General features: G+C 38.3%; 1 protein-coding gene, 1 long non-coding RNA gene and 1 pseudogene across 10 annotated transcripts; 2 read left to right on the top strand and 1 right to left on the bottom strand.

Moving 5' to 3' along the window:
• The first annotated feature begins 23,442 nt into the window (after positions 1 to 23,442).
• On the top strand, positions 23,443 to 46,217 carry LOC112448481 (uncharacterized). 3 transcript variants are annotated; one of them, XR_009496214.1, is made up of 7 exons: positions 23,443 to 28,479; positions 29,827 to 29,967; positions 33,902 to 34,049; positions 34,534 to 34,693; positions 35,174 to 36,704; positions 38,895 to 39,066; positions 45,385 to 46,217. It is a non-coding gene; the product is annotated as an uncharacterized lncRNA (long non-coding RNA). The 3 variants fall into 3 exon arrangements; XR_009496213.1 differs by having other exon boundaries at positions 23,446 to 26,832; positions 29,827 to 29,963; positions 45,385 to 46,216; XR_003036857.2 differs by having other exon boundaries at positions 23,448 to 26,832; positions 45,385 to 46,216.
• DMXL2 (Dmx like 2) lies at positions 33,204 to 200,064 on the bottom strand. 7 transcript variants are annotated; one of them, XM_024998035.2, is made up of 44 exons: positions 199,197 to 200,060; positions 160,433 to 160,558; positions 157,899 to 157,970; positions 154,550 to 154,628; positions 153,601 to 153,736; positions 152,903 to 152,969; positions 116,846 to 117,024; positions 114,954 to 115,137; positions 112,054 to 112,228; positions 107,547 to 107,786; positions 106,548 to 106,819; positions 105,012 to 105,708; positions 104,554 to 104,675; positions 98,815 to 98,904; positions 96,244 to 96,361; positions 92,490 to 92,609; positions 90,066 to 90,293; positions 86,275 to 87,951; positions 82,949 to 83,059; positions 79,229 to 79,398; positions 76,471 to 76,568; positions 75,879 to 76,044; positions 73,512 to 73,776; positions 67,321 to 68,402; positions 66,728 to 66,919; positions 63,076 to 63,152; positions 61,453 to 61,580; positions 58,963 to 59,211; positions 55,039 to 55,217; positions 50,447 to 50,577; positions 49,898 to 49,983; positions 49,282 to 49,483; positions 48,155 to 48,272; positions 44,576 to 44,638; positions 43,697 to 43,783; positions 43,492 to 43,613; positions 42,182 to 42,320; positions 41,453 to 41,513; positions 41,191 to 41,318; positions 39,453 to 39,530; positions 38,028 to 38,119; positions 36,999 to 37,051; positions 35,339 to 35,556; positions 33,204 to 34,661 (listed from the first exon to the last, which is right to left on the bottom strand). In XM_024998035.2, exons 1-44 carry the CDS (start codon positions 199,281 to 199,283, stop codon positions 34,452 to 34,454), a joined length of 9,174 nt encoding a protein of 3,057 aa, XP_024853803.1. In that variant the 5' UTR covers positions 199,284 to 200,060; the 3' UTR covers positions 33,204 to 34,451. The 7 variants fall into 7 exon arrangements, 6 of the variants coding, with proteins under 6 accessions (XP_024853803.1, XP_024853806.1, XP_024853804.1 ...); XM_059890857.1 differs by lacking the exon at positions 33,204 to 34,661 and adding an exon at positions 36,328 to 36,394 and having other exon boundaries at positions 35,468 to 35,556; positions 199,197 to 200,062; XM_024998038.2 differs by lacking the exon at positions 66,728 to 66,919.
• Positions 200,065 to 218,228: 18,164 nt separating this feature from the next.
• LOC782641 (dynein light chain 1, cytoplasmic-like) lies at positions 218,229 to 218,593 on the top strand (annotated as a pseudogene).
• The last annotated feature ends 21,956 nt before the right edge of the window (positions 218,594 to 240,549 follow it).

Genomic DNA, 240,549 nt, shown 5'->3' with positions numbered 1-240,549 from the left:
AGTGTCACATTTTTATACACTACTCTTTATTTCATGGGCTTGTATCAATGCTGTGAATGCAAGGCTGGGATATAGAACCAGAGGCCTGTTAAAACTTTTGAAACCTTGTGTGGAATTGATGATGGTGACAGAATGAGCGAGGAAAGGAAAGAGCCTGTGCAGAGATTTGGTGGTGCATAATGGATATTTTGTAACTTGTGTTACAAAAAAGACACAAGATGTGTCTCTCAGTCCTGTGGCTTTGGTAAGAGAGTGTGCTGAGAGCAGTGATAGCAAATAACATACAAATGTTTTTTGCATTCAAAGGACATCTGCATCTGTTGGAAGACTTTTAGTTTTGTTCTTAGTTAACCTACGTTAGCTGAATGTGTTAAGTGAAACGGTGTTTGTCAACTACTGTGAATGCTGTATGGTGTGTGTTCTCTTCTGTCACAGATCTGTAAGTGTGGTAATGTGAACTGAAGCTGAGGGGCTGAGAACATGTACTGAGCCTATGGTGTGCCTTGCAGGAGTACTTGGAAGCAGAGTTCACTAGTGACTCACGGTGTCTGCAAGTAAGTTCAGATGTCTGTTGCTTACCCATAAGAATGCTGCGTGCTGCAGCTCTCTCTCCTGTGCTTGGATGCTTTTTTACAAGAGTTGTCAATGTTGGAAATTCTTAAATAACACTGATTTAAGTAATAATGTGTATTTGGTTTGCAGCCCTGAATGCAAAGAATTCAAAGCAGATAATTCTCCTTTTTTGACCCTTTTGAGATGAAATTTTCATGAAGTTTCTTGGCAATAGTTTATTTTGCTTCAAATAAACTTATTTGAAAAGTTGTCTGAAGTCAAATGGATTTATCACTTGTCATACATAGACAGCTGATACACAGATTCAACTGCTATTTGTTCTTGCATTGCCCCAAATGAAAAGTTTTTGTTTTGCTTTTTCAAATCTAGTTTTTAATGTCTAGGTGACTGCAGCTAAAATGGTAAGCAGTACCCTCTAGCTTTTTCTTAGTGCCTCTGTGCATATGGGTGCTGTTCTATTTGCATGGTCTATATAAACCTCCTTTGAGAAATCATGACTTCTAAAAATATTATTTGAAGGAGTGGGCAAAACAATGTTAATTATTTTAAAATGCTTCATAGCAAAACTTGTCAATTGAAATGCAAGGAATATCAGCACCTTTCTAGTTGGGGATTAATTGCAATAAGGATAAAGTAGAAGAAACCACAAATTATCTTTTGCCTGAAATCTGTCAAGAAGCCTGATAGCTTTAAGAACTAGCAAAGTGGGTTGTCTATCTGTGGAAGTGTTAAGCGAAATGGTCTTTGTCTTCCAAAAGTGAGGAAATAGAGTAATATTGATAAAGGTGTAAACGTGTTAGTTAGTTGCTCAGTTGTGTCTGACTCTTTGCAACCCTGTGGGCTATAGCCTGCCAGGCTCCTCTGTCCATGGAATTCTCCAGGCAAGAATACTGGAGTGGATTGCCATTCCCTTCTCCACGGGATCTTCCCAACCCAGGGATCCAACACAGGCCTCCTGCATTGCAGGCAGATTCCTTTACTGTCTGAGCCAATGGAAAAGTGAACACTATTGATAAAATAGCTTACAAAACTCAGACACTCGAGATGCATTGTTAAGTATGTAACAAGTATGTATTGCTTCTCTATTGTACTTAAATTGTAACTAACTTCTGTGAGAGTCCAGCTCCTTTTCTAATGGAAGAATGACAGTTTTTGTGTTGATAATTTACTTAATGCCCTTATCTAATTAGATTATGATAAATTTGTCATTTTACAAGTTACTTGTTAAAATTTTATAAATGAAGCCATCCTTCAGACTTATGGTCACCACATCGTTTTATTCAGTTTCCTCAGTAAAAGGATTTTGCCTTGATTTAATTTTTTTCTGCATCTAAACTGCATGATTTCCAAACCTTGTACTACGTGATTTTTACATTTTAGCACTTGCACTATTATCCAGCAGAAGTAACATGGTAACACTTAAAATGATATTCAGGGACCTCCAAAGACTAAACAGACAAACCTTCCAAGAGCTCAGGGTAAGTTAACTTTGTCAAGGTCATGGTTTTAATCCCTTATTAACACTTGTGTAAATCTGGTTACCAGTCTTAGAACGATTTGAATGTTGAGAACAACCATCTATTAGCATGTTTATGGTATGACAAAGCTATGGGTAGTTAATTATACATTACAAAAAAATTGTTTTGAAGTTTAAGTAAACTATTTGGCAAAGATTTGTTTTTAAAGTGTATTTGGTTATCTAAACGCATTCATTCCAAAACTTTTTTCTGAACCAGTTGAATAAAAATTTTTGTTGCCACCACAAAAAAAAAAAAAAAAAAAAAAGGCCTAGGATCCCTCCATTCTTTCTAGCTCCTTTGATCCTTCCAGTACAGTAGAAAGGCTAAAGGCACAGCTACATGACAGAGGTTTCCTGTCTTAATTGGTTAGTTTCATTCCTAAGAGTCTGGAGATGAAATAAATACCAGCAACCTGCTTCATTTGGCGGAAGAGGTAGCCATCTTTCTGTTTGATTTCTCTCTTTCTCTTTACCCTGCCCCTCTTCTGCTCTAGATGTACTCTGGCTAATGCAAACATAGGCCCTCCATCTTCCCTTTGGTTCCTAATAGAAGTACAGAGTCCAAACTCAGTCTCTAGGCCACACAGTCGCCAGGCCAACAAATCTGAGCAAGGTGTGGAGGCGTGGAATACGACTTTAGTAGGAAAGCTGGCTGACTGAGAAGATGGCAGACTAGTGTCTCAAAATACCCATTTATCAGGGTCAGGATGCCAGGCTCTCTTGTAGAACAGAGATGGAGGTGGGGGGCAGTGAGGAAATAAAGTAAAAAGGCAGAATGCAGAAGGAGAGGCAGTGAAGAAGCAAAGTAAAAAGGGGCAATCAGACTTGCAAAACAGCTCCAGGAACTGCCAATTTCTGAAAGGAATGTGTTAATCTCTTCTCTCCTGTAGGTAATCACAGATGTGCAGGGTCAGACTATCTCCCTATGAGCTGAGCAAAGACAATTTAGTCCAGCAGTCAGGCAGAAGGGCTGGGTTTTCTGAGGCACTGCATTCTATATGGTTATAATTACAACAGCACCAAAAAGCAAGTCAAAAACATTTCCAACATGGAATCAGAATTGGATCTTCTCTGCAACTTTAGTATGGAATATCATGTCCGTCCTTTTACTTTTAATCTGTGAGTAGGAAGATACCCTGGAAAAGGAAAGGACAACCTGCTCCAGTATTCTTGCCTGGAAAATTCCATTCACAGAGGATGCTGGTGTGCTACAGTCCATGGGGTTGCCAAAGAGCTGGACATGGGAGCATGTGTACTCAGTACAGGATATCATACTGAAATCTTTTTTTGTAGGCAGAATGTATTTAAGTTGTGGTTTCCCCCCAGTCTACTACTCCCTCTGAATTGAGGTACTTAAACAGGGACTAGTAAACTATAGCCTGGCAGACAGCCTGTTTTTGTAAATAATAATTTATTGAAACATAACCACATCCATTTCTTTGTTTTGACTGCGGCTACTTTTATGCTACAGCAAAACAGTTATGTCGTTGCAGCAAAGACTTCATAACTGGCAAAGTTTTCTTAAACTAGCTCTTTAAGAAAAGGTTTGCTGATCTTTGGTTTACACCATTTACATCTAATGGGAGAAGGCAATGGCAACCCACTCCAGTACTCTTGCCTGGAAAATCCCATGGGCGCAGTCCATGGGGTCGCTGAGGGTCGGACATGACTGAGCGACTTCACTTTCACTTTTCACTTTCCTGCATTGGAGAAGGAAATGGCAACCCACTCCAGTGTTCTTGCCTGGAGAATCCCAGGGACGGTGGAGCCTGGTGGGCTGCTTGCTGTCTATGGGGTTGCACAGAGTCAGACATGACTGAAGCGACTTCGCAGCAGCAGCAGCATTGATCAACAAGGCTGGTTTACATCTACCTTCTTGCTGTTGTCTAATGTGTCCTTTCTTCCCCTTTTCTCACTTGCTGCTGTCTTATGGACAAGTGAAAACTTTTTATAGCTTCACCTTATTTCCTTTATTCACTTAGTAGTTATTAGTTCTTTTTGTGTTATTTTACTTTAGTTTATACTGTGTATCTTTATCACAGTCTACCTTCAACAATACACTATTTTATACTCAATGTAAGAACTTTCACAACATATTTTCATTCCCCTTTCCTGGCCTTTTTGATATTGTTGTCATGTATTTCACCAGGACATATGTTATAAAACCAGAAATGTTTGTATTGTATTATTTTTGTTGAAGCAAGGTGATTCTCTTTTAAAGAGAGCTAAACAGTGAGGTAAACGTTTTATATAATTTCCCAGTGTCGTTTTCACTACTGGCGCTCTTCTCTGTCTGTGTAGAACCAGACCTCCTGTGGTACCATTTTCTTTTGGCTTCATGGACTGACTTCCTTTACTTTACTTTCACATTTCTTTTATATGGATCTACTGGTAACAAATTCTTTGACCTTTTGCATAGTTCAGTTCAGTTGCTCAGTCGTGTCCAACTCTTTTCGACCCCATGAATGGCAGCACGCCAGGCCTCTCTGTCCATTATCAACTCCCGGAGTTCACCCAAACTCATGTCCATGGAGTCGGTGATGCCATCCAGCCATCTCATCCTCTGTCGTCCCCTTCTCCTCCTGCCCCCAATCCCTCCCAGCATCAGAGTCTTTTCCAATGAGTCAACTCTTCGCATGAGGTGGCCAAAGTACTGGAGTTTCAGCCTTAGCATCATTCCTTCCAATGAACACCCAGGGCTGATCTCCTTTAGAATGGACGGGGTGGATCTCCCTGCAGTCCAAGGGACTCTCAAGAGTCTTCTCCAACACCACAGTTCAAAAGCATCCATTCTTCAGCACTCAGCTTTCTTCACAGTCCAACTCTCACATCCATACATGACCACTGGAAAAACCATAGCCTTGACTAGACGGACTTCATTTCATGTTTAGGGACAGCTGGCAATCAGTTCTTTGTTGGTTGGATTTTTTCCCTCCAATTTTATGGAGATATAATTGGTTATATAACCTTAGTTTTAGGTGTTGTCTACTTAAATGGTCACAACCTAAAGGTTGAGAGTAAAGTTTTATTTGGTGGGAATTTTTAGAACTCAAGCCCAGGAGACAGCATCTCAAGTGACCCTGAGAGAACTGTTCCAAGGAGGAAGGGGGAGGAGTCAGGTTATATAGGAGTTTGCAACAAAGGGCAGGTAGTCTGAACATCAAAATATTATTGTTAATTAAGGAAAACAGTATATCTCAAGTTAAGAAATTTAGCATTGTTCTGTGTATGGGAATCAAGATTGCCGGGAGAAATATCAATAACCTCAGATATGCAGATGACACCACCCTTATGGCAGAAAGCAAAGAACTAAAGAGCCACTTGATGAAAGTGAAAGAGGAGAGTGAAAAAGTTGGCTTAAAACTCAACATTCAGAAAACTAAGATCATGGCATCCAGTCCCATCACTTCATGGGAAATAGATAGGGAAGCAATGGAACAGTGACAGACTATTTTTTTGGGGCTCCTAAATCATTGAAGATGGTGACTGTGTTGTAGCCACTCATTCTGGGAAACAAACTCACTCAGAAGGACAACGCAGATAGTGGAGTGCAGTTTATTACACTGGCAGGCCCCAGGCAGAGTCTCCTCTTAGCCAAGGACCCCAATCAGTTTTTGTGAAAACCTTACATACCCTAAGTGTACATGCCCAAACCCACCTCCCCAAATTCTCTGAAACTAGTCTGAACAAAGGAAATGAAAGATACAATCAAAGTTAACCCATGATTCGTATGCCTTAGGCCTAGGTAGTTAACAGTGGAAACAATTTTCAGTAGGCCTGTGGTGATACCCCAATAAGCATAATAGAATTTATGACTCTGTGTGGTTACACAGATAATTAGGGTATTCTTTTAGGTGATGGAGAATCTAGGTATGAGCCCTGGGGCTCTTCCATCTGGGGGGTCTAGTTTTCCAGTTGGTATGTTCTTTCCATAGACACTGGGCATATAGCTCAAAGTCCACAGTCCGGGCCAAGATGGAGTCCTGCTTTCAAGATGGAGCCTGTTCGTCTGTTTCGTCCATCAACTGCAGCCATGAAATTAAAAGACACTCACTCCATGAAAGAAAAGTTATGACCAACCTAGACAGCATACTAAAAAGCAGAGACATTACTTTGCCAACAAAGGTCCGTCTAGTCAAAGCTATGGTTTTTCCAGTAGTGATGTATGAATGTGAATGTTGGACTATAAAGAAAGCTGAGCACTGAAGAATTGATGCTTTTGAACTGTGGTGTTGGAGAAGACTCTTGAGAGTCCCTGGGACTGCAAGGAGATCCAACCAGTCCATCCTAAAGGAGATCAGTCCTGAATATTCATTGGAAGGACTGATACTGAAGCTGAAACTCCAATACTTTGGCCACCTGATGCAAAGACCCTGATGCTGGGAAAGATTGAAGGTGGGAGGAGAAGGGGATGACAGAGGATGAGATGGTTGGATGGCATCATCAACTCGATGGACATGAGTTTAAGTAAACCCCGGGAGTTCGTGGTGAACAGGGACACCTGGCGTGCTGCAGTCCATGGGGTCGCAAAGAGTCGGACACGACTGAGCAACTGAACTGATAATAGAAACAGCAACTCAAAGCAGTCAAAGAAACAGTTACAACATGGAGTCAGAATTAGCAACATTAGTATAATATATCTTCTCTGCAACATTAGCATACCTTTTTCTATCCTTTTACTTTTAATCTGTATGTATCATATTAAAATTTTTTTGTAGGCAGCATATACTTAGATCATGCTTCTCCCCTCATCTCCTTCTGCTTCTGAATTGAAGCACTGAAAAAAGGGAGGAGTAAACTATGGCCTGATAGATGGCCTATTTTTGTAAATATTATTTTACTGGAACATAGTCACATCCATTTCTTTATGTATTGACTGTGACTGCTTTTGTTTTACAAGAGAATTATGTAGTTGCAATGGAGACTTCAACTCTTCAGCTCTAGGCATACCTATAGCCTTTTTCTGAGCCTCCGCTTCAGAACGTCCACCACTTCACCATCCCACCCGTCTAGGTCATCCCACAGCACTGAGCTGAGTTCCCTGTGCTATACAGCTGCTTCCTGTTAGCTACCTATTTTACACGTTTAGGTGTGCATATGTCAGTGCTACTATCACAATTCGTGCCACACCCTCCTTCCCCTGCTGTGTCCACAAACCTGTTCTCTATGTCCATATCTCTTTTTATGCTCTGTATTAGGTTCATTGTTGTTGTTGAGTTGCTAAGTCATGTCCGACTCTTGGCATCCCCATGGACTGCAGCAAGCCAAGCTTCCTCATCCTTCACTATCTCCTGGAATTTGCTCAAACTCATGTCCATTGAGTCAGTGATGACATCCAAACATCTCATCCTCTGCTGTCCCCCTCTCCTCCTGCCTTCAATCTTTCCCAGCATCAGGGTCTTTATCAATGAGTCAGCCCTTCACATCAGTTGGTCAAAGTATTGAAGCTTCAGCATCAGTCCTTCCAATGACTATTCAAGGTTGATTTCCTTTAGGATTGACTGGTTTGATCTCCATGCTGTCCAAGGGACTCTCAAGAGTCTTCTCCAACACCACAGTTCAAAAGCATCAATTCTTTTGTACTCAGCCTTCTTTATGATCCATATCTCATACCTGTACATTACTACTGAAAAAAACCATAGCTTTGACTAGATGGACCTTTGTCAGTAAAGTGTTGTCCCTGTTTTTTAATACACTGTCTAGGTTTGTCTTAGCTTTTCTTCCAAGGAGCAAGTGTCTTTTAGTTTCATGGCTGCAGTCACCATCTGCAGTGATTTTGGAGCCCAGGAAAATAAAATCTGTCACTGTTTGCATTGTTTCTCCATCTATTTACCATGAAGTGATGGGACCCAATGACATGATCTTGAGTTTTTTGAATATGGAGTTTTCAGCCAGCTTTTTAACTCTCCTCTTTCACCTTCATCAAAAGGCTCTTTAGTTCCTCTTTGCTTTCTGCCAGTAGGGTGGTATCGGCTGCATATCTGAGGTGGTTATTTCTCCCAGCAATCTTGATTCCAGCTTGTGCTTCATCCAGCCTGACATTTCGAATTATGTACCATGCATATAAAGCAAGGTGACAGTTTATAGCCTTGACGTACACCTTTCCCAGTTTTGAACCACTCCATTGTTCTGTGTCTATTTCTAACTGTTGCTTCTTGACCCGCATACAGATTTCTCAGGAGGCAGGTAAGGTAGTCTGGTATTCTCATCTCTTGAAGAATTTTCCACAGTTTGTTGTGATTCACATAGTCATAGGGTTTAACATAGTGAATGAAGCAGTAGATGTATTTGTAGAATTCCCTTGCCTTTTCTATAATCCAATGGATGTTGTCAATGTAATCTCTGGTTCCTCTGCCTTTTCTAAATCCAGCTTGTACATCTGGAATTTCTCAGTTCACATACTGCTGAAGCCTGGCTTGAAGGATTTTGAGTATTACCTTGCTAGCATATGAAATGAGCACAAGTTCATTAGGTTCATTAGTATCATTTTTCTAGATTCCATATACATGTATTAATGTATAATATTTAGTTTTCTCTTTCTGTCTTACTTCACTCTGTAAGACAGACCTAGGTTCATCCACCTCACTACACTAATTTTCATCCTTTTTTATGCTGAACAATATTTCACTGTATGTATATGTTTATGTATATGTATGTATGTACATATATGTGCTGTGCTGTACACAGCCACAGTTGTGGCTGTTTGTGACCCCATGGACTGTAGCCCACCAGGCTCCTCTGTCCATGGGGATTCTCCAGGCAAGAATACTGGAGTGTGTTGCTATGTCCTCCTCCAGGGGATCATCCCAACCCAGGGATCGAACCCAGGTCTCCTACATTGCAGGCTGATTATTTGCCATCTGAGTCACCAGGAAGGCCCAAGAATACTCAAATGGGCAGCCTATCCCTTCTCCAGGGGATCTTCCTCCAGGAATCAAACTGGGGTCTCCTGCATCGCAGGCAGATTCTTTACCAGCTGAGTCACCAGGGAAACCCATATATATAAATACATAAAATATGTCACACCTTCTTTATTCAGGCATCCATCAGTGGTGGATTCCATGTGCTGGATATTGTAATTTGTGATGCTCTGAGCAATGGGTATATGTGTCTTTCTGAATGATGATTTTCTCTGATATATGACCAGAAGTGGGGTTTCATGGTCATATGGTAGTTTATTCCCACTTTTTAAGGAAATCTCACTCCTGTTCTCCATAGTGGCTGTATCTATTTACATTCCCAAGAGTGTGAGAGGATTCTTTATTCTCTACACCCTTTCCAGCGTTTATTGCTTGTAGCCTTTTTGATGAAACTCATTCAAACTCTGTCTGGTATGAGCTGATATCTCATTGTGGTTTTGATACGGATTTCTCTAACAACTGGACATCTTTGGTGGTTCAGCGTAAAACAAATCCACCTGCAATGCAGGACAAGTGGGACGATCTCTGGGAGGGGAAGATCTCATGGAGTTGGAAATGGCAACTCGATGCTGTATTCTTGCCTGGAAAATTCCCCAGACCTAGGGCTTGGTGTACTACAGTCCATGGGGTCGCAAAGAGTCAGACACGACTGAGCACACACAGAACACACCAACTCTTCTGTCCTGTAGCCATTCATAGTTAGGCAGGATCCGTTATCTCCCTATGAGCTGAACAAGGCACTTTGGTCCAAAAGTCAGGGAGAGGGCCTGGGTTTACTAAGGCAGGACTTTATGAATGATTATAGTAGCAACAGCAACACAAATCAAGTTAAAGAAACAGTTCATACATGGAATCAATCGGTTCTTCTCTGCAACTTTAGCATGGTATATCTTTTTCCATCCTTTTAATCCGTGGTTATCATATTAAAATGTTTTTGGTGGGCAGCCTATACTTAGGTCATGCTTTTCCCCCAATCTACTTCAGCCTCTGAATTGAGATGTTGAAACAATGGACTAGTAAACTATGGCTTGTTTTGAAAATATTTTATTAGAATACAGCCAACTACTGCACAATTGTACTCATCTCACATGCTAGTAAAGTAATGCTTAAAATTCTCCAAGCCAGGCTTCAGCAATATATGAACCACGAACTTCCAGATGTTCAAGCTGGTTTTAGAAAAGGCAGAGGAACCAGAGATCAAATTGCCAACATCCGCTGGATCATTGAAAAATCAAGAGAGTTCCAGAAAAGCATCTATTTCTGATTTATTGACTATGCCAAAGCCTTTGATTATGTGGATCACAATAAACTGTGGAAAATTCTGAAAGAGATGGGAATACCAGACCACCTAACCTACCTCCTGAGAAATATGTATGCAGGTCAGGAAGCAACAGTTAGAACTGAACATGGAACAACAGACTGGTTCCAAATAGGAAAAGGAGTATGTCAAGGCTGTATATTGTCACCCTACTTATTTATATGCAGAGTACATCATGAGAAACACTGGGCTGGAAGAAGCACAAGCTAGAATCAAGATTGCCGGGAGAAATATCAATAACCTCAGATATGCAGATGACACCATCCTTATAGCAGAAAGTGAAGAACTAAAGAGCCTCTTGATGAAAGTGAAAGAGGAGAGTGAAAAAGTTGGCTTAAAGCTTAACATTCAGAAAACTAAGATCATGGCATCCAGTCCCATCACTTCATGGGAAATAGATGTGGAACACTGGCTGACTTTATTTTTGGGGGCTCCAAAATCACTGCAGATGGTGAGTGCAGCCATGAAATTAGAAGACTCTTACTCCTTAGAAGGAAAGTTATGACCGACCTAGACAGAATATTAAAAAGAATAGACAATACTTTGCCAACAAAGGTCCATCTAGTCAAAGCTATGGTTTTTCCAGTGGTCATGTATGGATGTGAGAGTTGGACTATAAAGAAAGCTGAGCACCGAAGAATTGATGCTTTTGAACTGAGGTGTTGGAGAAGACTCTTAAGAGTCCCTTGGACTGCAAGGAAATCCAACCAGTCCATCCTAAAGGAGAGCAGTCCTGGGTGTTCATTGGAAGGACTTATGCTGAAGCTGAAACTCCAATACTTTGGCCATCTGATGTGAAGAGCTGACTCATTTGAAAAGACTCTGACACTGGGAAAGATTGAGGGCAGGAGGAGAAGGGGACAACAGAGGGTGAGATGGTTGGATGGCATCACCGACTCAATGGACATGGGTTTGGGTGGACTCCAGGAGTTGGTGATGGACAGGGAGACCTGGCATGCTGCGGTTCATGGGGTCACAAAGAGTCGGACACAACTGAGCAACTGAACTGAACTCCATTTCTTGTGTTGACCCCAACTGCTTTTGTGAGGCGACTACAGAGTTATGTAGTTGTCACAGAGACTTCGTAACTTGCGAAGGGAAACTGGATACCATGTGGTCCTTTAAGAAAAGGTTTGCTGAGCTTTGATTTACACTATTTACATCTAAAGTAACGATGAATAGGGAAAGGGAAAGGGAAGTTGCTCAGTCGTGTCCGACTCTTCGCGACCCCATGGACTGCAGCCTACCAGGCTCCTCCGTCCATGGGGTTTTCCAGGCAAGAGTACTGGAGTGGGGTGTCGTTGCCTTCTCCATGTGTATATATCTGCTGCTGCTAAGTCACTTCAGTCGTGTCCGACTCTGTGCGACCCCATAGACGGCAGCCCACGAAGCTCCCCCGTCCCTGGGATTCTCCAGGCAAGAACACTGGAGTGGGTTGCCATTTCCTTCTCCAATGCATGAAAGTGAAAAGTGAAAGAGAAGTCACTCAGTCGTGTCCGATTCTTAGCAACCCCATGGACTACAGCCCACCAGGCCCTCCATCCATGGGATTTTCCAGGCAAGAGTACTGGAGTGGGGTGCCATTGCCTTTTCCGATGTGTATATATAGCCCCAGGTAATTCTAATTTCAGAACTACTAGTATAGAAAATATTAATAAGATTCTTTTCAACTCTAAGATACTGAGACTTTAACATAATGAGTGTCGTTGGGTATCAAGACAATCTCTATGGAAAGGAGACCTATGGAAAACATACCAATTTCTTGGTCATGTTTCATTAATAATTTTGTTTCTATAAAGCATTTTACAGTAGTTTTGAATATGGTTGGTTTAAATCTACTGTCTTGCTCTTGTCTCATGTGTTCTCTTTTTCTTTCTCTTATGCTGCTGTCTTGGATGAGTGAAAAGTCTTATAACTTCACCTTATTTCCTTTCTTGGTTTAGTGGTTATATCTTCTTTTTTTTAAATTTTACTTTAGTTGATAATGTGTATCTTTGGAGCTTCCCTGGTGCCTCAGATGATAAAGAATTTACCTTTACCTCAGTCTACCTTCAAGCAATACATCGTTTTATACACAGTGTAAGAGCACTGACAACACACTTTCATTCTCCTCTCTCGGCCTTTTTAATATTGTTCTCATATATTTCACCAGTACATATGTTATAAAACCAGAAATGTTTGTTTTATTCTGCTTTTAAGCAATCTGATTGTATTTTAAAGAGAGGTAAATAGCAAAGTAAAAATATTTATATAATTACCAATAATCTTACAATGGACTTCCCTGGTGGCTCAGAGGTGACTAGTGCTGTTCACTCTTTTTGTAGATCCAGGCCTCCATGTGGTACCATTGCCTTTGGGCATCAAGGACTGACTTCCTTTACCTTCCTTTCACATTTCTTCTGTTTGGATCTGCAGGTGACACATTGTTTGACCTTTTGTATATTTAAGACTCCATGTCATGTATAGGCAGATATGGCAATCAGTTGTTTATTGGTTGCATTTTTTTTTACTCCAGTAGTATTGAGGTATACTTGGTATATTAGTTATAGGTATGGTCAACTTAAAAAATAATCTCAGTCTAAAAGTTGAAAGTACTGCTTTATATGGCAGGATTTTTTAGGACTTTGTGCCAAGGAGACAGCATCTCAAATGACCCTGAGAGAATTGCTCCAAGGAGGTGAGGGGAGGAATCAGGTTATGTAGAAGCTTGCAACAAAGGGCAGGTAGTCTGAACATCAAAATATTATTGTCAATTAAGGAAAACCAGATATCTCAAGTTATTAAATTTAGCACTCTTTTATGTGTGGGGGAAAAATGCAAGAGTGTAGGCTCACTGAAATCATTCCTTTCATATGCATCTCAGCTATCTGGGGCTTCTTTCCTGTCTTTTTCACATCCCCCACAAGCTCAGCAAGGCTCACTCTGGGGAGTGGCTGATGGCTGCTGGAGAGCAGATATTGATCTTCCTGGGTGCCCTCTGGGCTCAGAAATTCACATTTGGAGGCCTGGAATCACTGATGATTCTGACATCCAGTTTATTGATATGGTAGAAAATACTCCATTTCTCTGTGTAGAACATAGTGATTATATATATATATACACATATATACACACACACACACATACATATTATATATACAATATGTAATGTAAAACAATTATTAGAATAAGTTTGGTTAATATTCATCACCTCAAGGTCTCCACTAGCAACCACCAATCAGTTCTATGCTTTTTTTTTTTTAATTTTAATATAGTATAGTTCCTTCACAGGTGTCCTGGCTGGCTCAGTGGTAAAGAATCCACCTGCCAATGCAGGTGATGCAAGTTCAATCCCTATTTTGGGAAGATGCCATGGAGGAGGAAATGGCACCCCAGTCATTTACTTACCAGGAGAATCCCATGGAGAGAGAAGGCTGGCAAGCTGCAGCCCATGCTGTCACAAAAGAGTTGGATATAACTTAGCAACTAAACAGTTGCTTTATGATATATGTTTCTACTGTACAGAAAGTGAATCAACTATACGTTTACATATATCCCCTCTTCTTGGATAGCCTTCCAATTTAGGTTATCCTAGAGCATTCAGTAGAGTTCCCTGAGCTATACAGTAAGTTCTCATTAGTGATGTATCTTAGACATAGAATCAATAGTGTATATATGTCAATAAACATCTCCCAATTCTTCACGCCACAGCTTTTGCCCTTGATATACATAGGTTTGTTCTCTCTGTTGTTTCTAGGTCTGTTTTGCAAATAAGTTCATCTATACCACGTTTCTGGAGTCCACATATATGTGTTAATATACAATATTTGCTTTTCTGTCTCTGAAACACTGAATTCTGTATGACTGTCTCTGGGTCTATCCATGTCTCTGCAAATGGCACAATTTCTTTCCTTTTCATGACTGAGTAAAAATCCATTGTATGTATGAAACATGGTTTCTTTATCCATTCCTCAGGTAATAGGACATTTATGGAGCTCCTATATCCTGGCTATTGTACATAGTGCTTCAGTGAATATTGTAGTGGTGTATCTTTTACAATCATAGTTTTTGATGGGTTATATGTCCAGGTATGGGATTGCTTGATCATATGGTAGTTTTATTCCTAGTTTCTTAAGGAATGTCCATCCTGTTCATCATAGTGGCTGTATCCATTTGCATTCCCAAGAATGTAGAATGGTTCTATTTTTTACACATCTTCTTCAGCATTTATTGTTTGTAGCCTTTTTGATGACACCCATTCTGGCTGATGTGAGATGATACCTTATTATGGTTTTGGTTTGCATTTCTCTAATAAGTGGACTCCACTGGTGGCTCAGTGGTAAAGAAGCTGCCGGGAATGCAGATGTGGGTTCAATCCCTGGGTGGGCAGGTCCCCTGGATTTGGTCCTTTACCAACTGCAGTATTCTTGCCTAGAATATTACATGGACAGAGAAGCCTGGTGTGCTAGGGTCCATGGGGTCATGAAGAGTGAGACAGGATGGAGCGACTGAGCACACACAACACACACAATCTCTCCTTTCCTGCCGCCATTCATAGGTAGGCAGGGTCTGATTATGTCCTTGTGAGCTGAACAAGGGCACTTTTGTCCAACAGTCAGGCAGAGGGACTGTGTTTACTGAGACAGGGCTTTATATAAGATCATAATAAAAACAACCACTCAAGTCAAAGAAACAGTCCAAAATGGAGTCAGAACTGGTTCTTCTTTGCAAAATTAGCAAGGTACATCTTTTCTATACTTTTCCTTTTAACTGTGGCCGTCACATTAAAATATTTTTTGTAGGCAGCATATATTGAGATCATGCTTTCCTCCCAATCTACTTCTACCTCTGAATTGATGTACTGAAACAGGGACTTTAAAAAAATATTTTATTGGAACATAGCTATATCCATTTCATTATGTATTGATTGCGGCTTATTTTGTGCTACCACAAAAGAATTATATAGTTCCAACAGAGACTTCATAACTTGCAAAGGGAAACTATTTACCTTCTGGCTCTGTACAAAAGGTTTGTTGATCTTTGGTTTACACCATTTATATGTAATGTAATGATGTATATGATTGTTTTACATCTACTGTCTTGCTATTGTCTCATATGTCCTTGGTTCTCCTTTTCTCTTTTGCTGCTATCTTTTGGACAAGTGAAAACATTTTTATAACTTCATCATTTCCTTTTGTGGCTTCGTAGTTATAAGTCCTAGTGGTGGTGTTTTAGTTTATACTGTGTATCTTTATCACAGTCTCCCTATGCCAAAGCCTTTGACTGTGTGGATCACAATAAACTATGGAAAATTCTGAAGATGGGAATACCAGACCACCTGACCTGCCTCTTGAGAAAACTATATGCAGGTCATGAAGCAACAGTTAGAACTGGACATGGAACAACAGACTGATTCCAAATAGGAAAAGGAGTACGTCAAGGCTGCATATTGTCACCCTGTTTATTTAACTTATATGCAGAGTACATCATGAGAAATGCTGGGCTGGAGGAAGCACAAGCTGGAATCAAGATTGCTGGGAGAAATATCAATAACCTCAGATATGCAGATGACACCACCCTTATGGCAGAAAGTGAAGAAGAACTAAAAAGCCTCTTGATGAAAGTGAAAGAGGAGAGTGAAAAAGTTGGCTTAAAGCTCAACATTCAGAAAACGAAGATCCCATAACTTCATGGCAAATAGGTGGAGAAACAGTGGAAACAGTGTCAGACTTTATTTTGGGGGACTCCAAAATCACTGCAGATGGTGAGTGCAGCCATGAAATTAAAAGACGCTTACTCCTTGGAAGGAAAGTTATGACCAAACTAGATAGCATATTCAAAAGCAGAGACATTACTTTGCCAACAAAAGTTCGTCTAGTCAAGGCTATGGTTTTTCCAGTAGTCATGTATGGATGTGAGAGTTGGACTATAAAGAAAGCTGAGTGCAAAAGAATTGATGCTTTTGAAGTGTGGTGTTGGAGAAGACTCTTGAGAGTCCCTTGGACTGCAAGGAGATCCAACCAGTCCATCCTAAAGGAGATCAGTCCTGGGTGTTCAATGGAAGGACTGATGTTGAAGCTGAAACTCTAATACTGGCCACCTGATGGCGAAGAGCTGACTCATTTGAAAAGACCCTGATGCTGGGAAAGATTGAGGGCAGGAGGAGAAGGGGACCACAGAGAATGAGATGGTTGGATGGCATCACCAACTCGATGGACATGAGTTTGAGTGAATTCTGGCAGTTGGTGATGGACAGGGAGGCCTGGCGTGCTGCTGTTCATGGGGTCACAAAGAGTCGGACACGACTGAGCGACTGAACTGAACTGATACTGTGTATCTTTATCACAGTCTCCTTTCAACAATACACCATTTTAAACGAAGTGTGAGAACTTTGACAACATACTTTCATTCCCTTCTCCTGGCTTTTTTTTATATTGTTGTTATGTATTTCATCAGTTCATGTGTTATAGGAACATGAATGTTTTATATTATTTTTGTTTCAAGCCATCTGATTGTCTTTTAAAGAGATGCAAGTAGAAAGGTAAAAGTCTTTATATAATTTGTAGTTACCACTACTGGTGTTCTTCCCTCTTTTGTGCAGATGCAGACCTCCATGAGGTACCATTTTATTTTGGCCTCAAGGACTGGTTTCCTTTACATTCCTTTCACGTTTCTTTCATATGGATGTGCAGGTGACAAATCATTTGATTATTTGCATATCTAAGACTTCATTTTAGTTTAGGGAGAGCAGGTAGTCAGTTGTTTGGTTGTCTTTTTTTCCTCCAGTACTATGGAGATATAATTGGCTTGTAACATTAGTTTTAGGTGTTGTCGACCTAAAAAGTAGTCACAACCTAAAAGTTAAGAAGAATGGTTTATTTGGTATGAAGTTTTAGGACTGCAAGCCTGGGACACAGCATCTCAAGTGACTTTAAGAGAACTGTTCCAAGAAGGCAAGGGGTGGAGTGAGGTGATATAGAAGTTTGCAGTAAAGGGCAGGTAGTTTGAACATCAAAATATTATTATTAATTAAGGAAAACCAGATATCTCAAGAAATACAGCACTTTTCTATGTATGAGAAGATGCCAGAGTCTGGGCTTGCTGAAATCATTCCTTTCATACACATCTCAGCTATCAGGGACCACTATCCTGCCTTTTCCACATCACCCCCAAGCTCCTCAAGGCTCACCCTGGGGAGTGGCTGGTAGCTGCCGTATAGCAGGTATTGTTCTTCATGGGCACCCTCTGAGCTCAGAAATTCACATTTGTACAGCTGGAATTACTGATGATTGTGACATCCGGTTTACTGATATGACAGCAAATACTCCATTTCTCAGTGTACAACATAGTGATTATATATATATATATATAAAAATATACACATATATATGTATATATAGTATGTAATAGATAATAATGATCACAGTAAGTTTAGTTAACATCCATCACCTGACATAGTTTTAAAAAGTTAAGGCCTATTCTCAGAGCAGCTTACAAATATGTAACTCAGCATTAAAAACTATACTCAGCATGCTGTACATGACATCCCCAGGAAAGTTATACACCACCTTTTTCTATTTCCCCCACCACCAAGGGCCTCCTCTAGCAAATGCCAAGCAGTTGTCTGTAATCTATGAGTTTGGGTTTTTTTTTTTTTTTATTGTTTATTGTGTATAGTTGGTTTACAATGCTTTAGTTTCTGGTGTACAGAAAGTGAATCAGCTCTATGTTTACATATATCCCCTCTTCTTTGGATTTCCTTCCAATTTAGGTCATCATAGAGCATTGAGTATAGTTCCCTGAGCTATACAGTAGATTCTTACTAGTTATCTATCTTAGATATAGATTCAATAGTGTACATTTGTCAGTCCAAATTACCCGATTCTTCCCAAAACTCTTTTAACCTTGATGTCCATAGGTATATTCTATCCCTCCAGGTCTGCTTTGCAAATAAGTTCCTCTATACCACGTTTCTAGCTTCCACATATATTTGTTTACCATATTTGTTTTTCTCTTTCTGACTTACTGAACTCTCTGTGACCGACTGTCTTCTAGGTTCCTCCACCTTACACACTGACAATTTCATTCCTTTTCATGGCTGAATAATATCCATTGTATATATATGAAAAGTGAAAAGTGTTACTCGCTCAGTTATGTCCAACTTTTACAACCCCATGGACTGTAGACCATGAGGCTCCTCTATCCATGGAGTTCTTCTGGCAAGATATGGGACTGGATACTATTCCTATCTCCAATGGATCTTCCCAACCCAGGGATTGAACCTTGGTCTACTGCATTGCAGGTGGATTCTTTGCCATATGAACCTTGAGGAAGACCCTGTGTATATATATCACAACTTATTTGTGGAGGCAGATGTTGATGGACCTTCAGTTGTATCCATGCCATGGCTATTGTAATTTGTACTGCTGTGAACACTGCAATACATGTGTCTCTTTGGATAATGTTTTCCTCTGGATATATGTCCAGAAATGGAACTGCATGGTTTCATGGTAGTTTTATTCCTAGTTTCTTAAGGAATCTGTATACTATTCCCGGTAGTAGCTATATAAATTTACATTTCCACCAAGAGCATATGAGGGTTCACTTTTTGCCACATGCTCACCATCATTTGTTGTTTGTAGCTTTTTTGATGATAGCCATTCTGACTTTTGTGAGATGATACCTCGTGCTTTTGATTTGGGTTTCTCTAACAATTGGATGGAGAAGGCAATGGTAACCCACTCCAGTACTCTTGCCTGGAAAATCCCATGGATGGAGGAGCCTGGTGGGCTACAGTCCATGGGGTTGCTAAGAGTCGGACATGACTGAGCGACTTCACTTTCACTTTTCACTTTCATGCATTGGAGAAGGAAATGGCAACCCACTCCAGTGTTCTTGACTGGAGAATCCCAGGGACAGGGGAGCCTGGTGGGCTGCCATCTATGGGGTCGCACAGAGTCGGACACGACCTGAAGCGACTTAGCAGCAGCAGCAGCAGCAGCAATTGGATTGCCCTGGAGCCTCAGCAATATAGAATCTGCCTGCAATGCAGAAGTTGTGGGCTCAATCCCTGGGTAGAGAAGATCTCCTGGAGAAGGGGATGGCTGCCCACTCTAGTATTCTTGCCTGGAAAATTCCCCAGACAGAGGAGCCTGTGTGCTAGAGTCCTCTGGGTGGCTAAGAGTCAGACATAACAGAGCACACACAGCACTAACAATCTTTTCTTTCCTGAAACTATGCTTAGGTTGGCATGGTCAGATTATCTTCCTGTGACTGAAAAAGGGCACTTTGGTCCAACAGTCAGGCAGAGGGACTGGGTTTACTGAAGCAGGGCTTTATGTATGATTATAACAACAGCAACTAAAACCACTCAAAGAAACAATTCCATCATGGAGTTAGAATTGGCTCTTCTCTACAATGTTAGCCTGGTACACTTTTTTAAAATTCTTTTAATCTATGCATACTGTTAAAACACATTTTTTAGGCAGCATATATTTAGGTCATGCTTTTTCCCCCAGTCTACCTCTGCCTCTGAATTGAGGTGTTGCGACAGGAGCTATGACTTTGTTGACTATGGCCATATGTAAACTGTGGCCTGGTCAATGGCTTGTTTTTGAAAATAATATTTTATTAGAATATAGCCACATCCATTTCTTTTTTGACTGTGGCTGCTTTTGTGCAACAACAGAGTCATGGAGTTGCAACAGATACTTGGTAACTTGCAAAGGGAAACTATTCATCATCTGGCCCTGTAAGAAAAGGTTTGCTGAACTTTGGTTCACACCATTTACATCTAATGCAAAGATGGATATGGTTGGTTTAAATCTGTCCTGCTCTTGTCTCATGTGTCCTTTGCTCCTTTTTTCCTCTTTTGCTGCTGTCTTTTGAATGAGTGAAAGTTTTTTTTTTTATAACTTCACCTTATTTCCTTTCTCTGCTTAGTAGTCATAACTTTTTTTTTATTTTTTAACTTTACAATATTGTATTGGTTTTGTCATATATCAACATGAATCCACCATATAATGTGCATGTTTGTCACAGTCCACTTTCAATCAATACACCATTTATACACAGTGTAAAACATGGACAGAATACTTTCATTCTTCTCTCGTGCGCTTTTTAATATTTTTGTCATGTATTTCATAAGTACATGTTTTATAAACCAAAATATTTGTATTATTTTGCTTCAAGCAATCTGATTATCTATTGAAGATAGGCAAATAATGAAGTAAAAAACTTTACATAATTAACAATAGTTTTGCCATTACTGATGCGGTTTACTCTTTGCTGTAGATCCAGACCTCCATGTGGCACCATTTACTTTTGGCTTCAAGGACTGACTTCCTTTACATTCCTTTCACATTTCTTCTGTTTGGATCTGTAGGTGACCTATTGTTTAACCTTTTGTATATTTAAGATTTCATTTACTGTTTAGGCATATTTGGTAATCAGTTGTTTCTTGGTTGGATTTTTTTACTCCAGTAGTATTGAGGTATAATTGGCACATTAGTTTTAGGTGTTGTTGACTTGAAAAATAGTCACAACCTAAAAGTTGAGAGGAAGTTTTATTTGGTGGGAATTTTTAGGACTTCAAGCCCAGGAGACACCATCTCAAATGACCCTGAGGAAACTCCAAGGAGGCGGGTGAAGAGTCAGATTATATAGAAGTTTGCAACAAAGGGCAGGTAGTCTGAACATCAAAATATTATTGTTAATTATGGAACACCAAATATCTCAAGTTAAGGAATTTTACACATTTCTATGTATGGGAAGATGCAAGAGTCTGGGCTCACTGAAATCATTCCTGTCATATGCATCTCTGCTATCAGAAGCCACTATCCTGACTTTTTCTTTCCCCCGCCCAAGCTCCTCAAGGCTCACCCTGGGGAGTGGCTGATGGCTGCTGAATAGCAGATATTTTTCTTCCTGGGTGCCCTCTGGGCTCAGAAGTTCACATTAGATGGGCTGGAATCACTGCTGACTGTGATCCTGATTTATTGATATGGCAGGAAATTCTCCATTTCTTAGTGTACAACATAGTGATTTTATATATGTATATACATATATATATATGTATGTACATATGTAATTCAAAATGATCATCATAATAAGTTTAGTTAAGATACATCACCTGCCATAGTTAAAAAAAATAGTAAAAATGTTAAGACCTACGCTCAGAGCAGCTTACAAATATGTAATACAGTGTTACAATCTATACTCAACATGCTGTACATCATATCACCAGGACTTATTGTATGACTGGAAGTTTGTACCTTTTCACTACCTTTTCCTAATTTTCCCACCAAGAGACTCCTCTAACAACCACCAATCAGTTCTGTGTATCTCTGAGTTTGGCATTTTTATTTAAAAAAATTTTAATGGTGTATAGTTGCTTTACCATGTTCAATTTTCTGCTGTACAGAAAATGCATCAGCTTTCTGCTTGGATATCCTTCCAATTTAGGTCATCATGGAGCAATGAGTGGAGTTTCCTGAGCTATACAGTAGGTTCTCATTAGTTATCTATCTTAGACATAGACTCAATAGTATAAATTGTCAATCCAAATCTAATTCTTCCCAATGTCCTTTTTAACCTTGATGTCTGTAGGGTTTGTTCTGTTTCTTTAGATCTGCTTTGCAAGTAAGTTCATTATACCACGTTTCTAGGTTCCACACATGTTAATATACAATATTTCTTTTTCTCTTTCTGCCTTAACTCTGTATGACTGTCCCCAGGTCCATCCACATCTCTGCATATAGCACACTTCATTCTCTTTTTATGACTAATACTCCAGTGTATATGTACCATGATTTCTTTAGCTGGTCCTCACTGATGGACATTTGTGTTGCTTCTATACCCTGGTTAAAGTAAACAGTGCTTCAGTGCACATTACAGAGGATGTGGCTTTTTCAGCGATAGATTTTGTCAGGTATATGCCCAGGTGCAGCATTGCTTGGGCTTGTGGTAGTTCTAGTCCTAGTTTTTTAAGGAATCTCCATACTGTTCTCCATAGTGGCTGTATCAATTTATGTTCCTACCAAAAGCGTAGGACAGTTCCCTTCTCTCCACACTCTGTCCAGAACTTGGTGGTGGTACAGATAATATTTAATTTTTTTAGTTGGTGTATAATTGATTTCTGGTGTACAACAATGTGAATCAGCATTCCCGCCATCTGAGCCTCCCTCTCACCATCTCCACCATCCCACCTGTCTAAGTCATCACCCAGAACTGAGCGGAGTTCCCTGTGCTCCATAGCTGCTGCCTACAAGCTGCTGCTGCTGCTGAGTCACTCAGTCGTGTCCGACTCTGTGCGACCCCATAGACGGCAGCCCACCAGGCTCCTCCGTCCATAGGATTTTCCAGGCAAGAGTACTGGAGTGGGGTGCCATTGCCTTCTCCGTCCTACAAGCTATCTATTTTTATACAAGTAAGTGTGTGTATATCAATGCTACTCTCTCCATTCATGCCACCCTCTCCTTCCCCCACTGCCTGTCTTTTCCTGCCCTGCCTGAAAATAGATTCAGAAGTATATATCTCTCTCTTCTAGAGCCCATATATATGAATTAATACCTGTTTTTCTGACTTACTTCACTCTGCATGACATACTCTGAGATTCATCCACCTCATACACTAACTCAGTTTCATTTCTTTTCATGGCTGAGTAATACTCCATTGTGTGTATATGTATCACAACTTGTTTATCAAGGCAGATGTCAATGGACATCTTGGCTGCATCCATGTCATGGCTATTGTAAATTGTGCTGCTGTGAACTTTGGGGCAAATGTGTCCTTTACAATGATGGGTTTTCCTGGATATATGGCCAGAAATGGATTGCTTGGTCATATATTAGTTTTATTCCTAGTTTTTAAAGGAATTTCCATACTGTTCTCCATAGTAGCTGTATAAATTTACATAGCCACAAAGAATGTAGAAGATTCACTTTTATCTACACCCTCTCTATCATTTATTGTTAGTAGCCTTTTTGATAACTGACATTCTGAGGCTGGTGTGAGAGGATACCTCACTGGGGTTTTGATTTATGTTTCTCTAATCAATGGATTGCTCTGGACCTTCAGCAGCACAGAATCCACCTGCCATGCAGATGTTGGTTCAGTCCTTGGGTAGGGAAGATCCCCTGGACAAAGGGATGAGTACCCGCTCCAGTATTCTTGCCTGGAAAATTCCGCAGACAGAGGAGCCTGGTGCACTATAATCCACCAGGTGACAAAGCGTCAAACAGTTTTGAGCAGACACAGCACCAATAATCTTTCTTTCCTGCAGCCATTAACAGGTAGGGGGTCAAATTATCTGCCTGTGAACTGAACAAAGGCACATTAATCCAACATTCAGGCTGAGGGGTCGGTTTACTGAGGCAGGGCTTTATGTATGATTATAACAACAGCAACCAAAACAAGTCAAAGAAACAGTCCCAACATGGAGTCAGAATTGGTTCTTCTCTGCAACATTAGTATGGTATATCTATGTGTTTCTATTCTTTTACTTCTAATCTGTGGGTATCGTACTGAAATCTTTTTTGTAGACAGCATGTATAGATCATGCTATTTCCCCATATTTACTTCTGTCGTGTATTTACTTACTTCTGCCCCATATTTACTTCTGAATTGAGGTACTTAAGAGACTAATAAACTATGGCCTGGTAGATGGCCTGTTTTTGAAAATACTATTTTATTGGAACATAGCCACATCCATTCCTTTATGGCTGTGGCTGCACTTGTGCTACAACAGAGTCATGTCGTTGCAACAAAGACTTCATGACTTGCAGCAAGAAACTGTCTGCCTTTCGGCCCCTCAAGTTTACACCACCTATATCTAATGTAATGATCAATGTGTTTTGTTCACATCTACTGTCCTTCTGTTGTCTCATGTGTCCTTTGAACCCTTTTTTCCCGTGTGCTGCTATCTTTTGGAGGAGTGAAAACTTTTATGTAATTTCACCTTATGTTCTTTCTAGGTTAGCAGTTATAAGTCCCTTCTGTGTTCTTTCACTTTATTTAACTGTGTATCTTTATCACAGTCTCCCTCAGCAATATACCATTTTATATGCAGTATTTGACAACATACTTTCATTCTCCTCTCCTGGCCTCTTTGACATTGGTGTCATGTATTTCACCAGTACATATGTTATAAAACCAGAAATGTTTGTATTATTTTTGCTTCAGGGAATCTGATTGTCTTTTAAACAGAGGTAAATAGTGAAGTCAAAGTCTTTAATTTCCCGACATACTTACCTGTGTTCTTAAGTCTTTTGTGAAGGTCCAGACCTCCGTGTAGTACCATTTTCTTTTGGCTTGACGGACTGACTCCTTTATATTCCCTTCGCATTTCTTCTATATGGATGTGCAGTTGACAAATTGACCATTTTCATATTTGAGACTTCATTTCATGTTTAGGGGGAGCAGGCAATCAATTTGTTGGTTGGATTTTTTCTCCAGTTTTATGGACATGTAATATCACGTTAATTTTAATCCATGCAACAGTGATTTTATACATATTTTATGTATATATATAATGTGAAATGATCACAGTAAGTTTACTTAATATCCAACATCTGACATAGCTAAAAAAGAAATCTGTGATGAGAACTTCCAAGACCTAGTCTCTTATCAGCTTACAAATCAGCAATACAGTATTTTCATCTATATTATCTATACTCAGCATGCTGTAACTTAAATACTCAAGACTTAATCTATAACTGAAAGTTTGTTCCTTATAATCACTTTCTTCTTTTTCCCCTACTACCAACAACCTCCCCTTACAACCACCAACCAGTTCTCTGTCTATGAGTTTGAGGGGCTTTATTTTATTTTACTTTTTGTTTTTTATTAGTTTTTAATGGAGTATAGTTGCTTTACAATGTTTGCTTCTTCTGTAGAGAAACTGAATCAGCCATATGAGTACACACATACACCTAATTGGTCTGTATGTGTAAGTGAAGTGAAGTGAAATCGCTCAGTCGTGTCCGACTCTTTGTGATCCCACGGACTGTAGCCTACTAGCCTCCTCCCTCCATGGGATTATCCAGGCAAGAGTACTGGAGTGGGGTGCCATTTCCTTCTCCAGGGGATCTTCCCGACCCAGGGATCGAACCCGGGTCTCCTGCATTCCAGGCAGGCGCTTTAACCTCTGAGCCACCAAACATATACACATATGGACCAAACATATACACATATACACTTAACTGATCACATGGATCACAACCTTGTCTAACTCAATGAAACTATGATCATGCTGTGTAGGGCCAACCAAGACATATGGGTCATGATGGAGAGTTTAGACAAAATGTGGTCCACTGGAGAAGGGAATGGCAAACTACTTCAGCATTCTTGCCATGAGAACCCCATGAATGGCACAAAAAGGCAAGAAGATATGACACTGAAAGATGAGCTCCCCGGTTTGGTAGGTGCCCAATATGCTACTGGAGAAGAGTGGAGAAATAGCTACAGAAGGAATAGACAGGCTTTTGTGATTACAAGTGCAGTGCATGTTGGGGTCCCTGTGTTTTCTTGAATGATAGATTTTTCGGAATCTAGAGCAAGGTGTAGAAATGTCAGCTCCTTGACTGACCTCCCTTGACAGTGTTTGGGCAGGTATTTGGAGGCTGTCCTTTCTTCTGGGCACCGACCGTGTATATTCCCAGGGGTAGGTAGCAGGGTTCCTTTCCTCCAGGCAGTCTCCCAGTTACTGTTTGTAGCCCTGTGAGAATGATAACTAGACCAGTGGGATTTGATTTCTTGTCATCCTTCTAATGGACATGCCTGCAGTCATTAGGAATGCAGAAGCATTTTGGTTTCTTATTGAGGTTTAGGTTTTCTGGTTTTGATTTTTCCTTCAAAGGTGTGAAGATAATATAGCTGTAGCAACTGACTTCCTGAAGTTCCATCTTGGCCAAAATTTACTTCTGCAATACCCGTCCCGGGACAAGTCCTAAGGGCAGCCATTATGGTTAACAGCTTCCCATGCCCTGTGGACTCTAGGTGCCCCGAAGCCCTGGCTGTCCGGTTGTACTGACAGGACATGTCCACAAGTGGGCAGCATTTTTCCACATCCACCTTGGGTTCCTAGTGCAACCGGAGCCTTAGGGAATGTCAGGTTCCTGGGCTGCACCTTCCAGTGCAATGTGTCTGAGCAAACACCTAGGGGCTTGAGTCCCACAGCTTCCTCTCCTTAAAGCTATACTCTCCCGCATTTTAACTAATCCCAACAGGTCCAGAGCGCCCAGATCTAGACACCAAAGTGCCTAGGAAGCTGCACTCTCAGGAAGGAAGCTTGAGCTGGGAACCTTAGCACCAGGAGAGGGTGGAGGTCAGTTGACAATTGCTCCCAAGATCCTCCAGGCCTTGATTTCACTCCAGACTCCGGTCCCAGACAGAGCCGAGCAGGCACTAGAGGTTGAAAAGGGGTCTCAGGAAGGGCACCCTGCCAGGCTGTCTCGACCTCACCCTGTCCCAACCTGGGACACAAGCTTGAGTAGACTCCTGGTATAGGAGAAACGTCAAATAAAGTAGGTTCAAGGGGATACAGTTGGAATTGCTTTTCTTTCTTTTCCTTTGACATCATGCCCATGTTGTATAGTCGATTGGTTGTTCTGTGCTTGTTGTCAGTGTACAGACCTCTGATACAGGTATGATGATAACTATAGGCTGTATCTATGTTTCTGGGTTTTTTTTGTCACAGAGCTTCTTGCAGAAGGTCATGCCCCCTGCTGAGCATAAGGTCCTTGTGGATTATCTATGTCTGACCCAGTTTTCAGTGTATATGAGGAAGCAAAGAGACTACCTCTGTGGATTACCTTTAGAGACTGCCATTTCTGTGGTCGGGTCAGAGGTAGAAACTTCTGTGTGTATGTGAAAAACAAAAGAAAGAAGAAAGTAAAAGCTGGTAATTCTGGTGGATTATCTATGATGGATACCGAGTCCTCTATTTCTGCTAGCCTGGACCCCCTAATTCATCCCTACCCCCTTCACTTCTGGATTTGTCTTTTTTTTTTTTTTTCTGGTTCCCTTGGTACGAGATAGAACTTTCTCAGGGTCTCTCTTTGGGGTATAAATTTGATCCTTCGTTTATTTTTCTTCAGTCCAGAGGGGGACATCATGGGCCCTGTGGTCTTCCTCTGTCTGGCTGAGTCTCTGGAGCATAGGATCCTTCAATTTCCATCCCTGTGGCTTCCAGGGGAATAACATCCCCATCTCTCAGTGGGGTTTTCTCTGGCCAAGTAATAGTCCGTCCCTTATAGGCGGCACATCTTGTTGAAGCTCTAACGTATCGGTGGGGATTTTGCTGTTTCTCTGTCTTGGTTCCTGTGAATATTACTGCAGTGCTCGTGGATGTGCACGTCTCTTTCTGAATGATAGGTTTCTAGGGGTTTACGCCCAGGGCTGGGAATGTCAGCGCCTAGGCTTAGTCTCTCTTGAGAACTTTTTGGCAGGCATTCGAAGACTGTCCATTTTTCTGGGAGTTGCCAGTCCTTCACACCGACAGTGTCGGGGGCTCCCTTTGCTCCAGCCCCTCTCCCGCATTTAGTGCCTGTAGCCTTGTGACGACACCTAACTTGCCTGGTGGATTTGATGTCTCCTTGTCCCTTTGATTGGTATTCCTTCAGGAATCAGGGATCTTGAGTCTTTTTGCCCTAAGTGTGGTATTATGTGATTTTTGTTGTTCCTTCCAGTGTGTGTTGGAAAATATACCTGTGAGGTTGGCCACCTGAAAGTCCAAGGTGTTTGGAATATATCTCTGCAATACCTGCCACAGGACAGGTCCTAAGAACAGTGGTTATCGTTCACAACTCCCTAAGCCTTGTGACTTACGGGTGCCCTAAGCAAGTGTGGTGCCATTATACTTACAGGTAGTGTCCACAAGGTTACAGCACGATTCCTGCCCACCTCAGGTTCCTGGGTCAAACAGAGCCTTAGCCAAAGCTAGATTCCTAGGTTTGAATTTGAGTGGAATATGCCCGAGGCAAACTTCTCAGTCTTGTTCTCTCTGTGACTTCCCCCAGTGCTTTACATGCCAGACCACCAGACTAATCAGATCCCTGGCCTCATCAAAGGGGCTGGACATGGAAGCCTAGTGTGCTGCAGTTCATGGGGTCAAAAAGAGCTGGACACAACTGCGTGACTGACAGACATACAACACATCCTGTCCTATACAGGTAGCCTGAGGCAGTTTTCCTTTAGGGACTGGATAAGAGTCTCTCACAAGCTTATTTCCTCTTGCTCTTTGTGTTAGCCTGCATACTCTTAACTCCCTTAACTTGGGGGGGGGGGGTGTGTGTGTGGGTGTGTGTGTGTAGCTTAAGTTGAAGAATCCACCATGAAGTCCAAAGACATATCTAGTATCAGTAATATGCCTACCATATGTTTCTCAGAGAGTCCATGGGAATCTGTGAGAAGTATTTAAATATCTGTAGAGAAACCCAGGTGTTGCGAGAGGGCATCAGAGGGCAGACACACTGAAACCATCATCACAGAAAACTAGTCAATCTGATCACACAGACCACAGCCTTCTCTAACTCAGTGAAACTAAGCTATGCCATGTGGGGCTACCCAAGACGGGCGGGTCATGGTGGAGAGGTCTGACAGAATGTGGTCCACTGGAGAAAGGAATGGCAAACCATTTCAGTATTTTTGCCTTGAGAACCCCATGAACAGTATGAAAAGGCAAAATGATAGGATACTGAAAGAGGAACTCCCCAGGTCGGTAGGTGCCCAATATGCTACTGGAGATCAGTGGAGAAATAACTTCAGAAAGAATGAAGGGATGGAGCCAAAGCAAAAACAATACCCAGCTGTGGATGTGACTGGTGATAGAAGCAAGGTCCGATGCTGTAAAGAGCACTACTGCATAGGAACCTGGAATGTTAGGTCCATGAATCTAAAGGAGATCAGTCCTGGGTGTTCATTGGAAGGACTAATGCTAAAGCTGAAACTCCAATACTTTGGCCACCTCATGTGAAGAGCTGAGTCATTGGAAAAGACTCTGATGCTGGGAGGGATTGGGGGCAGGAGAAGAAGGGGACGACAGAGGATGAGATGGCTGGATGGCATCACCGACTTGATGGACACAAATTTGAGTAAGCTCCGGGAGTTGGTGATGGACAGGGAGGCCTGGCGTGCTGCGATTCATGGGGTCACAAGGAGTCGGACATGACTGAGCAACTGAACTGAACTGAGGGCAATATTTACAAAACAGTGTAGGGCTGTGTGGGTTTGAACTGAGGAGTGAAACTCATTTGAATTCTTACATTGCAGAGTTTGAGTCTCAACTGTCTTACCTATAAAACAGGGATTCTGAAATCTATTTATCACTAACAATAGAAACAATGCCTCATGGGTTTGTTTTGGGGGTTTTAGCATTGATGTTTTCACTGCTATGGCCTGAGTTCAATCCCTGGCCACGGAACTAAAATCCCACCAGCCACGTGGTACAGAGAAAAAAGAAAAAAAAAAAAAAGAAAGAAACAAGGAAAAGAATTACACTGGATTTTTTTGTCTTTCAGACCAGCAAAAACTGTGGAAATCTCACTAACAGGTCTGCCTTGCAAGAAATGGTTAAAGTTCTTCAAGAGATAGAAAATTATATGGATCAGAAACTGATATCTGCATAAAGAATGGAAAAGAAATAGAAGAAATAAATGTAGGTAAGATCATATTTTTTTTACTCACAACTGATTTCCATATGTAACTGTTAAAGGTAATAACAGAGACAATGTACTAAGATGATGGAAAATGGAAGTGAATGACAGCAACGTTACAGAAGCGGCAGAGAGGAACTGGGAACAGTATAGTATACCTGCACTATCTATGAAGCAGTATAATGTTACCTGAAAGTAACTTAAGTCTGTGGCAAATGTATAAGAAAAATTTTAGAGCAGCCACTTACACTCCTTTTACAGAAGTATAATAGATTTAATAAGAGAAGATAAAGTTGAATCATATTAAATGCTCAACTAACACCAGAGAAGGCAGAAAAGATTTTTTTAAAGTGCAACAAAGAGAAAACAGTTATAGCTGTATTAATATTTACCATGTTCTTATCAATAATCACTTTAAATGTAAATGATCTAAATATACCAGTAAAAGACAGTCAGGATTAAAAAAAAAAAACCGCAACAAAACCCAAGACCCAACACCTACTTTAAAGACACAGATTAAAAGTAAAGAAATGGAAAAAGGTAAACTATGCTAACATGAATCAAAAGAAAACTAAAATAGCTATGTTAATTTCAGACAAAATAGATTTCAGAACAAGTAAAATACATTCACTTTTTTAGATTCTTTTCCCATATAGGCCATTAGAGTATTGAGTAGAGTTCTCTGTACTATACAGTTGGTCCTTATGTTTTATATATGCTGCTAAGTCGCTTCAGTCGTATCCAACTCTATGCAACCCCACAGACGGCAGCCCACCAGGCTCCCCTGTCCCTGGGATTCTCCAGGCAAGAACACTGGAGTGGGCTGCCATTTCTTTCTCCAATGCATGCAAGTGAAAGTGAAGTCACCCCGTCGTGTCCGACTCTTAGCGACCCCATGGACTGCAGCCCACCAGGCTCCTCTGTCCATGCGATTTTCTAGGCAAGAGTATTGGAGTGGGGTGCCATTGTCTTCTCTGATATTTTATATATAGTATTGTGTATATGTCAGTCCCAATCTTCCAACTTATCCCTACCTTCCCTTACCCCCCTGGTAACCATAAGTTGGTTTACTATATCTGTAACTCTACTTCTGTTGTGTTAAATAAGTTCACTTGTATCCTTTTTTAGATTCCTCATGAAAACAATATCATATGCTATTTATCTTTCTCTGATTTCATTCAGTGTAACAATCTCTCGGTCCATCCATGTTGCTGCAAATGCATTTTGGTTTTTTTTTGCTTATGGCTGCATAATATTCTGTTGTGTGTACATGTGTGTGTGTGTAATATATATATAACACACACCACATCTTCTTTAGCCATCTTTTGATGAACATTTAGGTTGCCTCCAAGTTCTGGCTGTTGTGAAACAGTGCTGTAATGTACACTGGTATGTATGTACCTTTTTGAGTTATAGTCTTCTCTGGATATATGCCCAGGAGTAGTATCACTTCATGAACATCAGAATGGCCATCATCAAAAATCAACAAACAATAAGCGCTGGAGAGGCTGTGGAGAAACGGGAACCCTCCTACACTGTTGGGCTGGAATGTAAATTCCAGCAGCCATTATGGAAAACAGTATGGAGGTTCCTCAAAAACAAACTAAAACTAGATTTAGCATATATGATCCTGCAATCCCACTCCTGGGCATATATCCAGAAAAGATGAAAACTCTAATTTGAAAATACATGCACCCAGTGTTCATAGCAGCACTGTTTACAACAGCTGAATGGATAAAGAAGATATGTGTGTGTGTGTGTGTGTGTGTGTGTATATATATATATATATATATATATATAATGGAATACTATGCAGCTATTAAAAAGAATGAAATGCTGCCATTTGCAGTAATATGGATCAGTTCAGTTCAGTCACTCAGTCATGTCCGACTCTGCAACCCCATGAAGTGCAGCATGCCAGGCCCCCCTGTCCATCACCAGCTCCCAGAGTTCATTTGCAGTAATATGGATGAAAGTGAAAGTGAAGTCGCTTAGTCATGTCCGACTCTGCGACCCCATGGACTGTAGCCCACCAGACTCCTCCATCCATGGGATTCTCCAGGCAAGAGTACTGGAGTGGGTTGCCATTTCCTTCTCCAGGGGATCTTCCTGACCCAGGGATCAAACCCAGGTCTCCTGCATTGCAGGCAGACGCTTTAACCTCTGAGCCACCAGGGAAGCCCGTAGACCTCCAGATTTTCATACTAAGTAAACCTTCAGAGAAAGACAAATGATATCATTTATATGTGGAATCTATAAAAAAAAATACAAATGAACTTATTTACAAAACAGAAACAGACTTACAGACATAGAAAACAAACTTGGTTACCAAAGGGGAAAGGTGGTATGGGGGATAAATCAGGAGTATGGGATTAACAGATACACACCACTATATATAAAATAGATAAACAAGGATTTACTGTATAGCACAGAGAACTGCATTCAATATAATGGAAAAGAACTGGAAAAATATATATAACTGAATCACTTTGTTACATACCTAACAGTATTGTAAATCATCTACAATTTTGAAAAATTCTATTATCTTAGACTGATCAAATCACCAGGTACTATTTTAGTATAATACATACAGTGATGGAGAGAATGCAACACATAGAAGTTACTGTATGCAGAACTGAGGTAAGTGTATGTGCATGCTCAGTCATGTCCGGCTCTTTTGTGACCCCATGAACTGCCGCCTGCCAAACTCCTTTGTCCCTAGGATTTTCCAGGCAAGAATACTGGAGCAGGTTGCCATTTCCTCCTCCAGGGGATCTTCCTGACCCATGGATCACACACTTGTCTCCTGCGTTGCAGGCAGATTCTTTACCTGCTTAGCCACTGGGGAAAGCCCCAGTAAGTGTATGTGTATGCTTATCATTTTTGTCGCATTTGTGTTCCTAAGTATTTAGGCATCCTCCCTTTTCTTCACCAGTCCACATGAGCACCATCCCCAGCTTAGCTCCTTCACCAGTGTGGACACCAAAATGCACTCTAACTTCGATCAACAAGAAGATAAAGTAATGTTAGTTCTTACCCTACTGAATCCCAACATTGCGTGCCTTCTGTCTGGTCACCTCTGTATCCCGTTTCCTAAAATGGCTTCTCATATAGAAGGCACTCATAAATATTTGTAAATGAATGAACTGCCCAATATCTTAAGAATTTTCCAATAGTTAAGTTTTATTAAAGTTAAAATGATCTCAACTGTTATTATCAAAGAATGCCACACCAAACTGAGATAAAACTCTAACAAATAACATTTATTTTTCTTTTACATATGTATTTCACAGCCTAAATACCACACTGCCCTCAGAGAAAGGTGCTTTGATGCCATTATATTTTACTATTTACTGCACAGGCATTAAACATTCTCATTAACATGATGAGACAATTTGCTGGTAAACATTTAAACACACAGACACTGGTTTCAATATTTCAAGAACATATTTTTGGTCATAACCAAGAAGTACATCAAAATATGACAACATTGGCTAATATTTTTCAAGCAAATAATATTTAACTCTGCATAGTTTATACAATAGGCTGTGATAATAAATAATATCACCAATCTCATCAACTATTAATTGGCCACAAAAAGCCTAACATTCATTTTAATTATAATATGAAATGTTCTACTGGTGTAGTTTCAACATAGCCTTCAAATGTTGTGAGTGTTTAACCTTAAATAGTGAAAAGAAAAAGTACTAAACTGGACTAAAAAAAGAAATATTAACTTGGTATGGTTTGGTTAACTACAAAAATGTCATGTCCAACTATTACATTCCTAACATGAAGGCAAATATTTAAATAGAAAAACTAGCAGTCCAAAAAATGTGAATGTGCAAACTGTGAGGAAAACATTGCATTTAAATTTGCACTCATTTGCAAATTACAGTACTAGCTCAGTATAAACACTAACAGGAAAAATATTCAGCAGGAAAAGAATGGGAACCACCTCTCACAGCAGAGAACAAGTCACTGCACGGGGCTCCAAAGCTTAGAGTGTTTCTGGTGACCTGGAGCTTCTAACTCCTTATGACTGTTCTTCATTCAACAAAGGAGACTGCAGGCATGCTACAATCGTGGTAAGAATAGGAAGAAAAACCTGAAACAGCAACATTTTCTTCCTAGATTTGGTATAAACGTCCTTCTCATTATTATAACTTAGTTACAGGCTAACTTCTAACCTTGATTGTTTTCTGAGTCAGGTTTGCTAAATGCTGTAAAGAATAGCTACCCTTCATACAATACTAGGTTTTGCTTTATTTAAATATTGTCAGCATGATAAAGGTTACATGCACAGTCATTCTACCAGCCCACATAGGCACAACGCGGCCTAACACTCACCTTTGATCAGATTCTACACAGAGATTCTCTGTATTGTTTTCAGTGGGTAAACAACTGCTTGGAAAGCAGAAATGCCTAACAATTTCTGCAGGGTGTTTTTAACTGAAGTGTTTATAAAAATAAAGCCCCAACCTTTAAGCCTACAGAATGTCAAGAATTCTATGAGGGATGTTAAAAGCACTGGGCAAAACCCTGGTTTTCAATGTCCCGTCTGCCCCACAGGAGAAGATCCGGTTGCCCTGGGTGATGTTGATCTGCATGACTCCAGCCCCCAGGTTCCTGAATATGGACTGTTTAGCGTGTTCATTTTTAAATGAATGAATTAGGCCATGGCCTGTCAATCTCCAAACCTAGTTTAGAGGAAACCGTGAAAACAAAAACTGTAAGTCTTTTAAGAAAGAGATGAGAAACTTTCAAAAACAAGGCCTTCACTTGTGTTCTCCCAGCCCAAATGACCTCTTTAAAGCCCAACCTTCCCCTTAACTACCTCTTTCCCAACAGCTTATTTAATTAGAAATAACACCACTCACAGGGCCATTTACTATCTTTACAGTTCCCTGTACCTTCTTTCAAATTCCTTTTTTTCACATCCTCTTGTTTCATATTAACCATATATAACCCCATCTCTAGTTCAATTAAGTACATTCCTCACATACTAAGCTTTGGCCCTGGGGCAGTATAAAAGAACAGTACTGCCTCACTTATCTGGAAACCCCAACTGTGCAAAATAGAGTCAGGGACTGGAGACAGAGGTGGGGAGAGGGGAGGAGGTCCCCAGAAACTCCATGCGTTAATTAAACACATAGAGTTCTTTAAAGCTTTTTATGACCTGAGAGTATACTGAGTTCATCTGGTTTTCTAGGTCCTAACAAGAACCACACGGAAAGAAGGAAGGAAGGAAGCAAGAGACAGACGGTGTTCGCACAAAGAGGGTGGTTAGTTTTTTGCTTTGGTTCCCCTTCCCAATCAGCCTTGACAGAAGATAAACATAATAGCACATTTGCACATCTCTCATATAATGACTCACCTTGATGTTACCTTCTGCTGAACCTGTAGTAAAATATTCCTCACAGGGGTCGAGAGCCAGTGCCTTAATAGCAGAGTCATGCGCCTGGAATGTGTGCATGAGCTGTCTCTGCCTGATGTCAAAAATGCAGATATATCCTTTCCTGCCTCCAGATATGAGGAGTTGCTGTTTTGGTGCATACTGAAGCACCGTGGCACCATGATCGTGGCATGTGAAACCTGGAGAGAAACATCAAGAGCCTTTCCCAAACCATGTCTACTTTGGTACTGCTGGTAATTTTTAAATACACATTTCAGTAATACAGAAATTACTGTCACAGTTTCCCTTCTAAATTTCTATAATCATGATCAAAGTAAAAAGATTGCAAGCGCTGACAGAAAAAAAACTTCTTATTCATAACCTTAGTATGAAAACACACATATACACAGGAAATTTAAGCCCTAACTAAGCTATACTGTCTCCTAAGAATGCAGAAGCCAAAATGCAGAGGAGAACAAGCTTCTCAGTGATACTCGATGTCTTTACTAACACCCACCAATGACAACAAGTATTTACCCTTTCACAGTCCCTGTCTATACATAAAGCCTTATCAAAAACTGTCTAGAGACAGAAAACCATATTTAATATCCTGTGATAAACCATAATGGAAAAGAATGTATGTACAACTGAATCTCTTTGTTATATAGCAGAAATTAACATTGTAAATCAACTATACTTCAAAAACACTGTAAATCAACTATTCTTCCTAATGAAGTAATTAAAACTACACTAGTGTGAAAACTGCCAGCTACAAATTAAGAAGCTATCCTTCCTGGGACTCTCTGCATTCTAATATGATTAAAGCCTTAATATTAATTTAAAAGATGTTAATAATTATTCACCAAAACAATTTTTTCAATCAAAATTGAAAATTACATCTCTCAAATAATACCTCTTCATCATAAAAGAAATCTTTAAGTCCACCTAGCTTTGTTTAACTCAAAACTTACTAGAGCTTTGAGCATTTTTGGTGGTATCGTGTGGAAAACTGATCTTTAGGATGGCAATCTGGAAACGCTGTCACAAAAGGAATAATGTTCAATTGGCATTGTTCATATTTCTAATTCATCATAAGGTTGACTTTCATTTTATGGTTAGGTTTAATTCTTTAAAATATGATCTCATTTCTGCTGAGCTCAATAAATACTTTGCCACTAACTCCTTCAGCAGCCTTGACTCTGGAACCATATGGACTGAAGCCCACAGGCTCCTCTGTCCGTGGGATCCCACAGGCAAGAATACTGGAGTGGATTGCCATGACCTCCTTCAGGGGACCTTCCCAACCCAGGCATCGCACTCTTGTCTCCTGTGACTGCTGCACTGGCAGGTGGGTCCTTTACCACTAGCACCAACTGGGAAGACTTGATAGTAGCACCACTCCCCATACCATATATTCTGAAGGGAATACAACACAAAGATTACTCGAGCCTAGCTGGATGTCTGAGACCATACATATTTACCTCAGCAAGCCAGCCAGCATTCCAATTAACTTTTAGAATTTTATTCATTCTATACATTTCTCCATTTTTAACCCATGAACAAACTGTACACACTGAATTTACTAGTTAAAACCAGGAAAGCACTCTTTCACAGCATAATGAAAATCGAAGAGTTGACTCACCATGAATGAGGCTGTTTCCAGGTGTTATCAATGTGTCCCAGAGGCATACATTTCTAATAAAAATACATCATAGACAAGTTGTTCTAAATCATCACTGGGATTTACATCAAATATTTTTACTTATTGAGTCTTACGGTTTTTTGGTTCACTTACATTTATAAAGCAGTGATTCTCAACTAGGACGAGGGTAGTAGAGGTTAGGACTGAGGATATATCACTTCTAAGAGTCTATCCTTTTCAAACTACAGTGTTCTGTGTCTCACATGGGTCCCACCTGACTCGTCCCCATCTCATCTCCTGGCCCTCTCTCTTTTCCATTATTACTCCAGGGAAAATGAGACATTATTTCCTGAGTAGAAGAGATGCTTCTCTATCCCTGGGCATCAACACCACAGGGAAATGAGAGGTATCATTCATGGGCACATGCTGTCAATGAAAACAATCGAAGGCAAAGAAAACGTTGAGAATGCTGCTAAGTCGCTTCAGTCGTGTCCGACTCTGTGCTAGAGTCTCAAAAATCTACCAGTATTTAACACCGGTTAAAAAAAAATTCCACATACTTATTAGTAGATTACATTGGGAGTAATTTTTGCCTCTTTCTGATAAGGAAAACTGCTTAAAAGAATTTGTAACAGTTTTTGTATTTCTGAGGTTGTAAAACCTGACTAAATATAGAAATCCATACTTTCTGGAGAAGGTAACGGCACCCCACTCCAGTACCTCTTGCTTGGAAAATGCCATGGACGGAGGAGCCTGTTAGGCTGCAATCCATGGGGTCGCTAAGAGTCGGACATGACTGAGCAACTTCACTTTCACTTCTCACTTTCATGCATTGGAGAAGGACATGGCAGCCCACTCCAGTGTTCTTGCCTGGAGAATCCCAGGGACGGGGGAGCCTGGTGGGCTGCCGTCTATGGGGTCGCACAGAGTCGGAAACGACTGAAGTGACTTAGCATAGCATACTTTCTAGCAAGAGTGCCTTTCTGCCTAAAATAGGCTTATTTCTGGTTTGCATCTTTGTCAACCCACCTATTATCATTGGAGTGTCCAGATGTGGCAACTAGACTTGAAGAGGTAACAAATGCAAAGTCACTTGTGGCTTTACTGTGGCACTGCCAGCTCTGTGGGAACGAAGTGCAGCTGCTGTTATCTCAGAACCCAGTAAGATGTGGTACAGCACACACACACACACACACACACACACAGCTCTGCTAATCATTTACTACATGCAAAAGCTGTAGACAGTTTTTAAAATCCAGAATAAAGAGTAAATGATAGGATTTGCTGTCATCTGCACATTATTTGGCTAATATCAAACTTAAAGAAGTTGGTAAAAACATGGAATTAAAGGTGACTTTTTTAGATTATGTAACAAAGGGATAAAACAAGTACATGAATTTAAGCAAGAAATTTAATTATATTAAGGGTCCAGGCAATTTTAGTGCTTATCTCAAATACATTTAATAAGCTTTAATAATATTAAATCATAACAAACAGCCACCACCCAAAGAGGAACAACTCCTACATGCCCATCTAGTCTTAGACCTGAAGGACTCAAGTCAAACTGTAACCTTAATATAGATACCTAGCTTCCTTACCACCTCTGTGGGCCCTGCCTTCACTCCAGGTAAAGAGCAATAATAAAAAACAAAGTCAAAAGTAGTCCTGCAAAATAATCCACAGGTTTAAGGTTGCCCAAGACTGCCTGAGGATGTTCCAGAGCTGTTCCAGGATGTTCCAGTAAGTAGCAAACCACTTACTGAGACAGACATGACTCTCCTTTTTGTGTCAGGTGTGGAAGAACAGAAACTTGGAGGTGAGGAGTCAGGAGGAGGAGCAGGGTATTTAAAATAAAATAGACATTTTTCTGTTTGAAATTATTTTGGTATATTACAGAAATGACAAAGGCCAGAGGGTAGATTGAAGGTCACTTCCACTTCCATAAAGACTTTATGACACAGTCTATAATGTATTAATTTAAGAGAAACATCTCCAGACATGCTCATCTGCATCATCAAATGACTGAAACGGGATTTGGATTAATGGATGAAGTCACTTTTAAAATCTAGTAAGTAATATTCTGGAGCAAACTGGCATGCATGGAACTGTCTGGTTCTTATTATAGTACCTAAAATGAATCACTATAAAATTCTATCATTAAGAAGTTAGAGATTTCAAAATGGATAAAAGTATAATAGAAATGTGTCTTAAATAGTACTACACACAGGGAAGGTCCCTAAAAATTTTCAAATACAATGGTTTTCACAGCTTGAAGGATGACCAAAGTCTTTGGTTATTTTGACCTAGAATGAGGGCAATGGGTGGCTGGGCTGTGGTTCCTGCAGAGCGGTCCCTTTCCCAAAAGATCTACCAGTAGGATCTGCTGTCTGAAACAAACACTTCACAAACAAGGCAGCCTCTGCATGTACCCCGGGAATACTGAGTGATACTTACAACGTAAGGTTTAGGATTTGATGCAGTTTGGTTTACTTGCCAGATACTCAGAAAACCCTCTCCATCCGCAACACCACACTGTAAGAATAGTGTAAATATTAAATACAGCTTCTGAGTAGCCATGTCAAAGGTAAAATCACTTATCAAAAGGAGAGTCACTCAGTCCTACTTTACCAACATCCTGCCTGCACGTACATTCCTGCTGCTGTAGTTCTCAGTTCAGTCGCTAGTTGTGTCCGACTCTTTGTGACCCTATGAATCGCAGCACGCCAGGCCTGTCCATCATCAACTCCCGGAGTTGACCCAAACTCATGTCCATTGAGTAGATGATGCCATCCAGCCATCTCATCCTCTGTCGTCCCCTTCTCCTCCTGCCCCCAATCCCTCCCAGCATCAGGGTCTTTTCCAATGAGTGAACTCTCTGCATGAGGTGGCCAAAGTACTGGAGTTTCATCTTTAGCATCATTCCTTCCAAAGAAATCCCAGGGCTGATCTCCTTCAGAATGGACTGACTGGATCTCCTTGCAGTCCAAGGGACTCTCAAGAGTCTTCTCCAACACCACAGTTCAAAAGCATCAATTCTTTAGCGCTCAGCCTTCTTCACAGTCCAACTCTCACATCCATACATGACCACTAGAAAAACCACAGCCTTGACTAGACGGACCTTTGTTGGCAAAGTAATGTCTCTGCTTTTTAATATGCTATCTAGGTTGGTCTCAGGAAACCCCAAGTACTGAAAATATCCTGCCACCTTTTAAAGGCTTTTCCATGCCTATTTCACTGCTTTACTCCAAATTTCTACAGTATAATTTAGGGGAAAAAAAAAAACTGGTTTCTCTCAGGTGCCTGACTTCACACAGGGGTACCATCAACACATGCAACAGAAACAGAATTCTTTACAATCACAGAATATTTAGTGTATCTGTAAGTGGATGATTAATTGATCCACACAAAATTCTGTGGATTTATGCTCTTATTGAGAGCCAAAGGGCTATATAAACAGACACCAAACTGCCTCAGTTCAGTCGCTCATTTGTATCCAACCCTTTGTGACTCCATGGACTACAGCACGCCAGGCTTCCCTGTCCATTACCAACTTCCAGACCTTGCTCAAGCTCATGTCTATCGAGTCGGTGATGCCATCCATCTTATCCTCTGTCATCCCCTTCTCCTACCTTCAGTCTTTCCCAGGATCAGGGTCTTTTCAAATGAGTCAATTCTTAGCATCAGGTGGCCAAAGTATTGGAGTTTCAGCATCAGTCCTTCCAATGAATATTCAGGACTCATTTCCTTTAGGCTGGACTGGCTGGATCTCTTTGCAGTCCAAAAGACACTCAAGAGTCTTCTCCAACACCACAGTTTAAAAGCATCAATTCTTCGGCATTCAGCTTTTTTTATAGTCCAACTCTCACATCTATATATGACTACTGGAAAAACCATAGCTTTGACTAGACAGACCTTTGTCAGCAAAGTGATGTCTCTGCTTTTTAATATGGTGTGTAGGTTGGTCACAGCTTTTCTTCCAAGGAGCAAGTGTCTTTTACTTTAATGGCTGCTGCCAACATCTGAAGTGATTTTGGAGCCCCCCCCCCAAAAATAAATCTCTCACTGTTTCCATTCCAAACTGCCTGCTAAGCTTAGATCTATAGTGACTGAATTTGTTTTTAGATGTAGCTTTACTAGCCATTTATTCACAAATATTTTCAGATGAATTTAGTAGTAACCCCCTAGAACTAACCTTGTTTCCCTGTGAATTAAAATATAATCTGGTGACTCTTGCATTGCCGGCTTGGCGGAAACAGATAAGCTGCTGAGGTCGTGTCCACTCAAACATTCGTACACTGCCATCCTGAGCACCCGTAAGATCTGAGACACAAGAGGAAAAGCAAAAACTTAAGATATAATGCTTAGGAAAGGGTTCCAATATTTCCAATTCTATAAGCCAGCTTCAAAATGACAGCGGCCACTCACAGTTCTTTGACAATGAATAAAACACTTACAGTACTGATGGACTGGGTGTGACGTCATTCTTTTAACATTATGGAGATTTCTTTTCATAAGCTTTAAAAGAAGATGAAAATGAATTTATATTGTGGCATCACACAAGAGATAGGAAGGATATGCTTCAGGCCACGTCTAATTCTATAATTCTAATAACATTTATTCTCTCACACTGGATTATTACTTAAATAAACCCTGTTGTGGATTTTCTGACCCCCTAAATACGTGACACTTGTCTGAACAGGCTGGGGAAGCACAGTCACTTGATGGCTTGGCCCTGGTCTGTGTGGACTGTGAGGACACCGAGCGGCTTCATCTAGGGATAAAGGGAACTCTCCTCCAAGTGCCCGTCCCTGAGGACAATCAGAACTATCTCCAGAGTCTTCAGAGCAGAACATGAGAATGGGACCCCTTAACTACCATGATTAACAATAATGTCATTGGTGCACTTTTCAAACACAGAGTAGACAAGAATTCTTTCCTTCTCTGTTTACCACCATGTGCCTCTCAGTTTGCTCATTTATAAAATGAAAATCACCTAGGTTGTTACGAGAAAAAAACAAGCATGCACCTGTCACATATTCACAGCACGCTAGCGAGCGTCACTGTGGTTACTACTGCTGGCCAGGGCTCAGCTCTGCAGCCCACCGTTCTTCTGTCAAAGTGACTTACACCTATTTTCGAGCGAGTCCATATGCAGAAACCATACCTAATAGTAAATGACATACCACACCAGCTCCAGTGCTAGTCTGTCCACTGCCCAGCCATGGCAGAGAGGAAGACGGATGCACCTGACTTGCTGAATAGGAGGCTGCAGTGGGTTGATAAAGAGTTGTAGTGGAACCACGATAATCAATATCATCTGAACTGTGGAAAACATTCGTGTGTTACTGTCAAAGTTCCATTTTTCAACACAAATTCCAATTACAGACCTTTTTATCTACCCAAAGGACAGTCTTTATTTTAAAAAAATAAAATGAATAAATATCCATGAGGAAAACTTAGGTACAAGTCCCAATCATCGCCAGTTTTAGTACTGGTTAACTTTTTGCATTTAGGCAAAATGTAAGTTAAATGTTTGGGGGAATTTTGTTGTTGTACAAATTAGAGCAAATGTTTGTTTTGAAGTATTTAACACAGATTGGCTTTTTATCCTGTATAGAAAAAGATTGTATGTTCTCTTCAAGTACAGATACCCATTTATAAAATTCATACATTTTGAAGAAATCAGAGTTAAAAGTTTTCCTAGAGTGAGGTATTAGTTATCACATTAAAATGTTAATTTTTAATTGTTATATAACACAGTTCCATCTACCCTGAAGTATGACTGCAACTTAGTTATATTCTATACTAACAAGCGAGAACCAGAACAGTGGAAGAGGCTATCCTGGCACCATTCCCAGTACATAAAATTTCCAAGAGTCTGGAGAAAAGAAGAGGGAGGGCAAACGTGGAGGAGACACCCCAAAATAGGAAAGTGTTCCTGCACTCTTGGTGCAGTGTCCAGAGTTTTACTGAAAAGTAAGGCTGTCTACATTTTTATCTTAAAAAAAAAAAAAAGGTATGCTTATAAGGAGATATGCAAGAAGAAACACTGAAAATTAGTAAATATGACTCAGTCTACTTAATATATTTGTGTATTCTGCTTTTTACAGTAATTATGCAAATCAGGTAAATTTATTTATCACTGTGTAAATTTCTGACATTTCTTTGGAGTTAAATGTCAGTAATTAGCATTAGGCTTTGAGGATTATTCTGACTCAAACCCTAGGAGTAGCTCAGGGTCTAATGGAAGAAGTAGGAGTACTTTGTATACTGAAGTAAAGGAGAGCCTTTATTGGCAGCTAAACCAATTATGTTTGTCTCCTTCCCAAATGAAGGGAGAGAGACACAAATAGTTTTCGAGACAATTCAAATCACAAGCATAACCATTTAATAGACTCTTTGAAGAAAGCTATATTTAAAATTGACTACTATACCCCATGCAAAATGTTTTTGGTGTTAAATAAAATAAATTGACTATATAAGATAAGCAAACCTTTTGGATTCTCTGTCATATTCTTCTCCAATCCATATGTATGATTGACAGGCCAGTAGAGAAGTAATATCAAGTTCTTGTACATCATGTGTTGAAGCCAAAACAATTTCATTACAGTTCGCCTATAAAGCAAAGGCAGAGTCAATAACTGAGCAATTTCACTAAATCAAAGTACTACATTCTTCATAATAACTGAAGCATTTACCTTATTAATGGAAAATGCCATGATCATATCTGACTCTTTATGAATGATTTTTGCCTTTCCACCTGGATAGCCCAGATCTGCTTCAACCTACAAGACACATGTCAGCAGTTTTAGTTGTCACAGCACAGCTTTATAAAGATATACATATGTCCCACAAAACTTAAAAGGACAAGAAGAAAATGTAGCAGCAGCAAGAAAGAAGGTACCAGTAATTTTAGTGTGTTGGTAATTAAATGTGGAACTAGCTTTGATTCTCTGATGCCCTGTAATCACCCCAATTACAAAATTTCCATTTGATTACAGGATATTGAGTAACTGTCACAAAAGATTAGCTAACATAATTTTCATTAGTGTTTATAATGGAAAATGTGTCTCTTGTCTCTTCCCAAAGTGCACAAAGACATAGCAGCAAGAATGTGAGAGAAAAAGACACAGAAAGACGATGGAGTCATGTAAGAAATGATATATTTTTAAATAAGGGTGATGAGATAGGAGTAAGAAGTTGGAGAGAAGAACAGTTATAAAGGAATGAAGGAGATGGATGAGAGGAAAGTGTTATGCTTAGAGTCAAAGGTGACAGGAAGGAAACAAGAGGCAGAAGCAAGGAGGAGGAAGCATAAAACAATCACGCTTTAGAATAGATTTTGAAAAGGGACAGAAGTGAAGACGGGACAGGAAGCAACAAGGAGAAGAACCAACTGCAAGAGAGCTCAAGCCTGACACAGTGGAGCATCTCCTACCCTGTGCCACTGAGGTTGTGGGAGCAGTGAGCACTCTGACTAGTTAGCCAGCTGGGCAGATCATGGTTAGTATCAGAGATGAGGGGTTAGCTCCTTGAACTTTAAAGAATGAGCTAAATTTGAGAGCATGGAATACTACCTTGATGTGGCAATCTTCTGCTACGCAGTTTTGTTTGACCTGCTTCACATGTTCTTCTATAGACTTAAACAACACCACATCGTCACAAATGCAAAACACACGCATGAAATGGAATTATAAAAAAAAAAAAAGAAAATCTTCAAATTGAAATGGACGCTCCATCACTTAAAGATGGTAAAAATGAATTTACAAGCACAACATTAAGAATTAAACTGAGTAAAATGTGATATCAGATAAAACACAACACAAAACAGGCAAAATTTATGTATTATACATTTAAAAGCAATTTGAAAATAAAAATTCATTAAATTCATTATTTGTATGTCAGTTATATAACTTGGAAGTTCTAACTGTAAACTCAAAAAAACCCAAAATTTTGAAAAATAAAACCTATTTATACAAGCAGATGCATTCTCTACTATAGAGATTCCTATCCTTATAGGGGTTTATTTCAAGTAAAAAATGAAAATTTTTTTTTTCTAAACACAGATTAAAAGTACTGATAATTATTTCATTCTTACTCAGAAGGAATATATCCATGAAGAGAGATCCAAGGATTAAAATTCACATCAACCATTTACTACACATAATCTTAGGATTTTTCTCCTTACAAGTACATGTTTGATGAGCTGAGGCTTGGGAAAGGAATCACACAAATAACTTTGCTCCTGGTTGATGACAGGACCATTAGGGATGCCTACAATCAGAAGTGGTATTTCTGCTCTGCTGTGGAAACCGCTGAAGGTTTCATCACAGCAACATATTCCTCCTAATACCAAAACTTCCTGAAGTGCCTGCTTCTCTTTCAGCCAACATGCCCAACGCCCCACGCCTTCTGTGACTGCCCGAGGGCTGCTGCAGCTGACGCTGAAGGAATGGGACCATGTGTGCAGAGGGTGACTCAGCAGAAGCCAACTGCTGAAGACCCTATCCACCTTTAATCAAGAGGCTAAGCTTCCCACACTTACCGATTTCACAAAGACTTGCTCTGTAGAGTAGTCTCTAACATACTCAGTGAGTAAACATATCTTCTAGTGATTCTAAAATTTCAGCATTTCTCAGAATTTTATTTTTATTAAGTGATTTTTAAAAAATTAGCCAAAATTTTAGCATTCTTAGGATTATTTTGCCAATTTTGGTAATTAATTCACTAGATTTACCAAACCTATAGACCACCAATATCCTATTTAATAATCTAAAAAGATAAACCACTCTTATTATATGGGTAGTTTTAATAAATTTTGCATATTTCTGAACTAAATTACCAATTTTATTTCGTCCTAACAGCCTTAACATTGTTTTTATAATGTTTTTTCATAAATGAAAACCATTTTTTCAGCAGATCTGTGCTAGTCAACACAATAGCCACTAACCACATGTGGCTGTTTAAACAAAATTAAAAATTCAGTTCCTCAATCACACTAGCTGTATTTCAACTCAATAACCACATGTGGCTCAATAACCACATGTGGCTGATGACTACTATACTGTACAGAACAGATACACATTTCCATCGTCACAGAAAGTTCTACTGGACAGTACTGAACAAGACACTGGGCTTCCCAGGTGGAGCAGTGATAAAGAACCACTTGCCAATGCAGTAGACACACGAAATGGGAGTTCAGTCCAGGGTTGGGAAGACCCCCTGAAGGAGGAAATGGCAACCTACTCCAGTATTCTTGCCTGGGAAATTCCATGGACAGGGGAGCCTGGTGGGCTTTATTCCATGGAGTCAGAGAGTCAGACACAACTGAGCGACTGAACACAAAGCACGAACAAGATATTGATTTCATTCAACAATTTAAATTCAAAGGTACAAAAGGGTACATGATAAAAATTCTTCCGTGTAAACCCCCAGCAATGTACTTCCCATCCTGGAGCCAACGAACACTTACATAAGCAGCATTTTAAGAAACGTTCAATTTATGTCTGTCCCACATCCCTGTACCTGGAGAGCCTCTTCTGGTAGAAAAACAGAAAAGTACATACAGCTTGGGCTCCTGATTCCAAGAGCACAGAGATGGAGGGACATAGAGAAGTGGAGGTAAGGGGCAGAATCAGGGAAACTTTTGTTAAGAATGAGGGAAACCAGAAAGGAAACAGCAGATCCTGAATCGCAAGACAAGTACTGAGGGTCTGATCAACCCTGACCCTGGCTTCCCACAGCACTCTGAGGCTCTGATGATTCAACAAAACAAAACTGTCAGAAACCTTATGAACAACTAAAGCATACTTTCAAGAAATCAGTCAATAATTTGAAGAACTAACACTCAGAAAATTGATCCTTCAATAAACTGGCTTGAACTGGCTTTCTGTGAATAACAGAGCTCTAATTAAAATTGCAATATCTTTTAAATCTATTTCTTAGACTTTCTATATCTTACTTTATGGGATTTGGACTCAGTATCACTATAGAAAATGCAGTAAACAACAGATTAAATGAGAGGAAATGAATATAGCTCTGGGGTTCCCTCAACAAAACCCTACATCAATAATTTCCATACCATTGGAGTCTTTCGTTATTAAAAAAAGCTTATAAGATACAAAAGAATCCCTATACTTCATTCCTCCAGTTCCTCACTTAAGTACATAATTTTTAAATCCACAGAAAAAATAAATGACTGTTGACCAGAACTGACCACAATGGCCATCCAAGTGAGTGAATGACTAGTGAAAAGAGTGAGTCTAGTTCTGCTGCCGTAGGCACGGGGAACATGTGAGAGGCAGTTCTACTTTCTACCTTGGGAAACTGAACCACATAGACTGTCCCTCTTGGTGTGAAATATAATTCATTTTTCTTTTCTCACTGTTTTTGTTTGCCAAATCTTTAATCACATCTTACACTCAGAACACTCTTCAAACTGCTCATTAGCTCATTAAATAGCCAAATGGACTGAAATGCTTATATAAACCATCTGTGTACCCTTCATTTTATAATGAGATCATTTTAAGGTCGAAAGTGCCACTCTCTCAAATTCATGGTTCTTCTTGAACTCTGTATGGCATTACATTCCTAACTTATATTTAGCTTAAAAATCACCATGCAGTGTAGAATCTCTGCCTCACTTTTTAAAAGTAATCTCCTTCATCTCACATTTGTTATTTCTGTAGTTTAATCTCTCTCACAAAATTATCTTGAATTTGTTGCTTCTACAGTTTATCCTGTTCATTTCTAAATGCTAAGTAAATAAAGGGTTATGCTGCATTTTCAATTAAATAGTATTTGGAGAATCATAACATAGAGTATACTCATTTATATATTAAATTCCCTAAGCCATCCCTCACAATGTTTGTTACATGTAAAAATCCCAATGGCAAATATTATAAAGGACATACCAACTTTCATTTGATTATACCGGATTTATCTAAGGACCTATGTTGTTTCATTGTTATGAAATAAAAATTGTAAGTTTTTATCTTAAAAAAATTCTCTCAAGTTTGGTACAATGTTACCTATAATGTATGAAAGATAATGAGTTCAAACCAAAAGTAAATTTCAAATAAATCAAAAACTAGAGTCATTAGAAATGTTAAAGAAAACTAAATGAAAATTATGAGAGAATTTTTTTCCCAAAATACCTCACTCTGCTTTCTTTTCTTAGTGAAAATATATCTCATGAATGTCTCTTGAAGTACTTCTTGTTTAACAAGAAAATGCCAAAGTCGTTTGACTGGAAGTGCAGAAGAATCCCGGGATCTAGTTTAAAAAAAAAAAAAAAAAAGCATCACACTATTTTAGTATAGAAAATGTTTCATTATTTGCAGATAATTTTTTAAAACCTCCATTACTTCAAAGAAAATATAGCATTAACCGCAACAAAATTTAATGTTTCACTTTGAATTTTTAGTTCTATAAATCATTCCTTCATCTGGCAATTAATTCTCTAATTACTGATTCTCCAAATGGACAAGCTGAGCTGAGAGTCAAATGAATTTCTTTTTATTCTCTTTTTAAATTATCCTTTAGATTGGATCTGCTGGTTATAGCATATCATCAATAAATATAAAGTCCCACATTTAATTTTTAACAGCCTAACAAACTAAAAAGCCTTGATCTTTCAAGTTTATGAGCAATACTCTACATCATGGCCAGCTGCCTCAAAAAACAGGATGCTGCTTATCAAAAGGGGCTTCCCAGGTAGAATTATCAATAAAGAACCCATCTGCCAAAAGACAAGAAATAAGAGGCTTGATCCCTGAAGGAAGGGATGGCAACCCATTCCAGTATTCTTGCCTGCAGAATCCCATGGACAAAGGATCCTAGTGGGCTATAGTCAATGGGCTAGTAAAGAGTCGGACATGACTGAAGTGACTTAAGCACACAGCACACAGATGAACAGATAGAAGATCAAAACATCAATTAAAAAACCTTACTGTGTTTAGCATTAAATTACAGACAAAAGGTCAGTAGCATCTTATTTGCATATGTAGACTGTTATCCCAAAGCATTTAAGACTTCTTAAAATGATGACAAAAATAAAGGTTTCTTCCTGATTATAAAATTGTCTATTGAAGTATAGGTAATAGGGGAAAAATAATTTTCTATCCAGAATTCAGATATTTTCTTTGGCATATACTGCTAGAAACGGGATTGCAAATTCAAAGTCATGCATGGTTTAAAGGCTACTGGCATGATATTGTGCCAAACTGTCTTCCAGAAAGGTTAAGCCAAGCTACTCTTATTAGCATTATAAGAGAATTCTTACTTGAATGGAGTATTCTCAGGTTCTAGCATTGCTTTATTTCGAAGACTAGCTGGTCCAGCTCCAACTGAAAGGTCAGTTGGATATGTGTTGATATAGTTGGGGGGAGGACCTTCAAAATGATCCATTTTCTCTTGTAAGATCTGCTCCCAATTCTCCAAGTTTTTAATCACAGCAATACCCAATGGTGATGTTACAGGCAACTCTAAAATGTAACAGGATATACTTTACTTTGATTAAAGATGTCGACCATCCCCACATATTTACAAAATCCAAGTTGTTAGAGCCAAACCGTCTGAAAATAGAAATAAATCTGAAACTGTTAATCTAACATCATTTGGATTATTAATGCTTTGAACAAAAGACCAGCTTTCTAATATGAGCTGAGAAAATGTTCCACTTCTACAGGCTGGTTTCCTGCTTTTTCTTCCAACCTTCCAGGTAGTCAGTAATTCTTGCCATGTGAACTAAAAACCACACACTGGAACCTAAGATAAACAAGACACCTCATAACATCTCCAATGCAGTTTTTTTTTTTTTTTTTTTTAGTTCTTTTATATGGATCTTGTAACAAGAAACTTGGTAATTATTAGCATTAATTTCCAAATTCCAAACTTACCAGAAAATTCCAATCCAGCAATGGGAAAGAAATTCCTGACATTGTGAAGTGCAAGCTTAACCATTGTCAAATGTAGAAGAGCCCAGCTGTTCAAATAGGATTAAAAAAATTCTGCTTAATTGAAAAATAAAATCATGAGAACATAGTACTGTGTCAATTGTTTGGCCCAATCTCCCACCCAGAAAATAAGCTGTTTTTTCCTAACCATTTACTACTAAAAAAAAAATAGTACTTTTGCAGTCTCTGAAAATAAAAGATATGCAACAATGGAAAGGGTTTTATTATACAGCCACATGGAATCTAACAGCATATCAATAAATTATGTAATTTTTTCCTCACTAAAAATATTTTTGCCAGCTATTCTTCGAAACAAGATGTGAAATACTATACTATCTAGCAATTTACCTCGAAAGTAAAGAATTCCTAACCTGAAAATATGTCAGTTCTTATACAAATTCATGATATAATAGTAATGTTGCTTAAAACCAGTAATATCAGGAATTTTTACAAAAGAAAAGGCAGAAAGAAAAAGAAGAAAGCCTCATTTACCTATAGGAGTTAGGGTCTTGGTGCTCCTGTATCTGTATATCTGAAAAAAAAGCATCGTCTTCTTCTTCATCACTATGAATGCTTTCATCAGAATCATATATAACTCCACTATCAGACAAAGGGAGAAATGGCTGCAATAAAATGTGAAGTTATATTTGAATGTATAATTGGGTTATTTTTATCCTAATAATGAACATTTAAAGTGGTGTCAATCTAAATTAAAATTTTCTTTTGAAAATTATACTAGACCTGGGAAAGTCAAGAAACCAAGTTAAAACTCTCAGATTCAATAATAGCTACATACAACACAAATATTTTTTAAATTAATAGTCTTTTTCTTATATATCAGCAACAACTAGTTCAAAAACTCTGAAGAAAAAAACGTAATTAAGAAACATAATACCAAAGGGAAAAACTTTATGACAACTGTGATACCTACTGGTGAAGGAAATTACAAATCCCTTTAAAATCTAAATAAGGAGACTGGAGCATTAAAAATAATGATTCTTTATGTGTTTTAGGTAATTGCAATAAAAATTTCCATAGGGATTTCTTTTCCTTTTTTGAAACTTGATAATGACTGTAAAGTTCACAGGGAATAAAAAAATAGGTAAGATTAGCTGAGAAATCTGTCTAAAGTGAAAGATAAGGTTTCTTAGTGAATATTAAAATCAGTAATTAAAACAAGTGCAGTCTAGCAATTGATCGATGGAAAAATATAGTCCAAGAAGAGTATATAAATAAGACATTAATGTATGTATGACAAAGGTAACATCTTAAGGTGTTGGGAGGGAAGGAAAGACAAAACTGCTTGTAAGAGTGGGAAGAGAGGATAAGGAGGGCACCAAAGTCTGATTCTCACTTCACTCTAGATGAACAGGAGAGTTAAAAGTTAAAAAGAATGAGGAGGAGGAGGAAGAGGGAACAAAGGGAGAGGAGACGATAACAAAAGCAAATATTTATTAGTGGGAAGAACTTTGCTTAAAAACAACGTAACATCATTTTATAAAAATAAGTCACGTCAGTCGTGTCCGACTCTGCGCGACCCCATAGACGGCACCCAACACGTTCCTCCGTCCCTGGGATTCTCCAAGCAAGAATACTGGAGTGGGTTGCTATTTCCTTCTCCAAAAGTATGGATAGACATGACTAAATAAACTTCCTAAAACTTCTGTATGTTAAAAACACAAATAAAATTAAAATAAACTGGAAAAAGTATCACAAGTAAGATAAATTGCTAATATGCTTAATAAATAGTTCATTAAAAGTAAGAAAAATATTACAGTTCTAATAGATAATTTGGTTAAGAACATGAACAGTCAGTTCCTCAAAGTAGAAAACCTAATGGCTGTAGATTCATTAACATTTTTATATCACTATAACAGGAAATAAAAATTTAATCAAATTAACAAAAACAAAAAAGGAATACTTAACGAGAGTAAAGTCATATGTGTGCTAACTATTCTCAGAGTATAAATCAGTAATCTGGAGATATATATCAAAAGCCTTTGACCCAGTACTTCTTAATTACATAATCAGAATGTGAATAGGCTTTGCAAAACAGATTATTAATCTCAGATTATTTATAAAAATGAAAAAATAAATATAGCAAAAAGCTAATAGGAAAATGGCTATGTAAACTATAACATACTCATCAAAATGAATAGTTATTTCACATGATTCACATTTTGAGATAGATTCTTAATACCTAATTTTTGATAATTTTTAAAAATTCAACATTTGATCAGCTAAGTCAAAATGTGATCCTTTAAAAGGACACACTGTCTGTGCAGCAACAGCTCCAAAGTATTTTGGGGCAGTTTGATACCTTTTATATCTGAAGCAGCCTCACCAGAAAAGAGAAAACCTAAAATTGACAACGGAGAAGGCAATGGCACCCCACTCCAGTACTCTTGCCTAGAAAATCCCATGGACGGAGGAGCCTGGTGGGCTGCAGTCCATGGGGTCGATACAAGTCAGACATGACTGAGCAACTTCACTTCCATTCTTCACTTTCATACACTGGAGAAGGAAATGGCAACCCACTCCAGAATTCTTGCCTGGAGAATCCCAGGGATGGGGGAGCCTAGTGGGCTGCCGTCTATGGGGTCGCACAGAGTCAGACACGACTGAAGTGACTTAGCAGTAGCAGCAAAATTGACAAAGTAGTATTTTTAAGACTTCAAAATGATAAATGATTTTAACAAACAAAATTTGCCTCAAACTAATAAACTTAAAATCTGTAGGGCAAATAAAAATGCCCCCTTCCTTTTGAACCTCCTTCCCACCCGCCACCACATCCCACCCCTCTAGGTTATCACAGAGCATCAGTTTGAGCTCCCTGCACCATACAGCAAATTCCTACTGGCTATCTATTTTACATATGGTAATATGTTTCAATACTACTCTCTCCATTCATTCTACCCTCTTCTTCACTCACTGCATCCACAAGCCCATTCTCTATGTCTCCATCGATGCCCTGCAAATAGGTTCATCAGTAACATTTTTCTAGATTCCATATACACACATTAATACAAGATATTTTTCTCTTTCTGACCTACTTCATACTGTAAAATAGGCTCTAGGTCCATCCACCTCACTAGATCTGACTTGTATGTGTTTTTTATGACTAAGTAATATTCCATTGTGTATATGTACCACGACTTTTTTATCCATTCATCTGTCGATGGATACCTAGGTTGCTTCTGTGTCCTGGCTATCGGTGAACACTGGGGTACATGTATCTTTTTCAATTATGGTTTTCTCAGGGTATATGCCCAGTATGGGACTGTTGGGTCATATGGCAGTTTTATTCCTAGTTTCTTAAGGGATATTGTTTCTCTATAGTGGCTATACCAATTGACATTCCCACTAAGAGTGTAGGAGGGTCCCCTTTTCTCCACACCCTCTCCAGTGCTCATTGTTTGTAGACTTTCTGATGATAGCCATTCAGACTGGTGTGAGATGATACATCACTGGAGTTTTGATTTGCATTATAAAATTTCCAGCAGATCCTTGCTTCAAGCCCTTGACATTTGAAATAGTTGGATACTTGATGAGGAAATTTAACTTGCTTCCAGCATTATAAAAATCTCAGCTTTATAAAATGTATCTATTCATGGAGGTACTTTCTCTAATTTGGGATCAAAATATAAAATGTTTACATAGGATAACTGCAGTGGATTAAAATATTCAATACATAAAACATGTTGAAATCCATAATAACAAAAGTCACTTGCTTCCTCTGAAGGATGCTAGAGAATCAACTCATCACTCTGAAAACTGATACAAAAAGCAAAGAATATAGCATTTATCCTGTATTTCTCTTTCAAAATGCACTTCAGGTTAACCAAATAGGATGAATAAGGAAATATTTCAGCAAATAAATAAAACTCCCCAAATTTATGATAATGGATTCAGGCAAAGATCATCAATTAACATCCCAAAAAAGAATGTTTCCTGGTGGAAATACACAAAACCACCTATGAAGTAATCCTGTACTCCCTTTTCCCTACCTAATCATGGTGGAATGTGATAATGTCTCTAAATTTAACTCTCACTTTACAGAAAAACAGAAAATCAGAGGAATATGGTCAAAAGACCAAACACAGGGATGCCATCAGCAAGCCACTGAAAAATTTTAAATGACAAATTTTGGGGCAAAAAAGGGGCAGGGGTAAATTTAACAAAGTGAGTTGGAGGTAGAACCTACAGATTAAGAGAGACTTAAGACATATCAACCAACTGTAATATATGAATCATTCTGGATCCTGATTTAACAAACCAACTGTTCAAAAACATTTAAGGTATAATGGGGGAAAATGTGAACACTCTTTGGATACTTGATAGTAAAGAACCGTGTGTGAGTGTGTGTGCATGTAAATTTGAGTGTGTGTTTGTGTGTCTATGTGAGAGAGAGAGAGAATGCTCGTGTGTTACTGATTCAAAACCCTTCTTTTTAAAAAATACATAATGAAATATTTATGAATGAAATTTCATGTTTGGATTTGCTCCCAAACAATCTTGGGAGTAGGAAGAATTATAATGCAACAGAGGTAAAGAAGGAAACCTATCAATAGAATGTGAAGTGCTCAAAACACCAAGTGCAGAAAAGCACACACCCAGCACTGTACAAAATGGGACTGTGTAGGATCTAGTCACCATGAGAATCTGATCCCCAGAGAAGTTCCTTCTGCTTTGGAGAAATAGATATGTCATGGGCCCCACGAAACCCATGGTCTGATGAAACTCTGAAATATCCGTCCACCTTCTCCTGCTCTAATTTCATGCTAACCAAAGTAACTACTGACAATCGGAAGGGATGCTAGATGGTAGATACAAGTATTCCAGTCCCTAGAAAAGGACGATGCTGATTATGTTAGTAAACTGAGTTCTGGTTTATACCTAAGTCCCATATGATTTTAATTTGTCTCAACCATATCAAGTGTCTGATCATTTCTGAATGATTATTCAGCTTCTGGAGTTGAGAGATGAAATGTCTGAACTATGGTGATTGAACCCAGAAGCTGCCCCATCATTCCTATGTGATGCAAACAGACACACATAAAGCATGTGTTCCTTAGGCCCCTTACCTTTGCAACAAAATAATCCCACATACTAAGTTCAGGAGGAATAAACTTTTCTTTGTAAGATGGTCTTTCTGCAGGCACAGGTGGTGGGGTAGTGTCCTTTACAGGTCTTCCAGGGACCAGCATTCGCATGTTAAACCTCCTACGGTGTTTATCTATGTCTTCAGAAGGAACAGGAGGTGCTGAATTTAAAGACAGGAAAAAAAAATCCCATTCTTATTTTCCATTATTAATTCAAAGAGTTAACCTTTCTTTTCAGCCTTGAAAAGAACATTCTTGCCATGTTTTTAGTTTCCACTAAATTACTTGTATCTGTGCTTGTGAACTTTTCTAGTCACTGCATCAGTTTTCCAGCAATCATGACAGAGATGTAGATGAGGATAGATTATAAAGGATTAACTTGCAATGAAGCAGCCTATGTGCCATTAATATACAGAACAAGGATTCAAGCAATTCTATATACAATGTATCAAATAAATGATGTAGATTCAACAAGTAGTAAACAGAGCACATGAGGGATTATTTCTGGCTATGCTGTTCAAGAAAGAGTCACTGAATGTATATGTAGGATATAAAGCATGCCTTAAAAGAAAAGCAGAGGCTCAACGTGAAAAGAGGAAGTTGACACCAGAAACAAATGATCAATGGCTTGGCTAAATGAGGAATAATTTTCTTTTGCTAGACAGGTGGTCAGGGAGGGGAGTAACAGGGATACTCTGGAGCATGGACTAGCTTGTGGATAGAAAGCTAGGAACTCATCCTGTGGGCCATTCTCATGAAGGCATCTTGAATGAGGCACGTGATGAGGTGAAGTCTGCACGATCAATGAGGACGGAACGGCCTGAACTAGCACAGTGGGTGGTAAAGACCGAAAGGCAGGTTTAGATGTGAGAAATACATAAAAGGAATATCAAAAGGATTCAGGACTAATTGGATATGAGATAGCCAGGAAGAAGTCAGCCTGGTCCTCTCCTGAGGCTCCCTGTCACAGAAAATTTATCTCAAGTTCTCTTTGATGAACATGACTAGGCTACACCACTTTTATCTTTTTTTAATTGAGGTGGAATTTACATGAAATTAACCATTTTACAATGTACAGTTCAGTGGCATTTAGTACATTCATACTGTTATGCAACCAACATCCCTATCCAGTTGCAAAGCATTCTCACCACACCAAATGAAAACTCCACACTAATCAATCACTCCCCATTCCTTTCTCCCCCTAGCCCATGGCAACCAATATGCTTTCTGTCTCTATGGATTTACCTATTCTGAATATTTCATATAAATGGAAGCAGGCACTGTGTGACCTTTTGTGTCTGGCTTCTTAAACTGAGCATCATATTTTTAAGGTTCATGCTGGTTATAGCATGTGTTAATAGTCACTCTTTTTTATGCTGAATTACGTTCCACTGTACTTATATACCACATTTTGCTTATCCATTCACTCTTGATGGTAACCCACAACTATCTTTTGGGAGAAGACTTTTTTTAATTTTTACAACGTTGTGTTGGTTTCAGCCACAGAACAATGCATATCAGCCATAATTATACATACATCCCTCGCTCCCTCGCCTCCCTCTCCTCCCCCTAGCCCAGCCCTCCAGGTCATCACAGAGCACCAGAGTGGGCTCCCTGTACTACCCAGCAACTTCTCACCAGCTATCCATCTTACACCTGACAGTGTGCGTATGTTGGTGTTACTTTCTCCATTTGTTCCACTCTCCCCCTCCCCCACTGTGTCCACAAGTCCATTCTCTACATCTGCATCTCCATTCCTTCCCTGGAAACAGGCTCATCAATAGCATTTTTCTAGATTCCATACATATGTGTTAATATACTATATTTGTTTTTCTCTTTCTGACTTACTTCACTATGTATAATAGGCTCTAGGTTCATCCACCTCACTAGAACTGATTCAAATTTGTTCTTCACAATTATCTTTTAAGTGGGCTATTCCCACAGCCTCCCACATGGGCTCCCTACTTTTATTCTTTCACACAGACTATTTTCCACCCAGCAATTAGAGTGGGTCTTTTAAACATCTAAATCAGATTACATCACTCTTCTGCTTAAAATCTTCCAGTAGTTTCCTATCTTCCTTTAGAATAACAGTGATAATAAATGACCCATGAAGCCCTAAGGGACCTTGCCCCCAGTTACTTATCTCATCTCTGACCATACTCCCTGGCTCAGGATAGCCATCTGGCCAGCACAACAGTTCTTGGAAAAAGTCAAGTTAGTCCAACCTCATGACTTTTGCACTCACTTCCCCATCTGCCTGAAATGCTCTGGCCCCAGGTATCTGGACAATCTGATCCCTGACTTCCTTAGGACTCTGATCAAATGTCATCTATTCAGAAATGTGTCTTTTGACCACCCTAACTAAACTCTTCCCACCCCCTTTTCCCTCATCATTCTCTGTCTACTCACTCTGCTATATTTTTATTGTAGTTCTGACCATACCTGAAATACTATGATTTGTTAATTGTGTGTTTACCTGTACTAGGTGTAAGCTTCACGAAAAGTATGGGGTTTGTCTGTTTTGTTCACCATACCCCAAAAGCCTGGCATATGGCAGGTGTACGTGAATGTAAACATGAATATGTCCTCAGAAGGTTAAGCATGATGATTTGATGAGTGAATTACCATGAAACAATAATAGAAAACTCAGGAAGAGAAAAGAAGTGATTTGGGAGGAAAACTTTTCAATTTACAGTGGATTACAACTGGAAAGGAAGATGGAGATGAGTCATCCATATGTAACAGGAGTGGAGACAATGGGAGTCAGTAAGATCATCTCCCTTACTTTGATTTACATGGGAACTTATTCATTTGATTCGATCTTGGGCACCAAGGACACAGGTTAGAACCTGTACCTTTAGCTAGTGGCTCTCTGAGCCACTATCTCATCATCTGTAACATGAGCATTTCTATGGATGAATTAAGACAGGCAATTTCTGTGTTACAGCACCAAGGTGGAAAACGTTCCCATGGCATCAGTCTATACCTTACCATCCTACCATCTTAAAAAGTGGACTAAAAATATATTCTCATCCCTAAGAAAAAAAAAAAAAAAAGAGCACAGAAAATGGAATTCAAAGACCATGTGCATGATTGGAAGAGCCTGAGTATGACCATGAACTTAATCTGAAGCCAACTACTGGTATACTCTGTAAGAACTATGAGGATTTATCTAAATCTTCTCTACTTAAAAACTTTTTTTTAAAACTTTTAAAAAATAAGTGTGATATCTTAAAATAAAAGCTGAGAAAAGAATGTGGGTTGCAAAAAAAATAATTCTCAATTAATATTTCTACCTTTTAAACAAACACATTGCTAAAGAAAGTTCTAAAGAATATTGACTAGGATACAGATTAGCTTACTATTCCATAGTTAAGAAATCTTTAACTTTCCATGCTATGTTACAGATAACACCCTTAATGCTTTTACTTATTTCAATCAACAAACCTTGAGTGTTTTTCTTATGTATGCCTATATATCATGGCAATGAGTTCGGACCTAACTCAACTTTGTGCATTACGGAAAGTCCAAAAATTTTAGCCCAGTTATTTATGATAATGACCAAAACTTATTAATAAAGCTTTTATAAACTCAAAATCACCATGATAAACTATAAAAAAATAAAAACTATCCTTTTCCACGACCTCATTCCTCAACACTATTTCCTCACTTAACTTTACCTTTCCTTTTTTCTTTTTTATTCTTTTCAAATTTATCAAAAAATGTTACACTGAAACTGTACTCTTTATTCTAATATGAGATTATTTATTATTCTAAGACTGATTATACATTAAACATCACTGATTTTCAAAACAAAAATTCTTAAAACATTAAAAAAACTTTAATTTTCATATAAGAAACTATTTATACTTATATACATTATTGTTATCAAATTTATCTTACCTGAAATATTTTCAGATTGTCTTTGAGGCTTCACAACAAGTTTCACACCTCCTCCAAAAACAGCAGCCCACATTCGGTTGTTTAATGGGTGGGCTGCAAGTCGAAACAATTCATTGGAGGAATTTGTGGCAAGAGCATGTATCAATAAACTCAAGTACACAGCGACAACAGCTTCACACAACAAAATATTCAATTTTGGCTGGTCTTCATCTTGGGCTGAACTCAAGAGATTAATAAGTGAACTCACACCTGTAAGGGTATATAATATTAAAAGAAGTCTATCAGCATAAAGCTCCAGAAGGGAAACAAATCCAAATCTGCAACTGAACCACAATTATGTATCTATATTATACTATATATATAGTATCAATATACACACATGGAGATATATATATAGATAGATAGACAGATACACATATAATTCCACAGTTTTCCTCCACTTATGCATGCATACTCAGTTGCTTCAGTCGTGTCCAACTCTGCAACCCTATGGACTGTAACCCACCAGGTTCCTTTGTCGATGGGATTTACCAGGCAAGAATATTGGAGTGGGCTCCCATTTCCTTCTCCAGGGGATCTTCCCAACTCAGGGATTGAACCCAGATCTCTTACATCTCCTGCAAAGCAGGAGATTCTGGGTTCAACTGCAGAGCCAGGAAGATCCCCTGGAGAAGGAAATGGCAAACCACTTGAGTGGTCTTGTCTGGAAAAATCCCATGGACAGAGGAGACTGGAGGGCTATAGTCCACGGGGTCATAAGAGTTGGACACGACTTAGTGACTAAATCACCATCCATAGTTTGAACAACAAAATAAATGATAGAAATTGTTTATAACCTACAGACTAAAACAGGAATCCATTCATCCACAATGAAATAATAAATGAGTGAATAAACAAAAAGAAGAGAAAGCTCTTCCTTATATCACAATTTCAACTAATACGTAGAAAGAAGCATAGAATTAGAAAATCACCACTGAGTAATCTCCACAGTTATATTTGATTTAGGCAGGAGTCATCACTGAACATTATAATTAGCAGGTAAAAGTATGACATTTTACACAATCCTCAAACACTCTCTTCAAAAGATACTTATGAATTGCAAAAGAGAATAATTTTACAAAGGAGAAATCTGGCAGAAACTACCACACAAAGTGGTCAAAGTTAATGGCACCAGTGCTGGGACCAAAGTGGCATCATGTGCCTCTTGCTATTTTGCTCTGAGAAGGGTACAATCTCTCTTCATAATCTGAATCTAATATTAACATCAGAAAAACCGAAACATAAGAACATTCTAAAAAATAATTGGCTAGTACTCCTTGAAAGTGTCAAAGTCATGAGAGACAAAGAAAGGAGGACTGCATATTAGAGGAGATTCGTGAGACAATACAACTAAGAATACAACATGGAAGACTTCAGTGAGATGATTGGTGAAACTGTCAAAAAAAAAAAAAAAACCCTACAGGTTAGACAACAGTACTGTATGTATCAATATTAAGATGCTGAATTTCCTAACACATCCTAAATTTTGGTAACAATGTTATATTTAATAAGAGAATGCCTATTTTTAGGAAAGATAAACTGATATGTGTAAAGGGGCATCATTTCTACAATTTATCCTCAAGTATTTCAGAAAAAAAGTATATATATATATATCCACACAGACAAACAATAAGTGAGGGAGAGAGGAGGAATGAATGATAAGGCAAGTATGGTAAAATGTCTACGTTGGGAAATTTGGGTGAAGATTATACAAAAATTCTTTGTACCATTTTTGAAACTTTTACAAGTTTGAAATTCAATAAAAAGTCAAAACAACAATGTTTGGAGAAACATGTATAAAAGAATTTTAAATATACACTCTGAGTCTGTCACTTCCTCCATTGCCCCTCTTTACAAAGATCATTAACATGTAATCATAGACATAGATTAACAGTAGAAATTTATAAAACTACAGTAAAAATTAAATGACATGGCAAATGAGGAAAGGATGATGAGAGCAGAGGTTTGAAATAACTGATACTGAGAGTGAGAAAGAGCTAACCAGAGGGAAAGGACTGGCAGACACCATGACATATGTGTCACAGGACCGTCACTCCTGTCCTAAATATACCAACATCCTGAGAATAACTGTATTCTGATACATCAGTGAAAAAACCTGTGTGATACTGGCTCTCTAAGACTCTAACTCAGGATATCTAAGGATAAGAAACACAATTGTGCTCACCCTTGGGAAGATGTTAAACCTTGCTTTTTTTATGCTGGTCAGCACAGCTGGTTTTTGAAGCCTTAACTTTCTGAATCTTCAGACAACATTACAATACTTAAGAATTCCTAATCCATGGCAGAAAATATCATCAAAAACAAACAAACAAAAAGTGATTCACCAAATCCACAAACAACAACATTCAGGGAACCAGTTAGTAGTTTTGTAAAAAGGAGTTTCCAAATAGAAAATTTAAACAAATATAAAAACAGCACTGGAGTTCTCACCAGGCCATTGAGCAGGAGAAGAATTTGGTGTTGCATGTTCTTCAATGCTTTCTGTCCTTAGTCTTCGACGATCACTTAAAAGAAGCCCTTGATAAGCCATTCCTGTAAACTGGTTTCCTTCTGTTTGACTGCCAAACCAAACAAAATTCTGTTATTTATTATCCATAGAGGTAATAAGCAAGTATACCTTAAACACACTTTTTAGATAACTGTAGCAAAAACAAAACTCTTAAAACTGAATTCAATGTTCCAATAATAACTTATTTCAGAAAGTTTTTTAAATTAGTTACAAATATTTATTGATAGTTTTTTACAAGAAAATACCAAATGTTCTATTTGGGCAGATGACATTTAGTCTTTAAAACCTTTCCCAAATGCCGCTTAAAACTTAAAAATCTTTTCCATATTCACTTATTTGTATTTTAAAAGTCTGCTGTAAGGAGATTACTGTTGGTACCAGGAATATCAGAAGTTTCAGCAACTATGTTGTTGCATTCTTAGTCCTGCCAAGTTGTGCAAGCCCAATTCTGAATTAAAAGGTCAACTAAAATCTGCAGGAAACTATTTTAGAAAAACCTAAAGTCAAACATGCCCAAATATTTACTTTCCTCATCTTTATGGAGTAGGGGAAATACAAAAGAAAATAAATCTGACTTCTCAGAGAGTCAATCACAGCCTAAGAACTAGAAAAGATATATTTAAACAAAATGTATTTGGATTCTCATCTGGCACCATTTGAAGCAGTGACTGATATCAAACAAATTGTCTTTGATCATTAAGGTGATCACTGTCAACTAAATAAACTCTTTCTTATTTACACTTCCAAGTTTTGAGAGTTCACTTAGACATGGCCTTACTAGGCCAACATCAGAGTTAGGCCATTTTGAGAGAGTTAACTCCTTATGCAATAACAGTCTTCCCACAAGAGGCTGCTGAATTTATAAGAAAAAAAAAAATCTAGATACATGTTTAATATATTTAATGTGATTCTATTTATAGTACAAATTTTCATTTATTAACATAATTCATTTAAGTCTAGGTCATCTTTCTGACTGATTCAATTTCTTACTACTTATATTGCCCCGGTCATTAAAATATAAAGTATACACTGATGAAGGCAATTAGACATTTAACAAAATTTCAAACCATTACATCTATTGATATCACTTTTAAAGACTGATACTGAAATAGGTAAGTAAAATTGATTTTAATAATTCAATGCTAGGAATGTACTTTATCATTTTTCAAAAGTTTTCCCTCTTTCAACTGAAAAGCAAACAAACAGGAACTAATCTAATGCCAAAGGAATAGCTCTTAACGGAGAAAAAAATTAGAAAACTTCATATTATAAATTACTTTGGATAATGGATACTTCTTTTCTTGAAAACAAAAAGAAGATGGTGATGATAATTTTCCTTTACCATCTGTCATTTTCTACTTGTCTCTGTTGTTACTAGGTGATTGCTAAACTAAACAATTATTTTCTAATTCTCATAAAGTACACACGGTGGTCATATTCCAGGATTTTTCAGTCCCTTGGAAGCAGAACCTTAATATAACTGTGGTACAGTTTAATGTTTTTGCTGTATAAATACTATTTGGGTGATTTTTTTTTTTTTTTACCTGTAGCTATGACTGTCACATAATGCTTGGTAAATTGATGCAGAAAGTGATGCTGCTAATGAATGAAGTGTGTGCACCTAAAACCAAAACAGCCACAATTACATTTTGTACTGATATTTCTACAAACAGTAGTAGGTTAAAGATCAGAAAATATCCAAGAAACTAGCAATATCATAAATAAGACTAGATCCTACATGAGACTACTAACTCTGCCTTAAAGCTTCTAAAACAACACTCACCTAATTTAATATGCATTCTTACAACAAAGTTAACTGATTTATACACATATTTATCAAATATTCATTACTGTGAGCCTGCCGTTTTGCAGGCCTTGAGTAAAGTGTCAACGTTCACATTGCTGGGACTGTCCTAGCCTGCTAATGAATAGCTTAAATAGTAATACTCAAAAAAAAGAGAACCAAAATTAGCAGACAATTTTCAGAGCTTTTATTTAAACTTGCCTTATTAAATTCCCCTTGATGAAACTGAAGAACTGATCTTATCAGTAAGAATGAATTAAATGTTTAGAAAATGTATCAATCACTGTGTGAAATGGTTAATTTTCCAGAAAGCAAGACATCCATCCACTTAGAAGTAATGCAGTCTGAAAATTTTAAATTTTGATAGTTTAAAAAATTATCAATATAATATCAAAACCTACAATGCCATGCTGAATCAACACTTGATTCCTACAATCTTAAAATCTGAAGGGATCTTAGAAATAGTTTCATACTTTTTCAAAGCTTATCCAAATTTCCTGGAACTAGAAATGTTAACTTAGATTACATTAAATGCCAACGTAATTATAAGCACTGAATGAATTTTCTACTTTTCCATATTCACCTATCAAATAATTTAAGTAATCTCAACAGGGGCTTCCCCAGGTAGTACTAGTGGTAAAGATCATGCCTAACAATGCAGGAGATGCAAGAGACATGGGTTTGATCCCCGGGTCAGGAAGATCCCCTGAAGAGCATGGCAACCCCCTCCAGTGTTCTTATGTGCAAAATCCCATGGACAGAGGAGCCTGATGGGCTCCAGTCCACAGAGTCGCAAAGAGGTGGACACACCTGAAGCGACTCAGCATGCAAGCAATAGGATGACATGACCAGTTAATCTTGGGTTCTTCAGAAGCACACACTACCAGAGACTGAATGCGCATTTCATACAAAAAAATTTTTAAGTAAAAATGCTGGGGAACTGAAATGACATCAGCCACTGGAACTGGAAAAAGCACAGGACAAATACACTTAGGCTAGTACAGAGGAAGTTTGATCAACTCTCCAGATCCTGCCATCCTCCCTAGGGTTTCTTAGCATCTACCTGCTTTTACGTTTTCAGCATAGGATACAGTTTTAATTTGGGGTAGTTAATTCTGTATATTGTCACCCTGATTATTTACTTATATGCACAGTACATCATGAGAAATGCTGGGCTGGATGAAGTACAAGCTGAAATCAAGATTGCTGGGAGAAATATCAATAACCTCAGATATGCAGATGACACCACCCTTATGGCAGATAGTGAAGAAGAACTAAAGAGCCTCTTGATGAAAGTCAGAGAGGAGAGTGAAAAAGTTGGCTTAAAGTTCAACATTCAGAAAACTAAAATCATGGCATCCGGTCCCATAACTTCATGACAAGTAGGTAGGGAAACAGTGGAAACAGTGTCAGACTTTATTTTTGGGGGCTCCAAAATCACTGCAGATGGTGATTGCAGCTATGAAATAAAAAGACACTTACTCCTTGGAAGGAAAGTTATGACCAACCTAGACAGCATATTAAAAACCAGAGACATTACTTTGCCAACAAAGGTCCATCTAGTTAAGGCTATGGTTTTTCCAGTAGTCATGTATGGATGCGAAAGTTGGACTATGAAGAAAGCTGAGCACCAAAGTATTGATGCTTTTGAAGTGTGGTGTTAGATAAGACTCTGGAGAGTCCCTTGGACAGCAAGGAGATCCAACCAGTCCATCCTAAAGGAGATCAGTCCTGAGTGTTCAATGGAAGGACTGATGTTGAAGCTGAAACTCCAAAACTGTGGCCACCTGATGTGAAGAGCTGACTCATTTGAAAAGACCCTGATGCTGGGAAAGATTGAAGGCAGGAGGCAAAGGGGACGACAGAGGATGAGATGGTTGGATGGCATCACCGACTCCATGGAGGTGAGTTTGAGTTAACTCTGGGAGTTCGTGATAGACAGGGAGGCCTTGTATGCTGTCGTCCATGGGGTCACAAAGAGTCGGACACAACTGAGCGACTGAACTGAATTCTGTCCATATTCTCATTACCCTGAATTACTGCACAGTTTCCAACAAAACAAAATCCTCAGGCAGATACCAATGAGAGTACTTTCACTGGGACTACTTCTAATCAATCATGGTTTTCCCCAAGATACTTCCTGAACTTACATTTTCATAATATCTCAGCATGTAAGGAACAGTTATAAATATTTCTACATAATGATTCATTTAAACAAGATGGGGATCTAAAGGAATGTGTGTTAAGAATACTGCATAGAAAATGAATTAATTTTTCCAAAAAAGTATCTGCCTGTCTTAAAGGAAGACAGTAACTTTTCCACAAGTAAGAAGAAGCTATTATATTAGATTCAGGTGTACAGCATAGTGGTTCAATATTTTTATAGATAATTCTAAAATAATGGCTATATTTTCCTGTGCTATCAACCTAGATAGCATATTGAAAAGCAGAGACATTACTTTGCCAACAAAGGTTCATCTAGTCAAGGCTATGGTTCTTCCTGTGGTCATGTATGGATGTGAGAGTTGGACTGTGAAGAAGGCTGAGCGCCGAAGAATTGATGCTTTTGAACTGTGGTGTTAGAGAAGACTCTTGAGAGTCCCTTGGACTGCAAGGAGATCCAACCAAGTCCATTCTGAAGGAGATCAGCCCTGGGATTTCTTTGGAAGGAATGATGCTGAAGCTGAAACTCCAGTACTTTGGCCACCTCATGCGAAGAGTTGATTCATTGGAAAAGACCCTGATGCTGGGAGGGATTGGGGGCAAGAGGAGAAAGGGATGACAAAGGATGAGATTGCTGGATGGCATCACTGACTCGATGGACATGAGTCTCAGTGAACTCCGGGAGTTGGTGATCAGGGAGGCCTGGCGTGCTGCGATTCATGGGGTCGCAAGGAGTCGGACACGACTGAGTGACTGATCTGATCTGATCTGATCTGATATCTTTGTTGCTTAATTATTTTATACTAAGTATTTTACACTTAGTTGTTTATATCTCTTAACTCCCTACCCCTAATGTGCCCCCATACACATATGCCCACTTTGTTAACCACTGTTTGTTTTCTATGTCTGTGAGTCCATTTCTATTTTGTTACATACAGTCATTTGTTTTAGTTTTTTGATTCCACACATAAGTGATAACATACAGTATTTGTCTTTCTATCTGACTTATTTTACTTAGCATAATATTCCATCCAGTGTGGCAAATGGCAGAATTTCAAGAATGTTTACTTTCAACTTACATTCATTGGACAGTCTTGAACTGATCGGACTCAGAAGGCAGCAAATAAGAATACTTTAAATATTTCTTCCAAGTTCAAACTGGAAGAGTAGTATAACTTATTTACCTTCTCAGTGTGTACAGTATCAAATGATCATAAACTTTACATTACCTTCACATCTTCAATACTGGGATGAGGTGGTGTTTTCATCTGAACAATAGTATAGAGTATATCATGGATGTGATTATTTAAGTACAATACAGGATTAGCTATGACTGTTTTTGTTGAAGCAATACTTGCTGAAAGCAGAGGTAGAGTGGTAGGCAGTGGCAGTGGCGACTGGAGCTGCTTCACTGTAGTTTCCTGTGAGTGACAGTGGGTTATTTTTTCCAAAGTGGTTAAAATGAAGGAGAAAAAAAAGCAATTAAGTTATATGATAAAAATACTGGCAGTAAACATTTGAGTAAAAGCAGTATGTTAATGTACTTGCTCATTCCACAAAAACTGGTGTATCAGGTACTATGCGAGATGCAGAAGGTATAGAGATGAGTTTGACAAAGCTGTGCTCTCAAGCTTTTAGCCTACTTCTATTTATCAAAACTTTTGTCTAAAAATATGTATGCACAGTGTAAATATCTGCTTCTATGAATAGAGGAGCTGATCATGTTAAAATTAACTGGTAAAAAGAGCTTTAAAACTATAAATGAAAGAGTTACTGAAATTATTAAAATAACCAAGATTGAGAACAAATGTAAGGTTGATACCTGCTGTGATTCTTGTAGCAAGAATTTGAGCTCCATTCGTACTGAGGCCAGACCACCACCTTGGGCTCCGTGGAGGCTACAGTAACTAAGAAACACTCGAAGGAGGTCTTGGTTCTTGTGCAGCCATGACTTCCGTCTTTCCGCGTGCTCTCGTTTAGCCTGGAGTCTCCGCCTTTCTATCTGGTGCCGCTCATAGGAGCCAATATCCGGTTTATCCACCTTCTCTTCCTGATCTAGAAGATCACTCTCTCCTTTGGAATACATTTTACTGGCATATTCTTTAATAACCGATTCATGATTACATATTTCATGCAAGGCAGCAATTTCCTTTTCAAGCCAGTTGTAGAGCTGAAATCTGAGTTTTCCTCCATCTACTTCATAACCGGTAGCCAATGTTCTTAGTTCAGTCATAAGGATCTTTAAACAAGCTCTGAATTTTAGTTGTTCAGCAATCACATCAACTTCAGTATCACCTTCAAGATGATCCTCTTCCTGAGGGGTCAATAACACGTTAGGGTCTGGAGTTTTCTGATCTTCTTGTCTATCTTTTTTCCCGATATCTGTACTTTTCATTACTAAACCAACAGCATCTTCTTCCTCTTCTTCTAAGGCACTATCATGCTCTTCACCCCAATCAAGAGTAAGGGGTTCCTCTTCTATCCTTACCACTGGCTGACTCCAGTCAATCTGTGATGAAGTGACATTTGACCAATCAGTGCCAAAACTTCTATCACTGTCGCTCAGAGTTTTTGATTCTGAAGGTACACCATCCATCTTTTTAGAAATGAAATCACGCTGATCTTTTTTTGAGGGTAAGGCAGACACTTTGGTAACTTTTGGAATTTTGGAGAGTACCTCCAAGGCTAAAACAGGGCATCCAACTTTAAAATGAGCATTTGCTGTAGTAAAGAATAATTTTCTTTCTATGAGGTTAATTTTATCAACAAAGTTCTTCTCAGTTTTGAGACCTACAGTTGCCAAAGTTCCTTCAGGGGAGACAAGGTTTCTTCGAATAAGCAAAGGATGAGTTCGAAGGTAGTTGTAGAAACTAAACACCACTGGGTTACAAGACTTGATGATAACTATAGAAATCAAACAGAGACAATTGCAAGGTATGATGTTAATTTGTAATTATATTACAAAAGAATAAAGTGTGTCAGCATTTCCTCAAAATAAAGGAAACTTAATTATTAACCCAGGACTAGTTGAACTATGGTACATCCACACAATATAGCTGAAATTAAAATTTCCCTGTGATATCCAGAATATATTAAGTGAAAGTATATATAGTAAGCCATCTTTTATTTAAAAAATTAGAAAAATTAAAAACACATCTACACACACACACACACATTTTTTAATAGAAAAAAAATACACAATTTTTTTTCAACTGGTCCCCTAAAAAGGGAGGGTAAAACAGGGTAGAAAGATGAGGAAAGATGATAGATTCTTCTAAAAATACCTTCATTTTATTTCAAAACCACTTAACGTTTTATATAATTCTAAAAGGAAATTTACTTTTTAAAAATTTACAATCAAAGCAAAATTACACAAATGATTGTTTGCATCAAGCTGGTACCATAATCATAAGACAGGAACTAAAAAGTGACTTAAAAATAAGTAATATGACTGACCATCCTGAGTCATATATACCATCAAAACAAAAAACTGAAAAAAAAAAAAAAAAGCTTAAGCTGTTCTCAGTAACCATGCTGTTGTAAAAATATCTGCATCATTACTCTGAAACTATTTTATATATATATATATATATATATATATTATATAAAACAGCAAATAATTATGTTAATGTCATAAGAATCCAAGCTTTTCATGATACACATTTTTGAAATATCAGAACTCTATATCTGAAATTAGAAATGTCAGTGTGAACACATGTACCTCAGGGTGGAAAATTTTTACTAGCTTCATTCATTGAAATAACCTAGGAACAATGGCCACGCCTGCAGCAATGGGGATCCCTGTGTTCAGGCTGTGGTGTCTAAATATCACTCCCAACAAAAAGGAACCAGGATTCTTTGGAGGATTGGTCATTTCCAGGTCTTGGGCAGGACATGTATAATATGAGCCTGAAACATCTTACCATACCAGAAAGCAAAGAAACTATCAAAGAAAAATGTCAAATGCAAGGACTTAAAGAGGCTCTGATAATCTGAGCATCCATAATAATAACCTGCAATGGATTAAAACACAACTCTATCTTAATCTGTGAATTCAAAATAACCTTAAAAAATGAAAGCTAATTGGTCACCTTTCTAGGATGCTAGAGAACCAAGCTATTATTTTGAAAACTAGTAAATAAGAATCAAACATTTATATTCCTTTTACTATGTATACAACTGGAATTGAGTAATCAAGTCATTGCCAAGGGAGACTGTACTCTAGAGAAGCATTCCAGCTCAAAAATGATAAAATGACAAATTTAGAATATTGTCATTTTACAAAAACTAATGTAGATGGCAGTCACTGATAGCTGTTAATTCCACAAAAAGCAAAATAAGCTGACATTATGAGTTCCCTGAGGGTTTCCCTGTTGGCTCAGATGGTAAAGAATCTGCCTGCAATGCAGGAGACCCAGGTTCAATCATTTGGATGGCAGGATCCCCTGGAGAATGGAATGGCAACCCACTCCAGTATTTTTGCCTGGAGAATTTCATGGAGCACGCCATGGAAGCATGCCAGAGGAGCCTGGCGTGCTACAGCCCATGGGGTCACAAAGAGTTGGACACAGCTGAGCAACTAACATTTTCAAATGAGTTCCCTGGTGGAAGTGCTCTACCCATCTATTAAATATTTCTGCCAAAAAAACTACTAAAATCCTCTAAAATCTTACTTACCAATTTATAGGAAATACAGAGAAACAGAGGGGGAAAAAAAAACATTAAATGAAACAACAAGAATACAACCAGCAAAATCTAAAACTCAGGAAACTACAGGACAGACAATCTGACTTCTTTAACAAATAAATTCGGGGGTGAGGCATGCTGCAGTAACTAAATATGGATGAAAACTGACATAAGAGGCACCTCAACCAATCACATGATACAGGCCTCACCTGGATCTTGGGTCAAACAAATCAACTGTATAAGATTTTATAAGACAACCAGGGAAATCTGAACACTGAGGATTTGATTACTCACAAAACTGTGTTATGTGTTATAACTGATATGTGCTATGTTTTTAGAGTCTTTATTTTTTAGAGATGCATGTTTTAATATTTACAGATGAAATGATCTGTTGGGTTTGCTTCAAAATATATCTATACAGTAAGTTCCCTAAATACAAACCTTCACACTGCAAACTTTCAAAGATGTGAACAGGCATTTGCATGTCTAATATAAATTAGTTCACATGTTTGGTGCACTTTTCAAGATACATATAATTAAAAATGTTTTATTATTTTTTGTGTTTGTTTATGTATTATTTGTGTGAAAAATATTATAAATCTATTACAGTGCAGTATTAATACAGCTGATTGTGTTAGATGGGTATAACTCTTTATGTATACATTAAAATTTCCCCAATAACAACCTCTTAAAAGTTAACCTGGAAAATATTAAGAAATAAATAGAATCTGTAAAAATGTGTACCTTTTATTAAAATTTATTAAATTTATTATTTAAAATTTATTAAAATTACTTGGGCAGCTCAGATATTTTTCTTCTAAAGGTTTTATTTCCTTTGCTTTAATTTTTTTTTTAATATTTACAGTTGTCCCCCTCTTGCCTGCAGTTTTGCTTCCCACGGTTTCAGTTACCAGAGGTCAACTGAGGTTTAAAAATATTAAATGGAAAATTTCAGAAGCACACAATTCATAAGTTTTCAATTGCGAGTTGTTCTGAGAAGTAAGATGAAATCTCGCACCATCCTGCTCCATCCTCTCCAGGACAGGAATCATCATCCTTTGTCCAAAGTGTTCCACCCACTAGTCACTTAGTAGCCACTGCGATTATCAGATCCACTATCAGGGCATCAGAGTGCTTGTGTTCAAGTCCCCCTCATTTTATTTAATAACAAAGAGCCCCATATGCAACAGTAGTTATGCTGGCAGTTCATCTATGCCAAAGAGAAGATGCAAGTGCTTCCTTTATATGAAAATTTGAAAGTTCTCTATTTAACAAGAAAAGCAAAAAATTCATAAGCCAAGGGTACTATTATCTATGGTCAGAAAAAATCTTCTATCCACAAAATTGTGAAGAACGAAAAAGAAATTCATGTCAGTTTTCCTGTCACACCTAAAACTGCAGATGTTATGGGCACAGTGCATGATAAGTGCTTTGTTAAGATGGAAAAGGCATTAAAATTGTACGATAAGATTCTGAGTGAGAAAACCCACATTCCCATCTTTCATTACAGTATATTGTTGTTATAATTGTTCTCTTTTATCATTAGTCACTGCTGTTAATCCCTTACTGTGCCTAATTTATAAATTAAACTTTATCTCATATATATATGAAAAAACATAGTTTATATAGGATGTGGTACTATCCACCGTTTCAGAAATCCACTAGGGGTCCTAGAACATAATCCCTGTGGATAAGAGGGGACTACTGTATTAAATTATTACACTTCTTTTTTGTAAAGAATAAAATAAAAAATGAGCCTGAATCTCTTTATTCATTTAAGCTCTTTAAGTATTTAAAAATAACACATAAAATTATAACTAATGAAAGTACAAAATGAAAAGTAAAAGCTTGTATCTCTCCCTCCTATTCCTAAACGGTAACCAGTGCCAATTTAGTTTATGATTTGTTCCAGAAAACAAAAAAGAGAGAGGGAGCGGGAAACCAGACAGCATGTGTGTGCACACAGTACGTGTATGTGTGCCATATGCACATAAATACAGGGACCATATTGGTTTTTTTCTTTGTTTTTTTCGAAATGAGAAATTTAATACATTTGTTGAAATTAACACTAAAGTACAAGTCTAAACAACACAAGATATGGAAGGAAAATGATGTCTCTTCTATTTATTTAATTGGAGGCTAATCACTTTACAGTATTGTAGTGGGTTTTGCCATACATTGACATGAATCAGCCATGGGTGTACATGTGTTCCCCATCCTGAACCCCACTCCCACCTCCCTCCCCATCCCATCTCTCAGGGTCGTCCCAATGCACCAGCCCTGAGCACCCTGTCTCATGCATCGAACCTGGACTGACGATCTGTTTCACATATGACAGTATACATGTTTCGATACTATTCTCTCAAATCATCCCACCCTCACCTTCTCCCACAGAGGCCAGCAGACTGTTCTATACATCTGTGACTCTTTTGCTGTCTCGCATATAGGGTCATCGTTACCATCTTTCTAAATTCCATGGAATATTACTCAGCCATTAAAAAGAATACATTTGAATCAGTTCTAATGAGGTGGATGAAACTGGAGCCTATTATACAGAGTGAAGTAAGTTAGAAAGAAAAACACCAATTCAGGACCATATTGTTCTATACCTTACTTTTTTCACTGAATACAACATACATTAACACATCACTCTACCTCACTTACCTCACTTTTAATAGCATACTGTTTCTACAGTATGGATACATTATAATTAATTTAACTATTCTATTATTGAATACTTAAAATGTTCCATTTTATGATTACTGCAAACAATGCTAATAGATACCTTCCAAATGCTTCTAGGAAAATAAATTATTTGGGATAACTAAGAGAAAGTTCATCACACAAGAATAAAGTTTTTGTAGGCCCATACATCATACCAACTATGTGTAACAACCAAAATATACACTTTTTTAGAAAACTGGCTATTATACATGGAAAGAGCTATGCAATGTGGGAATATTCTGTATGCTTCACTTTAATATATATGAAATTAGAATAGTATGGTAATCTTATATACCTTGATATATAGCTATGAGAGTAAAAACATGTGTGAAATCTTCTTAGTACTACTAAAATTATGATAACAAAATGCCAGATTCAATTACAGGTAGTAAGTGACTGAACTTCTAGCCACATAAAAAATTTTGACGCTGATTTCTCAAAGCTGAAAAGTAAGTCTGGCAACGAAGAGGGCAGGGGTTGGGGTGGGGTGGGGCGGTGTGTGTGTGTGTGTGTGTGTGTGTGTGTGTATTATCTAAGTATATGTTATCTATTCAGAAACGGCCTTTTAAAAAAAGAGAAAGAGAAACACATAAAATGTCCTACCTTGATGTTCATCATCCTCCTTTGGTGTCTGTTCTAATAACGTGTCCAATGCTCTGGTGTAATCTTTCATTACCCAGTAAGCAAGACTACGGAGGAAAGGATCAGGATGTAATCTTTCACAATCGAATCCTGAGCCATCCTTTTGGCAACCCAAAATCTTCTGATTTAGGATGGACAGATAAGTGGAAGAAGTCTCAAAATCAGATTCATATAAACGGGCAATTACCATGGCTAGCTGGATATCTTCCATTTTTTCAAGACATACCTATAAATTTAAATATTAATAAATATTTATTTAATGATAATTATTTAGAGATATGAAATATCCCACTGAACTCCTGAAATTATCCACTATTTATATTATCAGAGTAGAGGAAAGAGGTCCAGAGGTTGAGAGAGTGATTAAGAAATAGCAAGAAATTTAAGAAACTAGAACTTAGTTTGCCGGGAGAAATATCAATAACCTCAGATATGCAAATGATACCACCCATATGGCAGAAAGTGAAGAGGAACTAAAAAGCCTCTTGATGAAAATGAAAGAGGAGAGTGAAAAAGTTGGCTTAAAGCTCAACATTCAGAAAACTAAGAACACAGCATCTGGTCCCATCACTTCATGGGAAATAGATGGGGAAATAGACGGCAAAACAATAGAAACAGTGTCAGACTTTATTTTTCGGGGCTCCAAAATCACTGCAGATGGCGACTGCAGCCATGAAATTAAAAGACGCTTACTCCTTGGAAGGAAAGTTATGAGCAACCTAGATAGCATATTGAAAAGCAGAGACATTATTTTGCCAACAAAGGTCCATCTAGTCAAGGCTACGGTTTTTCCAGTGGTCATGTATGGATGTGAGAGTTGGACTGTAAAGAAAGCTGAGCACTGAAGAATTGATGCTTTTGAACTGTGGTGTTGGAGAAGACTCTTGAGAATCCCTTGGACTGCAAGGAGATCCAACCAGTCCATCCTAAAGGAGATCAGTCCTGGGTGTTCATTGGAAGGACTGATGCTGAGGCTGAAACTCCAAAACTTTGGCCACCTCATGCAAAAAGTTGACTCATTGGAAAAGACCCTGATGCTGGGAGGGATTGGGGGCAGGAGGAGAAGGGGACGACAGAGGATGAGATGGCTGGATGGCATCACCGACCCAACAGATATGAGTTTGAGTAAACTCTGGGAGTTGTTGATGGACAGAGAGGCCTGGCATGCTGCTATTCATGGGGTTGCAAAGAGTCGGACATGACTGAGCTACTGAACTGAGAACTCAGTAGCTTCCAATCTAGAAAGTTCATTTATAAAATAAGCATAAAAGAAGGTATATCAGTACCATCTTAGACTTGGATTAATTTAAACAAGGTTCATTTTTAAATTAAATAACACCTGTGATATAATCAGTTCCTCTTAATTGCTAAATATATTCCCATATAAAAACACAATTATTACTATTTTAAAAGAATCTTCTATTTACATAGCAAGTAGCTTAAGAAATAAAGCTACATACGCTATTCTTACTCTCTCTTGAGTTTGTATTCTAAAGTAACTACTCATCTGAGAATCTGAGGTCCTTCAGGCAATATGAGCATCTCAATCAATATTTCTCTTCTTGCCTGAGTATTTTCTAGGCTAAACTTCCCATCTGAAAATTATAAATATTTGTTATTTTAAAAAGTTACACACCTTAAGATAATTTTGAAAACAGGACTAATTCTATACAGAGTACTTTCACTTTGCTGGATATTTTCCATGATGTATTATTTCCAATTACATTTTTCCTTCACCTGTTTGGATTATTCATTATAACTGATATCCTAAGAAGACTATCTCATAAATAGAAATATCTGTAATTACTCTCTTAATCAGCTATCAAGATTCTATATCCAAAAATGCAAAGTTTTATCTCTTCCCACTCACCTTCCAGTATCTAAGATGACTACATTACAAAACAGTATAAACTGTGATCTCAGTTCCTTAGCTATGAATTTCATTTAGAAGAAAAAGAACTTAAAATATCTGCCTGTCTATACCAAGTAAGGGGACTCTGACCTGTGCACACTTTCAATAGTTTAGAATCACAAGATGGCCAGGAAGAAGATATTCATAAACCACTTCTTCTATATATTTATAATTGAAATGCATATACTTACCTTGAAATGCAGTATTCTCTATATAAAATGTCCCATTTATGCTTCTCACTTGCATCTGTTTATAATTCCATTGTCACAGTGCCGCTATTTAAGTTAGTTACCTCTGTGTTTATTCTCTACCCTCTATCCTTATAAACACATGACCAAACATTACAATCTACTCTATGACCTTCCAAGGTTTTCAAGCTCTTACAGGTATTTCATAGCACATTTTCTCAGACATACCTCAATGGCATCTTTCAATGAACCAGCTAGCAAGAAAAAAGCAGCAGATTGTTCAAAGCGTTGTTTTCCAAGCAAAGAGAAAGCATTTTTCAAAGCAGCTTTACGCCATCTATCTTCATTAAAGTTGTGGCTGAAAAATGTTGTCATTTTTTCATCATGCTGTGACCTTGGTACCAGAGCACAAACAAGTGGTTAAACCAAATTTCAAATATTTAATCCTGTACAGAATATATGAAAATAGACAATGAAAATCTCAAACAGCCAGCTAAAAGAAGAACAACAACTTTAGTGAGATGTATTTGTTATCAAGCTTTGCTTCATTTCTTCTAACAAGGAGAAAATTCAAAATACGTACACGTAAGTAGGAAGCAAGAGCACTCTACTTTCCCAACTGTTTTCATCAACTTATTTTTTAACAATATCCCACTCTTTAGTTAAGCTCAAATAATACGGTGCTTATTTTTCTTAAATAAAGAAACCAAGGCACAAATAAGGAAACTGATTTATCCAAGTACTTTCAAAAGTGTTACATCTTCAATTCACAGCACAATCTTCATTCCATTAAATCATTTTAAGTGTTGAAGCAATTTACCTAAACAGACCCCACACAACTGCTTTCTTCTTCATTGAAAGGTAGAATAATGCAGCATCCAAGGCATCATTGTTACGCTGAAAAGCAGCTTTGGCAACCTAAATGGTCAATAAAAAACTGAATTAACTATTTGATATAAGAATCACAACAATTAATGTTTCCCTACTACTTCCATGGTTGACAGAAACTATGACGATGGGAAGAAATGACTCTCTTCCACAGTCTCCAGTAGCTCATAACACATGCCCCTAGAGACAACCCTTGGCATACCTATAATTACAACAAAAACAGTAACAGCAGCTAGTATTTACTGACTACTTACCATGTACCAGGCACCTTTCATTTGTCTTACTGAATCACCATGATCCAAGAAGTACTATTACTATCCCCATTTTACACAAAGCAACTGAGACACAGAGAGGTTAACTGAATTACTTGAGGTCACACAGTAAACAAGGGGTGCAAAAGGTATTAGAAACCAGACAGTGACAAAACCAACACAGGAAACAATAAAGAAGGCAGAATATTTGATAGACATGATTTATTCTTTTTGGCCGTGTTGCTCAGCTTGCCAGATCTTAGTTTTGTGTCCAGGGATTGAACCTGGGCCTCCAGAAGTAGAAGCACAGAGTCCTAACCACTGGACCACCAGAGAATTCCTGGTGAGACCTTTTCTTAAAAATTAAGCATATTAAATTCCTTAATGTTTTGTTAAAGTTAAAATGTTGACTTCTATGGTATATAAATATATGTGATTTTACAATATTGATAGACATCTACGAACAAATATCAATTATACTCACACACACATTTAAAAAACTACAGGCAAAAATAAATGTTCTTTTCTTTTTTTAAACAAACATAACTTGGTATTTTTCAATCAAATTTGACAGTTCTGAAGGACTGACACATGCTTTCTGGCATGTAATTAAAATGTAGATGGTCGAAGCTCTGTTATTTTGAACGGCCTTCAAATTTTAGTTCTTAGAAATTTCACAAGAAAAAAGTCTTAATGAATACCTAATTCCCCATGTACCACAACAGACAACCAACCCCCCTTTGAGCCATATGGCCAAACTTGCTAAATTATACAGAACCAATGAACTCAATGTAAATTTAAAAATTATTAACCCAGTAACATTATTGTACATATTGTACATTGTACATGTATGTACATGTATGTACAATTGTACATACATACATACTGTTTTGAACACAGTACCATGCAGACCATATACTTCTCAAACATACCAAGCTAACATCTGCATAAAACTAAGTTGAGAAGCGAAATGATATGTTTTTTCAGCTAACATTGCCTGATGGCAGAGTAGAACACTACCAAGGCATGGGAGAGACAGGGGAAGGTACCTAAAAGTCACATCACAAAAATGCTTTACTTTCAATGCTTTTATTTCTCCTCCCCCTTTTTAAGCATTTTCTCTGCCTTCAATTATTTTAGTACTTCAATATTTAATAATTTTTATAAGAATTTTTATTCATCTTCAGTTAATGATTTATAACATACATTTCAAGAGAAAAAAATCTTACATATCCTTTTGATTGAATTTTAAGAGATAAATGACTTGTGGAAATTAATTATATGTATTGTAAGAAATACTCAATTTATAATGACAAGACACATTGTTGATAAAAAACTAAAGAGACTTTGTAGGCAACATCTGAACATTTCAGAGAAAATAGGATCTCCTCTTTTTTCTTTGCTTAGGGATATGGAAAAAATTTAATGGGGACTTCTCTGGTTGTCCAGTGGTTAGGATTCGCCACTTTCACTGCCAAGGACACAGGTTCAATCCCTGGTCTGGGAATTAACTACCCCAAACCATACAGTGCGGCCAAACAAAAAAACAAAAAAAAATTTCTGAGAGTGGAAGTGAGGGATGTGTGTTTCAAATAAGTTTGCCAGGTGATTCTTCAGACACTAAAATTTGAGAACTACTACTTTAGAGGAGTAAATTCCTCTTGAAAGAAATGAATTCATACTCCACAAATGTATCATGAATTGTACTTCTGAGAATTTCAGTGGACTGTTTACCCAAACTCTCTGAGTCATAGTTCTATCAGGTGGAAAATCAAGATAGGAACATGCAGCCAATGAGAAGATAACATGAAATATTTTATGAAAAGCAACTAGAACCAAGCCTGGATGCTCAGTCATGGTTAGTTTCTGCCAACACTGAAATAATTTTCAGCTTCTACTAAAAATTTTTTAACATTTTTTTTCTACTAGAAAACTGATTTCAAAAACCCATCTTGAAATTTATAGCATGTTTCATTTGCTGCCATAGATATCTTCCTCAAGTGCCACAAATCAAAACTTTTTGAATGGTATTTTAAATGTACAAAGGAAGTTTGTTATGTATTAACCTAGCCATGCAGAGAATCTGTTTTATAAAAACAATGTTTTTTCTATCTAATGTATATAACTGACATACAGTTTGTATTTTCCTCAATTGGGACACATCTCAACTGATAGCAGAATATACTATATTCCGTAAGTATTATATACTTAGTATATATGGCATAAGTATTATATACTTAGTATATATGGTAAAAGATAACTGATATACTGAATGGAGAGTTTATAAAGGTCAAGATTCAGAAATGTCCAAAAATTTTTATTTAAGAAATTCTCAAGATCTCAAGATGTACAGATGAATCCCTCACCACAGGTTTTCTGAAGATATCTTTTATGCTCTAAGAAAATACTTAACTCTAAAATGCAATGACATACACTTACCTTTTCAATGCATCTTCGAAGAGTGTTGATATTCCTGACCCACCAACCTATTCCCATAGCTCTCAATTCAGACCACTGAGGGTCCCCTCTCTGAATTGCTGGAATCATATTAATCAGCTCCTCCTCAGCCTCAGAATGAAAAGCCCAGGCAAAATGGCAAGTAGATACACCTAAATTAAAAAGACAAAATAATAAGCATCAGAACTCTATCAAAACAAACAAAAGTAATTTTCTACATACTCATGTAATTCCTCCTAGAGAGAATTTTCAAGCAGAAAAAAAAAGTATGAAAGGATTTCTTCATTCAAACTTTTATAGTGTAAGTATCTAAATAGAAGATCATTGACAGGAAACATAAAACCAAATTCTTTTTCTCAAATATATTTGCTGGAAGAATGGAAACATTAAAAGCTAATCACTAGAAAGAAAGATATTTGAATACTGAGCCATTCATACGTTTTCACACATACCAAACCAATCAAGAATAAAAGGTCTGGTCAAGCCTATGTGCTCCATGAACATGTAGGTCCCATTTCACAGTGCCACCTGCTTGCAGACCATATCCATCACTATTGGACACTGAAAACTGCCCCATTCATCCCTCTGGTCAAGAAGCTATACGTATTACCTGAAAGCAAACTCTCACCTTAATGACAGCCCCAAGGAAGAACTGTTAGGAGGCACGTTCCTCTGTCTTTGGTGTCTCCTTTAAAAAGAGAGTTTAAAGCTGCCTAATTACTGATGGTATACAGCAAATACTTTTTTTGCCCTGATTAAAAAAAAAAAAAACTGACAGGGATCTAGGCTGTATTAGAGGCAACAAAATGGATTTAGTGACACCCTCTATGAGTCTGTCAACAGCTGAATGACTGGTTTTACTCCACTTGGAGCAGGTGAAAGAGAAACATGACAGAAGTGAACCACGGAGAGATGTGAGACAGTGAGAATGCTCCCGGGAAGAACCCTGAGGATCCCAGGAGAGAAGCCAGACAGTCAAGTCAGCCATCTGCAAGAATCCCTTTGGAAACAAAGAAATGCCTGACACCAATGACAGTCTGATAGTCACATTACAACACAGGACTCTCAACACATTTCTCATTGCTACCATCTCTATACAACTGTGTTTGAAATCGTATCACAGAATCAATGCAAATTAACTGTCACTATAAATGTAGAGGAAAATGAACAAAACTTAGAAACATCAATTTGTATTTTGTCATACCCTAAAATGCAGATTAATTCTCTATTTAAATCTGTCCGGGGCTTTCCTCACAGCTCACTTGGTAAAGAATCTGCCTACAATGCAGGAGACCTGGGTTTGATTTCTGGGTCAGGAAGATTCCCTGGAGAAGGAAATGGCAACCCACTCCAGGAGTCTTGCCTAGAGAATCCCATGGACAGAGGAGCCTAGCAGGCTACAGTCCATGGGGTCACAAGCATTGGACACAACTTAGCAACAAAACCACCACCACCACCAAATCTGTCTGGTTTAAGAAATAGTCAGTGTATGAAATAACTATAAAAAAATTGACACTTCTTTAGAAATTGCTATTATAGGCCAATGCAAAATGCATACTTTTGCTGACACAAACATTTTAATATAAAATAACAATATAAAATATACCCTATACCCTTAAATAAATTTCATTGATTAAATTTTTGGTATAACTAAAAGGAAACCAAAATACACAACAAGCATGTCAGAGGAATTTGGTTCAAAAATAAGATTAAGAGAGCAGTGACTCTATTTGGAAACCTAACTATTAGAAGTGAAAAAAGGTATTAAGAAGAAAAAACCAGGCACACCAACAGGCACTTATTTTTATTTGTCTACCAACATCAGGCTATTCTTTGCAATATATCTTTGTTCTTCTTAGCTTGTCTACTAGCTACTTAGACCCTGATGCTGGGAAAGATTAAGGGCAGGAGGAGAAGGGAGGGACAGAGGATGAGATGGTTGGATGGCATCACCAACTCAATGGACCTGAGTTTGAGCAAACTCTGGGAGATAGTGAAGGATGGGGAAGCCTGGTGTGCTGCAGTTCATGGGGTCACAAGAGTCAAACACAACTTAGCGACTGAACAACAACTAGCTATTTAAGTTTTTCCCTGAAAACTGTTACCAGACCATCACCGACAATACCAGTCACTTTTCTCATCTCCAATGTTTTAACTGTACTAAAGGGAAAATGGAATTTGACAAAGCTTTAGGAATTTGAGGTGTTTTAAGTCTCCTTAGGCAATGTACATAATTGTCATTAAGTGATTCAGTACCATCTGATCATCATTTAAAACTAAAATTTAAAATATTAAAACTAAAATTTGAGATACCATTTTTTAACCTATTCCAAATGGCATTGCTACTGCTAAGTCGCTTCAGTCGTGTCCAACTCTGAGCGACCCCATAGATGGCAACCTACCAGGCTCCCCCATCCCTGGGATTTTCCAGGCAAGAACACTGGAGTGGGTTGCCATTTCCTTCTCCAATGCATGAAAGTGAAAAATCAAAGTGAAGTCGCTCAGTCATGTCCGACCCTCAGAGACCCCATGGACCGCAGCCTTCCAGGCTCCTCCATCCATGGGATTTTCCAGGCAAGAGTACTGGAGTGGGATGCCATTGCCTTCTCCGATTCCAAATGGCATAGATTGTTCTAAATGATAATATCAAGTATTGCAATGAGTTGAGTTTTGGCATCATTAACATTGGTTCTGGGAATTTAAGTTAGCACAGTCTTTCTGAAAGTAGCAATACTTCTAAGTGTTAAGAATTTTCAAACCCTTTGATTCAGTAGTTTCACCCCCAGAAAACTAATATGAGGAAGTAATTAGATATATATGAATATTTATATGTAAAGTTGTAAGGTCATTCAGTAGCATGATAATTCAAGTAAGAAAAAAAGCAAAATTTGTATTTTTAGAAAAAAATTAAGGATAGATGAATTATAGTTTAAAAACATGATAGACTATTAGACAGCTGTTAGAATCATATTTTCAAAAAAGCATTTATTGACGGTAAAGGGTAAGTACTATGGGTAAGAATAATGAACTATAAAGCCTGACATTCTAGGTCCTACAATACTAAAACATATTTTATGGGGCTGTATCCAAGATGCTGGTTTCAAAAGGGACACAGCCCACTACACTGGAATTCTAATTCAAACTCTAACAACCTGTGTCTTGCCAGGTCACTTTAAACTCTACAGTTTTGATTTTTTAATCTCTAAGTTAGGGGGCTGATATAAGTCTATATATCTCACATCAGCATATGTGGCAGTGTGCTGGAAGTATGCAAATCTACTGGGTTATTATGTGGCAGATATTCCTGAAACATTAGCTTTAGTTGTGAGTAAATAACTTATAATGCTTATATTAAAGTAAACACAAATAACAATGCATAGGGCAAAATTTTTAAAGCAAGGGTATCAGATATCATAGAAATTCAGGACCACTTTAGGTTATAACACCAGACTACCCAGTTTACTCCTAAAGTACTATGACTTTTGATGACTGAAGTCTGAGAAACTGAGCCAGATGAGCAAAAGTCACAGAGTACAGCCGAAAAATAACACAGGTAAAGGGTAAGTGGGTACCCTGTGACAGGAAGATCTTAAGGCTGGTGATGGGTATGCATGTGATGACTTATCTAACGTTTATACACAACAGTGAATACACCAACCACTTCAATATGAAATAAAAGTTGCACAAAGGTTCAAACAATACCTTGATGAAGTAGCTGTACTCGGTATAAAGGAGGCAGCGATGTCAAAAGGCAAGTGTGCAAGCGCATCGCCAATAAGTACCGTAAACCACACTCATCCAATGTGTCTCTTCCTTTAAAGACAATATAAATTTAAGGAAAAAGGAATGCAACAGGTCATAAACCAATGGAACGTTAGAAAATAAACATTAAATAATAATTTACAAAAAATACATATGAGTGTATTCCTTTCTGAATACTTCAATATCTTTATCAATGCATATAGCTTCTCAATAAGTACATGTATATAATAAAATGGTCAAAAGAAAAAATTTGAGAAAAATGTAAGCACCTATCAGTACAGGTAATAATAGTACTTAGAGCTACTCATAATAAAAGAAAAGGAAAGAAATTTTGAAATCCAATAAAAAGTAATAGGTATAATTTTAAAAAATATTCCCTATGAGAATTTTTCCTATTTTAAAAACTAGGAATTACATAGTAAACTTATTTATTATATAATTAAACAGGTTAATATTTTCTAGATTGGTTAGCTCAAATGAAATACAGTACTATCCATATTTGAAATTTGACTCCTCAGGCTAGTGTTACCAAGTTAAGGTTGAACTCCAATTCTGATCTCACAAATTTGCTCTTAGTCAAAAGTTGAGCAGAGGTATGAAAGCATGATAAGTTAACTCAAAATTATAGCCACTGTTGGATAAAAGCAACAGAAAAATACTAACAGCACCTAGCCCAGTAACTGCCACTTAGGAAGTACTCAAGAGTATTGAATCAAATATTTTATTGAAGAAAATAAAACATTTTAAACTGTCAAAGTTCCAGCTCTACTTCCCATCAGCTGTATTTGTTCATACACTCATTCATGTATCCATTCAACAAATTAAGCATCTGCTACATCGGAGGCACAGTTTAGGTACTGCAGATTGGGCAGGAATAAGGCAAGGTCCCTACTTCCAGGGTGCTTACATCTTAGGAGACAGGGAGAAACAACAAAGAAGTAATGTGTCTAGTGGAAAATTAATGCTACAGAGAGAAATAAAGCCGGACTAGGAGAAAAGGGAGTGCTGGAGTAAGAGGGTTCTATTTTATATTATGCAACCAGGGAAGAACTTTCCACCAAGATGACATTTCAGCACAAATCTGAGGTGGTTAGGGAGTGAAGGGTGCCTAAATCTGGAAGACAAGTATTCTGTGCAGGGCAAACAGTATGTACAAAGATGTTGAGATGACTGTGCCTGGTGTGTTTGTGGGACAGCAGGGAAGCCAATGCAGTAGAGTGATGTGAAGACAGATCACCTGGAGCCTTGTAGACCACTGAAGGATTTGGCTTTTTTCTAAAGTGAGATGGGAAGCCACCAGTGTTTACTGAGCAGAGGTGAGATTTAAGGTGATTTTGTTTTAGAACAATCACTAGTTCCCATGTGAGGGACAGACTGAGGTAACAGGAATGAACCAGTTTTAGGAGCCTTTGTCAATAATTAGGCAAGATGTGACAGTGACTTGGACCAGAGTGGTAACAGGAGAGGTGATGAGAAATGTCTGGAGTCTCCACACAGTAGAACTAACAGCATATGACAATGGACTAGATTGGGGCGTGAGAGAAAGCTGAGTCCGGAATACCTCTAGGTTGTCTCATCTGAACAATGGAGGGATTCACTTGCTTCGAATCCATCATCTGAGATAAGTAACTATTTAATCTCTGAGCTTCAGTTTCCCACCTGTGAAATGGAGACATTCATTCCTGCCTCATCTACCTCATGAAAGTCTATGATAGGAGGAACAATTTTTATACTGCCTACTTAAGGATACCTCATGCGAAGAGCTGACTCATTAGAAAAGACTCTGATGCTAGGAGGGATTGGGGGCAGGAGGAAAAGGGGACGACGAGGATGAGATGGCTGGATGGCATCACTGACTAGATGGACATGAGTTTGAGTGAACTCCAGGAGTTGGTGATGGACAGGGAGGCCTGGTGTGCTGCAATTCATGGGGTCGCAAAGAGTCAGACACAACTGAGCAACTTGAACTGAACTGAAGGATACAGTTTTATGTCCGAAAATTTAAACTATTTTTCACAGATTGTGACATAGCTATTTTCTTAATATCCCAGAGTAAAATCTCTAATATATACTAATAAATATTAAGTTTGCAACAAAGGCTTAAGGCTCTTCTGGGAAGAATCCTGCTCTACTGCATACAACCTCATAATGATTCAAAAAAGTTTTAATTACTAGAGTTATAAAATAAGTCATAGGCAAAATCCTCTAAAAGTCACTAGTTATTTTAATCTACAAAAAACTTTGGAGACACATTACAAGGGCATAAGTCTATATGAAGAGAGATATTCCAGGTAGCTTTGAGGAACAGACTTTTTTCCTCAGACTTGTAAATCTTGTGAAATAATTAAAAGAGTACAGGCTTGGAGGCAATGATTTATCCACATCTGAATCCCAGTTCTGCCATTTACTATCTATGAGATTTTATATGTTCCTGAATCTCTCAGTGTCTTCCTCTAAAAAAAATCAAGTATAATAATGGCTACCTACTAGCAGATTGTTGTGATAATTAAATATGATAAAGTACATGAAGCTCCTGGCACATAGCAATTGTTCACTCCTCCACAGTATTTACTGAATGAATGATCAATCATTTTCGGTATCCTTTGCTAATGTCATCATTTAGAATCAACACCATTACCTTCAACTATCTGCATAAAAAAGAATGGAATCTAGTTTCAGGAGGTAGTCAAAATTTTTCTGGTTACAGAATGAATTAAGCAAGACACGCGTTACATTAAAATGTATGAAAACCTCTTTCTCAAGACTTTTTGGAGAAAATTAGGTGGTTATAAAAGAAATTATTTGTACCTAGAAATGTGAAGATGAACAAGTTGTGTTCATCAGGGGAGTTGTGGGGGGGGTAGCTCCTTACAAACCTGGTGGTTCAATAGTAAAATTAACAAATGGGCCATTTTTATCACTAAAAGCAAAATAAAAATAAACCATTTTTATTTTTAAACAGAATCAATCTGTTAAAAAAAAAAAAGATTGTATATCCAAAATTATATAAGAGTTTCAGGATAAAAACTCAGGTGAGGATACACACAGATATTACAAATACATAAAGTTATGTGCACAAGTCAGAGTCTACCCCAATTGTCTTCTCTTTCACAACTGATATTACCTAATAGTAACTGTCAACTAGAGAGAACATTTCCCTGTAAGGTTTAAAGAAATGCAATTTAATACATGAGTCATTATATAAATAACACAGACAGTTAGTTCTATTGACAATAACTTTCTAAATTTTTAGTGAGAGTATTTACCTGAGTAACTCTTATCTCTGTTCTCATCAAGCTCAGTACTGGTGGTAGCCACCGTGTCAGCCAAAGCTACAAGGAACATCTGCTCCAAACGAGTAAGGCCTGGTAGACTTGAGTGCATGAGATGACTAGAAAGTACCCTAGCATGTTCTTGGCCAAAGTAAGCTGGTCCATATTGAGAAAGATTTATTACTTTTGATTTGTTGTCTCTCTTTTCTGGCTCTAAGTCGATATCATCCGTTGTTATATCCTGGATTTGGAACAGCTCTGAGTACTGGTCCTCTGGTTGACTTTCTGCATGATCTTCACAGCTCTGTGGCACTTTGGTACTTTCTTCTGAAACTCTGTAGGTTGTATCTTGATCAGCAGCAAGCAATGCATACAAGGGTAGTGGAGGAATAGAATCTATCTCGGTATAATCCCGAGTACCATCTTTGCCTATGGTGACTGTATCCTTTGCTGTACTGCCACTTACACTAATGGTTCGAGAGAGGTGTCGCTTAGTGCCTTCTCCAGCATCAGCATCTCTAACTATTGCAACTTCTCCTGCAATGCATTTTACTAAATGAGAGAGAATAGCTTTGGCCCTGCGAACTTTCCCTAAATCCATCAATTCCAACAGCTGGGTGGGATGATACTGTGGGAGAGTAGGGGAAAGGACATGCGCAGCTTCAAATAAGCCACCATCTTGAACTACAGTTGGTGAACAAAAAACATCATCAGCAATAGCTGTTCCTTCAGCAATACTTTTTCTTGACAACATACTAGATTTAAAGGCAGAATGATCTTGTATTGCTGTCTCTTCTGCCTCAAAACTATCAGTGTGAACGTCTCCAAATCTGACAGCGTGCTTCCACTGCGCATATACATGCATTTCACAATCCATTCCTACCACCAAGATCCCATCTCTTACCCAAGAGAGAGAGACAGGCAATGAAGGTGTACCATCAACAGAGGACACTAAGTCTATAGATCTAAGAAGAACCCATCGTGACCTAACTCCTTGCTTGATACTTCCACCTAGTGGTAAAGTAATGACAGCTACTCCATCCTTACTATTGGTTTGCTCAGTCACAATTCCTGAAAGCCGCCCATACATGAAGATATTAGCACCAACCCCCACTGTGAGAATGTGGGAACCATCTTCTTTTGATACCCAGTCCAAATGTACTAAATGTTTGATATTCGGAATAAGGTATCTATCCTTGCTCAAAAGTTCATCTGATTTGCTGTACACAAAGAGATTACTGTCAACACTGACCCTTGAATCAAGTACACTCCCAACTTTGACCAAATCATCAAGATGAATTGTTTGTTCTAAAACCCATTCTGACCCTCCTGTAGATTCACATTCGAATATGCAAACATGCATGGAAAATTCTTTTGAAACAAAACCATTGTGGTGGATCGGCTGTTTGTAAGCCACTGCAAGGCGACCCGTGTATGAACAGCTAACAGCAACTGGTCTTCCCACGATGCTCACTGTACTGCTATTATCTTCTCCTTCATCATTCATCAAGGGCCATCTTCTCCAATGATAGGTTTCCTTCTCATCACTTTTACACTGTAGGTTGGTTTCCATACAACATTTCCAGAAGCGTACTTTATTGTCAGAACAAGTTGTAACGACTAAATAAGGTGCAAGGCACACTGGATAAATTGAAGAGGAACTCAAATGGCCTTAAAAAAGAAAAAGTAGGTCATCATAATAAGAGAATCACAAAATAATACGTTAATACTCAAAGTCTAGAATGTGATTAATTCAAATCCACTATGAGCTTGTTCAGAATAACTCTGTAGTCCCTTACTAAATCAAATATTTCATTAAAATAAAACTCAAAATCAATCAAACAAGTCAAAGTTTAATCAATCAATAAACCTGTTATCTGCTATAAATTACATCTTTACCACACACACTTCACTGGAATTTCATGCTGTATCTTTTATCACTTTCATCATAAATACATTAACAGTCATTAGAATTTGCCCTTCAAATTCCTCTAACTGGCCCTCAAATAATCCAGACACTAGATCTACTCCACCACAAAATGCTTTCAGTCAACCAGACAGACATTAGATCTCACCTTTTTCACAGGTTTAATTCATGCTCTCCTAACAATGAACTAGAACCATTTATTCCTGATGGCCAAAAGATTAACACTTCCCATTTATTGTCAACTATAACATGAGGGGTAACAGTGATTAAGATTGGTTGATCTTAATCTTAAGATTGATCAGAAAGCCTGGATTCAAGTTCCAGTCTATCAACGCCTTCCTAACAGTAGGAAAGCCACTTAAACATTTGAGTCTGTTCTACCTATCTAATGGGGATTATGTTACTACTTCCCTTGGAGTGTTACTGTCCAGTAAGATGTTTTAAAGCATTTTATAAATTCCCTGCAAAATAGAATTTATCATTATTAATTCTAATAAACTTATTTGCATATATCATAAGCTTTCCAAATACTTTGAAAGTTTCAAAAGCTAGGGATGAGTAAGAGAATCTCATACTCAAAATCATTCACCAGTAACTGGAATAGTCTTGAAACTCTGATTTTGATTCTTCAAAAACACTATTCTAGGAACTCCTCAATCACAAATTCCGCAAGTGACAGATCATTTTAAACTCAGATGTCAGTCCTGTTCTCCAAACTATTTTATCCACCTTGCTAAAGTCAGTATCACTTTAAGCAAACCAAACTATAAACTTGTATCCTATATTTTCCCCCCAAACTATCTGCCAACTCCTGTTCAAACATACTTTATAATAACACAATGTGGATGAAAAGCCTTAATTTTTTTTTAAAAAAAAGCTTCAATAATTCACATATGAACATATATGTTCTTTGCAATTTTGCTATCACAGTATTCCTATTTATAGGGGGCTTCCCTGGTAGCTCAGATGGTAAGGAATCTGCCTTCAAAGCAGGAGACATGGGTTTGATCCCAGGGTCAGGAAGATCCCCTGAAGAAGGGAATGAACGGCTACCCACTCCAGTATTCTTGCCTGGAGAATTCCCTGGAAACCACAGTGCAGGCAAGAAACCCTGCATTAAAACATCCACACCATAGTCTGACAAGCTGATTGTATTTATTTTATATTTATCACAGGAAATAATTTCTAATATATACATGTTTCTAAAAAGATGCATCATTAGTAGAAAACAAATCTTTCTTTTTAATTTTTTATTTTATACTGCAGTGGTGGCTCAGACAGTACAGAATCTGCCTGCAATGCAGGAGATGTGGGTTTGATCCCTGGGTCAGGAAGACCTCTGGAGAAGGAAATGCTTACCCAATCTAGTATTCTTGCCTGGGGAATTCCATGGACAGAGAAGCCTGGTGGGCTACAGTCTACGGGGTCACAAAGAGTCAGACATGACTGAGAGACTAACACTTTCTTTCACTTTTCATAGCTAGGTAACAATGTTGTGATAGTTTCAGGTGGATAGCAAAGGGGCTCAGCCATATATATATCTGTATCCATTCTCCCCCAAACTCCCCTCCCATACAGGCTGCCACATAACATTGAGCAGAGTTCCCTGTGCTATACAGAAGGACCTTATTGGTTATCCATTTTAAATACAGCAGTGTGTACATGTCCAGCCCACACCCCCTAACTATCCCTTCCTCCATCCTCCCCCCACTAGTAATCATAAGCTCATTTTCTAAGTCTGTGAGTCTGTTAGAAAACAAAACTTTTAGTGTCAAATTTACACCTGTTTCAGAAGAGACATCCATCTTATGCACTGAAGACTGCTCTGAGCTACAAGTGTCCAGTTTTAACATCTTACCTGCTGACGGTGTTGCTCTTATTACTTCAACTCCTACTGGGAGATCAAGAGGTTGGCTATATACCAATCTAGAACTCAGAATCAGTTTACTAGCAGTTTGAAGGTTGGCAATTGATGAGGAATGTGACATGGGGCTCATGCTAGGAGAGGTTTCTGGAGAAGAGTCTACATGCTTCTGTCCAGGGACTGAAAGTAGACTCTCTGATGAAACACCTTCTGAAGTTTTAGCTTTGAAAACAAATTATGAAATAGATTACTATCATCACTGTGTACATGAACTAGAACAATACTTTGTTATAATATAAGAAATATAGTTTCTTCAAAGTGTTCTGGAGACAAGATCAATTTTAAAATTTTCCTTGAGAGAATTTTCTTAAACTATTTCACCCTTTCTTAGCATCATCAATTACATCACAGGGATACTGTCAGTGAAGAAGCACAACATGTAAGATACAGGGAAAAAAAACTTATGTTCCCTAGTTTCACTGTTTTCAACCTTGAAAACACATCAAAAACTTGAGGAAGCTTTAATATGAAGATTCTCAGGCCTAAACATAGAAACACTGACTCAGTTGTTCTGGGGTAGATTCCAGAAATCTGCATTAATAAGCAGCCGAGGTGTTTCTGAAAGAGATAGGTCATAAATCAAATTAACGAATAACAAGGTACTGACTCACTCAAGAGATGCAGAAATTTAAACTTGGAAAGCTTAATGATTTTCCTAAGCTCCTATAATTAGCTAGTGGCAAAGAAGACACTAAAATACCCGCCTATCAACTATCAAATGCTGAAACAATAAACACGATTTCAAGAACATAGGAAACTTCAGACAAACTTCAGACAGTACTAGTTGAATGGCTTTGTAAGCACAGTGATCTTGATCTTTGTTTAAAAAGTTTTCAGCTTTCACATTTAGGTGAAGTGAAAAATCTCTAAGCAGATTTAGTTATTTGTGCTTCTGCGACATGTATGAGATACTCTGCAACATTTATTTATTATATTTGTATGTTCATCTCACCCTCTGTCCCCATCTGGTAGGTTAAGAATTCTCTTCCTTGAAGGTATTATATAAGTGAAATAAGTCAGATGGAAAAACACAAATATCATATGGTTTCACTCATATGTGGAATATTTTTAAGTAATAAATGAACAAATAAAGACTAACACAGAAACAGAGAAAAGATTGGTAGTCACCAAAGGGGAAAGAGGATGTGTGTGTGGGGTGGTGGGGAGTGAAACGGGTAAAGGGAGTCAACTCTATGGTGACAGATGGAAACGAGACTTTTGGTGATGAGCAAACTGTAGTGTATATAGAAGTCAAATTAACTATTGTAGACATGAAACTTATATAATGCTATCAACCAATGTTACCTCAATTTAAAAAAAAAGAAATAAAATTATCTTCCTGACAAGATTTTAGATCCCTCTACTCCTGCATTTCTGTGAAACAACACATTATGCCAAGAATTAACTCCAAAGGCTTTGAAAAGATTTGGGGATTCCTCCTACCACAAGAGGATTAGGCTCAACCAGGCATGGGTAAAGGTTCTACTGCATCATTTGACTTTTTCAATGCCAGTTCAGGGCCCAGTTAGAACTGCTATTTACATAGTTACATGATGATGTTGATTACCAAGGGAACAAAAAACATACACACTAGTATTTTTCTGTAATGTTTAGTATGTATAAAATCATTAAAATTATATAATCATCAATTTTCAAAACTCTCAAAAATTTTGGATTAACCAATTTAAGGCAGATTCAGTTTGATAAGGCTAACCATGCAATTATTCATTTAAATTCTCTCTCAGGAAGTCAAAGTTTGTTTTAAAAAGAAAGATTCATAATCAATTTCTGTACTTCATATTACACATCTTCTGGTTTGAAAAAACATCAATATGAACATGAATGGCAAAAGTGTGGCTGAAATTTTTTTTTAATCACTGCTGCATTTCCTAATATTCCACAAAATCAGTTCCACCCTTTTGAACTTCAGAATCACATTTTTCTAAATAGAAAATCTGCTTCTTTTAGATATGTTATAGCAAATATGCACAGCATCAGATGACAGTGTGTATTAACCAACAAAAAATTATAATATTAATTTCACAGGCAAAACTGACTTATAGAGACATGGTATCTAGAACAGAGTCATAACAGACCTTTAGTACATACTAATTAAAAATCAATCAAATTTATTAATTTAATATGTCTCACTGAACCCATTTGGTTTGTTTTTAGATTAACCTGTTTCAAATTAGCAATTTATGGCCCTATAATTAAAAGTTTGGCATATACATACTTCAACTCAGCAATTCAATTTACAGTTCACTGGATCATCATTTTAACCAACCTAAAGCATGTCCAGTAAAAATGAATTTATCTCACATTATCTCTACATAAAATTGTTATATAATTACTTACCTAAACATGCCTGTATGGATTTAAGATGAAGGTGCCACATGTGGAGAATAGAGCAATTATTGCTGTCCTTTTCAATTACTACTAGAAAGAACTTTTCTGAAAATGGTGGTGGCCGATATCCTATTGTTAAAGGAAAAGAAATATTTAAGTTAACATGTTTCTATAGGCAACCCACTCCAGTACCCTTGCCTGGAAAATCTCATGGACAGAGGAGCCTGGTAGGCTACAGTCCATGGGGCCACAAAGAGTCGGAGACGACTGAGTGACTTCACACGTTCACATGTTTCTATAGGGTTAAGAGAAAGACATTTGTTTAAACAAAATCTCTTGGTATGTATAGAAACTGGAAGGAAAAGGAAGAAAAGATGTTTATAAAGTTTTATATCTTTTGTGCTGAAAGTTAAGTGGCTATCAAAGACTAATGGGGCTATGTCATTAAGTACAAAAGCCAACATGAATGGATGCCTACTGATCAAAGATGGGACCATCTGAGCAACAAAGAATAAAAATGAACACAATTTATTAAAACACATTCATAAAAATACCAAAAATGAGAGGGCACTTAACAATAAATGAGGAAAGGAAGGACAAGAAGGACCGAAAGGAAGAAATGAAAGGGAGAGAGAGAGAGAAAGCAAAGCAAGAGAGGGAGAAAAGCCCAGGAGCAAGTCAGCCTCACTGGATGCCCCTGGAAGTAAGTGGGGCACCAACTCCTTAAATGGAAAACTGGAAATTAAATGCAAAGAATGAAGTAAACATATATTCTGCTTTTTCTATATGTAAGATAGCATTAAAAAAAAATTAACAGTCATGGATGGAGGGTTGATCGTGGTGGTACCGAAGAGACTTTTTAGAAATTTTACATTTTATGAAAAGATTATTTGTGAACATAGTTTTTCCTGTTGACAATTACATTTTTCATATAGGATAATGAGATCTACAAAGGACAGCAAAAACTTTCTTTAAAAATGTAAACCTGTACATTATATGAAGTTATGGGCGTGAGACTTTTGAAAACTGTAAAGCACCACAGAATTTAAAGAATATTTCATTCAATGAAAAGAAAGAATAGAAAAAAATGAAAACTCATAATGGCAACTCATTGGGAAGGAGCACTGCTAAAACGCAAATTGTGGCCTCTGAATACCATGCTCCATGGGAAGGAACAATTTGGGGGCGGGGGGTGACTCCATTCTTGCAAAGGCTATTTACAAGAGAAGGCTGGTATATCTTGCTGTGCCTGAAAGAAAGCAAATTATCAAAACTAATAGGGTTGTGTCAAAAGGACTCAGGACCAATTCAAAGTATCTTTACCAGTCTAATATAGGACAATGTGAACATTAAAATTATGATTGTACTCACTGAAATATGTTAAGTATATAAAAATTAATGATTGATATATCTTTGTATGCATATTATTCAATAAAGAGTTTTTCTAAAATGGGTTCATAATGACACACAAAGTAAAAAGAAAGACAACAACATTCATCCATAACCACCAGCAGGAACCTGGGAACAAACTCCTTTGAAATCAATTAAAGAGAAAGAACTCAGCACTTACTCTGACTTTTCTAAAAAGAACTCTATTTCAAGACAGCCAAAAAGCTCTCGTGGATAAGGAAAAGCTTTTCCTTACAAATGCTTTCCAGCTAATAAATAAATGAGAATTAATAAAACTAGAAAATCATACTTGAACAATCCTTAATGAAATAATTGACTGAAAAGCAACAATATCAGTGGAAGAAACCATGAGATAATAGATTGCTGGCATATTTTACACTGGCGCCACCAGGTGAATTTTCTGAATCCTAGCATCACTAAAAATGAGACATCCTAACATTCTGTTCTTTCTTATGTCCTTCTGTGATGGACATAAGAGCTCATTTGCACTTCATAGGAAAAATTTTAAATGACATCCACAAGTAACTGGTCAGAAAAACTGCTATAAAATAACTTTCTCTAAAACAAATTAGTGGCATGATAAGAGTATAAAGGGGGATTGCTTTAGCTTAAAAGACTCCTAGAAATGAAACATTATGTGTGGACTCTATATGGATATGGATCCAAACAAATTAAGAACCAACAATGCTGGGCTTCCCTGGTGGCTCGGTGGTAAAGAATCTGTCTGCCAATGCAAGAGACACGGGTTTCATCCCTGATCTGGGAAGAACCCACATGCCATGGGGCAACTAAGCCTATGCACCACAACTACTGAGCCGGTGCTCTAGAGCCCGGGAACTGTAACCACTGAGCCCGTGAGCTGCAGCTACTAAAGCCTGTGCTCCGCAACAAGATCGGCCACCACAATGAGAAGCCCGTGTACCACTAGAGAACAGCCCCCACTTGCCACAACTAGAGAAAAGCCCACGCAGCAACAAAGGCCTAGCACAGCCAAAAACAAAACACTTAACAGTGTATACCATGCAGCAGGGTAAGGGAAGAGGAGAAGCACACATGTCAAGTCCCTTAAGAAAACAGCTAGAAAATCAAGAATATTGAGGGAACTACAAAAACTAAAGGAGACATATATATGCCTATGGCTGATTCATGCTGATGTTTGAGAAGATGTTTGAGCTAGCCTCAAAGAGTACAGGAACTCACTCTGATTTTCCACTAAAGGAAATCAAATTAACCATACAAATTCAGTAGAAATGTCTTCCTTAAAAGTCTGTACATAATTCTGTGATAAAAGCTATACTCATGACCTTCTAATACTTACAAGCTATAACCAGATAAAATATCTGGAAACTCTTTGAAAATTAAAAACTATTCATCACAGAAAATGAATTCTTAAAAGTAGGACATATCTTTCCTGTCTTCAAACAGAAAGTATTCTACTCAGTATGTTCTATTTTCAAATTTCACTTTCAAATAGAACATGAAAGTTCTATAATTACAAAGTTGTAACCTCTAAAAGGAATATTTTAAGCTAAATAATAAAAGTTTAAACTAAACAGCATATGGTTTACATTTTTACATTTTATTTTTAATTGGAGGTTAATTTCTTTACAATATTGTGATGGTGTTTGCCATACATCAACATGAATCAGCCATAGATATACATATGTCCCCTCCCTCTCAAACCTCCCTCCCCATCCTACCCCTGAATGGCCTTAAGAGAACTACTTTCTCTCAAGAAGAAAGTAATACAACCCTTCAGAAAGGAAATCTATGAGACAGTACCTTTAATGCTCAGAGTATCTGAGTTTCCTGGTATATATACCATACAACATAGTATCTTCCTTCTACAGTCATCAATAATCTTTAGTATACTTATACTACAATTAATTGGCTTCCTTAAGATACCACAGGGATACCTACTACCAATCAAAATAATTTAACTGTAGTGTTGAACAATCAAGGTTAAATTTTTAAACAATTAAACTAGATTCCATAAATAACATTTATTGGCAAAAGGCTATGTCACCAGTGAAAGTATCTTTCAAAATATAATTTTTAGGGAGGTTGGGGGAGAATGGGTACACGTATATGTATGGCTGAGTCCCTCTGCTGTCCACCTGAAACTATCACAACATTATTAATCAGTTACATCCCAAAAAGTTTAATTAAAAAATAAATATATCCAATTTTTACCCACATATGTTCTTTACCCAGAAAAAAACATAATCACAGAACTGGTGTATTTGTCAAAAATCATGAGACTGATGACTTGTGATAAAAGATCTACACTCAGTGAAAGTTTAGAGTTTTTTTAAGATTAAGGTATCAAACTCAAGACTATTTTTAAAAATACCTTGGGATGGTTGAAAAAATATTTCTGTTTCCTTTTTTTCCATATCTTCCTTATGTGGTTTATATCCTCTAATGAAGTCTTCTTGAAACACATGAAGCAACTGTGTATTTGAGCCACACTACAAATATGAAAAAAAGTAAAGTTTTATCTTTGCAATTCCATATCTTACACTACCTCTCCAAGAACCCTAATGTAGAAATAAATCCAACAATTTCTATTCTTTATAGAATAACAAAATATAGTGGGAAAAACAAGAGAAAAAAATCATTAGATAAATTACTTTCAAATATTCTATAGTCAATAGCAGAACTGTGAAACTAATAAAAACAAATCAACAGGTTTGCATCTCGGAAAAAAAATACTGCAAAAAAAAATTAAAAAAAAAAAAAAAAACAGGTTTCAAGACCAGATGGAGAAGGCCATGCAGACCATATTAAGCACACTACTGCAGGTTCCTTTTTCTTATTCCACTTGAGAACCAGAAAAAGAAAACCCAGAAAATTCCACAAAGTACTTCCAAAAAATCTGTCTAGTAGGAATTATGAAGGATCCCATAACAGCCAGTGGGAATGACACATCTGTGAAAAAATGTATCTACATTTAAGTAAGGAGGATTTCTAAAAGAATGGATGAAACATCATAATCAGCTGATGTTACATAATCATGTGGGACCACACAGAGAAGAAGAGTACAGATGATCACAAACAGCTACTTAGAATCACAAAAGTGAACTGAAATTCAAAGAAAGGCTAAATCCAAACACAAACTTATTGTGGAAGTAAGTCAAGACAATTAATTAGACAGCTGTCCCATGGATTTCAAGGAAGAGAAGCAACTGTGATAATCCTGGCACGCAATGGATGGGCTACAATCTTAGGGTATAAAGCAAATCAGCCTCCTTTCATAGTAGAAGGAAATTAAAGGACTATTGATCAGATTGACCAACAAATTTTTAATGAAAATTATAAAGTATTTTTATGTCTCTCTATATAGAAAAACTAAAAAAAAATCCCTTCACAGTCAAAGTATAAACAGTCATCTCCTCCAAGGAAGAAGAATGTTGCTGTTGTTGTGTAGTCGCTAAGTTGTATCCAACCTTCTGCAACCCCATGGACTGTACTCTGCCAGGCGCCTCTGTCCATGAGTAAGTAGGTTGCCATTTCCTTCTCCAGGGGATCTTCCCAATCCAGGGACTGACTAGAAGGCAGCTTCTTTACTACTGAGCCACCAGGGCTGCCCAAATGTGAGAAAAGGGAAGGGTGACACCTTTATGTATACAGAAATAATACAGCACACTGGAAACAAATGTAGAATGAGTTTTAAAGTTTGTAATTTATAAGCGTAAGTCATTTGTCAGTGCTTGGCAGTTTACCAGCCCTTGTGATAAAGATAGCCACAAATGGAAAGGGAAAAAAAATCTTCAATAAGAATGAAGTAAAAATCGAAATGCTAAGTGAAAAAGGTCTGTAATAATATACCAGAGTGAAGAGTAGAGAAGGGGGTACGCTGGGGAAATGAATTTTAACAGCCAGTTCACTAAAAATTAAGACATTCACGGGAATGAAGCTAATACACTCTTCTCCCATATCCCTATGGAGTAAAAAAAGGAAATTATAGGTTAAGGGTTTCCTGAAATTAGTAACTTGAGTCTGGCAGCCACATTTCTGTTGCCAAGAGCTGATGTGATCATTTCTCTACAGTGGTGGAAATTTTGCCTGACATAATGTGCAAGGGACTATGAAAAAATAATGACCTAATTATGTATTTGTTTTTAAATATGGTCAGCTCTTTCTTCATTTCCTTGTTTGAAAATTGTTGGCAACTTCCTCAACAAAGTAACCTTTTTTCATATCTGGAATGAATATACTACTCTATCCCCTTCAGTCCATAAACATGACCCTGCCCTGAAGAAACAAATATCCTGAGGGCTATGATGGGGTTTACAAACTCCCCATAGACAAAAGCATTCTCCTTCTTTCCTAAGTCAACTAGGGAAGAACAGCGCCCACATCAAAGATCTATGATTAGAGAATAAATGTATGCTTTGATCCTACTTCTATCTTCATTTTAATGGATCTCATAAAAAATATATAATACTCAGCCTAACAAGCCAAACACTCCAAAGGCATCTACTGAGCTGAAGTAAGTAACAATAAAAAGAGAAAAACCACAAACTGAGCCTCTGTGCAGCTGGACTGTACATAAAGCATTGTAAATTTTGACTACAGAAATCAAAAGAAGTTGGGTATATTTAGTATCAAACAACAGAATTATTCTCTGAATGAAATACAGTTGACCTCTGAACAACATGTAAGAATGACATACGTCCACTTCGGTGGAATTTTTTCAATAGTAAATATTACAGTACTACATGATCTGCAGCTAGTTGGATATACAGATGCAGAACTGAGGACGTGGAGAGCCGACTGTTAAGTTATAAGTGAATTTTCTATAGTGAGAAGGGTCAGTGCCTCTAATTCCCACATTCGAGGTTCAACTGTGTATCATACACCCGTAAAGCACTCTGGGATAAAGCAAGTTAATATCACCAATTCACAAACACGTTTTTACTTGGTTGGTTATTGCATCAAGTTCAATAATACAGCCAGGTCGAGCAGTTGACTGTTGGCTCACAATATTAAACACTTCTCCAATAAGTTTCTGTTAAAAAAAGAAAGAAAGAGAAGGTTCATAGTCAACAATATATGAATCTACTGTCAGTATGACACAGCATCTTGGATATTTAAGGCTCTTCTAAATATTCACTGATTTACAATGGCAATTCACAAATTCAAAGAAATATTTCAACTTTTTATACTCACTCTCATATTTAAAATTAAATAAGCAGAAAAACCTACAGTGATTACATAAAGTAAAAATGAAAGTGAAGTCACCCAGTCATGTCCGACTCTTTGCGACCCCATGGACTGTAGCCTACCAGGTTCCTCCATCCATGGGATTCTCCAGGCAAGAGTACTGGAGTGGGTTGCCGTTTCCTTCTCCAGGAGATCTTCCCAACCCAAGGATCGAACCCAGATCTCCCACATTGCAGGCAGACGCTTTACCATCTGAGCCACCATTACACAAGCAGTATACAATTTCAAGACATCTAGTTCTTTGAACATGTCTTTATTTAGCAACCTTAATGGTCCAACACAGACCTGGCTGAGGACATGACCCTGTGCCTATGTGGATGGCTGCAGATCTACAATGCTATTTAAAAGTACAATCTTGCTAGGGCTTGTACTTGCCCTCAACAATAGGGGCAAATGATGAGAAGAAGTGGGACTCTGTGACTTGGGATGGAGATGTGTAAACAGAGGAAGTCTAACTCTGGATCCCCAAACCACAAAATCTTTCTGCTAAAAAATAAAATAAATAAATAAAACGCAGTCTTCCTTCTTTCTCCTTCCAAGCAGCCCTCTCTTGCACAGAAACCTTTCAGTAACTTCACCTGAAGCAATTACTTCTCATGGAGATGCCCATTCTCCTCAGTACTACCTCCACTCTTACTGCCTTCAGAACACTCAGAGTAGTAAGATCCCAGCTTAGCCCAGGGTGTAAGTACAAGGTTAGCTATGGGAAAGTAGCAATATACACTGCAATTGTAGGATCTTTCCAATTTATATCAGCAGAACTCCAGAGGGCATGCATGGGAACAGATTCTAGGGTTATCAGACAAAAACAAAATAAGTGCTTGGGAAGGGATGAATTTATTGTTATGGGTACATTCACCCAAGATTCAGGATTTTAAATGTTAGTTAAGACACCTGGAAGTGCTGCCAACAGTCTGCTGGGTTTGTCCATTTGAAAGCTGGACTCAACTGTGACCTACAATTAGTGAGGTTAGAACACCGGAATTTCTCTAACACACCATGAATCTTTGCTCCTTAAAAGTGTGGTCACTGGAGCAGCAGCTTTTTACAAATGCAGTCTCTTAGACTCCAAAGCTAATACATGTTTATTTTAATAAGCTCTCCAGATGATTCACGGGCATGCTGAAGTTTAAGAAGTACTGTTGCAGATCAATGGTTCTCAGCCTTGAACTACGGTTCAACTATGAACAACGGTTCTCAGCACACTGAATAATCTCTGGTGCTTAGGTCCCACTTGTAGATACTGACTTATTGGTTCTTGGGTACAATCTGACCATCAGGCATTTTACAAGCTCTTCAGCTGCATCCAACATATAGCCATGGTTGAGATCCCCTTGCAGGAATATCTATCTGCCAGCACTATAACGAACAAACATACTGAATGCCTTGTTCAACACTACAGGATCCCACTCAATGTCACCTTCAATTTTAAGGGGTCATCAAAAGCTCAAAAATCAAGATAAATAAATTCTTAATGCAATATTTTTAAATAAAAATTAATACAGTAAATAATAATGAATAAAAAGTAGCAAATGTTTTAATACAGGATCCAACAGTGTCTTGATGAACCATATTGGAGCCTAAGACAAAAGTAAAATTACACAGACATGTTTTCATACTTTTTTTTAAGGTTAATTTTTTTCAGAACATTAAAGTGGTTGAAAAACATTAAAAAATGAAAGGTAGTATATTGAAACTCACAAAATCATTTTAAATTTATTTTTACCAAAAATAATTTAACTTCAGCTTACCAAAACTTCTTTTTGCAACATTGTGACTGGATTTTTTTTTTAAGTTCCCAAGTCCACTTTTAGTATGGGTAAGACTACACTAAGCAAAATTTGTGAATTGGTTCTAGAAAATCCAAATACAATGCTGACTTTATATTACAAATTACTGACACTGCATGTCACTTAAAACTATTTCAGATGAAATTTCTATAAGACTTAAATTATCAAAATATTTAAAAACCAAGTCAGTGGCTGGTTTTCGTAAAAAAGATTATCCACATAACATTATTTTTCTCCAGTGAGCAATTCAAAATCTAAAGCATTTCAGTTAATTTTTCATATCTTCATTTTGAACATGAAATTAGTGTGCTGTAGTAGTCAGAATAATGGCCCCAAAAGATGCCTACATTCTAATTCTTAGGACTTAAGAATATGTTACTTTACATGGAAAAAAAAAAAAAAGTACATATAGAGAAAATTAGATAAGTAGATTTTTTTCACAACGTTGGAATGTGTTCTTTTTGTTTTTTAATTTTGCCTGCAGCACTCAGGGGTTCCTCTTGTTGCAGAGCACAGCCTCTAGAGTGTGGGGTTTTGGTAGCTGTGGCACACCAGCTTAGTTGCCCCAGGGCACATGGGATCTTCCTAGACCAGGGATTGAACCCATGTCCCCTGAATTGGCAGGTGGATTCTTAACCACTGGAACACCAGGGAAGTCCTGTCTCTAGAGTCTTCTGTTCAAGAATTTAGCTTATGAAAGTAGAAAGGGTCAAAAATTTTCTACAGTGAATAAATATTACATTTTAACTTTAAAAAAATTAAAATGGAAGGTTTAAGAAAAAAGTACATTTGTAACCACACTGGAGCAGAAGACCAAGATAAATTTTAAAATTCCAAGAACGTATTCATCTGCTCTAAATGAAATTTCTATTTTCTTGGAAAAATAATGCCCAGGTTATTGATACATTTTGCCAATGAGAAGAATGAACCATAGAGTATATTCTCAGAAATTATGGGGATTGCCACAGCCAAAAGACAAGAAGCAGACAAATGTTATAATTTTCAAAAAGGAAAAGAGCATACTTCTGTAAGCTGGAATAAAGAGTCTGATGTCTATTTAGTCCATTTTAGTCATCAAAAGACATCAGGGTACACACAATCTACTATACATTAAAACTATCTCATACAAATCTGACTTCCTTTTTTGACTACAAGAGATTTGGCAGACAGGGTGCATTTTATTTGCATGACAAGCTGACTCATGCAAATACTTGGGACAAGCTGAAGAAATATTCTAGACAATAAAAAATGGAGAAAGATTTCAAATGTATACTGCTAGGTCCTTTCTTCAGCCCAGTACATTTAACATTTCTGTAATAAAATTCAGAAATTACATCTGAATTTCGTCTAATTGACTTAGATGAAAACGCAGAACAACATTCATCGAACAGGCTGATGATGTAAGTCATACGGAAGTAACACAAATAACGGAATCTGGATTCAAAAAGATGCTAAACACCTCTACTACTGAGTGAAACGCAATAGGGAAGTAAGTCTATATTTGAGTCCCAAATTCAAATGCACAAATATAAGATGGCTTGCTGGCAAAAAAAAAAAAAAAGACTGACATTTAATTGAAAGCTCAATATGAGTTAATTACATACAAAGAATGTGGCATGACTGACAAGACATAATCTACTGAGAGAGGGCATAATACCGTTATATTCTAGAGATCCTACAATTTCCAGTGTATAAACAAACCAAAAGTTGCTCAGAACAGTAACCAGGGTCAAATACAAAGCAGTTAGATAAATTTATGGGCAGAGGAGCAGCAGGTCTGGCTTGAGGGAACAAATTTGGGGATTACAAGACAGGTGTCTGAGGTGATCTCTCATGTAAGAAATGTTGTTGTTTAGTCACTCAGTCATGCCCAACTCTTTTGAGATCCCATGGACTGTAGCCCACCAGGCTCCTCTGTCCGTGGGATTTCCCAGGCAGGAATACTGGAGTGGGTTGTCATTTCCTTCTCCAGGGGATCTTCTTGATCAAGGGATTGACCCCATGTCTCCTGCACTGGCAGGCGGATTCTTTCCCACTGAGCCACCTGAGAAGCCCATAAGAAACATTAGACTTATTCTAAATGAAACTACAGCTAACAAGTAGATTTTAAGGGTTACAAATTTAATTTCAATATAACTGTGATGGTAATTCAAAGACTGAATGTGCTGCATTTAGAGTGGAGTTTTCCTCCTCAGAAGTCGGGAGACAAGCTGGCAGGAATATGGTAGAGAGAAACAAAGCATCAGACAGCTAGTTAGACTAGGGGAACTTCAAATCTTCCACCTACATAATTTTAAGATGCTACTTTTCTAGACTTTCTCTATGTCAACCTTGTGACTCCAATCCAATTATCACTGTTTTTGGAACAAGACTTACTTAAACATGTACTTTCCTATATCCACTTTCAGGCCATCCTCTCACTCAACAAAGACTAAGGATCTATCTTTCTATATCAAAAATGAACTCAAATACTGTCCGTAATAAAAACTTCTATGGCTACCCTAATCTGATCTCTCTCACCTCTTGAATTATGAAATGCTGCTGCTGCTGCTAAGTCGCTTCAGTCGTGTCCGACTCTATGCGACCACATAGACAGCAGCCCACGGGGCTCCCCCATCCCTGGGATTCTCCAGGCAAGAACACTGGAGTGGGTTGCCATTTCCTTCTCCAATGCATGAAAGTGAAAAGTCAAAGTGAAGTCGCTCAGTCGTGTCCGACTCTTCGCGACCCCGTGGACTGCAGCCTACCAGGCTCTTCCATCCATGGGATTTTCCAGGCAAGAGTACTGGAGTGGGGTGCCATCGCCTTCTCCGAATTATGAAATAGTGTTTGCCAATTCATTATATATCACCTTCAGACACTTCTTCTGTCTTAAACTGTTATTTAAAATTTTAATAATTTATCTCCTAAACTAAATTTAAATCTCCTTAAAGGCAGATACTATAGTCCCTATACATCTAGGAACACATGACAGGCATTCAAAAACAGTCACTGATTTTCAATATTTGGAGCATTTTTATTAGAACAGTTATTTTATAAAAAGCCATGTTTTCATAGCTAAATGGAAAATCCACCATTCAAATCTGAGTATTAACTAACATACATGACTTCCAGCTGAAATACAGAACGAGTGGAATGAGATACTGCCACCCACTGATAACATATTCTAACCACAGGACTTTTTAAAATAATGACTCAAGCTAAGAAAAGTTCAAATTTTCCCAACCTAAACATAAAGCTTGGTGAAGCTCTCTTAAAACCTTTCTTGAACAAAGAAAAATTAACGGAACCAAATGAGAGAGTGAAAAATGTCAAGAAAAAAATTTATTTTAGGAAAAAAATTCATATTTATTTCTTTAAATGTAAAATTGATGTGTGCTGTATAAACTGTAATTTTTTTTCTGGACTACAGGGATTCTAGTTCCTCGATCAGGGATTGAATCTGGGCCACAGCAGTGAAGGCATCATTAGATGGTAATTTTGCCTCATTTACCTTGAAACACAAATTAAGGAAAAACAAACTAGTTACAGAGAGCCCAGAACAGATGGTTACTCCCTGAACACCTACTAACAAATGAAAGTCCTAGACAAAAGAGAATGGCTTCTTAGCTTAGATATATTAATAAAGATTAGGAAATACTTACTGAAGATTCTGGATCTGACAGTTCATCCAATAATTTCCTTGCATCTACTACAGCTTGGTAGAGTCTCAGATTTTTGCCATCAGAAGCAACAAAGCAAGCACTAGCAGAATTGCAATACGTGCCTGAGAAAGTAAACACTCTGCATTATAATATATATTTTTATTAATGACTGAAGTACAAGAAAAAAAATTCCATACTTCTCTTTTTAGGTATAACCGTGGTCCAGAATCACAATGAAATGGATACAATTAATAAATATAAAATTATCAACAAAAAATTCAATAGAAAATAGGTTATGAGAGTGAAAAAATTAAAAACAAACTTTTAGAAACTCTAAAGTCAGATACCTACATTTGAATACTTATTAAAAGCCCCCAATAATAATAAATATAAATTACTTTGTATATAAATAACAGTTTTAAAGATTTATTAATTTTACTATTAAAATGAACACTTACCAAGACAGTAACTGGGAATAAGAGTTGGAAGCCAAGCAACATTAGAGAAGGCTGAAGTATGTAAAGAGTTAATTCGTGCCAACTCTGACACTCCTCCAGTGTATGACAAGGGTCCTATTGGGTCCACACGCCACAGAATAAGTTCACTGTAGATGGCATTCGGGTCATGAAATGTACGCGTTGCTGCATTTCTGAGAGGTTGTTTCAAGGAACCCTTTATGTGTCTTACAGGATCTATCAATCTACTTAATTTACTGTCTGAGGCCCACTGAAAATCTGATTCAGGAGTCAACAGAGCATTATGATGAGATGATGTCAATAATAACGGTAAAACGGAGTGACATGCCAGATCATTGAGGTGAAATCGATGACCACAATATCTAAATTTGTGAGATACAGTTAGAACAGTGGTAAAGGCAGACTTATCAGCAAACGTGACTGCCCACTGATTGAGAGAGCCATCTATGTGTTTAGAGACCATCATTACTGTGGGGGCTAAAATGTTCATATTTGTACTGTGTGATCCAGAGTGCGTCAGTGATCCATGAGGACTGCATTCAGCCAGCATGTCTTGGTGTAAGGGAGTGTGGTGAGAATCTTTCACAGCATTTATACAGGCATACATCATGATATTTTTACTAAGAGAGCTTGCATCACCAGATGGAAATGCAACAGGAATCCGAGAAGAAAAAGAAACCTGAAAAACACAATTATTATGACTCAGTGTAAGTAGTTTGCCTCCTCTCAAAGTCTTCTAAAAATACTTTAATTTTCAAAATGTCAAACCTCAGCTTCCTAGCAAAAAAATCACTTTCAACTTCATTATGTTCTAATCCTTGTCCTCTATTTATATAATACCATCTCTATTCATAGCCTATGAGAAGAGTGAAGAAATAGTTGCAGGTGTCTTGCCTGTACATCTAAATGACTACAACTACAAATCTAAACAAATATTGTTCAGAAAGGTAACAGATAAAGATAGCTAGATTTAATGAATAAAACTGGAGTAGTGGGGGGACTCATCCTGAGTCACATTTTTAGGATAATTTCTTGAGTGTTAAATCATTTCAGTCGTGTCTGACTCTGCACCCTATGGACAGCAGCCCTCCAGGCTCCTCTGTCCATGGGATTCTCCAGTCAAGAATACTGGAGTGGGTTGCCATCCCTTCCTCCAGGGGATCTGCCCACCCAGTGATTGAACCCACATTTCTTATGTCTCCTGCATTGGCTACCTGGGAAGCCTCCTAGGGTAATTTCTTAAGTTTATTCAAAATACTGTTAATTCCTAGGGAAAAAAACCTAATATACACATTTTCAGACGTTCACTATAGCATTTCATAGTTAAATTTATTTTACTTGAATTAATTACGTTTGTAAAATTGGCTATTATTGATCCCCTTTGGGAGCAAGTTATTCTCTTCTCAGTTGCTTATCAAAAATAAAATGGTTAAATATTTCCGAAAAACTGCTAAATCTGAATGGCATCTGTTTCACTTTTTTAAGAAATGTAAAAACTGCTTCATCAGTAAAATATACCTTGACTTGTCTAAATATTCCAGGATTATATTCATCCAAATACTTTACATGCCACACTAGGAAGGTACCGTCTACTGGGTGTATGGTAAAAAGCATGTCAGGATTCTTATTCCATTCAGCTAGCAGCATTTCGATCTTCCGATCAAGCAGGACCGTAGGCAGTGGCATTGATATAATAGGCCGTGCATAGGTTCTGGGACTTCCCTCTCTTTCCGCATCTTCATGTTCTGATGATCCTGTACCTGCTTCAGATTCTCTATCTAGGGATAATTCTAAGTCAGAAAATAAATTCATCAGTACATAGTAATAATACTATAAAAATTCACTTACATACTCAGTCAGTTTAATCGCTCAGTCATGTCCAACTCTTTGCAAACCCATTGACTATACACTACCAGGCTCCTCCTTTCATGGAATTTTCCAGGCAAGAGTACTGGAGTGGGTTGCCATTTCCTTCTCCAGAGGATATTCCCAACCCAGGGATTGAACCCAGGTCTCCCACATTGCAGGCAGAGGCTTTACCCTCTGAGCCACCAAGGAAGCCTATTTACATACTAGACAATCAATGAACAGCATACTATCTTTAGCGATCATGAATCCCTTTCCCAATTTATGGCCAGGGGAAAAAGAACAAGGAAGGAAATTATTTTCTGGTCTGAACTGAAATTTACTACATTTCTTAGTTTTAGATAAATCAAAATTTCATTCACACTATCACATTATCTTTATCATTTCTATTATTAGCAAAACCTGTCCCCCGCCACCCCCGCCCCCGCCAAAAAACAATGCTTGCAAAGTAATACATTATTCAAAGCAATACATTATAAGAGACCAAAGTTAGATGGTAGATGGTCCATATTAGATGGTCAGAAAAGACCTGTGGAATGAATGGAAAAGTGAAAAAGAAGGAGAGGAATAAGGAAAGATTACAAACCAAAAGTGGCTTCATAAAAAGCTGTCAGCCTGAAAAAAAGAAAAACCTGAATACAGGATACTCACCATGATCTAGTTTCATATGTAAACCCCTCTCTCTTTCCTCCTGTGAACGTTCCTCATCTTCTTTATTGCCTTCATCACTTTCATGATCTACCTGCCTTTCAGAAAGTTTTCTTAATTGCTGCATAAATATTTCAGTAGATGATGTAAAATGAAATTCTTTGTTGTTTAACCAATGAACTACAAAGCCCCCATTTCCATCATCAATGTTAAATACAGTGCCAACAAAGACATTTGGAATATCTGTGGAATCAAAAAAGATAAAATTTCTGTATCAATTCTTAACATCTTTTAAAATACTACATGTGCTTAGAAAGACTAATTCCATTACACAAAATATGTGCTAAACAAAAAGTAAATATAACTCTAGCAGGATTTGAAATTTTAATTAAATTTAATGGTAAATGAATTAATGGCATAGACTTACATGGAATTAATCATTTAAAAGCCAAACACACCAAATGCACAGACTTTTATCGAATCCTGGTTTGAGGACAAGGGAACAGAAAGATACAACAGAAAAGAAACTCTGAAAGACATTTTTGAGATGACTGAAATTTAACTATGATGATTAGAGACCATGGAATTATTTCTAATTTTCTTAGGTACAATAATGATATTGTGATTATGTGAGAGAATTTCCTTATTCTTAGACACTTGCTAAATTATGTAAGGGTGATGTGCTATGATGTGTTATTTTGAAAACATTAAAAAAAAAATTTCATTCACACACCCCCACATATACATATACATATGTGTGTATACACAAAGAGAATAAAGCAATTGGGAAAATGTTAGCAACTGTTGAATCAAAGTGGGTGAAATCAGTGTTCACTGTACTATTCTTCTGACTTTGTTGACTGTTTTAAACTTTCCTTAAAAGTTGAGGCAAATAATGCTAAGAAAGAACGCAGGAAGGCAAACAAACTTCTAAGTATAGCAGATTTTGTCCACGTGGGCTAACTGAAATGCATGCTATAGATCAGTTCATGCAAAATAGTATAATTCAAAAACAACAACAACCATCTCCTTAATCCCGAATCAAATTATAAAGAACCCACTCAATAGAAAGAAAAAAGACTGTCCTCTGCAAAAGAAGTGAGAATCTAAAGATGAAATAAGTAATATATTCTAGAAGTGTTTTATTTATAAATATCAATGTTAAATAAAGCTCCAAAGTGTTCTTTTATTCTACTTCCTGGGTTACAAGCCTGGTTTTCTAACAGAAATTAAACAAATCAAATAAAATAAGAAATGTAAATTAACAATCCTGTAAAACAGTACATTCCCTACATACCTATGTACTAGGTAAAAATCCAAATCTCAACCCAAATCTTATCATGGACAAATATTCTGACTGTAAGACATCCTAAAAGATAACTGAGAGATAACTGTCTTGAGACATTTTTTTGAAGAGTGATTATTCTAAATTAGTGTGATTTAAAGAGAAATAAAAAATGCATTTAAAAAAAGAATCTAGATGTTAATAGGAACTATAACATTAGAATATAGTCTTTTTATCAGAAGACACATTTTGAAATATTTAGGTAATGCTCTAAAATATTTAGGGGATGAAGGAAAATGTCAGTGACTACTTTCAAATGGCTCGGCCAAAGATAATGGAGAAGGGAGAAAAGGTACACACACACACACACACACACACACACACAGAGAATAAAAGCAAACCTGGTGAAAGGTTAATGACTGAATTTGGGTAAAGAGCACATGGGTATTCACTATATTATGCTTTCAACTTTACTCTAAGGTTGAGAGGTTTTCCTTAAAAAAAAAAAAAAAAGGCGGACAAGTCCTGCAATATAAAATTATTTGTATTTAACAATTAGGTCAACCTAAATATATTTTTTTACAAACAGTACCTATAAACACAATGTTAACTATTTGTACAAAGGAATTTTTAAAATAATGTGTAGATAAGTTAGGGTGAAGATGGTTAAAACTGGCTAAATGGTGAAAGTTAAAAAAAATGCTAGAAGACAAGGCCTAATGGCCACAAGAACACATCTAGTACTTAGACTCAAATGATGTAACAGAATGCCTATCCACAAGGAATGATCCTGTGACCCTATTTCATTTGATTAGAATAGTACATACAGGTAAAAGTCAAAACTTTCTAACACAGTATCTGCATACTATCACTGATTGTTTTTTGTTTGAAGTTTTCATCATAGTCAATAACTCAAGATAAGGTTCTTTTACAAAGGTTGAAAATCTATAAAAATCTAAAACCACCACCATTATGAAAACAAGTGGTGTTATAAATCTTAGAATACAATTAAGATGTTAGGTCAGAAAAGATAATCTATTTAAAAAAAAACATTTAATCAAGTAGCACAGCAAACTTCTATTACTCAATAGAAGTATAATGCAAACCACAAATACAAGGCCAATACATAATTTTTATTTTAGTAGCCACATTATACGAAGACGGCAATGGCACCCCACTCCAGTACTCTTGCCGGGAAAATCCTATGGATGGAGGAGCCTGGTAGGCCTCAGTCCATGGGGTCGCTAAGAGTCAGACATGACCGAGCGACTTCACCTTCACTTTTCACTTTCATGCATTGGAGAAGGAAATGGCAACCCACTCCAGTGTCCTTGCCTGGAGAATCCCAGGGACAGGGGAGCCCGATGGGCTGCCATCTATGGGGTCACACAGAGTCAGACACGACTGAAGAGACTTAGCAGCAACAGCAGCCACATTATAGAAACAGGTAAACTTAATTTTAATAATATATTTTATCTGACCCAATATATGTAAAATATTATCATTTCAACATGTAATCAATATTAAATAAAATTATTAATAAGAGATCTTACATTATTTCATTGTTTTCTAAAGTCTTAAGAATCCAGTGTGTATTTTAGAGCATATCTCAGTTTGGACTATCCGAATTGCAATTGCTCAAACAGCTACATGTGGTTCATGGCCACCATACTGAACAACACACACCTATAACCACTATTATTTAATACAATGGGGGTAAGCATCTAAAGGTCACTTTTTCACAACTCCATCTGCTGAGTATCATCTTTTATAAATAAATATTTAAAAATAAAATCCTCTATCTTTACCCTGAAGCAACAGACTGCCATTTCAATAAAACATAACTATGTTTAATTGCTAAATCATGTCTGACTCTTTTGCAACCCCATGGACTGTAGCCTACCATGCTCCCCTGATCATAGATTTCCCAGGCAAGAATACTGGAATGGGTTGCCATTTTCTTCTCCAGGGGTCTTCCCAATCCAGGGATTGAACCAGCATCTCCTACATTGGCTGCTGCTGCTGCTAAGTCGCTTCAGTCGTGTCCGACTCTGTGCAACCCCAGAGAGGGAAGCCCACCAGGCTCCCCCATCCCTGGGATTCTCCAGGCAAGAACACTGGAGTGGGTTGCCATTTCCTTCTCCAATGCGTGAAAGTGAAAAGTGAAATTGAAGTCACTCAGTCGTGTCCGACTCAGTAACCTCATGGACTGCAGCCCACCAGGCTCCTCCGTCCATGGGATTTTCCAGACAAGAGTACTGGAGTGGGGTGCCACTGCCTTCTCCACCAGCATTGGCAGGTGGACTCTTTAACAATGAACCACCAGGGAAGCCCCATAACCACATGTGTGCATGCTCAGTCATGTCTGACTCTTTGTGAGTCCATGGCTGTAGCCTGCCAGGCTCCTCTGTCCATGGAATTTTCCAGGCAAGAATACTGGAGTGGCTTGCCGTTTTCTCCTCCAGGGAATCTTCCCGACCCAGGGATTGAACCCGCATCTCCTGCATCTCCTGTACTGGCAGGTGGATTCTTTACTCACTGCACCATCTGGGAAGCCCAGATAAATCCCTCCTATAACTTTGTACAAATATAGTTCTTCAAGCAATATAATATGAAACTCCTAGGCCTTATCACATGTTTTTCATGCAGAAAGAAAACAATGACTTAAACAGAAGTTTTAAATATGCTCTTGCCAACAGTGAACCTGCCTGAAAATACTTCTCAACTACAGGGGAAGAAAAAAGCAAAAATAAAATATAAAGCTTAGAAGAAAAACTATCTCGAATGCAGGACAAGAAAGTGTATGAGCGTATAAAACAAGATATGCTGAAATATAAAGGAAACTATACAAAAATAAAGTTATAAAGAAGAGTTGAGAAGAGAGAATAATGGTGAAAATATAGAAGGAAGGAAGGAATATCACACTAATTAACCAAGCCGCCACTTCTGTTCATCCCCAGGTTCAACTAAACCTCTAATTTACTTAGAAACTTTGCTATATTCTAGACAAACTAAGGTGTTCAAAAATACTTATCCGAAATTATTCCCTGAGAATTACAGTCTCAATTTAAGAAATGGCATCTTATATTTCTATTCTAATTAAGAAGTATTTTAAAAGGAAACATGGAGTATTAATACAAAATTAAAAACAGATTATAAAAGTAGTCCTACTTTTCAATTTATCTAATTTCAGCAGATAGTAAGTAAAACTTTACTATCCTTTACCTGTGGCGGGGTTGATGCTTGCTGCAATGTGAAAATGACACAGTGCATTTGCGTGGTGGGAAATATGTCTTTGAACTTCATGTGTTGTCGTCTGGTCAGGCTTTAATTCAGTGTGAGTTACAAGAACAGAAGATCTCCTTTGTCCTTTTCTTAAATTTTTCAAATGGTGTATTGTCTAAAACAGAAAAATAATTACTAAATCTAAGTCTGGGAAGTCTAACTAATGCTGATCAAAGTACTTTTGATAATTAAGGATCTTACAATTTTCCTTTCTATAAAACCTATCTTATAGGAAAATTAAACTACAACAGAACAACTCTGAATATATTCTCCATTGGCCTTGCATATTTTATAGTTGAAGGTAGCAGTTGCTCAAAAACACTTATTATCTACAGAAACTGCTATAAAGATTAGGAATCCAAAGTCTAGTTTTTTGGGAATATCCCAGTACTGAGATGAAATTTACTAGTCATATGAGTGTTTAAAAAAAATTCCAAATCTTCCTACCAGAAAGAATATTCCTCCTGAAAATTCTCACTGTTCTCTAGGCAAGAGTATCAGAGTGGGTTGTGATTTCCTTCTCCAGGTGATCTTCCTGACCCAGGGATCAAACCCAGGTCTCCTGCATTGCAGTCAGATTCTTTACCTTCTGAGCCACCAGGGCAGACCCAAGGACTACATAGCCAGCTAAATAATCATATATAACCTCTATTATAAAGACAAAAAGAGGGTACAAAAATACAGAATAACAACGGGAAACCTTAACTTAGCAGAAAAGACCTCATGAAAGTGATGACCTGTGGAATTTGCTTAAATTGTGATAGGTATCTATGATAAAAATTCTGTACTGACATACCCCATCATCTGAACTATTCTGATATGCTGCTGCTGCTGCTGAGTCGCTTCAGTCATGTCCGACTCTGTGCGACCCCATAGACAGCAGCCCATCAGGCTCCCCCGTCCCTGGGATTCGCCAGGCAAGAACACTGAAGTGGGTTGCCATTTCCTTCTCCAATGCATGAAAGTGAAAAGTCAAAGTGAAGCCGCTTAGTCGTGTTCGACTCTTAGCGACCCCATGGACTGCAGCCCACCAGGCTCCCCGATCCATGGGGTTTTCCAGGCAAGAGTACTGGAGTGGGGTGCCATTGCCCATGGGGCCATGTCAACTCTTGGCACCATCTTTTCTCCACATCATAACTCCACCTCATGGCACTTTCTTGTTGTGTCACACAACCACCCCCAAAACCGTGCCTAATAATATTTAATAATATACCATTCTTTTCATTTATTCCTCACATTGTTAAACAAAATGTAGCATCCTCTCAGTTATTTCTGTATTAAGGTAAAATATCTGCACCTTCCTTTCAATTCCACAGCTCTTGTCACTTTTCGTGTGAAAAACAGTATCAGTTCTATGGTGTGTCCTCTGTCTCTGGTCTCCCTGTTTATTTCTTTGATTATACCTATCAAATTATTTTCACTCATTGACATTTATCATTATTTTAAATTAGATTGGCAAGGCCAGTTATTTTCTCCTAGAAACAAAAGGTATAATTTAAGTATATATAGAATTATATATACCTCACAGTTAGGAGTTTTGTAGGAAAGGGTGTTGGAAAGCAAAATAGCTTGTAAGTCAAGTAATCAGGCTTTTTCTATTAAAAACAATTTTAATACTACTATTGAACATTTTATTAAAAGTGTAAAACTGTCAAATCACTGTTTACATATTACATTTTTGCTTTTACTGTATGTGGCAGTAATTAAGTTTAACTAATACTTGAAAAGCAATATATTAGGTAACATGCAGGATACAAAAATATCTAAAAGTCCTTAAGCCTCCAAATGCGTATATATAATTTAAAGATAAAATGTTACACAAGTATATATAAATTATTGTAAACATCTAGTAAGTAAAATACTTTTCCCTACTAAATTGCAATCAATATCAAAACATACTATAACTCTGTTCTGACTTCTTTTAATTTAATTTATGATTTAAATGTTGAATAAAATGTATAAATAGTGCCTAATCACAGTATCAGAGCAGGACTACTTTATATAAAAATTTAAAGGACCACATCCTTAAACCTATCAAACCCCCAAAATACTTCTGCCTGCTGAAAATCCAAAAACCATTTTGGCTATGCAACCATTAAAGTGTTCATGTAAATATGCAATGTAAAAGTATAATTAGTATTGTAGAGAGATGTTTATAACACATTAGTATAAAAAGCAAGTTATAAAACATTACTACAATCTCAATCTTATAAATAAAGAAAAAAATGCACAAACACACATACTGGAAGAGTTGGATTACAAACTCCACATTTTTTTTTCTTCTCCTAATCTAATTTTAGAATAAGCATAAGTAATATGTTTATCTCATTTTATTCCCTAATCATAATGGGCACAATAGTTCACACTATATTATAAAAATTTAATTTCTTAGAAAGTACTTTTATAGTGTATTTAAAAATTAGAATAATTATTTCACTTTCAAAATAGTAAACCATGAAAATTATGCAATTATGTAAGTTCACTTAATATCTTAACACTTTTATTCTTATTCACAGTCATTTTTAACTTTATTTTTTAAGTCACTTTTAGTTAGTAAAATTCAATCCTCACGAAACAAAAGCAAAATATTTCTGTTTATATTTTAAAGGTTATTGTGGTATTTTATTTTTTTATCTTTTGGCTATGCCATGCAAGTTGCAAGATCTTATTTCCCTGACCAGGGACTGAACCTGGGCTCTGGTAGAGAAAGCACCTAGTCCTAACTACTGGACCACGAGGGAATTCCCCACAAAATATATTTTTAATTACAACCAATTCCAAGGACTTTTACATGACACATTATCTTCAAGATTCATTTACTGTTTTATATAACATAGTACCTCAAGAGCATGCTGTATTCTGTCTTTGTGTTTTCCAGCATGAGTAAGGTTGCTAGAAACGCTGGAAGTGGTAGTTTCACAAATCTGCTCACCCAAAAGACAGTCTTCTGGAAGTAAGGTTTCTGCCCAGAGCCGGCAGACACCATCATGGCAGGAAGTTAATAACACATTACATACAGAACCTCTAATGATAAAGAGAAATAAACAGAAGTTACTATGAATACCAATGCCATCAAAAATTAAAGGCTATTCATACTTAGTTCCTCATGCTTAAAGATGACATTAGTACAAAACTAACAGTATATCTATCTGCAGTTATTTTTCCAATAATGATAATGGATTTCTACTGACTACTTCACACTCTCACCAACACTCATTTATTACCTGCTCAGACCTGCAAGGTGGCAGGCTGGACTCAGGATGCAATCTGTTACCATGAAATAAGAACAACCTAACTGTGCTCGACACTCACCTTAATAAATTAAACTTAAACTCTGAATAGCTAAACTAAATGACAGTATAGTATGTGTCCAACTGTTTTAGAAGTTACACTGTGTGGAGAAAAAGTATCAATCAAAGAGCTTGAAATCACACACAGTACTGCTGAACACCATAAAAACTAGGAAGTGGGGGTGACAAAGGAAACAAATAAATTAATGCCAGATTATATACATGTGCTGCTTGAAAACAAGGCTCTGGAGGATTAGTATCTCCTAAACAAAACAAACAAAACAGCAAAAGGAAACCTACATTTCTGTCACTACAAATTATAGAATGACCATAACAAAAGATCATTAATTATAATTAAACTATGTGGTTGATCACAGTAGTCGCCTTATCCTTCTTATAATCTAAACAGTTACAAATAGAGAAACAAATGTATTAATAAAACTGTAAGAAGACTATAATTTCAAACTATAAATCAATTTCCATTAAGTTAAGCAAAAATGTCACAGTATCAAGCAGCTGAAGTGACTTAACCTCTCATCATGAAAAAAAAAAAAGCACAAAAACTTTTCCTGTTAAAAAAATGCTTACACAGAATCTGACTCAGTCAAAGGTAAAGTGTTCTGCAAATGTTTTCCATAGGTGCAGATAACTTAAGCAGATTAAGTTAGAATAGCCTTTTATTTAGATTCCAAAGCTGTATACATTTCCCATGTTATCATTTACTGAGCCCCACACTGAGTGTGCTAGATTTCCCATCAAGGGCAAATGGTGCTCAGATATACTTAGCAGATGAAATAACCCTTCCTCAAGAAGGAATACAGATTTCTAAGCAAGCATTTTTAGAACTTACATATAATACAAAAATCATTTGTTTAGGCTATTTTATAGCTTGCTTAATCTTTCAAATGCTTTTAAAAGATGCTGTAACAATGAGAATAATTTGATAAGTTTCTGTTGCTAGCCTTAAGAAAAAGTTGGGACACTTTATTCACTGTATGCGGTTATACTTTACCAGCATGTGGATTACTAACAGTTTATTACCATGTTTTATTCTTCCTTAATGTGTGCTTTTCCGTTACCTGCAAACGTTTGCTTCTTAGAATCTATTGCTGCTGCTAATACTGACAATACTAGCTAACGCTGCCTGGGCACACACAGTGTGCAAAGGCCTGTGTAAGCATTCACACGCACTCACGTAGTTCAGTATCACACAACGCTCTGAGGTAGGTACTACTGCTCCCCTTATCTACGAGGGCAAAGAGTGCTTAAGAAATTTAGTCAAAAGCTCACAAACCTGGTAACAACAGCAGAATCTGAATTCAGGCAGTTGACACCCAGAACCTATGCTCTTAACTGTCACCATATCAAAAGAACTTTTGTTTTCATTATTTTTATAAACATATAAGTATACAAAATGAAGTTATATGACACACTCGTCTAACCTGGGCATATACTTGCTAGTTTTACGCCATGAAAAACCTGTTACAGCTCGTGGATGTGCCAAATACACAAAGGAAAACTGAGTAGACGCCTGTCTCCTTTTCACTTCATGATGATCCTGAGGTATAATTGAAGACTTCCAACCAGTCATAGGATACCACACTTTCAGAAGACAATCATCCTGTAAAAATATATAGGCCAACAGAAAATTAATTTGTACACACACAATTCAAAATTTAAGTGGTTTGAACAGAAGCTTTACAAATTAACCTATATATAAAAAATACATATAAAGTTTATATATATAGTATAGAACTAAATCTATTAATAAAATGCTTATTACTCTAAATGATACCATTCATGAAGGATAAATGGACCATGTGTTCATTATCAATATTCTCTACACAAAGGTGGTTTTCAAATAGAGATTGAAGCCAAACTCCCCACTTCAATACACCAGGGTCCTCCCTGTAAAGACAAGACTCAAAAGACTCTGAAACCAGATGATAGCTTGGATAAGAAAGAAACCATGTTATCTGGCACTATTATCCTTTTCTCCTTTCTGGAATTCTGAAAGGATGAGTCAAACCTTTTTTTAAAAATTGCTTCTTATTCTAAGTCAGGATGCAGCAAACTTTTCCTGTAAAGGGCCAAGTAAGTTTTGTGGACCACACAGCCTCTGACACAGATTTTTCTTGGTTTTGTGTTTGTTTGTTTGTTTTTTTCTTATAACCCTTTAAAAATGTAAAATCCATTCTTGGCTCATGGGCCATAGTGTGTTCTTATGATGAGAAGACATTTAGGCAGTTTTTGGGAACCACCTTTATGCCCACTTAAGATATTTAAAGGTATACCAATAGGCACTGACAATCATTTTACTTAGCTCTAAGAATTTTGTTACAAGGCCTAAACAATTTTATCTTATTTAACAGGAACTATCTCTTTTATAGTGCTTCATCCTCAATGGTGAAAAGTTTATGAAGGAAAATAATAAAATAACATTTATGGAAAAAAAATCTCAATCTCTAAGAAACAATGAAATTATGTGTTTCTGGAAAGTGTGTATAGGTGCAAATATTTTCATCTGAACTGGACAAACACTTCTGCCTCTTCTCTATCTTAGTATTCATTCTCAATCTATACTACATAATGTATGTTTCTACTGAGGGCTCATTTATTCAGATATCTGATTTACACAACAGATCTCTTTAAGTACTTACTCTGAGACAAAGCGCTTAACCATGCACTAGTTGCTTTCCTCCAAGTACCTTCTTCACCTAGCATCGTTTTCACCTTCCCAAATTTACTGCACAGTCTATGTCAGTAGTTTCAGATTTTGTACCATAAAAACCCTTAATGTACCTGAGAGCCCCTAAGGAGTCAAAAGGAAAGTCAGAGAGCCTCCACAACCAAGGCAATCTAGCCCCTTCTCCCATTCCCACTAGCTTCCCCCTAGTGAAGCGGCCTCAACACTTTTACATATTACTATCTAAAACTCTAAAACCACAAATAATTAAACTAGAAATCAGTATTAGAGAAAATCCTCAAGTATTTATAAACTAATCAAAAACACTTCTAAATTACAAGAGAAAATTTTATATATGTTGAACTGAAGGAAAATAAAAACAAAACATCAAACTTGGGGGGTTGTAGCTACATGAGTGTTTAGAAAGAAATGTACAGCTTTAGATGCTATACATCAAGAAAGAAGAAAGGTCACAAATCAATGGTTTAAGCTTCAACCTGAAGCATCAAGTAAAAGAAGAGCAAAGAGAACTCACATTAAAGAGATAAGAGGAAGAATAAAAACCAATGAAATAAAATACGAAAAAAACCCAAGAAATCAATTCATCCAAAAGCTATTTTGAAAAGATCAATAAAATTTATGATCTAGAGTGATCAAAAATATTTAGAGAGAAAATACAAATTACTGTTATCAAGAATGAAAGATACGACATTATTACAGATCCCATAAACAACAAAGGAACTGGGGAATATCATGAACAATTTTATCCCAATCAATGCAATGATGAATGTTAAATCCCTTAAAAGATAATTTCAAAACAACTGACAAAGGAGGAAACAGAAAACCTGAATAGCTCTACATCTATTAAAGATGATGAATTCACAATTTGAAATTTTCTCACCAAAGGACAAAACAAAACCCTAAAACTGGAACTAAAATACTAGCCTAGATGGCTTTACTGATGAATTTTACCAAACATTTAAGGAAGAAATAGCACCAATCCTTCACAAACTGTTTCAGAAAATTAAGGAAAAAATGATCTCATTGTATAAGGGCATTATTATTAGCCAGACACCAAAACCAAAGACATAAAAAAACTATACATGAATATGTTTCATAAACAAAGATGCAAACACCTTTAAACTTAATCCAGTAGTATGTTAAAAAACAAGTTTTGACCAAGTGGAGTTTATCCCAGCAAAGACAAATGGGTTTAACATTGGAAAAATCAGTAACTGCATTTCATCACATTATTGATAACAGAATGAAAAAGAAAACCTACATAATTATCTCACTATACGCAGAAAAAGCACTTAACAAGAGTAAACACTAATTCATGGAGGAAAAATAACACTCTCAACACAGAGAAATAAGAAAAATAAAAGGGAATATACATCACATGATCAAGTTGAGTGACTCTATGATAAACCTTCAACTTATATATAGTGGTAAAAGACAATGCTTTTCCTATAAAACTGGGAGCAATACAAAAACATCTTTTCTCATTGTTTCTATTCAACAAATGGTACTAGATGTCCTAGTACTTGCGATATATTAGGTAAGGGAAAAAAATAAAAGGCATACAGATTAGAAAGGAAGAAGTAAAACTGTCTTTATTCACAAAATCCTAAGAAAACTACCCAAAAAGGCTGCTAGAACTGATAAGCAAGGTCATGAGATTAAGGCTCAAAATTAAAAAATCAACTCTATTTCTGTATGTTACCAATAATTACAAATGCAATTTTTGTAAATACGTTTTACATTAGAAAGATAAATTGTTTACACTGAAAATGATGACATGCTGCTCAGAGAAAGAAAACCTAAATAAAAAGAGAAGTACACCCCATTTGTAGATAAGAAGACCAACTACTACTAATGTACAATTCTTCTCAAGTTGACCTGTAGAGATATAATGTAAACACCATCAAAATCACAGCAGGGTTTTTTTTTTTTTTTGGTAGAAACTGACAAAATCTGTAAGGAAATCAAAGGACTGACACCACCAAAAATATTTGAAAAGAAAAAAGTCAGAGGAGTAACAGACTTCAAAACAGAACATATGGTTGCTGAAAGGGAAGAGACAGTTAGGGAGTTTGGGATGGTCATGTACACACTGCTATATTTAAAATGGATAACCAACAAGGCCCTACTGTATAGCACCCAGAACTCTACTCAGTGTTGTATGACTGCCTGGAAGGGAGGGCCATTTTGGGGGGAATGGATACACGTATTATGTATTGCTAGTTCCCTTCACTTTCACCTGAAACTATCACAACATTCTTAGTCAACTATCAGTTCAGTCGCTCAGTCGTGTCCGACTCTTTGAGACCCCATGAACCACAGCACGCCAGCCTCCCTATCCATCACTAACTGCTGGAGTCTGCACAAACCCATGTCCATTGAGTGAGTGATGCCATCTAAACATCTCATCCTCTGTTGTCCCCTTCTCCTCCTACCCTCAATCTTTCCCAGCATCAGGGTCTTTTCAAATAAGTCAGCTCTTCGCATCAGGTGGCCAAAATATTGGAGTTTCAACTTCAACATCAGTCCTTCCAATGAACACCCAAGACTGATTTCCTTTAGGATGGACTGGCTGGATCTCCTTGCAGTCCAAGGGACTCTCAAGAGTCTTCTTCAACACCACAGTTCAAAAGCATCAATTCTTCGGTGCTCACCTTTCTTTATAGTCCAACTCTCACATCCACACATGACCACAGGAAAAACCATAGCCTTCACTAGATGGACCTTTGTTGGCAAAGTAATGTCTCTGCTTTTTAATATGCTGTCTAGGTTGGTCATAACTTTCCTTCCAAGGAGTAAGCGTCTTTTGATTTCATGGCTGCACTCACCATCTGCAGTGATTTTGGAGCCCAGAAAAATAAAGTCAGCCACTGTTTTCACTGTTTCCCCATCTAGTGGCCATGAAGTGATGGGACCAGATGCCATTATCTTAGTTTTCTGAATGTTGAGCTTTAAGCCAACTTTTTCACTCTCTTCTTTCACTTTCATCAAGAGATTCTTTAGTTCTTCTTCACTTTCTGCCATAAGGATAGTGTCATCTGCATATCTGAGGTTATTGATATTTCTCCCGGCAATCTAGATTCCAGCTTATGTTTCTTCCAGCCCAGCATTTCTCATGATGTACTCTGCATATAAGTTAAATAAACAGGGTGACAATATATAGCCTTGATGTACTCCTTTTCCTATTTGGAACCAGTCTGTTGTTCCATGTCCAGTTCTAACTGTTGCTTCCTGACCTGCATACAGGTTTCTCAAGAGGCAGATCAGGTGGTGTGGTATTCCCATCTCTTTCAGAATTTTCCACAGTTGATTGTGATCCACACAGTCAAAGGCTTTGGCACAATCAATAAAGCAGAAATCGATGTTTTTTCTGGAACTCTCTTGCTTTTTCCATGATCCAGCGGATGTTGGCAATTTGATCTCTGGTTCCTCTGCCTTTTCTAAAACCAGCTTGAACATCTGGAAGTTCACAGTTCACATATTGCTGAAGCCTGGCTTAAGAGAATTTTGACCATTACTTTACTAACATGTGAGATGAGTGCATGCAATTGTGCAGTAATTTGAGCATTCTTTGGCATTGCCTTTCTTTGGGATTGGAATGAAAACTGACCTTTTCCAGTCCTGTGGCCACTGCTGAGTTTTCCAAATTTGCTGGCATATTGAGTGCAGCACTTTCACAGCATCATCTTTCAGGATTTGAAATAGCTCAACTGGAATTCCATCACCTGCACTAGCTTTGTTCATAGTGATGCTTCCTAAGGCCCACTTGACTTCACATTCTAGGATGTCTGGCTCTAGGTGAGTGTCAGTGATCACACCATCATGATTATCTGGGTCTTGAAGATCTTTTCTGTACAGTTCTGTATATTCTTGCCACCTCATTCTTAATATCTTCTGCTTCTGTTAGGTCCATACCATTTCCATCCTTTATTGAGCCCATTTTTGCATGAAATGTTCCCTTGGTATCTCTAATTTTCTTGAAGAGATATCTAGCCTTTCCCATTCTATTGTTTTCCTCTATTTCTTTGCATTGATCACTGAGGAAGCCTTTCTTATCTCTCCTTGCTATTCTTTGGAACTCTGCATTCAAATGGGTATATCTTTCCTTTTCTCCTTTGCTTTTCACTTCTCTTCTTTTCACAGCTATTTTTAAGGCCTCCTCAGATAGCCATTTTGCTTTTTTGCATTTCTTTTTCTTGGGGATGGTCTTGATCCTTGTCTCCTGTACAGTGTCATGAACCTCACTCAGTCCATAGTTCATCAGGCACATCAGATCTAGTCCCTAATATCTATTTCTCACTTCCACTGTATAGTCATAAGGGATTTGATTTAGGTCATACCTGAATGGTCTAGTGGTTTTCCCCACTTTCTTCAATTTAAGTCTGAATTTGGCAATAAGGAGTTCATAATCGACTATACTCCAATACAAAGTAAAAAGTTAAAAAAAAAAAAAGAATAGCTGAGGAGTATATATGTTCATAGAAGTACTTTATTTAATAAATATAATTCCCAAAGGGGAAAAAAAAGAGGAGTCATACTACTCGATTTCAAATTAACTATAAAGTCACTATAATCAAGACACATATCATTAGCATAAAAGCATATATATACACACACACACACACATAAATGTGTATGTTAACTTATATATGGAACAAAATAAAGAAGCCAAGAACAGATCCACATATGTATGGAAAATTGATTTTCAACAAAGCTGTTTAGGAAATTCAATGGAGAATGGATTCCCTTTTCAAAATGTAACTGGGATTATCTTGATATCCCTTTGGGAAAAAACTGACTTCAAATCAAATGCAAAAAAAAAAAAATCCCAAAATGTAAAAATCAAAACTCTAAGGGTTTCTGGTTCAAGATGGTGGAGAAGGATATACACTCATCTCCTCTTGCGAGAGCACCAAAACAGTAACTAGCTGTTGAACAATGATCGACAAGAGGACACTGGAACCCACCAAAAAAAAGATACCCGATGTCCAAAGACAAAGAAGCCACAGCAGATGGTCGGAGGAGCACAATGATGATAAAGTCAAATCCCATATCTGACAAGTGTGTGACACACAGACTAAAGTAAAAGTAAAGTAAATGTCGCTCAGTCGTGTCCGACTCTTTGCAACCCCATGCACTGTAGCCTACCAGGTTCCTCCATCCATGGGATTTTCCAGGCAAGAATACTGGAGTGGGTTGCAATTTAGACTGGATAACAATAATACCAAAGTTCTCACACTGTTGTGAAGGCTCTGAACCCAACATCAGGCTTCCCAGCCTAGGGATCTGACAAAGGGACTGGAATCCCCAGGGAATCTGGTGTTGAGGGCCAGTAGGATTTGATTACAGGACTTATAAAGAACTGGGGAAACAAGAGACTCCAGCCTGGAAGGGCATAAGCAAAATTTTGCACACACCAAGACCCAGGGGAGAGAAGCAGTGACCCCCACAGGAGACTGAACCAAAACTATGTGCTAGTGTTGGAGGGTCTCCTGTGGAGGCATGGGTCAGCAGCGGCTCACCACAAGGACAGGGGCACTGGAAGGTTTCCCTTGGCACAAACCCTTTTGAAGTTCACCGTTAACCCAACCATAGAGCCCACAGACCCACAGCTTGGTTGAAAGTGAAAGTGAAGTCGCTCAGTCGTGTCCTTTGCGACTCTTTGCGACCCCGTGGACTGTAACCTTTGCAACCCCATAGACTGTAACCTACCAGGCTCCTCCATCCATGGGATTCTCCAGGCAAGAATACTGGAGTGGGTTACCATTTCCTTCTCCAGGGGATCTTCCCGACCCAGGGATTGAACCCGTGTCTCCCGCCTTGCAGGCTTTAACCTCTGAGCCACCAGGGAAGCCCAGGCCAAACAACTACAGGGAGGAGTGCAACTCCACCCATCAGCAGATAATTGGATTAAAGCTTTACTGAGCAAGGCCCTGCCCACCAGAGCAAGATCCAGTTTTTCCCATGCCACTCCCACCCATCAAGATGCTTACACAAGCCTCAGCCTCATCCATCAGAGGGAAGACAGAAACCATATAGGTTTCTCAAGAGGCAGGTCAGGTGGTCTGGTATTCTCATCTCTTTCAGAATTTTCCACAGTTGATTGTGATCCACACAGTCAAAGGCTTTGGCATAGTCAATAAAGTAGAAATAGATGTTTTTCTGGAACTCTCTTGTTTTTTCAATGATCCAGCGGATGTTGGCAATTTGATCTCTGGTTCCTCTGCCTTTTCTAAAACCACCTTGAACATCTGGAAATTCACGGTTCACATATTGCTGAAGCCTGGCTTGGTGAATTTTGAGCATTACTTTACTAGCATGTGAGGTGAGTGCAATTGTGCGGTAGTTTCAGCATTCTTTGGCATTGCCTTTCTTTGGGATTGGAATGAAAACTGACCTTTTCCAGTCCTGTGGCCACTGCTGAGTTTTTAATTCCCTTAAATGTAAATGGATTAAATGCACCAACCAAAAGACATAGACTGGCTGGGAGACGAAAACACGTGCATATATGCACTTTCACTTACCACAACACTCTACTTGACACCCCCCCAAAATTGTATGTAATTATTTTATATTGTTAAGTTAATCGTGTTCCCATTATGAATTGCAATTGTAATTATTTTATTTTTGTCTGGCTATTGACTGTGCGAACTGATAAACACCTTTTACTATTGTGATGATGTAACTACTCCACACTTAATATCACTGACTCATTTGGTCAACAGGAAAATAAGAACTCTATATAACCAAAACTAGGATCTAATAAGAAAGGCTGTAATCACTTTTAAAAATCCAGATTCATATGATAATTATTTTGAAATTTTTTGAAAAATACAAATACTCAGACATTGCTTTTTTTCTCCAGAGCTCCAGATGTTTCTAATGAACAGTCATGTTTAAAAACAAGTGGACTATATGATGATCATTTATTTTTATCTAGTATATTACTTTTTCTATTTCATATTCATTGCTCCCATTTCATTTAGTTTATGTTCCCCAATTCCTCCATCTCTTTTTTTTGCTGTTCTTTTTCAAGGCTTTAACAACTGTAGTAAAACTTTTGTATACATATATATATATAAATATGTACAATATATATTAGAAAACTTATCAATTTTTGCCTAAAAAAAAATTATGACATTTTGATTCCACTTGACTTAGTATGAATAGAATGCTATATTTCTAATAAAAAATTAGATATGCAACAAGCAACAAAGGTTTACTATATAACATAGGGAACTATAGTAAATATCTTATAATAACCTATGATAGAAAATAATTTGAAAAATAATATACATGTATTTGTATAACTGAATCACTTTGCTGTGCACTTGGAACAGTGTTAAGTCAACTATACTTCAATAAAATATACGTATATATACATATTTTTTTAAACTGTAAAACTTCTAAGAGAAAACATAGTAAAAATCTTTGTGATTTCAGGATAAACAAAAATTTTTTTTTTAATGACAAAGAATTTTTCTAATCTAGGCCATAAAAAGCACAAACCAATATTTTAAAAATTATTGGATTTCTTCAAAATCCAACACATCAAAAGATCATGGTATATGGTCCCACCACTTCATGGCAAATAGATGGAGAAAAAATGGAAACAGTGACAGGCTTTATTTTCTTGGATTCCAAAATCACTGTGGATGGTGACTGCAGCCATGAAATTAAAAGATGCTTGCTCCTTAGAAGAAAAGCAAGACAAACCTAGATAGCGTATTAAAAAGCAAAGATATTATTTTGCCTGCAAAGATCTGTACAGTCAAACTTATGGTTTTTCCAGTAGTCATGCACAAATATGACAGCAGGACAATTAAAAAACAGCTGAGTGCCAAAGAATTGATGCCTTCGAACTGTGGTGCTGGAGAAGATTCTTGAGAGTCCCTTGGACAGCAAGGAGATCAAACCAGTCAATCCCAAAGGAAATCTACCCTGAATATTCACTGGAAGGACTCATGCTGAAGCTGAAGCTCCAATACTTTGACCACATAATGAGAAGAGCTGACTCACTAGAAAAGACCCTGATGCAGAGATAGATCAAAGGCAGGAGGAGAAGGGGACGACAGAAGACAAACTTGTTGGATGGCACAACCAACTCAATGGACATGAGTTTGAGCAAACTCCAGGAGATGGTGAAGGACAGGGAAGTCTGGCAAGCTGCAGTCCATGCGATCACAAAGACTTGGACACAACTGAGTAACTGAACAACATACATCAAAAGACACCATTTAAAAAAAATTAAAAAGCAAGTCATAATCTGGGAGGAAATATCTACATTTATCTTTCTTTTTTCAAATTTTTTAAAATTCATTTATTTTAATTGGAGGTTAATTACTTTACTATATTGTAGTGGCTTTTGCCATACACTTACATGAATCAGCCATGGGTGTACATGTGTTCCCCATCCTGAACCCCCCTCCCACCTTCCTCCCCATCCCATCCCTCAGGGTCAACCCAGTGCACCAGCCCTGAGCACCCTGTCTCATGCATCAAACCTGGACTGGCAATCTATTTCACATAGGATAATATACATGCTTCAATGCTATTCTCTCAAATCATCCCACCCTTACCTTCTCCCACAGAGTCCAAAAGTCTGTTCTTTACCTCTGTGTCTCTTTTGCTACCTCGCATATAGGGTCATCGTTACCATCTTTCTAAATTCCATATGTAGGCGTTAATATACTGTATTGGGTGTTTTTTCTTTCTGACTTACTTCGCTCTGTAAAATAGGCTCGAGTTTCATCCACCTCATTAGAACTGATTCTAATGCATTCTTTTTAATAGCTGAGTAATATTCCATTGTGTATATGTACCACTGCTTTCTTATCCATTTGTCTGCTGATGGACATCTAGGTTGCTTCCATGTCCTGGCTGTTGTAAACAGTGCTGCAATGAACATTGGGGTACACGTGTCTCTTTCAATTCTGGTTTCCTCGGTGTGTATGCCCAGCAGTGGGATTGCTGGGTCGTATGGCAGTTCTATTTCCATTTTTTTTAAGGAATCTCCACACTGTTCTACATAGTGGCTATATTAGTTTGCATCCCCACTAACAGTGTAACAGGGTCCCTTTTCTCCTCAACCTCTCCAGCATTTATTGTTTGTAGACTTTTTGATAGCAGCCATTCTGACTGGTGTGAGATGGTACCTCACTGTGGTTTTGATTTGCATTTCTCTGATAATGAGTGATGTTGAGCATCTTTTCATGTGTTTATTAGCCATTTGTATGTCTTCTTTGGAGAAATGTCTGTTTAGTTCTTTGGCCCACTTTTTGATTGGGTCCCTTATTTTTCTGGAATTGAGCTGCAGGAGTTGCTTATTTTTGAGATTAATTGCCAGTCGCTTCATTTGCTATTATTTTCTTCCATTCTTAAGGCTGTCTTTTCACCTTGCTTATAGTTTCCTTCATTGTGCAAAAGTTTTTTCAGTTTAATTAGGTCCCATTTGTTTATTTTTGCTTTTATTTCCATTACTCTGGGAGGTGGGTCATAGAGGATCCTGTTGTGATTTATGTCAGAGAGTGTTTTGCCTATGTTTTCCTCTAGGAGTTTTATAGTTTCTGGTCTTATATTTACATCTTTAATCCACTTTGAGCTTATTTTTGTGTATGGTGTTAAAAAGTGCTCTAGTTTCATTCTTTTACAAGTGGTTGACCAGCACCACTGTTAAAGAGATTGTCTTTTTCTCCATTCTCCATTTGCCTCCTTTGTCAAAGATAGGGTGCCCATATGTGTGTGGATTTATCTCTGGGCTTTCTATTTTGTTCCACTGATCTATATTTCTGTCTTTGTGCCAGTACCATACTGTCCTGATGACTGTAGCTTTGTAGTGTAGTCTGAAGTCAGACAGGTTGATTCCTCCAGTTCCTCTTCTTTCTTAAGATTGCTTTGGCTATTCAAGGGTTTTTGTATTTCCATATAAATTGTGAAATTATTTGTTCTAGTTCTGTGAAAAATACCATTGGTAGCTTGATAGGGATTGCATTGAATCTATAGATTGCTTTGGGTAGTATACTCATTTTCACTGTATTGATTCTTCCAATCCATGAACATGGTATATTTCTCCATCTATTTGTGTCATCTTTGATTCCTTTCATCAGCGTTTTATAGTTTTCTACATATAGGTCTTTTGTTTCTTTAGGTAGCTTTATTCCTAAGTATTTTATTCTTTTCGTTACAATGGTAAATGGAATTGTTTCCTTAATTTCTCTTTCTGCTTTCTCATTTTTAGTGTATATGAATGCAAGGGATTTCTGTGTGTTGATTTTATATCCTGCAACTTTATTCATTGATTAGCTCTAGTAATTTTCTGGTGGAGTCTTTAGGGTTTTCTATGTAAAGGATCACGTCATCTGCAAACAGTTAGAATTTTACTTCTTTTCCAATCTGGATTCCTTTTCTTTCTTTTTCTTATCTGATTGCTGTGGCTAAAATTTTCAAAACTATGTTAAATAGTAGTGGTGAGAGTGGGCATCTTTGTCTTGTTCCTGACTTTAGGGGAAATGCTTTCAATTTTTCACCACTGAGGATAATGTTTACTGTGGGTTTATTATATATATGGCTTTTATTATGTTGAGGTATGTTCCTTCTATGCCTGCTGTCTGGAAGGTTTTTATCATAAATGGACACTGAATTTTGTCAAAGGCTTTCTCTGCAACTATTGAGATAATCATACGGTTTTTATCTTTCAATTTGTTAATGTGGTATATCACATTGATTGATTTACAAATGGTGAAGAATCCTTGCATCCCTGGGATAAAGCCCACTTGGTCATGATGTATGATCTTTTTAATATGTTGTTGGATTCTTTTTGCTAGAATTTTGTTAAGCATTTTTGCATCTATGTTCATCAGTGATACTGGCCTGTAGTTTTCTTTTTCTGTGGCATCTTTGTCTGGTTTTCATATTAGGATGATGGTGGCCTCATAGAATGAGTTTGGAAGTTTACCTTCCTCTGCAATTTTCTGGAAAAGTCTGAGTAGGATAGGTGTTAGCTCTTCTCTAAATTTTTGGTAGAATTCAGCTGTGAAGCCATCTGGTCCTGGGCTTTTGTTTGTTGGAAGATTTTTGATTACAGTTTTGATTTCCATGTTTGTGATGGGTCTGTTAAGATTTTCTATTTCTTCCTGATTCAGTTTTGGAAAGTTATACTTTTCTAAGAATTTGTCCATTTCTTCCAAGTTGCCAATTTTATTGGCATATACTTGCTAATTGTAGTCTCTTCTGATCCTTTGTATTTCTGTTTTATCTGTTGTGATTTCTCCATTTTCATTTCTGATTTTGTTGATTTGATTCTTCTCCCTTTTTTTCTTGATGAGTGTGGCAAATGGTTTATCTTCTCAAAAACCCAGCTTTTAGGTTTGTTGATTTTTGCTATGGTCTCCTTTGTTTCTTTTGCATTTATTTTTAAGATTTCTTTCCTTCTACTATCCCTGGGGTTCTTCTTCTTTTTCTAGTTGCTTTAGGTGTAGAGTTAGGTTATTTGATTTTTCTCCTGTTTCTTGAGGTAAGCTTGTATTGCTATGAACCTTCCCCATAGCACTGCTTTTACTGAATCCCATAGGTTTTGGGTTGTTGTTTTCATTTTCATTCATTTCTATGCATATTTTGATTTTTTTTAATTTCTTGTGATTTGTTGGTTATTTCGAAGTGTGCTATGTAGTCTCCATATGTTTGTATTTTTAATAGTTTTTTTTTCCTGTAGTTGACATCTAATCTTACCACATTGTGATCAGAAAAGATGCTTGAGATGATTTCAATTTTTTAACTTTTGAATTTACCAAGGCTAAATTTATGGCCCAAGATGTGATCTATCCCGGAGAAGTTTCTGTGTGCACTTGAGAAAAAGGTGAAATTCATTGTTTTAGGGTGAAATGTTCTATAGATATCAATTAGGCCTAACTGGTCCTTTGTATCATTTAAAGTTCATGTCTCCTTGCTAATTTTCTGTTTAGTTGATCTATCCGTCAGTGTGAATGGAGTATTAAAGTCTCCCACTACTATGGTGTTACTGTTAATTTCCCCTTTCATACCTGTTAGCATTTGCCTTACATATTGCGGTGCTCATATGTTGGGTGCATATATAATTGTTATTTCTTCTTCTTGGATTGATCCTTTGATCATTATATAGTGTCCTTCTTTGTCTCTTTTCACGGCCTTTATTTCAAAGTCTATTTTATCTGATGTGAGTATTGCTACTCCTGCTTTCTTTTGGTCTCCATTTGCATGAAATATCTTTTTCCAGCCCTTTACTTTCAGTCTGTATGTGTCCCTTGTTTTGAAGCAGGTCTCTTGCAGATGGCATATATAGGGGTCTTGTTTTTGTAACCTTTCAGCCAGTCTTTGTCTTTTGGTTGGGGCATTCAACCCATTTACATTTAAGGTAATTATTGATAAGTATGATCCCATTGCCATTTACTTTGTTGTTTTGGGTTCGAGTTTATAAACCTTTTCTGTGTTTCCTGTCTAGAGAAGATCCTTTAGCATTTGTTGAAGAGCTGGTTTGGTGGTCCTGAATTCTCTCAGCTTTTGCTTGTCTGTAAAGCTTTTGATTTCTCCTTCATATTTGAATGAGATCCTCGATGGGGACTATAATCTGGGTTGTAGGTTTTTCTCTTTCATCACTTAAATATGTCCTGCCATTCCCTTCTGGCCTGAAGAGTTTCTATTGAAAGATCAGCCGTTATCCTTATGGAAATCCCCTTGTGTGTTATTTGTTGTTTTTCCCTTGCTGCTTTTAATATTTGTTCTTTGTGTTTGATCTTTATTAATTTGAATAATATGCATCTTGGGGTGTTTCGTCTTGGGTTTATCCTGTTTGGGACTCTATGGGTTTCTTGGGCTTGGGTAGCTATTTCCTTCCCCAATTTTGGGAAGTTTTCAACTATTATCTCAAGAATTTTCTCATGGCCTTTCTTTTTGTCTTCTTCTTCTAGGACTCCTATGATTTGAATGTTGGGGTGTTTAACATTGTACAGAGGTCTCTGAGGTTGTCTTCATTTAATTCTTTTTTCTTTTTTCCTGTCTGCTTCATTTATTTCCACCATTCTATCTTCCACCTCACTTATCCTATCTTCTGCCTCTGTTATTCTACTGTTGGTTCCCTCCAGAGTGCTTTTGATCTCAGTTATTGCATTATCCATTATTGATTGACTCATTTTTATTTCTTCTAAGTCCTTGTTAAACTTTTCTTGCATCTTCTCAGTCCTTGTTTCCAGACTATTTATCTGTAACTCCATTTTGTTTTCAAGATTTTGGATCATTTTTATTATCATTATTCTGAATTCTTTTTCAGATAGACTCCCTATCTCTTCCTCTTTTGTTTGGTTTGGTAGACATTTATCATGCTCCTTTACCTGATGAATATTTATCTGCCTTTTCATCTTGTTTAGATTGCTGTGTTTGGGGTGCCCTTTCTGTAGGCTGGAAGTTTGTGGTTCCTCTTTATTGTGGAGGTTCCTCCCTATGGGTGGGACTGGACAAGTGGCTTGTCAAGGTTTCCTGGTTATAGAAGCTTGCATGGGTGTTCTGATGGGTGGAGCTGGATCTCTTCTCACTGGAGTGCAGTGAAGTGTCCAGTAGTGAGTTTTGAGGTGTCTATGGGTTTGGTGTGACTTTTGGCTGCCTGTATTTTAATGCTCAGGGTTATGTCCCTGTGTTGTTGGAGAATTAGCTTGGTACGTCTTGCTCTGAAACCTGCTGGCTCTTGGGTGGAGCTTGGTTTCAGTGTAGGTATGGAGGCTCTTGGATGAGCTCTTGTTGATTAATGTTTCCTGGAGTCAGGAGTTTTCTGGTATTCTCAAGTTTTGGATTTGAGCCTCCTGCTTCTGGTTTGCAATCTTATTCTTACAGTAGCCTCAAGACCTCTCCATCCATACAGCACTGATGATAAAACATCTAGGTTAATGGTGGAAAGATTCTCCACAGTGAGGGACACCCAGAGAGGTTGAGTTACATGGAGAAGAGAAGAGGGAGGAGGGAGTTAGAGGTGACGAGGAGGAGAAGAGGAGGAATCAAAAGGGGAGAGAGCAAGCTAGCCAGTAATCAATTCCCTATTTGCTCTCCACAGTCTGGAACACTCAGAGAGGTTCATGGAGTTACACAGAGAAGAGAAGGGGGAGGAAGGCGATAGAGATGACCTGGGGGATCACAAGGGGAGTCAAAAGTAAAGAGACCAATCTAGCCAGTAACCAGTTCCCTACTGTTCTCCACAGCCCAGAACACCCAAAGAGATTCAAAGAGTTAAGTAGAGAAGAGAAGGGGGAGGGAGGAGATAGAGGTGACCTGGGGGAGAAAAAGGAGAGTCAAAAGGGGAGAAAACAATCAAGCCAGTAATTACACTCCTAAGTAAAAGTGGGTAACTGAAGATTGGATTCCTAAAGGTACAAAATTGATAACAAATACCAAAAAGCAAAGATTAAAAATCCAGAGTAGAGATTAGACTTTCAAAAATACAATATTAAAAAAAATTGCAAAAATTATAAAATACATATATATGAAATTTGCTTTAAAATATGGTCTTTTTTTGGCAAGGTAATAGTAGGTTTTAAAAATTAAAATTAAAGGAGTAAAAAAGAACTTTAAAAATTTTTTTTAATTTTAAATTAAAAAATGATAATAGTGAAATATACAGGGATTTCTCTGAAGCTTCTGAGAGCAGTGTGGGGTCAGTTCAGTTTCAGATAGTTTCTTGTTCCAGCTTATACTTCTTCTTAAGGTCTACAGGCCCCTTCCAATGTAATCAGTGCTAACTACACGATTTTAATCTGTTGCATCTGTCACTTCCAAAGCAGTTCCCTCTTCTTTGTTTAATTTGGCTTCTTCTGTTTGCAAGTCTCTTCCGCGTCTAGTCAAGGCTATGATTTTTCCAGTGGTCATGTATGGATGTGAAAGTTGGACTGTGAAGAAGGCTGAGCACTGAAGAATTGATGCTTTTGAACTGTGGTGTTGGAGAAGACTCTTGAGAGTCCCTTGGACTGCAAGGAAATCCAATCACTCCATCCTAAAGGAGATCAGTCCTGGGTGTTCATTGGTAGGACTGATGTTGAAGCTGAAACTCCAATACTTTGGCCACCTGATGGCGAAGAGCTGACTCATTTGAAAAGACCCTGATGCTGGGAAAGATTGAGGGCAGGAGGAGAAGGGGACAACAGAGGATGAGATGGCTGGATGGCATCACTGACTCGATGGACGTGAGTCTGAGTGAACTCTGGGAGCTGGTGATGGACAGGGAGGCCTGGCGTGCTGCGATTCGTGGGGTCACAAAGAGTCGGACACAACTGAGCGACTGAACTGAACTGAACTCAATGTCTAATTTCCACCCTGACACAAGGGAGCAAAGGTGGTCATTTATTTAGGCTCACTTGTTCAGTTGTGCTGTGGGGAGGGAGGAACACTGAGAACAAACATCACTGTATCTGCGGAGTGCTCACAGTATCCGGACCATGCTGGGTTTGCCCCCGCTCATGTGTGTGCTTTCTCAGTCTATACTGCTCAGGCTCCAGGTTGCTCTGCAGGGGAACTGTCAAAAGCAGGCCCTGGGTTGCGTGCACTTCCCAAGTCTAAGCCACTCAGGTTCGGGTTCATGGGTACTCCACAAAGGCACAGACTCGTTTGAGCCTGAGTTCTGTGGCCTTCCCAGGTCCAAGCAGCTCAGGCAACCAAGTGCTTGGCAAGCACATTCTCCCCAAGTGGGTGGTGCGTCATCACCTCCCAGGTCCCAGTCACTCAGTTTCCCGGGAGCGCCATCTCAGGTGTGCTGTGCGTCTCCTCTGGGGAGCTGATCTCTTGACTGCGACCCTCCTGGCAGATGTCAACCATCTAGGATCCCAGGAAGACTTGGTTAGCAACTGGGAGCCCACTCGCAGTTTGGTAGAGGGTACCATCTCCGGGGGCGAGATTGCCCCTTGCCTTCTGGCTCTGGCAGTCACCCGCCTGCCTCTCTGCCTCCAGTGGGTGGAGGGGCCAATCTGCAGCCAGCTAGCTCTCCTCTGCTATTTGCTCAGTCCTTTGGTCTGTGAGTGGGCCAGGCCATGCCTCAGGTTAGAGCTTTTCCCGGGAAAGTTCTCTCTCTCATTTTCTTTTTCTCTCTGGCTATCCCACAGTTTGGATGCTATCTCATGTTAGCTCCCTAAGATTGTCCTCAGGGCATTCAGGCCCTGTCCTTACCCTAAGCATGTAGCTGGTGCCTCCCTGTTCAGCCCCAGCTCGCCGCTGGTGGATGCAAGCGTCTGCGCTACTTCTCTGCTGGGAGTTGCAGTTAGGTTAGTAATATGTGGGGGTGTTTGTTTTTTTTTTTTTCCTCCTGGTTATTTTGTCCTCTGAGATTCCAAAACTCCCCACAGACCCACCAGTGAAAGGGTTTCCTGGTGTTTAGAAACTTCTCCTCCTTCACGACTCCTTCCCCAGGACGAGTCTCTGTGTCTAACTCTTTTGTCTCTCTTTTTCTCTTATATTTTGTCCTACCTCCTTTTGAAGAGAATGGGATGCCTTTCTGGGCGGCTGGTGTCCTCCGCCAGCATTCAGAAGTTGTTTTGTGGAATTTGTTCAGCATTCAAATGATCTTTCGATGAATTTGTGGGGGAGAAAGTAGTCTCACCATCCTATTTCTTCATCATCTTCCTGCTCTCCTTTATCTTTCAATTATACTAAATTTACAAAGAACTCTTACAATTCTGTAATGATCAGAAAACCAACCCAATGTTTTTAAACTGGCAAAGGCAAATAAACACTTTACCAACCAAAGGATATAGACACCCAATAAACATGTGCTCAACATCATTAGAAGTCAGAGAAATACATATGAAAACAACAGTAAGATACCACCTACACAAACTATTACAATGGCTAATACTAAAAAGGCTGACGGTATCAAATGTTGGCAAGCAAGTGAAGCAACTGAAACTATTTAATTGTTGGTGAGCATGCAAAATGGTACAACTGTGGAAAGTATTTGGTACCTCTTTGTAAAGCACCATATGATCTACCATTTTCACTGCTACTGTATTTTTCCAACCATGAGAAACAAAATGTTTATACAAAGACTTGCAAATGAATGGTCATGGTAGCTTTGATCATTTTAGCCTAAAACGCCAAATGTCCTGTATGTCCATCAACAGATAAATGAATAAACAAATTATGAAATATTGAAGTAATAGAATTCAACTCAGAAATAAAAAGAACAAATTACTGATGCATACAACATAGATTAATCACAGAATATTGTGCTAAGTGCAAGAATTCAGACACAATAGATATATATACTAGTATTCAACTATACAATTTCATTCACATGCAACTCTAATGAAGGCAAATCTATGTGATAGAAAGGAGAGCAGCTATTTATTATCTGGGATTAAGAATAGGAGTGAAGATTAATTGGGAAGAGGTAAAAGGAAACCTTCTGAGATGATGGAACTGTCCAATAACTTGATCATGGTGGTGATTACACAGGTCTCTAAATTTATTAAAATAATCTGAACTGTATATTTTAAATATAATTTCATTTTATGCTAATTAAACCTTTTAGGTTAATTACCTTAATGAGATAATTACACCATATAGAGTTAATTATTAAAAAAAAATACAGGGACAAGATTTACACAAAAGGATGTTCATTCTTTATAGCAACAGAAAAAAATCAGAACTATTAAATGTTCATTAATATTTATCTGGTTAAATTAATTGTGATATACATTCATTCATATAATGGAAAACTATGTAGCCTTTAAAGATATATGTGTATTGACACATTAGTCTTTGATACATTAAGTGAATAAATCAGCTTAAAGAATATGTATACATATACACTTCTGTGTGGTTTACAAAGGCATCAAAAAGTCTAAAAGAATATATATTAAATAGAGAACAGTGGCCTTTTTGTTGTTGTTGTTACTTGGGGTAGGGCTATTTGGCATGGGATTTTCATTTTCTTTGCATGTTTCTCTTAATAATAAATATATATTATGCTAAAGAAGTAAAGATATTCCCATGTTAAAGGGAAAATAAGAGTCAATAAGCCAATCTTTGAGTAACCAAAACAGTATATCTAGGTAAAGAGAAGCACTCTCAAGAAGAGGAAAAGTTTCAGGGAACATTCTGTAGCCTGCTCCTTCCCTTCCTGCCAAAATCATCCTCTTCAAAAATTCTTCTCACTCTAGCCCCGAGAAAGCCCAGTTTTTTTCTCAATGGGTAATCTTCTATTAAGGAAAATGTTTTTGGAAAAAAGATATTTTAAGTTACTTTCAAATTTTAAAAAGTAATCAATTGTTTTACAAAGTGTTTAGATATAAACTTCATAAACATGAACAGAATTTGTTTATACTGAAAGATCCTTTAAAATCTATAGTGATATATAATTTTCAAGTTTCATACACATGATTTCATATAATCCCATAATAACCCCCTTTTCAAAATTCCCTACCTTTACACTGCCCCTCCCCCATTTCTCACTCCCCACATTAACCACTGTTCTCAATATTTATATTTATCTCTATATTTATAGAGTTTTTCTCTAAATTTCTGAGCCTGTTTTTTTTGTTTAATTCACTAGTTTGTTGTATTTTTTAGATTCCACATAATAAGTGATATACAGTATTTGTCCGTCTGACTTATTTCACTTAGCATAATACCCTCCAAGTCCATCCACATTGCTACAAATGGTAAAATTTCATTCTTTCTTATGGCTGGGTTGTATTTCACTGTGTGTGTGTGTGTGTGTGTGTGTGTGTGTGTGTGTGTGTACACCACTGCTGCTAAGTTGCTTCAGTCGTGTCCGACTCTGTGCGACCCCATAGATGACAGCCCACCAGGCTCCCCCGTCCCTGGGATTCTCCAGGCAAAAACACTGGAGTGGGTTGCCATTTCCTCCTCCAATGCATGAAAGTGAAAAGTCAAAGTGAAGTCACTTAGACGTGTCCGACTCTTAGCGACCCCATGGACTGCAGCCTACCAGGCTCCTCTGTCCATGGGATTTTCCAGGCAATAGTACTGGAGTGGGTTGCCATTGCCTTCTCCAGTGTACACCATAGAGAGCCCAAATCAGTAAAATCAGAAATGAAAGAGAAGACGTTATAAGTGACACCACAGAGACACAAAGGATCATAAGAGACTACTCTAAGCAACTATATACCAATAAACTTGACAACCTAGAAGAAATGGACAAGCTCTTAGAAAGGTACAATCTTCCGAAACTGAACAAGAAGAAATAGAAAACATGAACCGGCCAATTATCCATAATGAAACTGAATCAGCAATTTTAAAACTCCCAACAAACAAAAGTTTAGGACCAGATGGCTTCACTGGTGAATTCTACCAAACATTCAGAGAAGATTTAACACCTATCCTTCTGAAACTATTCCAAAAAACTGCAGAGGAAGGAATAATTCCAAACTTATTCTATGAGGCCAGCATATCACCCTGACACCCAAACAAGACAAAGACATCACACACACACACAAAAAATACAGGCCAATATCATTGATGAATATAGATGCAAAAATCTTCAACAAAATATTAGCAAACCAAATTCAACAGTATATTAAATGTCTCATATATCATAATCAAATGGGATTTATCCCAGGGATGCAAGGATTTTTCAGTATCTACACATCAATGTGATATATCACATTAATAAAGGAAGTATAAGAGCCATATGATCATCGCAATAGATGTAGAAAAAGCTTTTAAAAAGACATTTCTCCATAGGAGACATACAGATGGCCAATAAATACTTGCAAAGATGCTCAACATTGCTCATTATTAGAGAAATGTAAATCAAAACTACAATGAGGTATCACCTCCTACCATTCAGAATGACAATCACCAAAAGAAAAAAAAAAAAAACCTGTAAATGCTGGAGAGCATGTGGAGAAAAGGGAATCCCTACTGCACTACTGGTAGGAATATAAGTTGATAAAGTCACTCTGGAGAACAGTATGGAAATTCCTTAAGAAACTAAGAATAAAACTGCCATATGACCCACCAATCCCACTACTGGGCCCATACCCTTAGGAAACCACAATTAAAAAGACACATGTACCCTAATGTTGATCTCAGCAGTATTTACAATAACAAGGACATGGAAGCAACCTAGATGTCCACTGACAGATGAATGGATAAAGAAGATATATAAAAAGAAAAATACAACAGAATATTACTTAGCCATAAAAAGGAATGAATTTGAGCCAGTTGTAGTGAGATGAACACAGACACTGTTATACAGAGTGAAGTAAGTCAGAAAGAGAAAGACAAATATTCTGTATCAATGCATATACATGGAATCTAGAAAAACTGTACTGATGAACTTATTTACAGAGAAGGAAAGGAGATGTAGACTTAGAGAATGGACTTGTGTACACAATGGGTAAAGGAGAGGGTAGGATGAATTGAGAAAGTAGCACTGATATATATACACTATCATATGTAAAATAGGTCACTGGTGGAAGGCTGCTATATAACACAGGGAGCCCAACCTGGCACTCTGTGACTACCTAGAGGGGTGGGATGGAACAGGGAACAGATGCTTAAGAGGGAGGGGATTTATATATATAATTATGACTGATTTGTCCTATTCTACAGAAGAAACCAACACAACATTGTAAAGCAATTATCCTCCAATTAAAAAATAAATTAAAAAAAGCTTTTTAAAAAGTTCAACAGCCATTTACACTAAAACCTCTACAGAGAGTGGACACAGAGAGAACCTACCTCTAAATAATAAAGGCCATATATGACAAACCCAAAGTTAACTTCATACTGAACAGTGAAAAGCTGAAAGCATTTCCTCTAAGATCAGGAACAAGACAGGGTGTCCACTCTAATCACACATATTCAATATAGTTGTGGAAGTCCCAGCCACAGCAATCAGAGAAGAAAAATAAATAAAAGGAATACAAATTGTCACTGTTTCCATATGACATGACACTATTCACAGAAAACCCTTAAGACGCTATCAACAAACTAATAGCACTCGTCAATGAATTCAGTAAAGTTGCCAGATACAAAATTAATATACAGAAATCTGTTGCATTTCTAAAAGTCACAATCAAGTATCAAAAAGAGAAATTAAGGAAATAATCCCACTTATCACCATATCAAAAATAATAAAATACCAAGGAATAAACCTACCTAAGGAAGTAAAAGACCTATACTCAGAAAACTGTAAGACAATGATGAAACAAACTGAAGATGACACAAACAGATGGAAAGATATGCTGTGTCCCTAAACTGGAAGAATTAATATTGCTAAAATGTTCATACTTGGAATTCCCTGTCAGTCCAGTGGTTAGGTCTCAGAGCAGTCTGCAGATTCAATGCAATCCCTATCAAAATATCAATGGCATTTTTCACAGAACTAGAACAAATAATTTCAAATTTTATCTGGAAACACACACAGAATTTAAATAAACCTATCAAGGAAACAAAATAAAAAAAAACAATTATTAAGCTGAAGATTTACTTGGGTATGTCCTGGGGGGAAGGGCTCTTTAATAAGTAAGACTCTAGCTTAGATAAAAAGTTAAAATACTCATAAGCCCTCCACAAATATAATTTACCACACATTAAAAAATATAGATATTAGCTTAGGGTTCAACATGATGTTCAAGTAGAACAGCATGCACTCATGTCCTCCTGCGAGGGCATCAAAATCACAACCATCAACAGGAGGACACTTGGTACCTAGAGAAAAAAAGATAACCCACATCCAAAGACAAAGAAGCCAAGGTGAGGTGGTTTAAAGATTTACTGAGCATGACTTGTCCAGCAGAGTAAGATCCAGTTTTTCCCACAGCCGGTTTCTCCGATCAGGAAGCTTCCACAAGGCTCTTATACTCATCCATCAGAGGGAAGACAATAAAAACTACAATCACAGAAAACTAACCAAACTGATCACATGAATCACAGCCTTGTCTAACTCAATGAAACTATGAGCCATGCCATGTATGGATACCCAAAACAGGTCATAGTGGAGATTCTGACAAAACATGGTCCACTGGAGAAGGGAATGGCAAGCCAATTCAGCATTCTTGCTTTAAGAACTCCATGAACAGTATGAAAAGGCAAAAAGATATGACAATGAAAGATGAACTCTCCAGGTCAGTAGGTGTCCAATATGCTACTGGAGAAGAGTGGAGAAACAGGTCCAGAAGAAATGAAGAGGCTGACCCAAGCAGAAACAATGCCAAGTTGTGTATGTGTCTGGTGGTGAAAAGTAAAGTCCAATGCTGTAAAGAACAATACTGCATGGGAACCTGGAATGTTAGGTCCATGAATCAAGGCAAATTGGAAGTGGTCAAACAGGAGATGGCAAGAGTGAACACTGCCATTTTAGGAATCAGTGAACTAAAATGGACCAGAAAGGGTTAATTTAATTCAGATGACCATTATAATACTGTGGCAATAATACCTTAGAAGAAATGGAGATGCCTCATATAAGAGTCCAAAATGCAGTACTTGGGTGCAATCTCAAAAATGACAGAATGATTTCAGTTCGCTTCAAAGGCAAACTATTCAGTATCACAGAAATCCAAGAACATGCCCCAAACACTAATGCCGAAGAAGCTGAAGTTGAACAGTTCTATGAAGACCTACAAGACCTTCTAGAACTAACACCAAAAAAAAAAATGATGTCCTTTTTATCACGGGGAACTGGAATGCAAAAGCAGGAATTCAAGAGATACCTGGAGTAACAGGCAATTTGGCCTTGGAGTACAAAGTGAAGCAGGGCAAAGGTAACAGAGTTTTGCCAAGAGAATGTACTGGTCACAGCAAACACCCTCTTCCAACAACACAAGAGACAACTCTACACATGGCATCACCATATGGACAACACTGAAATCAGATGATTATATTCTTTGCAGCCAAAGACGGAGAAGCTCTATATGGTCAGCAAAAACAAGACCGGGAGCTGACTGGGGCTTAGATCATGAACTTCTTATTGCCAAATGCAGATTAAATTGAAGAATGTAGGGAAAACCACTAGACCATTCAGGTATGAACTAAATCATACCCCTTACAATTACACAGTGGAAGTAACAAATAGATTCAAGGAATTAGATCTGATAGACAGACTGCCTGAAGAACTATGGACAGAGATTTGTAACACTGTACAGGCAGCCATGATCAAAACCATCCCCAAGAAAAAGAAACACAAAAAGGCAAAATGGTTGTCTGAGGAGGCCTTACAAATAGCTGAGAAAAAAGAAGGAAAAAGTAAAGGAGAAAAGGAAAAACACAGCCATCTGAACGCAAAGTTCCAAAGAACAGCAAGGAGAGATAAGAAAGCCTTCTTAAGTGGACAATGAAAAGAAAGAGAGGAAAAGAACAGAGTGGGAAAGACTAGAGATTTCTTCAAGAAAATTAGAGATACCAAGGGAACATTTCATGTAAAAATGGGCACAATAAACGACAGAAATGGTACAGACCTAACAGAAGCAGGAGATACTAAGAAGTGGTAAGAATACATAGAAGAACTATACAAAAACAATCTTAATGACCCAGATATCCATGGTGGTGTGATCACTCACCTATAGCCAGACATCCTGGAATGGGAAGTCAAGTGAGCCTTAGGAAGCATCACTATGAACAAAGCTAGTGGAAGTGATGAAATTCCAGCTGAGTAATTCCAAATCCTAAAAGAGGATGCTGTGAAAGTGCTGCATTCAATAGGCCAGCAAATTTGGAAAACTCAGCAGTGGCCACAGGACTGGAAAAGGTCAGTTTTCATTCCAATATCAAAGAACGGCAACGCCAAAGAATGTTCATACTACCGCACAATTGCACTCATCTCACATGCTAGCGAAGTAATGCTCAAATTCTTCAAACTAGGCTTCAACAGTATGTGAACTGAGAACTTTCAGATGTTCAAGCTGGATTTAGAAAAGCAGAGGAACCAGAGATCAAATTGCCAACATCCGCTGGATCATAGAAAAAGCAAGAGAATTCCAGAAAAACATCTACTTCTGTCTCACTGACTACACTACAGCCTTTGACTGTGTGGAACAAGCTTTGGAGAATTTTTAACAAGATGGGAATACCAGACCCCTTCTCTGCCTCTTGTGAAACCTGTATGCAGGTCAAGAACCAACCAGACAGAACCAGACATGGAACAACAGACGGGTTCAATTGGGAAAGGAGTACATCAAGGTTGTATACTGTCACCCTGCTTATTTAACTTCTACGCAGAGTACATCATGCAAAATGACAGGCTGGATGAAGCACAAGCTGGAACCAACACTGTTGGGAGAAATATCAGTAACTTCAGATATGCAGATGACACCACTCTTACGGCAGAAAACAAAGAACTAAAGAGCCTCTTGATGAAAGTGAAAGAGGAAAGTGAAAAAGCTGGCTTAAAACTCAACATTCAAAAAGGAAGATCATGGCATCCAGTCCCATGGTATTTATTTCATGGTAAATAGATGGGGAAGCAATAGAAACAGTGACAGATTTTATTTCCTTGGGCTGCAAAATCACTGCAGATGGTGACTGCAGCCATGAAATTAAAAGACACTTGCGTTTGGAAGAAAAACTAGGACCAACCTAGACTGCATATTAAAACACAGAGGCATCACTTTGCCAAGGTAAGTGTATAGTCAAAACTATGGTTTTTGCAGTAGTGATGTATGGATGTGAGACTTGGACCGGAAAACTGAGTGCCAAAGAACTGATGCTTTTGATGGTGCTGGAGAAGATTCTTGAGAGTCTCTTGGACTACAAGGAGATCAAACCAGTCACTCCTACAGGAAATCAGTCTTGAATATTCACTGAAAGCACTGATGCTGACGCTAAAGCTCCAATTCTTTGGCCACCTGATGCGAAGAGCTGACTCACTAGAAAAGACCCTGATGCTGGCAAAGACTGAAGACAGGAGGAGATGGGGATGACAGAGGATGAGATGGTTGGATGGCATTACTGACTCAATGGACATGAGTTTGAGCAACCTCTGGAAGATGGTGAAAGACAGGGAAGCTTGGCGTGCTGCAGTCAAAGGGGTTTCAAAGATCTGGACACGACTGAGGGACTGAACAACAACAACAACAAGCCCCAAGGGCTGGGTCGCCTCAGGCCAAAAAACTACCAGTGAGAGAGCCCATCTTCAACCATCAGCAGATGACTGGATTAAAGCTTTACTGAGCAAGGTCCTGCCCACCAGAGAAAGATCCAGTTTTTCCCACCATCAGTCCCTCCCATCAGAAAGCTTACACAAGCCTCTTAGCCTCCTCTACCAGAGAGCAGACAGAAGAAGTGAGAAGAACCACAATCCCACAGCAACTACAACAAAACCAATTACAGAATATCAATAACCATGAAAAAGCAGAAAGTTATGTCCCAGATGAAGGGACAAGATAAACCCCAGAAAAACAACTAAATGAAGTAGAGACTGGCAATCTTCCAGAAAATAATGACAGTGAAGATGATCCAGGATCTCTGGAAAAGAAAAGAAGCAAAGCTTGAGAAGATGCAAGAAATTTTTACCAAAGACATAAAAGAACCAAAGAAGAAACAAACAGAAATGATCACAATAAACTGTGGAAAATTCTGAAAGAGATGGGAATACCACACCACCTGACCTGCCTCTTGAGAAACCTGTATGCAGGTCAGGAAGCAACAGTTAGAACTGGACATGGAACAACATACTGGTTCCAAATAGGAAAAGGAGTATGTCAAGGCTGTATATTGTCACCCTACTTATTTAACTTATATGCAGAGTACATCATGAGAAACACTGGGCTGGAGGAAGCACAAGCTGGAATCAAGATTGCTGGGAGAAATATCAATAACTTCAGATATGCAGATGACACAACCCTTATGGCAGAAAGTGAAGAATTAAAGAGCCTTTTTATGAAAGTGAAAGAGGAGAGTGAAAAAGTTGGCTTAAAGCTCAACATTCAGAAAACGAAGATTATGGCATCTGGTCCCATCACTTCATGGCAGATACATGGGGAAACAGTGGCTGACTTTATTTTTTGGGGTTCCAAAATCACTGCAGATGGTGAGTGCAGCCATGAAATCAAAAGACGCTTACTCCTTGGAAGGAAAGTTATGACCAACCTAGACAGCATATTAAAAAGCAGAGACATTACTTTGCCAAGAAAGGTCCATCTAGTCAAGGCTATGGTTTTTCCAGTGGTCATGTATGGATGTGAGAGTTGGACTATAAAGAAAGCTGAGCGCCGAAGAATTGATGCTTTTGAAGTGTGGTGTTGGAGAAGACTCTTGAGAGTCCCTTGGACTGCAAGGAGATCCAACCAGTCCCTTCTGAAGGATATCAGCCCTGGGATTTCTTGGGAAGGAATGATGCTAAAGCTGAAACTCCAGTACTTTGGCTACCTCATGCGAAGAGTTGACTCATTGGAAAAGACTCTGATGCTGGGAGGGATTGGGGGCAGGAGGAGAAGGGGACGACAGAAGATGAGATGGCTGAATGGCATCACTGACTCGATGGACCTGAGTCTGGGTGAACTCCGGGAGTTGGTGATAGACAGGGAGGCCTGGCGTGCTGCGATTCATGGGGTCGCAAAGAGTCGGACACGACTGAGCGACTGAACTGAACTGAACTGTCCACTACTAGTAGTCACTATTATAACACTATCGCTGTTATTATTTTAACAACCAATTACTTGTAAGTTTACTTAGTAACACAAAATAAAAGTTGTCACCACCAAGAAAACACTTCTATGCCATCCACCACCACCCAACATAATTGAACCAGGCTCTAATCCATACTCTGGACAACCCATGAATCAAAAAATGAACCACACTGAAAATTAGAAAAATTTGTATTTAGAATCATAATGAAAATAATACATGTCAAAAATTGCATAATAAAAAACCTTATGGGATAAAGCTAAGCTTAAAGGGACATCTCTACTGTTAAATGTACACATTAGAAACAACAAATACTGAAAAAAGCAAAGAAACAAAAAATGCTGAACATCCATCTAAAAAAGTTTGAGGACAAAACAGAACCAAACAAATTAATAAAAGAGTAAACAGACATACAGTGTGTAAGCCTACAAAACCAAAAGTCAGTTCTTTGAAAAGATTTATAAAATTGATAAATTCTTAGTAAGATGAAAAAAATCATCACATATATATATTAAAAAGACGTTTTGCACAATTTTACACCAATAAATCTGAAAATTTAGTTAAAACTGGAAAATTCCATATAAATCTAATTTACTAAAACTGACATAAAAAAGAAATATAAAATCTGAACAGCCCTATAACTATTTAAAAAATTGAATCCCACAAAGGAAACTCCTGGTCCAGATGGCTTCACCAGTACATTTAAGAATAAAACACCAACCTTGCAGAAACCCATTCTATTGACTATATTTTAAAAATATATATCCAATTTTATGAGGCCAGCATGACACTGAAATCAAAATCATTACAGGCCATCTCAGAGATATTACAGAGTTAGTTCCAGACCACCACAATAATGCAAATACTATCACAATAAAGGGAGTCCACACGAATTTTCGGGTTTCCTAGTGCACACAGAAGCTCCATTTGCACTGTACAGTAGTTTACTCAGCGTGCAGTGGCATTACAGCTTTCAAAATGTACACAGCTTAATTTAAAAATATTTTATTGCTAAAAAAACGCTAACCATCATCTGACAACACAGGGTTGACACAAACCTTCAAAGTGCTAAAAAACACATTAACTGCAAAGCCCAATAAAACAAAGTACAATAAAACAAGGTATACCTGTACAAAAAAGGAAAAAATATTTGCCAAGTCTCACTCTAACAGACAGCTCTCCTAAATCCTAAATAAAACATCAGCAAAGCAAATCCATCAAGGACAACACATTACAATCAAGTTGAGATTATTTCAAAAACACAAGATTTATATAAATAAGTCCAACAAATTTCATCTCACTAATAAAGAAAATAAGAAAATAATGACAATATCATTAAATGCAGAAAAAGTATTTGCTAAAATTCAACATTTGCTATTTTTAAAATTCTAGCAATCTACAAATAAGAAGGAAACTTCTTTTATCTAAAAAAGAGTATAGTAAGCACCTATGGTAAATATTATACTTAATGGTGACCCTGTGAAAGGTGTCCTTTTGATATTGGGAACAAGGAAAAGATAACCAAACTCAGACCTTTCCTCAACACTATCCTGGAGGTTCTAGATACTAGAGTAAAAAAAGGAAAAGACATTAAAACACTTAAGAGTTAGGAGAGATGAAATAAAACTGTCATTATTCACAAATAATAGAATTATGCACACAGAAAATACAGAAAGATCTACAGAGGACTTGTTAATATTGAGTTTATTAAGACTGCTAGATATAAGACCAAAAATTAATTGCATTTCTATATACAATTATAAAATGATATCATTTAACATCAAAAATATCAAATACCTAGGAATGAATCCAACGAAATATACTTAGGACTGCTGCAAAAAATTATAAAACATTACTGAAGAAAGTAAAAAGATCTAAATGAAAGACTATGTAATGTTCATAGATGAGAAGGCTCAACTGTAAAGATGTCAATTCTCCCAAAACTGATCTATAGAATCAATGAAGTATCAATCAAAATCACAAGAGGTTTTCCGTTGGTTTTATAAAATTTATCATACTCATTCTAAAATTTATATGGAAATATAAAGGGCCATGGAGAAGGCAATGGCACCCCACTCCAGCCCTCTTGCCTGGAAAATCCCATGGAAGGAGGAGCCTGGTGGGCTGCAGTCCATGGGGTCGAAAAGAGTCGGACACGACTGAGCAACTTCACTTTCACTTTTCACTTTCATGCATTGGAGAAGGAAATGGCAACCCACTCCAGTGTTCTTGCCTGGAGAATCCCAGGGACGGGGGACCCTGGTGGGCTGCCGTCTATGGGGTTGCACAGAGTCGGACACAACTGAAGAGACTTAGCAGCAGCAGCAGCAGCATAAAGAGCCAAAAGTAGATAGGATAATCTTGAAGAAGAAAAACAAGATGTGAAAATATGTTCTTCCACGCATCAAGACAATTTAAAAGCTATAGAAATGAAGGTGGCATTGCTACAAGGAAAGACCAATGGACCAGAGAAAAGAATTCAGAAACAGAGCCACACTAGTTTGGATATTTGCTTTTGACAAAGGTGGCAACACAGAGGCTTTTCAATAAATTTAGCTTTACAACTGGATATCCATATGGAAAAAGTGAAACCTGACCTCTTCCTCAAACCATAGAATTTTTGTACGTGGATTTTTGATTTAAATGTGGATGACAAAAAATAAAATATCCAGATTTTATCAATGTGATACACCATACTAAAAAAGTAAAAGATAAAAACCATATGATAATCTCCATAGATGCAAAAAAAGCCTTTGACAAAATTCAAAGGCTTTTTTGATTTTAAAAAACACACAACTTTACAAAAAAATGGGCATAGAAGAATTCTCCTCAACACAGTAAAGGACATAAATGATAAACCAACAGCAAACATTATTCTAAATGGTGAAAAACTGAAAGCATTCCCTCTAAGATCAGGAACAAGACAATGTGCCCACTCTAACCACTAATATTCAACATAGTTCTGGAAGTCCTAGCTATGGAAATCAGAGAAGAAAAAGAAAGAAAAGGAATCGAGATTGGAAAAGAAATAAAACTCTCCCTCTTTGCAGACAACATGATACTGTACATAGAAAACCCTAAAGATACTACCAGAAAATTACTAAGGCTAATCAGTGAATTTAGCAAAGCAAAATCAATACATGGAAATCACTTGCATTCCTATACAATAACAGTGAAAAAAATCAAAGAAATTAAGGAATCAATCCCATTCACCAATGCAACAAAAAGAATAAAATATCTAAGAATAAACCTAGCTAAGGAGACAAAAGAGCTATATTCAGAAAAATATTTAAGACACTGATGAAAGAAATCAAAGACAACATAAACAGGTGGAGAGATATTCCATGTACCTAGATTCAAAGAATCAATATTGTGAAAATGATTACACTACCAAATGCAATCGACAGATTCAATGCAATCCCTATCAAATAACCAATGTCATTTTTCACAGAACTAGAAGCAAAAATTTCACGATTCTTTTGGAAACACAAAAAAAACCTGAATAGCCAAAGCAATCTTGAAAAAGAAGAATGGAGCTGGAGGAATCAACCTTCCTGACTTCGGACTGTAACACAAAGCTACAGTCATCAAGACATTATGGTACTGGAACAAAAACAGAAATGTAGAACAATGAAACAAGATAGAAATCCCAGAAATAAACCCACACACCTATGGGTACCTTATTTTTGACAAAGAGTCAATAATATACAATGGGGCAAAGATAGCCTCTTCAATAAGTGGTGCTGGGAAAACTAGACAGTTACATGTAAAAGAATGAAATCAGAACACTTCCTAACACCATACACAAAGATAAACTCAAAATAGATTAAAGACCTAAATGTAAGACCAGAAACTATAGAACTCTTAGAGAAAAACATAGGCCAAACACTCTATGACACAGATCACAGCAACATCCTCTATGACCCACCTCCTACTGTAATGAAAGTAAAAACAAAAATAAATAAATGGGAGCTAATTAAACTTAAAAGCTTTTGCACAGCAAAGGAAACTATAAACAAGATGAAGAGACAACCTCAGAATGGGAGAAAATAAAAGCAAATGAAACAACTGACAAAAGATTAATTTCCAAAATATACAAGCAGCTCATGTAAGTCAACACCGGAAAAGCAAACAACCCAATCCAAAAGTGAGCAAAAGACCTAAACAGACATTTCTCCAAAGAAGACACACAGATGGCTAAAAAACACATGAAAAGATGCTCAACCTCGCTCATTATTAAAGAAATGCAAATCAAAACTACAATGAGATATCAGCTCACACCAGTCAGGATGGCCATCATCAAAAAGTTTGCAAACAATAAATGCTGTAGAGGATGTGGAGAAAAGGGAATCCCCTTGCACTGCTGGGCTTCTCTGGTAGCTCAGCTGGTAAAGAATACACCTCTTTTAATGCAGGAGACCCCAGTTTGATCCCTGGGTGGGGAAGATCTGGAGAAGGGATAGGCTACCCACTCCAGTACTTTTAGGCTTCCCTAGTAGTTCAGATGGTAAAGAATCCTCCTGCAATGCAGGAGACCTGGGTTCAATCCTTGGGTTGTGAAGATACCTGAGAAGGGAACGGCCATCCACTCTAGTATTCTTGCCTAGAGAATTCATGGACAGAGGAGCCTGGCAGGCTACACAGTTCATGGGGTTGCAAAGAGTCAGACACGACTGGTCAACTTGCACTTACACCATTGGTGGGAATGTATATTGATATAGCCACTATGAAGACAGTATGGAGATTCCTTAAAAAACTAGAAATAAAACCACCATATGACCCAGCAATCCCAATATTAGGCATACACCCTGAGCAAACCAAAATTCAAAAAGATACATGTACCCCAATGTTCACTGCTGCACTACTGACAACAGCTAGGACATGGAAGCAACCTAGATGTCCATCAACAGATGAAAGGATAAAGAAGCTATAGTACATATATACAATGGAATATTACTCAGATATAAAAAGAAATGCATCTGAGTCAGTTCTAATAAGATGGATGAACCTAGAATCTATTATATAGAGTGAAGTAAGTCAGAAAGAGAAAAACAAATATTGTATACTAATGCATATATGTGGAATCTAGAAAGATGGTACTGATGAAACTATTTGCAGGGCAGCAATGGAGACAGACACAGAGAACAGACTTATGGACTCAGTGCAGGGGTTGGGGGGAGGAAAGGCTGGGATGGATGGGGAGAGTAACATAGAAACTTACATTACCATATTTAAAATAGATAGCCAATGGGAATTTGCTTTATGACTCAAGGAACTCAAACCAGGGCTCTGTAACAACCTAGTGAGGTAGGATGAGGAGAGAGGTGGGAGGGAGGTTCAAAAGGGAGAAGACATATGTATACCTATGGCTGATTCATGCTGATGCCTGGCAGAAACAAACACGATACTGTAAAGCAATTATCCTTTAATTAAAAATAAATAAATAAAATATCCAGGTTTAAACCGGAGGTTCTGAGCTCTTCTAACCCAAGGCACCTGCAGATAGAATTCAAGATACAAAAAATATTTTTGATATGTCAACTGTATCCTCTCATGCCTTAGCATTTCAGTGAGCCATTTCCAATTGACAGTATCTACATAACTTTGCCTGAGTTTTTCACAAATTGTTTATAAAAGCTGAGAACCAATGTTCTGCCCTCACTAGCCCTTAACTAATGTGTGTATGTGTGATGCGTGTGAAGAGTGTGAGAACATAATGTTGCAAGAAGCGCTGCCTCCCAGAATTACCCAGAGATTTAAGCCTGTTCATCACCTGTAAATACAGTCTTTTTAAAGCAACTTTACTTCCCTGCCTCAAATCCAGTATATTCTTTGTGAGCACCACCCATATTAATGACTTGAACTAGAATCCTTGTCTTGGAGTCTGCTTCTTGAGAAACCAAGAAAACCAAGACCCAGAGTTACCAGGAACTTGAGTCAGGGAAAATAATTACTTCTCTATTTTTATAACTGCGAACTGAAGGACATGCTAAATTTCGGTTATGAATATAAAGAACATACCAAAATGATATTAACAGTATTTGTGACTTTGTGTTTAAAAGAAATCACAGATGTGTTATTATTACATGACAGCTCACATCATGTAATACCTCATGCAAATACCTCCAAATATTCTTTGAAATAGTTATTTGTTAGTTTACTGCTAAACTGCACACAACTGCAGTCTTTCTGCCTGTGTTACGCAGTCTTCCTGTCTATAATGTCATCAACTACTGAGCAACTAATTACCTCTGTGCCAAATAATTATTCAACCACAATACAGTTGAGTGTTCTACAACTAAAGATCAACTCAAAGAGCCTTGAGTGAATTCTGATGTTGGAAAACCTATCCTTGCCTTGTGAAGTGTAATATGGAAATTTTAATTCCATACACAACTGAATACAAGTAAATACATTGCATGTGTTTAATTATCATTTTATACTTATGAAATACTACATAAATTTAAAGGAGCATTCATAGAATTAGGTGAAAAAAACTCCTGAAAATAAAAAATGTGACAGTAGGAAAAAATTATTTCAAAATTAAAGCTGAAAAAAAAAACCCAGAATTTAAACAAACAAAAAAACAATGAGGGGGCCCACAGAAAATTAGAGGATCAGTATAGAAGGATCCACAACTGAATAAGGGGAGATTCAGAATGAGAGAAAAGAGAACATGAAAGGAAGGAGATAACACAAAAGGAATAATATAAAGCAATTCCCCTGAACTGAAGAACATGAGCTTTCAGACTGAATGGGTACATCAAATTACCTACACAAAAAGAGTCTTTATCCCATATATATATATATATATATCTGTATGTAAATATTTATAGCTGACTGACCCATTCCACCACATCTTGACATTTCAGAACACCAGGATAAGGGGAAGATTCTTAAAACCTCTACAAGCTGGATGGAGCTGGGGGAACAGGGTCTTAATGGCACTGTACCTCTCAAATAGCAACATTGCAAGGCAACAGAACCATGACATTTGTGGCGGATTCATTTTGATATTTGGCAAAACTAATACAATTATGTAAAGTTTAAAAATAAAATAAAATTTAAAAAAAATTCTCAAGGAAAATTAGTTCCCACCAAATTCTATGCTCAGTCAAATAAAGCATAACAGCAGAAGAAAGAACTGCTCAGACTTGAGAGGCCTCTAACGTGTTTTTTCCCCATTCGTCTTTTCTCAGGAACCTACTAGAGGATATCTCCATCAAAATAAGGAAAGAAGATAAATGATGCTAAGAAACAGAGAATTTAACAAAGAAGATGGACAGAGAATTCCCTGAGGTTGGTAAAAGAAAATCCTGAACTGAGAGCTCTATATTAGACTCCAAGAGCAACTAAGCCAGACTGAGCAACTAAGCCAGAGCAAAGAGAATACACATTTCCAGGATACCTTCTACCGGGAATTATACTGAGAGGAGATTCAAAGAACATCAGAGGTGTGAGGGATGAATTAGGTATACAGAAAACTAAGCAAACAGTAAAACATACTATTAACACCAAAGTAATGATTCCATGAAGAATCTTTTACATATTCTTAATAATGTGCATAATAAATACTGGTTTTCCCAAATATTATGAGACACTTAGAGCAGAAAGATAGGAGGAAGGGAAGTGAATACACATATGTGTGGTTAAGTGGAGATGGAGTTGGGGACATCAGCTACAGAACTAGTCTCAGTCTCCATAGTAGTGAGGCCAGAGATGATATATAAAACCAAAAAGAAAAACAAAATAGTTAAACAATGGTAGCATAAGCAAGTTACTTAAGAATATGGAAAGAAGTATTTAAATACGCAATTGTACAAATCACTGCCTATAGGACACAGGAATTAAGAGTGGGATTCAAAAGGGAGTGCATCTTTTCATTGCAAATCTAGTAGTATTATTTTACTTTTTAAATTATGCATATATGCTATTTTTAAACATAAAAATTATTTTTAAAAACCATAAATTTTTGCAATGGTCAAATAATAAAAATTATAGCCACTATTTCCCAAATGCCAACTGCCTATGGGAGACATATCAGGTATTTCACAAAGCTATCACCTATTCCTCAGGCCACCTTTGTAATGTAGGATCCTTCCAATTTTACAGATGAAAAATCTGAAAATGAGAATGAGTGAGGAATATTTCTAATTCTTTTGTTTTTTTCCTGTTTATGTATTGTTTGGTCCTTTACCTTTCCAGCAGTAGCAAAATATTCACCATCAGGGGACCACTCCATCAAATGTACAGATACTGAGGTTCTAAAAATACAAAGTTAAACAGTTAGCATTTTTTAAATCTAGAACACCTTTTATATATATATATAAATGGTCAAAATAAGATTTTTCATAACATCATCAAATAAGAGTGTTTTCACCTCTCTAAAAATAAATCTAAATATTTCACCTCCCTAAAAATACAAATTAACTCATTAAAACCAACCCAAGGTTCACTTTGGGGATCCAAAGAATGCAATTAACATGCTTAAATGATATCACAACCTACATGCTCCACCAACATCTTAATGCAACATTTTAAAAACTGAGCTCATCACCTTCCCTGGCTAGTTGGATCCCTTCATATAATCTGTGTTGTCAATGGTACAGCCATCCTTTCACCACACCTTCCCTCTGCCTATCCCATCTATAGTTTATGCGCTTAATGAATACTTCCTTTGTGTCAACCATCTGAACCCAAGTCCTGAGGTTATTAACTATGAAAATATTTTCATCTTTTTTTTTAACAATCTATTGTAGCACATATTAGAGGATGAAGTTATAATGGGTTTTGGTCAGAAAAAGTCTATTTTCTAGGCTTCTAAGATCATTATGAAAGGGAACTTTGTTTAGGAAGCATTTTTTAAATTAATGAACAACAGAGTGAGACACTAACTTGCACTGCCAGATGCACTTCCAATCATTTAAAACAGGAAGAATTTTATTATTGATTTCTTCCTCCTCTTCCAGAATGTCACCTCCTGGAGGAGCCCACAACTGAAGAGAATCGGTTGCTGTCAACAATCTGTTATCTGAAAATTAAAGAATGTTCTGTAATAAGCAAGGATTATCTGGAGAAATAAATACACATGAGGGCGTCTACTCCAGTCTATAAACTGTTCCGTGAAAAATAAGCAAAACTGTCTATGAAAAACACTTGTAGAGTATATCCACTTAAAAAGTTGCATGAATCACTAGATAAGAAAACTTGAGAGAAATAGAACAACAACAACAAAAAGCGTACAGAGACATTGTCTATCAGGTAAAATCTAGGGGGGAAAAAAAAAAACAGCAAAGTAGAATAACAAAACAAACCCAAAGAGACTCTGACATATACAACACAGGATATTCTCTGGCTATGAGACATAACTAAAGATTAATAAAATGTTTTTTTCTACAGACTATTAAAATTACCCTCATTAACTGCGAATGTAAAAAGGGACAATAACCATTATTATTAGAAGTTTCTAATCTTTCAATATTAAAGACAATAATTTCTTGAAATACAAATAACAAAATGAGATAGGTTTTTATCTTGTTTTATTCCTAATTTTATTTCTTAATAAATACAATAAAAGTAAAGTACAACACATTAACTAATGAAACAAATCATCATTGTTTCTTGGAACAAACATTCAAAAGTAGGGGGGGAAGCACAGAACTAATAGTAAATTAAGCACTATACAAAGCAGTTTATATGAAAAAGAAAGTACACTCATTCAGTAGCCAAAAAAAAAGAATATTACTGATCATTTTCTTATTGTGGGAGGCTATATCACATTGTAATCATACACTTAAAACAAATTATTAACTTTCCATAATTTTTAAAGATAATTGCTAAATACCTTGAGGGTCCCATGCTAAATTGTATGTCACGGAACTCAAAAAAAACTGCCCAGTTTTAAGCCACTGACACTTGAGTTGCTGAAATATACAGAGAAAGAAAAAAAGAAAAAGATACGTTTTCAAAATAATATCCACAAACACTACATTATCATTTTCTTCAACTTAAGACTTCATGATCTGAAACAAATATAAATATTTCACTATTATTTTCAAAATACTGTTTTAAAAATCATTTACAGTGGTTCCACTTACTATTCTATCATATAAAGCTGTTTGCCATGCCCAGTCAAAGCATGTCTCCCAGGCTTCCTTCCTTGTCTAAAAACACATTCTTATTCCTAGGGTATCCTTTCTTCTCTATCTGCACACTCCTACAGTTACATCAATAACTAGCTAAACCATTACCTCTCCAGTGAAGCCTCTTCTGACATTTTGGCAGCATTCAGAGCAGTTTTTACTTGCTTTATACCACTGTAACAACCCACTCCAGAATTCATGACTGGAGAATCCCATGGACAGAGGGGCCTGGAGGGCTACAGTCCAGGGGGTAGCAAAGAGTCAGACACAATGGAACGATTTAGCACACACGCACCATGGTAACGCTGATCAGACTGAATTATCTGTTTATATGTCTGACTCTCCTATTACACTGTAACTCTTCAAGGGCAGGAATTATGCCACAATGAGCTTTGTGTACTGAGTGTGGTAATGTCTAGTACACAGATGCTCAATAAACATTTGTAAAAACAAAGCAAATGCACATCAGAATGAAGTGCAAATTAACATCATCTTCTGGCGTCAAAGTCTAAAATAAAACTAGGTCTACCCTGATAGCTCAGTTGGTAAAGAATCCAGCTGCAATGTGGGAGACCTGGGTTCGATCCCTGGATTCGATCCCTGGGTTGGAAGATCTCCTGGAGAAGGAAAAGGCTACCCACTCCAGTATTCTGGCCTGGAGAATTCCATGGATAGTCCATGGGGTCCCAAGAGTCGGACATGACTGAGCGACTTTCAGTTTCACTTTTTCTTTCAACCTTCCAAAAAGTCAACAAATTTAAACTATGTAATACATAAAACCCACAAAGCTGACATATATTATATTTGAGTAATCTGCATCCTATTTTATTACTGTTTTCATTGTAAAGTATAGAAAGAAGATTTAAAATTTAAAAACCAAAGGCCTTTCACATTAAATTCAGTAAAAAAGTTTAGCTATTTCTTTGCAGTAGACAAACATATAATGTACTTTTGTGAAAGTATGGTGCAACTTAATGCATGTCAAGTCATCCCCAACTTTTATTAGGCAAGTTATATATTAATTGCTTGGCAAGTAATAATTTAATAAATGATAATACCCTCTCTAATTATAATACCTTAAAAATATTTTTAACAATTAAATAATTTATTCAAGATTTCATGACTATCTGGAAGTGGAATTTCAAAATACAACTACAAAACCTGAATTTCAGTATATAAAAATAATTTTATATTTTTTAATTAGGGAAAAGGTTATTTTTTGAACCCTATCTCTACTAACCCAACAAGTCACAATAGTATTTTAAATACTACTCAACAAATCTATTTTAAAATAATAATTAAATTATTCCTAAAACTGGAGCTATCCCTAGTATTCTTTCCTTTAATATTTTCTCAGAGTGTAACTTGTGGACCAATTACAAAGCAAAAATTTTGGAAGTGAGGTCTGGAATCTCAATTTTTTTCCTTTTTTTTAATTTAATTTTTATTTTATATTGGAGTACAAGTTATTTACCACATTGTGTTAGTTTCAGGTGTACAGCAAAGTGAATCAGTTACACATATACATATATTTTTTTCAGATTCCTTTCCATATAGGTTATTACAGAATATTGAGTAGAGTTCCCTATGCTACACAGTAGGTCCTTGTTGATCATCTATCTTATATAGATTAGTGTGTATATGTTCATCTTAAACTCTTAATTTATACTTTCCCCTTTTTTCCTGTGGTAACTGTAAGTTTGTTTTTGAAGTTTGAGTCTCTGTTTTGTAAATAAGGTCATTTGTATCATTTATTTACTTAATCTGAATTTTTAAATATGTACTCTAGATGACTCTTAAGTACCCAAAACTTTGATATGTATTTCATAACACTATTAGAGGGAAAAGACTGATATAACTTGTACTTCTGAAAAGAAATGTAATATTCACATACATACATTTAATGAAAAAATATCAAAACCACTTATTTACTGCATTTAATAATACAATATTTTTTTTAATTACTGGTAAATATGTCAAGAAGTGAAATCCTGGCATTCAGATTTCACACTGGCAGTTGAAAATATGTCTCAGATGGTGAAGTCCCAATGCATACAGTAATTTTAAATTTTTTAAAGCATTCTACCCATATTGGATTTTCTGAGTATTAAATAACATAAAATATAATTCAGTACCCAGAGAGTAGAAGTAATGTTCCAAATACTGTTCTAAGTACTTGAGAGGCATCAGTGAACAAAAGAAACAAAGCTCCCTACCCTCATGGAGCTTATATGGAGCTTACGTTACTTACTAAATGGTAATCTATAAATAAATAAACAAGGTTAAGTACTATGGAAAAAAGGTTAAAAATAGAAGGACAGGCAGGTTAGGATGAAGGTGGGAGAAGCAAGTGGCAATTCTTAAAAGGACAGTCAACGCACATCCCACTGAAAAGGTACTACTGAACAAAAACAAAGGGTCTGTAAGAGCTGGGCCTGGAGCTATCTAGAGAAAGAAGGACATTCCAAACAAAAGAACAACCAATGTAAAGGCTCTAAGATGGGAGGGCAACTATCCAAAGAACAGTGAAAATGCCACTACGGCTGGAGTGACCAGAGAGGACAAAAATAGGAGATGAGCTCTGAGAGGTAATAAATGGGTACAGATGCAGGGGCAAGACGAGGGGTGGAGGAAGGACTGTGGTCCGTTCTAAGAATCTGGGGCTTTACATGTGAGAAATATGAAGCCATAAAAGACTTTTTACCAGAAAAGTAACATGATCTACTCTGCTAAGAGAAGAGGCAAGGGATACGTATAGACATTAGACAAGAGACTAGTCATCTAGATAAGAAATAATAAATAAGAGTTCAACTACGGTAGATTCCAATTAACAAGGCAATCTCAATTAGGAATATTCTAGAAAACTGAGTTTCTAAAAGGCCTAGGGATATATTCCCAGTGAATGTAAAAGATTTTACCATGAATCACCAGACTAACTTCACACTGATATTCCAGCCCACCTTCAGCACCTGCTCCTAAGGAGCTCTTTACTGCTGTCAACTGGATTCCAAACTCAATTATAAAACTTTTCTACTACCATTTAATACTTACACAATTTCTCTTATGAGAATTTATGCCCAAGGGCTCAAAAATACAAACAGCGTTACCATATGAAGCTGCAATCTAAAAGAGAATAAACAAAGCATTAATATTTAAGGAAAAAAGAAAACAAAAATAACTTCCTTTTTATAATAATGTGTAAACTGACTGCATGCAATCCGAATACAGTATTCATGGTTTATTCTTTTCCATAAATATAACTGGAAAAGTCCTGGACTTAAGAATCTCTTCTCTGTTCAAAAATTCAACAGGCTTTATTTCACATATCAAATATAAGGCTGACCTATTCAAAGAAATCATCTTTTTCTATAAAAATTTCATTTTCAAATACATAAATAAATTTTACTAACAAAGATACATTTCAATGGTACATCTGTCAGAAACCTTACAGTCCAGTGAAAATACTATTAAAACCATGAGAAGTAGAAAAAGACATCAAAGAGCAACAGGTATTAAAAATATATCAAAAAAATGACATGAACTATACCATCAAACAAAAAAAATTACCAATTGGGAACACCATGGAGAAGAAGGAATAGAAAAAATGGACTAGGGAGAAACCAGAGAGACATTCTGCAACTAAATGATAAACAACTGATGTGGCCATCTCCAATGAACTTAAGCCAAGGGTCTGGGGGCCAAGAGGACTTTGTTCCAGGTCACACACCTAAGAAGAAGACCCACAAATTCCTCTTTCCCTAGGAGCTATCAGTGCCTGTTCTCTAGTAATTCCTTGAAAGCCAGTTCCCAGTCTATCCTCCTGTTGGCGAGAGAGAACCAATTGCAGGGAACAGACCAAAAACCCTCTCTTCTCACACCTATCATGGGTCTATGAGTTAACCTATAAAGCTAAATTAGGCATTGGTTTTTAAGGTTAACCAAAAAGATGCACTCTGATTTCAGGGCACTCTAACACACACAAAAAATGTTATTTTAATTGTTATTTAATATCTAACACTCTTTTCAAGAAAAAGCTTTCCCTCCACAATGGTAGGAGAAGAGCTACTTAAAATGCCTGGCTAAGGTAACACTCAGGTGGAAGTGTTATGAATGATCACATTCAACATGTAGATGAATGAATGAACAAATGATTATCATGGCTTAATACAAAGTCCTAAACTGAGAGTAACCATCACAAGGACTGGGGATAAAGAAAATTTTAAAAGATGGCATTAAAAGACAATGAATCAGGGATGTCTCAACTTGGTCTTCTTTACCTCCAACCAGGATAGAAAAAGTAAAAACATGGTTATGAAAACCAAGGTCTTCTATATTCAAAAAAAAAAAACTTTGCTCCCAGAGAATCTGCTTATTCTTATTATCACCAGCACATAAATAACTTTTTAAAATGTGTCTCTGACAACTATCATAACAGCTCCAGGCAGGTTTAAAGCTACCACACTTGGCAAAGGGAGATAAGCAATGAAAAATTAATGAGAAATCTGACACTGAGTGTTTTCTAAAAAGTAAACAATACTTAAGGAGAACAAATGGGGGGGGGGGAATCATAAAAGCAAGAAACAAGTATCAGAAAACACCAGGAAATTCAGTGTTTTATACTATGTCAGTTTTTGGTTTTTTTACTGGATTGTCATATTATTCATACAAATATTAAAGCTTGATACAAACAGGAAGGTAGGACGATGTGGGTACCCAGCAGGTGGGCAGGGGTAGAAATGGTATAATAACTGTAATTTATTGTTTGGCATAAATTTGCATTACTATATAGCACCATAAATATTCTGATTAAATATATATTTGATAAAATTTGTTATTACTAAGTAAATACAAATTTCTAGAACACTAAAACTATTACAGGAAAAATATCATTCTTATATTCTCATAGAAACATTTAACTCTGCTACACAATACTGGCCTTAAAGAACTGCTAGAATATACAGCAAAAATGCTATATTTACTTTACATATAATGAAAATTTGATGTATATCATGTTTGAAATTTGGGGGGAGAGCAACAAATGATGAAATTTGAATAATTTTAAAATAAATTCTCTGTTCAACATCTGAATGAATGAGCTTTAATATTCTTCAAATGACAAATAGTTTCATTAAATTAACAGAAACTTTACAAAGCATCAGTTATATAACAAATATTATACTAGATGTTAACAACTTGCTACATTTCTTGATAAAAATCTGACATTATTGTTATTTGAGAGAGAGAAGGTATGCTAGGTATAGAAGATAAAGGTTTACTTTCCTGCTACTGGCATAAAAGCTGCCAGAATTATCAACTGGAAGAATATCAATAGGAACAGGAATGTGAAGCCTGCAGATCTTTTAAGACAGTATATACAGGAAGAACAATTATCACTTATCAGCTTAACAGTTCTTCATGATTTGTATACAACCTATCATTACCCTTTCCTACAAATAGCCATCTAAGCAAGGTATACTACATAATTAGAAATTGTAGGCAAGCCTTGTACAGAAGCATAAGAATATTCTCTGAGATAGTTAAATATATTAAAAGATGGTATTTAATAAAGTAAATAAATCCCTTACTCTTCCATGTTGGTTAGAACACTCCACACAGCTGACTTGGATGTTTCCATGCTTAGCACCAGGGATGATCTGCACACATTCAAAGTCACTTGCCAAAATAACAATATCACAGCCTGATCCATACGCCTAAAAAGAAAAGTTTTATATTATGTAAAATATGTAACTTGTGAATTATTATTAATCTTAGTTTCTGTTGCTATTGCAAAGGATACTATGACATATCTTACAAATACAGTTAACGTAATATTAAAAATATCAATTTCCAAATCAGAACATAAAAAGTCACACCAGATGCATGACACACCATACATTATCATTCAGTCACTGCTAACTAACAGGAAAAAAGGTTCTTCCAGGTCTTAAACATTACAGCCTCCATACCTCATTAATCCTTTTGTTTGGAATTTCTCTCTAATGCTCATCTCAGAGATGAGACCCTGAAAAATAAAACCTTCATCTGAGAGTAATAAGGCATTGAAGGCTGCAGTTGTGTTCCCAGGGTTCAAACCAGGCTTCAGGAAGATCAAGATAGAAATCAGATGCATTTTCCAATACAATTCCACATGGCTTAAAGAGCTAGTTAAATAGACATGAACCCCCGAGGCAGAATTACATGTACTACAGGCAAACACTAACCAAACTCAACTGCCTAAATAAATCCATGATGAAGCCTGCCTTGCCCCCTCCCCTCAAGCACAACAGGTAAGAGCGAGAGAGAGAGAGAGAGAGAGGCACAGAGAGACAGAGACACACAGACGGGGAGGAAACCAATTCAAAGTGGCTACACACACACATTTAAACAAAATAAAAAACAAACCAATATATAAAATGTGACAAATATTTGCTATGGAAAACAAAACACAAAGTCAAGTTCCTGGAAAATTCCCTTGTTCAACAGAACTATACTGAGCAAAACTACGTTATTTCTTCCTATTGCCACACTTCTTGATGTGTGCTATTCCTGTTTTGCAACTTTGTGAATTTTATGATGACACAAAGAGCAGAGGATGGGGACATTTTGTTGTTGTTGTTCCAAACTCAACTTACAAGTAAATATTCAAAACACCTAACAAGATAATTCTCAAATTAAAAAGCACCATAAATATAAGGTTTATGAGGTGTTTCCCCTGCCCCACTATTTCTACAGCCTTAAGCGACATGGTCACATCCTGCAAAATACAGATATCCAGTAGCCAGGGCTGACATCTGTTAACATCTAAGCCAGTAAGGTCCACATACGACTGTTAATGAAAAAGGGAACTGAAGGTAAAGACCAGAAAGACAGACACTATTTCTACCTGTTACCAAAACTTCCAATGTTACCAAATACCTTCAACTCCTGTGTTTATGTGTACCAAAAAGTTTCCCAAATGGAAAAACAAAAACAGAATTTTAAGCATAGGAAATATAGGGGAAAAAAATCACTCACAGGAGGAAATAACTACTTATACTCTCTCAGACAAGGCAGATTTGCTACACTATACATTCGAGAAAGCTAAATTGATTGGTAATAGTACAGGCAGAAAAGTCTTTACACTTACATTATTAAAATAACAAAAATAATCTTACCCTTAAACATTTCACAATTTCCAAAGTGCTTTATAGCATTACCTCAGCAAAGCAGATTGATGGTAAGAGCAAAACCTGACGGAAACTGGAATCAACACAGGCAGGGTTTTCAATGTCTGTTCTGCAGTACTACTTGATCTTAAGCAAGTTACCAAAGTTCTCTGAGCTCTTCCTTGTGGTAAAATGGAGGAAACAGTACTTACCTCACAGGATAATAGAATTAAAGTAGAAACTCTATCTACAGTGCTTAGCACACATCACTCATTAAAGAAACAAAACAGTGCGTGATGTCCCAAGTTTGGGATAGCAACTGGGAATACAAAAACCCAAGATGTGGTCCCAGGGAGTCTAACGGGGAGATCACCTAGTGAATCACTAATCACAATTAAAGGATGAACTGCCGCAACAGAGAGAGATGTGTTAAGTTACTCGCCGAAGACAAAAGGCATTCAATAAACATTAGGTCACTCCCTCTTTCACCTTTGCAACAAACCTGAGAGGAAGAGATTATCATTATATAAATAAACATTCAAGTTCATTTATTTTCCCAAAATTATACAGTAAGTGGAAGATATTCAAATTCAGGTCCTTATAATTCTTATGTTCTTTTCCCCTATATGACATATCAAAGAGACATGAAATAGTTCAGATAAGTCTTCTCTGGAAGATGGGCCATCCCCAGCAACTGCTGCTCCGGACCTGGGCTCCTGCTGCTCAGTCACTGAAGAGGATTTTTACTTCTCCCTAGATGGCCATAACTGCCTGACCTTTACTACAGGACATGTACCATGCTCCTCAGCAGTCGAGAATCTTGCCATCTTTCTGAACTGCAATAGTTCTCAAACCTGGCTGCATCAAAACCACCTAGGGAACTTGTTAAACATACAAATTGCTTGGTCCCACCTAAGACTTACTAAATGAGAATCTTCATGGGTAAAAGAATTTTGCAATATCTATCAAAATTACATACAACATACTCTTTGATTAGACAAGTCCTTATTCTACTATAAGCACACTTACAAAGTTTGCCAAAATATATAAAGAAGGATAGTCACTGCTTCATTATTTAAAGCAGCAAAAACTGAGAATAATCATATCACCTATCAGTAGGAACCAGTATTTTGGTCATTTGATGTGAACAGCTGACTCACTGGAAAAGTCCCTAATTCTAGGACAGACTGAGGGCAGACAGAGAAGACGACTGAGGGCATCAGAGGATGAGATGGTTGGACAACATCACTGAAGCAATGGACATGAGTTGAATTTGAGCAAACTCCGGGAGATGGTGAAGGACAGGGAAGACTAGCGTGCTGCAATCCATGGCGTTGCAAAGAGTCGGACATGACTGGGTGAGTGAACAATATCATCATCAGTAGAGAAGTGGTTAAATTAATGAATATCCACAGAGTAGAATACTACACCATCACTAAAAGTTTAGGGACCACTGGTCTAAAACAGTCAAATCCTTTATCAAACTAGTAATTAACCATCATAACAGAACAATAATGTGTGGTACCAGGCTCCTGTGGAACCACCCTTAGGTAATGCCTACTATTTTATACAATATCCATCTTGCTCTTGCTAAGTCACTTCAGTCGTGTCCGACTCTGTGCAACCCCATAGACGGCAGCCCACCAGGCTCCCCCATCCTTGGGATTCTCCAAGAAAGAACACTGGAGTGGGTTGCCATTTCCTTCTCCAATGTATGAAAGTGAGAAGTGAAAGTGAAGTCGCTCAGTCGTGTCCGACTCTTAGCAACCCCATGGACTGCAGCCCACCAGGCTCATCCATCCATGGGATTTTCCAGGCAAGAGTACTGGAGTGGGGTGCCATTGCCTTCTCCATAGTGACCCCATGGATTGCAGCTTAACAGCCTCCTCCGTCCATGGGATTTTCCAAGCAAGAGTACTGGAGTGGGGTGCCATTGCCTTCTCCGATAATATCCATGGTCATGGCTAAAATGGAACCCATGAACTACTGCAGACAAAGAGGTGGAAAAGCACAGAAGTTGAATATTATAATTCTTTACCTTTCTCCAAAGAGTCTAAAGTACACATAACCCCCAAGTATGCAAGGACAGAGGACTCATATCAGTCACTACTGAATTACATGAATTCTAATTACATGAAGGCTCATAAGATTTTATGTGTGTTTATCTGGTTGCTACTATACTGAAAGGTCCATCAGAGCAAGGATCAGGTTCTTGCTTACCACGGTAGTCCCAGCACCCAGCACATAAGCAGCCCTCAATAAATACAGATACCTGTATAACAATAAATGATTCAAAATTATCCTATTTGCTTATCCTGATAAACAAATACTAACACAACTCCAGAGAGTACAGGATGTGGGCTCCTTTGTACTAGGTAAATAAATCTCTCTGACTTGGCCAAACATAAATTAGCTACTTCACATTTCTGGGTCCAGATGTCTATATACCTGGAAATTTGGTTAAGAATACGGAGTTCAGACAGTTGATATAAACTAATAATTTGGCCAAGTTTATGATGGTAGCTATACAAAGAAAGAGATATTTTGGCTCATCTTCCGATCTAATAGCATCATGGATTTAGAAGACTCACCAGAAGGGAATCTATCAAAGCCTTCCTTAATTATTTACCATTTATTGAATACCCTCTATGATCAGGCAGTCTGCTAGGGGCTGATATGAACATTATATCTTCACAGGCCCCCTTTCAAAGATGGAGAAACCAAGGCCCGGAAAGGATAAGTGACTCTCCCAAGTTCACAGAGTGAGGATTCATTTACGTCATAATAAAGATCCTTCTCTTTCCACTGCATCACCCCAACTCTCTTCCATTAAGATGTCTTAAAGGCCTATGTACATCTTTGTGAAAAGTGAAAGTTGCTCAGTTGTGTCCGACTCTTTGCAACCCCATGGACTGTATAGAATTCTCCAGTCCAGAATACCGGAGTAGGTAGCCTTTCCCTTCTCCAGGGAATCTTCCCAATCCAGGGATTGAACCCAGGTCTCCCGCATTGTGGGCAGATTCTTTACCAGCTGAGCCACAAGGGATTGCAGTCCCAAGTATAATTTCCCACAGCACCTAGCTCAGACCAGCAACTAAGAAGGTTTCTACAAAATCTATAATTACTCAAGAGATTTTCATTCTTTCAATTTTAGATCAAATGCAATTTTTTCCATTCTTCTTTATCAGAATTCAGTTTTACCAGAGGAAGAATTTATAGTGCAGGAAGAAAAGCAAGTACTCACTGGGACTACAAGCAAATACTAACACAGCTCCAGAGAGTACAGGATGTGGGCTCCTTTGTACTAGGTAAATAAATCTCTCTGAACTAGCTACTCTACATGTGGTACAGAGGTCACAGGATCGTTACAGGGAAGCAGGAAAATGGGCACTAAGCCCTTTCTGGAACAAATGGAATTGCTTAACTAAGTTCATCTTCCCTTGGGTTCCTGGGAGAACCATCCCTATGCCGTAGTACCATATACCAGTACGTATAACAGTATGACCTATAAAATATTTTATCCTTAAGTCAAGGATATGATTTGTCCAAACACAAAGATGAAGTCCAAGAAAAGAGGAAGAGTCCTAAAAAGCATCTTTTCCTTCTATTCATGTGGGAGTTTCTTTTATGGAAGGACTGAACTTTCCTTATGATGATAAAGAATAACTACTATAACTAAGAGATAATTGTATAGCCCAAGTTCTTAAGGCAATGACGTGCTCTAAAAATATCAACCCTCACTTCTTTTAACCTTACTTTTGGAGACCAAATCCATCCTATGAGGAAAGAGGAAAGTAGTCTCCTCTTTGAGCACTGAAACTAACTTTCCAACCTGGTTGAAGTTTTCAACCTGAGTCCTCTGTGTGTGAGTCATAGTTGATCTGGAGAGGTCTCTGAAATCCTGCAAATAATATTTAAAGTCAAGTGAATGTGCTGATTTTCCCAGGGACCATAAATCTCCTTTGTCTTAAAGAATCTCTTTCTTAGACAAAGTGTTATATTACCCCAAAATTATTACATGGAAGCTAAAAACTTGTGTATTTGTTATTACCAAGATTCTATGTTTTTAGTTGTGATACCCAAAATTTCATTAGGAGTCCTGTCAATTAGTTGAGGCTGAAAAACAAAGCAACTCTCTTCTACTTTATTAAAATGTTACACATGAAAAAAATGTCTCATTTTCTAATGCCATAAAATTCTCTGAATTAACACACCATCATGATCATAATATACTACTGCTTCCTCTAGTGGGTTCATTGTCCTTCTCAACAATTATTAAGTGTATCTGAATAGGCGTAACAGAATCTGCTTTAACCTCAGTTTTACAGATGCTCATCACTGTGACTATATTATTTTTAAAAATGCAAATAACTAATATTCATAACTCAAACACAGTTCTAATTTCTAAGATTTCCCTTCAGTCTTAGCTAAATTAAACTGTAAAGGAATGGGATCTTAGCTGCCTGACCAGGGTTGAATGAACCCAGGCCCTCAGCAGTGAAAGCACTGAGTACTAACCACTGGACCAGCAGGGAATTCCCAATTTTCGTTAAAATCTTACACAAACATGACCTTTACTAAAAGAAAACAGAGTACAAGTATATTAAACTGGCATTTTCTATGGAGTAGTTGGATGTTTTAACATCCTGGTAGTTGCAGGGTCAAAGTTTAAGATCACTGACAACTGCTGACAGATGGGTCTATATTTTAAAAAGAATAGCACTGATCAATCAAGAGGCACTAAGCATGTTGAAAGGTTTCACTAATGAAGTGTTATAGTCTAATTTAACAAGAAAACTCCACAGTGTTACTGTTAAGACTACCACCTCTCCCTTAGAGTTTTGATTCATATAAATACAGGGCACCCGTAATTAAAAGCTAGAAAAATAAATACAAGAAAAATCTGCCATTTATTGAAAGCCTGCTGGGTAACAAGTACTGTACTAGGCATTCCATATTCCTAGTCTTTCTTTCAAGACTGCAGTAAATCTACCAGTTAGTCATTAACCCCACTTTGCTATGAGGAAATGGAAGTTCACACAATTTAATCAAAATTTTAAGTCACAAGGCACACACAGTGGCATATAAATTTGGATCTTTTTGCGCTTTTATTTATACACTGGTAACAGTAAGCCCTATGGACTGGCCAGCACATATAAAAACTGAGAATTACCTTTCAACCTCATCAAATCTGTACTCTAAAGCTTAAAAGTAATTTCCCTCATCAGTTCAGTTCAGTTGCTCAGTCGTGTCCAACTCTTTGCAACCCCATGGACTGCAGCACGCCAGGCCTCCCTGTTCATCACCAACTCTAGTTTACCCAAACTCATGTCCATTGAGTTGGTGATGCCATCCAACCATCTCATCCTCTGTCCTCCCCTTCTCCTCCTGCTTTCAATCTTTCCCAGCATCAGGGTCTTTTCCAATGAGTCAGCTCTTTGCATCAGGTGGCCAAAGTATTGGAGTTTCAGCTTCAACATTAGTCCTTCCAATGAATATTCAGGACTGATTTCCTTTAGGATGGACTGGTTGGATCTCCTTGCTGTCCAACTGACTCTCAAGAGTCTTCTCCAACACCACAGTTCAAAAGCATCAATTCTTTGAAGCTCAGCTTTCTTTATAATCCAACTCTCACATCCATACATGACTACTGGAAAAACCATAGCTTTGACTAGATGGACCTTTGTTGGCAAAGTAATGTCTCTGCTTTTTAATATGCTGTCTAGGTTGGTCGTAACTTTTCTTCCAAGGAGTAAGTGTCTTTTAATTTCATGGCTGCAGTCACCATCTGCAGTGATTTTGGAGCCCCAAAAAATAAAGTCTGCCATCGTTTCCACTGTTTCTCCATCTATTTGCCTCATAGAGAATATTGAAGTAAAATACTACTTTTTAAAACTTCTACATCTAAAGAAATAGAATGAACTTTTTGGACATTAAATTATTAGAAATAGAGAAAATAAGTATCCGGTATTTCACTTCTTAATTTGTTCTTAATATGCTTTCCATGTGAAAGAATTTTAAGGTTAAGTATATTATATAGCAATATTAATATGTAATGTTTATGACAACTTTCAATTATTTTGTAACTACTGGGGATTTCCAGAAAATCATTTAACTTAAATGTTGATATTCTTAGGGAGACAGTCCTGATAGTATTCATAAAAATATTTCCCAGCTAAATTGTAATTAAACTTCCAACCCTACAATATGATGGAAAGAGTACATTCCTGAGAACCTAGGGGTGCTAACACTGACTATAACAATGGAAAAATCATAGTCTCTCTGTACATAGTTCCTCAATCAGCCAAATAAAAGATTGTGACTAGATCACTTCTGAGACTCCTTTCACCTTTAAACTGTGGTTCTGTTAAGTGTACACAAATGTGCTTCCAAATATCTTGATAAAAAGATCACGTAATCCAGTGTACACTATTTTACATAGAACCCTAAATATTTTATACCTTATGACTCTTTCCCCTACTCAAAGCTGACAGGAGACAAGGATGGGTCCAGAATAATGACCAGTGGCTAACAGATGGAAAGGATGAGCTATGCCAAAGTCTAGTCTGAGGAATTTAAGCCAAAGAAACCAGAATCAACAAGAATTGATCTGAAAAGTCATACATATTCAGGGATAAGGCAGCCATTAAGACCCATGTGCACTGTGAAATTGAAATCACCAGTTTGAGAAGCAAATGGATGAGATATCAAGAAATAAGTAAGAACTCATAAGAGAACATGTATCCAAACTATCTAAGAAGGGGCAGTTTGATCTTACCAGTTTTTTAGTTCAAATCACCCTGAAGCTCAGTTGCCCTCCTTGATGATTCAATGTGTATACAGAAATAAACCTTGCTTTTACTTCGGTTCCTCTGTCCCTTGCCCTGAGTGGAACCTCAACTGGTACAAAGACTGGGGACATGCAGAGCAGGGCTTCAAGGAAAATGTGGAATTGTCCAAGATATTGCAGCAGTAGCAATGAGGACACGCTAGGATAGAAAGCTAGCAAAAAAATGCATAACAGAGACACAGTTACTAAAGTAGTCATCTGTGATCCCTTGGAACCTGTATGTATCTGGAGAAAGGCTTTGGAGCACTAAATAGCCAAGTGTATTTTTTTCATCTTTGAAGAACAAGCAGCAAAAACCAATGATCAAGAATATGGTACACCTCTCACTCTCATACATCACTGCAGTATAAAAACATGTAACTTTTCTGGGAAACAATTTGGTAATATGAATTAAGAGACTCTAAAGAGATTTAAGTACTTTGATTCTATTTCTAGGACTCTATCCTGAAAGACATTCAGACATGCAAACAAACATTAAAACTAGTACCAAGATGTTTACTGCAGTATTATTTAAAGTCAAAAAAAAAAAAATAATGGGCTCTGTGATGACCTACAGGAGTCGGGTGGGATGGGGAGGTGGAAAGGAGGCTCAAGAGCGAGGGGACATACACATCCGTATAGCTGATTCACGTTGCGGTGCATCAGAAACTAACAACACTGTAAAGCAATTATATTCCAATAAAGAATTTCACACACAAAAAAAATTGTTAATGGAAATCTAAATATCCCATAATAGAAAAATTATGCTTTATCATGTCAAGTGTATTGTCTACCATACTCACAGACCTTTCAAAGCAAAACTGCCCCAACCACAGTCCTTCTGAGAGGGCAGCCATGAGAGACACTCACTGCATACAACTGCTTGGACCAACCAGGGTTTGACACTGATTCTGAAGACCAAGAATTTAATACTAAAAATTATATTCTGGCAGGTAATCCATGATGTGGCCTGGCTTAAAAAGGTGACCTGGGTCAGATTCCAATTTCCAGATATTCAAGGAAATACTAAGAAATGTAGCAGGCAGTAATAGGCAGTAAAGCCCACAGGACTTTCTACACAAACACCAGGGCAGTCCTTTGCATCCTCATGTAAGCCAGGTTTAATGGATCCAACAGAGAGAGAGACTGAGATATTATGAGAGCCACAGAGACAAATGAACCAGGCTCCAGAGATGACCAGCTTCCTGATTTCCGAGGCCCAGCAGTACCATGTACGCCTTGTGTTACAAGATTCTTGGAAGAGTTTTCTTGTTGACTGAAAAAAAATAAAATACACAACCTAAAAATTCAGAATTATATTTTATTTGATGGACTTTCTGAGGACCTCAAGGCTGGGAGGCAGCCTCTCAGATAGCTCTGAGGGACTACTCTGAAGTAGTAAGGGAGAAGTTAGGATATACAGGAGTTTTGCAACAAAGACCAGGTAGTCAGAACATTAAAAGATCACTGTTAACTAAAGAAAACCAGACATCACAAGTTAATGAATTGAGCACTTTTCTATATATGGGAAAATGAAAGAGGGGGCTCACTGAAAGCATAGCTTGATATGCACCTTAGCTACCTAGGACCAGTGTTCCTTTCTTTGCCATCCTGAGTCCCCTGGCAGTTCACCTTTGGGGGTGGCTGCAGTGGCTGAGGATTGGCTGCAGGCAGCCCAGTCATCTCTGCCCTGTGTTCCAAGCTGCAACATCCTTTGTTTACTGATATGGCAGGCAACAGTTTTCATTCAGCCAGTCTTCTACTCTTCTATATTCTTACAATTCCCCATTACTTAGGTAATTTGTATCTTGACTTGTTCCATTTAACTCTGAACAAGTATTTACAGCAAGATGACTGTTGGGGATTCAAGTCAACAAATGTCTACTGAGCAGTTAGTGTGGACCAGGCACTCAGGGCATAATGCGATAGAAAACAGGCAAGGTCTCTCTATCATATGAAGTTTACATTTTGCCAGGAAAAGGGAGAGGCGGGAAGTTTTTGTTTATGTATTTCTAAATTTACAAAGAAGGTTTCAGATTCTCATTAAAAATCATGGGCAAAAATACAAAATACATCTATATTCACTTACTCAGAAAACTCCACTAAGCCAATTTTTTTTTAATTTAGAGGTTTACATAAAACAGACATCACAAAAAATAAACTTAAAATGAACATGTGTGTAACCACCACTTTAAAAAGACAGTATTTCCAGCAGTCCAAAAGACCACATGTCCCTTCAAAAGTACACTTCTCTCCTGCAAGCAGAGTAGCATTACCCTGACTTTTTTGGGAAACCACTTCCTTGCTTTGCTCTGTAGTTTTTCTACTTGTGCATGCATGCCTAAATAGTTCAGTTAGTTTTGCTAGTTCTCTTTGTGTACATGAAAGCATAATGCATATATTCTTTTATCTTGCTTTTTTTAGGAATATCTGGTCAGAGATAAATTCATGATACATGATACACATAGCTGTGATTCATTCACTTTCATTACTTATTATTACTTTATTAATATTACCTTTTATGTACCACAATGCATCCATTCTAAGTCCCTGAACAGCTTGCATATTAAAAACCATGCTGCTCTAAAAAACAAATAAACCAGAATGCTGCTCTGTATATTCTTGTAGCAATATGCTGCTAAGTCACTTCAGTCGTGTCCGACTCTGTGTGACCCCATAGACGGCAGCCCACCAGGCTCTGCCATCCCTGGGATTCTCCAGGTAAGAACACTGGAGTGGGTTGCCATTTCCTTCTCCAATGCATGAAAGTGAAAAGTGAAAGTAAAGTCGCTCAGTCGTGTCCAACTCTTTGTGACCCCGTGGACTGCAGCCTACCAGGCTCCTCCGTCCATGGGATTTTCCAGGCAAGAGAACTTGTAGCAATATACTGCATATTAAATGTTTTTCTCTAGAATATATATACAGAAGAGGAACTGATAGATCATAGAGTACATATATCTTAGATTTTGGTATATAATGATAAAACATTTTCCAAAGTAGCTGTATGAAATAATATTCTCACTATCAAAGTATAAGAATTTCCATTTCTGGATATTCTGGCCATCACCAGACAGGTCAAATAAATCTTTTGCAAATGTGGTAAGTATGCAATGGTATTTCATGATTTCAACTTGCATTTCTGATTACTATGGAGGAAAATTCCCTTTTCGTATGCTCGTAATTCATCTAGATTTTCTCTTTTTTGTGAAATGCCTGGTCAAGACTTTTATCTACTTCCTAAAAAGTTCTCGGTTCTTTTCTTGATTTGTAGGTATTTTTATATTCTGGATACTAAACCTTTGTTAAATATATGTGACGCAATTATCTTTTTCAAATCCATGGGCTACATTTTCAGATCCTTATAATTAGATTACAGTTATGGATTTTGGGCAGAAACAGCATAGAAATGTGGCCACTGTCTCACAGCATTTTACTAAGAAGCACATTCATCTATGTTGTCCCATCTCCAGTGATGTTAACTTTGATCAGGTGACAAAGGCAGGATCTGCAAAGTTTCTCCTCTATAAAAGTATTAATTTTCCTTTGTAATTAATAAGTATCTTGCAGGAAGATATTCCTACAAGCATCCCTTTGATGATTCTTACCTAGTCAGTTATTACTATTAAATATGATGGCTGTCTAATGGTAATTTTCTAATTCCATCATTGCATTATTAATTGACTTTCTTCTATAAGGAAGAGTTTTCTGTTTTTGGCTGAGCAACTTATTGGATTTTATTTCCCTGACTAGGCATTGAACCTAGGCACTTGGCAGTGACAGCATGGAATCTTAACTACTGAATCACTAGGGAATTCCTCTTATTTTTTTTAATTGAAGTGCAGTTAAACTGTAGCTGACTTACAACACTGTGTTAGTTTCTGGTGTACAGCAAAGTGATTGTTATACATACATATATTCTTCTTCATATTCTTTTCCACTAAAGTTTATTACAAGATACTGAACACAGTTACCTGTGCTATACAGTAGGAAGTTGCTATTTACCTGTTTCATATATAGTAATATGTATATGTTAATTCCAATTTCCTAATTTATCCCTTCCCTTTGAGTTTTCTTAATGATTTTTGCACATTAAGATCATGGACTCTTACCTCATTCAAAGGGTGATGATAATCTACTACCATCACTTATTTTCATATTCCAGTTGTCCCAGACTTGGCCAGTAGGAATCCTTCAAGCTAGCCCTGTGTTCTTTGACATATTCTCGCCATACTTTGAACAATTCCTTACTTTCTGGCGTAAGAGATTCCAGGTTCCATCCAGGCTTATCATCCAACCTAGAATCAGATGTTTCTCCAATGCTGTTTCCTATTAGTGGAAAATGGCATTTAAAAACCAAGATCTTGATGCCAGTCATTTCTGCCACTGGAGTACCAACCAGGCCCCTCTCAGCTGACAGAATAGGAAACAGATATGTCTGTGTGTATGTATGTGGACACCAACATACATCTTCAACTCTCCATTGAAAGGTTTAGAAGCAATGACTTCCAGGACATACATACATTCCCACCATATCTATATGTCTCTATCAGATCAGATCAGTTGCTCAGTCGTGTCCGACTCTTTGCGACCTCATGAATCACAGCACGCCAGGCCTCCCTGTCCATCACCAACTCCCGGAGTTCACTCAGACTCACGTCCATTGAATTACTGATGCCATCCAGCCATCTCATCCTCTGTCGTCCCCTTCTCCTCCTGCCCCCAATCCCTCCCAGCAGCAGAGTCTTTTCCAGTGAGTCAACTCTTCGGATGAGGTGGCCAAAGTACTGGAGTTTCAGCTTTAGCATCATTCCTTCCAAAGAAATCCCAGGGCTGATCTCCTTCAGAATGGACTGATTGGATCTCCTTGCAGTCCAAGGGACTCTCAAGAGTCTTCTCCAACACCACAGTTCAAAAGCAGCAAATCTTCGGCGCTCAGCCTTCTTCACAGTCCAACTGTCACATCCATACATGACCACAGGAAATACCATAGCCTTGACTAGACGGACCTTTGTTGGCAAAGTAATGTCTCTGCTTTTGAATATGCTATCTAGGTTGGTCATAACTTTCCTTCCAAGGAGTAAGCATCTTTTAATTTCATGGCTGCAGTCACCATCTGCAGTGATTTTGGAGCCCCCAAAAATAAAGTCTGACACTGTTTCCACTGTTTCCCCATCTATTTCCCAAGAAGTGATGGGACCGGATGCCATGATCTTCGTTTTCTGAATGTTGAGCTTTAAGCCAACTTTTCCACTCTCCACTTTCACTTTCATCAAGAGGCTTTTGAGTTCCTCTTCACTTTCTGCCATAAGGGTGGTGTCATCTGCATATCTGAGGTTATTGATATTTCTCCCGGCAATCTTGATTCCAGCTTGTGCTTCTTCCAGTCCAGCTTGTGCTTCTTCCAGTCCAGCGTTTCTCATGATGTACTCTGCATATAAGTTAAATAAACAGGGTGACAATATACAGCCTTGACGAATTCCTTTTCCTATTTAGAGAACCAGTCTGTTCTTTCATGTCCAATTCTAACTGTTGCTTCCTGACCTGCATACAAATTTCTCAAGAGGCAGATCAGGTGGTCTGGTATTCCCATCTCTTTCAGAATTTTCCACAGTTTATTGTGATCCACACAGTCAAAGGCTTTGGCATAGTCAATAAAGCAGAAATAGATATTTTTCTGGAACTCTCTTGCTTTTTCCATGATCCAGCAGATGTTGGCAATTTGATCTCTGGTTCCTCTGCCTTTTCTAAAACCAGCTTGAACATCAGGAAGTTCACGGTTTAGATATTGCTGAAGCCTGGCTTGGAGAATTTTGAGCATTACTTTACTAGCACGTGAGATGAGTGCAACTGTGCGGTAGTTTGAGCACTCTTTGGCATTGCCTTTCTTTGGGATTGGAATGAAAACTGACCTTTTCCAGTCCTGTGGCCACTGCTGAGTTTTCCAAATTTGCTGGCATATTGAGTGCAGCACTTTCACAGCATCATCTTTCAGGATTTGGAATAGCTCCACTGGAATTCCATCACCTCCACTAGCTTTGTTCGTAGTGATGCTTTCTAAGGCCCACTTGACTTCACAGGATGTCTGGCTCTAGGTCAGTGATCACACCATCGTGATTATCTGGGTCGTGAAGATCTTTTTTGTACAGTTCTTCTGTGTATTCTTGCCATTCTTCTTAATATCTTCTGCTTCTGTTAGGTCCATACCATTTCTGTCCTTTATCGAGCTCATCTTTGCATGAAATGTTCCTTTGGTATCTCTGATTTTCTTGAAGAGATCCCTAGTCTTTCCCATTCTGTTGTTTTCCTCTAGTTCTTTGCATTGATCGCTGAAGGCGGCTTTCTTATCTCTTCTTGCTATTCTTTGGAACTCTGCATTCAGATGTTCATATCTTTCCTTTTCTCCTTTGCTTTTCGCTTCTCTTCTTTTCACAGCTATTTGTAAGGCCTCCCCAGACAGCCATTTTGCTTTTTTGCATTTCTTTTCCATGGAGATGGTCTTGATCCCTCTCTCCTGTACAATGTCATGAACCTCAGTCCATAGTTCATCAGGCACTCTATCAATCAGATCTAGGCCCTTAAATCTATTTCTCACCTCCACTGTATAATCATAAGGGATTTGATTTAGGTCATACCTGAATGGTCTAGTGGTTTTCCCTACTTTCTTCAATTTAAGTCTGAATTTGGCAATAAGGAGTTCATGGTCTGAGCCACAGTCAGCTCCTGGTCTTGTTTTTGCTGACTGTATAGAGCTTCTCCATCTTTGGCTGCAAAGAATATAATCAATCTGATTTCGGTGTTGACCATCTGGTGATGTTCATGTATAGAGTCTTCTCTTGCGTTGTTGGAAGAGGGTGTTTATTATGACCAGTGCATTTTCTTGGCAAAAGTCTATTAGTCTTTGCCCTGCTTCATTCTGTATTCCAAGGCCAAATTTGCCTGTTACTCTAGGTGTTTCTTGACTTCCTACTTTTGCATTCCAGTCCCGTATAATGAAAAGGACATCTTTTTTGGGTGTTAGTTCTAAAAGGTCTTGTAGGTCTTCATAGAACCGTTCAGCTTCAGCTTCTTCAGCGTTACTGGTTGGGGCATAGACTTGGATTACTGTGATATTGAATGCTTTGCCTTGGAAACGAACAGAGATCATTCTGTCGTTTTTGAGACTGCATCCAAGTACTGCATTTCGGACTCTTTTGTTGACCATGATGGCCACTCCATTTCTTCTGAGGGATTTCTTCCCGCAGTAGTAGATATAATGGTCATCTGAGTTAAATTCACCCATTCCAGTCCATTTCAGTTCGCTGATTCCTAGAATGTCGACATTCACTCTTGCCATCTCTTGTTTGACCACTTCCAATTTGCCTTGATTCATGGACCTGACATTCCAGGTTCCTATGCAATATTGCTCTTTACAGCTTTATACATAATTTCTCTCTCCCTCTCTTGCTCTCTAAATATATATAAATACATACACAAATTTACACATTATAAACACATAACCCTGTTTATTTAACTTATATGCAGAGTACATCATGAGAAACGCTGGACTGGAAGAAACACAAGCTGGAATCAAGATTGCTGGGAGAAATATCAATAACCTCAGATATGCAGATGACACCACCCTTATGGCAGAAAGTGAAGAGGAACTCAAAAGCCTCTTGATGAAAGTCAAGGTGGAGAGTGAAAAAGTTGGCTTAAAGCTCAACATTCAGAAAACGAAGATCATGGCATCCGGTCCCATCACTTCTTGGGAAATAGATGGGGAAACAGTGGAAACAGTGTCAGACTTTATTTTGGGGGGCTCCAAAATCACTGCAGATGGTGACTGCAGCCATGAAACTAAAAGACACTTACTTCTTGGAAGCAAAGTTATGACCAACCTAGATAGCATATTCAAAAGCAGAGACATTACTTTGCCAACAAAGGTCCGTCTAGTCAAGGCTATGGTATTTCCTGTGGTCATGTATGGATGTGACAGTTGGACTGTGAAGAAGGCTGAGCGCCGAAGATTTGCTGCCTTTGAACTGTGGTGTTGGAGAAGACTCTTGAGAGTCCCTTGGACTGCAAGGAGATCCAATCAGTCCATTCTGAAGGAGATCAGCCCTGGGATTTCTTTGGAAGGAATGATGCTAAAGCTGAAACTCCAGTACTTTGGCCACCTCATCCGAAGAGTTGACTCACTGGAAAAGACTCTGATGCTGGGAGGGATTGGGGGCAGGAGGAGAAGGGGACGACAGAGGATGAGATGGCTGGATGGCATCACTGACTCGATGGACGTGAGTCTGAGTGAACTCCGGGAGTTGGTGTTGGACAGGGAGGCCTGGTGTGCTGTGATTCATGGGGTCGCAAAGAGTCAGACACGACTGAGCAACTGATCTGATCTGATCTGAACATATACATATATGGATATACACATATACATATGATGTCCCACTGACACTTCTAATCAGATTATATCCACCACAGGTTTCATTCTAGCTTTCCCACATTACATATTTTTAACTCCCTTCTTCAGTAATGAGAAATCTGGTTCCTATAAAAAAATAAATTTATTTATATACAATGTGGTATATTTAGTGTTTTAAGAAATATTTTGAAGCCTGAAGGTCATGAATAAAGAAAATAAACCCTTTTAAAAGCTTTATTGTTGTGTCTTTCAGACTAGATCTATAACCTACCTGGAGTTCACTTTTGTGTATGGGGTGACATAGAAGCCAAGTTTCTTTTTTTTTTCTATATAAATAAGAAAATGTCCCAGTACTACTGACTAAGACAATCAACCATTCTATACTACTGTACCATGTCATCTTTGACATAAATCAAGCATCAATTGGGAATTCCCTGGTGGTCCAGTGGTTAAGACTGAGCTTCCAATGCACGGGGGCACAGGTTTGATTCTCAATAGGGAAACTAAGATCCCACATGTCACACAGCATGGTCCAAAAAAAAAAAAAGCATCAAGGAATGTGTGAGTCTGTTTCTGGTGCTCTGTTTTGTTACTTTGGTATATTTTTAGGCCACCAACACCACACTACCTTAATGACTACAGCTTTATAAATCTTGGGCTGGCAGAAGTCCTCTCATCTTAAGAAAAAGACTTTTCTAATCTCGGCCGTATCTATTTTCATCAAATTTAGAATCATTCCATCACATCTCACAAATCCTCTTAAATTTTTGGCTGGGAATACATCAAAGTTATAAATAAGCTTGGAAATAATTAATACCTTTACAGTACTGATTCTCCCAGTCCATACATATCGTATCTACGTCCTGTTGTTTAGGTTTCTCAATAAAGTCTTATTAAATTCTGCCCACAGAAATCTTCTACATGTATTATTAGATTTATTGCTGATCCTTGATATTTTCTGATGATATGAAAAATAGTATCATAGTTTCAGGTCCAAGTAAGGATGACAGTATGTCTCTGCCACTGAATGCAGCTATTAAAACATGGACAAAATGCATGGAATAAATATTTTAAAACTCTTAAAAGTAAATGATAACAGGTGAACTAGGAAAGAACAAAATTTGAACTTTACTGTACTAGCAGAGAGTTTAAAGTTAGGATGATGAAACTGAAGCCTATTATACAGAGTGAAGTAAGCCAGAAAGAAAAACACCAATATACTAATGCATATATATGGAATTTAGAAAGATGGTAACAATAACTCTGTATGTGAGACAGCAAAAGAGACACAGATGTATAGAACTGTCTTTTGGACTCTGTGGGAGAGGGCAAGGGTGGGATGATTTGGGAGAATGGCACTGAAACATGTATAATATCATATGTGAAACAAATCACCAGTCCAGGTTCGATGCAGGATGCTCGGGGCTGGTGCACTGGGATGACCCAGAGGGATGGTACGGGGAGGGAGGTGGGAGGGGGGTTCAGGATGGGGAACACGTGTACACCCGTGGCGGATTCATGCTGATGCATGGCAAAACCAATACAATATTGTAAAGTGATTAGCCTCCAATTAAAATAAATAAATTTATATTAAAAAATAATAAATAAAAAATAAAGCTAGGATGAAACCAGAACACAGAGCTCCAGGAGCAGCAGTTTACTTTGGGCTCAAGAAATAGGAAAAGAGACTCTCAATTTTCCAAGAGAGGGAGAGAAAATTCCCCATTTATCCTGTTCTTTTCTCCATTTTCTCATATGTCAGCCCCAAGCAATCTCAGAGCTCCAACAGGAGGAGCTATAATCCCACAAGACTCGGGGGAATCCCTGGTACTTCCCTTTCTCTGCCCTACTGCTGCTTGGCCTGAACACAAACAGTCACAGGAAGCACAGAGCAGGGTAACTGAACTCTCAACTTTCCAGCCAGAGAACCACCAAGGGGAGCCCTAGCAAACCAGAAAGTATCAGAGAACTCACAAAAAGGGAAGAACTCGAAGAACAATCCAATGCTTATTTTTATAAATTTCTGGGCTCATCCCTGGGCAGCACATGCATAGATCATACCTAAAACAGCAGAATAAACACCCTGGGGATCTGAACTACTGGCAAGACCACTGCCCAGGTCTTACTGTATACTGGCCACTTGTTGCATATACACAGGTTATCTTCAAACAGCACCGCAAGGCCCTTGAAAATGGAACTGACACTGAAACTACAACCTATAGGAGGCCGGTCAGACCTTTTGGCATGAACCCAAATAAGCTGACTGCCTGCTGAATTAACATCCTCCACAGAATTTACACAAAACCTAAATACTGTGTCTCATAACACAATATTTTAAACAGCCCAGGTTCAATGCAAAATTCCTCAGCATACAAACAGCTGTGAAAATCTCATATGGGAAAAGACAATCAACAGACACAGATTTTGAAACTGTCACACATAGATGTTGAAGTGGCTACTATATAAATGCTCATAGAAATATGAATATCCTCAGACAAGTAATATAAGCTTCCATCTTAATCAATTAGTAAAAGAAGAGCAAAACAAATTCAAGGCATGCAGTAGTCAGGAAATAATAAAGATATAAGGAAAAATCGATGAACAGGAAATTGTTGTCCTGTGACAACAGGAAAACAATATGAACAAAATAAAAATCTAGTTCTTTGAAAGGATCGTGAGAGACTATTACAAACAACTATATGCCAATAAAATGGACAACCTGGAAGAAATGGACAGATTTTCAGAAACGTTCAACCTTCCAAGACTGAACCAGGAAGAAATAGAAATTACGAACAAGCCAATTACAAGCACTGAAATCAAAACAGTGATCAAAAATCTTCCAAAAAACAAAAGCTCATGGCCAGATGGCCTCACAGGTGAATTCTATCAAACATTTAAAGAGCTAATGCCTATTTTTCTGAAACTCTTTCAAAAACTTGTAGAAGAAATACTTTTAACTCATTCTACAAGGCCACCATCAACCTGATACCAAAATCAGACAAAGACATCACATACAAAAAAGAAAATCCAAGTCAATATCACTGATGAACATACATGTAAAAATCCTCAATAAAATACTAGCATACAAATATCAGCAAGTTATTAAAAAGACCATACACTATGATCAGGCTTCCCTCATAGCTCAGTTGGTAAAGAATCCACCTGTGATGCAGGAGACCCCAGTACAATTCCTGGGTTGGGAAGATCTGCTGGAGAAGGGAAAGGCTACCTACTCCAGTATTCTGGCCTGGAGAATTCCATGGACTGTATAGTCCATGGGGTTGCAGAGTCGGACACGACTGGATGACTTTCTTCTACACTATGATCAAGTTTGGTTTATCCCTGGAATGCAAGGATTCTTCAATATAAGCAAATCAATGTGATACACCATATTAACAAACTGAAAGATAAAAACCATATGATAATCAATAGATGCGGAAAAAGCTTTTAACAAAATTCAGCATCCATTATGATAAAAACTCTTAAAAAAATGGGCAGAGAAGGAATTTATCTCAACATAATAAAGGCCATATATGATAAATCCACAGGAAACATTATTCTCAATGGTGAAAAACTGAAAGCATTCCTTCTGAGATCAGGAACAAGACAAGGGTACCCATTCCTGCCACTATTATTTAACACAGTTTTGGAGGTCCTAGCTATGGCAATCAGAGAAGAAAAAGAAATAAAAGGAATCCACATTGGAAAAGAAAAAGTAAAACACACTGTTTGCAGATGACATGACATTATACATAGAAAACCCTAAAGATACTACTAGAGCTAATCAGTGAATACAGTAAAGTCACAGAAATCAAAATCAGTACAAAGAAATCACTTGCATCCTACACATTAACAACAAAAAATCAGAAAGAGAAATTAAGGACTCAATCCCATTTACTACTGCAACAAAAAGAATAAAATGCCTAGGAATAAATCTACCTAAGGAGACAAAAAGAGCTGCATACAGAAAACTGTAAGACACTGATTAAAGAAATCAAAGACAACATAAAGAGATAGAGAGATAGTCCATGTTCCTGGGTTGGAAGAATCAATATTGTGAAAATGGCTATACTACCAAATGCAATCTACAGATTCAATGCAATCCCTATCAAATTACCAGTGTTACTTTTCACAGAACTAGAAGCAAAAATTTCACAACTTGTAAATACAAAAGACCCCATATAGTCAAAGCAATCTTGAGAAAGAAGAATGGAGCTGGAGGAATCAACCTTCCTGTCTTCAGACTATATTACAAAGCTACAGTCATCAAGACAGTATGGTACTAGTATGAAAACAGAAATATAGACCAATGATACAAGATAGAAAGCCAAGCAAGAAACCCACACACCTATGGGCACCTTATGTTTGACAAAGGAGGCAAGAATATACAATGGGAAGAAAACAGTATCTTCAATAAGAAATGCTGGGAAAACTGGACAGCTACGTGTAAAAGAATGAAATTAAAACACTTCCTAATACAATACACAAAGATCAAGTAAAAATGGATTAAAGACCTAAATGTAAGACCAAAACTACATAAAAGTCTTAGAGGACAACGTAGGCAGAACACTCCATGACATAAATCACAGCAAGATCCTCTATGACCCACCTCCTAGTGTAATGAAATAAAATCAAAAATAAAGAAGTGGAACCTAATTAAACTTAAAAGCTTTTGCACAGCAAAGGAAATTATAAACAAGGTGAACAGACAACCCTCAGAATAGGAGAAAATAAAAGCAAATGAAACAACTGACAAAGGATTAATTTCCAAAAATATACAAGCAGCTCTTACAACTCAACGCCAGAAAAACAATCAAATCCAAAAGTGGGCAAAAGACCCAAACAGACATTTCTCCAAAGAAGACATACAGATGGCTAATAAACACATGAAAAGATGCTCAACCTCGCTCATTAGAGAAATGCAAATCAAAACTACAATGAGCTATCACCTCACACCTTGTCAGAATGGCCATTATCAAAAAAAGAGAAAAAAAATCTACAAACAATAAATGCTGGAGAGGGTGTGGAGAAAGGGGAACCCTATTACACTGTTGGTGGGAATGCATATTGATACAGTCACTACAAACATTATGGAGAACAGAACATTATGTAGATTCCTTAAAAAACTAGGAATAACACTGGTTCCCCAAACCAGAGATCAAATTGCCAACATCTGCTGGATCATAGAAAAAGCAAGAGAATTCCAGAAAAACATCTATTTCTGCTTTATTGACTATGCCAAAGCCTTTGACTGTGTGGATCACAATAAACTGTGGAAAATTCTGAAAGAGATGGGAATACCAGACCACCTGATCTGCCTCTTGAGAAATTTGTATGCAGGTCAGGAAGCAATAGTTAGAACTGGACATGGAACAACAGACTGGTTCCAAATAGGAAAAGGAGTACGTCAAGGCTGTATATTGTCACCCTGCTTTTTTAACTTACATGCAGAGTACATCATGAGAAACGCTGGACTGGAAGAAGCACAAGCTGGAATCAAGATTGCCGGGAGAAATATCAATAACCTCAGATATGCAGATGACACCACCCTTATGGCAGAAAGTGAAGAGGAACTCAAAAGCCTCTTGATGAAAGTGAAAGTGGAGAGTGGAAAAGTTGGCTTAAAGCTCAACATTCAGAAAACGAAGATCATGGCATCCGGTCCCATCACTTCTTGGGAAATAGATGGGGAAACAGTGGAAACAGTGTCAGACTTTATTTTTCTGGGCTCCAAAATCACTGCAGATGGTGACTGCAGCCATGAAATTAAAAGACGTGTACTCCTTGGAAGGAAAGTTATGACCAACCTAGATAGCATATTCAAAAGCAGAGACATTACTTTGCCAACAAAGGTTCATCTAGTCAAGGCTATGGTATTTCCTGTGGTCATGTATGGATGTGAGAGTTGGACTGTGAAGAAGGCTGCACGCCAAAGAATTGATGCTTTTGAACTGTGGTGATGGAGAAGACTCTTGAGAGTCCCTTGGACTGCAAGGAGATCCAACCAGTCCATTCTGAAGGAGATCAGCCCTGGGATTTCTTTGGAAGGAATGATGCTAAAGCTGAAACTCCAGTACTTTGGCCACCTCAAGCGAAGAGTTGACTCCTTAGAAAAGACTCTGATGCTAGGAGGATTGGGGGCAGGAGGAGAAGGGGATGACAGAGGATGAGATGTCTGGATGGCATCACTGACTCGATGGACGTGAGTCTGAGTGAACTCCGGGAGTTGGTGATGGACAGGGAGGCCTGGCGTGCTGCGATTCATGGGGTCGCAAAGAGTTGGGCATGACTGAGCGACTGAACTGAACTGATGACCCAACAATCCCACTACTGGGCATATACCCTAAGAAAACCATAATTGAAAAAGACACACGTTCCCCAATGTTCACTGCAGCACTATTTACAATAGCCAGGACACAGAAGCAACCCAGATGTCCATCAACAGATGACTGGATAAAGAAGCTGTGGTATATACATACAATGTAATATTACTCAGCCATAAAAATGAATGCATTTCAGTCAGTGCTAATGAGAGGATGAACCTTGAGCCTATTATATAGAGTGAAGTAAGTTAGAAAGAGAAAAACAAATATCGTATTTTAATGCATATCTATGTAATCTAGAAAGACAGTACTGATGAACTTATTTGCAGGGCAGCAATGGAGATGCAGACATAGAGAACAGACTTGTGGACACAGGGCCAGGGGGACAAATGGAGAAGACAGCACAGAAACACATACAGTACCATATGGAAAACAGACGGTCAACAGGAACTCGCTGTATGATTCAGGGAACTCAGATGAGGCTCTCTGACAACCCAGAGGGATGGGGTAGGAAGAGGGAGGGAGATTCGAGGAGGAGGGGATATATGATACCTATGTTGATTCATGCTGATGTATGACAGAAATCAACACAATATTGTAAAGCAATTATCCTTCAATTTAAAATAAATTATTTTTTAAAATACAGTTCTTTGAAAAAGTTCAATTAAACTTATAAACCTCTAGAAGTATACACAGAAAAGAAGACACAAGTTACAAATATCAAGAAAAGAAAGAATATCAGTACTAATCTTGCAAATAATAAAAAGATAAGATACTGTAAACAACTCCACACACATAAATCTAACAGTGAAACAGAAGAAAAAGACTAATTCCTCCAAAATGAGAAACTACAAAAACACACCCCAGATGAATTAATTACCTTAATAGTTCTTTAACTGTTAAAGAACTTACAGAATGATATCAATTCTACCTGATCCCTGGTAGAAAATAGAAAAGGAAGAAACACTTACAAACTTATTTTACAAAACCAGCATTACAATGATACCAAAACTAAACAAGAACAATATGAGGGGAAAAGACAATGGGTATGTTCAAGATGAACACAGATGCAAAAGCACTCAACAGAATATTAGCAAATCAAATCCAGTCCTATATAAAAAACATAATACACACCATAACCAAGTGGGATTTATACCAGCAATACAAGGCTAATTCATTTTGCAAAATATCACAATGTAACTTATCACACTAATAGCTTAAAGAAAGCATCACATGACCATATCAATGAAGAAAAATTGACGATATTCAAGATGTCTTCATGATAAAAACTTTCAGCAAAAAAGGACCATTTTTTTCAATCCTATAATACACATACATAAAACAAAATCTAGGACTAGCCAGTGCAGTAAGTACAATAGAGCAAATTAGATATTACTTAAGATAGGATTAGCAAAGGGATTTAGAAAAAAACGATTTCTGAAAACAATGAAAATACAGTAGAGATAGTTTTAGACATAGAACTAAAAGTCTAATGTATGTTTAATGTGTTAGTCTCATGAGGGCAATGGGGCAGAGACAATATTCAATGAGCTATTAGTCGAAAAATTTCCAGATTTGATGAAACACATCAACTCAGAGGTTCAAAAATCTCAAAAGTCCCAAAGAAGATTAAAAAAAAAAAAAAAGGCACACTTAGACACAACACAGTTAAACTCCAGAAAGACAAGAAAAATCTTAGAAGCAGTTAGAGGGAAAAAAAGCAAAAATACAGCTTCCAAAGGAGCAACAGGCTGGCAGCTAACTTCTCAACACAAACAGTGGAGGCCAGAAGACAAAGGATGACATCTTCAAGACGCTAAAAAGAAAATATTGCCATCCTCAACCTAGCAAAAATGTCTTTCAAGAATGAAACACAAAACTTAAAGTCAATAGAAGGGAGGAAATAATAAAAATCAGAGAGGAAATAAAAGAGATTTTTTAAAAAGTCAATAATACCAAGATCTGATTTTCTGAAAAGATAAACAAAAATAGACCTCTGGCCAGGCTTACCAAGAAGAAAAGAGAGAGGAGCCAAATAAACAAAATAAAAAATGCAAGAGGAGAAACAGCAACCAAAATCACAGAAATACAAAATACCATAAGAAAATATTAAAGGCTAAATGCCAAAAAAAATGTACAACCAAGAAGAAATGGACAAGTTTCTAGAAACATATAGCCTGCCAAAACTGAATCAAGAAGAAACATAATTTGAATCCTCCCAGACTTCAGACAATACCATAGAGCTACAGTAGTCAAACACTGTGGTACTGGCACAGAAACAGCCATATACATCAATGAAACAACATAGAGGGCCCAGAGATAAACTGACACACCTCCCACCAACTAATTAACAAAGGAGGCAAGAATACACAATGGACAAGAGTCTCTTCAGCAAATATAAAAATATTTTTATAGATTACACTACATTAAAAATTATTATAAGATAAAAATAGCTATAATTCCCTGTGCTTTACAATATATCCCTGCTGCTTACCTATTCTATTGGGTTGCCCAAAAAGTTCATTTGGATTATGGAACAACCCAAACAAACTTTCTGGGTGGCCCAATATATATAGTACTCTGTGTTTCTTAATCCCGTTTTCCTAATTTGCCCCTCCTCCCTTACCCCTCCCCTTTGGTAACTACTAGTTTATTTTCTATATCTGAGTCCACTTCTGTTTTCATTTTTGCATATCATTTGTTTATATTAGTTTTTAGATTCCACATGTAAGTAACATCATGAAGTGTTTGTCTCTACCTGACTCACTTCACTAAACACGGGGCTTCCCAGGTGGCTCAGTGGTAAAGAATCCACCTGCCAAGCAGGAGACATGGGTTCTATCTCTGGGTCAGGAAAATCCCCTGGAGAAGGAAATGGCAACCCACTCCAGTATTCTTGCCTGGGAAATCCTGTAGACAGAGGAGACTGGCAGGCTACAGCCCACGGCATCACAAAAGAGTGGAACACAACTGGCAACTAAACATCAACAACCCTAAGCATAATATTCATGGGTTCATCCACACTGCTGCAGATGGTGGAATTTCATTCTTTTTTATGGCTGAATACTATTTTATTGCGTATGTATATGTGTATATATAAATACAAACACACATACCCCACGTCTTCTTTATCCATTTGTCTACTGATAGACATTTAGGTTGCTTCCATATCCCAGCTATAATATAAACAAACATTGGGGTGAAGTTGTCTTTTCAATTTAGTGTTTTCATTTTTTCTGGATATATACTCAGGCATGGAACTATATGATAGTTTTAGTTTTCTGAAGAACTTCCAGACTGTTTTCCGGAGTACCCACACCATCATTACATTTCCACTAAGAGTGTACAAGGGTTTCTTTTTTTCTACATCCTCTCCAACATTCACTATTTGTAGACTTTTTGATGACAGCCATTCTGATAGGTATGGGATGATACTTCACTGCTGTTCTAATTTGCAGTTCTCTGATTAAAAAAAAAAAATGCTCAGCATTGATAATTATGTGCCTATTAGCCTTCTCTGGAGGTATGTCTTCTTTGGGAAAAACAAAAACAAAAAACATCTACCCAGGTCTTCTGCTCATTTTTTTATTGGGTTGTTTTTTATTTTTTTTAACCTATATATTTTGGACATTAATCCTTTGTCAGTCACACAATTTGCAAATACTTTCCATTACACAGGATGTCTTTTCCCTTTGTGAATGATTTCCTTTGCTATGCAACAGCTTTTAAGTTTAATTAGATCCCATCTGCTTACTGGTTCCAGTTTTAATCCTACCACAGGTTTTGCTGTGTGGCTTTGACTAAATTCTTTAATTCTAAGATTCAAAATTCCTATACCAGATCTAAATCGTAAAACATTTCATTTCATATACCACTTTAACATACAAGATGAATATTAATCCTTTCATTTCAAAAAAAATTGTTTCTATATATCAACCACATACAACGAGCACTATTAAATATTGCCAGAAAGAAGAGCTACTGTTCAACTACTTTAGCAATTTTACTAGTTTACAGCTTATAACAATACACACCAACAGTATACAACAGTGTATTTTTAATAACTGGTTTGCCTTAGAGGGTATGCACAATGCTTAAGCACTCAAATATTTTTTCAATCAAAGATAACCAGGAAGTTAGGCTAAACAAAATTCTCCTGGGAAAAGGAAACTCTCCTTTCCACTTTCTATATTTCATCATTGTTTGCACTGTTGAGTTTTTAACACTAAATACCATATTAATAATATTAAAACAAAAAATCGAATTCTTAATGATTTTTGTTTGCTTTTGGTTTTAATGGCCAACCTGGGCTTTGGATTATATAAAATTTTTTCAGCATAAAATGATAGTCATGTTTAAATGTTCCAGGAGTGTATTTATTAGCACATTCTTTTTTCTTTTTTTGGCAGTTCCCCAAGGCTTTCCCCAACCAGGTGAAAGCATGGAGTCCTAACCACTGGACCGCCAGGGAATTCCCAACATTCTTAAAATTACTTTCTAAAGAAAATCTTGTTTCTAATCAGGAATACTGCTTTAGCTGAGTTCAGTTTACCACCACATGGGGCAACCACCTCAATCAAGTCTTTGTTGGACTCAATTTTCAATTTCAGGCCCCACCCCACCTCAGCTATTTTTTAAAACCTGTAACTTAAAATACAGAATCCCTACAGTCCAGGTATCAGGTTAATCTCTAATTTTTTTTTTAATTTTATTTTATTTTTAAACTTTACAAAATTGTATTCGTTTTGCCAAATATCAAAATGAATCCGCCACAGGCATACATCTGTTCCCCATCCTGAACCCTCCACCCTGCTCCCTCCCCATACCATCCCTCTGGGTCGTCCCAGTGCACTAGCCCCAAGCATCCAGTATCGTGCATGAACCTGGACTGGCAACTCGTTTCATACATGATATTATACATGTTTCAATGCCATTCTCCCAAATCTTCCCACCCTCTCCCTCTCCCACAGAGTCCATAAGACTGTTCTATACATCAGTGTGTCTTTTGCTGTCTCATACGCAGGGTTATTGTTACCATCTTTCTAAACTCCATATATATGCATTAGTATACTGTATTGGTGTTTTTCTTTCTGGCTTACTTCACTCTGTATAATAGGCTCTAGTTTCATCCACCTCATTAGAACTGATTCAAATGTATTCTTTTTAATGGCTGAGTAATACTCCATTGTGTATATGTACCACTGCTTTCTTATCCATTCATCTGCTGATGGACATCTAGGTTGCTTCCATGTCCTGGCTATTAACAGTGCTGCAATGAACATTGGGGTACACGTGTCTCTTTCACTTCTGGTTTTCTCAGTGTGTATGCCCAGCAGTGGAATTGCTGGATCATAAGGCAGTTCTATTTCCAGTTTTTTAAGGAATCTCCACACTGTTCTTCATCGTGGCTGTACTAGTTTGCATTCCCACCAACAGTGTAAGAGGGTTCCCTTTTCTCCACACCCTCTCCAGCATTTATTACTTGTAGACTTTTGGATCGCAGCCATTCTGACTGGCGTGAAATGGTACCTCATAGTGGTTTTGATTTGCATTTCTCTGATAATGAGTGATGTTGAGCATCTTTTCATGTGTTTGTTAGCCATCTGTATGTCTTCTTTGGAGAAATGTCTGTTTAGTTCTTTGGCCCATTTTTTGATTGGGTCATTTATTTTTCTGGAGTTGAGCTGTAGGAGTTGCTTGTATATTTTTGAGATTAGTTGTTTGTCAGTTGCCTCATTTGCTATTATTCTCTCCCATTCTGAAGGCTGTCTTTTCACCTTGCTAATAGTATTAGAGTCATTTAAAAACACAACTGTGAAAAATTTAGAACTGCTTAGTAGGCATAAAATCTGTCAATTCTTCTTTTTTTTTTTTTTGAGGATAAAAAGGAGCTATTTATTTGTTAATGAAAAGAAAAATAGGTGAAAGATATAAACAGATATTTTACCAAGAAGACATACAGATGGCAAATAAACCATGTGGAAAAAGAAAGATCAACATCATAATTCTTTGCTGCTGCTAAGTCGCTTCAGTCGTGTACGACTCTGTGCGACCCCAGAGACGGCAGCCCACCAGGCTCCCCGTCCCTGGGATTCTCCAGGCAAGAACACTGGAGTGGGTTGCCATTTCCTTCTCCAACACATGAAAGTGAAAAGTGAAAGCGAAGTCATTCAGTCGTGTCCGACTCTTTGTGACCCCATGGACTGCAGCCTACCAGGCTCCTCCATCCATGGAATTTTCCAGGCAAGAGTACTGGAGTGGGGTGCCATTGCCTTCTCCGTCAATTCTTCTTAATATATTAATATGCATCCTTAGATTAAACCAGGAGCTTCCCAGGTGGCTCAGGGGTAAAAAATCTGCCTGCCAATGCAGGAGATGCAAGAGATGCGTGTTTGATCCCTGGGTTGGGAAGATCCCCTAGAGCAAGGAATGGCAACCCACTTCACTATTCTTGCCTAGGAAATCCCACAGACAGAGGACCCTGGCAGGCTACAGTACACAGTATCACAAAGTCAGACACAACTGAGCACACATGCACGCACACAGATTAAACCAGATCAATGAAGCTTTATACCTGGACTGTATTCTCTGAGCTTTCCTGCCCCCATTCTATAACTCATTTATATAAATATGGCCTAACTGCCATTGACCTATATCAAAAGTATTATAAAATAATCTTATAAAAGTGGTCATGTTTACTTAAGAATGTTTCATATTATACTAAGGTGTCCTTTTTCATCTATTAACTTATTGGGTACTTTTTTATACCCAACAGTTTTTGTTCTAGGTGCTTAAAGAAATAGTAATAAAGGGCATTGAAGGCACTAGGGTCTTTTCTCTGGGGGAAAAAAAAAAGTCATTTGAAAATTTTGAACAAGAAACTAACAAGATCTGATTTATACAGTAATAGGATCATTCCAACTATTGTGTTGAAAATAAACTGAAGAAGGATAAAACTAAAAGCAGACCAGGTAGGGAGACCCATTAAGAACCTATTGCCGTAATTGTGGAAAAAGATGATGGTGTCCTGGACCAGGGTGGGAGCAGCACAGGTGACAAGTGGGCAGATTCTGGATACATTTTGAAGAATAGCCAACAGAAATTGGCAACATTAGGTCTGGAGTGGAGATGAAAGAAAAGATTCCAAGGGAACTGAGGGAGGAAAAAAGATAAGGTAGTCATTTACTGATTTAGAGAAGGCTGAAGGAGGAGAATATTATCAGATAGCTATTACACTCGAGAGGGAGATATTAAAGAAACAGCTAGTTACAGCAATCTGGAATCAGGCTGAGAAGTACTTAAGGGAAGTAAAAGAAAACCAGGAGAGGAAAATGAAGAAACTATTTCAAAGAAGAATAAAAAGCAATTTTATAGGACAGCAAAAAGAAAAACTGTTAAAGCAATACCCTTGAGTAGATAAAAGGAGATGGGACCTAGGATATTAACCAGGGTTTCTCATAATGGCAGCAGCATTGACAATTTAGGCTAATTCTTCATGGTGGGAGGGGGGGCTGTCATGCATATCAAAGGATATTGATCAGGATCTCTGGCATCCTCCCACTAGATGATAGTCCTTCCCCCACAACCTTATCAACAACCCATCTCCAGATACTGCCAAATGCCTTACGTGGGGTAAAATGACTTCCAATTTAAGATCATCGGTACCAAGACAGGAACTGGCTTTTGCTGGAAACACTGACAATTTATCCATATAAAAGATGCTATGGTTGCTGCTAAGCTAAGCTGCTTCAGTTGTGTCCGACTCCATGCGACCCCACAGACAGAAGCCCACCAGGCTCCCCTTCCTTGGGATTCTCCAGGCAAGAATACTGAAGTAGGTTGCCATTTCCTTCTCCAATGCATGAAAGTGAAAAGTGAAAGTGAAGCCGCTCAGTTGTGTCCGACTCTTAGCGACCCCATGGACTGCAGCCTACCAGGCTCCTCCATCCATGGGATTTTCCAGGCAAGAGTACTGGAGTGGGGTGCCACTGCCTTCTCCAATGCTATGGTTAGAGTACATGATAATAATTTGAATATCTCCTTCTGATCAGATCCTCTTAAGTAGAGACATAGTCAAGGCCAGAGAAAACTTGAGGAGGCTGCTGGCATATCACAAAACCAAAGTCATTACTCCTAGAAAAATATCAGCCTTATAAATATCAGCCTTATTATTGAACTGTAGCTACCATGTAAGCTATCTGTGTCTCTGAATTCAGACTGAGCCAAAACTTTTTTTTTTTTTGGCCGGGGGGGGGGTCTCTCTATGCCCCCTTGGATAATCCCCAAATAGTCTCCCGTTTCCTAGGTTTCTTCTAAAACCACAGAAGAAAACATGACTTAGTATAAATTAAATTATTATTCCTGAAAGAGTCCAATTTTTAAAGGAATACCCCTAAAGGAACATATATCCAATGATAATCTAAGAGGATGTCATTTATGCCTTTCAAATCACCACACCAAATTATCATGTACTATGTTTAAAGGAGCCTGGTTCTATCCAGTGACCCCTTTATACTGAGTGACTTCTCCATCAAAAAGATGTACGCTAACCATATTTTCTGTGTGTTTAGGATGGAGGGAAAGGGGAGCATTAAAGGAGCCCTTAGCCATCATAACATGAGACAGATTGAGAATAAAAGCACAGTCGATTGGTTTCCTGTGTTATGTATCAAGTGCCTGGGTTACGTGGGCTATAGTCACACCACCTGTGTAGCCTGCACCTGCTTCCTCAATAACAGGTCCTAATATATCATGAATTAGCACTCCAGAGCAAAAACACAATGAAAAAGGATTCTACAAACTCAAAAAGATTGAAAACCCTGAAACTTCTCATAATATTAAAATATTTGGTTTCCAAACTTGTTTAAAAGATAAGCCACAAGTTAGAAGACCCTTACTGAATCTAAATTACAGATATTCTCTATTAGTATCCCCTTTTAAACTGCTTTGCATTCTATCATAGAAGGAAATTAAATTGGTCAGGCATGACTTGTTTTTCCACTGCACCTTTGAGGTTGTAACCCAACATCCTATACTCTTTTTGATGATTAAATATTGAAACTAATTTGTTCTAAGTGTCTCAAGATCCAAGTTTAAAAAGATGTTAAAATCTTTTTATTGAAGTATTTATATATTTACAATGCTATGTTAGTTTCAAATGTACAGCACATGACTCAGGTATACACATGTATGCATTCCTTTTCAGACTCTTTTCCCTTGTAGGTTATTCTAAGATGTTGAGTATAGTTCCCTGTGTTATACAGTAGGCCCTTGTAGTTCACCTATTTTATATATAGTAGTGTGTATATGTTAACCCAAACTCATTTTTCTCCCCCACCCCACATCCCCTTTGATAACCAAGTTTGTTTTTTATATGAATCTATTTCTGTTTTGTAAATAAGTTCATTTATATCATCTTTTAAGATAATTTCTAAAGTCATCTTTTAAATACCCAAAAAGCTAAGAACAGAAAGTAAAGGAGTAAATCTATCTAACGGGATAGAGACCCTGAACACCATCACCCTGGCCCCATCTCCCACCCACTCCATACTGCACTCTGACAGTACCAAGGACCAGATACTGAGAATACAATCATAAACAAGAGCCTCCTTCTCAACTGTGAGCCCAAAGAAGACCCACTACTTCACAAAGGCTCTGTACGGCTTAATCTCTGAGCCAGAATGGAGGTCCAGGTTCCCTGACTGTGAAGTGTGACCAACAGTCTAGTACATACATACAAGTGGACGGGCAGTGTACACAGACTCCAGACCCACAACCTCACCACAGTTACTTTATGTTTCTGGTTCCATTTTCTCCTAGAGAGGTCCATATAATGCCATCCAAGGTCTGAATACTTAAAGAGAACCTAATTTAAGAACCTCACTCTACAGATGATAAACCTAAAAAAGGTTCAGTGACTTAACCAAGGGTCCTATGAGTAGCTGGTCTCTGACCTCCCATTTCTAGAGAGGCACTAGTTGGGGCTGTACCAGAGTTTCAGGGTAGCTGCCAAGAGTCTTCTCTAAAAGGGAGGCTAATTAACAATCTACACAGGGACATAAGTAAAAAACTTACAGAACCTCCTATTAACCTAAAGGCTAACAATGAATACAAGGCTACAAACTCTAAAATGTATCAATTTAAATACACAAGAAGCTACTCTCCCAGAATAAATGGGCCAATTTCTCCTGGAAAACAAGTCCACTCTAAATTCTTGACTTCTGTCTTTCCTTTATTCTCAGCATAGGTAAGGTCCTTAATACCTGTTGATAACCAGTCAGGATAGCAGCAGTTTTTCTGTCCAACTCCCCAGTTTCCCCGGCCAAAAGTGATCTCTTTTTCCTCTGAATTCCTCCAAGAATTTAAATACCTCACAATACCACACAGCTGGCCTGCTGTGGTGAAGTATATGTCTTAATTCCCCTAGTAGATTACCAGGTTCTTGCACTTTTTAATAAACTCCCTGAAATCAGGACTATGTTCTGTTCTGTTTTTTAAAATCTCCACAGAGCCACACACATCCATGTGCTCAACAAATATCTGTTAAATGCATAAACAAGCTGATTATTTTCAAAGTTTAGTGCTGCTGTAATTCTGGGACTAGAATACTATTATGCTACAGTAGAATTAAAATATATCTAAATGTCAAAAAAAATCATAATATTATCTTCTAACTTTTAAATAAAGGGTTTTTTTTCATTCATTTCATTACTAGAAAAAATAATAATAAAAGTCAGGAATGTCAGAAAATACATTTTCCCAAAAAGCTATAGGTAAAGGACTTCCCTGGTGGTCCAGTGGTTAAGAATCTGCCTGCCAATGCACAGGACATGGATTCAATCCCTGACCCAGGAAGATGGCACTTGCTGTGGGGCAATTAAGCCAAGTACCACATCTACTGAGCCCAGGCACCTGGAACCCATGAGCCTCAACCACTGAAGCCCTCACACTCTAGAAAAGAAGCCCATGCTCACCACAACTAGAGAAAGCATGCAGGCAGCAACAAAGACCCAGAGCAGCAAAGAAAGTTAAAAAGCCCCAGGTAATGTTTACGAATCCTATTTCTCAAAATTCTAACTGAATTTGCTATCTAATAAAGAAGTCTTGTTTTGCTTTTTTAAGTCCTGTGTTTGTTTTTAACCACTTTTGTGAAAGAACAGTCACCCAGTAATGCATCCTTTGGGCTTCCCAGGTGGTTCCGGGGTAAAGAATCCGCCTGCCAAGGCAGGAGACACGGGTTCAATCCCTGGGTTGGGAAAGATCTCCTTGAGGAGGAAATGGCCACCCACTCCAGAATTCTTGCCTGGGAAATCCCAGGGGCAAAGGAGCCCAGCAGGCTACAATCCATGGTGTTGCAAAAGAGTCAGACACAACTGAGCAACTAAACAAGTACGTCCTTTATATCGTACCACTCCTTGACTTTGCTGCTCCGGGTCTTTGTTGCTGCCCGCACGCTTTCTCCAGTTGCTGTGAGCATGGGCTGGGCAGCTGTGGCCTGTGGGTTCTAGGTGCATGGGCTCAGTAGTTGCGGCACACGGACTTAGTTACACGTAGCATGTGGGATCTGTCTGGGCCAAGGACTGAACCCATGTCCCGTGCCCTGCATTTGTTGTTCTTGCCATCCAGAAACACCTAATACCACTCTCTGTCTTTCTAAGTATCAATCTTCCAAGAAATCTTTTCTTATCTTCCCAACTACATGTGATCGCTTTCATCTGCCTTATATCGTAATTATGTACATCATTTTTATCTCTGCCAGTATAAGTTCCCTGAGGCTAGAAATGGCTAATTTTTGTTAATATCCTTCAGTGTGTTGAATTCATACTAGAATGGAGTAAATAACATCAACACCCCTTATATGTCTGAAAATATAGACTATACCCCTTAAGTGAAAAAATATTTTAATATTAATAATCATCATGTACCATCATTGTTTTAATTAATATTCTAATGCTTCAGTTCAGTTCAGTCACTCAGTCGTGTTTGACTCTTTGCAACGCCATGGACTGCAGCACGCCAGGCCTCCCTGTCTATCACCAACTCCCAGAGTTTACTCAAACTCATGTCCATTGAGTCGGTGATGCTATCCAACCATCTCATTCTCTGTCGTCCCCTTCTCCTCCCGCCTTCAACCTTTCCCAACATCAGGGTCAAATGAGTCAGCTTTTTGCATCAGGTGGCCAAAGTTTTGAAGTTTCAGCTTCAACATCAGTCCTTCCAATGAATATTCAGGACTGATTTCCTTTAAGATTGACTGGTTGGATCTCTGTGCAGTCCAAGAGCCTTCTCTAACACCACACTTCAAAAGCATCAGTTCTGCACTCAGCTTTCTTTATAGTCCAACTCTCACATCCATACATGACTACTGGAAAAACCATAGCCTTGACTAGACTTACAGAAAAGTAAAATTAATAAACTAAAGACTATTTTCAGAGAGTAATAAACAACATAAATAAGGAGAAATTTACACTATCTGCTGCATTAATCCTTAAACATCCACCTACCTACCTCTAAGAAGGTAGCTGGAAATGTCTTGATGGCATAATAAAAGTACAACAAAGCTCATACATGGTAGAAGATCAACCCTGAACTACCTGGGACCTGACTTATTGCAAGATAACAATATTTCCAGAACTCAGAACTTATATTGAAGAGAAAAGAACTATTTAAAGGTGGCATTTATGTAAGTGTATTTATAAAATTACAATGGAGTGTTTAAAAAAACTGTCAAAACACAAGTCAAAAGCATCACAGCCCACATGCCAGCACTAAAAGTACACTCATCACTGGGACTGTCCACTACAAACTGCACCACCATGTCAACAGAGCAGAGATCATGCCCTGACAACACCGCCACCACACACGGTGCAATATAAATAGATGACTGTATTCCAATTACAATGTCATGAACACATTAAAGTTCTTTTACAACTCTTTTTCAAAAACTTTGTGTGTAGACTCTGATATAATTGATCTGCCCAATTTTGAAAAGGTCCTCAGACTACTACTGGCTAGCTCCAAGACGGTTTTTCCTTCTACACTGGCCATGTCTAGGCCTTCCAACAAACACACCCTTCAGAGCAAGGACTCTGACAGGAAAGAGACATACTACAGAAAAAAAGCCCACCAGATGAGAAGTCACGAGACTTCCATTACAGCCCTGGCTGGTCCCATTTTTAGTCACCTGACTCAGAACTAGAGCTGCTTCATCTGATTCCTGTACAAATGAAATGGCAAGCTAACATAAAGGAGGTTTTTTTATTTCATTTTTTAATTTTTTTAATTTCATTTTTCCCTGTACTATCACTGGTATTGAAATAACTGATTCCTAAGTACTTGAAAACAGCTTGTTCTCATTTTTTTCAAGCAACTCTGTTCTTCACAGAGCCCAAAAGGTCATTTCTAGTTCAAGGCAAAATTATAGCTGGATCAGTGCATTCAAAACCAAGATATTAAAATGAGATGGTATACAACAAGAGTGTAAATTCCAAAAGACCCAGTGTCACAGGCAGCCATCCTAAACCAGGTAAACTGTAAGTCATTATTTGGGAAAACAAAAAGGATTCTCTTGTCTACATAAAAATGTAGGCTGGAGTAAGAAGATTAGCATGTCTGTAGCAGAGAGGCCAAGATAAAGAGTACACACTCAAATATAAAGTCAAAGACAGCAGAAGAATATCTGACAAGTTTAAATTTCACAATACAGCTATCAGGAACAACTAAGTATTATTGAGCCAAGAATAAAAGGATAAAACGGTATCTGAAGATTATTATACACCAGTTGCATGGAGGATGAACTGAAGTGATCAGAGATGTCAGAAAATCCAGTTTTGAAATCCTTAATATTAAGTAATACAAATAAGGTTCTACAATAAGCTAAGGACATGAAAGGGGGTAAATCTGATAGTCACTGAAGACAGTCAGCTAGACGTGGTAACAGACTAATGAGGGAGGAGGAAAAAGATTTGAAAATGATTTCCAAGGACCTGGTCATGGGCGGCCTACAGCATAACCACACCTGCGCAGCATTAACTGGCTTTTCCTGACTGCACCTGAACCTGTTTAGCCCTATATACCAGCCTCACAATAAGACACCGCTCTATTCTAGATAAAAACTAAAAACTACCACCACCATAATAGTACAGAGATACCCCATAAGCCAAGATTCCAGACTGGTTTCTTGATGGAGAAAGCCTGCTCTTCTAACCCTGGTGAACTTCCTCTCCAGCTACAAAACTAGGGGAGAAGGAAATATCTTCTACATCCCCCAAACTGTCTACACACCTAAAGCCCAAGTTCAACACCATATGGATCTTTTACGTCACCAGTACACAAAACACAGATGACAACATTGACACGGATAGGTATAACAATACAGTCAGGCAAATTATATTTTCTAATGGTTCATTCTAAACTGGTACAAAGCCAAGTTGATTACATTTACAATTAAAGTGCCCAAAAAGCAATATTATGGGGTTATCTCTAATGCATCACAATGATAATTTCTGCTCCAGAATGCACTGTGCTACATGATTCTGCAGTTTTGCAGGAGCTTTTCTTATTTCTGCAGCTGTAAAAACATGCTTCTGGAAAACAGACAAAGTGTTTCCCTTTTCTTAAAAGCACATCATTATACTATTTCCAATTTTACCAAGCAGAATGGTTATTAATAACAATGTGTATTTAGTCGAGGTCTCATCGTCTACATTTTGTTCTGAAGAGGACGAATTTAATACAAAAAACTCATGAATCCATCGGAGTCTCTCTACTCTCTCTACGGGTAAAAGAAGCTCCAGGGCTTGGTTTGAATTGGCTATACTAACAACATCCCATTCTCAAAGGGACTAATTCAGCCATGCTCCTTGAGAAACATATCTGTTTCACCCAGATTTTTAAGAGGTTCTAACACATTACTGTTTACATACACTTTAACCTCACAAACAAAAACACTGTCATAAAATTTGAACATTGCCTTATCTCATAAACAAACCAGCCTACCTGGCAAACGGATTAAAATATTATCTAGGGAGGTTACCAAACCGTGATCTCGTGATAAATAACAGCTCCCCAGGCCTCTGTCACTCTAATTATTCCATTCTAAATTTCTCGGGGGCAGAGAATTAATTTTTCCATTTTCGTGTGGGAATTAAGATTCTGCATATCAGGAGGCAGAGGGTCGGGCTTAAAGCCACCGGCTCCAGCGGCTCCTCGCTGCCCTAACACCGCGGGCAGGGGGAGCCAGGTGCAGCATCGTCTCCACGCGCCGAGACAGACCGAGTCTCTGCGCCTCCAAGAGCAGGTGCGAAACGGACGCTCTGGGCTTTCAGTGGTTTCACCTTCCTCCACCGCAGACCGGGGGGCCATCCTAGGCGAGGAACCTTCTAGTCCAGTCACCCCCAGGGGCCCGCTTGCTGAGGACGGACAGTACGGTGGATTCCTAAACCTTCCCCCAGACGGGTAATTTCCTTCAGCAGTCGCAGGACTCACAGTCCCACGGCCCGCCCCCTAAGCTGGGGTGCAAAGAGGACGCGGGCGGGGCCCCCCAACACTTCGCAGCCTACCGAGGAGGCGTGGGCTCGGGACAAGGTGTTTCGGCCCCCGCGTCGAGCCCGCGGCCTCTTCCCCTCAGACTCCCGGATTACCGCTCACCGTGAAAGGGACATCCTCGACGCTGCCCACGGAGTAGCAGTTGTCTCCAGGGTTGACAGCTCCGGTAAGGACCTGATGCAGATGCATCTCCGGAGACCCAGCTGGTGAGGCGAATGCGCGAGGAGCGCAAAGAGCCCTGCTCCCGTCCCTGCTCCGGCCGCGAGAAAGCTTCCCGCTCCGCCTCTCTCGGGACCCACCCCGCTGCGGCTCTGGCTTAAGGCCTCGTCCCCGCTTCGTCTCCCCCCGGCGTCGTCCCAGCTATAGAAGCTCTTCGGCCGCCGCCGCCGCCGCCGCCGCCCGGATCGCCGCTCGGCTGCGGAAATGCCCGGATGCTCCCACCGCCGGCTGCACCGGCGCACAAATGCAGGAGGAGAGCAAGTGTGCGGGAGGGGGAGGGGTAGAGGGTGGGGGAGAACGCGAGCCGGGCGCGTGCTGGAAGAGACGCTCCTCCCGAGGGAGGTGGGCGGCGCGCGCGTCCACCCTCTGGGCAGCGCCGGACGAGGGGAAGGGTAAACCCCTCCTCCCGCTGTTAAGCCCTTAGCAAGGTCTTCTCACGCCCCGCTTGTGCGCGTGCGCGCACAGAGGTTTCCAGGGCAATAGCGCGCGCCTCGCGGACCCCTGTCCCGGGATTGCGCGCGCAGACTTGCGGGAGTTCCCTTGGAGCCTCTAGGTTGCGGCCGCTGGGGGCGGTCGCCGGGGTGGCCGCGGGGCGGGGTGGAGGCCTCTCCTGGCCAAGGCCCAATTCCTCTCTCAGACGCACCGCTGGTGTGTGTTTCCTTCTCTGAGTCTTTAATCCATTACCAAACACACTGCATGATGGTCAGTGCAGTTGACCTCAGGAGGACACCCGTCACCAGGAAATCCCTCCTCTGTAAATCTAAATCCCTTAGTGCTTTTTAAAAGTACAGTGCATTAGATATTTTATTTGATGTAAACAGTAAAAATATCTTGGAACTGTGTAGAGAAGACGTCTAACAGCAAATTATTTTGTTCCCCCTTTTCGTCACAAGTTTGTTCTAGACCATCGAAAGGAGCCCCCTGGAATGAGTGACTCCTCTAGACTCTTTTTTCATGCGTGATGTCACGGATTCCCTGATTTTTCTAGACTGTCTGTCACAAGGTTTCCAGCCTATACTGTGTGTGTGATTTACGTCACTGAGGCAAAAAGTAGAAGGGAGCAAGATACAACTATAAAACCAAGCAGAACGCCAAAAGTGTTAGGATTGAGACACAAAAGTCTATGCACCACAGAAGAAAAAGAAGAGGATGGGTGTTAGGAAGAGGCTGACATAAACGCTGCCTTCAAATAGAGAAAATAACCTGAGCTAAGGCTTAGAAGTGTAAAGTGACAGGATGTGCCAATGTAAGAAGACATAAGTGATGAAGTTTCGACCCCTGGGTGGGAAAGATCCCCTGGAGGAGGAAATGGCAACCCACTCCAGTATTTTTGCCAGAAGAATCCCATGGACAGAGGAGCCCATGGGCCAGTCCATAGAGTCGGAAAGAGTCAGACACGACTGAAGCGACCTAGCACCTGGCAGGTTAGAGGAACAAAGATTAGATTAATGTTTAAGTCTGAAGATATATAGGGTGGGGAAAAGGAAAGGTAGTTAACATGAGATGGATACCTGCAAGAAGTTAGTTTGTGGCCAGCCTGAACACGTGGAGTCCTGAATGTTGCACTAAAAAGCTTCGATTTTAGATTTCAATCTGCCCGCAGTGTGTGTAGCTGCGGGTGGGGGGTTGGGGCAAGGAATGTGTACGTGCTCTATCGAGTCATACTCTGCGACCACGGACTGTAACCCGCCAGACTCCTCTGTCCATGGGATTTTCTCGGCAAGAATACTGGAGTGGGTTGCCATTTCCTCCTCCAGGGGATCTTCCTCACCCAGAATTGAACCTTGTCGCCTACATTGGCAGGTCGATTCTTTACCACTGAACCACCTGGGAATCTCGTGGGGTGGGGATGCGGGTGTCCGTCAAATGCTTCAAATGCAGAAATGTATCAACCTCTGCTTCTTTAGAAAGGTGACTTTGTTATCACTGTGAGCATAATTAGAAATTTGGGGAAGACTACAGGAAAAAACCTGGCCAGAGTTGGTAATCTGTTTAGTGAAACGAGTCAAAAGATAATTCCCAGTGACCTAAGGCCTTTTTATTTTCATCTTCAATTAATGGCATAACTGTTCCCCCAGTCATCCAAACTAGAAACTGCAAGCTAATTTCACTCCCATTCTCTCTCTTGTCCATATCCAAGGATCACTTTTCCAGGTCTCTAATTCATGCCCTTCATCATCCCTGCTGCCCTTTACCTCATCATTTCTCAAGTGATTACTCTAAAAGCCTCCTAACTGGTTTGACAGCTTTTCATCTCCGTGCTCTCCAATCCATCCACAGCTCTGCAGCCTGAGAAACCTTTTTAAGGGAAAAATTCCTCTGCTTAAAATCTCCACTTTCTACAACTTCTGCCTAATCCTCCTATTTTATCTCAGGCTGTTCCCTCACACCCACTATGCTCCAGCCCCACAGAGCTATTTGCTGTGTCTGGGGCATACTGGGTTCTCTTAAGCTTCTGGGTTCATGCTCTTTCCTTTCTCCTTCCCCTTGTTGATCTGACAAACCAGAACTTAAAAGTCGGTTACTCAAAACCTTTCTTGTCTATTTCCAAACACCCTGAGGCTTCTTCCTCTTGAAACACACATATCACATAGGGATCTCAGTCTTGGTTTGTGTCTGTTTCTTCTACTGGAGTTGTAGATACTTCAAGTCAGGATCAGTATCTTATTTCCTCTATGTTCTTGATGCCTGAATCATAGTACTCTGTTTGTGCTGAAATACAAGATTTTAAAGTGAGTAACACCCAGTTTTTCCTGAAAAATGTATGGGGTAAAAAAGTACCTGTCAAAAAAAAAAAAAGTACCTGTCAGGGGCTTTCCTGGTGGCCCAGTGGTTGAGAATCCACCTGCCAGTCCAAGAGACACAGGTCCAATCCCTGCTCCAGGAAGATCCCACATGCCTCAGAGCCACTAAACCCTTGTGCCACAACTACTGAGTCAGAGCTTTAGAGACTGTGCCCCACAACAAGAGAAGCCACTGCAATGAGAAGCCCATGCACCACAATGAGAGAGTAGCCCCTGCTCTCTGCAACTCGAGAAAGCCCCTGCACAGTGACAAAGACCCAACACAGCCAAAAATCAAAAAATCAATCTTTGAAGTGAAAAAAATAAAATAAAATGCTTAAATACGAAGATCAGTCATGCCTACTATAATTCTAGATAAAGTATTAATAGTGATTGAAAAAAAAGTATTTGTCAGTATACATGGGATTTCCCTGATAGCTCAGTTGGTAAAGTATCCACCTGCAATGCAGGAGACCCAAGTTCAATTCCTGGGTCAGGAAGTTTCACTGTTGAAAGGCTAGGCTACCCACTCCAGTATTCTTGGGCTTTCCTTATGGCTCAGATGGTAAAGAACCTGCCTGCAATGAGGGAGACCTGGGTTCTATATCTGGGTTGTTAAGATCCCTTAGAAAAGGGAAAGGCTACTCACTCCAGTATTCTGGCCTGGAAAACTCCATGGACTGTATAGTTCATGGGGTCACAAAAAGTGGGACACAACTGAGTGACTTTCACTTCACTTCAGTATACATGCATTTATTTGTGTGAGTGTAAAAGCGTTTAAATGATTTTCAATGGTTTTGTGGAAGTATAACATACTTGTGTAAATAAAGTATACCATGTACAGTATGTTGGGTTCCAGGAAATCATGGGTTCTGTATGTTTAACCATATATTACTAACCATGAGTAAGTGTTGTTTTTGTTGTTTAGTCTCTAAATCATGTCCAACTATTGCAGCTCCATGGACTGTGGCCCACCAGGCTCCTCTGTCCATGGGATTTCCCAGGCAAGAATACTGGAGTGAGTTGTCATTTCCTTCTCCAGGGGATCTTCCTGACCCAGGGATCACATCCGCATTTCCTGAATTGCAGGCAGATTCTTTACCACTGAGCCACTAGGGAAGCCCATGAAATAAGCCATATTTTTTTTTTAAAGGGAATATATCACAGACAGCAAAATGTACACACAAAAAATGAAACCCCGTACTATGCATGATACACTATAAAGGCAAGTGCTGCATCTTGGTACTAGCAACTAAAAAGCATGCCACAGTATCAAATACATTTGGAATAATTCCTATATATACAGTATGTAGCAGTAAGAATTGGTATAAGGCAAGCAGTTAAATACAGTAAATTTAAATAAATTCCTTTAAAGAAGGTGTAATATGTGTAGACAAACATTTCTGTAAAAACTGGAACAAAATATAAGCAGATTAATAGGTTTGAAGGAATCCCAACATTATGTTCATACATAAGGCAAATATTTTACTAAACAGTAATACATGTTGAATAACAGGGAAAATGAATATGTGTTATAGAAGCTAGGGTTTTAGTGAATGATAGCTATGTACTAAGAAACGAACAGTTTCTAAGTGTCATAAAGATTTTTAATCTTCACCCTCAAAACTTAAAGAAACATTTCTGAAGCTTGAAAACCATTGCTGCTACTGGACTTTAGATGAATCTCTTAATCATCAGCTTTCACTGCATTAGAGACTGAGTCAAGGAGTTCCCTGGCAGTCCAGTGAGTGGTCAGGACTCATGGCTTTCACTGCCAAGGCCTAGGTTCAGTCCCTGGTCAGAGAACTAAGATCCCACAAGTTGTGCAGTGTGCCCCCCTACCCCCAAAAAAAGAGTCAAAACCATTATCAAACAAAAACTTTTACTCAGATTGTCAAGAGCATTTTTAATTTCACAGTATTTAAATCATTTCACTATTGGCTCTCGTTTTACAACATCCCATGAGGGTTTGGCCCAGTCACACAGTTGTGAGATTAGAGACCTCTTCCTTCTTCCTTTTGGTATCAACTGAAAATCTGAAGGCTGCATCCACCTATACCACTCTTCCTTCACAAATCCTTTAAATGACTTCATGATAGCAAAGCAACACCTTAAACTCGGAACTGGTTAGTTAAGTCTCCTGGAATCACAGCCAAGCCTTTTGTTGTCCAATCTGATCAATCAAAACTCATTCCAGACTAATATGGCAAGTTTCCTTAGTAGCCCACCCACTAGGACAGCTTTACTACATTTAACTGTCTACAGTCATTTCTTCCTAGTTCATCAACCTTTTGCATGGACCTGAAAATAAAGTGGGGATTCTTATTCTGATCTGGTAATTACTTAAAAAAAAAAAATTAGAAAAAGTATCAGTTTTGTAACATTAACAATATTTCAATACAGCTGTAAGTTATGGCTTCTCATGTCCACAAGTTTTGTTTTGTTTTGTTTTTTATTAAAGTATAATTGACATATTAGTTTCAGGTACACAACATAAGAATTTGATACTTATACATATTGTAAGTGATCACCACAATAAGTCTAGCTAATATCCATGGCTTCACATAGTTACAAAAATTCTTTTTCTTTTGATGAGAACTTTTAAGACCTCTTCCCTTAGCAACTTCAAATATGCAATATAGTATTATTAACTATAGTCACTATGCTGTACATTGCATTTCCATGATTATTTATTTCATAACTATAAGTCAACACATTTTAATAATAAAAATATTGTACCTTTAGGGTTTAATGGAACATTGGCCGTCTGAGGTAGTTTCCCAGCAGTAATCGCATACTCTTGTGCACTAGCTACCCATTGCTGCTGCTGCTGCTAAGTCATTTCAGTCATGTCTGACTCTGTGTGACCCCATAGGCGGCAGCCCACCAGGCTCCCCGCCCTCCCCGCCCCGCCCCCCGGGGATTCTCCAGGCAAGAACACTGGAGTGAGTTACCATTTCCTTCTCCAATGCATGAAAGTGAAAGTGAAAGTGAAAGTGATGTCACTCAGTCGTGTTCAACTCTTAGCGACCCCATGGACAGCAGCCTACCAGGCTCCTCCATCCATGGGATTTTCCAGGCAAGAGTACTGGAGTGGGGTGCCATTGCCTTCTCCGAGCTACCCGTTACTGTGTAACAAATTACCCCAAAACTTAGTGGCTAAAATCAACAATAAACACACAGTTTCTGTGCCTCAATAATTCATTAGTGGCTTAGTTGGGAGGTTCTAGTTCTTGGAGTGTCTCCAAATGTCAGCCAGATAATAAAAGAAGCTAGACACAAAGGCCATATATTGCATGATTCATTTTGATTACGTTTTCTGAAAAGGCAAATCTATAGACATAGAAAGAAGATTCATGGTTGCCTGGGGCTGGTGGTGGAATGGGAAGTAACTGCTAATGAGCATGGGGTTTCTTTGCGTGTAACAAAAATATCCTAAAAATAGACTGTGGTCATGGTTGCGCAACTCTGTAAATTTACTAGACATCATTGAATTGTACACTTAAAATGAGTAAATTTTATTATAAATAAACTGTAGGCTCATAAAGCTATCCTAAAAAAGAAGTGTCAGCCAGGGCTACAGTCATCTGAAGGCTTGACTGAAACTGAAGGACCCTTTTCCAAGACAGCACACTCTGATGGCTGGCAGTCTGATCCTGGTGGCTCCGTGGTTGCAGGGCGGGGGAGCTTCAGTTCTTGGCTATGCGGTCCTCCCCATAGCATTGTCCACTCCATAGCAGCTGGCTTCCCCAAGAACCAGTGATCCGAGAGAGACCAAGGAGGAAACTGCAATGTCTTTTATAACCTGGCCTCAGAAGTTACACACCATCACTTCCACCATATTTTATTAGAAACACAGGCGAGCCATGATCTAGTGTGGGAGAATATTTTCCAAAACAGTGAATACCAGGAAATGAGAATCACTGGGTGCCACCTTGGGGGCTGACTACCATGCCATGGAACTCAAGGATTTCCTCTTCAAACATTAGAGGGCATCATTTCTGTCATTCTTATTCTTACCTACAGAGGTAACTGGAATTTCTACTTGTAAGCCTAGTGTTATAATGCTGATCTTTAATATGTCTGTTATCAGTTCTTTGTTGTTGTTGTTGCTGAACTGGGTCTTTATTGCTGCACCAGGGGCTTTCTCTAGTTGCAGTGCAAGGGCTTCTCACTGCAGTGGCTTCTCTTGCTGCGGAACACAGAGCGCACGGGCTTAGTTGCTCAGTGGCATGTGGAATCTTCCTGGACCAGGGATTGAACCCATGTCCCCTGCATTGGCAGGCAGATTCTCAACCACTGAACCACCAGGGAAGTCCTATTATCAGTTCTTTATTGGTGAACTATCTGTATGTTTTAAATATTGAATTTGCCAAGTAAGTCCATTTGTTTGAGGGGTCTGATACCCATATTTTTAAATGTTTACTCTAGTTGTGGAGACCTTACAGTTTTCTTACAGATGTCTCACACTTTAAGATGCTATTTTCTTTGGTGGATAGCAATGCATGCCCTGACTCCCCATTACAGATGCAATGAACTGTAGCCTGCCAGGCTTCTCTGTCCATGGGATTCTTCAAGCAAGAAAACTTATGTGGGTTGCCAAGCCCTTCTCCAGGTGATCTTTCCAAACCAGGGATCAAACTCACAACTCACGTCTCCTGTATTGGCAGTCAAGTTCTTTACCACTAATGCCACCTGGGAAGCCCAGGCAGCATCAAATTATTGTCTTCTTGGTGCCTGTATCTCAGAATATTAGTTATTTACTCATATCTTATGCTTTCAGCCTTTTATCTCTAATATGGGTACATTGAACACAGTGCATGTGTGCTAAGTCCCTTCAGTCATGTCCAACTCTTTTCGACAGTATGAACTATAGCCTGCCAGGCTCTCCATGGGACTCCATGGGACTCTCCAGGCAAGAATACTGGAGTGGGTTGCCATGCCCCCACATCCAGGGGATTTTCTGACCCAGGGATCAAACCCGAGTCCCTTGCATCTCCTGAACTGGCAGGTGGGTCCTTTACCACTAGCCCCACATTAAACACAGGGCAATTTTTAAACACTGTTTTGAAGAGTAGGGATGAATCTTATAAGCAGCTGAATAAGGTAAATTTTTATCTACTTGGATTCTTTTGTTGCTAGGATCTGAGAAGACACATCATCTTAGAGGAATTATAGTAAATGGTTCATTTCTTTGCAGAAACTGATTCTACTCTGAATAATAAAATGCTCTATAAACAAAACTTATTTCCTTAAATATCAATGTTTCATAAACTCATTTAAGTGAGAGTTTACAGGGAAACTAATATTTTTGGTTTTAGTTTTTGCCAATTAAATAATTGCTATGTAAAATACACCAGACATGACATGAACTGACCCCTGCTTATCTTTCTAGTTTCATTTTTTGATACTCTGAACTCTAAGTATATGTTGCAACCACACTGACAGTTTACTAATTCCTTGGATTTGTCTAGCCTAGAAACTGGCTACCACTCCCATCTAGAAACTCCGTCACCACAGTCACCATCGTGTCCACCACACCCTTTGCCTGACTAGTTTCTATTCTCCCTTCTCAGTTGTTGTTTAATCACCAAGTCGTGTCTGACTCTGTGACCCCATGGACTGCAGCATGCCAGGCTTCCCTGTCCTTCCCTATCTCCTGAAGTTTGCTCTAGTTCGTCTCTGGAGAGCTGTGCCCAGAGTGAATTGGATCCCTCTGTCATGCACTCCAACCCTTCCCTTATCTGTCCAGAGGGCAGGGCCTGTGTCTTGATGACAAAATGGCTGAGTGCCTTCACCATTATTTGTTTTCTCCTCACTAGAATCCCACATTTTACCTGGAAAATAGATGCCCACATCTCCCAGCCTGCTACCTTGCTATTTGGTCATGTGGCAAAGTTCTGACAAACAGGATATTAACTGAAGACAAACTGTCGCACAATTGCACTCATTTCACAGGCTCACAAAGTAATGCTCAAAATCCTTCCAGCTAGGCTTCAACTTTTAAGCCAGCTTTTTCACTCTCCTCTTTCACTTCCATCAAAAGGCTTTTTAGTTCCTCTTCACTTTCTGCCATAAGGGTGGTGTCATCTGCATATCTGAGGTTACTGATATTTCTCCCGGCAATCTAGATTCCAGCTTGTGCTTCTTCCAGCCCAGCATTTCTCATGATGTACTCTGCATATAAGTTAAACAAGTGGGGTGACAATATAAAGCCTTGATGGACTCCTTTTCCTATTTGGAACCAGCCTGTTGTTCCATGTCCAGTTCTAACTGTTGCTTCCTGACCTGCATACAGGTTTCTCAAGAGGCAGGTCAGGTGGTCTGGTATTCCCATCTCTTTCAGAATTTTCCACAGTTTATTGTGATCTACATAGTCAAAGGCTTTGGCATAGTCAATAAAGCAGAAATAGATATTTTTCTGGAACTCTCTTGCTTTTTCTATGATCCAGCAGATGTTGGCAATTTGATCTCTGGTTCCTCTGCCTTTTCTAAAACCAGCTTGAACATCTGGAAGTTCACAGTTCACGTATTGCTGAAGCCTGGCTTGGAGAATTTTGAGCATTACTTTACCAGCGTGTGAGATGAGTGCAAATGTGCAGTAGTTTGAGCATTCTTTGGCATTGCCTTTCTTTGGGATTGAAATGAAAAGTGACCTTTTCCAGTTCTGTGGCCACTGCTGAGTTTTCCAAATTTGCTGGCATATTGAGTGCAGCACTTTCACAGCATCATCTTTCAGGATTTCAAATATTCAGACAACATTCAGAAAACGAAGATCATGGCATCTGGTCCCATCACTTCATGGGAAATAGATGGGGAAACAGTGGAAACAGTGTCAGACTTTTATTTTTCTGGGCTCCAAAATCACTGCAAATGGCGACTGCAGCCATGAAATTAAAAGACGCTTACTCCTTGGAAGAAAATTTATGACCAACCTAGATAGTGTATTGAAAAGCAGAGACATTACTTTGCCAACAAAGGTCCATCTAGTCAAGGCTATGGTTTTTCCAGTGGTCATGTATGGATGTGAGAGTTGGACTGTAAAGAAAGCTGAGCACTGAAGAATTGATGCTTTTGAACTGTGGTGTTGGAGAAGACTCTTGAGAGTCCCTTGGACTGCAAGGAGATCCAACCAGTCCATTCTGAAGGAGATCAGCCCTGGGATTTCTTTGGAAGGAATGATGCTAAAGCTGAAACTCCAGTACTTTGGCCACCTCATTCGAAGAGTTGACTCATTGGAAAAGACTCTGATGCTGGGAGGGATTGGGGGCAAGAAGAGAAGGGGACAACAGAGGATGAGATGACTGGATGGCATCACTGACTCAATGGATGTGAGTCTGAGTGAACTCTGGGAGTTAGTGATGGACAGGGAGGCCTGGCGTGCTGTGATTCATGGGGTCGCAAAGAGTCGGACACGACTGAGCGACTGAACTGACTGACTGAGGCTTCAACAGTACATGAACCGAGAACTTCCAGATGTTCAAGCAGGATCTAGAAAAGGCAGAGGAACTAGAAATCAAATTGCCAACATCTGCTGGATCATAGAAAAAGCAAAGGAATTCCAGAAAAACAGCTGCTTCATTGACTAAGTGAAAGCCTTTGACTGTGTGGATCACAATAAGCTGTGGAAAATTCTTAAAGAAATGGGAATACCAGACCACCTTACCTACCTCCACCAGAACCTGTATGCAGGTCAAGAAGCAACAGTTAGAACCAGACATGGAACAATGGACTGGTTCCAAATTGGAAAAGGACTACGTCAAGGCTGTATATTGTCACCCTGATTATTTAACTTATATGCAGAATACATCATGTGAAATGCTGGGCTGGATGAAGCACAAGCTGGAATCAAGATTGCTGGGAGAAATATAAATAACTTCAGATATGCAGATGACACAACCCTCATGGCAGAAAGTGAAGAAGAATTGAAGAGCTTCTTGATGAAGTTGAAAAAGGAGAGTGAAAAAGCTGGCTTAAAACTCAACATTCAAAAAATGAAGATTATGTCATCAGGTCCCATTACTTCATGGCAAATAGATGGGAAAACAATGGAAATAGTGACTTCATTTTCTTGAGCTCCAAAATCACTATTGGCTGTGACTGCAGCCACAAAATTAAAAGACACTTGGTACTTGAAAGAAAAACTATGACAAACCTAGACAGCATATTAAAAAGCAAAGACATCACTTTGCCTACAAAGTTTCATATAGTCAAAGCTGTGGTTTTCCCAGTAGTCATATGGTTGTGAGAGCTGGACCATAAAGAAGGCTGAGTGAGCACCAAAGGATTGATGCTTTCCATCTGCGTTGTGGGAAAATACAATTGAGAGTCCCATCAACAGCAAGGAGATCAAACCAGTCAATCCTAAAATAAATCAACCCCGACTATTCATTGGAAGGACTGATGCTAATGCTGAAGCTCTAATACTTTGGCCACCTGGTGTGAAGAGCCAATTCATTGGAAAAGACCCTGATGCTGGGAAAGACTGAAGGCAAACGGAGAAGGGGACAAGAGAGGATGAGATGGTTGGATGGCATCACCAACTCAATGAACGTGAGTTTGAGCAAACCCCAGGAAATGGTGAAGGACAGGGAAGCCTGGTGTGCTACAGTCCATGGGGTTGCAAAGAGTCAGACACGACTGAACAATTGAACAACAACAAACTGAAGACGAGATATACAACAGTTTCTGGAAATTTTCCTTACAAGGTAGTCATCATAGCCTTGATGCCTTCTCCTTCCTCCTTCCCTCCTGTTTCTCTAGAATATAGATGCAATGGCTGGAGCTCTGTTTTGGCACATGTGGATGAGGCTCAACCCCAAGGATGGCAGAGTAGAAAGTTTGGACACTTTCCTCTGAGTCCCAGACAACTGTGGAGCCATCTTTCCACATCTGGATTTTTACATGAGAGAGAAATAAAGATAGTCTTGTTTAAGCCACTATTTTTTGTGAATGCTGTTAGAATCGTTTCAAATCCTAACTCATATTTTTAGCTCTTTTTTTTAGTTCCTAAAGCCTGGCAGAGTGCCTAGAACACAGTAGGAACTCAAGAAATGTTTATTAAGCCAAGTAGTTATTAGCTGGATTGGGGGTACATTATGTAAATTGAGTTAGTAAAAATTTGACAAATACTTTAGAGCTCACATATCTTTCCAAGACCCCAGAAAACAAAATACCCCATCCATTGGGGAGGGACAGATAGTGGTTGTGGGGCTAAAGGCCAGTGGCTTTGAGATGAGGAACAATAGTTGAAATTAGTTAGCAAAACTTAGGTGTGGCCTGCTGAGGCATACACAGACCATTCCATGCCTCTGGAGAAATGAATTGAGTTTGCTGGCATGGGGCTTGAGAAAATAAATGTTTAAATAGACAGTAATAGGTGTCTAAATAGGGACTAATCTGGTCCTAGAGTTAGAGAATGAAATGAACTGAGTATGTTCTTCTGTTTGCTGGAAAAGAATACAATCATGAAAATAGCTAGGCACGAGGGTATTGAGACCACCAAGTACAGCACTCTTAGGGACAGGCCAAGATGATTAAAAGACTGGGCCTCTTAACACCACATCCCTCAAGAGAGGTGACAGTGAACAGGAATCAGCACTTCCTCATAATATCCCCTCCTTCAAGAAAGAATTCATATCTGAAGGCAGAAACAAAAAAGGAAACTCAGGAGGGTCTGGCTCTAATGGTGATGGTAATCACAGTGTGTGTTTGCCAGTGTGGGGGTGTACTGATATGCATGAGGTAGTAACCCAAAATCCGAAGTTCTGACTTAACTCTTCTTTTAATCTATTTCTAAATGTTGCATTTGTATAGGCATGTTCCTGTGACCTCTTGTGGAGCAAGACTGTAAAAACTGTTCAAGGACAAATGTTCAGGATGTATTAAAGTTTTATTATGTACTTTAACAAGCAGATTGTAAAAAGAAATAGCCATCCACCAACAAAGGAATGGATAAGCTGTGATATATACATCCACTCAAATGCTATTCAGCCACAATGAGGCATGAAGTACTGATACATGCTGTAATGTGCTGAACCTCAGAAAACGTATGTTCGGGGAAAGACGACAGACTCAGAAGGTCACATATTGTATGATTCTGTTTATATGAAGTAGCCAGAATGGGTAAATCCAGAGATTCGGGAAACAGATTGGCAGTAGCCAGAGGGTGGGAGTGGATGGAATGGGGAGTAACTGTTTAATGGGTACCAGATCCCTTTTTGCAGTGATGAAAATGTTTTGCAACAAGATCCCCAGACCTGCTCACTTTTAAATGGCTAACTTTATGTTGTGTGAATTTCACTTTGATTTTTAAAATTGAAAGACAGAAGTAGCCATTTTCTTATAAATTAAAAAAAAACAAACTCTCTGTGTGAACAAAGAAAAAATCCTGAAAGGTATGTTAACAGTTCTTGTGTCTAGTTGGTAGAATTATTAAAAACAAGTTTAATTTTAATCTTTTTGCCCATTTTTTTCCAATTTTTCCACAATGAACACATGTATTTCTTTTTATATTGAGAAAAAATATAAATGATGGCATTTAAGTCTATTAATAGATTTAATTAGGAAACCATGCTCATGATTAACATTATGTAGTTAATCTGTGGCAGTTTTCCTATTGCAGAATTAAATTTTCAATAAGAATAAGGGGTTGTGGGATATATTTCACTATTTTTAAAATATAATAATTTGTACACATACACACAAAATTTCAAATATGAATGAAAATATGTCTAAATTTGTTAAGAAGACAAGCATTTCAGTTCTAAATCCTGAATAAGTCCTGATTGTGGTGTTGAAAAAGACTCTTGGGTGTCCCCTGGACTGCAAGGAGATCAAACCAGTCAATCCTAAAGGAAATCAAGCCTAAATATTCATTGGAAGGGCTGATGCTGAAGCTGAAGCTGAAGCTCTAATACTTTGGCCACCTGATTCGAAGAGCCAACTCAGTGGAAAAGACCCTAATGCTGGGAAAGATTGAAGGCAAAAGGAGAAGGGGGTGGCAGAGAGATTACATGGTTAGTTAGCACCACCAACTCATGTCCACACAATGAACATGAATTCGAGCAAACTCCGGGAGATAGTGAAGATCAGAGAAAGCTGGCATGCTGCAGTCCATGGGGTTGCAGAGTTGTACATGACTTGTGGACTGAACAACAAGCTCTAAATCCCCAGTAAATCTACATAGAGTATGTGTTGTGATACCTAAAGGGGTCAAATCCCTACTGGGCCTTTGATCCTAGAGCTGATGATGACTTCCATGGGATACCACAGTATCAGGAGGGCTAACTCCAAGGTCTCCCCACATCTTAAAAGTGGTTGAAGAGCCAGTGAGAGCTCTAAGGCTCATTTGGAAGAACAGGAAGCCTCTTGTGAAAATTTGGCAGGAAATGAGGACTAACGGCCCTCAAAAAAGGAGGTGGCTCTAAGTAAAACGGGTTGGACAACACTGGTGCATCTGATCCATGCTGCCTGAGGCCCCAAGAGTGGCCACATCTTTGCTCCTAGCTGGAAGATATTCAGCATCTCGCTTTCCCAGTATTTTAAACTGTCCTCAGTACATGTCTCCGGAGAAGACAATGGCACCCCACTCCAGTACTCTTGCCTGGAAAATCCCATGGATGGAGGAGCCTGGTAGGCTGCAGTCCATGGGGTCGAGAAGAGTCGGATACAACTAAGTGACTTCACTTTCACTTTTCACTTTTCACTTTCATGCATTGGAGAAGGAAATGGCAACCCACTCCAGTGTCCTTGCCTGGAGAATCCCAGGGACGGGGGAGCCTGGTGGGCTGCCATCTATGGGATCGCACAGAGTCGGACACAACTGAACTGACTTAGCAGCAGCAGTACATGTCTCATTCAAAAATGAATTATGACAAAGTCGTAAAATAAAGGTTTATATCTCTAGTTTTTTTTTTTTTTTAATGCCTCTTAAGCATTGGGAGCCAAGGGGACTCCCTCAACAGACCCCACAGCTACTCTGTTTTGACTGCAGTTTTTCTTTCCCTCCATCTTCTCTCCTAACTACAATTTCACCTCAATTCAACTCTTCTTTCAAACTCCAGCTTAAAAGTTCCCTCCTGGGTGAAATCTTCCCTCCCCAGTGATGGCAAATAAATTGATCCCACATTGTGTTCCCCAGTCTTTGTGCCTCCTTTACAGGACTTATCACATTATTTCTATTAAAGTATACTTTTTCAAAGACTTAAAATCACTATTCCCATGCAAATACAAAATGAAATTGTGCCAAAGATTTTATTCAACTCATTCATTAATGAGAAAACCAGAAAGATGTTAAAGCAAGTTCATTTTGACTGAGAGATTTATATGTTCTGCCTGGTAAAATTCATTTGCATTGCTAGGAACGTGAATTATTTGTATTGCTATTAGCTTCCTAAAATTTAACTTCTACTCTCACAGTTTTAAAATAGTCTAGTCAATAGAAGAATCAGCAAAATAGAATAAGATAATCCCTAAGTTTCCCCCAGACAATGCCCAACACTCTACTGAAAGGACATCCAATCATTTCTTTTGACCATCTCCAAGTCTTGAATGTTTCTTGGCACTTTATCACTTGGATATCTGTCTACAGGCCTGCTAGAATAAGAGCTCAGAGCTAGATCTTCAGATACTTGTTCAATACTGAGCTCCTTTGTGCCAAGCTCCAAGCAAAGATTTTAACAGACACAAATGTGACACAAAGGCAGAAAAGTATCTTCCCAGAGCAACCTATTTAGCATATGTTAAACATATGTAAGCAAATAATTTACGTACAATATATAAGAGCTATATGGTTAGGACTTCTCTCAAAGTCCAGTGGTTAAGACTCCAGGCTTCCAATGCTGGGGGTGTGGGTTTGATCCCTAGCCAGGAAACTAATGCTGTGTGGCACAGTCAAAAAGGGCAAAAAAAAAGAGCTATATCATTGAGGAAAATTGATCTGCAATATCACCAAAATGGAACAGTGAGAGAACTGGGAAAGAAAAGGCACAATTGGCATTTTCTTAAGAAAGAAGTGATCCTACTCATTCCTAAGGCAAAATCCACTCGTGATTTCCCAAAGAATTCAATCCAACCACACAAACACACACACAAATTTTTAAATGCCACTCACCATTTGTATGTTGGGAACAGGGAAACTGAAGAAGCTACAAAGAAGAGGAGAGAATATTGATAGGTAATATTTACTGAGCACATTATCTTTAACCCTTACAAGCACCTAATGACCTAGATACTTTTATGAATCTGTGAATGAGAGGAAATTTTCCACCCTGCCTCTTGAGTTCTTGTGGCTAGACTAATAATAAAATTGACCCAAGAAAGATTAACATGAGAAAAAGAAACAAATTTAATTCTTGTGTACAGAAGTGCTAAGTCAATTTGATCGTGTCTGACTCTGTGTGACCCTATGGACTGGAGCCCGCCAGGCTCCTCTGTCCATGGGATTCTCCAGGCAAGAATACTGCAGTGGGTTGCCACAATCTCCTCCAGGATATCTTCCCAACCCAGGGATCGAACCCAAAACACTTGCATATCCTTCATTGGCAAGTGTGTTCCTTTACCACTAACACCAGAACTAGGACCTAAGAAGTGCTCAAAGCAGGCAGATTTTATATTTTGTAGACAAAGAAACAATACATTTGTGAGGAATTAACAGAATAAATAAATCAGGCTTTGAATGCTTCATCAGTGAAGCATCTAAACAAAGTTTGGGCTTGGGGTAGTAAATTAAAAGTAAGAAGGTTTGTTCATATTCAACCTTGCCTGCCATTTCAGTAAACAAAAGATGTTGTGGGTCCTAAAGCCATCAGCCACTGGAGTTGGCCCTGATGGTGCGCCCTGAGGGGAATTCAGGATGGAGAAAAACTGAATACAGGCCCTAGACAGTTAAGATGCATATTAAGGAATGATTTCAATAAGTCCAGATTCTTACATCTTCCTTTACATAGAGAAGCACTAAAATCAGTAATTTGAGATGCTGTTTTTTTGTAATTAGCAGTAGTCTTTTGATGTTTGACTGCATGTTTTGTTTTGAGCAAGAACCCCTATATAGCCTGGTTCCTTTCTTACCTCTTTAGAACAATTCCTTGGGCTGTCTGAGAGGCTGCCATCCCAGCTACAGTCCTCACTAAGGTGACCAAATAAAATATAATTCCCAACTTGCAGGCTATACTTTTTTTTTTTTTTCAGTCAACACTCCAGAAATAGAGAGTGCACCTTTCATATGAGAGATTTATTTCCTACTTTCAGGAGACAGAAAGGAGGACCAAAGTCCCTCCTGCACTGATCACTTCTTAAGTAACTTTAGTTCAAAAATAATCAATAGGCCATTGAGGAGTATTTTGAAGCAGCCTGCCCTGGGCCCCAACAAATCCCTTTTTATAGATGAGGAAACCAAAGAACACTGAGGTCACACAGTGCTAAATCTTGCCCTCTAGGAGCTGAGAGTCTAATGAAGCAAGAAAAAAATAACAAAAACCACACAGTCACACAAAAGCAATAATAGTAATAGGAACTGCTGCTGCTAAGTCGATTCAGTCGTGTCCGACTCTGTGAGACCCCATAGACGACAGCCCAACAGACTTCCCCGCCCCTGGGATTCTCCAGGCAAGAACTACATAGTAATAATTATGTAATAGGAACTACATAGTAATAATTAATTGTGCCAAATATAATAGACGTATTTCGGGATGCCAATCTAAACCACACCCCTTCTTTGAAATTGTCTCCATCTACCTTCTCTGTTGAAAGAAGGAAATTAACTGATGACTCTTGTCCCATATGACTGCCACAAAGGCAGAATTACATCAGCTAGCTGGGTCAGGGTTCCTCACCTATTCAAATTAGAACTGACATACTGGCTGGCTGGGCAGATCAGATTCTTGGAGCTGGGAATGAAAACTTGGGACATAGAGCCGAATCATGATGGGTATAGGACTTCAAAGGTCTTGTAAATATAGAACTGACATGAACACAAGAGCAGGCCAAACAATGATGTCTAAATGAACCCAAAAGTCTGGGCTACTGGGAACCAGGAAACAAAGTAGAGTGCAATAGGAACCATTACCAATGGAATTCATAGACTCTGGCCTTGTACTTTCATCAAGTGCTAATCCTGTGTGGCCCATTTCCTTTTCTTTTCTGGATGTCCATGAAATACCTGCTTTATCCATTTTTTTTTTAAGGATAATAATAAGGGAACTGGCTTTCATTCACTTATTTATCCATTTATATTTATTTACTTGGTTGCTCCAGGGCTTAGCTGTGGCACTAGGGATCTTTGATCTTAACTGCAGCGTTCAGGATCTTTAGTTGTGGCGTTTGAACTCTTAGTTGCATGATATGGGATCTAGTTTCCTGACCAGGTATCAAATCCGTGCCCTCTGCATTGGGAGTGCAGTCCTGGGAGTACACTGGACCACCAGGGAAGTCCCTGCTTAATGCTGTTTATAAACACTCTCCTTGGGACTGGATGAAGCACAAGCTAGAATCAAGATTCCTGGGGAAAATATCAGTAACCTCAGATATGCAGACGACACCACTATTATGGGAGAAAGCAAAAAAGAACTAAAAAGCCTCATCATGAAAGTGAAAGAGGAGAGTGAAAAAGTTGGCTTAAAACTCAATATTCAGAACACTAAGATCATGACATCTGGTCCCATCACTTCATGGCAAATAGATGGGGAAACAGTGACAGACTTTATTTTGGGGGGCACCAAAACCACTGTAGGTGGTGACTACAGCCGTGAATTAAAAGACACTTGCTCCTTGGAAGAAAAGCAACCTAGACAGCATATTAAAAAACAGAGACATTACTGTCTAGTCAAAGCTATGGTTTTTTCCAGGAGTCATGTATGGATGTGAGAGTTGGACAATAAAGCTGAGTGCCGAAGAACTGATGCTTTTGAACTGTGGTGTTGGATAAGACTCTTGAGAGTCCCTTGAACTGCAAGGAGATCCAACCAGTCCATCCTAAAGGAAATCAGTCCTGAATATTCATTGGAAGGACTGATGCTGAAGCTGAAACTCCAATACTTTGGCCACCTGATGCAAAGAAATGAGATGCGCCAGGGCTTCAGTGGTGAGCTTCGCCAGCCCCTCCCCCAGGAGACCGTTGCAGTCAGCCAGCCCCTGCTCCTTGGTAACCATGTGTGACCGAAAGGCCGTTACCAAGAATGCCGATATGTCAGAGGAGATGCCACAGGACTCGGTGGAGTGTGCTACTCAGGCGTTGGAAAAGTATAATATAGAGAAGGACATTTCGGCCCATATCAAGAAGGAATTTGACAAGAAGTACAACCCCACCTGTCACTGAATTGTGGGGAGGAACTTCGGTAGTTATGTGACACATGAAACCAAACACTTCATCTACTTCTACCTGGGCCAAGTGGCCATTCTCCTGTTCAAATCTGGTTAAAAGCATGGACTGTGCCATACACCCAGTGATCCATCCAAAAACAAGGACTGCAGCCTAAATTCCAAATACCAGAGACTGAAGTCTTCACCTTGCCTAAGGGAACACCTCCATCTTTGAACCTTTATTGTATTTTGTACAGGACATTCTCTGTACTAGTTTGTGGTTATAAAGCAATTAGTAAAACAGCTTACGTTTGTATTTATTTTCTATTCCATACCTCTCTGCCCCATGTTTTTTCTCTTCAAAATCCATTCCTTTAAAGAAATAAATCTGTTGGAGAAGTGTGCGTTAAAAACAAGAAAAAAAAATGAAAAGACCCTGATGGTGGGAAAGACTGAAGGTAGGAGGAGAAGGGGAGGACAGAGCATGAGATGGTTGGATGGAATCACCGACTCAATGGATATGAGTCTGAGTAAACTCCAGGAGTTGGTGATGGACAGGAAGGCCTAGCATGCTGCAGTCCATGTGGTCGCAAAGAGTCAGACACGACTGAGCGACTGAACTGAACTGACTGCCCTTCTGTTTTATGTGATCAATCCTAACTTGTCAGAGTCATGGAATATGCATCAGACAAAGAAGTGTGAAGAGCATACAGAAAAAAGAAGCAACAAATCCATAGCATTCTCAAAGACGGCCAAGCACCTCGTAGAGACTGAAGAGCGGCTCCATGATTATCTCTGCAGGCTCCTAAACTGAGGTTCTGCTCAATTAGCCTTTCTTTACTTGAGTTGGCTCCTTTTCCCCCTGTACTGCCTCTTACCTAGAGGTTTCCTCCCATCTCTCCAGCATGGATGTGTGGGTGTACTTCTACACTTCAGTACTCCTTTATTTCCAGTTGGCTGGGTGACTTTCTCACTGATTTGAGCTGAAGACACAAGGAGTACCAAGTCCAGAGCTAGCAGGCCATACAATTTTATTTTAGACAGACACTATTCAGATTGTAACTTTACTAAATATTTTTTCATAGCAGACATTAGATTGCTTTTAATTTTAAATACCTGGACAGTTGTAGGGAGAAGTCTAAATTAAGAAAGCCATAATTCCCTAAAATTCTTTCAGTTGTAGAACAAAATCACATTACTTTTATAAAACTAAAAATTATCAGAGCTTTGGCCATTGGCTTGTTGCTAATCATTCCAATGGGACAATTTTTCTTTTTTCTCTTTTTTTGCACCATGCCACTTGGCTTACAGGATCTTAGTTCCCCAACCAGGGATCAAACCTGGGCTCCCTGCAGTGAAAGCGCAGAGTCCTAACCACTGATTGTTGTTATTGCTGTTGTTTAGTCGCTAAGTCATGTTCAACTCTCTTGCAATCCCATGGACTATAATCTACGAAGCTCTTCTGTCTATGGGATTTTCCAAGCAAGAATACTGCAGTGGATTGCCATCTCCTTTTCCAGGGAATCTTCCTGCATTGGCAGGAAGGTTCTTTACCACTGACCCACCAGGAAAGTCCCTTCTACCCACTGGACCACCAGGGAATTCCCCTTTTGACATTTTCAAGCTACAAAATCACACCTGGATTCAGCTTTTCTACACTTTGCTCTTTCAATAAGATGTTTTTCTCTGCATTACTAGCTTCTAACAGATTTTGACTTTTTGTTTTAATTTTTGAGTGAGTTTGTGTTGTAATTGATCATTTGCTAGCTTTAGAACACTTTTCTTATTTTTGTTTTATTTTTCAATAGTTTTAGATCCTGATCAATATGTTGGCAGGGGTTTATGAATTAATTGTGCCTAAGTGAGCAAAGTAATATTAGTTTGAGAATGTCTCACTACATAGAACTTGATGATATGAATGTGATAGGATCCTGCCTGAACCCTAAAAGGAGTCAGTATGGTGAACTGAACACCCAGGGATAATCACACCAGCCTTATAATAAGTTATCTACACCTTTCAGCTCAATCAGTTGTTATTTCTGCCTTCAATTTTCTCCATCCCACCCATATTTCAAAAATTTCAACAAAATTGGAATAATATGGCAGAAAGGGGTGAAGGTGAGGGTTTATTCTGGACTACCATCTAGTCTTCTGGGTTCACAACATTTCTTTTCACTTTGTAATTCACGTTCTGGTTTTTTTCTATATAAGAATCTGAGTCTGCTAAGAACGTATATACATAACTCATTCACTGATCAGGTAAAAAAGGATAGTTCTGAGAGATGAAAGAAACATCTTTTGTATTTCATCTACTCTAAAGTGCCATCAACTCTAAGAATATTGTTATATTACAGAACAAAGGAAAGAACAAAACTGTCAACGAAATCATGGACTCACATTGAGCTAATTGTAGAAGCATCACCTGGAAAGTTGGTTAAGATCCAAGATCATGGACACTACTGCTAGAAATTCTGATTGAGTAGGAGGTGCAGTTTTCCCCTGGTGTTTCTAATGAACAAAATCCCAAGTAGCAGGCAGCATCACATGAAGCTAGTGAAATATGCTAGGTTCAAATCCTAGATCTGCTGCTGCTGCTAAGTCGCTTCAGTCGTGTCCGACTCTGTGCGACCCCATAGCCCCACCAGGCTCCCCCGTCCCTGGGATTCTCCAGGCAAGGACACTGGAGTGGGTTGCCATTTCCTTCTCCAATGCATGAAAGTGAAAAGTGAAAGTGAAGCCACTCAGTCGTGTCTAACTCTTCTCGACCCCGTGGACTGCAGCCTACCAGGCTCCACTCCCATGGGATTTTCCAGGCAAGAGTACTGGAGTCGGGTGCCGTTGCCTTCTCCAATCCTAGATCTACCACTTGCTAATTATGTGACCTTGAGCACATTAACCATGCCACACCCTGTCTTTTCTAATCTGTTTAATGGAGGTGATAGTAGTGCCTGTCTCATGGGTTTTTGTAAGAATTAAGTAAATTAATACCTAGGAATTCAATTTTTTTTAATGTGTGTTTATTTTTAAATATAAAATACTTAGGATACTGCCTAGAATAGAGTAACTGCTATATAAGTGTTGAAATGTTTCTGGTCAAATTTGATAATAATAACAAAAAAAATCATTATTACTGGGGGGCTTCCCAGGTGACACAGTGGTAAAGAATCCAGCTGCTCATGCAGGAAATGGAAGAGATTTGGGTTTAATCCCTGGGTAGGGAAGATCCCCCGGAAAAGGAAATGGCAACCCACTACAGTATTCTTGCCTAGAAATCCCATGAACAGAGGAGCCTAGTGGGCTATAGTCCATGGGGTAGCAAAGAGTCGTACGATACGGCCTAGCATAGAATAAGTGCTACGTAAGTGTTTAAGTGTTTCAAGTCAAATTTAATAATAACAAAAAGTTATTACATTTCGCTTAACAAAGACATCTGTATCACTGAGACACTATAAAGCCTAGGGACAATACTGGTGAAAGTATCAAAAGACCATTATTGAACACTTACTACAAACCAAGTGCTCAAAAAATGGTATCTCTCTTTTTGCCTTGTATGTTTGAAGAATTCAATACAAATTTATAATAGAATTATAATCTGGTTCCTGTTTCCTAACTAAATCATCAGGAAAGGTATCAATATTACTGAGTCCTTTCAGGAAAACACTAAGTATCTTTTATAATGATAAAGTGAAAGTGGCTCAGTAGTATCTGACTCTTTGCCACCCCATGGACTATACAGTCCATAAAATTCTCCAGGCACTGGAGTGGGTAGCCTTTCTCTTCTCCAGGGGATCTTCCCAACCCAGGGACTGAACCCTGGTCTCCCGCATTGCACGCAGATTCTTTACCAGCTGAGCCACAAGGCAAGCCCTTAATAAAGCATGTGATAGGAATGCATCACTCCAGTTTTCTTAAATAAGGTCACTCCCCCTACAGGTCACAGAAGAACTGTACAAAAAAGATCTTCATGACCCAGATAACCACAATGGTGTGATCACTCACCTAGAGCCAGACATCCTGGAATGCGAAGTCAAGTGGGCCTTAGGAAGCATCACTAGGAACAAAGCTAATGGAGGTGATGGAATTCCAGTGGAGCTATTTCAAATCCTAAAAGATGATGCTGTGAAAGTGCTGCATTCAACATGCCAGCAAATTTGGAAAACTCAGCAGTGGCCACAGGACTGGAAAAGGTCAGTTTACATTCCAATCCCAAAGAAAGACAATGCCAAATAATGTTCAAACTACCGCACAACTGAACTCATGTCACCCGCTAGCAAAGTAATGCTCAAAATTCTCCAAGCCGGGCTTCAACAGTATGTGAACCGTGAACCTCCGTCTAGTCAAAGCTATGGTTTTTCTAATAGTCATGTATGGATGTGACAGTTGGACAATAAGGAAATCTGAGCGCCGAAGAATTGATGATTTTGAACTGTGGTGTTAGAGAAGACTCTTGAGAGTCCCTTAGACTGCAAGGAGATCCAACCAGTCCATCCTAAAGGAAATCAGTCCTGAATATTCATTGGAAGGACTGATATACTGAAGCTGAAACTCCAATACTTTGGCCACCTCATGCAAAGAACTGACTCATTTGAAAAGACCCTGATGCTGGGAAAGATTGAAGGTAGGAGGAGAAGGGATGACAGAGGATGAGATGGTTGGATGGCATCACCAACTTGATGGACATGAGTTTGAGTAAACTCCGGGAGTTGGTGACGGACAGGGAAGCCTGACATGCGGCAGTCCATGGGGTCACAAAGAGTCAGACACAACTGAGCGACTGAACTGAACTGAACCCCCTACTGGCTTCAGTGCTGCTGGAGGGCCAGGGACTGTTTTTGGCTTTGGGGTTGGAGTTGTTTTGTTCTCAATTCTGTGTTGTTGTTGTTTTAATTCTGTATTGTTTTGTTTTCATTTACCTAGCTTTGTGTCCTTTATTTTGCCTATATTAACCTAATAAACATTAAGAGATATCCCTTGATTCTAGTTTGCTACAGTTGGGTAAAGAAGTCTCCTGTCAATTTGTATTTATCTGTTGTGATTTCTAAGTGCCTTTTGTTTATTCATTCATTCATTTCACAGACTTTATTGAGCTCCTTGCTTGGCCCAGGACCTCTGTGAAGCAGCTGGATTATGCACAGTCTCTGCCCTCACTGGGTTTAGTCAGGGTCTAGGGACACTGTAAACTATATTATTATGTCTATGCATGTGTGCATGCTCAGTCACTTCAGTTCTGTCTGACTCTTTGTGACACTATGCACTGTAGCCTGCCAGTCTCCTCAGTCCATGGGATTTTTCAAACAAGAATACTAGACTGGTTTTCCATGTCCTCCTTCAGGGGATCTTCCTGACCCATGGATTGAACCCATGTCTTCTGCATGTGTCTCCTGCATTGCAAGCAGATTCTTTACCACTGAGCCAACAGGGAAGGCCTCTATTATATCTATGCCTGATACTAAATACTTAATAAACATTTTTGCTGTAACACAGAAACTCCCTGTTTTTTTTTTTTCTCTCCAGATTTGTAAATGGAGAATTTCCTGCTGGTTCCTCTGGCTCAGGCTAACATCCAGATACTAATGAATGGGGTTTAAAAAACTTAAGGATGAGTTACCATCTTAAACAAATGAGTAACAGAATATAATTTTGTTTCACATTTCAAATTTGTTATAAATACCAGAAATGGAAATGTCACTCAGCTCTATTTTTCTCTGATTCAAGATGTACTCACTGAGGAATAAATGATCTTAAGAATAGGCCAGGACTTGTTTGATTGATATAATGTGGAGGTAAGAACACAGGCTTTATTGTAGCTCAACTATACATCAATTAAAAGTCAATCAAGGGTTTCCCTGGTGGCTCAGTGGTAAAGAGAGTGCCAGCCGATGCAGGAGACACGAGTTCGCCCCTTGAACTGGGAAGATCCTACATGCCTGGGAGCAACGAAAGCTGTGCGCCACAGCTATTGAGCCTGTGCTCTGCAATAAGAGAAGCCACAGCAATGAGAGCCCTTGCACTGCAACAAAGAGTAGCCCCCACTCACTGCAACTAGAGGAAAGACCTTACAGCAACGAAGACCCAGCACAGCCAAAATTAAATAAATTAAAAAAAAAAATCAATCAATCAGTCAGAAACACAGGCTTTAGAATCAGACGGACTTGAGCTCAGTTGGTGCCACTGCTAGCTTTAGGCAGGTTGCTTCTCTGATCTTCAGTGTTTTCATCTGAATAATAAAAATAAAACCACACCTCTAAAATATGATTTAAGGATGAAATATAATAATACAAGTGTTTAGGATTTAGAACACGTTAGTCGCTACTATAAACTAGTTAGAACTTTTTGATGTCTTTTTTTCACGTTATATACACACAGACATTTTAAACAGAGAAACGGTGCAGTTATATCCTTCTACCTCCACCTCTCACCCCTCACCACCTTCTTATCCAAGGACAGAGCATGGTGTTTCAAAGGCTAGTCTTCAGGGACTTCCTTGCTGGTCTAGTGGTTAAGACTCCATGTTCCCAGTCCAGGGGTCCCAGGTGTGATCCTTTGCCAGGGGACTAGATTCCACATGATGCAACTAAGATTTCACCACAACTAAAGGTCCTGAGTGCCACAACCAAGACCTGACACAGCCAAATAAATAAATAAAATAAAGAGGATAGTAGAGACACCAAAAACTTCAAACTAGTAAACCTGGAAAAGTGTTTAATAGATATCGAAACATCTTGTGGCAATTATTTAAAGGAATACATTTATCAAGAGCCAGCAGGCACTAAGAACAAATCATGTCAAATTTATTTAATGTTCATTTTTCAATAGTATAACTAATGCCATAAATAACTTATTTTGTTTCAGAGGGAAATTTGACAAAACCCTTACTGGATTATCATGCCAAAATACACATGCTTATCAATGTCCCAAACTGGCCTCTGCAAAATGGCAAGTCCCTTGGTATATTCACCATTGTTGAGATTCTGACCTTCAGCCTGGCTCACTCAGAAACTCGATCTCTTCCTGCTTACAAAATCCCTGAGAAACTGATTAAAACCAAATGTCATTTTAACAGTGCTATATTGAAATTACACACAGAAAAACAAGCCCACAGTGTAGGGTCAATCTTAGCAGCCTATTCTTTCCCTGTGGGTTTATCACATGAGTAGCTGAATCTTCAAAATGTGTCCATATGAATGTGGAATCAGATATAACAAAGAGAGTTTGTTAAGTGATCCAAATATTCAACTTTGAACAGAGATATTCTATTAGGAGGCTTGACAGAAGGCTAGAGAAGTGAGGCTGATATTGGTCTCAAGGATCACCTTTGTTTCTCCACAGCTGATTCCACACCCTTATGATACACACATCCTCTCTTTAGACATATTAATATTGATATTAAGCATTTCCTGAAACTGAAAGTGTTAGTCACTCAGTTGTGTCCAACACTTTGCAACCCCATGAACTATATAGCCCACCAGGCTCCTCTGTCCATGGAATTCTGCAAGCAAGAATACTGGACTGGGTAGTGATTCTCTTCTCCAGAGGATCTTCCCAATCCAGGAGTTGAAGCCAGGTCTCCAGCATTGAAGGCGGATTCTTTACCCGAGGGATTCTGAGTCACCAGAGAAGCAGGAGGAGAAGGGGGTGACAGAGGATGAGATGGATGGATGGCATCTCCAACTCAATGGACACGAGTTTGAGCAAGCTCCAGGAAACAGTGAAGGACAGGAAAGCCTGGTGTGCTGCAGCCCATGGGGTCACAAAGAGTTAGACATGACTTAGTGACTGAACAATAACAGCAACAAACACTTCCTATGCTTTGAATACCTCAGCTATTGACTTTTGGTTGAATTATCTGAAGTCCCCCTTCCCTCCACTCCTAATTCATGTGTGGAGGACTTTCCTGTAATCCTGACCTAAAGGACCACTTACAAGATTTTCCCATAGGTTGGGTTAACGGCGCTCCAGCCACCTGAAAGAGCCATGTAGAATCAGTCCCCTTCTGCATTACTCTGATAGGTCCTGAGGAACATAGTAAACATTGTCAGACTTGTAGATGCCCGGGATAGCTGATGCAGGGGCTATCAAAGTACAAAATAATTTAAACAGACTAATGTACAAAACCTAACCAACACTGTAAGTATAGAGAATTCAATAGAGGTCCAAAAAACATCAATCACAAGTACAGTTTTAGAGAAATCTGATTTTGCCATAATTTCCATTTGAATACAGCTTCATAAAAATTCACTGTTAATAGAAACATCATTTTATTTTACTCTGCATTGATTCAGACTATATCTAAGAATAATTCCTAACTCTGACCACCACAAGAAATTCTAATTCTAATGAGTAATATCATAGAGAGATGACCAGCTAAGGGTTCTGCTCCCAATTCTGGTGTGTGTGTCTATGTGTGTAGGGGGTCTCCCACACCACCCAGCACTTCTCCACCAGTGACAGTCCTTTAATATAACTCAATTTGACACTATCCACCTGGAGAGAGCATCACACCCCACAGGTGAAGGGCTCAGTTCTACGTGAGGGCACTTCCTCATTTCTTCAGAGACCAGTCTTAAGACCAGTTTGTCCCCTGTGCTTTGGAAATGGCTAGAAATCAGAGGCTTTCATGATCTCCTCCTTGGGTTCTATTAATCTGCTAGAGTGGCTCACAGGATTTAGGAAACCAGTCTCCTTACTAGATTACCAGTTTACCATAAACGATAAAACTCAAGAATAGCCAGATGAAAGATATATACAGTCAGGTATGGGGAAAGGACACAGAGAATCACCATGCTCCTCAACCTCCATTGTTTGTCAAACCAGAAGCTCTCAAAGCTGTCTTTTTGGGGGGTGGTTTAAGGAGGCTTCCCTGGTGGCTCAGACGGTAAAGCATCTGCCTGCAATGCGGGAGGACCCAGATTCAGGGAAGATCCCCTGGAGAAGGAAATGGTAATCCACTCCAGCACTCTTGCCTGAAAAATCCCATGGATGGAGGAGCCTAACAGGCTACAGTACATGGGGCCGCAAAGAGTCGGACACGACTGAGTGACTTCACTTTCACTTTCACTTAAGGAGGCTTCATTACATAAACATGATTGAGTCAATCATTAGCTATGAACATGTATTCACACTCCAGCCCCTTTTCCACCCCCTTTACCTCCTATCCACAGGTCAGGGTGGGAAGTGGAGATGAAAGTTCCAACCTTAAAATCACATGGTTCTCCTGGCTACCAACACCCTAAGTCCTAAAGTCACTTTATTAACATAATAAAAGACACTTTTGTCATTCTTATTACTTAAGAAATTCCAAGTTGCAGGAGCTCTGTGCCAAAAGCCAGGAATGAAGACCAAATATTTATTTCTTACTGTGTGTTGTGTGTATGTGCGCTCAGTCGTGTCTGATTCTTTGCAACCCTGTGGACTGACTGTCCACGGCACCTCTGTCCCTGGAATTTTTCAGACAAGAATACTGCAGTAGGTTGCCGTTTTCTTTTCCAGGGGATCTTCCCAACCCAGGGATCAAACCCCTATCTCCTACATCTGCACACAGGCAAATTGTTTACTGCTTGAACCATTGGTGAAGCCCTAAGTCACAATATCAAACCAGCACTGAAATATTCATTCAGGAAGTATTGAGCATTTATTTTGTTTCAGGTTCTGTCATACTGACAGAGGTTCTGAAAAAAAGAACTGACCAGGGTCCTGCCTCACGGTGCTTATATGCTAGAAGGAAGATAGGAAATAAGCAAATAAAAAATATATATTGGGTCTGGAGGAGTTCAATGAATAAAAATAAAGCAAAGCAAAGGAATAGAGAAGGGGAAGGCTATATGGAATGAAGTGGCCATAGAAGAGCTCTCCAAAGAAGCACATATGAACAGAGGTCTGGTAGATATAAATAAGGAAGCAGTCAGCAATCTGTGAGTCAAATTTGACGAGCTAGCTGCCTGTTTTTGTACAGCTCAAAGAGCTAAGGGTCTTCCCAGGTGGTGCTAGTGGTAAAGAACCGTCTGGTTTTTACATTTGTAAATGATTTAAAATTTCTTGGAAAAATATTGCATATGTGAAATTCATAAGCAATTCAAATTTGTGTCCAAAAACAAAGATATATTGGAGCCATGCATTTATGTATTGTCTATGATTGCTTTTGCACTATCACAGCAGAGCTGAGTAGTTGCAACAGAGGTGATATGGACCACAAAGTGTAAAATAGTGATTCTCTGACCTTTTACGGAAAATGTCAATCCTTGATCTAAGGGAACAAGCACTGCCAATATGTATGAGAATAATGCTTAGCAGAGAGAATGGCAGAAGCAAAGTCTAGGACCGTTCATTTCAGTTCAGTCACTCAGTCGTGTCCGACTCTTTTCGACCCCATGACTGCAGCACGCCAGGTCTCCCTGTCCATTGCCAACTCCCAGAGTTTACTCAAACTCATGCCTATTGAGTCGGTGATGCCATCCAACCATCTCATCCTCTGTCATCCCCTTCTCCTTCCGCCTTCAATCTTTCCCAGCATCAGGGTCTTTTCAAATGAGTCAGTTCTTTGCATGAGGTGGCCAAAGTTTTGGAGTTTCAGCTTCAACATCAGTCCTTCCAATGAATATTCAGGACTGATTTCCTTTAGAATGGACTAGTTGGATCTCCTTGCAGTCCAAGGGACTCTCAAGAGTCTTCTCCAACACCACAGTTCAAAAGCATCAATTCTTCAGCGCTCAGCTTTCTTCACAGTCCAACTCTCACATCCATACATGACCACTGGAAAAACCATAGCTTTGACTAGACGGACCTTCGTTGGCAAAGTAATGTCTCTGCTTTTTAATATGCTGTCTAGGTTGGTCATAGCTTTTCTTCCAAGGAGCAAGCGTCTTTTAATTTCATGGTTGTAGTCACCATCTGCAGTGATTTTGGAGCCCTCAAAAATAAAGTCTGTCACTGTTTCCCATCTTTTTGCCATGAAGTGATGAGACCAGAAGCCATAATCTTAGTTTCTGAATGTTGAGTTTTAAGCCAACTTTTTCACTCTCCTCTTTCACTTTCATGAAGAGGCTCTTTACTTCTTTGCTTTCTGCCATAATGGTGGTGTTATCTGCATATCTGAGGTTATTGATATTTCTCTCAGCAATCTTGATTCCAGCTTGTGCTTCATTTAGCCCAGCATTTCTCAGGATGTACTCTGCATATAAGTAAGCAGGGTGACAATATACAGCCTTGACACACTCCTTTCCCTATTTGGAACCAGGCTAGGACTGTAGTTGACTGTAATCAAAGAACTGCACAGGAGACTTCCCTGGCAATCCAGTGATTAGTTAAGACTTTGCCTTCCAATGCAGGGGGTTCAGGTTGGTTGGATCCCTGGTTGGGGAGCTACAATCCCACATGCCTCAGGGCATCCCCCCAAAAAACATAAAACAGAAGCAATATCGCAACAAATTCAATAAAGAATTTTTTAAAAGAATTGCACACAAGGCTGGAAGGCAGGGAAGGAGAAGGGGACTGGTATAAAATGCTATCAGGAAGGAAACTATGAAGCCAGATTTTCTTGGGGTAAAGATTTTAAATGAGATGGGAAGCTACTTGGGGGTTTGAAAGTGGACTGACATGATCTGAAACTGGCTAGATAATAGACTGGAGGGCCAGGTTCTTACCATATATCCCAACAGTATTAATGCTAGTTTGTAGCTGCAGTTTAACATTTCCTCCAGTTATGAAAACAGCCAACAAAACACAATGACTGTCACCAACAGAAATCACAAATACTTCCATATCAAATCATAGTTGTAATTATCTTGAAATATCACATTAATATTTCCACTTAGAAAATTATTACTATACCTTCTAGTAACGTGTGTGTGTGCTCAGTCACTTAGTCATGTCTGACTCTTTGTGACCCAATGGACTATATAGCCCACCAGGCTCCTTAGTCCATGGGACTCTCCAGGCAAGAATACTGGAGTGGGTTGCCATGCCCTCCTCAAGGGGATCTTCCCGACCCAGGGACCAAACCATGTCTCCTGCACCTCCTGCCATACAGGCAGATTCTTTACCACCGAGCCACCAGGGAAGCCCATACCTTCTACTACATCTTATTTAATATGTTGATAAAGAAACATATATAACATATATGTATTATTTAACATAAAATATATACTATACATATATATATATATACATGTTACTATATCATAATTTTTAGATATTTTAATAATTGTATTTCAAAGTAACTTGCTTCCTATTTAATACAATGTGTTTTATGTATTTAAAAACATTATTCTGGAGTCCATACACTTGATCAAGCTACTAAAGAGTTCGAGGGCCCCAGCAAGGCTAGGAATGGAATTAGAGAGAAGCATTAGAAGGATTAAGTTAGAGAAGGAAAAAGTAGGTGGGTCCAAAGCAGTCATTTTAATCTACCTGTCACATAGTAATCACTGAATATATGTTAATTATTATTGTCATTATCAAAATGTTGATATATTTGTGGTCTGTTACCTGTGTGTGATATATGCTACTTTGTGATCTGCATTTTTCACTAAAAATAGATTTTCAGTATCTTGTCTCTGCACATTTTTAATATCATTTTAATGGTCACTTTAATTACAGAGGTGTATTGTTATTTATTCAATTAATCCTCAATTATAGGACTATGCATTATGTTTCTTGTTATAAAAAAATTATAAACACCAACATTAAATCTTTGCACATCCATGATTATTTCCCTAGGATAGATTCTAAAATTGGAAGCAAGATGCATTATTCAGCCTACTACGTGCATTCCTCAGTATACTCAGTGTACAATTCAGTCCCTGGAACCCCTGAAGATTCCCACTTCAGCTTCCCTTCTAGTTGGGATTTCATCTTTCCTCCTTGGCTCACAAATACATGAGCAGCTATTTGAGTTAACCCTCCTGGTTCAACCCAAGCCTCTGAAGTTTCCACAGACATACACGCACAGCCTTTGGTCTTTTGACTTTTATACAGAATTAAAGCGACAGGAGGAGAAGGCAATGGCAACCCACTCCAGTACTCTTGCCTGGAAAATCCTATGGACGGAGGAGCATGGTAGACTACAGTCCATGGGGTCGCAAACAGTCGGACACGACTGAGCGACTTCACTTCACTCACTTCATACTTTATCACTGGAGAAAGAAATGGCAACCCACTCCAGTATTCTTGCCTGGAAGATCCCATGGACAGAGGAGCCTGGCGGGCCGTGGTCCATGGGGTCGCAGAGAGTCGGACACGACTGAAGTGACTGCAACAGGAACGAAATTGCTGGAAACAGGAACTAAATTCCTACCGTCCACTGGGTGGCAGTATTTCCTAAATGTTGGGTAGATTATCTGGGATGAAATAAGTACCTTCTGTTATTTCAGGAGTACTTTCCATGTAAACCTAATTCTATAAAGTGTCCAGTGTCACATGAGTGGAAAGAAGTAGGACTGTTTCAGCAAAAACTTACTAGGTCAGTACTGTGGTATGGTATTTCTAGAAGTTTATTCTGAGGATTGCGTTAACAAATAGCTTCTTTTTAAAAGCTTGTAATGTTAATTTTTCTCATTAAAAAATTGCAAAAAATTTTAATAGAGGAAAATCACATATATTTTTATTAATATAACCTGTTAGCATATTACATTCCTTTCTGGAATAACAACAAAAACAACTGACATAAATTTGGTCAATTAATTTTGACACCTCAGCCAATAATTTACAATGGGGAAAGAAAACTCTGTTTCATAAATGGTGCTGGGAAAACTGGACAGCAACATGCGAAAGAATGAAACTGAGCCACAGTCTTATGCCAAATACAAAAATTAACTCAAAAAGGATTAGAGACTTGAATGTTAAGACCTGAAACTGTAAAACTCCTAGTAGAAGAATGGTCTTGGTGATAATCTTTTGAATTTGACATAAAAAGTAAAGACAACAAAAGCAAAAATGAATAAATGGGACTACATCAAACTAGAAAGCTTCTGCACAGCAAAAGGAACCATCAATACAATGAAAAGGCAACTTACTGAATAGAAGAAAATATTTGCAAATCATATGTCTGATAAGATGTTAATATCCAAAATATTTGAAGAACTCATACAACTCAATGACAAAAAATAATAATAATCTAATTGAAAAATGGGCAGAGGATCTGAATAGACATTTTTCCAACAAAGGCAAACAAATGACCAGCGGGTACATGAAAAACTGCTCAGCATTACCAGTCATCAGGGAAATTTAAATCAAAACTGAAATGAGACATCATCTTACACCTGTTAGAATGGCTATTATTAAAAAGCAAGTGTTGGAGAGGATGTGGAGTCAAGGAAACCCTTGTGCACTGTTGGTAGAAATGCAAATTGGTGCAGCCACTATGGAAAGCAGTATGGAGGTTCCTTTAAAAATTAAAAATTGAACTACCATATGGTCCAGCATTTCATTTCTAAGTATTTACCTGAGGAAAACAGAGACACTAACTTGGAAAGATATATGCATCCCCATATTTATTGCAGCATTATTTACAATAGCTAAGATATGGAAACAACCTAAGTGTCTATCAACAAATGAATGGATAAAGAAGATGTATATATATACACACACAAATTGAATATTATTCAGCCATAAAAAAGAATTAAATTTGTCACTTGTGATAACATAGATGGACCTTGAGGGCATTATGCTAAGGGAAATGAGTCAGAAAAATACAAATATGGTATGATCTCAGTTATATGTGGAGTCTTAAAACAACCACAACCTCAACCAAGCTCATAGATACAGAGAACAGATTGGTAATTGCCAGGAGCAGGGAGTGGGGTGGGTAAAACAGGTAAAGGGATTCAAAAAGAACAAATTTCCAGTTGTAAAATAAATAACAAATGGGGATCTAATGTACAGCTTGGTGACCATAATTAATAACACTGTATTGCCAGTTTGAAAGTTGCTAAGGTAGTAAATCTTAAAAGTCCTCTTTACAAGAAAAAAAGTCTGTAATTATGTGCGGAGATGAGTGCTAACCAGTCTTATCACGGCAATCATTTTGCCATGTATACAAATATTGAATCATTGTAGTGTACACCTGAAACTAATATAATGTTTTATGTCAGTTATTTATACCATAAATAAATAAATAAAACCAAACAAATCCTGCTGAGAGAATAGAGCTGTATCTTGAGCCAACAACCGGATATGGATCTTACTATTTAGAATGCAACCCACTCCAGTACTCTTGCCTGGAAAATCCCATGGGCAGAGGAGCCTGGTAAGCTGCCGTCTATGGGGTCGCTAAGAGTCAGACACGACTAAGCGACTTCACTTTGACTTTTCACTTTCATGCATTGGAGAAGGAAATGGCAACCCACTCCAGTGTTCTTGCCTGGAGAATCCCAGGGATGGGGGAGCCTGGTGGGCTGCTGTCTATGGGGACACGACTGAAACAACTTAGCAGCAGCAGCAGTAGCAGTTCATTTACAACAACCAGAAAAGACCTTTAATCGCTCATTTCTAGTTACTCTGAAGAAAGCCTTTTGCAGAACCGTTATAACTAAAATTGCACCAGCATCTGGCGAGGAACACACACACATTCAGTACTGGCTTGGGTAAAAGTACCCCATCACTTCATACTGTGAGAAAGGATTAAAGACACCAGACTTGGTACTCAAAAGGTCACCTCTATATCACAAAAGTCTACGTGTAGCTGAGCTCACCACCAGCTTTAAGCATGATGGCTTTTCTTTCTCTAAAATAATCTTCGGATGTAAAAGAAGTCTCAGTGTTTAAAAGACTGTCTCAAAAGTTAGGAATAATATTTGGATGACTTAAGTGAGTTGAATAAAGGATATGTAAAGTTTGGCCCTCTAAAAATCATTATCTAGCTGTTACAAGTATGTAGAAATACAATAGCATTTAAACTATTGACCTTGCCTTCTGAAACTACCTTGCTAACATCGCTTATTCTGTTTTTCAAAAGCAGAATCCATTGTTTTTTTACATACACAATCGTATCATTTATGGAAAATATGCCATTATTTGCTTTTCATTTACATCAGAAATTTTAGCCTAAATTAATTTGTATTTCATGTCCAGACAGTGTAGTTTTCAGGTTGTCTGATGCAAAGAAATTTGGCAATATAAAATATTCATATTCTTTGACTCAACAAATTCCCTCCTAGAAACCTACCAAGAAAATAAATCCTTAAAAAAATTATATACTTGGGCCTTCCCTGATGGTCCAAGGAAAATCTGCCTGCCGATACAGGGGATGTGGGTTCCATTCCTAGTCAAGAAAGATTTCCACATGCCTCAGAGCAACTAAGCCTGCACACCACAGCTACCTAGTTCTTGCTCTAGAGCCCCATGAGCCACAAATACTGAAGCCTGCATTCCACAGCAAGAGAAGCCACCTCAATGAAAAGCCCATGCACTGCAACTAGAGAGCAGCCGCCCACTCGTTGCCGCTAGAGAAAGTCCTCGAGCAGCGATCAAGACCCAGGGCAGCCATAAATAATTAAATAAAGTGCTATGGAATCACAGTGTTAATATTTTTTAAAATGATACACCCAATTTATGTCTACTCAATTAGTAGATATTAAAAATGAGATTATAAGAGCTTATGGTTTGGTGAATGCGTGGAGATTTGGAGACAGAGGTGTGCTCAGAGAGCATGGAAGCTTCACACTCTTTCCCTGTTCCTTGCCCTATACAACTCTTCCATTTGGCTATTCCTGAGTTTCATCCTTTTGAAAAACTGGTAATCTCATCTCACTCTATGATGTTTAGCAGTGAATATTACTGTTACCATGGAAGCTACAGCTAAAAATAACCTTGGAGGACACCTGCTCTGATTCATTACCATGATGATTAAAAGCTGCTGAGAGATGTTGCTGCCCAGTCACCTCTGCACCTGGAATAAGGCAGCCGTGTGAAGCCTGAGGAAGCCCTGAGCCTCTCACAGCACGGAGGTGGAGCTGCAAAATTACCCTGAAGCTGAGCATCTCAAAGCTGAAGCAACCCTAGTGGTCATCTCCTGTGATTTTCCATTTTACTACAATATTCCTCATAGCAAGACAACCATCCTCTGTTTGAACACTCCAAGGACAGGGAGTTCTCTCTTTCTCACAAGAGCAACTCTTATCATTCAACAGCTCTAATCATTAAAATGCCTACAGTTATATGGTGTCAAATTATACCTCTGAATAACTTGGATCGTTTTGTCTTTTAGACTTGTACAAAGTAAGTCTATATGGTAATGCTTCCAATATTTGAATTTAGTTGTTAAAGAATAAGTCTTTATTTAAAAAAAAAAAATCTCTCCAATCTTTAAATTTTCCATTTAAGTTCATTATCCTTACATAAGTTCTTGTTTTTTCATGTTCACTTTAAGAAGGCAAAAACTGGAATAATTTGAAAAATTCTGAAAGAGATGGGAATACCAGACCACCTGACCTGCCTCTTGAGAAACCTATATGCATGTCAGGAAGCAACAGTTAGAACTGGACATGGAACAACAGACTGGTTCCAAATAGGAAAAGGAGTACGTCAAGGCTGTATATTGTCACCCTGCTTATTTAACTTATATGCAGAGTACATCATGAGAAACGCTGGGCTGGAAGAAGCACAAGCTGGAATCAAGATTGCCAGGAGAAATATCAATAACCTCAGATATGCAGATGACACCACCCTGATGGCACAAAGTGAAGAGGAACTAAAAAGCCTCTTGATGAAAATGAAAGAGGAGAATGAAAAAGTTGGCTTAAAGCTCAACATTCAGAAAATGAAGATCATGGCATCTGGTCCCATCACTTCATGGGAAACAGACAGGGGAACAGTGTCAGACTTTATTTTTTGGGGACTCAAAAATTACTGCAGATGGTGATTGCAGCCATGAAATTAAAAGACACTTACTCCTTGGAAGGAAAGCTATGACCAATCTAGATAGCATATTCAAAAGCAGAGACATTACTTTGCCAACAAAGGTCCGTCTAGTCAAGGCTATGATTTTTCCAGTGGTCATGTACTGATGTTAGAGTTGAACTGTGAAGAAAGCTGAGTGCCGAAGAATTGATGCTTTTGAACTGTGGTGTTGGAGAAGACTCTTGAGTGTCCCTTGGACTGTAAGGAGATCCAACCAGTCCATTCTAAAGGAGATTAGTCCTGGGTGTTCTTTGGAAGGACTGATGCTAAAGCTGAAACTCCAATACTTTGGCCACCTCATGTGAAGAGTTGACTCATTGGAAAAGACTCTGATGCTGGGAGGGATTGGGGGCATGACAGAGGATGAGATGGCTGGATGGCATCACTGACTCGATGGACATGAGTTTGGATGAACTCCAGGAGTTGGTGATAGACAGGGAGGCCTGGCGTGCTGCAATTCATGCGGTGGCAAAGAGTCAGACACGACTGACTGAACTGAACTGAAAATAGCATTTCCTTATTTTGAGCAGCTCCGTCACACTTGTGGTTCATTTACGACTTCTGTCTGCTGTTAAATTTTAAAAATGAGATTATAAAAGTGGGACTGATAAGATACTTTCAGATGAATGCATCAGTAGTATGCTGTGTTAAGTTGCTTCAGTCTGTCTGACTCTTTGAGACCCTGTGGACTGTAGCCTGCCAGGCTTCTCTGTCCATGGGATTCTCCAGGCAAGAATACTAGAGTAGGTTGCCATTGCTGTCCTTCAGGGAATGCATCAGTATACCCAGCTAAATGTGGCTTAAACTTTAAATAACATATTTTTTCACATAACTAAAAGACCAGAGGGAAGACAATTTGAGATCTACTACATCTTTTTTCTTTTTTAAGTAACTAGGTAATTTGTCGGAGAAGGCAATGGTACCCCACTCCAATACTCTTGCCTAGAAAATCCCATGGACGGAGGAGCCTGGTAGGCTGCAGTCCATGGGGTCGCTAAGAGTCAGACACAAATGAGCAACTTCACTTTCACTTTCCACTTTCATGCATTGGAGAAGGAAATGGCAACCCCCTCCAGTGTTCTTGCCTGGAGAATCCCAGGGATGGGGAGCCTGGTGGGCTGCTGTCTATGGGGTCTCACAGAGTCGGACATGACTGAAGCGACTTAGCAGCAGCAGCAGGTGATTTGTATGTCCATTAAAATCTGAGAAACATTGTAGCCTGAGATAGTTCCCCTTAACTCACATTGACCTGGCTTGTTATCTGGAATGGAATTACTGATGGTTCTCAATCCTGCCTGGCCAGACATTGGAATCACCTTGGGAAATCTTGGCCAACTTCAAGGCCACCAAGATTTTCCTTTATGTTGTCTTCTCAAATTTTATAGTTTTACTAAAATTAGAGCTACCATATGACCCTGCAATCCCACTCCCGTGCATATATCTGGAAAAAAAATACGATCCAGAAGGATACATGCCCCCATGTTCACTGCAGCACTCTTTACAACAGCCAAGACATGGAAGCAACCCACGTGTCCATCAACAGAGGAATGGATAAAGATGTGGTACACATATACAATTACGTGTATATGATAATGGCCAAATGATTATCTGTGTATGATTATGGCCGAATAATATTCAGCCATTAAAAAGAATGAAATAATGCTATTTGCCACAACATGGATAGACTTAGAGATTGTCGTACTGAGTAAAGTAAGTCAGACAGAGAAGGAGAGATATTGTGTGACCTCTCTTCTATGTGAAATTTACAAAAAAGATGATACAAATGAGCTTACTTATAAAATAGAGACTCACAGACTCAGGAATGATCCTTGCCAGGAGAAAAGATAAGGAGAAGGGATAGTTAGGGACTTTGGGATAGACAGGTACACATTGTTATATTTAAAATGGATAACCAACAAGGACCTACTGCATAGTATAGGGAACTCTGCTCAATGTTATTTGGCAGCCTGGATGAAAGGGGAGTTAGGAGGAGAATGAATACATGTATATGTATGGCTGAGTCCCTTTGCTGTCCACCTGAAACTATCACAACATTGTTAATCTGCTATATCCCAATACAAAATTTTAAAAAAGATTTAAAGGAGCTAACAAAAGAAATTTTTATAGTTATCACTTTTACATTTAGGTCTGTGATCCATTTTGAGTTAATTTTTTAAACTATGTGAGATTCAAGGATTTATGTTTTGAGTTTTTTGTGTTTTTCTTATTATTTCATTGTTTTTTTTTTTTTTTCACCCATACCTATCTAACTACAACTCCAAAATCACAAACTATAAAAGAAAAAATCCATAATGGGACTTAATCAAAATTAAAATCTTTTGCCTCTCAAGAGACACTGTTAAGAAAATGAAAAAGCAAATTGGAAAACAAAAGTGTTGAGAAAAAAATCAGACAAATCAGAAAGGAGGGGGATTATAATTTTGCAAGGCAATTGTTCAATGATATGAAAGAAGAAGAGGATACTCTAGATTAAAGAAACTTAATCAGTGTTTCTTCAAGTTAAGTTTTTTTGCCCAACAAATTGCAGACCATTACATTTGTAAAATAAAACAAAATTACTAGAAAAATGAAGTGAAAGAAAGATGTACAACAAATGTCTATAGTTTTTATCATTATTAGAGTCAATAGACACAAAATTATCTTATGAAATTGTTATGCTTGTTCTCAATTTCTTTACTTATTTCTTCACAGACAGATAGTAGTAGCTTATGGACCAGCATAGTGACCCACACATTTTGTGCAGGACTTTATTGGATGATATTAAGGAATTACTACTAATTATTTCTCTGACTTTCAGAAATGCCCATGGCCACTGACCCAAGATCCAGCATGAGGAGAAGTTTGATGAAAAAGACAAAGGTCTCAACCAATTGTGTTTTAAACTCGTTCGAATTTTTGCAAAAGTATAAGCCTACAGGCTTCCCTGATGGCTCAGCAGGTAAAGAATCCACCTGCAATGCAAGAGACACTAGTTCGTTCCCTGGCTCAGGAAGATCCCCTGGAGATGGAAATGGCAACCCACTCCAGTGTTCTTGCCTGGGAAATCCCATGGACAGGGGAGTCTGGTGGGCTACAGTCCATGGAGTCACAAAGAGTTGGACACAACTGAGACTAAACACAGCATGTGAACAAAAGCTAAAGGTATTCCCCTTAGAAGAAGTGTGTACAAGTTTAAGCATGCTTCACTAGCTTCACACCTAATCTGTCCTTAAGTGTAACTAACAATGTCTTGACTGGAAGTAAGACAAAATAGCTATTTGTTTATGATTTGCCATTGACCCTACTGAGACAATCTATGTGCCTCTTCTTTCCCCAGGTCACCCGAGTGGCAAGAAACAGCAGAAATGGGGAATTTCCTAGTGGTCCAGTGGTTAGGACGCTGTGCTTTCACTGCCAGGGCCTGGGTTCAATCCCTGATCAGGGAACTAAGTTTCCCCAAGCCACAGGACATGGCCAAAAATAAAAGAAAGACCAGAAATGAGACAGAAATCTTTGGGTAGACAGCACAGGGGGAGCAATTGGACTATGGAACCCTAAATCAGTACCTGAAGAAATTAACAAGTTTCTTTTTTCTTACTATTGTCTGCTGACTCCTACTGAAATTTTAAGAATACAGTGCTTCTAACTTTTAACATGTGGTTAACATTGCTGTATTTTGTGATCCCAATGTAGGGATCATAATATGATAAAGGACATTTCCTAGTATGTGAATTTATGTGCATGGAAGTTTTACATAGTTACATACATTTTAAATTCCCTTTATTTAAAAAAGAACAGTATTCTATGAAATGCAATACAAATTTCAATAATATTTGGGTTGTTATTTTGTCACACACACGTCTACCGCCGAAGTCGATACAACACCTATACTTTATTTAGCTGAGAGGTACAGCATGCGGGATCTTAGTTCCCCAACCAGGGATTAAACAACCCGTGACTTCCACAGTGGAAGCGCAGTCCTTTTTTAAATTTTTATTTCTTTTTGGTTGCACTGAGTCTTTGTTGCCAGGAGAGCTTTCTCTAGTTGCAGCAAGCAGGGCGTTGCGGCGAGTGGGGGCTACTCTTCCTTTCGGTGCCTTAGCCTCTTATTGTGGGTGGCTTCTCTTGTTGCAGAGCACAGGCTCTAGGTGCACCAGCTTCAATAGTTATGGTGCATGGGCTTAGTTGCTCCATGGCATGTAGAATCTTCCCAGATCAGGGACTGAACCCTTGTCCCCTGCATTGGCAGACAAATTCTTATC

The sequence above is a fragment of the Bos taurus genome, chromosome 10 (genome assembly GCF_002263795.3).
Source record: "Bos taurus isolate L1 Dominette 01449 registration number 42190680 breed Hereford chromosome 10, ARS-UCD2.0, whole genome shotgun sequence".
NCBI lineage: Eukaryota > Metazoa > Chordata > Mammalia > Artiodactyla > Bovidae > Bos > Bos taurus.
Note: the sequence above shows the minus strand (reverse complement) of the source record. Positions and strands in the feature narration are given on the sequence as shown.

What these genes read in the sequence shown, in the direction of transcription:
- DMXL2 (XM_024998035.2), bottom strand. Translation starts at nt 199,283, where the DNA reads ATGCATCTGCATCAGGTCCTTACCGGAGCTGTCAACCCTGGAGACAAC. An exon ending in ATTCTCATAAGAGAAATTGT is followed by an intron (nt 154,629 to 157,898) that starts GTAAGTATTAAA and finishes TGTATATTTCAG; the next exon opens with CAACTCAAGTGTCAGTGGCT. An exon ending in TGTGACAGTCATAGCTACAG is followed by an intron (nt 61,581 to 63,075) that starts GTAAAAAAAAAA and finishes TTGGTTTGGCAG; the next exon opens with TCAAACAGAAGGAAACCAGT.